This window comes from Onychostoma macrolepis, chromosome 06 (assembly GCF_012432095.1).
Source record: "Onychostoma macrolepis isolate SWU-2019 chromosome 06, ASM1243209v1, whole genome shotgun sequence".
Classification (NCBI taxonomy): domain Eukaryota; kingdom Metazoa; phylum Chordata; class Actinopteri; order Cypriniformes; family Cyprinidae; genus Onychostoma; species Onychostoma macrolepis.
In genome coordinates, this window is record NC_081160.1 from 24361383 (window position 1) to 24590820 (window position 229438).

The 229438-nt window shown below is 36.1% G+C and overlaps 5 protein-coding genes and 2 long non-coding RNA genes across 23 annotated transcripts; 4 read left to right on the forward strand and 3 right to left on the reverse strand.

The window, feature by feature from the left end:
- Nucleotides 1–3260: 3260 nt before the first annotated feature.
- srgap3 (SLIT-ROBO Rho GTPase activating protein 3) lies at nt 3261–90737 on the forward strand. Of its 2 annotated transcripts, none has more exons than XM_058778428.1 (22): nt 3261–3830; nt 24367–24544; nt 37629–37791; nt 43436–43498; nt 50773–50958; nt 54637–54765; nt 57228–57449; nt 58215–58316; nt 61267–61464; nt 62006–62090; nt 65103–65130; nt 67314–67416; nt 69405–69465; nt 70121–70198; nt 70962–71096; nt 71867–71972; nt 72648–72875; nt 74069–74142; nt 82193–82373; nt 84430–84579; nt 84817–85126; nt 88155–90737. In XM_058778428.1, exons 1-22 carry the CDS (start codon nt 3764–3766, stop codon nt 88590–88592), a joined length of 3285 nt encoding a protein of 1094 aa, XP_058634411.1. In that variant the 5' UTR covers nt 3261–3763; the 3' UTR covers nt 88593–90737. The 2 variants fall into 2 exon arrangements, with proteins under 2 accessions (XP_058634411.1, XP_058634412.1); XM_058778429.1 differs by lacking the exon at nt 67314–67416 and adding an exon at nt 67932–67962.
- A 26418-nt stretch (nt 90738–117155) lies between these two features.
- Nucleotides 117156–178990, forward strand: rad18 (RAD18 E3 ubiquitin protein ligase). 13 transcript variants are annotated; one of them, XM_058778688.1, is made up of 14 exons: nt 117156–117335; nt 117718–117796; nt 117921–117982; nt 118862–118932; nt 123444–123784; nt 124074–124173; nt 131501–131682; nt 132484–132554; nt 132775–132835; nt 142593–142715; nt 154440–154578; nt 157171–157234; nt 162027–162073; nt 178683–178984. In XM_058778688.1, exons 1-14 carry the CDS (start codon nt 117285–117287, stop codon nt 178801–178803), a joined length of 1512 nt encoding a protein of 503 aa, XP_058634671.1. In that variant the 5' UTR covers nt 117156–117284; the 3' UTR covers nt 178804–178984. The 13 variants fall into 13 exon arrangements, with proteins under 13 accessions (XP_058634671.1, XP_058634672.1, XP_058634676.1 ...); XM_058778689.1 differs by having other exon boundaries at nt 123444–123778; XM_058778693.1 differs by lacking the exon at nt 178683–178984 and adding an exon at nt 177845–177863.
- LOC131542229 (uncharacterized) lies at nt 178632–179691 on the reverse strand. Its single transcript, XR_009271685.1, has 4 exons — nt 179602–179691; nt 179359–179387; nt 179021–179158; nt 178632–178771 (listed from the first exon to the last, which is right to left on the reverse strand). It is a non-coding gene; the product is annotated as an uncharacterized LOC131542229 (long non-coding RNA).
- An 11409-nt stretch (nt 179692–191100) lies between these two features.
- On the forward strand, nt 191101–201196 carry LOC131542602 (uncharacterized). Of its 2 annotated transcripts, none has more exons than XR_009271739.1 (5): nt 191101–191216; nt 192056–192206; nt 192359–192442; nt 193559–193636; nt 201016–201196. It is a non-coding gene; the product is annotated as an uncharacterized LOC131542602 (long non-coding RNA). The 2 variants fall into 2 exon arrangements; XR_009271740.1 differs by lacking the exon at nt 201016–201196 and adding an exon at nt 196923–196949.
- A 5924-nt stretch (nt 201197–207120) lies between these two features.
- Nucleotides 207121–220294, forward strand: oxtra (oxytocin receptor a). 3 transcript variants are annotated; one of them, XM_058779444.1, is made up of 3 exons: nt 207121–208401; nt 208640–209740; nt 218433–220294. In XM_058779444.1, exons 2-3 carry the CDS (start codon nt 208819–208821, stop codon nt 218681–218683), a joined length of 1173 nt encoding a protein of 390 aa, XP_058635427.1. In that variant the 5' UTR covers nt 207121–208401; nt 208640–208818; the 3' UTR covers nt 218684–220294. The 3 variants fall into 3 exon arrangements, 2 of the variants coding, with proteins under 2 accessions (XP_058635427.1, XP_058635426.1); XR_009271737.1 differs by having other exon boundaries at nt 207121–213302; nt 218433–218537; XM_058779443.1 differs by having other exon boundaries at nt 207121–209740.
- Nucleotides 220295–220755: 461 nt separating this feature from the next.
- Nucleotides 220756–223638, reverse strand: cav3 (caveolin 3). Its single transcript, XM_058779445.1, has 2 exons — nt 223244–223638; nt 220756–221449 (listed from the first exon to the last, which is right to left on the reverse strand). The coding sequence occupies exons 1-2, from the start codon at nt 223352–223354 to the stop codon at nt 221108–221110; spliced, it is 453 nt and encodes a 150-aa protein (XP_058635428.1). The 5' UTR covers nt 223355–223638; the 3' UTR covers nt 220756–221107.
- Nucleotides 223639–226291: 2653 nt separating this feature from the next.
- LOC131543064 (caveolin-2-like) lies at nt 226292–228569 on the reverse strand. The gene is made up of 3 exons (XM_058780278.1): nt 228351–228569; nt 227334–227521; nt 226292–226442 (listed from the first exon to the last, which is right to left on the reverse strand). Exons 1-3 carry the CDS (start codon nt 228567–228569, stop codon nt 226292–226294), a joined length of 558 nt encoding a protein of 185 aa, XP_058636261.1.
- Nucleotides 228570–229438: the final 869 nt, after the last annotated feature.

A 229438-nucleotide genomic window follows, 5' to 3' on the forward strand; every position in this document is an offset into this window, starting at 1 on the left:
ATCTATCTATCTATCTATCTATCTATCTATCTATCGGTCTATCGGTCTATCGTTCTGTACTTCATTCAGTCGATCTATCTATCTATCTATCTATCTATCTATCTATCTATCTATCTATCTATCTATCTATCTATCTATCTATCTATCTATCGTTCTATCGTTCTATCGTTCATTCTATCTATCTATAGTTCTATCTATCTATCTATCGTTCTGTACTTCATTCAGTCTATCTATCTATCTATCTGACTATCAGTCTATCGTTCTGTACTTCATTCAGTTGATCTGTCTATCTATCTATCTATCTATCTATCTATCTATCTATCTATCTATCTATCTATCTATCTATCTATCTATCTATCTATCTATCTATCGGTCTATCGGTCTATCGTTCTGTACTTCATTCAGTCGATCTATCTATCTACCTACCTATCATTCTATCGTTCTATCTATCTATCTATCGTTCTATCGTTCATTCTATCTATCTATCGTTCTATCTATCTATCTATCGTTCTATCTATCGTTCTGTACTTCATTCAGTCTATCTATCTATCTATCTGACTATCAGTCTATCGCTTCTGTACTTCATTCAGTTGATCTGTCTATCTATCTATCTATCTATCTATCTATCTATCTATCTATCTATCTATCTATCTATCTATCTATCTATCTATCTATCTATCTATCTATCTATCTATCTATCATTCTGTACTTCATTCAGTCTATCTATCTATCTATCTATCTATCTATCTATCTATCTATCTATCTATCTATCTATCTATCTATCTATCGTTCTATCGTTCTATCGTTCTATCGTTCTATCTATCGTTCTGTCGTTCTATTTATTGTTCTATCTATCTATCGTTCTAACATTTGTTCATTCTGTCGACTGTTCAGTCTACCCATCTGTTGTTTTAGCTATCTGTCATTCGTTCTGTCTGTAAATATATTGTTTGATCTGTATATCATTCATTCAGTCTACCTGTTTGTCTGTCTGCCTGTCGTTTTAGCAATCTGCCATTTGTTCTGTGTATCGTTCTAGCATTGTTTGTTGTATCTGTCTGTCTGCTGGTCTGTCTGTTGTATATTATATATCTATATTTCTGTCTTTCTTCTTGTCTATGTTCTAGATATCTATCGTTCATTCTATCATTCTATAATTAATTCTTTGTCTATTTAACTATCATCTGTCTTTCTTTCTGTCTTTCTAATTGTAGCTATCTATCGTTTGTTATATCGTTTATTCTATCTATTGTTCGTTCAATCTACCTGTCTGTCATTCTAGTTATCTATCAATCTAACTGAATCTAACAATCAAACTGATTTAGAATTTAAAAGGCATTTACTATTCAGTTCTGGTTCTAAAAACAAACTTGTGTCCAAACGTATGGTGGCATTGATTATGAATCATTCAAAGATCAATAATTAAGTCCACCTGAAGACTGGATATCATAATTATAAAAATTCAGTTTTCACATCAGAAATGTAATCCTTTCACCCCTCTGTTTGCATATCCCATTATAAATTCCTGAGGTAAGCTTGTGAAAGTGCGCTTTGAAAAGGTCAAGTCTTGTATATTAAACACTGCTCAAGACGCTTGTGCTGGTTGGTTACAGAAACTCTATAAAGTTTTTTTGCTTGTGTGGAACAGATCAGTGACAGTGTTAACAGTATGGTAGTGATATGCACAACCCACATCTATAAATATACCACAAAGTAATGCAGCACACTGCAGACACTGCTGTTTGTGAAAGAAATGACACCATAGTAGGTGAGATATAGGTCCTTGTATTTCTTACCATGTGTTTTAGTGAGAATGCTGTGTTAATGTATAGGATAGCTCGGATGCCCATTTAGCTATTGATTTTGTCATTGAATTCTAATCTCACATCTTATGGTGTTTTGCAGTGTCACTCAGACCACGAACCATTTCACTAAGAGCTTTTCTTCTGCACTGTAAGATTGCAGATAAAATGACACAATGACAGAGCTATGATGTGGGTCTCTAAAACCGCAGGTTTAAACACCTCGCTGACAGGAACTGTCAGGCCACCTTCTCAGTTCTCAGAACATCAAATCTTTGAACATCTCTGACACCTGAATGAACAGAGCTCGTGTCACATGCTCATTTGTTTTGGACATCCTAAATTCATCTTGAGCACTCAAGGTTTTAGATGCAAAACAAATTGGATGTTAAATTAATACACACTTTAACACATCCTGCCATATTATGCAAATCAAACTAATTATGAAACACCCACAGAATAAAAAAAAAAACTTGAGTGTGAATTGAACATCTGTGCTGTTTCTTATTTTCTTTGAAACAAGATTGTATGCAACCATCAGTTATTCATCCTTGGTTTTAGACATTTTCCTCATGAATTACAGGACAGGGATGAATGTGTGTGTGAGTGACATGGTTTGAGCCTCCATTCCCAGTTTTCCAGGTAACTACCACCCTTTTAACCATGTTCCTGACTAAACTGACAAATGCAATGTTATGTAGTGATAGTGACGTAGAGACTGACTAATATCTCTTCCTTTCATTTTTTTTATTCATCTCATTATGATGCATTTTGATTGGTCAGTTGCAGTATTCAAATGACATTTCTGAATGACCATCCAGCAACTGTTTCCTGTATGGTTTTGGTCACCTTACATCTCTCTGTGGCATTTTAACTGTAGGATAAAATACAGTTAGCTGGTCAATTTTTAAAATAAACCTCAACAGGTTCCTCATTCCTTTCACATAGTAAAATGTTACAGTTATTTAATGTAATAACTCAAATCATTGTTATGTCCATGTATTTATTTGTTTGGTAAGCAATAAGATTAATGTACAGTCTGCTTAGTTATTGCAAAATAAACTCCTTCAGGCTTATAGCCTACAAGATCACTTTGATCACCCTGACATGGTTTATTTTGCAATAATGATATTTGTGGCAGTGATGCATGTGTACTATAAGGTAATTGTGTCAAGTGTTGGTCTGAGTCTCCACAGCCTTATGTAATCTATTGTTTGTAGGCTATAGCATATTTTATTTAATAGCTATGAGAAATGGGACAAAAAAACAAACACATTGATACCTCTGAGGAAAATGATACCTTGAGCTAAACACATTGGCTTTAAAGAATGGATGTGTAAACGAAACGCCCTGTGTGAGAGAGAGTGTGTTTGTGTGTGTGCCCTGGGAGGGGTGCATATGGAACTGATTGGATTGGTTGAGGGAGTGAATTCGACAATAGGAGGAGTCTCATACGACGCTCGGGCGCTATTCTGTTCTTTGCTTTGCCGCTGAGATTCTAATGCAACGGAGCCCAATCGAGCTCAGATTATGCCATCTCCCAACTCTTCCTTCCAGAGCACGCGGACCTGAGGACCACATAAACGGCATGGGCACAGACGCAACGCCGCATCGTTCATACCGAAACCTCTTCTTGTAGGCAGGAATTGTATTTTCTTCAGTCACTTCAGATGGCAGATCTTGAGCAAGGAGGAGCAGCCTCTCCCCGAGCCCAGCAGCTCTTCTGAACGCGAGGGATCGTATCTGAGAAAGCGCAGGTGTGCCCGGGGTGCTTCCAGCTGCCCTTGTGCTGCTTCTTTCCGAAGGGGAAAGTATCAGGATTACCAGCAGATGTAAATTGAAGGACACTTCTGATAGGTACTGGTGAGGAAGAAGGGGGTAAAGCTGTAAACTGTGAGAGTCTGGAGCTCGCGCGCAAGGCTCAACATATCACTGGATTCTACATTTATACCTCAAGAAAAATGTCATCTCAGACGAAGATCAAGAAGGACAAGGAGATCATTGCGGAGTATGAAACGCAAGTGAAAGGTTTGTATGCTTGCTTTTTAATGAATAGATCTGAGGAGTTTACATGAACATCATTTCACTTGGCCTGTAGAGAGATACTTAGATGTTTATATCGACCCGATTCATAACCTGCTTCTCTAAATAAAAAAAAGATCACTTTGTTTTGCACGATTGTGTGCAACATTAAGTCGCTGTAACGTTTATTCATTAAAATTAGTAGCTATTTTATGTCTCCAGTACTCATCCATGTTTTTAATTTAACTAGTATCTATTAAACGATTCCTTATTTATTAGATGCTAGTTGCCACAGTTAGTAGGTTACTTTCTTCATTGCATACTACTTATTCTTTAGCTAGCTACTAGACATAACCTAACTATTCCAACATAGATGTGTAACTAGTCCATTGTTAGGCTACTGGTAACACATTTTTGCATCTTTGGTTCTGACATCAACTATTCACTTCCAACTAGTACGGTATATTGTTCCAGTAGTTGTGTTGTCAATCGTGCTAGTAACTATTCTTTTAGTATTAGTGTATTGGATATTTATTAGTATTGACTTTGCTGGTACTTATTTATTACACACTAGCACATGTTAGAAACTAGTGTGAATTTCATTTGTAGCATTTTTGATTTTACTCTAAAGTAGTAAGAGTAAAAGTAGTGGTTAGTAATGAGATATGTAATACGTAATGAGATAAGTAATGTTACTAGTAGCAATTGGCATAGATACTTGTGTCTTATAAACAGGACCGCAATAACGTCCATATAATGGTTTGGCATTTGTGCATCAAAAACCTGATTGCATCTCATTCTGCCTTCTTGCTGCCAGTTCTTACCCCAGTCTTTGATTTTGTGTTTGTTTGGCTGAAGTTGCATTGTGCAATATTTGGGTGGGATGTCCTTGCTGCTTTGTAGCCATCTGTCCCTTCCTCATGTCAAAAATGTGTCCAAGGATAACAACATTAGTAACTTTGATTCTGTTGACACAAGGTGTCGTGCAGCCACAGGAATGGTTTGATACATTCAAATGTGTTTTATTGCAGTGACTCATGCGTTGTTGCACATAAATTCCAGCTATTTTAATGGTCTGCAGATTAAGTGTTTGTGCTTTGGTGGAAACGAGAAGCTTGGGTGAGGGTTTTTGTTGCTGGGTAGAATGGTGTATTGTAGTGTCACGCTCTCTGCACAGATGGGTGGAACTTCAAGACGACCAGCGAGCTTGGTTAATTCTTCTCCTTTGTTTACAGTTTACTGGACCTTTTTTGGCAGATCTTGTATTGAGGGGAAATAAACAAAGATCTATATATAGTCACTATGTATGTAAAGACAAATATTCTAGTGATCAAGTGAGGATGTTTTAGTTGGTGTTCTGTTGTTGTGAACAAGATGCACAGATGTTATATATTGTACCCCTCTGTTTACAAGATATTTTCCCCCTCAATGGACTTGAATGACAGTTGGTGTTTTGACTAAATGTGTCTATTCACAAAGCATTTTAGTGTCTGTAGTGTATATTTGTTGTTTGTCAGACTGAGCTTTTTTTAGTGTTTAGAAACTAGCTAGATTTTGTCTGATGGGGCGTTGCAGAAGCAGTTCATTGATTGGCTACTTGACAATGACGGTGAAGGTTCAAAGGACTCTGACCATTGAAACGAATTCCTGGATTATTTGTAAACCCCAGAAAAAGGGTGAATAATAACTGAGAATAGTCATTAATTATTAATGGTTAATAGTACAAACACTTTACCAGTCGCATCCATTTAAAATGAGTTTGCTTATGCAGCAGAGCGGGGTTTGGTAATTTCTCCCAGTTTGCTTTATTAATATTCAGCATTTAAAACTGGCCGTCCTGAATTGCTGGGATTAAGTGTAATGTGATGCACACTGAATCTGGTGGGATTTACAAAGTCTGTTCCTCTACTCAAGGAACCCTTCACACTAAACGTCTCTGATGTGATTCTCGCTTGAGTAGCTTTTGTTAAAAGAGAGTCTTGCCCCTCAGTGTTTGAGAAGGCCACACGGCTCTAAAGCACGGAGGGGCCCATCCTATACTTTGGATTTACATAACTGTTGTGATCTATAATACTGCCACTCTCTTTTTGAACAAATGCCATTAACATTAAAATGTGAACCAGCCCTTCCCCCGTCTGAAGATATATTGAACCAAAGAATTTAGAAAACGCCAGAATATCTATAAATCCAGCTGGACTTGCTAACATTAGTTGTAGTAATGAATATTAATTTAATAGTAATGATGATGGTGATAATTATTATTAATCAATATAATTTAATACATTTGAAATATTTTTATTAAATAATTGTTCATATTTAGTAAACATTTTTTATATATTATATTGTATTTTATAATACATTACTACTATTATTATTATCCACAAAATGTTCCATTTTATAGATTATTTTTATGAAGCATTTCATTTTGCTCCAGGTATTGGTTTGGTACTGTATTTGGTTTTGGTAACGCATGTAGTTGAGTGATCTTTAAATTCAGAAGGTCACAGACCATAGTCAGTCTTTGTCAAATCCAGATCTGGTGGTTACACAAGGGAGATGTAGTCTGGAATAGTAATGAGCTTTATCTTCGATCATTAGCCTTTTGAGCAGCAAGCTACGAATGACACAGAGTGGCTTGTTAATGCCAGATGGACTCCCATGACACAGACTCATGTTGGAGCTCTGTTTGCTGGTGGCGACCCTTTGATTTCCTGTAACCACAGCAATTTGCCATAGTAGATTGAATGGATAAAAAACAATAGCAATATAGTCTTGATGTGGTCAACTAGTTTATGTTACATTTCTTTGTAACAATCAGTGAAGTGTTTGGTGCAAATGAGACTATAAATTTCCATATATCCACTTTCAAATCACCATTTTCACTAATAAAACTAAATGCGAAACAATAGTGACATATTCAGATGGTACCATTTGTCAACAGCTCTGGAGCCATTAACACTAACTGCCCTACTGTCTGGCACCTCTCTGTTGATGTAAACCCTAGAGAACGGTGGTGATGTAAAACATGTTAAGTGGAAATTCAGAGACGTGAGCTGGTGAAGGGCCGCATATATAATCATCACAGAACATTTCACCCTACATAATGTACGAAAAGGAGGTTGGGAACAGCTAAGCAACTTTTAAAAATATTGTGAATAATTGAAGGCACAATGAATTATGTAAGAATGAAGATTGAAAAGATGAAGGGTAAAACCAAATCAAGTACAAAAAAGAAAATGAGTAAAAAAGAAAGAGATGGAGTTAAACTTTGTGGGTGAATCTTTTGAAAGATTACTGCATTATTCCAGTCTTCAGTGTCACATGATCCTTCAGAAAACATTCTAGTAATAATTGAGTACCAAATCAGCATAGAATGATTGCATATTAGTAATGGCTGATGAAAATTCAGCTTTGCCATCACAGAAATAAACAGCATTTTAAAATATAGTCAAAATAGTTATTGTTATAATTTTTTATTTATTTTATTAATCCAGATTAGTGAATAAGACTGAAATTTATCACATGAGAGTGCGTATATTATAATGTAATTTTCATTTTTTTCAACCTGTGTAACCCCAAGGGCCGCAAATACTAACGACACATTTCAGTGTTCTTTCATGATGTGATATTCAGTCCAATTATAGCCCTCATCAATGCATACTACACAGTCAAATCACCATGTGAATAACAGAACAGTAATCACCAAATCATCCTGATGACTTCCGTCTCTAGCATATGAATCAAGCCAGGTAGCAATAACTCACACTGTGACAGAAGTGATTTAAATCTGCATTTCATTACGAGCTTCCTGAAACGGCCCTAAAGAGACCCAACCATCGCAAACCAATCACTGCGCAAAAGACCAGCATAATATGCATGCCGGTGAAATCCCCTGTTAAGATGATAAACAATCCCTATGAGCAGCTGAGAGTAAATTAGCATAAACCCGCCTACTCCCTGCTCATGCATGTTTTCCACGTGGAACCTTGCTTAATTAAACAGAAGCATTGCGCCCCTGACACATGCACATGCAAATTGCATAATTAATGTTTTGAAATTCACAGGAGCCTTTCAAGCTGTCAAGATCAGTACAGAAGAGGGTCAAATGTGCTATTTACATGTATTTGACAATCAAATTATTTCACTCATCCAGACCAAAGATCACACTATAGAAAAATAAGTTTAGACCCAACACATTATTAATATTAATAACTGTGTTGACAAGGCTCTTCAAAGGAATAATTCACGCAAAATGAAAATTCTTCCCCATCATTTTAGGCTGTTGTTCCAACTATGTATGATTTTCTTTCTTCACAAAGAGATGATAGGACAGAATGTCCGAGGTTCTAGCTGTTCTTGGAAAGTGGATGGTAATTTGGACTTCTAAGCCCCAAAATGGACAAAAAGCGGCGAAAAAGCATCAGGAAAATAGCTGTTGCACACTATAATCCAAGTCTTCCGAAGCCACATAAGAGCTTTCTGTGTGGAATGTATTTGCTGAAAATCTTTCATCCTAAAATCACATTCATGTTTGCAGACAATTGGAGCCTTGAGATACTTCACGCCAGATTCAACATCCGTGACTTCAAATGCTATTGGTTCTCATGTGTATGGTGACCACAAAGAACCAATTTGCACAAGTTAACAGTCCCTGGTTACTGTCTATTTTATTGAATGAAAAAAGAGCAGCTTGGATATTTTGCTAAACACCTACTTTTGTAATACATAGAAAAGAAAATCATACTGATTTGGAATAACAGTTTTGACTATTTTGCTCCTTGTAAAATCTCTTAGAAGATTTACTTCGGGTGATTTATAAAGCAGAGATATAAAATGAGTAAGAAGTGAAAATGTTACAATAATTGTACATGTATAGTGTTTAAATTTTTCATGTTTTTACACAGCACAGTTTTTTAGTCTTACTGTAGCCAATTATTATTCTTATTTTTATTTTTTTACCCTTGCATTTATTGATCATTAAAGACACTTTTTTAAAAACCTCATAGTCTAGTTTAGTCTAGCACAACACGCAACTATATTATGGAATTTAATTATGTAAGAAAATGATATTCTGAAATGTAATCAAGCTGGTTTCTTGTGTATGTGGAAAATTCTATGCAACAAGTTCTACCAGTTTTTTGTTTAATGTTTAGCTCTTTGTCTGAGGTTTTCTCAGACTTCTTTTTGTTCTAGTCATTCAAAAGAGCTCAGTTTGAAAGAAAATGGGGTATGTACTAAAAAAAAACAGGTTTAACTTGATGAAACAGTTTTATCTTCACCTAAGTGACTTGCTTGTTACCCTCTTTACTAAGGAAACAAAATGAAAGATTCGTCCTACAACCTCAGGTGTTAGATTCTTTCAGGAGTTAAAAATGCATGTTGTTGAATTGCTAGTTGACAGTTTGCTCTTAATAAGCCCTGTATGATTTGTTATGGCAGGATGCTCAAACGATATGAGAAATGACACAATAGTCAAAGATTGACTGATGGTTTCTCTGAATTGTATTACTTGATGACAATGCTTTAAAGGGGATCGTTGAATGCTTCGGAAATACAAGAAAAACTTTAGACAAACTAGTACACCTAGGCTTGTTATTGTAACACAACTGGGAAACATCTGTGCCTGAGTGTCTTTTTTTCTTTCCCTTTTGTTTTAAATTCTTTTCATCATATGAGGCTTGTAAATTGGTCTACCTGTTCCAGAGCTTAGTTGTAGACTCCATTTGACCATACATCACACAGCAGGAATGTAAATGACAGGTTAATGTGGTCCAGGCCGAGTGGCCGGCAGTGATTCATGGTCCTACCACACACAAACACACTCACAGACGAACACACCACTCAATAGTTTGTGCAGGGCTGCTTAGTGCCGCAGTTATGTGATTCACAGAATGCCCTTCCCATTCACTCTCAATGCAAGCAGACAGTGACTATTGCCATAGCAACTAATATTCAATCAAAGCCTTGTGCAAGGATGTCCACTGGACAAAAACAACACTAACTGGTGTATGTATGTATTTATTTATTTATTTATTTTTGAAAAATGACTTTCATTTTGTAACCTAATTTAGTTTCATATTATAGGGCTGATTAATAATATCTAAAAATTCTTATTTTTTAAATAGTTACTATCTACAATTAAATGATTTAATATGATATTTCTTATCTATTTTCAAATGATGTTTGTATATTTAATAATAATAATAAAATAAATAATAATAATATGGTATAATAAAATATAATAAAAATAATTTTTTTAGGATACCTGACAAAAATATATTCTTAAAGTATTTGATTGTATTCTTATTGTATATGGGTAGTTGACATAAAATACTGTTGCAAAGTTGATATGTCCTGCAATTTTAAAACAATTTTTCTTTTATAATTATTATTCATCACAGCTTTTATGACCTTTGAATTGAGGGACTTTGGGATATTTGTACTTCAAAATTCATTCGTCACACTGCAGGAGCAATTAAAATGATCTAGCGAAGACAAAAAAGGTGATTAAAATGTTGAAAACGGGAAATGGTGACAATTTCAGGGACCTAATGTATACATTTAGCAAATTATAACCAAACATCTTAATATGGATTAAAAAAGGAGATGGACACATTGTGGATCAACTACTCTTTTTATTTATTTTTTTAGAAATTGTCTGAGACACTTAATTTCTGATCAGCTGGTTGCTTATGAATAAACAGTTTTAAGACCCAGCGGATGAGCTCCGGGTTAAGGGCCCCAGAAGGACCAGGGGGCTGTGCACCTCACCTCCGTCCAAGCTGTTCAGCTGCCACACAGCTTTATTTGCATTTAAATAGAGAGGCTCCAAGTGGAGAAATAGCTGTAGCTGTAGAATTAGACTTTTTAGTCTTTCCCCTCACGCAGAGGATCGAAGGATGGGGAGGGTGGATGAGGACTGTTTCCTGCTTGTCCTCTCTCCTTTTCAGTCTTGTCATAATCAGAGTTTCTGTACAGTGAGTGCGTTATGTAATGGGTCAGGGTTTGGCAGTGAGGGTCGGCCAGCTTCCCATTGCCTCTTTCAGAAGCGGGGCAGGACTGTCCAAATGCCCCCTGTTACACCCCAGGACAGGACATTATTAGTAGTGGTTTTATTTTGCATATGTCCCAGTCACTACATTTGAAATCGAATACTGAATACTGTATAGTAGGTACTACATTTGGTTTGAAACTTGCTTCGCGACTGTTAATAAAGTTTCTTTATAGTATGTGTGTAGAATTTGAATGGCAGGAGATACACTGTAGTTTTAAGAGTTTGGACTATTTACATATAATCTAGTGCATTTTTTAAAAACTTATACTGTACATACAAAGTGAAAAACCATGGTTTGCTTTTGTTTAGGTACCTTTCATGGTTTATCTAAAATAGTTGAGACTACAGTAATAGATGTGGTATGGAAAGGAAAAAAAGTGTTCAAAACTGCAGTTCAAATGCAGTTCAAACTGCACAGCAATGTCTGTTCACACCCAGGTTTAAGAAAAAAATGGACATTTGTGTTACTAATTTAAAAATGCAACTTAGAAAACACAGTGTGCAATTATGCAATTCTAGTTGTGGAAATTTAGTTTGCTGCCTAGTGCCAACAAATCTTAGTATGTTTCAAAGATTTGCACATTGTGTTAACCTTATAAGCACTCCATCTCCAAAAAGTTGCATAAAGCAATCCAAAATGAAATTGCAAATCTTCAGACAGTTCTTGCCATTTTTGTGTTCAGTATGCATCAGATGGTTGGGAACAGATTGTGGGTGGTCTGTGGGTGTGCTGTCTGAGTCTGAGTCTGGCATGACCATATTCAGGCCTTCTTTTCATAATTGCATTGATAAAGCTCAAGCCTCATGACAAGAAACTCAAGTGAAAGTTTTTTTTTTTCTTTCATTTACTTCTTTCACTCCTCCTTTAAACCACTGATCGTGTTGGTCATGTGATCAGAGCTTTGTTTTCAGGTCTTTTTGGTTTCTCCTTCTGTCGTTTTCCATGAGTTAAGGGAGAGCAGGTGGTTTGTGTTTTTGGCAGGGGTCCTTGGCGCCAGGCGGTGTTTTAAAACCTCAGCAGTGGCTGGAGCTCAGTATCTCTTTTATATCACTCTGTTAGCTGGAAAACAGGGTTCCAAATGATCATTGATAAGCTCTACACAGCCTGAAGGTAGATATAATGGAACTCAGATGCTACTTGTGTAAATTGTTTTAGTTTATAGCTGACTAGATAGTACTGCATAAATAAGCATATTTGTCAGTTGTGTCATCTGAGTTTCCCTATTAATAAACTAGACTAGTGTTTTAACACCTTTAGGCTTTGGTTCATGTTTAGTTGGTTTTCCTGTGTCAAAAAAAAAAAAGAAAGTTTCTTAATGGCAGACTGAACTTCTTTCGGACTGCTTACCATCACTATTCAGACACCTGCTGACTCTATCGACACTATTGACTTACTGCAGACTGCAGTCTGGATGATCTTCAGAATGAAGAAAGCCAATTGCAGGGATTGTGTCTTCTTCAAGGCCATCTATAGCTTCCAGTTGAAATCCGTTTAACAGAAAACCTATCATTGCAGGCAGATGACCTTGGAGAAAGTTCTTGGAGCAAAGCTTATCTAGAGCCTCAAAGTATTTTTTATATTGTATGACAACTCACTATACTTTAATTTTTAGGTTTCCATTGAATGAACACATTGGTACTGCAAAAAAGTAATCAAAATGTACATGGAAGGCAACAGTAAAAATGATGCCAGAAGGTTAATGGGCAATTTGCATAGTAGAGCTCATTTCACCAAGTGTACATTGATAGTGGGCATAATTAATAAATGACAGTAAATAGCAGGAAAGGCATTATTTATTTCAGTGTGTTTAATGCTGAACGAACAGTTCACAGGAAAAATCACCCCAAAAATCGAAATGTACTGATTGCCATTAGTGTTCGATGGAGGAAAATATGATCATGGGATTCAAACAAAATGAGGATATTTAGCAAAATGTCCAAGGTGCGTTTTTGTTGAAGAGAAAGGCAATTCATTCTGTCAAGCTCAAAGATTTCCCATAGAAGTACTTTGTAAGTCTTATGACATTTATAAGGCCTATATAAAAAATCTTGTGTAATGAATGGCAAGCAGCACATATGCATCATTAATTGGAGCTCGTTAATGTCAACCAAAGCAGAGTTGCATGTCATGGCACTTAAAAAGTAGCTGATGCCCAGTGTTGCTGATACTGATTTTAATTACAGCTTTCCTCTTTCTCCTCAGTAGCATTATTGACTGGACTGTTTTAGTTTTTAAATGTATCTATCGACCAACATGGCAGCACATTTCGGTTTAAGTTAAAGTTCATTGCTGAATTTTTTTGTCAAGCTCATTTTGTAAGGCAATTTGTGAATCGACCTCTCTGTTCCTTTTTGCAGAAAGGTTGATAATATGAAGCCAGGCTGATGCAGCTAGGAGGCTATTTTTAAATTGCAGCTTTCTGGAATCTCTGAGGTAGTCTGCATTATGAAGAACATATTAAACGTATCCTGAATCGTTCCATTGTGGTGAAACTGCCCCACTGTGCTAGACTGCCTGTTAGCAGCACATGTCATGCTACATAGGCATTCTGTCCTAGTCCAGACCTTACTGTAGTGAATGATTTAAACCAGAGTGTCTCAGCTGGGGTTTGCTTCAGGTTCCAGATTTTTTTTCTGCTGTACAGAAGCAAAATGCTAGTGAATTTACATTTAATTTATTTTGGGTCTTATGTTCTTTTACCTTGACTAGTTTTGGGCAACCAGTTCATGTTGGCATCTGCATCATTTGATTTGATATGGATTGTTTTTATATTTATTATTATTTGAATATTAGTAATTGTAATGAAATATATAAAAAATAATTCAAATCTTAGTTATACACAATTATGTTTTAATTTTTTATTCTTTAAACTTTCTCACTGCTCACCAGTTGAAAACTACTGTTTTAAACCATTAATTTACACTGGTACCAAAAGCAAAGAGGTTACTATTTCTGGTTACTAGGACCATAATAAAACTCATATTTTCCTCATGTGTATGTATATATGTATATCTATTTGTATATGTATACCATGTGTCTTTTTTTTATCGCATTTTCTCTATTGTTTTCCATGACGAGGTTATTTGGCATCTCTGAATCAGGGTTATTATAGTTAACTAAATCTAAAAATCATTAAAAAAAGCATTTTTATTACTTTAAATAAAATTAATGTTAATTGACATAAAATAGGATATATGTTTTACATTTATTTCAGCTAATTGACAGTTGAAACTAAAAATAAAAAAATTAAAAATAAAAGCTGTATAGTCACATATATTGGAAAAAAATGTTACAAATGATAAAAACAAACATGAAAATGGAAAATCTAAAAATAAAAAATAATATAAAATAATACAAACTTTATAGTATCTCAGTGATACTAAAATAACAGTCCTCTGAATAACACTGTTAACAAATAGGAATGTGTTGAATTGAATTGAATTGAATTGTACTGACGTGTGTGAGTAATTCAGTATTTACAACCTGTCTTGGTTTACTGTTCTCATGCTATAAAATCATTTATTAGAGGAAGCGCCTTATACCTGGTTATTAAAGTTTTAACTGAATAATAAAATTCTCGAATTCGTTGCATTATAGCCAGCATAAAAGGATCTAGATTTGTGTGAACGGCCAATGTTGTTCATGTTCTTTGTCTTTACCAGATGCTCTTAACCAGCAACTGACATAATTGCAAATGAGCTCTGCAATTTTGACATTTTGTATAGCCAGAGGGAAAAGGGCTAAAAATTGATGCCCCACAAGAGGTAGCCAGGAACAAAAGAGGTCAGATGATTGTCTTGTCATGTTGCCTTGTGTAAATGTGCACGTGTCAACATCTCGGTGCCCTCCATCTCTCCTCAGACCCTTTCCCGGGAGAATACTCCATGCGTTGCCGTAGAGACAGTGTACAGTCATTTTTTCTCTGTGAGTGGGACTGGCATGGAGACAGCTGTGATTGAAGGCCCAGCTCTAAAAGGGACATGTCTCGAGTTCTCTAAAGAAGCCAGATCATATAACATGCTGATGGTAATACTTCAGCTAGGGAGGAGAAATCAATGCGTTAAATAGATGGGAAGCTGGTGTGTGTGTTTGTGTGCGTGAGTGTGTTTCTGTGTGTGTTCATGTATTTAGTGTGTGTTTTGGATTTGTCAGCTTGGACAAAAAGGACAGAATTACATTATCCTCTTCCTGGACAGCGATATTGCTGCAGTATTGTCTCATGTACCCAATTTCAGTTAATTGATGTCCCAGGCTCTCTGCATCAGCCGTGGAGTGCAGATGTTAAATAGACTTTCCTTGTGGAGTTAGGAAGACAATTGCACACGTTCATGTTCTGAATAGGGCAGGCGATCTAAAGAATGTGCGAGACTAATTGGCTTTGATGAGGAGTTATAAAATTGAGTGATTTTATAATTTTGAAATAACTTCCAACATTTGATCAACATTTTATTTTTGCCACCATCTATCAGTTTAATATTACTGCTAAACATAATCTTTGGTAACACTTTAGTTTAAGGATGAATTCTCACTATTAACTTGCTTATTAGCATGCATATTAGTGGCTGTTTATTGTTACTTATAGAGCACATATTAATGCCTTATTCTGCGTGACCATATTTTAGATCCCTTATTCAAACCTAAACGTAACAACAACAACCTTACTAAGTTAATAAGCAGCAAATTAGGAGTTTACTGAGGCAAAAGTCATAGTTAATAAGTGAAAATTGGTCCCCAATAAAGTGTTTTTTAGTTTTTCATACTTCAAAAAGGAATTATGTTTTCATGTTGTGATGCCTGATTTTACTCTTATCAACTGATTTTATTATTATTACTATTTATTTATTTAGACAAAATAGTATATAATTGTATTTGCAGCCATTTATCTGTTATGAAAATGATTATTGGTTTATTAATATCAGCCAAAATTGTAATGTCTGTACATCTTGAATATATTCAATGTTCTCTAGATACATACCATTCAAAAGTTTGGTGTCAGAAATATTATGTATTTATTATTTTACAGAAATGAATACTATTCAGCAAGGGTGCATTACATTGATCCAAAATGACACTAAAGTCAAAAGATTTCTAATTCAAATTGATGCTGATCTTTTGAACTTTCTACACTGATAACAGTAAGAAATGTTTCTTGAGCACCAAATCAACATATTAGAGTGATTTCTGAAGGATCATGTGACACTAAAGACTGGAGTAATAATGCTGAAAATTTAGCTTTGACATCACAAGAATAAATTTATATTTTAAAATTCTATTCAGATTGTAATTTCTTTCACAATATTACAGTTTGTACTGTATATTTTTTAAATAAATGTATCCTTGGTGAGCATAAGAGACTTCTTTTAAAAACATTTTAAGTCTTAGCGGCCCCAAATATTTGAACTATAATGTAGATGCACTGATTATTATATATATATATATATATATATACATGGGTCAAGGATGTGACGCCTACATTTTCTGTCCGATTGCATTTTTTCAGTTAAAAATAGGTTTAAATGCATAAAAAAGATGCCATATATGTGAAGGGCCTCTCCCATGTATGAACTCAAAAAACATTAGTTATTTGTAATTTTTCTGTTATTCAAAGTGTCAAAATATCATGTGGTGCGACCATCCGGCCATAACTTTTCTTTTGTAAACATCTTTGAAATTACCCTAAATTTATTCAGATTAATTTTCTGCACTATTTGGCATAATTTCCAAAGTGTTTTGTAATACTGTATAAAATTGCAAATCATTTGTATTTATATTTCCGTCATAATATACAAACAAACTTTGTCTGATTTCCATTTTATGAAATATCATGTGGTGCGACCATCAAAAAAATGACAATTTTGGGACTTTTATGATGAAATCCATTCAAAGATAAGACTTTGTATCATATACCAATTTGCCAAGGACCCATGGAAGCATTAGGACAGGTTTGTAAGTCTCTTTCAAATTTGGAAAAAAAATTTCTTTTTAACAGCTGGTATGTAGTTACCACATTTGGATATCATGTAGTATGACCTCAAAAAAACAATGAATAATAAGTTATTTCTGCAATTATTTATTTTCATTATAAATTTCATAGTGACCTTTTGTGGGAAGCTAGTTTGTTTTGTTTAGGTGACCAATTCTGTGCTTGTAAATTTCGATTGAATTTGAAAATATCATGTGGTGTGACCACTGCAGAGTGTTTTCCTTTATAGCTATATGTCCCAGATTGGCAGTTTTTTTTTTTTTGCTTTTATATTCAATTGATGGTTTATATACATAAAATACTTTTAGTATAATTTGGAATATATTTTCATGCTATTTGTTTAATTTCAGACTGTTTATGTTTAATCTTTGTACAATATGCCAAAAAATGCAAAAAAAAAAATTCAGAGCATGTAATTTTAGTTTGGTAATTAGGCATTTATTAGTAATTTATTATTTATTTATTAATAACTATTTTAATCTATTCTACCAGGTTATACTTCCAAGCAAAGTAAAATAAACACCCACCATAGGCAGCATGTTAATTCTGACCCTGCAGTCAAGCACAAACTCCACAAGTCATTTTCTACTATAAGAAAGATGTTCATGTTGTCATCTCAGAACCTGAGCCAGCAACCTCCCCCTACTCTAAATTGACTTTTCGCATAGACCCACCCCCCTTAGTTACTGTTGCTACGTCCGACAAACCATGGCACTTTTATGCCACACATCATGTTCTCATGTATTGAAAAATACATCACAGAGGAAAGAGGACACTGACAGACAAGACAGAGCTGCTTACTTTTAGTATGAAACAAAGTCTCAGTGTTCAAATGTTTCATTTTTTAAAAGAAATTCAAACAACAAATACTGTTTTGTGGCTCTTTAACGTGTCGTGACAGATCGCTGTAGCGCCTCAGTTCAAGCAGCACATGAACCGATCATCTCTTCATGTTTACTATATAAACATAGCATGAAATAAACATGAATGAACATCAGAAGGTATCTTGTTTCAACCGTGAAAAGATGTCAATACACACCATTTTTCAAGTTCAAGTCCACCGACATTAATTTACTCTCCTGTCTGGATTGTTTGTCTGCTTTATAATATGTCAGACTGCCTGTTAATCAAACTCCCAGAGAAAGGGTCAATTGAGCTGCCAATATTGAGCAAAGTACAGAAATAACTGGGGCTAAAGAAATGCCTGCAGTTAATTCCACGTGCTACTGGAATGTCTAAACTAGATTTTTAATGATATAAGGTATTTTTGTCATTTGGAGCGACCACTCATCATGTGGTGCGACCAATAATAGCAATAACTGTATTAAAATAAAATAAAATATCTAATTTCTGTGGTTGAAATATGAATCACTGCTACAGTATGCTTAAGTGAATGGTATTTTTAAAACATTTTTATCAGTTTTATGCAATTTGCAGGAAAAATAAGTCTGTTAATTACATTTAAGAAGGCAACTCTGAAATTATAGAACAAAAATAAGAGATCATTATTTACAAAAGCTCAAATTAAATGCAAATACTTTGTTTCTAAACACTTTAATTACTGAGAACATTTAAAAAAAATGTTATAAGCATGTTAAAGAAATTATTTAATTTTAATATAAATCATAGTTGCGCCACATGACATTTTTTAAGGCTACGGCCAATTCATCTAGATGAAAAATCATCACTAAAATCACTTAATTTAAAATTTTAATATTAATTTATGTGTACACGACATTCTTAATGTTTGAACAGTTACAGTAGATATTATTATTTTTTGTATTTTAAAATTGGCCTGTCGAAAATCCTTATACGTCAATGACCCATATATATATATATATATATATATATATATATATATATATATATATACAGTATATATAAAATATTAGCTTTCATATTAGCTTTTTTTGCATTGTACTTGAGTTTCTGATTCTGTACTCCATGATAACAGGATAGCTATGATCTAGCTGTCTGCCCTCATATAACCACCCATCAAAGGCTGTTTGCTCTGGAGAATGATGCCACATAAATGATTTGAAGCATTATGGGTCAAATGTAATCATATAAATGCCATCATGGCAGCCGAATATAATGTATATCAGTCCATTATAAACATATAAACATAAATCTGTGGCCTTTTAAAGCGACTCTAAGAGTTCTGTTTGGCTGATGATGGACTGCGAAGTCCAAGAAGGTTTAAAGCTCAAATGTCACCCATAGTTCTGTTCTCTAGAGTGCTGGACCTTTTCCACAAGAAAGATCCATATCTTGCACCATATGTCTGGTCTCACCTTTTCTTATATTGGGTTAATAAGTTAACTAATGGGCTCATAAGGTCAGGTTTGCTGTCATTAATGAATAGGGAATTAATAGAACCGATGGGGGGCTTTATCAGATTCAGTTTGAAGTTAATTGCCTGCGGTGTGTGTTATGTAACCTTCGGTGTGAATTCTGCAAAACTGCTGCAGTGGACTTGCTGTACAGATGGCTGGAGAAAAGGGGTGCTGAGAGGTGGAGCGAGAGAGAAAGAAAGGGAATGGGGAAGGGAAAGAGAACACGTCAAAGATTTAAATATTGTTTGAAAATGACCCCTGCATAACTCATACATTCTGTGTTTGGACTCCTATTGGTAAGCAGTTAGCAGTGACTAGAAAAGATGCTGATTCAGCCAGCCACTGCTTGCTACAAGCTACATGTATAATGCATTGGTGGAAAATTGCTGAATAATATGGATTACAGATTTTCCAAGGTGTCTTTGCTTAAATGAATTATTTAAATGGGCTGTGCCCTCGGTTATGAGTCAGATGTTCTTGAAATATATTAACCTCAGAGAAGACTTTATAACATTTTAAGACCAAAATGATGCTGTGAGTCTGTGACACACTGTGGTAATGCTATGCTGTGATATTAAAAATCGGGAACAAAAAATGTTTAATTAAAGAAACATTGAAAATCAGACATTGAGTTTAGATGCGTAGCAATCCATTTTACTTTAATAATGTGATATATTTCCTATAGTGAAACAGGTGGCTGGATGGAGAACAGTTCCTAAATGCATGTTTGTTGGCATTATCTATCTAATAACCTGGGGTGCGTTTCCCAAAAGCATCATTAGCTAACTATGGTCGTTAGTTCCATTGAACTCTATTGGTAACGACGGAACTTGTGACCATAGTTGTTTTTGGGAAACGCACCCCTGGATGGTCTAAGTGATGTCAGCGGAAAAAGTTATTCAATTTAGTTTTTAAGATTACAAAAACGGACTAGTTCATCCATGCTCATCTGTGGTTGAGTATACTTTGAAGCTTTGAAGACCGAAGAAAAGAAAGAAGATATTTTGAACAATGTTGGTAACCAGAAAGTTGAATACTATGGAAGTCAATGGCAACCAGCCACTGTTTGGTTACCGACATTCTTCAAAATATCTTCTTTTGTGTTCAGCACAAGAAAGAAACTCATATAGGTTTGGAACAGCATGAGGGCGAGTAAATGATGACAAAAATGTCAATTTTGGGAGAACTATCCTTTTAATGTTTTAGAAGTAGCCTATACCAATGAATCATGCCTTCACATGCTTTTTAGAAGACAGTGACAGACAATCGGTAAACAACACCCTTTTCTATCATCTGAAATATTTCCTGTGACTACATTTCACTCCTCTCTTTGTCCAAGGCCAGTGTTTGCCCTTTTCCAGCACAGAGAGTGTCTCACTGACACAACAGCGTCTGAGTCACTGTGTATCTGAAGAGGATTATTAATGTGTTTAATGAGCGAGAGACTGAGAGATCTATGGATGAGTAGCACCCACGATAAAAAGATAGAAACTCTTTAATCGAATCTAATAATACACAAATCCACTAGTGGAATGATTTGGAGACAGTGAGGGTTAGAAGGCAGCAGAGACTCAAAGACGGGCTTGTCTGGGAATATAAGTGCATTATACATGCAAAGACCAGAGAACGGAGAGCTTTCAGTGTCATATAAAGTCCACGTCACTGGTATTGTGTTGCAGTAAAACTCTAAGTGCTTATTGCTTGGTGGAACCATTTGGTATTGATTTATTTTGCTTGAAAAGGGCCTGAGTCTTCAATTCACCATTGTAAAGAAGTGAATTGAATGAACTCTTGTACAAATGGTGCGTGGAAGAATTTAGCTTGTTGAGACTGTGAGGGTTTTGTCAGATGATGCTGTATTTTGAAAAGTTTCTCATAAGCACAACAAAACTTGGCCTAACTTTACGGTTTTAAGATTGTGCTGCTGCTTTTCTAAGTGAGACTTTAAAATGGGAAAAACAGCATTGATCTATGGAGCAGGATATGATATTAATGTGGGTGGAATCGTTTGAATCTTTTAAGTGTCTCATAGGGTCTTCTAGATGGTTGCTAGAACAACCTAGAAACTGCATTGCAATGTGCTAAACCATTAAATGTGGGACTCTTGCATATGCATGAGAAAACACTACTCACATTTTCTTCAGAAACTTGAAAAATCTTGTTGTGCTGTTCAGACAGTTTTATTGTTCCCAGATGGATTCTGCAGACCTTTTTAACATTTTCTGTGCTGATTTTTGGAGAAAAACTGCTGAATGGATTTCAGCGTGGTAAAATGTGTTAAACAGAGCTCAGGAAACTGCAGTCTTGATGGCAGCTGAAAGCATTATCAAATTAGCCATGATATTTAATAAACGAACAGATTGAATGAACTGTGAGCGGTGGGTGTTCACATTCTGCAAAAATCTAGGGAGCAAGATTCTGGATCACATAACTCCTCAAATCTTGGAGAAAATACAAACTACTTCAGAACAAATTACCTGCAGTTTTAAGTGGTGTACAAATTATCCCTCATTTTTCCAGACTGCTGTTTTGTTCTTATTTCATTGAAATGAGATTTCGACTGTTCTCCAACTGAGACTAAACACTAATGTACAGAGTTACATTTTTGAAACGAGCCAATTAAAAAAACTTTACCACAAATTATGTTACGCAGTCAGTTAATTAATTGAGTTGATTACTCTTTTTCCAACACTGCTGTTAAAAAGTTTCTGCTCAAATATTTTTTTTTATTAATGATCTTGTTCAGCAAGGATGCATTAAACTGATCAAAAGTGACAGTAAAGAAAATTCAGAAAATTGCCACCACAGAAATAAATAACATTTTAAAATGCATTAAAATAGGAAAATATGAAACTGTATTTCATAACATTACCATTTTACTGTATTTTTGATCAAATTAATGCAGCCTTGGTTAACATGACAGATTTGTACAGACCACCAGGGTTTCTGGAGACCACAATTTGAGAACCACAGTTCTAGACCAACACCTACTGTTTTGTGAGATTTAATTACAAAGAACGTTTCAGGAATCTCTATAACACTCTATTTCAAGTTCCTCCATATAGACAAACGGACCCAAGGCTCAGATGGCAATGGTTTGGGGGGAGGGGAAGCAAACGACGCACAGTATATAAGATAATTGATAATTATAGTATAAGATAATTGATAGTATCTTGATAGATAGTATCTGTTAGAAACCCTTTAAATTAAAGGTTAAGCTAGTTGCCTGTATAATTAGATGATCTTTTGTGTATTTTTGGCTCTTGACCCTACTTTTCATATGCTCTATAATAGGGATCCATCATCTCTATTTATTCAGATGGCTTAGTCATCACGGCTTGCTAATGTGAGAGACAGGCAATTTATTTTCATTGAAATCAGATGGTCTTAACCCGTGTGTTTGATTTTAAAGTGTAATTCAGTGGTGCGTCGACCATCGTGTGACACAATCGTTTAGCTATTTGCTGAGTCTATCCACAAGCAGGGGTTGAGACAGAGTTCGGTCTAATCAGATGAGGGTATTCCGGAGAAATCCTTCTGTTAAGTAATTCTGTACTACTAAAGTAACCAGTTTACAGAGTTATACAGGGGCTGAAGGGACATCAGGCCAAAATTCACAGCATTCCTCCTCCAAGAGCAGCTATGAGTTCCAGACATCAAGTGAAGCCACAGCGCACTTGGAATCCTCTTTCTTGTGAATAATTTTGTGATTGCTCAGGGTCTCCGCGAGAAGCTCTCTTACAACATGACCTATTTTTCAGCTCTCGCACTGCTGCAGGTTTTTAAACCCGCTCCTTTTATGAGAGTATTTTCAAAAAAGTCCTGCCTGCCATTCATGCGAAACGGTGTCAGATGTTTCTGGGGCTTTCCTCTAGGCTCTCTTGTTTTGTCACACGAATGCACGCTGAGAAAAACTGTAGTGAGAAAGAATGAAAAACAGGAAAAGCAGAAGTTTTCAGGGAGTCTGTGAGAACAGTGTCAACACGCTAGAGTTTTTTCTTTAGTATGTAAGCTACCTCTAAATAGGGCCCACATGGGTTTTACCACAAATAGTGCCAGCAGGCGGTAGTCTCACTTCTAAAGGTAGATCCAGGTTCGGTGGTTAACCGAAGATTGTAATGCTCCACTGTGGCTCACCATCGCAGCACAATATCACAGGAAAAGAGAACGCCCTCCCATTTCAACACCAGTCTTTGCTGTTGAACGTAATGTTTAATTCTTCTCTTGTAGCTCAGAAGTGTTGTTGTATATATGAAAAAGCCTGCAGAAAGCAGTTATTTGACACACTTGACAACTTGACTGGGTTAGCGCTGATGTTTAGCTGCGTGTTAGCAGCAGATCACAATTCTCGACCGGAGCAGCTTTACTCAAGTCAATCAATATTGCAGTGGATTTATTTTATTTCCAATAAAGCTGTCTACCTTAACGTTGTGTTTGATTTCAAGCTTTCTCTGTGTCAGGCTTGATTTACTTCATCAAGCTAAAGTTTTGTTGTCTAATTGTTCTGTTAACCTTAGCGCCGGGAATTCAAATAATGAAATATTCCCTCAAAGGAAGTCTTTGAAGCAATAGAGGCCTCTTTGAAATGACACATGAAAGAAGCTTCTCTTTAGTACTGTAAAAACTGGCTGCCCGAGGGATGCGACTTACTGTACAACCTACTTGTTCTTTGCTGTTGTGTTAGTATAATTCTTGATTTTCTTTCTCTCAGAACTGAGGGAACAGCATGTCAGTTCAATAACACATGCAGCACAAGGATCTGATTTAATGTGCTAAATATATATTTCTCCATTTCCCTTTACCAGTTTGCATGCAGATTTCCTATTAAGTGGTAGATTGTTTTTCCTTTGTATCTAAATTGGATGGATATACTCTGGGATGATGGAATATGTTCTGGCCACGCACACACTGCTACGTTTTGCGAGCAACTTAAATGATTGTTCCATGTGTGTAAGGAATACAAAAGCTCTCCCAAAATTTGTAACCAGTAGTCAAAAATGACTGGAATAATCATGGAAATTCTTTAGTCAGTAGCTGTATGGATTAAATTGTGGTTTCGGCCTATTTGTGAAGAGAAAGTACATCTGAATCTAACTAGCTTTGTATATGCATTTGTCCAGAATTGTGCTGAGTCAAACTAATGTGTTTATGTGTACTCTGTTGCTCAGAGATCCGTAATCAGTTGGTGGAGCAGTTCAAGTGCCTGGAGCAGCAATCAGAGGCTCGGATCCAGCTGTTGCAGGACCTGCAGGAGTTTTTTCGGCGCAAAGCCGAGATTCAACTGGAGTATTCTCGCAGTCTGGAGAAACTGGCTGAAAGGTTCTCATCAAAGATTCGCGGCCCAAGGTAAGGCTTTATTGATGTGTGCAAGTGTGAATAGTTAACCCAAAAAATACAAATTCTGTCATTCACTTATTATATCCCCTCTACACAAAAGTAGAAATGCCTGATAAAACTTTTAACAGCTTTTGCCAAAAAACACTTCAGCCGTTATTAGTAAAAAAATGACTTAAATTTCAACCTGTTTCTCACATAAATATATTGTATGGCTTCAGAATGTAGCAGACAAGTAGTTTGAACTACTTCTGTGATACTTCTATGAAGAATTTTGGTCTTTTTTGGGCTTGAAAGTTGTGGTCACCATGTCACTTTAATACACCATGTTGTATTAAAAATTGCTGCTTAGATTTCTACAAAAAAAATGCCCATTTGGTGCCTGATGGAAAAAATGGCAACATACAGATTTCAAACATGATTGTAAGTACATGATGACAGGACTCTCAGTTTTTGGTGAACTGTTCCTTTAATTGTGGATGCCAGATTATGTCTCCTCTTCATTTCTCCGTCTGTTTCACCATTTGTCTCAGTGCTCCTTCTATCAGAGCAGAAATAGCTGCTGGTGAATTTGAAATCTCTCTCCTGCTGCTGGATATAATCATCCTTCAGACAAGGGTTGCTCCTCGTTCCCTACTTTCCACAAAGTTTTAAGAAGTTGTTAAATGCCCGTAGCGTTTTACGCATTAGGATGTTATCTTTGGCTGTTCATTTAAATTAAATAGCCTTCTGAATGAAGTGTTCCCTCAAAAGAAAACTTACTTTTGATTCATGCTATTCCAGGATAGCCAGTTAATTCCTCCAATTTCTAGACTAATTGACCCTTTGCTAACCCAACTACCTGTGCAACTCTCCTTATCAGACAAACCTCTTGCTCTTTCAAATTTAAAGGGATAGTTCATCCAAAAATGTAAGTTCCATCATTTACTTATGCTCATGTTGTTCCAAACCTATAAATCTTCTATGCAACACAAAATAATATTGCAAAATGTCAGTGGTGTCTAGTATTATTTTGGACTCCGTTGACTTTCATCATTTGGACAAAAACAGTTGAAACATTGTACAAAATATTTTCTTTTGTGTTCCATAGAATGATAACAGAATTTGTGGGAACTATCCCTTTAAGTCTATGCAGAATGAACAGCATTTTATAGAAAACATATGTTGATTCAGTTGACCATAATGGCTATAGTAACTAATTTATATAGTATTTTTATGTTGTAAAAACATTTCAGTAATGCAGTGTAAAGCTACTGTTTTCACTTGTGTGCATGAGATCAGTGGGTGATTATTAGCTCATGTGGCACCAAGCCAACATTGGATTCTGTCTCTGCAGTAAAACTTCTGCTAACAAGACCTCAATTGGTCATAGTGGGCTGTGAAAAATAAAGGCCCTTACCAATGCTAGCTCTAATATGGCTAAAGAAATCTTTTTCTGGGAATGGGACAAAAGTGAATCTATCAATTTTAAGAGGTGAAAATCCTTTACGAATGTACTGCCGAATGTACTGTTGGTAGGTTTGTTTTGTGAGTGTATTGCAGCAGGATTGGCGGGGTTTAATTAATAGCAGCTGGTGGAGGAGGGCCGTCTGCTGCTTGCTCCTGGGGCCCGTCTCACTGCACCATTGACTACATTACTGCAGACAACAATGAGGAACGGCAGCGCCAATGGCTGCTGCTCTCCTGGCCCTGCGTCTGGCCTTGTCATTCTCTGTAGTTGTTTTTGTTTTTGTACTTCATTTTTTCCCCTTCCTCTTTTCTCTGATATTTTGTCAGCTTTTGGGTTCTAGTTTTGCTGATGCAAGTCTCACAGCAAGATCAGCTGACTCATGCTAAGAAACAAGCACACTCAAACGCAGAGACAAACAATTGCATACATAGACAACAAACTTTTGTCTTTTCAGTGGAGAGATAGACTCATGCACTTTCTTTTTTAATTAAATAAATGTTTTAAAAGGTAATATGCTCACTTAGGTTACATTTATTAGAATAGAAACACAGTAAAAATATTCTGAAATAGTATTACAATTTAAAAGAACTGATTTCTATTTTAATATATCTATTTTATAATAAATTGGAATTTATTTCTGTGATGGCAAAGCTGAATTTTTAGCAGCCGTTGCTCACATGATCTTTCAGAAATCTAATATGCTGATTTGGTGCTCAATTAACATATCTTTTATTGATTATGATAACTGTTTTGCTGTTTAATATTTATGTGGAAACCATGACACCTTTTTTTCAAGAAAGTAGAAAAGGAGAGAGTAGAAAAAATGTCTTTACTGTCACTTTTATTCAGTTTAATGCAAACTGCTTGAGAAAACAACTGCCTGAGATTCACTCAAGTATTCCATTCAGGAACGCTGTGTAATAAATAATATACTGTATGCACAATTATGTCTTCCTCTTCTTTGCTTCAACTGCCCACAGCAACCAAATGCAGCTACAATATATCCTTCAGTAAATTTCTTTATTAACTTTATGCAGGTTTTGCAAGATTAAACACATTAAGTTATTCAGTCTACACTTGCCTTTTTAATCTCTTTATTTATAAAGGTAAAAATCCCTGCATAAACGAACCTCAACTATCTTCAACTTATGTAGTTCTAGACAGACCATGATGTGCCTAGAGGTGATAAGAAGGTGTCTACAATAGTGTGGCCGTTTGTGTGTTTGTGTCCGTGTGTCTCAAGTCAATAAATACCTTTTCCTATCTCCACAAAGCAGACTTGTCATCCACGCTGGGTTTTACCAGTCAAAACACAAAGTCTGTGTGCTTGTGTGTGTTTGCACACGTTTAGCTTTATTTTCACCCCATTTCCTGTTCTTATCTTGCCTCGTTCCCTGGCCTGCATGTGTTGTTATTGCAGTCTTATTTGATACGTATTGGTGCTGAGACTTGCAACACACAGTACCTGAATACTAATCCAATCTGCTCTGCAGTTCAGCTCTGTCTCTGTGCATTAAAGCAGCCATAGATTACTTCTAAGGTATACGTGAATGAGGGTCAAGGCTTCTGCGTATATTTTGCAGGGTGGCTTGGCTGATGGAAAGTTATTTAAACTGAGACCACTAGGTTGTTTTGCTAGGTTGAAATGACTAAAAAGCCATTGCCCACACAGATTTTCAATGCCAAGAATTGGAAAGGCATGCATTGAGGGCATCCAGCTTGTGATGTTTGCATGCATTCAAAAAGCGAATATCTCAATTTACATTTTGCTTAAGACAAAGCACAATGAATTGACCTAAAGAAGGGTTGAAAAGACATTTCTTGTGTATGAAACATCTGCTGTCTTCCATTATCAGTTAGGCCTATTTCTGCCAGATGTTTCAGTGAAATTTACATGCACGTGGATATTGCTACATTAATCAGAATTTTGTTACGTCAATTATTTTTTATTTTACTTATTGTTCTTAAATTGAACTAATTTGTGCTGTTATTATAGTTAACTAAAACTAAAACAAAAAACAGAAATATTATTTTATTTTAGCTAGCTGACACAATTGAAATAAAAGTGAATAAAAACCATATGGACAAAAAATACAAGAAAACAAATATAAACAAATTCAAAATATTAATAAAAATAATAATATCTCAGTAATATGAAAATAATACTGAATAAGAACAATTCAATGAGTTGATTTAAATTACTATTCTAAATTACTAAAATGCACTGTAATTAATAACCAGAGAGGATGTCATCAGTGCTTCCTGTAGAGCAACATGAATGCATATCTAAGTATTCCAAAGTCTACTGAGCATATAAACTGGAATATTAAAATTAAGGGCATGTAAATGTGGTTACTGATATTTATGGTTAAGTATGTTCCCTTGATTAGGTGACAAGCTTATTTAATCAGTTCTAATTTACACAGATCTCATGTAATGTGAGCCTGTCTATTAATCCGTACAACATATTAACCCATAAGTAATTTATATTACATATTTTATACATGCTGATCATAGTGATGTGGAATTTATTCATTCAGTATTAATTCACAACCTCATTAATATATAAATCCATACAGATTGTTATAAGTTATACATGGATTTCATGCACTTGCCTGTGGGACAAAGCAGTGCCCATAGTCTGCCAGGACTTTTTTTGACCATTGCTACAAACATCTAACATTGTATGGCAGACCATCAACGGTGATGTTATTTTACTGATTGGTCTTCACTCTTACTTCTATTTATTAATTTATAGCTGTCTTTAAAGATGTGTTTTGGTTAGTATAAGCTTAATGTAAGAAAGTGATGAGATTTTGGGGTGAGATGCAGCTCTGGTGTAGATGTGGCAGCATGTAGACTACATTTGCTGCAGCCTATTGGACAGGAGCCTGAAATCAAACTGCCCTGCGGTACGTTCCTGCTGCATTCCGCTCCTCGCACGGCAGCACCTGCCTTCCACCTCCGGCCTTCATTCACTCACTGCCAAGCCTCTCAGAGAGTGTGCCAAAGCCCTTGGGATTGTGTGTGCTGGGAAAGTGAATCTCTCAGACTTAGACATTAAAGGATTAGTTCATCCAAATATGAAAAAGCATTTACTCATACGCATGGCAATCCAAACTCGTGTGACTTTCTTTCATCTGTAGAGCGCAAAACAAGAATAATTTACTGGTCTTTTCCATGCAATTACCAGTGCTTTCAACTTTCAAAAAGGATGCCAGAACCCATAAAGCATAATAAAATTTGTTCATATAATGCATGCACTGTTTTTTAAGTTATACTGTAGTTGTGTGTAGCCAACAGACTGAAAGATGTTCACAATTATGATTCCCTCCAGTGGCCTATTAAAGTTGTGATGTGTCGAAAGTAGCAACAGAATTTTCTTCCATATTGTGATGTGCATATGAGTGCAAAGATTACTAAAAAACTAAAAATGTAGGGCTGCACTTGATTCTATACATGGATTTTGAGATGTGGGCGTTGCACTCAAAAATGAATGTGAACTTGAGATCTTCTGAGAAGTTCTGACATTTAAGATGAAACATTATGAAGTCAAAAATGCATATATACATGGATGAATCACTCGCAGGAAGATTTATAACATACATTAACATAATGGAATAGGCAAATTTTTATTTCAGGATTTACAGCATAAAAAATTGTGTCTGGGTAATCCAAGTTATACTTGAAAATAGTAGTGATCCAATTAAGGACAAATCTTGCAGACAGATTTTGTGAGCTGAATTCACAAATTCCAGTGAAAAACAGAATGATTTCCATAAATAATGACTTCAGTTTTGGTCTGTTTCTCACACAAAGCTACACACACACACACACACACAGACGCGCGTGCACATATTTACAGAGTTCTGGCATGAAACTCTAGATGCCGCAGTCCTATAGGTCTAACTCCATCTGACCTAATGACATCATTATCACATGGCACAGCTGATTGGTTCTCTCCTGTATTAGTAGCCAATGAGCTCGCTGCTAGTGATGGGAAGTTCGGATCATTTTACTGACTCGGACCTTTGAGTCTCGTTCAGCAAAATGAACGAATCTTTTTTCGAGTCATTTCGTTCATTTCGTTCATTTTAGCAAAATATAATTAAAATGTTACGTGCTACTTCCCTAACACATCTACTACTTATGCAAACGTTGATCACACTACAAACAATACAAACTATAATGCTATAAGAAACAGAAAAGATTAATTCATCGTTTATCTGGGTCTTGATTAGCTCAGCTCACCTCTTATCTGACAAGTCTTCGGGTTTGAGCCGTTCGTTCATCACGTGACAGCCTCATACACTAACCAATGCAGTCAGAGCCGGAAAGAGAATTGATTAGTTCACCTGTTTCGAGTCTTCGGGTTTGAGCCGTTCGTTCATCACGTGACAGCCTCATACACTAACCAATGCAGTCAGAGCCGGAAAGAGAATTGATTAGTTCACCTCCCGAGTCTTCGGGTTTGAGTCGTTCGTTCTTTTGTCACGTGACCACTTGCCGGATCAGTAAAATACTATAAAGTAAAACTGTATTTTTTGTGTGTTGGATCATATTTAAGAATTATCATAAAATTATCAAAATATGTGTAATAAGCATTTTCCTAGAAATAAAAATGGTCTGTTCATTTCTGTCACTATGTTTTTGTTACTGTTTCTTGAGGAGCTGTGTTATTTTATAAATAAATAAAACCCTGTTATAAATAAAATATTGATTGATTTGTCCTTTCACTGTCTTGGTATATCAATAAACATATAATATAACTATATAATAAAAAAAATCCAAGCCTAAAATTACAAAGCACTTATAGTTTGTTCATTTTTACTCCAATTTTGACTTTGCTGGTATAATTGTTTTTCCTAGGCAGACTTGACATATTGGTCTAATATTTGTATAAGAAGATTGGTCAAAAAGGACACAATGACATAAAGTGAAAGCAAATAACATTTTGAATATGAATGATTAATGTTAGTTTAAAATATTAAGGTTATGATCTGGCTCTGTGGCTTTAGTATATTTTAATTTTCTTGTATTTTTTATTTAAATTGTTTTAATTCATTTTGGAATAGTTATCCTCTTTGCTAAAGCTTTTTCTGGCACAAAAATAAACAATAAAAAAACAATTCAAGAGTGTGTACACAGTGTTAATGTCTAAAGTGTCATATGTTACAAAAGTATAGTAAGTAACACTATAGTCTAATCTAAAGGGTTAACTCAAAAGACATAAATACAACAAGGTATTGTATTTTATGAAGATTAGACTCCAAAAAAATTAATTAAATTAAATTAAAGCATAACCAACTCTTTATTATCTTTATTACTACATTCAGTATTATGGAAAAGAACCATCGTGACAGAAATTAAAAGCAATAATTTGAGACCAGAAATGCATCACATAACTGTACGAGTAAATAATAATAATAATGACTATGCACCCGTTTGTAAGGAAGGTTGTAAATTAACTAATTTCTCTGCCCAAAGCTGTCACGTCACGTGACAAAAGAACGAACGACTCAAACCCGAAGACTCGAAACAGGTGAACTAATCAATTCTCTTTCCGGCTCTGACTGCATTGGTTTAGCTTATGGGGCTGTCACGTGATGAATGAACGACTCAAACCCGAAGACTCGAAACAGGTGAACTAATTCAGTGCAGAACCTATAGGATGTTGCGCATGCGCGACTGAACGAATCACTCCCTGAGAAGACTCGTTCTTCCCGAGTCACATTAAAGATTCGTTCTAAATGAATGAATCGTTCAAGAACGACCCATCACTACTCGCTGCTCAACATTCAAATATATGACTAGTGCTAGGTGATTCATGTATGCTATATGGGAGTTATTTCATGTATGTTATATTTACAGCAGCAGTTTTTCTTACATGCTCACAGCAGCATGTTGTGGATGTATTGGCAGTAGCAAGTCTCGGTACTTGCTCTGCCGCAGCAGCAGCGTAGCAGATCTGTTCCACCAAGACCAAATACATTAACATTCTCCTTTACATTACCATGCCAATCCCTCCGAGAGTTGTCATGACAGAAATGTGTATATATAGCATGTTTTGTTGTTGTTTTGAATTTTGACGAACCAAGTCCTCGCTCACTTTCATTATGTATGAAAAAAAAATATTGAAAAGTGGCCAGAATATTCTTGACAGAAGAAAGAGTCATACAGGTTTGGAATGACATGAGGGAGAATAAAAGATGACAGAATTCACTATTCCTTTAAAGTCGAGTCCAAATTAAACGTTCAAGGCTGGTCGAACACATTCTGTTCAGATCTTTTGGTTTAGGTTCCCTGTATATGGCTAATAATGTAAGATTAATGAGGTCAGAATCATCAGCAATGAGTTTTTGAGTTAATCCTTGTCCTACCATTCAGCGCTCAGATGAAATTTTCTCCTCTCTCTCTTTTCCAGTGCTCTCATGGATCTACAGCTGGGAGCAATCATACATTGGTGGCCTCATTTTGCATGTTTGTGGATTGGGGGGGGGGGGGGGGGGGGGTGTTATTGGTGTGTTGGGGGCGTGGGAGGGTGGTTGGTGGGCCAGCGAAAAATGTGCAATTGCAATTTATTGAAGCTTACTTAAAAGGCGGAAATGCATTTGAACTGGGGAGCGTGTGCACCCATTTCTGTTTCCACTACAGTTCCTGATTTGGCACTTGATTCCTTCCTCTGCTTTTCCGTCAGGAGATAAGCTTGAGCAAGCCACCCCAGACTGGATTAAAAGCTCTTTGATAAAGCTGTGTCGGGCTTGGCACAAAAAAAAACACTTTCTTGAATGAATATTGTGGCAGGCGGTGAGTGTGATTGTATGATTGGGTTTTATGGCTCGTGTTGCTATAATGAAGCTAAGTGTGAAGTGATTTTGAACCCCACTCATACTCTGCGTGGGTGTTTTTGAGTACAATACGGATAACTGCTTATTATCGCTTCTTAGCATAGGATTAGAGATCTTTAGATCTCTTGCATAGCCTTAAAGGTTAAAAAAGACACAACAATACACATAAAATGTGTCACTTTTTTATCTATGTAAAGGCTGGGCGATATAGCGCATATATGCATGCTCATCTTGTCAGTAAAGCCGGTTCCTTGATTAGCGATAAATCTCCATCACCTGTTTTCAAATGGAGCGGCATTTCATACACAGAGCTGTAGTTCACTGACAAGCTAGGCAATATCGCGTTCATTATCGAAGGCGATTCATCTGCGATAATGAACGTGATATTGCGTAGCTTGTCAGTGATCTACGGCTCCATGTATTAAATGCCGGCATTTAATTTCATTGAAAACAGGTGATGGAGATTTACCACTAATCAAGGAACCGGCTTTACTGGCGAGATGCGCATGCATATCGCATGCGATATATCGCCTAGCCCTACATACTTGCATGCTTCTGCTCATTATAATTTGTAGTAATACAAATATAAGCTTGCACTTCGCACAGATGAATTAAACAAACATATCACTTTCGTCATGGTACTGCCACAGAAACCATACTTACTTACTCATTCACACTCAGTCATTTTTCCTTTTTTAATCCTTTCTGACTCAGGCTGCAGAGCTGTGAAGTACTGAAGTCCGAGAGGGTTTGACAGAGTTGTTTACAAGGATCCGATATGTGGAGATTAACAACATGATGCTCAGTTCTGACTGGAAACCTCTGAGGATCAGCCCATTTTGTGGATCAATGGTAGACATGCGCTCGATTGAAGCTGCTTATCATGTGTGTTTGTATTTATGTGTGAGGAACTGCAGTAAACCTGGTAGATTTTGCGTCTAGGGTGATGTGAAACAATGAGAGACATATCTTTTAGTTTTCAAGTGCTTTCATTTGTAGGAATCATTCACCTAACATTTTGTCATCTACTCACTTTCATGTTGTTCTTTCTTAGGGTGACCATATTGAAGTTTTCAAAAAAAGAGGACAGTGGGGGCAGGATGCAGACGGGGAGGGGAAGGGTTGTGTGGGTTTTAAAGTAATCCTCAAAGTAGCGCAATGACCATATCCCAAATATCAAAACTCAAAATATGTAATTTCCATACCTAAAATACAAATTTTATTTTAGTCACCGTTATGCAGATTGATTATAAAAATATCCTCTAGTGGCCCCCGTCCTTCACAAAACTTCTTGTCTTCATCTACCATATTTGTAGAATGCAAAATGTTTCAATACAAGCATTTCAGTCAAATGTCATTTATGCAATATTTCAAACCTTTAACCCAGGGGAGAAAATCAAGCCCCCGCAACAGTTTAAAATCAGTCTAATTCCTTGCAAAAAAAAAGAAAAGCGGATTTGGCAACCCTGCATCCAACACGAGCTTCATCCAAAGTGATTTAAATACTCCGCATATTGATAGCGGCTCCCTGATGCGCAAAAATTATATTCAATATAGAATGTTTGTGGGAGCAGGTCAGAAATTCAGCGAGAGCGGGGTTTACGAAAACAGTGTGTAGGGCTTTAATACAAAAATGCACACAATGAATGGCGACTGTAGAAAGCAAAAGCCGAATCCCGGACATTTTGGGCAATTTAGAAATCTTGGCCGGACGCAATTTTTTAGGTCCAAAAAGAGGACATGTCTGGGGAAAAGAGAACTGTTTTGTTTGCTACGCTTTTGAATGTCCTACTACAAATGTACAAAACGATTAAACAAATCCATGCAACTTAAAAATTGTGGAAAACCCCCCCACAGCAATAAAACAAAACCATGAACTATCACTCAACTCAGATGCACTTAATTTAAGAAAATGCTGAAATACTGAAAAAAGGTATTTTTAAGCAAACTTTTTTTTTGCTGTTGTTATTGAACATCACAGGCAAGTGTTTACAGCCAAGCTATGATAAGAACTTTATTTAAATATTGTTATTGTGCCAGAGGCTTTCTGAGGACTGAAGCGGCCCACAAAAAGGATATCACCAAATTCCAGAAACCCCTGTCTCCTGTCACAAACAATCACAGCAAAGCGCGGTGTATAGTTGTCCCAAGGCGGCTGTTGTGTGTTAAAACAGCTGACTATATATTTATAAGCTGAAAACGGCTTTTCATCGGCAGATACATATTTTATTTATGGTTACATAAGAAGGAAATTGTATATGTGGTCAGAATTTCTGTAAAAGTCCACAGATTTGTGCTTCTGTAGTTGTATTTGGGTTTGTGCTCATTTTAGACGTTAGAATCTAATAATTCTGATTCCTAACAATTCTACTCATGATTCTAGTACTTTGAGAACATGATGAATATAATGACTTGCAGTTAATTCAGTAAACAGTTAAGTAAATCAAGAGCCTCTTTGAGTTATTTAGACTTATTCATACAGTACATACTTATGAGAACACAATTCATTTTATTAATTTTAACAGAACTGTTTTAGTAGCATTGTGAAAATAATATGTTTTGGTATTTACTTTTTTAAATGGAATGAGCAGATTTACAACCAGTTTTTGATCTCCAACATTAGCTGGATGTACATTGTCTCTACCCAAACCCATTTTAACTACACATAGCATAAAGAAAACATAAGTATGCAAGAGCCTCAGAGCATTGCACTCTTGTTTCAAAGCCTTTGAAATTAAATTGAGAGTTTTATGTGATCTTTGGCTCTTTGTATGGATTGTGGACCATGGACCATGAACATTGAAAAAAGCAATTGGAGAAATGTGATTATGAATCATATGATCCTTTTTTCAGGCCTTGATTGTAGAGTCGGAGCTGTGCTTTTGATCTATTTTCTGAATATTGAAAAAAATTGTAAATGAGAATAAAAGAAAAGGGCCAGATAATCTCTTTCCGCAGTTTTGGATGAAATAAGGCGATTTCTAATCTATTGTAGAGATCTAGCCTATGGCCTAGTGCTACAATTGCCAGTTTCAAAAGCAGGGGCAAAAAAAATAAAAAATATCTTTGATCATTTTGCACAGCCACACTTTGAGCTGTTCATCTCTCAGCTCTCTCGGTGGGCCTTGCTGCGGCATATGTGTGATCTGGCACACTGCATTACACTCCTTCCTCTTCCTCTTCCCCATTCTTGTAAATGCAGTTCATATCTTCTGCATATGAAGTTTATCTTTAAGAGGAATCTATGCATGAACAGACAGTGCTACTTATTCATTTGTGTTTTGCAAGTCATATAACCTTCTCATCTCTTTTTACTGAGAATCCACAGCACGGTGGATCAGTTTATTTCCAAACCAGCAGATTTTAATCTTGAAATACAGATCTCTAGGGTTGGCACTAATCAAATGCCTTGTACCTTGTTTTACCATGTTTCTTGGACTTATGCCATGGTAATATTTATTTATTTTTTATAAATGAATTTACATACCATAGTATATCAGTAATGGTGATCATTCAGTAAAATTCTGAAATATTATTCCAATTCAAACTAACTGTTTACTATTTTAATATATTTTAAAATGTAATTTATTTCTGCATTTTCATGATCATTACTGCAGTCTTCAGTGTCACGTGATCCTTCACAAATCATTCTAATATGCCGATTTCCTGCTCAATAAAGTTGTTGAAAAGTATGTTCGGTGTGAAGTCAAATTAACTGCTTAATACAAGTCAAAATATTATTTAAACTGTATCAACTTGACTACACTAGGTTACACCAACAAAAGTCATTTTTAAAACTTAGATCTGGTGGCTTCTTAAAGAAGTGCGCCATTGTCATCATCTTGCAGAAAACTTACAGATGTCTCTATATATTAAGCTGTACTAGTTTGTTTTTGGTAAGCTTGTCAAGCTCCCAAAAATCAGCATTAATAGGGTACTAGTTGGCATGTGCTTCTTTGTTTACTGTTTATCCTCATTTGAGGGCAGATTACAGGGCTAATAACGTTCGCCACATGCAGCAGGGAGATATACGTTCCTCATTAGCAGTGATTAGCATTTCACTAACTCTTGCAAGAGGCCACACTTTGATGTTCTCCCCTTAGTCCAAATACTCTCTGAAGTAATTGCCTTTGCTCCTTGTGTCGTTTATCCAAAGCCTCATCCTGCTATCTCTTGGCTTTCAGTACTCTCAACTCTCAGTTATTTATTTCTGCATTCTCAGTTCTTCAGCTTGTTGATTGGTTAAGAAGATAGGACTAAGAAAAGAAGTGAAGGGTTAGCACAGAACACAAGCTTATGGTCCCAAAAGCTGATTAAGTTCAAACTAGGACGATTTCTGTCTCAGCGTCATTATTTTTAGCCGTGTTAAGGTATTAAGTGATCAGTTTACTGTCAGGTGCCGAGTACTGTACGTGTGGTAATGGAGACCTAAAGGCATAGTTCACCCAATCATGAAAATTCTGTTATTATTTACTCACTTTCAAGTTGTTCCAAACCTGTATGAGGTTCTTTCTTCTGTTGTGCACAAAAGAAGATATTTTTGAAAAACATCCATAGTATTTTTTTCCCGTACCATGTAAGTCAATGGCTACCGTCAGCTGTTTGGTTACCAACATTCTTCAAAATATCTTCTTTAATCTTTTTGTGAATTTCGTCGGACAATCTGACAATTATGGGAAGACGAAATGTTATATGGAGAACAAGCCAAACATTTCAGTGGGAAGGGAAGAAATTCAAAATCAAGCAAACCAATTTAGCTCAGTATTTAACATTATTATATCTTCCTCTGCCCTTCCAGGAAAGAACAACACCTCCTCTCTTCAGTGAACTGCTGGTATCTGGTTTTGAACCAGACCCGAAGAGAAAGCAGAGATCATGCCACACTTAACGACATCTACATGAATAATGTCATTGTTCGCCTGGCTCAGATCAGCGAGGACGTCATCCGGCTCTTCAAAAAGGTTTGTAGCTTTGACATCCTTCTTTTTCTTTTCACATCCATTTAAATACCATGATAATCTCATGTCCACTTTCAGCTTACAGAAACCTCTGTGTTAATACTCACTATTTGATCAGACTTTTAAGTGCCAAGACATTTTTTTATACTAAATTGGATTAAAAATAGATTAAATGCATTGCGGGATTCAGTATTGTGTGCATGTTTTACAATTTTATTTTACAAAAAATAAAATTTTATTATTTAAAAATAAATTTGTATACATTAGTGCTGTCAAACGATTAATCACGATTAATCGCGTCCAATGTGTATGTACTGTATTTATTATGTATATACACACACATACAGCATATATTTTGAAAATATTTACGTGTATATATTTATATTCATATAAATTATATCATATATAAATGTATTTAATATATAAACATAACATATTTTTTCTTATATATACATGCATGTGTTTGTATTTATATATACATAATAAATATACAGAGTACACACACATATATTATGTAAACAAAAACTTTTATTTTGGATGCGATTAATCACGATTAATCGTATGACAGCACTAGTATACATCCACGAAAACAAGATGAGTTATTTATTTTTTAGGTCTATTGTGACTTTTAGGACTGCACAAAGTGTTTTCTTGCAGTAAACCTACTGGAGACTATGAAAGCTTGTTTCCACCATGTAATTTTGACTTTTAATTTCACATTTCTGGCTATTTTCTTGCAATTCTAAGAAAAAAGTCAGAATTCCTGCAACTCCTAATTTATATCACACAATTGTAACTTTTCTCTGAAATCTGAATTTTTAGTTTTGTTACATTTCACTGTTTCTTGTTTCCTCAACGGAATAAAAAATAAAAAGGCGACTTTTTATCTCACATTTCTGACTTTTTTCTCACATTTGCAAGCTTATATCTCATAATGCCTACTTTTTTCTCAGAATTGCACATTTAAATCTCACATTTCTAGGAATTGTGAAAAAAGTGAAGTCTGAAGTCTGAATTGTGCAATTAAAAAGTTGCAAATCTTCCATAGGAAACATTGAACCTTTCTAAATGTGGAAAATCATAACAGACACTCCAAAATCATTATGTATTCTTTCACTCAGCCAGTTGACTTCATACATTTGCATGCAATTCCTTGGCAGACATTTTTCTTAGCACAGCAACGTCTACCTCCTGCTTTCTTGTTTTAGCTGTACCATTGGAATTTTAGGCTGATTTTAAATGCTTGCAGACGGGGTGTACGGATTGTATGCGACAAAATGAATGTGCGTGTCTAAATGCATGCTGTCTCGCAGTGTGACTACAGCCTATTTATGCACATCCTCTCAGAGTTTAAGTCATACTGTGGCGAGGAGTGCCGCCACTGGCTGTATTCTCTGTGGTGTGACTTATGGGGTCTGGACTATATGAGTTGGAACGCTGTCAACACATAGCCTGGATTCCTGTGGTGTAATCCAAACACTACTAGCGTGTTTACACCTGGCTGCTTTTCCTGTAGGTGAGGCCCTCTGCTTCCAGCCGCCATTCATAGGAGAGTGGTTCAGTGAGGTGTCTGTGAACCAATAAAACACACCCAGAGCACCCTGGGAAACTGTTAATTGCTTGCAGTGAGTGTCCTCAAGGTCACCTAAGATACCTTACTCTGTATGAATGCATGCATGAATTATGCTGTGATGTGACAGGCGCATATTTATAAACAGGGCTGCTTATCTTTGCAGATTTGGTGATTTTATTTTAGTTCACTTGCTTTCAGTTCGACTTGATTCAGATTGATTCAATTTTGATTCATTTGGGGATTTTACAGTTAGAATCTTTTAGCTAATGTTCTTAGTAATACAGAGAGCAAGAATATCTTGCTTTATTACAAAATTATCACCAATTATTAATATGTGGATATAAAATAAAGAAACCTTGCTTTTCTAGATCGCATTTTTATTGTCAAACTATTATAACTAGCGAAATTATTATACAATTCTAAACTCATAAACATTTCACTTTAATATGTGAGTCTTTTAAGTGATTCATTAAATGGACTGGCTCAAAAGAGTCATTTCAGTTCAGTTCAGTTAATTTAATTGTCATTCTAAACATGTTGACACATGAGAACGAGTGTATACATAAAGTTAACATACAATAATACAGTACTTATTCATGAATGGAGCAACTCTTGGTGTTTTTGATTCACTAAAATGAACCGATTTAAAAAAGTTGATATTTCATAATCATCTTTACAACACTGTGGCAATAAAACATATTCACAGTTCATAAAACTGTGTGATTTTAAAGGACATTTTTGATTACTTTTGGTGCTCTTGTACAGTTGGATCACTGCTTGATGTCCAGTGTAAAAACCAAAGTAGTTGAGAATCACAAGTCTAGCGACATGAGTCTGCCGTCTGGTATGATAATGAATACCCTTCCTTACATCCTTAAGCTCTTATTTGAACTTTTTCTTTAATTACGTGTTCAGGACGTTCAGTAGCAGTTAGTAAACACTTAGAGCAGTTTTGTCCACGTCAGAGGATTCCAGCACACAGAGAGATGAGAAACGCACACCTGAGGTCAGCGGAACGCTTCGCTGGTGGGTCGGATGAGGATGAATGAGCAGCAAAGACAGCTGGGAAACATGTACTGTAGCTTGACAGCATTTTGAACAGTCTTACGCTAGTGTTACCAGCGGCAAGAGACTGCAGTGTGTCAGTGGCTTTGGCTCTTTCCTAATATTGCATCAGAGGTTTCCACTGAGAGCCGTTGCCATATATTCTCCTCTGTGAATGTGATGTATGCAGTAATACTGATTCTCAATCCCCGTGGGCCGTTTAATAATGCCTGTTTTGGCTCGGCAAAAGCCTGAATTTGCAGTGGGTTTGTGAGAAGATAAAGAAAAAGGGAAGACCTCATTATCTCACAAGATGTAATGTGCTATCTTGTTATGCAATTTTCCCATGGTAATAATTTCATGTTATAACATATGACCAAGGCATTTATTTATTTAGTATTGCTATACATTTTATTTAATTTGTGTTTTATTTTTATTTTATTTATATGTTTAAAACTAATATTTATTAACAATCCTACTTATAATGGACCATTAAAAACACTAATAAAGTCACTTGCAGCAAATCCTTAATTTTAGTTGTTGTTTTATTTTTAATTTACTTTAATTTACAAAATAGATGGAAATTAGAATACTGGACATTTTATTGGTTATCTGCAATAACATGAAATTGCTTATTCAAATATATAAAATATAATTTTAATATAAATATTGATACATCCATAAATATAAATATTTCTCATCAAATTCTAAAAAAAAAAATATATATATATTATTATATATATATACTGTCCATATTATTTTTGCAGTTCTGTACTTGGTCTCTTGAGCAGTGGTTATGTGTTTATACGATTTGCTTGACAACATTTTTTCAATCAGATGTTGTGCTGTATTGAGTCTACATGTTTCCTAAAAACAAAATCAACACATATGCATGAAATATTGTGAGGTGCTTATCCCATTAGCATGGATGATTAGATGTGTAAATTGGTTGCAGGGATAAGTGTGTATGTGTATGTACATATTCATGTGTAGAGAGAGATTATTTTTGATCCCTAAGCACAGGCCTGACTATACACATGCTGTAGCCTTTATTGATCGCTGGGAATAATGGTCCATTATGCTTTACGAACGTAAAAGGGCACTGGGGTAATTCATTCAAACAGACTGGGCTCAAGCTATTTTTTAAAGTATGACAGCTCTCTATTGCATCAAAATATCACAAAATGTTTCATTCCAGTAGTGTGTGGTGTAGTGTTATTTTAGTATTGTTTATATACTGTTACAGTATTAGTAATTTCGTTATGTGCTTTTGTGTTTTGTCCAATATATCTGGTTAGTTTTATTTTTATTTAAGTTAGATTTAGTAATTGTACTACTTAATTCAGTTACCTTCAGTTAGGTTTCATTTTTTTTTTAAAGTTTAAGTTTTTCAACCAGTATCAGTAGTTTTTTTTAGCTTTATTTCAATTCCTGAAATCTATTTTTTAATAGTTTTAGTTTCAGTCAACACTGTTCTTGCACAAATCAGTTTATGTGCTTTTTGATGTCATTTTATGTTTTGTTTTCTTTTTCTATTATGCATTGTTTTGTCATCTGATTTCAATTTTTTATTTTTGAGTCTCCTCAGAGAAATGCACCACCCCTACGCACAGCTTTTGAACTGTTGACAGGAAAGGTGATGCTCGTACCTGCAGATTCTGTCGGCATGGGAGTTTTACCAGACGTTTTTTTGTGTCTGAATGTGTCTATCTAGGCCGGTCTCTGTCTTTGGTGCTTAATGACAAAAAATTGTGCTTGCATTGAACAATTTCCAGCTTTTCTGGAGTTCTTGCCCTCCAGTTTCTGCCAGATTGTGTCACTGACTTTAGAGTTAAAAGCAGTGAATTCTCTCGCACGGCAGCAGGTGTGTGTACGTGTGCATGTAAGCAGGAGCAGCTATGCTGTGTGGGAGGAGGTACAAAATGTTTTTCTCCTCTAGAGTTGTCTTCTTTCCCGTTAACTTGTTTATAGCATTATTAAATTATTATTTTACCACAGGAATGCATAAGCAGTTTTCAGTGTCACAGGCAGAGTATCTAAATCAGCCTGGTCCCTGTCTGAACAACTGTTTACAAAGATGCAGGAAGTCATGCTGCAGAGGTTATGTGAAAAGCATTGTGTCAAATGATCGATCGATTGAAAACATGAGCCTTTTTAGCATTTTGCAGCAATATTGTGTGGTCACCATACAGCAGTGAGAAACATGAAGCCTCCAGCTCGATGATGATAGAACATCCGATTAACCAGTCAAAATTTAATCAGCGAGTACTGAAACCATAAATATAGTCATCTGTTAAACCAAAAAATGATTTAAAAAAAAAAAGTTTAAACAGTAGTATGCTACTTGTTGATGTTATTTTGAACTTATTATTTTGCATGTTTAATTTGTTTTGTTTTTTTAATCAAATATTGTTTTGTTTTTTTGAAACAACAGAAATGTGAAGAAAATGGTAAACAAAAATTGCAGCTAATATTACTTTCGGTTCATTTGCCTCACTTGGAATGGAAATTAAGGATATAGTCTGCAGTATGCTTTATTTATGTAGTAGGTATTTCATCTGAATATTCCATGCATAAAAAAAACTTACTGCAGACAGTATACCGCATAGCCTACTGCAGAAATACTATTAGATTAGTGTGAAAGTATGTTATTCTTATACAACCGTAAACAACTGAAATAAAAAAAATGCCTTTATTTGCCATGCTAGCTTGAATTTTGGATGTCAGTCAAGTATGTTTGTGATGCTTGGCAGGTTATAAAAAAAGAGCTGATATTTTATACATATTACCAGTCTATAAAAATGGGAAAACAACATCTTTAATATCATCAAAAAACATGGGGTTGTAAAATTATAAATGGAACTAAATGAGTAATACTAGATGTCTAGCAAATGAGGTTTTAATGTTTCTAGATGTTTCTGTACTTTTTTTATTGTTGTTTTTTAATATATTCTAATCTATAATGTAGAGTTTAGAGTTTGATTAATTTGTGACCCATTTTTATTTTTTTTATTTGTGTGTGTGTTGCAGAGTAAAGATATTGGCATTCAGATGCACGAGGAGCTGGTGAAAGTGACAAACGAGCTGTACACTGTGAGTATAATGTCTCTCAATCTCTCTCTCTTTATTTTTCCTTCTCTATTTTTCTCGCTCTCCCTCTGAATGGAGCTCTCACCCGCTGTGTCCTGCCATGCACCATGGAAACGCTGACTCTCTGGCCAAGAACAAAAACAGTTTGGCTGCGCGACAGTTTGGAGAAGAAAGAAACTGTTGCTTCACATAGTTTTCTATTAAAGGATGGGAAACGAATCAAGGGATTTTTTTGAGGGAATAATAAAAGTGGTACTATTCGTGATAGTGCTAGTGATGGGAAAATAGTAGATTGATAGAGACGCCTGTGACGTTGTCTGTTTTTAAGCTTCATAGTAGGCACATTTTAAATCACTTCCACATTGCATTTTAATACGCTTCAGAATCTGGGTCATTAGGAGCCGAAATCCTTCTTTGATTCCATTGCTTTAGTTTCTCACCAAGTTGCAGGCACTTTCTTTGGGCCTCTCAGTTTTTCTCTCTGGATGAAATCCAAGCTACCTCTGCAGAGGAGCAGGATGAGATTAATGTTGTCACCCATGACAGGACATCAGAGGGAGGTTCTTCTCCGTTCCTTGACCTATTCCAGATGTCCTCTTTGCATCTTTATGCAGGTGGCATAGTAAAATGTCTCACCCGTATCTCTAGATAAAACTAGCTACACTGTCATTCTCCTGTTGTGTCATCTCTTGACTACGGCTGTAAATTTTATTGTCAAAAACCTAACATAAAGATCTGAAACTATAAAACACAGTCCTAAGCCATTCGGAAATCCCTACGAGCTTAGATATGAAGCTTGTGAATCAGGAAGACACTGTTCCTTCCTTTAAATTGTTTAAACGCACACATATGCGTTTTGGGATCTGGCGCTCTGATGCTGATGTGTTTCAAGGTCACTGACAGGGAGTGTAATGTATCGCTGGAGAAGACATGGGAGAGGATCATTATCCTTTCCCTGCCACCCTTCCTCTTTCCTCTTTTTTTCCTCAAATAGAGCATGATACCGAATCCCTCCAGAAAGAGCTAAATTATTACGTTCTGCATCATTGTGGTCACAAAATATTTAGTATGTCATTTCTTTGCTTTGCATTTGTATTATATTGTATAGAGTATGGGCTGTGTGCAATTTTATCAGTTTTGATGATATATATGCATATGTATATATATAATCAAAAGCATACATATTTTATATACATTTTTAAATGTCAGTGTCTGTTCTTTTCCCATATATTGATAGGTTGTAGGTTTACCACAAATTGAAATTATTCAGTATAGACTGAGGATTATGTTAATAAAAGTACATAAAAAAATGTAAATCTGAAATGTTATATTTAAATACACAAATGAGGCATTGTATGATTAAATATGCACTCATCTGTACACATTTCTAGAACAGAAATCTAAACATTAGATTAAGCCAGGTTGAAAATTCTTGTTTTTTCTTGTTTGTTGTTTTGTTGACATGAGGAAGTTAAAGGTTTAACAGGGGATTTTAGATATCTCTTTTTATCACTCCATAAATCAGAACATACTGTCAACAGCTAACAAAAAAAAAAAATCAGGAACAAAATGCTAGGTAAATCAGGCGAATGAAATATAAACAAACCACTCTGCACAAACCTTAGGAATAAAAACTGTACATTTCGATGTACTGTATGTACTGTACCGAAGTGGAGATTTCATTCACTTTGAGAAAACAGCCTTTAAATATATATTTAATTGTTAAGTACAGACGTAAATAGACAATAAACACTTAAATGTGTATTTTGGATGTTTTCTTTTCACTAGTCTGAAAGATGACAGATATGCTATGGAAGCAAAATAGCACAAAATCTTCAAATTGAACAGTGCATGAAAAAACGGTTTTGCCTGAAGCGCCTTGCTTTAATACCCAAGAAAAAAAAATCAAGAAGCATTGATCATCCTAATTCACAAACACATTGCAAAACCAATGCAGAAATTTCACATTGCACATTGGGACTGCCAGAAGCTTTACATTCATATTTCTTTTTCTACATTCAGAGCACATAACTCAAACCACAGGAAGGGGGCAGAGAGATCAATACTTAAGGCTTCTAGTGCAGGCTCTCTTTCATTTTTATTGTCAAGCTGTATATCAAGAACAGTTGATCAGAAGCAAGCCACTATTCCACTATCAAGCAAACATTATATAGAGGTTTGCAAAGTGAGATAAAACTTGTAATATGCATAACACAGTTTAATTAGCTGGAGAACGTATGGTGATATCTAGTAGTTAAAATTTGACCCTATTCACCTGTAGTGTCTTGTATTCTATGCGCGACTTGTAATCTGTCAATCAGATTGAAAGCCAAAATTGCATTTATTTCTTTTTAGCTCCATTTATGCAGCTTGAAGAAGTTAAAGTAGTGTTTGCTAATGGAAAGTACTGTGAATTTTGCACACAGTTTGTGGAAGGTGAAAGCTCAGCAGCTTTTTCCAGGGAAAAGGCTTGTAACAAATGAGAGCTGAAGTACATCGACATATTGGCTGTGTATTGTATTTGAGAACAGTAATCCTTTTTCTGAATGATGGCAAAATAGCTCATTATAAATTCTTCAGCTTTAAGGAAATTAGTCTATAGTGTAGTGCCCTTGCCTGACTGCACTTGAAGCTCTATTACACATGCTTCTATGCATAAGAATTGGGTGTTGACTTTGAGAGCCACTTCCTAAAGACATAGACATGTGACTTAATTTTATGTAATTTAACTTTGAAAGACAAGCTGGAATTGCAGGCCTTCAAAATCTAGGATGCTGTTTCTTTTATTCAGCCAGGTTGCAGCTCTATCCTCTGTTATGGTATGGTACACAAGACAAACCTTTATATTGACTGAAGAAATTAAAGTTCCTCTTTTCGTTTCTATCCTTTTACAATCTGAAAAAGGTTGTCATTCATTCTCATTGTCCTCTGACTCATCAGGATCTTAAAGACATCAGTCTGATATGATGAATGGGTCTGTGCTGCCCATTTAGCCAGTCCTTGTCTATCACAAGGTCTTACAACAAACAGTCTGTTTTGGCCAATTGACAGGCCAAAATAGTTTAGCTGGAATGCTTCAAAAATTCCTTCAGTGTTCAAGAAGTTGAAATTGTAGCAGTTAGGGTGTGTGCAGTACAGAAGCATGCAGACGTGCTCCGGGCAGTTTCTGTGGAGATGGAAGTTGTATATAAATCATTGCAAGTTAGTTTAAGGTTTCTGGCTAATGCTCAAATACTGAGCTAATGCGGCTTAGCAAAGGGAAAAAAAACTATCATTGCACAGCTCTCGGACAAACCCAGGCCACAAAACCTCAAGGCGGTGATGCTAGATGTGAGAATAAATGTTTTGTAAGTTCTTTAACCTAAGAATGGTGAGAATGTACTTCATGTTGTAACATGTAAACTAGTGTTTTTTTAAGGCAAATATATTGCCTTAAAAATAATCAAATTAAATTAAATAACAGCTGAAACCAATTGTTTTATAAAATATATTTTGCTTTATATGGTGAAATATGTCCTAAAGAATTTGCTTAAAAGTAATGTTTTAGGCAATTCTTTTAATAAAATTCTCTCTCTATATATACATATATATAAATGTAAGCAGAAAATCAGAGTTGCTTTAAACTACTGTTTTTCATAAAATATTTTTGATAGTAACCATATTTAGTCTGATGAAACCATACCGACTTATCCATGGGTTTACATGTGGTAATTACAGCGATTTAACACATTTTCAAGCTACACATTTTCATCATGGTTGGTGCATAGCAGAATTTACAGTCCTATTAAAATCATTTGTATGAGACCTTTTTACGTTTTATTTAAATATTTTTTTCTAATAATAACAACATGAAGGTGTATACCAGAATTACGTGTTTAAAGAGATCCCAGTACTGTATCTAATGTCAATCTTGACTAAGCATTGCTCTTTACAGCTGAGGGCATCTCACCTCAGCATGCCTGTAAATACAATTTTGATGCTGGAGGTTTGCCAGCCATGTCCATCAAACCTGCTTGTAAACATGTTCCTTTGCTGTGTTCTCTTTGAGGGGCATGAGCTGATGGGTGACTGCTTTGGAAGGAGCTGACTGCTAACATACATTTTCTCCTGCACTGGAGTACATTTATTCAGCAGCACAGTATTTTCATTCATAATTTCAACCTGCTTGCGTATTTAATAATAAGTGTCACTTTGAGTGTTGTAGTCTTATTGAGTTTAGCTTGTTTTGTCATTGAAAATGTAAAAAAAAAAACGACGGTCGGTTCTAAGCTATATTATTTGGTCATTTTACATATATACCGATGTGTGCAAGGTTTGTATGTAATATTTTAGACTAGCACATTATAATATTTGATATAAATGTAGCATGCCGCATAGAAGGCGGTTTTAATGGTTTCTTCAAACATGCGTACTGCAGATTCTAGCACCACATTTTGCCCTCCATCAACCTTGTAATGGCTACATCATTTACACAACCGCATGTGAGTACACCATCTAAGAATCGGTTAGCTTGAAGACATTTCACACATCTGTGTATGTTTACTAGACCCTGTTGAAAGAGCTGGTGATCTGTCCTGGAGCCAGACACAGCTTGCACTTCTCTGAGAAACATCCTTTGCATCCTCTACCTAATGAGCTTGAGGAAACAGCTTTTTCCATCAGGGAATAGTAGGGACACTGGGCCTGGGTCCTGTGTAGCGTTTAATGACTGGAGCATGTAATATTAGTTCGAAGAACAAGGCTGATGGTGTAGCTGTATTGAATTTAGCATGGCTTCACCTTGTGCATGTCAATATTTTGAAGTGTATTTGTGACTAAAATAGTCCATGTTTTATGGTTTTCATAAAGGTATTCAACAGTTTGTATTCATCAAAGAATACTGAAAAAAGTGTCATTTCCACAAAAATATTAAGCCGCAAAACTAATCAATATTGATAATTAAAAGAAATGTTTCTTGAGCACCAACTCAGAATATTAGAATGATTTCCAAAGGATCATGTGACACTAAAGTCTGGAGAAATGGCTGCTGAAAGTTTAAGTTCGCCATCACAGGAATAAATTGCATTTATAAAATATACTAAAAAAGAAAGCAGTCGTTTTAAATTGTGATATTGCTTCACAATATTATTACTGTTTTTGTTTTTGTTTAAATAAATGCAGCCTTGGTGAGCTTAAGAAACTTTACAGGGCTCAAAACTTTTGAAAAGTAGTGTATGTTGCTAAAAGGTAACTTTTGTTAAATATTTTCTTCTATCCAAGGTTTATGTACAACCATAAGATTGTAAGTAAAAAGATTGTAAATATATTTTAATGATTTTATGATTTATTTTGGTATATAACATTTTTGATGCTCTGAAATTGTATTTTTGGGTAATACATGTACACATAATTGCACATCGTTATGGTTGTTTTAATCAGTTATTAAATTCAGTAAATGATGCATTGAATTTGCATTTTTTGATTACTACACTCCTAATTAGTAAATCATTCACAAGACTTGTGTTCCATGAAAGAAAGAACATTTTATAGGTTGTGAATGACATCGGGGGTGCAAATAATGTCAGACATTTTGGATAAACATTTCCTTTCAGTAGGATTTATAGGTTAACCTCCACAAAAAGTGTAAACACAGTGGCTCTGTGGTTTGTTTGAGCGGTCTTGCATGTTAACTGCAAATTTGAGACAGGACTAGCTCTTTGTCCAAATAATGGACAATGGGGGACAACCTGGTCACAGACAATTATTTTTGCCATTTAATTTCATATTGTAGTAGCACAGGCACATTAAATCACAGGAAGCAGCACTAAAAGCATGCACAGTGCCATCGTGCGGACGCACTTGATGACCTCCTCTGGAATGATCAGATGATCTGTGGGTGTAAAGTTAGAGTGAAATAGCTGAGTGTATGTACATTAATGTCAGGGTCAGCGCAGATGAGCAGTCAGTGGACGCCTGCAGGCTGGCTGATTTAATAAGCCTTTTATTGAAAACACCATCAGACAGGCATCTGCCAGCTATAAGGAGCGGAATAAAGCCGGGCAGTGGTGCAGAGAAGCCCCCTCCCCTTTCACTTGCTCTGCTCTATTGTTTGAGCAGAGAGGATAATGGGGTTGAATAGCAGACTGGGTCACACCAATCAGACATGAGGTAAAACAGTTTGCATCGTTGCAAACACCTCAGTCATACAGAGAGCTCCATCGTCGGAGTCAGCAAAACGTGCAGTTTTGTTTGAATCAGCTTTGTGTTTCATACACGCTTCCTTCAGAATCTCATTGTCCTTAGATCGCCCCCTCCTTCAGCCTCTGTCATCCCGGGCTTGAATGGAAAGCTTGGACTTGGTGGAAAGAGGCAGGATTATGGTCCTTCTGCTGCCAAGTCCATACTCCTATGCATATTCATGAGGTGATCTGCTCTGTAGAGCTGACGGGAATACAACTGATCCTTCTCGACCTGTGCAGCTTCTCTGGAATTAAACTAGTTTGGAGATCATTTCAAGAAAGTTTCAGGATTGAGTTGTTTTGTATTACCAAGGAAAACCATAGATGTCTTCATTTTGAGTAAAAAACAACTGCAGGTTGTTTCTGCAGTACATATTCTCATTTACATTTTTATGAAAATTGGAAGCATTCTAGGATAATTTAGTGTTTTCCCACATAAACTGGAAGTGTATAGGTTTTTTCAGTGTTTGTTACTCTCTTCTGTCCCGGTTTAATGTGCAAAGTTAATACTCTCCTCCAAGGCTGCGTTTATGTGATCATAAATACAGTAAAAACTGAATTTTCAGCAGCCCTTACTCCAGTCTTCAAGGTTCTTTGAATAACAAAAAGTTTATTAAACTTTTTTTGTAGCATTATAAATGTTTTTGTCACTTTTTATCAATTTATTTATTTATTGAATCCTTGCTGAATAAAAGTGTCAATTTCTTAAACTAAAATAAATAAATAAATAAATATATACTGTATGTCTATAATCATAGATCTAATTTGTGCTTTCAGTATTATAACAGTTTTTTATGTTACTGATGCCAATGGTGTAATTATGTGTGAATGTGAATGAAATTTGGCAGTACAATGGAAGATTATTGGCTTGTTCAGAGAGAATTTTTTCTTTTAAATGGCTCTTCTGTTAAGCAGGATTTTGGACCAATGAGATTTTGGAGTGGGCGGGGCTACCAAGTCAGAAAGAAAGAAATGTCAAACAAACTACCTGCAAAATATTGGTGTGACTGGTGTGACACTGACAGACTAGTCTTCATAGTGTTTTATATCATCCTACAGGTGATGAAGACGTATCACATGTACCACACGGAGAGCATCAGTGCAGAAAGCAAACTGAAGGAGGCAGAGAAACAAGAAGAGAAGCAGTTTAGCAAATCTGGAGACCTGAATGTCAACCTCCTGCGCCACGATGACCGACCCCAGCGCCGCAGCTCGGTCAGGAAGATTGAGAAGATGAAGGAGAAGGTGAGATTACTCTGGTGAGCTAGCGGCCGGGCTCATAATGCTCGGCAGAGTGACTCATAATGCCACCCTGCTTTTATTAAACCAAAGGGCCGTTGCAGCCTAGAATCACATTCATTCCTTCTCCCGACACTCTCAAGCAGGATTGTGACCCTTTAAGAGAAAGATTATGTTATTTCAAGTGGTGTATATTATCTGTGCACAATGGAGGATAAAGCTAGCCCTCTGTTGCTCCTTGACTTCCTTCGAAAGCCACCGTGAAAGGAAGTGAAAGCCAATATTGCATAATCATTACCAATGTCTTTTTTAGCCAATGCTACTTTCAGTACTCTTATGAGACAATCCCCCTGGTGGAACCTTGAGTCAAGTGCCCTTGTTCTTGGTTAAGTGTTCAGAAGCACAATGTTGATGCCTCTTTGCGAGGATCAAACCAGAAGACTTCTCAATGCAAACCCTGAGTTTCGATTGACAGTAAATGCTGTTTAATACAAACTCATCTCTTCAAGTGCTCCAAGTTTGGGTTGCTTATAATATGTATTCATAAATGCTATATGTGCTAACCATATTCCCAAACATGGAATTAGAAGCGCTTATAAATAGTCTTTTTTCAAAAAATGAGAAGCTTTAAGATCGTTCCCGCATTTTTCCTTTGAAATAAAAGCTTCATTTAAAACCATTATTGTACTAAAATTATAAAAAATGTTCTTGTATAATTGTTTTTTTAAAGTGAAATATATACTACAGTAGTGTTGTGTTTAATATTTGTATTTATTATTAGTATTATTATATTTTAATACTCTATTTGAAATTAAATATTTCAATGGTAATATTTTGTTTAATATTTTATTTAGTTATAATAAAAGTTAAGAAAATTACACAATAATTGTATTATTCTTTCCTTAAATACTCATTTTGTTCCTGTGAAATATTACAATAGTAATAATTCTGATTTTTCAGTTTTTAATAATAATAATAATAATCTACTTATTACTATATTTACTTATAGTTACTATTATTATAATCAGTTTTTAATCACATCTTAAATCTTAAACCCAATTTTTTATTTTGAAAAATCCCAATTATATTTTCCCCCAGATCATGTAGCCCTATCATGATAGCAAACTTTTCCCCCCCTACACCTAGTAGCCACCCTGCCTTCTTCTTAGTTACCTTCTCATTGGCTCTTTAAAGCAGTGCAGGCACTTAGGTTTGAATGAACCTGATGGATGGGTTTATAAAAATGAATGTGGGCTGAGCTTTATCTAAGAATGGACAATGAGGTCAGTGAGACTGTAGACAGCCTGGAGACTGAATGGCTGACTACTCACACAAACCAGATTCAACATTTCAGGTCAGTGACTTCAGCTGTAAATCATCTAATTCATGCTAATTCATAGCTGGTTCTATGAATTTACAGGAAGCTAACTCATAGTGACTGTGGGACCATACAAAAAAAATCTATAAATGAACATTTGCGAAAATTTCACACAAGGCAGTTTTCATGTGAATGAATTCTGTTTCCTTTACTAGCCAGCTTGCACGCTCTCTCACTTTTGCTCTTTGTGTCTCTTTCTCTCTCTCTCTGCTGTTCTCTCTCTCTCTCCCCCTCCCTTCCTCCCCTTTCAGGCTGCAATGCGTAGAGATGTTGGCATGAAAGCCACTCAGCCTCACACTATTTATAACCATGGTAGCCATGGATGCTCTGTGTTTCTCTGCAGCCTGACCTGATTCTGCAGGCAAGCAGACTTCGACGTGATTTTAGCACACCTGCAAGCCTCAATAGCCTTAATGGACTATCAGTTACTAATGTGTAGTTTGATCATGTGAAAATATGTTGTGAATTGCACTTCCAATTGTATTCAGTTTATACAGTAGATTGGAATAAATGACAATTATGAATTTTGTCAGAATTGTGCAGCCCTAGATTAAATGTGAATATTACAAACGTAATAAGGGTGACAAAAAATACACTAATGATTGATTCAGTTTATATGCTGGTAATCTTTAAACTTTAAAAGAGACTGCTATTATTCACTCCCAGCTAATCACTGTGATTCTGTGGCACAATGATTAAAAGGCCTCATTTGAACTATGATTTGTGCTGCAAAAACTATGATTTGTCCACTCAAACATGAAAATTCTATTATCATGCACTCACCATAATGCATGTTTCAAACCTGAATGACTTTCTTTCTTCTGTGGATCATAATGGAAGATATTTTGGAGTATGTTGGTAACCTAATAGTTTCGGTTCCCATTCCCATTGGTTCCCCCTGACAAAAAATACAATGAAAGTCAAAAGGAACTGAGACTATTTGGTTGCCAACATGCTTAAATTTAAATAATATTCAGTTTATATATTGTTCCCGTCATACTTGCTTTTCATAACAGTGATTGTTTAATCGGCATCGAACTCAACTCATGTGATCAGTACTCAAGCGTTTGAACTCGCATGTACTAATCACTGGTGTTTGTTCTTCATTTAAGGATTTTGTTTTGTCAATACAATTATGTAGCTGTCAGCTGATATTAATGATACTAGAGCAGCTGTCTGCTTTGAGTGCTCAAGCTTTTTGATGAAAAATTCAGCAGGACACAGCTGGAGCTCACAAAGCAGATGAGACTCAGTCTCTGTGTCTTGTTTCAATTCACAGAAAACTCTCATATGATATATATTATTATTCATGCTCTCCGAATTAACATTTTTTAAATGATCAGTTTGTTAAACCTAAACATTGCCGACTGCTTATTCACAGCAAATTTTCCATTTTTTTTTTTAAAGATTTTGTTTAAGTGTAGTGTGAATTACTATCTCTGTACACTCCAAAATATATGTTCTGTTATCTCTTTGAATAAACTGTGCTAATAATTTTTTATATAGACTGGGGCTGGTTTCCTAAAAGGAAAGTTGTCACAAGGTTTATATCTCAGTAACTGTGTCTTAGTAAGATTTTCTGTAGCTCAGAAAAACAGTAGAGCATGTTGCTAGCAACCCCAAGGTCATGGGTTCGACTCCCAAGTAAAATGAGACTGACAAAAAGTATACCATGGATGCAAGTCACTTTGGATGAAAGTGTCTGCTAAATGTAAAAAGTAATCAGTTAAAAGTGTTTTTATGTATTGATTTCAAACACAATGTTTTGCGAAGTCTGTCCTCCCAATTAGAATAAAAGAATAGAAAATGAAACTTCATCATACTTATATAATAGCCCCAATAAATGATCTTTGTGAAGGTAAATTTAACCCCAAATACTGCACAATGTTCTCACAACAAGCATATTTTTCATAAATATCAGGTTGGGGCAAGTTGTCACATTGGTGCTGGGGCAAGTATTATGTTATATGTTTTAAATTATTTTATGTAATTTAAAAAAAAAAAATTCTGTAGGCTATAAAAATGGTCTGATGTTGTACATTGCCTTTAAAAGTATGTTTTTCTTGTGTCATGAATTGTTAAAATCTAAAAACACATTAAGTCTTTAATGCCTGTTACATATACATGTGGCTTTTTTAACTTCAGATAATGTTATATATTTCAAGCAAAGGCATTCCTCTTAAATCAAGGTTAAGTTGATATTGTGTGAACATATAGTGTTACATCATGACCCAATTGCCTCTGTCAGTGAAACAGCTATTTATTATATTAACTGATTTCTTCTCCATTTTGTTTCCCTTTTCCAGAGGCAAGCCAAGTACTCCGAGAACAAACTGAAATGCACAAAAGCCCGCAATGACTATTTATTGAACCTGGCAGCTACCAACGCTGTCGTGGCGAAATATTACATCCACGATGTTTCGGATATGATTGATGTGAGTATGCACAATGAGGCATGCGTTTGTTTGTGTGTATCAGCTGTGATTTAAACAGTTGAACTGATGAGAGCTCGGCTCCATCTGTTTCTCTTTGCATTGCGGGTGAAGTGTCTCCTTGTTAATATGGTTTGCCTCATTTCGTTTCTCTAAATGTTTGCTTTGCATTTCCTAGAATGTCATTTTTAGTGAATTGGATTTGTGTTCTGATTTTATTCCCACCTCCCTCTGGTATTTGTGTTTTTATTGAATTATTAATCACCATTACAGTAACCTTCTAATCTGTTTTGCAGCTTCATTCGGCTTCACAATGAAAGATTAAAACTATTATTCTGCCAAACCAGAATGATTTTTTGTCAGATTTATAACAAGAAAATGGAATTACTAGCTTAATTGCACATAAACCCTTTTACTGCAATTAATTCACAAAATATTGTTGCATACACAACAACAGGCTGTCAGTCGCATGGGTATCATCCTATCAAAAATCTGCTGAGACTGGATCGGTGATGTGAAGTATACTGAAATATTTCCCCTGCTGGCTTGTCTCTGCTGTCTCTGTCGTGTTAGCATTAGAACACACACTGTAGATAAACCGAACCTCTGTGATTTTTGCTGAGAGATGCAAAGAGTGTCACATTGTTGTCCATCAGTACACCCTGATATCATGAAGCAATTTAAGAAAACATAAAACCACACACACTTGTACTTCCTGATAACAGCAAGAAGGCGAAGAGGAGACATAAGCCATTATATATAACTTTTAAACCGAGATATATTGCACTATGCAAACTACTGCAGTCACATACTGTTTGCATATCTTTGTAGCAACTGTTTTGTTTGGGAATGTTGCATTGGACAATCATTTTCTATACTGTCTGAATTTATTTTATAGAAATAGATGTAAATCCCTAAGACAGTTAACAGGTTGAAGCTGGAAGAACTCTGTAAAGGTCTTTCAGTTAGGTTGTTGACATAGGATTACCTTTAAAACCACTAACTGGTAGAAACCACCAAACCAAAACTCACAAAACACCCACACTCACCATTGGGTATATAGAAATTAATGTGGTTCTTGTGGCCTACCGTGGTGAATTACAGTAGGATGCCAGGCTACCTTGTACCAGAAATTTACGGTTTGCTAGCTGTTCCAAAAAATCAGAAAGTGCCACAAACCATGGTACTGGTGCTTCAAAGAAACTAGGAAGGCTTTGCATTTCATCTGTTTAAAGGGATAGTTTACCCCAAATATGTTCTGTTATCATTTATCATCACTTACCCTGTCATCATATTGTTTCAATGGTGAACACAGAGAATATAGTTTAAGTCATTTGGTCCAAAACTACATTAAACACCAGTGACTTTCATTGTATGGACCAAAAAAATGTCTCCTTTTGTGTTCAACAGAAGAAATAAAAAAAAAATTTTGTTTTTTTGCTTTTGAACATCCCATTTTTTTTCATTTCTAAGTCTACAACCATACAGTTAAAAATAATTCTCTGTAAGAAAAACCTTTTACTTTTAATAGTGCAGGGTCAGAAGTAGGGCGGGTCTGTCATGTTTGATAGTTTTCAGAGAGACTGACAGTGAACCGAAGGTATTGTTCAAACAATTCGGTCATGGCAACCCTTGCTAACCCCAATACACAGTAGAAGTTAAGTAGTGGTTTTCTGCTTTAGATTGAAGTATATTTGTCTTAGGGCAAACAGTGGTTTCAGTATTACCGATGGACACCGTAAATAATTTAAAATAGTATGGATTTACTTCTAATGATCTGTGATTATTAGAAAATGCTGAGAATTTGAACCAGTGCTGTTATTGGGCCAAGAATGTGTAAATACCGAATCTAAACTTGGCGGTATTACTGTGCTATATTTTTTACCATTGTACACCTCCTCTCCTGTGGCTTTGTAATGCTAAATAGATTGTGCCACAGGCTATGACCGTCTAGTGTTTGCACTCAAACCCTTTAAAGCATAATATATGGATTTACAGTCCAATAGAGCGATAACTGCCTTGTCGCAATGACTCGTAGAGGTTTAAAGTTTCCCTCAAGCAAATTTAAACTTGCTCCACATTGCTAAAAGAGGTTAGTCACACATTTGTTGCACATTTAAACTAATTAGCTAAGATATCCCACTGCGCTTGTTCTTCTAATTATAGATACTGACGATCTCGATTCTCTGCAGGATGAAATTTACTCATTTAGATCATGTCATTTTAATGGCACTGTGATCCACGGAGACACAAGAGATGCTACCTGTCTTATACTTTGTCCTGTTAAGAGTGAAATGTGAAATCTCATGACTGCTAAAAATAGGCATCACCATGGAAACATTTTGGCAAATAAAATGTCATTTATACTGTCTTCGCAGAAAGAAAGATTGGATTTGTGTTCTTCTAAATGTCATTCAGGCTTGCTGTGAGATATCTCTCATCCTCCATTTTTCTTCTTTCTACAGTGCTGTGACCTCGGGTATCATGCTAGCTTGGCACGCACATTAAGGACGTATCTGTCTGCTGAGTATAACCTGGAGACGTCTCGCCATGAGGGTCTGGACATCATTGAGAACGCTGTGGACAACCTGGACCCTCGTAGTGACAAGCACAAGATCATGGACATGTATAATCAGGTCTTTTGCCCACCCATGCGCTTTGAGTTTCTGCCGCACATGGGAGATGAGGTACCTAGCCTTCAACTTACCCAATAATATCTTATTATTGTAACTGTAAAAAATTAAATTCTGTTATTATTCAACTTCAAGCCATTCCAAACTGTATGACTGTGTAGCACAAAAGTTGATTTTTAAAGATTATCCTGGTCACCCTTTTCAATATGAAATATAATCCAAAAAAAAAAAAATTCTGTAAAAGTTCCATTAAAGTGGTTCATATCACTTATATTGCAAGTTATACATTAGCTTTGTGTAAAAAACAGACAAAAAGTCTGTTTAAGTCATTATTGGGTTTGGAAAGACAGGGTAAGCAATGACTGAACTGTCCTTTCAATAATAATAATATTGGCCTACTAAATGTTTATTGAAATCTAAGAGATATCAAAATTACTTTTTTCCAAGTAACTAGTAAAGTAACGCAGTTACCTTTTCAAATAAGTAATACAAGTATACACAAGTAAGTACTTCGTATTCCCACTGACACCTCTCCTGTTCCCGTTTTAAAAGAAATTTAAAAGACCTTTACAGTTGCCAAAAATATAACTTTTGTGTTTTTTGTTATTAATAATAAATAAGCAAGTATAGAGGTGACAGAAAGTAGCGCAAAAGTAACATAATCCATTACTTTCCATAAAAACTAAGTTACACAGTTAGTTACTTTTTTACGGAGTTTGCGCAATATTGTAATGCATTACTTTTTAAAGTAACTTGCCCCCAACAAGTTACTGATCATGACAGAGATAAACTGCTTTGTGTTTTGTTTTTGTGTCTCAGGTGTGCCAAGTGAGTGCCCAGCAGCCAGTCCAGACTGAACTTCTGATGCGTTACCACCAGCTGCAGTCCCGCTTGGCCACGCTCAAGATTGAGAATGAGGAGGTAAGAATCATCACAGTTACTACATGCAACATTTTATCATGGCCATTATCATGCTATCCACCTCACAGAAATAATGATTTAGTCTCAGCCTCAGATGCCGCCACCTAAAACCATTCACTGACTGTGATGCATATTGCATACTAAAATAATCGCTAGCTCCAATCTGATTGACTGGTTTTATCCAATTTCCAAAAAGTCAGAGTGTGCAGGTCTTTATCAGTGCTGGGAAACAAAGTTACGGTACGGTAACTTTACCGATACGGCACCAAGCAGTTGCACTGAATGCTTCAGTGAAAGATCTAGTTGTTTGATTCACAGTTTTTGTGGTTCAAGTCTTTGAATCTTGAGAGATATTCAGAGCTTGTTAGAGTGCAGCTGTATAAACCACTTTGTTCTCAAAGTTCTATCTTATTTCAGATTTAAACCAAACATACAAAAGAACTAGTTGGTTGATTTACAGTGTCAGTCAGATGACCCTGTCTAGCTCTTTGCTAGTACAAACTACAAGGTAAAACATAAGATTAAACTAATGAAAGAACGATCTTGATTCTTCGGATCATGTCACATTAATTAAATTTTGGTGAAAAAAAGGCTTTCTGATGGTCAATGCAGCAAATTTGTGTGACCAACCTGAACCCGTTGCGAAATCTGTGTGGGGAAGTCATTCTCACTGAACACATGGATTCCTATTGTAATGACTAGAATTTGCAAGTGAAAATTTGTGGAACGATGATTTTTATATTTTTAAATCTCTCCACTATAACGTCATGTTATAGAAGTAAAATAGGTTGCAAACTCTGTTTCCTGTTGACTTTAACATCAGATCTGTATGCAATTCAGATCCCTCTCTTGCAACCACATGCTTTGGAAACTATTGAGTTTTATTTACACCTGCTCGGTGTAAAGATTCATCAACTTCTTTAGTGTGAGTCATCACTCTGCAGAGTCTTTAGCACTCAAACAGCCCTCGGCTTTACTCACATTCTTTTTTTAAAACCGTTTTTAAAGTGCTCCAGAGAATACTTCAGCCTAGCAATCAAACTCGTTGCTATTTAGTTCATCTTTCCTGGGAACCGAGAGTGTATTTTTAGCATTCTCATCTGTTAATGGTGTGTGTATCTTTTGGGATGGTATGGTTATCTTCATGTTTGGTCTTTGTGAGGGTAATTCTTTGTATTGGGAGAGCCGAACACAACTCACCAACCAACTAAGTATATGCAGGTGCTAATGGGCTTTGTAATAGTGCCTGTCTGTGCGTATTGACGATTTCATCTCGCCTCTTATCACTTTGTGTCTCATAACCAGCTAGTAATTGATGATTTTGTGTCATATGGGGAATGTGCCACATTAATCTGTGAGGGCCTGGGGCCAATTTACACACTAGTCACTACAGCATTCAGACGATCCTTGATTTCATACATTGGTGTGAGTGAATTATAGTCCTAGGGTTAAATGTACCAGTATAAAGGAAGTCTCAGAGCTGCATACAACATACAGTATATATATAAATATCATATATATGTGGTTTGGCGGTGTTGGTTATCTTTAAAATAGGTGAAATAGGTTGAGATCTTTTCTTTATTGCTCATTTTTGAGGTTTTAATAACTTTAGCTGCATAAGCATTCAAGTAAACAGCAACACATTCAAGACTGTGGGCGTATGTGTATCATAGTTGAAGCTCATTTTACACTTTTTTTTCTCCCGGTGATTTGTTTACTGAACTAGTGTACTACACAAATACTTCTATTTGGAAGTTTAATCCATTTTTTGAGTCTCTCAATATTCTTAAGCTCATATTGTGGGTTTGAATATATCACAGAGGCGCATACCTGTTATTGCAAACCTGTTATTGCAAACAATAAGCGCTTTTTTCAAATACACTGCACAGACAATTTTGTTTTTAAAGTATTATAAAAGTGCCCACAGTATATTCCAGGGTTTAACAATAAAGATTTTTTGTTTATGTCAGGCCAGTATTTCTTTTTTCCTTTCCCTGCTAACATTATATTACAACAACATGTGACAATTTTCAATTTTAACATAATTTGTGTGTGTTAAAAATATATGTATATACATATATATGTTTTATATTATAACAATATTTAGTGTATATACAAAAGAAATGTGTAATAGAATAATGGAAGCCAGTTTCCACTTTAGGAAAAAAAAAATGTGGCTTTATATATCTTCCTTTCCTATTTTAGACTGTCATAACTGCCTTTATATTTTTTTACTCGGAGACAGAAACCGATTTTCGTGTATTACTTCATGACTGCTTCAAATTCATGAATACACTTTTGCTGGATGGCGTATGGTGTGAATCATTACCGATTTGGGTGTAATTTTAAACTTGTTCTAACTGATGCTTCTAAGATGCATTCTCAAGATTTCAACAGATTCCCACTTCCCTTTAAGTTACATCACTGTCAGATGTCTAGAAATATACACTACTGTTCAAAAGTTTTGGGTCGGTAAGTTTTCTATGCTTGCCATCAAAAACAGTAAAAACTGTAACATTGTGAAATGATATTACAATCTAAAATAACTGCTTTAAATTTAAATATATTTTAAAATGTAATTTATGTAATGGAAATTTTTAGCAACCACTATTAGCAACCAGCCAAAATCATTCTAATATATGCTGATTTGGTTCTCAAGAAATATTTCATTTTAGTATGAATGTTGACAACTGCTATGCTGCTATGCTATTTTTGTGAAAACCGTGATTTTTTAAAAACAATTCAATTGAAAGACAGTTTAAAAGAACAACATTCATTCTGTACTGTGACTTTTGATCTATTTAATGAATCCTTGATGAAAGAAAGTATAAATTTCTTTAAAAAATTACCCTAAACTTTGGTCGGCAGTGTAAATCTTATGTAACTTATATTCCCTAAGTTCATACTCGTCTGTCTTTCACCTTACTGAGTCCCTGCTATGTTTAATTAGGTGCGCAAGACCCTGGATGCCACCATGCAGACCTTACAAGACATGCTGACAGTGGAGGACTTTGATGTATCAGATGCCTTCCAGCACAGCCGATCCACGGAGTCCATCAAATCCGTGGCTTCCGAGAGTTACATGAGCAAATTAAACATTGCTAAGAGACGAGCCAATCAGCAGGAGACGGAAGTCTTCTACTTCACTGTGAGTGGCCTTATTTTCTCAGACCATAAGCACTGGGACCACAAGTACTGTTATTATTTCTAGTCAATTTTTATATGACTTTTAGTGAATGGCATATAAAATGAATTGTGGATTATTTAATCAGTATATGCAATGAATTCAATTTGTATTTGATTGACACTCCTAATTATTAGTTATTTTGGACATAAAATGGCAAAACCTGGTATCTTCCATTTATAATGCTTTTTAAAAAAAAATATCTTTTAATACATGGTTCACATCACAATCGTCTCTGCAAACACTGATATCAAAGTCTGCTCGGCCTGTCCTATCTGTCTGTCCAAACTCAGTCATCACGCACAAATCCGTAAAACATTCGTGACAAGGCCCATGCCTCACCAATGAGACGGAAATTAAATCCTCCTATTGGAACAGATTGAATTTGCAGTGTGCAAAGTACAACGAAATCTGTTCTTTGTTGCCCACAGCACACATCACTCCCCTGTTTTAGTCACATCCTATTAAAATCATTAGCTCTCTGACGCCTTCATCTGTGTCGCAGAAATTCAAGGAGTACCTGAACGGCAGTAACCTCATCATTAAGCTGCAGGCCAAGCATGACCTGCTGAAACAGACTCTGGGGGAAGGTGAGTTGTCTGTTTATTAAATAAGTTTCTCTCTGCTCTCTGGAAATGCTGAGCATCAGCTATGCCTCTGGGTTCTAATTGCAACTTTGGTCACTGTTGGGTATAAAATTGAAAGTTGTAGCTTCGTAGCGAGCTCAAAAAGTTTGTATAATGAATGTATCTAAACTAACTGGACAAGATATACAGAAGTGAGGGCCAAAAGTTTAAGACCACTAGTGTCTACTTGTCTAATTTAAAGCTGGCAGAACTGGCACAAACTCCACAAGTTTGTGTAGAACTGATGATCATGTTTTAATATGGTCAGTCACCAATTTGATTAGTGACATAAATAAGATATTATATTTTCTTTATGTCATTCTTCCATGACAGTCTTGGACTTTTACTTAATTCAATTTTATATATAGAAAAAAATATATTGTGTTTAATCTAATGTAAAAAAAAAAAAAAAAAAAAAATCCCAGATTTTCACTGTCTATCTTTGGGTATAGAGCTTTAAACGCCATTTAAGCAATATAGAGGGTCATTTTCAGCCTAATGTTTACAGTATGTTCCACATCTATATTACATTATGAATTACCATAGACAATATTTTTGAGTTATCCTTCAGTTTGTTAATACAAATGGAGATTAAACATTTCAAATATGACCATAACACAAACTTTTACACGTGTTAATGTAATGAAAGTATGATTGCTTACTACCTCTTCTGTGCAAAGGTACGTCCAATCTTTCAACTGATATCACACCTATAGCTGAAACATAAACCCAGTTACTTTTGCATTGTACCGACACAACTAATACTGTGAAAAAAGTCTTACACACTGTCGTAAATTTTGAAGACTTTCTAGATAACGGCAAAGATTTTCTTCAGGCAAATAATAATGTTGTAGTTAAAGACTTTTTGAAGCAAATGCCTGAAGAAAGACTGAAATGTTGTTAAGCTATGACAGTGTTTTGGGGTATAAATAATCCATTTAAGTGATTTAACTAAACAAAAAAGCTAGGCTGCCATTCTACATGTATTAGTGTGAACATGCTTTGTTTTTACCAACTGAGGGACACAGATGCCATTGACATTTAGTTGAAATTTACCTTGAATATTCCTTTAGGTATAAGGCCTTTTGTTGTGAGATGATTAGAAAGACCCTGCTTTCATGGCCGCATCTCCCATAAGGCCTCTTGTCACTTCGGTTATGGGCAGTTTACGCCCAATCAATCAGCTAGTGGCACCGGGGGGGGATTTCAGCAGCTGCCTGTGCAGCAGCTCATAATCTAATGACGGCACACTGTGGGACACCCCAGCTGAGTCCAGCCATCCACGTATATGATCGCTGACCAGTCCTGCCCTCTTCCCCTCACCAGACTGTGTGCTCAATTACACTTCACCTCATCATCTCAGTAAAACCAGACACTCGAGGCTAGCCAAGGTGTGTGCGTTAGTGCATATACATGAGTTTGTCACATATGGTTGCAGCAGGTACCGCCCATGTTTTTTAAATTATTCAACTAATTGATCCTCCATCCATTAAGCCAATTAGCTTAGCACATCTAATTTTCTCCGTTAATATTATCAAGGGTTGCCATGTCACCAGCGACCTGGCTTAAATGCTGACGCTTATTTAAATGAGTTATGTGGAAGAATAATTGTCTCGATTTGCAAACCACTATCCAGAAGCATGGTTGGAAAGCGTTCGAGTCTTTTTTTGAACTCCTCAGCTGGCAAGACAAAAGCCTTTCAGTTTTTGGAATGATTTTAGAGGGCATAGCAAAGGCACATGGGAACCACTCCATTTGATATGCAGATTTAGTGAAATGAAATGATTTGAAGGCCCACTTCACGTCTCTGAAGTACCCATGTAGAAACATTAGTGGTTCCACCTCATTACATGGCGATTCAGAATGGGAAAAACTTGGTCTGCATTATGGGCAGGTGCTCTAGAGATAATTTGGGGACTTTTTTTTGTCATTTTTTCTACTTTTTTCAACAGAATTATTTTTTATTGCATTAGTTTTATATGCTTTTTTAAAATTTGTGTGCTTAGTATTACTATTATTTTTGGATTTCCACAATAATTTGTTGACATGAATTGTGGAGCTTGTTGAGCAGAGGTGTGCTTTCATAATTTCAGTAGTCAGATTTCACAAGCTAAAAAAAAACAAAATCCTATACCTACAAAGGAGAGATACAAGCCTTGTCTAGGCTCTACAGTGTGATAGAGATATGATATAACAAAAATAGCAAATACTTAACAACCACCCAGTTGTTTACACCTAAGCAACGTCCTGGCATCAACCCAACAACAAATCTAACAAATCAAAGACAACAAAAATATATTTTATTTTATTTTATTTTATTCATGAAATTAAAATTGAAATCCAAAACTAACATTTAAGTAGTTTGATAGTTTAGTGTGATAGTTTAATTCTTGCATTATTGTCACTCCTGAGTGTTTTATCCTTTTTTATCAATTATTATTATTACTATTTAATTTAAAATTGAAAACTGAAACTGACATTTGAATAATTTGGAAACATTCTTGCATTATCATTTTCCTTTTGACCATTCTATTTATATTTTCATTGTTTGTATGATGGCGATACCAAGGAACCCTTTTCAGTGAATTGGACATTGGGACAAAGAATCTAGTGAGCCGTCACAGACATCGCTCAGTGTCACTAGTGTGAAATGAATCCCTTGATGCACACCCACTCTTACACACCCTCATACCCACAAATACAAACACACACACTCACTCACTCATTTAGCCCCTTTAGTTCCTTCTGTGACCGTCTGACACCCCACAGGGCCCTTTCCGAGGTTTCTACGGTGACCAGTGCTCCTCTTTGTCTCAAGCTCTGTGTGTCTGCTCACCCATTCATCTCGTCTTCAATAGCACTGGCCACTCTCACGATAGCCCTCAGTACGCTCTGACCGAGCTTTAGAACCCAGCGCATGAGATCATGCTAATAATGACATTTCTAACTCCTCCCTCTTTCCACTCTCTTTTTTAGGAGAAAGAGCTGAATGTGGAACTACAAGGTAAGAAAGTTCTGCTGAAGATGAAATTCATATTTTCAAAACCAAAATAAAGTTTCTTAATTGGCATCTGTGGTTCCATGAAGAAACTTTACCATCCATGGAACCTTTCCATTGCATAAATGCCTTTTATAATGGTAAATGGTTCCGTAGATTATTAACATGTTCTTCACACTAGGAAACAAAAGGTTAATTGAAGAACTGTTCACTGTGAGGTTCTTTGCAGGACTTTTCTTCTGTAGTATACTTTTAAAAACAAAGGTACATTATTGGCATCTATGATTCCTTGAAAATATTTAACATCCATGAAACCTTTCTATTGGACAAAATGTTCTTGGATTATAAAGTGGATTATAAAAATGTCCTTCAAACTAAGTAAAAAATGGTTCTATGAACTGTTCACTGAAAGTTTCTTTGGGGAACCCAGAGTGGTTCTTATGTGACATCACTGTGAAAACACCCTTTCGAAACCTTTATTTTAAAGAGTGAAGATACACTTTTACCTCAATCTCTCTAGATTTTTGTCCAATTAAATTGTCTCTTAAGAAAACTGCACTTGTTAAGCCATTGAGTCATTAAAGAATAAGATTCAGTCCGTGTTATACCTCTCATCCATATTCATTATTCATTATCCATATCCATGATTATTGTTTTTAATGGAAAAGTTATTTTACCACAGTCGCAAATCGTTGTTGTGGCATTTTTAGACTAAAAAGCATTTTCTGCATGTTCAGCTGCGATAACAACCTCTAAAACACTTAAAGGCCGGGACACACCAAGCCGACGGTCGGGCTAGTTTGTTTGGTGTGTTTCACTCGTCGGGCTCACGTTGGGCTCACGTCGATGGCAGTTTGCCTGATTCAACATGTTGAATCAGCGTCGGGGCTGTCGGGATCGTCGGCGAGAGGGAGAACTCTGATTGGATGTTCAGTTTAGCAAACAAGTCAGTGCCCGAGAATTACAGCGAAAGTGAATGAATCAAGGCGGTACAGACAGAAGGCTGTTTAAATGTTACGTGATCTTTCCCAATCATTCTAATACGTGAATGTTTTCATAACAACATGAGCTGCTTAAAATGATTAGTTATCAACGTTACTGATATTATACTATTGATAGCTGCTGAAATAGACAGTTAATTCCTCTCACGCATGCGCAAAACCGACGTGTTAGTTTGCCGTCGGCTGTAGTTTGTGTGGTGTGTTTTTGGTCCGACGCTGCCGACACGAGGCGACAACACCGTCGGCTTTTGTCGCTGCTAGTTCTTTGAAGTCAGCATGGTAAAAGCAAGAGAGGACAAATAAAACTTTTTTGATATTGCATGGCGGTCAAAAGGGGACTTGTCCTCAAGCTGTCACTGGCAGGGGCTCAGCTCATGCTGGGTTATCCAGAATGTCCTCTGACAGTCGGAGAATGCTGAGAATAGAGCCTTCCTGGTAAACAGATGCAGGCCTCTTCTGACCTCTCAGTTGGAGGACATCTACCAGTGTTGCCATTGATAATCATATGCCCTTTATTTAAAATTTTAAATGAAACACTGTTCCGCAAATACAGCTGCGAACACTTGACCAATGTATATGTTGGTATGAAATTATGCTAGTGTAGCTAGAAGCGTTTTCATTCACGTAGTTGCATAGAATATGTTTAAGGCCCAAATAATAAAGAGAAATGGTATTTGTTCAAACTCTATGACAAAATATCTATACAATTTTGTTGAAAACATCCAGCTCGCCCATATCTGTTAATGATTAATCATGTAAGCAAATATAAATAACAGCTTGTGATTGTGCCCTCAGGTAACCACCAAAGTACAGAGCCATGTCATGTTTGATTTTGATTGCATTTACCGGTCTGTCACAACAGCAATTATGTTTCCATAGCTAAATGTTTCAATATGGGCCTGATTCAGTGCTCCTATAGGGAATAGAAAACTCCCTGCAGTTGTTATCGGTTAATTTGAGGTCAAAAGCATTAGGATGTAATTACGATTTTTTTAAAGAACAACAATTAATGCCTGTTGCTTATTTAAACCCTTCATTATCGGCTGTTTCCTCCGCTGAGACATAAGTAAGAGTTGAGTAGATGGGAAAGGATTTGCTGTGTAGGTTTTAAGGTTTTTGATATAATATGTCATTCAGAGGGTGTTTTGTGTATGTTTTTTGTTCCATCTAACCATCTCCATTCCTCAGACCCCCAACACTTCCCCCGAAACCACAGAAATTGCGGAAACCAAGGCCTCGTTCCATCTATAACCATAAGCTGTTTAACGGCAATATGGAGAGTTTCATTAAGGTACCCACTGACTTTGGTGCTAACAGCGCCCCCTGATGGGCTGGAGGGATGGCTGAAGCTCTGTCTGTTTTTTTCCTCACTGACTCATGCGCTCACACCCTCTATCTGCTTCTGTTAATTTCCCGTCTTTCGCCAGGTGGCGATGATGCAGATGATAAGGGTGGCAGCTGATGCCCTCCTGCCTAAATAGAGACTCAGCAGGGCCCATTAGTTTGTAAGGAGCTGCCTTAATGCTTAATTTACGCAATCGAGTGGTCGATTACCACTTAGATTTAAATTAGTTTGTTTAAAAAGACATAAATTGCAGAGAAAATTAAACGAAGGGTATCACGTTCTCCACATGCTTCCCTTTACTGCATCTCAAGCCATTCCAGCAGCCGCCCTAATGCTATTCCACCCAGTCACCACCACGACACTGTCGTCTTCATGGCGATTCTGTCGTCCCTTCCTCTCTAACTGTGATTTTCTCACCTCTTTCACTCCTCTGCTCTGCTCTACGCTGCTTTGTGTCCTAGGGGAAGACGGAATGCTCGTACCCGCAATCAGGTACTGTAGAATAGGGCCAGGACTGTCTTTACCTTTCAGATAAGGCTGTAATACATTTGCTTAGACAAATGACATGTCATTGCTGCTTTCCACAAGAATTCAAAGAGAAATTCTTACGAGCTTTCTGTAGCAAACTTCGGATGAGTTGCTACTAGCAGCCTTGGCTGAACTTTTTGTATTGTCTTATGCCCTTGAGGACAGACATGCTTAATGCTTTGCTTTATTTTCTACTAAAACAATGAAAAAAAGACTTTTATTTTTCATAGTTTTGTGTATATAGTCCCTGTTTTTAAAGCATTTAGAAAAATGTTACTTAAAGGTGCACCAAGCAGTTTTTCCCATTTTAAAAAGTTTTGCATCTAATGATATACAAATATGTAAAAAAATATTTAACATAAGAGATAAAACTCCAGTCATAGCAGGGGCCCAGAAAAAGCTGGTTTAATTCTTCAAATTCATATTCCACAACAAAACGTGTCCAATAATATGGATTAAAAAGATAAAGCAAGTCATTTTTAGTGGGTCATATGATCTCAGCATGGATGCCCAAAGATGCAACCAGCTCCATGTTAGATACAACAGGTTTTATTAGATTTATTACGAGTGTACATGATATTAAACATGATTGTATACTATTTCATAATTTTATACTACTTTTAGTACTTTTTGTTTACTTTACTTTTTAATGAGGGGAAAATGAACAGGTGCACCTTTAAAGGCCAAAGTATACTTCACTACTGTACGTGCAGGTCGCACATGCGCATTTAACTCTCTTACAGTAATTATCTGCAAGGTGGAAACCCTGCCGTGGGGTATCGATTCACAAGGTAGCCGAAGAAAAACTGCAGAAACAGAAAAAAACGGAATGCGGGTTAGCTACAGCGACAATGGAGGCCTAAATAGACGAGAGATTGTGCAAAGAGGTTAATATCCTCATTTGTACAACTGTAGCATGAAAGAATACAAATATATTTATATGGGTTTTAACTCGTGGCGAGAGATTGCACAAACACTGGCCCCGTTAGGCCAGGAGAGGTATTGCAATTTTGCACAAAGTGCATGCGTCAAACGTACGCGTACGAGTCAAAAGAAGTATACTTTGGCCTTTAATGGCACAGATCACCCAAAAATGACAATTCTGTAATCATTTACACACCCTAATAATACTCCAAACCTGTATGACTTACTTTCTTTTGCAGAATCCCTAAAGAAAATATTTAGAAAAATGGTCTTTGTCCATACAATTAAAGTTAATTGAGTCCAATTTTGTTTTACCTTGACTTGGACAAAACTGTCTTCAAAATATCTCCTTTTTTGTTCCCCCGGAAGAAGAAAGCCAGGTTTGGTTGAGCAGAATTGTCATTTTTTTGATGAACTGTCCCTTTAAATCTCAGCCACAGCTTTAAAACTGGTGCCATTTTGTAATGATTGTTGTCTTTCAGGACTCAGGTCAACCCATTCCTCTGGTGGTGGAGAGCTGTATTCGATACATTAATCTATATGGTAAGTGGTTCAAGGAAAGGTCACAAATCGATTGCAGATAAACATGCTGACTCAGGAGCTACTGGAAACTATTAGAGAGCTCTCCAAAAACAACACATCCCCTTATCATTCGGAGAGCGCTCGACATACTCAACCAGAAAGAGACACAGATGCTAATTTGAATAAGGACTCGTCTGTTGTAAGTTTAAGTGATCCCGTGATACTTTGGAAATAGTTCAGTATAAAGTCCATCTGTTAGGGTAAAGCTGAAGTCCATGAATTTAGAGAATGACATCGGTTTGGCTGTTAAGTATGCAGTGGATTGATGATTTATTGTTCTGCTCGAGACTATAAATTTTTATAGATGTCAAGGCAGAAAATAATAATGCTATAAACTCTATTCTCTCTGCTGGCTCAAGGATTGTTAACAAGAACCAAATCCACTCTTTCTTTGAGATTATTGCTTTAAGATCACAGGCGTTCCCTCTGGATCCAATGAAATCTTGAAAATGATTGGAACTTCTTTGGCAAAACTCATGTGTGCCAAAAATAAAGGACCCCTTAGAGGGAAATGTTGCATTTCCTCCTGTGCACATCTTGTTTTGAGCTGGAAATAATGCAATATCATGCCTTGACAAGTTTTCGACTCATGTTTCTTTTTATTTTCCTGTGCCAGGGCTGCAACAACAAGGCATATTCCGAGTTCCTGGATCTCAGGTGGAAGTCAACGATATTAAAAACTCATTTGAAAGAGGTTAGGCCCCTAGAGATGAACTGTAATTATTTTTCAGTTATTTTTGTTTATGTACTTTCCAAACTGTGAATATGTTTCTTCTGCACATCAGATCATCTTTGCTGAGCAGAGGGTGTATATAACATCAGAAAATTTAATTTGGTGGCTGGAGTTCAATTTAGAAAAGCTTTCCTGTGAAACAAATTGATTCTACATTTAGCTCATGTTTGCAGATATAAACAATCATCTGCCTGGTTTTGATACTGACAAATGATGTATCAAATTATATAAGCCATTTCTAAGGCTATTCCATCTCAAAATCATTCCATTTGCACTGAAACATTTACAACCCAGAAATTACCAGATATGGTATAGTAAATGCAAATACAAATGCAATTTAAATCTTTTACTGGAATTGTCGTCAACTCTTTTTAAGCTACTCAATTCATCAGATATGGAGGAAGAGTGTATATTTCAGCTACAAAAGGGATGCAAGTTTAACAAAACAAAAATGATACCATAAGGATATCAGTCATTAGGTGTTATATAGCAGTGTTGATAAATAGCTACGTTTTAATGTGCAACCTTGTTATTATGTAATTGAATCATCAGCATCCAAAAAATAAGTATACTGCTAGTGCCTGAATCTGTGTTCTTGTTAAGCTTAGGGAACTAAGTTTTGTAGACCCTTAACTTACTTTACGCTATTGCTTATTGTTATATATTAGGAGTTTGTGTGTGTGTTTTTCTGCTATAACCACTATTTTTCCACCATTTATTTCAGGTGAGGACCCACTGGTTGATGATCAGAGCGATCATGACATCAACTCTGTGGCTGGTGTCCTCAAGCTGTATTTCAGAGGGCTGGAGAACCCTCTTTTCCCCAAGGAGCGCTTCCTGGATTTGATCTCCACCATCAGTGAGTGTTTCATTCAGCTGCAGGATAGGTCGAAATGTCACTGGAGTGATTAAACCTGATATTACTCCATAGATTGCTGTTATTTGTTGTATGTTTCTACTGGTGCTTGGCTTCATCTTAGCAATTTTACAGTACAGAGCAATTTGTCAGTTTCTTATATTTTGTTTTTGGGAAAAAATGCCTGGACAAGAAAAGCATTCAAAAAACAATTAAACATTCATGTTGATTTAGTTTTGTTTTTAATTAATGTTTTTGTTCAGCAAGAATGCGTTAAAAATGTTTAAAAGTTACAGTAAAGACATTTCTAATGTTACAGAACATTAGTTTCAAATTAATAATGTTCATTTGAACTTTCTGTTAATCAAAGAATCTTGAAAAAAAGTATCATGGTTTTTACAAAATTAGCAGCACAACTGTTTTCATCATTAATAATCAGAAATTTGAGAGTTTTCCGAGCACCAAATCAGCATATTAATATTATTTGTGAAGGATTATGTAACACTGAAGACTGGAATAATGGCTGCTGAAAATTCAGCATTGTCATCAAAGGAATAACTTATATTCTAGTATATATTTCAATAGAAAACAGTTACTTTAAATTGTAAAAAAAAAACAAAACAAAAAAATCTAAATATTACTGTTTTTACTGTATTTTTGATCAAATTAATGCAGCTTTGTTGAGTCTTCTTTCAAAAACATGAATCAGTCTTACCAACAGTTTAAACAATTTAAATTTGTTTAAAAATTTGTTTGTCAATTTCTTGTTTCAGAGCTTGAATCATCTGCGGAAAGAGCCCACCACATCCAGCAGATGATTGTTACCCTTCCTCGTACCATCATCATTGTCATGCGATACCTGTTTGCTTTTCTAAATCAGTAAGTTTTATTTACTGCTTTTTGTGGCATACTTTAAACTAGTTGACCTGCAGTCACACACGCAACATGCTCAAAAGTGGAAGGCTAATCTGTAATTTTACCACACTGCCTTCACAGCATCTCTGTCTTCAGACAGTAAATCTCATAGTAAATCACCATTTATATGAATAGCAGCAGTCACAAGCAAAGACATTCATTATATTTACAAAGAGCTATTCAACAGCCCCCACTATTCTTATCTAATTTATGACCACGTCTGTCAAGGAGTGCTTTAGAGGATATTTACGCCCGAAGAAACCCATCAGTCTGTACTGTACTATACCTGTCCTCTTCTCCTGGCTTTTTATTGATGCTTCCTGTTCTCACCCTCCCCCAGACCGAACAAAGAATTTGATTTCACATCATGAGTTTTCCCTCTGACTTCTCTCCCCCTTTCATTTGCTCTCGGTGCTTGCAGCTCTGACTCATTTGAACTTCACTTCTGCAGTCAAGAGACTTCCCAATGAGAGATAAGCTGAAAGATAATACACTGTACATGAAGATGAATTCTCTGCGACAAAATGATGAATTAATATATTGAAATAGACAGCAGGAGTAAGAAAGTTTTTGAAAGTTTGTAATTCCCGCAGCATTACATCACCCCTAAGAACTTTTTCACTGTCTGTTCATCTCTAGTCTGTCCCAGTACAGTGATGAGAACATGATGGACCCATATAACCTTGCCATCTGTTTTGGACCCACTCTGATGCCCATCCCGGAGGGTCAGGACCCTGTGGCCTGTCAGGCTCATGTTAATGAGGTCATCAAGACCATCATCATCCACCACGAGGTCATCTTCCCCAGCCCGCGTGAGCTGGACGGTCCTGTCTATGAGAAATGCATGACTGGAGGAGAGGAGTACTGGTGAGCTCTAGACTTTAGCTGGATTTTGATGTTATTAAAGAATGTCATAATTCCTCCATTAGAGCCAGCTGTGGCTTAAACTGAGCTCGGTACTATGAATGGGGAGTTTAGCACTCGGGTCATAAAAAGTGGCGTAACCTATAGCTAAAATAAATATTTCTACTTATAAGAAAGATTTTTTAGTGGGACCATGATACAGTGTTGGTATGAGAAGAAAATACCACACAGTTCTTTGATATATAATATTGTTTTAAATGATTACAATATTAATATACCATGAATTACATGGTATTCCAAGGTAGTGGATGGAAATGGTTTGCTTTGGTTAGTATTAGTAATAAATGTAAACACAGCACCATTGAAAAGTTTGGGATCAGATGTTTATATATATATATATATATATATATATATATATATGCACGGTATTTTTTAAATTCAATTCTGATTAATTAGATTATGCTCACCAAGGCTGCATTTATTTGATCAAAAACATTGTGAAATATTTTATAATATGTTAGATGCTAAATATGTTATAGTTTAAAATAACTGTTTTCTGTTTTCATATATTTTAAAAATGTTATTTATTCCTGTGATGGCAAAACTGAATTTTCAACAACCATTTCTCCAATCTTCAGTGTCATATGATCCTTCAGAAATGATTCTAATATGCTGATTTGGTGCTTAAAAATTATTTGATAAATAGACAATTCAAAAGAACAGTATTTATTTGAGATAAAAGTAGAATCAATGCATTCTTGCTAAATAAAAGTATTATTTTCTTAAAAAAAAACCTTATTGACCCCAGACTTTTGAGTGATAGTGTATTCATCGAACATGCTGTTTTAAAATCAATAAGCCCCATAATGCTGTTTGTTACCCAGTTTTTACTCGTACGTCAAGCCTAATGACTCTTAACCATGGTAAGATCAACGAAACACACAGTCTCTTGTGGCATATTACTTTAATTCCCGTGAAATAAATATGGATTTTAGTCCACAATGCTTGCTGTTTCATGAGTCTCTAATATTGGATTGATTACTGTTTGCGTGGTATTGCAGAACTGTAATTGCCGTGTTTTTTTTATTATTTTTTTGATGCTTGCATTATTATGTGTACAGTTATTGTGTTTACTGTGCTTTTAAACATCTGTATCGCTTTGTGTTTGTTTATGTATATTATGTATATTCACACAGTGACAGCCCTCACAGTGAACCAGGCACCATTGATGAAGTGGACAACTGCACCGAACCACACACAAGCGATGATGGTACAGGCATTTTATGCATTCATTCAGTGCTTTTTGCATGCTCATATAATTGTCTCTTATGGCAGGATGCTGTGTATTGTATTGTAAAGTAGACCACAAATGACCAGAAGCAAAAATCAGCATTTGAGGTTTTTTGTTTATTTAACCAATACAAATACAGTCAGATGTTTTTGCTAGCCTTTGGGGTTGAAATGAATCAAAATGACCACATATTGCTGCTTTAAAAAACTGAAAAATTGCTCTGCCTTGTGCATTTTGAAGATGATGTGTTCATTAGCATTGCTGTGTTGTGCTCTGGCTGACCTTTCTGGCTTGTGTGTGTGTATATATGTGTGTGCACACATGGATGTCAACCACATAATTGACATCAGATGTCAAAGCTGGCATTGAAACATCTGGGTCATATTCAGTTTGATCTAAACAGTTTCCACAAAAAAAAAAAAAAAAATTATTCATACAACCACAGCCAATATGAGACTTATTGTTTATTGTTCTCACCCCAGTGGCAATAATTTCTTAGATTTTTTTAGCATTTATAAAGAATACTAGTGGGGTAAGAAAATAAACTTAATATATGATATATTCTCTGAAAACAAGTCTTATTTTTTAATATATATTTTTTAATAATTGAGGCAAATTGTATTTAGTTCTTTAAGAAGGTTTGTATATTTTTTTATATAAACAATTGAAAGAAATGCTTCATACACACCAGGTTGTGTTGTTTGGTGGATGTTATAATTGACATTTAGCTCAGCCAATCTGAGTAGTGCCCTTTCAGCAGTGTGCATCCTTATTGGCTGGAAAGCTATGAGGAGATAAGAAAGATGATCTCAAATTGAAACCTGGCAGCACAGATTCATAAGCTGTTATATGAGGTTCCAGGTCTTGAAAATGTCGTTCTCTCTGTTTTTTTCTTCTTCTCTCCCTTCCTCTTTCACCCTTCACCCTCATCATTTCTCACATGTAAATAATGGCATAGTCTAGCGATGTTTCCGTTGCTATATTAAATGAAGACACAGACGGAAATATCTCTTTCGGCCCAGTTTCAGCAATCTTTGCGCTTCATCTCTCTCTTCCAGCCCTTGGTTTTCTCTGCTTAATTGCCTCCTCCTTTGCCTTTTATCACTTTGTTTTCTTCTCTCCCTCTCTCTTGCACGCTCTTTGTTCAGGGTGAGTAAACAGGTCTCACGGGGCTTCCTGTGCTCGCTCCCTTCATTTACTGATTGATGGAGCTGCTCTCACTCGCTAACCCCAAACACCAGCCACATCGCTGATACCATCTCTCGCATACAGCTCGCTTTTTTTTTTCAGTTTCGCTAAAATGGTTCTGCTCTCAACTAATGGGTAGTGAGTGGGTCCTTTTTAACACTAAAATAGAATATAGTTTGTTTTTCTGTTGAAAGCTGCACTCGTTATTTTTCCATTTAAAGTTTTACAATAAATGAATGCTGCAGTATATTTTACGAATCTTTAAAATGGTAAACATTAGACCTACTGTAGCAAGCTATTCCTTATTTTTAAATTAAGAGCGGCTGCTACAGTTTTTAGCTTGAATGTTCGATGTTTCTCGTGTTAGTTACTTATATTCATTTTAGATGTATAAAAAAGCCTTTTATGCTATAGAATATAGCTATAGAAACAGAAGTCTCTCACATTCACAGGAGCATTGAATGAGGTGGATTTTAAAAGGCAGTTTTATTCAGCAGGTTGCGTCTCATGATGGCCACCATGTTGAGTTTGTATGACCAGCCTTGTCTTGAATTGTAAATGCACACTTCAGGATCATTTCTCTAGGTCTCACATTTTCCAGACAACATTATGTTGCACTTATTAGTCAGCCTGTGATAACGTCACATGTCAATGGTGCTCCAATGCTGGTGTGGGCAACAGAGAGGCTGTAATTTTAGACCTTTACAAAGGCAAAAAGAGAGATAAAAATTGTATATATTGTGGAAATTATGTATTATGTTTGGAAATGCATACTGCTTTTAATATTTCTGCTGTATGTAATATGAGCTGTATATAAAAAGTACTAAAATGTGTAGTAGATAATATATACAGTCATGGCCAAAAATATCGGCACCCTTGCAATTCTGTCAGAAAATGCAACACTTCTCTCAGAAAATTGTTGCAGTTTCAAACGTTTTGGTACTCACATGTTTTTTTTTTTTTTGTTTGCATTGGAACAACACAAAAAAACAGAGAAGAAGTGTCAAATCTGATACAATTCCACACAGAACCCAAAAAATGCACTGGACAAAATGATTGGCTTCCTGTAACCATGAATGAGTTTCTTACACCTCTCTACTGGAATTTTGGACCACTCTTCTTTTGCAAACTGCTCCAGGTCATTCAGATTTGAAGGATGCCTTCTCCCAACTGCTGTTTTGAGATCTCTCCACAGGTGTTCTATGGGATTCAGATCTGGACTCATTGCTGGCCATTTCAGAAATCTTCAGCGCTTTGTTTGTAACCATTTCTGAGTGCTTTTTGAAGTGTGTTTCGGGTCATTGTCCTGCTGGAAGACCCATGACCTCTGGCGGAGACGCAGCTTTCTGACACTGGCCACAACGTTGCACCCCAAAATTCTTTGGTAATTATCAGATTTCATGATACCGTTCACACAGTCAAGGCATCCAGTACCAGAAGCAGCAATGCAACCCCAAAACATCTTTGAACCTCCACCACGTTTGACTGTAGGGACTGTGTTCTTTTCTTTGAAGGCCTCATTTCTTTTTCTGTAAACAGTGCCATGATGTCCTTTACCAAAAAGCTCTACTTTTGTCTCATCTGTCCACAGAACGTTCTCCCAGAAGGATTGTGGTTTTGTCACATAAGTTTTGGCAAGCTCCAGTCTTGCTATTTTATGCCTTTGTGTGAGCAGTGGTGTCCTTCTGGGTCTCCTATCATAGCGTCCCTTTTCATTCAGATGGCGACAGATAGAGCGAGCTGACACTGTTGTACCCTGTGTCTGCAGATCAGCTTGAATTTGTTTGCAAGTTAATTGGGGTTCTTTATCCACTATTCGAACAATCCTTCGTTGTAATTTTTCATTAATTTTGCTCTTCCGTCCACATCCAGGGAGGTTAGCTACAGTGTCATGGGCTGTAAACCTCTTGATGATATTGCGCACAGTCGACACAGGAACACTAAGATCTCTGGAGATGGACTTGTAGCCTTGAGATTGTCCATGATTTTCCACAATTGTTTTCTCTCAAATCCACAGACAACTCCTTACACTTCTTTCTTTTTTCCATGCTTAGTGTGACACACAACACAAAGGTTGAGTCAACTTTTCTCCATTTAACTGGTTGCAAATGTGATTACTATATTGCCCACACCTGTTACTTGCTACATGTGTGTCTAAATACAAAAGCATCACATGCTTGAAGAGCAATTATTTGTTATAATTTTGACAAGGTGCCAATAATTTTGTCCAGTCCATTTTTGAGTTCTGTGTGAAATTTTATCAAGTTTGACTTTTCTTCTCTGTTTTTTTGTGTTGTTGCAGTGCAAACAAAAACAATAAGCACGTGAATACCAAAACATTTGCAATTGGAACAATTTTCTGAGAGAAGTGTTGCATTTTCTGACAGAATTGCAAGGGTGCCGATATTTTTGGCCATGACTGTACATAATAATATATATATACACACACACACACACACACAGTGGGGATTATTGATTTTGTGCATTTGCCCACTGGCAAAGAAATGATCAGTCTATAATTTTAATGGTAGGTTTATTTGAACAGTGATCCAGAAAAACGCATTTCAAAAAAGTTATAAATTGATTTACATTTTAATGAGTGAAATAAATATTTGATCCCCTATCAATCGGCAAGATTTCTGGCTCCCAGGTGTCTTTTATACAGGTAACAAGCTGAGATTAGGAGCACTCCCTTTAAGAGAGTGCTCCTAATCTCAGCTTGTTACCTGTATAAAAGACAACCTGTCCACAGAAGCAATCAGTCAGTCATATTCCAAACTCTCCGTCGTAACACACTACGCCGTGAAGGATTGAAATCCTGCAGTGCCCGCAAGGTCTCCCTGCTCAGGAAAACACATGTACAGGCCCGTCTGAAGTTTGCCAATGAACATCTGAATGATTCAGAGGAGAACTGGGTGAAATTGTTGTGGTCAGATGAGACCAAAATCAAGCTTTTTGGCATCAACTCAACTCGCCGTGTTTGGAGGAGGAGGAATGCTGCCTATGACCCGAAGAACACCATCCCCACCGTCAAACATTGAGGTGGAAACATTACGCTTTGGGGTGTTTTTCTGCTAAGGGGACAGGACAACTGCACCACATCAAAGGGAAGATGGACAGGGCCCATGTACCGTAAGGGACAGGGCATTGAAGCCAGCCAGGGCATTGAAAATGGGTCGTGGATGGGTATTCCAGCATGACAATGACCCAAAACACATGGCCAAGGCAACGAAGGAGTGGCTTAAAAAGAAGCACATTAAGGTCCTGGAGTGGCCTAGCCAGTCTCCAGACCATAATCCCATAGAAAATCTGTGGAGGGAGCTGAAGGTTCGAGTTGCCAAACGTCAGCCTCGAAACCTTAATGACTTGGAGAGGATCTGCAAAGAGGAGTGGGACAAAATCCCTCCTGAGATGTGTGCAAACCTGGTGGCCAACAACAAGAAACGTCTGACCTCTGTGATTGCCAAACAAGGGTTTTGCCACCAAGTACTAAGTCATGTTTTGCGAAGGGGTCAAATACTTATTTGACTCATTAAAATGCAAATCAATTTATAACTTTTTTGAAATGCCCTTTTCTGGATTTTTTTGTTGTTATTCTGTCTCTCACTGTTAAAATAAACCTACCATTAAAAATGTAGACTGCACATTTCTTTGTCAGTGGGCAAATGTACAAAATCAACAGGGGAACAAATAATTTTTTCCCCCACTCTCTTTCTCTCTCTCTCTCTCTCTCTCTCTCTCTTTACATATATATATATATATATATATATATATATATATATAATATTAGAAAATATATTCTGAAAGCAATGATAACTGATGCCACTCATGAAATTAAACATGCATGCAAGTCCATGTGACAAAATGAAAGGGATAGTTCCTTTAATAATTTGCCATAATTTACTCACCCTCATGTCATTCCAAAACTGTATGTCTTGCTTTCTTCTGTGGAATATGAAAGAAGATATTTTGAAGAATGTCGGTAACCAAATAGTTTTAGTTCGTCTTAACTTCCATTGTATTTTTTGTCCATATAAAGGAAATCAATGGGAACCCAAACTGTCTGGTTGCCAACATTCTACAGAAAATATTTTGCAGTGCATAATTAACAAATAGAATAGGTTGTAGTGCCAAACATTCGTCCAAAAGTCCAGTATAGGCTGATAATATAAAGTGCGTAGATCCAAAAAATACAAAAGGTATAAAGACGAAGGAGATCCGCACTCATCCAAATTTAGCCCAAAAGGCTTATATCATTCATTATTCAGAGGTCACAAAATTGTGCAAAAAAGTGCAAAAGTGCAAAACGTTTTCGGGTATTTACCCTTCCTCAGTGCCATATGCTGCCAAACAAAGTACCAAGTACCCTTTAGCGTCCCCCATATGTCCTTAACTTAATATATTATATTTTATTATTATAAAAAAAATTCAAATCTGTCTTTGAATTGTTTTTTATAATAATTTAAGGTTATATGGGGGATGCTAGAGTAAGAGTACTTGGGTATGACGTTTACTTACAGTATATAAAAACTGATGCTAAGAACTTTTGTTTGGAGTCATGAGATTTTTATTGGTATATATACTTTTTTGATATAGTTGTATATGGATAATTTTGGATGATTTGTAAATATATTTGTTGTATTTGGATATATGTTTTGAGATATAAATGTGTATTTTTTGTATCTTCGTGATATTAAGTGTATTATGGTAATACATGTTTTAATGAGCGTAGGTGTTTGCTTGGTAGCACATGGCATTGAGGAAGGGTTTTGCACTTTTGCACCTTTGCACTTTTTTGCACAATTTTGTGACCTCTGAATAATAAATTATATAAGCCTTTTGGGCTAAATTTGGATGAGTGCGGATCTGCAGTGCAGAATGAAGAAATGCATACAGGTTTAGAAAGATATGAGGGTGAGTAAATTATGACAGAATTTGTGGACTGTGAGTGGACTTTAATAAGGTCATGCGACAACAATGCCTCATTTTACATAATGCATAACTTGTTTATAAATATTAAGCTGTATTAAGTGTATGCTAACCAAAAAGCAGCATGGTAGTATTCCATTCCGAAATAGTCAAAATTAATTTAGTTGATTTTTTGTTGAGCCGTAACATAAAACATTCAAAGTAATCATGTTTTTAGAGATAGCTCTATAAACTGCTTTAAACAGTATGTTACTAGCTAAAGCGCATGCTGTGTATGCTTATGTATATGTTTGTGATCCGCACTGACATTCTGTTTTGATCTGTCTGGTGCTCTGATCTGGAATCAGCATTCCCTCAGAAGCTCATCAGCCACAGCTTCAGGACTGTTTAAAGTCACATGCTTTAGCTCCAAAACAGTGCTATCGCAACTTCCCCTATTACCCTCGGTGCATGCTGAGAAATCGCAATCAGATTCTGAGCCTTCAATCCAGCCAATCAGGTGCAGTTACAATGGAAACAATCAGACGAATACAGAATTGCAAAGGCTGATTTTCTCTCTCTCCCCATTTCCATTCTTCCTCTTTCCTTCCACTTCTGTGCCATGCCTATATTTAATTTCACCCCTGGGTGGAGACCCTAATGAAACTGATTGGTTTCTTCTAGTCGACTTGGAGATTTCCTGCCAAGCGCTGATTTGCTCTGTATATCTCCTTAACCCTGAATGACCCCACTGTCTGTTTGCCCCTGGCAGCGTCTGGGGGGGTGAACCGTGAACTGATTTGTGGTCATGCGATGGCAGTGGTCGCGTTAAATGGAAGCTGGGTGGCAGATTTGATCGGATTTAGATAAAGTCCACTGTGCATTTTTAGCAGCCCATCTGTATTAGAAATGTGCCTGTTTCTTTGTGGTCCTGATGGGGTAAAAGATGAGATCATATCCTGATCTTTGAGACCTTTTGTGATAAATGTGAGTCTGTATGATACTGAATACAGAATCTATTTGACAGATAAATGCACATTCAAGCTTTTGTTGGGCACAAGCCTGATTTTCTAAGCTATGTTGTTGAACAGTATTTTTCGTTGTTGTTGACTGATCAGTCACATCTGTCATTCTGCCCTAAAAATAAATTAATTGTGTAAGTACACTTGATCACACCGAATGCAGCGTGTTTCTTCAATATAGAAGCAAGTCTGAAATATTGCATTGCCGAGATCCATGTTCCTTTTTGTCCAGTGACTTAAGTTTTGTTTTTTGCTGTTTTGTTTTGATGTGCTTCTATCAAAACTAAGTTGTTTTTTGTTGTTTTGTTTTATTTTGATGTGCTTTGCATTTGTTTTGCTTGCTTTTGTTTTGTTTTTGTTTGGCTTGCTTTTGTTTAGTTTTTTTGTGAATTACAACAATTCATCTATGGACTTTTGTGTTGTAAAATTATATTTTGCATTGCATTTTTGCATTGTTTTTTTTGTTTGTTTTGTTTTTGCTTTGCTTCGCTTTATTGTTTTCAGAGAATTACGACAATCTATGGACTTTGCAGTACTTTTTGTGTATAAAATCTGTTGGTTTCTATTTCTGCAGTCCAGTTCACCCACTATGAAATATAATTGCTCTAAAATCTTACCTCACATAACTGTATATGTTAAAATTCTAATGCGTTCCGTGTCATGCAGCAGTTTTGCGTTTAGTTTGGACAGACAAATTGCTTGTTGCTGGAAACTTGTCATATCGCGCCTGGCCAAGACACATTGTGAGTGTGTGTGTGTTCTTGCTGAGAACCAGCTGGGAGCATGACAGATTTTGAGTCTGTTGCAGTTCTTTGAAGCTCTCTGAAAATTTGTTGACAAAATTCTCTGTGCAAACATGTTAATGAGTGCTACTTTCCCTGTTCCTCTCTCTCTCTCTCTCTCATACACAGAAGTGGAGCAGATCGAAGCCATTGCAAAGTTTGATTACATGGGTCGGACTCCTCGAGAGTTGTCCTTCAAAAAAGGTGCATCCCTTTTGTTGTATCATCGTGCATCTGAGGACTGGTGGGAGGGCCGACACAACGGGGTTGACGGTCTCATACCTCACCAGTATATAGTAGTACAAGACTTGTAAGTATCTAAATAAAACATTGTATTGTTTGTTTCAAAATATGTTGATTTTTATGTCCCTGGAACTTGTTACAGGACTGTTCAATACATGTTGCCTTGTGAAAGTGTTGCCCTCTGGGTAATATATGACTAATCAACCAGGCCATCTGGCCTGAGTTCATAGCTTAATAGCTCAAGTGAGAATCAAATAGTTCCCTCCATTAACACTTTAGACTTTAATTAAAATTTAACAGCACTGAGTGGCAGTTAAAGAATGCCCTTATGTCTTTGGCAGGGAACCTTTCTTACACTATAAGAGTCTAATTGTGTTTCTGAAGCACTAAGCATTAGTGGTGCCGTAATGTGCTAGGCATGCATTTATGTCAAAGCTCGTTGGGTGCAATGGGACATGACGTACTTCACTGAGGTTAAAGTGAGTTGAAAGTAAGCCGATCAAGTGTTCAGGGGCTTTCTGCTCTGTTACTGCTTTATGAGGTCTTGAAATGACATGAAAGTGAAAAAAAGTTAATTGCAGCGTCCTTGAGTTGATCATATTTATATCATCAGCTGATATTAACTGTCCTACTGCTGTTTCAGTAATTACTAAAATGATGACATGCTCATTATCTCTTTGTATGGTCTAACCGGTGTCAGTTTGATGAATGAGATTATTAAAAGGGTCGGTCCAAGCTCCGTTCCTAATATTGCAAAATTTGACAGCAGCAAATAAGGAAAATTGAGGTTGCTAAAATGAAAAGAGGATGGGCGGAATGACCAAAATCTTGTATAACAGTAGTTATTTGTGCTGTATTTTAAACCCCAAAATGATTTATATATGACATAAGCATATAGAAATGTCTATTTTTAATCATCTAGTGACTTAACTACTTTAAAATCAAGGGTGCATGTATAAAGTTTGAGATTATGTGGGTTGCAAACTGCATGTTTGAATACGAGGACATTTCTGAATCCATGTTCAAACATCTAGTGGAAGGCCATACCAGAAGCTATTAGAGAGGATCAGCTTCCTCTTAATGGCAATGGTTTTGAAATTAAGGGTCCAACAAGCACGTACTTCAGTCCATTTAGTGTGTTCAAAAGGCACTCAGAAAAATGAATTGCTGAAAGATTGCATAATGAACCATTTGGGCTGTAGACTTTTTCTGAGATGTTTTTTTTTTTTTTCCTATGAATGTGTCGTTCAACAGCTTCAGATTACCAAACACCTTCTGCTGTCATCTCCCAAGAGAACTGTAAAAGCAGCCCGAGAACATGCTGTGAAACTGTGATCAGTAGATGTTTGCTTGCTCAGGGCTCTGGGAATGAGACGTGAAGTGAGAGTAATGCAGAGGCCGCTGGGACTGAAAAATAAGAAACTAGAGGCTTCTTTCATTGCCAGCTTTATGTACATGGATATGTTGGTGTGTGTGACAGCGTAGCTGGTGAACATAATGATACGGACTACCGTTTAAAAGTTTGGGGTCTTTTAGAAAGAAATTAATACTTTTTTCAGAAAGGATACATTCAATTCTGTTTATCATGATTAACAAAAATATTAAACAGCACAACTTTTTCCAACTTTGGTAATAATAAGAAATGTTTCTTGAGCACCAAATCAGCAAATTAGAATGATTTCTAAAGGATCATGTGACACTGAAAACTGCAGTAATGGCTGCTAAAAAAAATCAGGTTTGCCATCACAAGAATAAATTGCATTAAATTATAAATTACGGTTATTTTAAATTGTAATATATTTTACAATATTACTGTTTTTACTGTAAGACAAACTAGTATGTTTTTATTAAAGACACACCACCAAATGCCTCAAAACAATTACCTACCATTATAAGTAGTCTACTTCACCCTAGTTTGAAATAACTGAATTTTTTTTTTTTTTTTTTTTTGCCTTTTCCTGTTCTCTATGCTAATTAAGTGTTTTTAATTGTTGTTTTAAATAATAACTTTTAATTATTTTGGTCTATTTTTTTTATTTAAATCAGCCAATCAAATTGCGCCGCTTGGAATCCTTCATGGACCATCAGAGTAACTGGAAGGATTTTTGTCTCTATCTCTTTAGGGATGATGCGTTCTCTGATAGTCTGAGTCAGAAGGCTGACAGCGAGGCCAGCAGCGGACCTTTACTGGACGATAAAGCCTCATCCAAAAACGATCTGCAGTCCCCATGTGAACCTTCGCCTGATTACAACTTCGGCGGGATCATGGGCCGGTCAGTAGCTGATTATGCAGAATTCCACATATTTTCATCCTCAGGAAAAAAATAATGATCTGAATTAAAGTGTTTAATCTTGTCCTGTTTCTCCTCGCAGCTTGTTTACTTACTCATCTTGTTTGTGGCACAAATAATTAACAAAACTTTTTGGACTCTATTTGCAGTCTGCTTTGTGTCAAAAACATTGACGGACTGGATTTAAAATTTTTACCATCTCGTTGTGTGTTTATGCAGGGTTAGGTTGCGTTCGGATGGGTCTGCCATTCCTCGGCGCCGCAGTGGCACTGACTCTCACAGTCCTCCCCGAGACACGCCGCCACGGGCCGCCGCCTGCCCCAGCAGCCCCCACAAGGTGGCGGTCAGTAGAGGCCACATAGAGAGTCCTGAGAAGAGACGTTTGGGAACCTTTGGCAGTGCAGGCAGCATTAACTTCCCTGAGAGAAAGGTCTATCCTGAGGGTCACCCACTCAGGCCTGTGCCAGGAACAACAAGACACAGCAGCCTAGGAGACCACAAGTCCTTGGAGGCTGAGGCTTTAGCTGAGGTGTGTGTGTGTGCGTGCACATTTAGATTCTCATTAAATTCCACAGTGTTGTGTGTGTGTGTGTGTGTGTATACAGTACACTGGAGGTCAAAAGTTTGAAACCATAATGATTTTTTAAATATTTTTGAAAGAAGTCTGTTATACTCAAAGTACAGTAAAAATAGTAACATTGTGAAATATTATTACAATTTAAAATAACTTTTTCTATCTGAATATATCAATCAACACAAACTCAGCACGCCAGAGAAAACGATAGGCGCGTAGGAAAAATAGTCCAACAACACTTTAGAATCCAAAATATAAAAAAATGCAATCCCGCACACTATCAGTCCATGCTAAATATAGAAATTTATTATTACAAGTAAAAGCAACGTTTTGGTCCACTGACCTTCATCAGGTAAACACGTTGCTTTTACTTGTAATAATAAATTTCTATATTTAGCATGGACTGATAGTCTGCGGGATTGCATTTTTTTTCAATTTATTCCTGGAATGGCAAAGCTGAATTTTAAGCATCATTACTCCAGTCTTCAGTGTCACATGATCCTTCAGAAATCATTCTGAAATGCTGATTTGCTGCTCAAGAAACATGCCTTCTTATTATCAATGTTGAAAACAGTTGCGCTGCTTCATATTTTTGTGGAACTCCTATAGTTTTCAACTACCAAACTAGATGCTTCAACGGTTTTCAACACTGATATTAATTGGAAATGTTTATTATAAATATATTATATTAGAAATGAACACTGTAACCTGGAGAAATGACTGCTGACAATTCAGCTTTTCCATCGTAAAAATCAATTACATTTTAAAATATAATTGTATAGAAAAAAAGTTATTTTAAATTGTAATAATGTTTCGCAATATTAAATTTTTACTGTATTTTTGAAAATTACTGAACGTCATTGTCTTATAAAAATATCCAATCAGTGCCATTTTATTTATTTAATTTCAAATTATAAAATAGTAGATAAATTGTAGATACAATTAAGGTATTTAAAACAAATAATTATTCTTTTCTTTTTTTTTTTTTTTTAATTATGTGAAAACATTATGAAAACTAAACTGAGAGAAAACGGTGCTTTCAGTTGCTTACAAAAGTAATAGCACCTCTTCTCAATTGCACTACTTGAGCATACAAGATCATACAAGTCAAGGCTTAAACCGCAAAGTTTTTGGCAAAAAAAAAAAATAAGCACCACTAATTATTCTAAAAAGCCATAAAATATATTTATATTAATTATCGTAACATAATTAAATCACTGTGATTTAGATATATAATTATTTTAAACATAGTTTGCTATTGCTGAGATCAAACATGTCTTTTAAGTTGTAGTCATGAAAGCTTTTTGGTTTTTCTCTTGAGCCTTTCAATTAGCCTAGAATTCTGTGAGGCTGAAGAAGCTGGCAAGATTTAGTCCAGCAGAAACAAAGAGCTGGCACTAAAGCAGATATCAGCATGAACGGGATAGGCTGGCACTGATCCACGTGTTTCATTTGCGCACGGTTAAATAATGAAGTCTGTGACACACGGAACAGTTAATGATCTTTTGTAATGGCCCCTTTGTGTCTACACTCACCTAATGAAAAGAAAATGGCTTATGTGAATACAGACATCAAAACGGAGGTATGATTGATATTGTTGGACAGAAATGTGTTGTTTTGTATATTGATAATGCATTATAAGCGCAGACTGCAGGATCTGATTAACATTACTGCTCGATGTGCAGTTTGGGAAATGTGTGTAAATGTGTTTAGGGTGGTGTGTGGGGTTATTGATGACATCTGCTCTGTAATGAGACCTTGCGAGGTACTTTTTGTGTGTGTGAGTGTGTGTCTTCATGAGCCTTTTATCTTCTGAACATTAAATTTTTATGGCATGCTCAGCTGCGAGACAGAGGACAGTCTTGAAAGAGAACGGGAAAGCAGGGAGTTTATAGTCTTATCAGGACGGCAGCGACACTGTGTGTATATCAAAAATAATCTGCCTCTGTGATATACTAGACCGCTTCCGAAGAAAGTAAGATGAATTTCCAGGAAAGATGAGAGATTTCTTAGGCCATATAGCTCCGTAAATACTTTCTGTGCAGAAACGGACAAATTGAACTTATCGATCATTTTCTCACATCATCATTATATAGGGGTGCTAGAGGATTTAAACACATCCCTAATGCTTAACCTGGTTATATTAGCAATACTTGAGACAAATGAGTCCAGTTAATGAAGTACCGAGAGCTATTTTCAGCATAATGACTAAAAAACAGCATTTTTCATGAATATACTATATATAAATCTCAGTTTATCTCATCATCAAAATTAGACAAAATGAGGTTTCATATCAAGAAAAATTTCCATTCTAATAATTATGAATGATTTTAATTAAAACACTGTTGACAAAAAAAAAATGTAGATGCCGTTTTAGAGTTAAATGAAGAATTACTAAATTCAGTCAGTATTTAGTAAATTTCTTTTTCAACAATTTTAATGAAAACAATGTTGCTAAAACCTTAAAGTAGGTTATGAATAAAATGCATGAATATTTGGTCTGTTTTTAAATGTTCTTTTCATCAAATTAAATTTGATTACATTTTAGAATAAAAAGAAAAATATCTAAATTCAGTCAATATTTCGTCATTCATTTCTTTTTCAGCAATTTTAATTCAAACATAATGTTGACAAACTAGGTTGTGACTAAAATGCTTGAGCATGGTTTAATTTCAGATGTTATTTTCGTTTGCCTAAACTTCAATGCCATTTTAGACTGAAATGAAAAATATTGATATTTAGTCAATATTTTGTCAAAATTGTTGTTAAAAAATAATAATTAAAACATACTGTTGAAAAAAACCTAAACTAGGTTATAAATAAAATCCTTGAACATTTGGTTTAATATTAAATGTTATTTTTATTGAGTACAATTCAATGCCATTTTAAAAATAAAGTGAAAAATATTAGTCCATATTTTTAAAGAATATTTCTATGACTAAAACAAAAAACTGTAAAAAGTCAACAATGTTTTTTGTTACAGGATATTGAGAAGACAATGAACACCGCACTTCATGAGCTCCGTGAATTGGAACGCCAAAACACAGCCAAACAAGCTCCTGACGTTGTTCTGGATACGTTAGAACCGCTCAAGAACCCTGTGAGCTCAGAGCCAGCGAGCCCCTTACACACCATCATGATCCGAGACCCGGACGCGGCCCTGAGACGCAGCAGCAGCTCCACCACGGAGATGATGACCACCTTTAAACCGGCGCTGTCCGCCAGATTGGCCGGAGCCCAGCTCAGACCTCCACCTATGAGACCCATGCGACCCCCGCCCACGCAGCACCGCTCCAGCAGCTCCAGCTCCTCTGGGGTGGGAAGCCCTGCCGTGACCCCCACAGAGAAGATCTTTCCAAACAACGCGAGCAGCGCTGCAGCTTCCTCCGCCAACTCTGGCGAGAAACCCGGGACCATGTAGCAGCAGCAGCAGGCCCGTGGTGCGGTGTAGCTACCTGCGCTGGTGAGGGCTACCCAGGGCAAGATGCTCATTCCAGGAAGGAAGTTCAGGAGTGCTATTTCGTTTCTGAATCTATTTTTTGAGCCTTTGAGAGTTCTAGAAATGCAGTCGAGCTGTGGCCTAGTGGTTTGACGTGTTGAGCCTGGTTGCGGATGATGAGTTGAGTCTGGCTCAGGTGATTGTCCCATTCCATTCCGTTCTTCCCATCATTTCCTGCCCTCTCTGTGAAAAAAAAAGAAATGACAAAAAAAAAATCCTAAAATACAAGGAAAAAAGACAATTCCAGGGTAAATTTCATGCTATGATAAAATAGAAGGTTGAAAAAAAAAAAAAAGATAAATTCCTCTTTTTTTTATTATTATTATTAATTTTACCTCAGAATTACTATTAACTTGTCCTTTTTGGCCACATTTTTATTTAGATCAAGATCAAACGAGTGGTTTGCATTTGTTTCTCTCTGCACTGGTTGGCCAGAAGAGTTCTGTTATTAATGAATGAGTAAACTCTGATTGGAGGACTGTTTTAAAATTAGTGATAAGTCCCGCCCTCCAGAACTGGACTGTACATATAATCGAACCAGACTGTCTAACACGGCCAGCTACCTTTGAGCTGTTGTAAATAGAGATATACTGTACTTGAACTTGTAATGCCTTTCGTTTGTAGAATAAGCGATATACATCTAAGTAACAACATAGCCAAGCTGTATACATATATGAGATGCAGAAAACCAATATACCAACTAATTGTAAGAAACCTGTGGTAAAATGTAGTTTTACTTGTATATAAATTTTGGGTAGATTCTTTTTTTAAGTGTCAATCTTGTACAGCCGAGGACAGAACAGGCAGGGAGACTAGAATGGCTTTATCAAAAACACTTACAACCAAGACGCAAACAAATAATGAATCGATAGTCTGAGCCATTAATATTAATGTTAGTTGGGAGAGTGCTCTACTTTTTTCTTCTCTGTGTTTTTTGGATCACATCAGCTTCCTTATAGAAAAAGCAGTTCATCGTGTTTAATTTACACATGTAAGCGCTTCATTCTTATAAAGTTACGTGGCTTTAAGGCATTCCAATGAGCTCCATGTTATTGCAAGCATCCATCATTTACATATTTCAAATAGTCCTGCTTTGGACGCGTATTCCATATATACTCTGTCAGCTGATTATATGAATATTAATGCTTACTAAAATAATCAGATGACACACAAGCAACCCGAGTAAAAGGGTGAATCGCACCAAATGTGTCCGGGACGTTTGATGAGAATTTGTCTAAAATAAATAAATAAATTGAATCTATTGTTATGACAATAATATCATAACAGGGAAAATTCTAAAAACAGGACTCATTTTCTTACGCATAATATATTTTTATATTTTTTTCTTTTGATTTTATGATGATCCGGACTTATTTTTGTGAGATTCACCCAAAAACTTGTATGTATGTCAAATATACCATATTTCCTAGATACATTTGTAAATGCATACCACACTGTCTCTGACAGATCCCGATCTAAGTATTCTACGTGATAATATCAAAATACAAAAAAAATATAAATATACAATAATACAAAAATATCCTAAAATAATTCGTTTTTTTCTTCAAAATATATTTTCATATTTTTTTCTTTTGGTCTTGGGACATATTTTTGTTAGATTCACCAAAACGTCTGGTTTTTGGTAGATATAGAATGCAAAGTAAAGCATATTTTCTAGTGCAATGAATGATGCATTTGTAAATCCATGCCACACTCTCTGTGGTGAGGTACAGATCCCTCCTCCACATCTAAATATTCAATAGCCTAGAGAAACCAACTCCAACAAGAGAAACTCCACTGCCCCCAATCTGTCATATCATCTCCGGTTCATCTTCAGCGTTACCCCTCCTCCCTGAGCTGTGCTTGAAGAGGGAATACCCAGCCATGTACAAAATTTGCCCGACTGACCTAGATATCCACTTAAACACACTGAGCCCAAAGCTTTAATCTCATCTTCTTCACCGATTTTACTTTTGCGGTTTGCCTTAGGATTTGCCACTTCACGCATAGTCCAATCAGAACGACGGTATGTGAAATGAAAAAAAAAAGAATTACATAAAAATGTTTCTCCTAAGAAAACAGTACTGTTACTACGCACAATTTTTAATCTAGAAATATCTCTAGATTTGCGTTTGATGTCATGCTTGAGCTGTTACATCATCTGTGTCCGTTAGTCTTACGTTTCTCGTTGGTGCCATACTGATTCACGCTTGCATTTGGGGCATAAAAAATTGAAAATCTCTTCTGAGACTCCATGTACTGTTGCTGCCATCTTGCATTACTTGGCAATGACTGGTAATTAGCTTCTGTCTGAATTCCTCAGCTTTGTAGTAGCATGGGCCTGTTGTCCGCATGTGAGGGAGACTGATTTGCACGTGCTTCTCTTTACCAAGCAACACTGTTCAAAGACTGATAGTGGTGCCTTTCCCTAGATACAACGCACAATGTCCTAAAATACGTTAGCCTTTAGCCACGAGGGAGCGATTTGAAACTGGGTCTGTAGCTGTGAGGATTCGGCTCATCTCAGGAAGTGATTCTAATTTTGCTTATAATATCTCTTACTGTACCAATTCCACATAGGCATCATTTTAACATACAGGTATGCATAAAGACTATTATTCATTATTACTAGGGCACGTATCTATTTCTGGATGTTCATTTGAATTCAGCCATGACACTTCTGCATAATTACACCTGGATGGATGAGGGCTTAATAAAAAACAAGCGTAATATAGCAGTTCATAATTCAGTGTATAAAACAGACAGTTTTGGGTAATTTTTCTGCGATTTGAAGTAAAGCGTTTCAAGCGTCCAAAGTCGTTAAAATAATGGCAATGTCTATAGGGAATAAAGGTACTGTATGAGTTTTCTAGTTGTTCTCAGCTTGAAAGTAATTAATTGGCTAGCAATAAAATTCTATAGAAAATTGCTACCTTTACACAAGTACACCTGGATGGATGAGGGCTTAAATTGATTTACAGTAAAGAAATTATGTAGAATACTGCAATTCATAATTCAGTGTATAAAACAGACTGTTTTGGGTCATTGTCTAAAGGGTTCCCAAGTCCATAGAAAATTACAGAATATCAGGAAAAAACTCATGCCTGTATTTACTATAGAAACTGATGATTTTTTTAAATGACTTTTGAGGCCTGGACATCTCAATTTTATAATTCTCTGATATTTCCAGGCCTCTGAAGTCATTTAAAAATCATTTAAAATATTGTCAGTTATTCTCCTGTTATTGTCCTGTTATTCTCATTGAAAACAATTAATTGGCTCCAAATAAAGATGCAAATTAAAATTAAATAAAAAATGTAAAATTAAAAAAAAATATATATATATATATTTTTTTTATTGTTATTAATAATGATAATAATAATCCTCAAATATACCAAGATAAATTCTCATCCAGTAATCATAACTGACATTAAGGTCATGGAAATGTATTAATAAAAGTGTGACAGCCCTTGCATTACCAGTTCAGTTTTGTTTAGTGTGATAGACAGATAAACATTCTTTACACATAAGGGCTAAGAGAAATAAAATACTGCCCTCTGGTGGCCTTAAATGGCCTGTCCCTGCTCACGACCTCCCTCTGTTGTTCAGTGCTGGTATAGAATAGGCAGGAGGAAATAAAAGCAGTTGGCAGACATGAAGCTGTTTGTTACAAATGTAACCATATTTCTCTCCGTTTCTCATATGTTCTACTACAGCATATCTGGTCATTCTTTAACTCTAGCTTGCACTAGCAGCCATGCACCAAAGGATCACGTAAATCAGTGTACGTTGAGAAACCCACAACCGTACACTGTCTTTACTCATGCTGTAATCATTCCTTTGAGTGTCATGAGTTTCATGCATTTGAATACTTGAGTACCAGACTTCTGCTTGGGAAAATCAGTGCATTACATCCTCACATATCTGTTGTACAGCTCATCTAGTACATACTGTATAGTAGCGCCGCCGCTTATATAATGAGCCGATGTTTGATAATAAATGATATCAAGTTTACAGAAACTGCCATCCGTAACATACTCAAATAGTCATGGTTGTGTCACTCATCTCTGTCTATCTCTCCTCTGCCGGTGAACTCAAGGCTGTGCTGTGAAAAGCGTATACTTTTGCTGTTAAGTTAAATCTTCTACCCAAGCTAATGCATTGCAGTATTTAAGGCCGTGTTGGTCTGATAATAGGATGTTGTATGGTACTTGCACGATTACTAAGGCACTTGGTGCATCCCTGTACTTAATAGACTGTATGTGATGTTACTGGAAGTATGTTTTGGGAATGTATGCTACATTGGGCGTGTATTGTACGTATGCCACAGTGGGTGTTTATTGTATGTATGCTAAGATAACAGAAAATATAGGCTTTCTCCTTGTCTGGACACAGTGTTCCACAGGACAAAAGTGCCGTCTGTCTGTAGTAGTGGGTTGTGAAAACTGTCGTTTGGGTTTTTTTCCTCCTCTAAACACTTTTTGTCTAGTGATGCTGTTCTCAAATGAGTGTTTGAATGGTTGGATTTACCCCCCTGTGATGTTATCGTACGCCATCCCACTGTTTGGATGTGAACCATTCTTAAGTCCAAATAAATACAATTTTTTTTTTTGACCTTAATACATTAAGTTGTTGTGCTTTTTTTTTTCATTTTAGATGAAATGGATTGGTTGAAGCTTGTGTTCATAATACTACACATTATACACAACTCTCACTTTAAAACTTACATTAATGAGAATAAATTCAGCCCAAAATCAATAAAACACAGAAATAAAAAATATTACAAATGAAAACATTTTATTACTGGACTAATAGTAATAATAATAATAGTTGTTGTTATTAATATTACTATTAAAATGTGTGTGTGTGTGTGTGTGTGTGTGTGTGTGTGTGTGTGTGTGTGTGTGTGTGTGTGTGTGTCTAGATGTATGTATGTATATACTGTATATGTGACCCTGGACCACAAAACCAGTCATAAGGGTAAATTTTTCGAAATTGAGATTTATACACCATCTGAAAGCTGAATAAATACTCTTTCCATTGATGTATGTTTTGTTATGATAGGACAATATTTGGCCAAAAAAAATCAAAATATTGAGAAAATCGCCTTTAAAGTTGTCCAAATGAAGTTCTTAGAAATGCATATTACTAATCAAAAATTAAGTTTGGTATATTTACAGTAGGAAATTTACAAAATATCTTCATGGAACATGATCTTTACTTAATGTCCTAATGAATTTTTGGCATAAAATTGATCATTTTGACCCATACAATGTATTTTTGGCTATTGCTACAAATATACCCCAGCGACTTAAGACTGGTTTTGTGGTCCAGGGTCACATATAGAAAGAAATTAATGTCATTTAATATAATAATAATAATTATTATTATTATTAACAACATCAACTTAGTATTAGTATTATTAAAATGTGTGTGTATTTATAATATTTAGTGTGTATATTATTATATCATAGACATTATTATTTTCATATCAATATTGAATTTTACATTTCATTTCAGTTTTTCTTAATTATGTGTGCATAATTGTCATTAAATAATCACAAAATATGAGAAATTATTAATTTTCGAATTATTGTCATTTTTCTTTTTAGCTGAAGCCCATTTCATATAATGCTTGTGTTCATAATGCTACAAATGACTGTGTTGTTAACTCTCACTTACATTATTAAGATTAAATTTCAGCCCAAATTCAATAAAAACATAAATACAAATATTGTTATTACTGGAAAAAAAACTAATAAACATTAGTGTTATTACTATTAATTTTATTTAATAATTTATTTGATTGTGTGCGCTTGATTGTCATTACATAATGATAACAAACTGCAAGAAATTAACAATGTCATTTTCGGTTCCTTGTTATTTATTAATATATAATTCATTATTGTTCTTTTAATTTTAGGGGTAAAATGTGACCTGAACATGTTTTCGTAAGATTCCTCTATTTTCTAGAATGTGCAGTGTGCACCTGTATCAGTGTAGGATACTTGCAGTACTACCTCTGACCACTAGATGGCAGGAGAAGACGGGCCCTGGCCTCTGGCCTCTGGCAATCGAAAGATAATGAAGTCTTAGAAATATATAACATTTTGGCTTATTTGTGGCACCAAAGGTGGTCTAAAATGAGGCAATGAAGGAAAATATTTTTCTTTTCTCATTAAGCGCACAGTAAGTCCGATGTCTTTCAAAGTGCATTTTGATTTTCCCTGAGTGCAATAGCAAGATATTCGCCAATCAATTATTCATTTGTCATAATGCTACACACAATATAGGCGGCCAATCAGGCGTGGAGTGTGGATAAACAAAATCCCATTTGTTACACCTGAGGGACTTTTAATAAACAAGACGTAAACATGAAAAATATTATTACCCTCTCTCGTTTTAGTCACTTGATTTATTACTTAATCTCAACATGCTTCCCTCTCCCGTGTTTTGAGAACATTGTGAGGACATTTCATAACATGTCACACATTTTATTGCTAGCTATTTAAATAAAAACGTGTTGGTGTATTTTACACTGTAAAACGTATAGTCAAAACATCATTTAATAGACATTCATAACATATCATTAAATAATCTAACTTTATCACATCACATAACATTGTCAGTGAGCAGGGATTAGAGTATGGACGGTTTCTCTAATGTTTAAGACTAGATCAAACATTTATCTCCTAGGATATATATGTTTAGGTTTTCCTCCTCATGTTGCTGCCTTGCACTCGATCCTCTTATAAAAATAAAAGCGTTTCTTCTCTGTTGTTGTGATTGTGAAGTATGAAGTGTTATGACAGCAGGACTTGGTTGGGTGGATAAATGTTCAAAGCCACCAAGAACCTTTCAAAACAACATGAAACTAGCATTCATGTTCAACACACAGCACCAGTAAAGAATAGCAGAGCCTTATACAACCTTAAGTATGCTATAATGCATCCCAACTGCACCAATTTCAGAATCATCAAATCAGCTTGACTAGATTGCTTTTTACGAAACAAGGAATAAAAAGAATCAATTTGAATTTTAATGAGATCGGTTTGGCTGCAAAGTTAAAGTTGTTGAATATCCTCTAAAGGTGCATTTTTAAAAAAATGTTTTTGAAAAAATGCTCACCAAGGCTGCATTTACTCGATCAAAAAGAGGCTACAGTTAAAAACAGTACTATCATGAAATATTATTACAATTTAAAGGAACTTTTCTATTTTAATATTATTTTTTCATATATCTGTAGTTTATTTCTGTAATTTTCAGTAGCCTTCAGCTATTTTCAGTTAATAATTTGATGCTCAGTTATTAAGAAATGTTTCATCATATTAAAATTAGTGCTGTCAAACGACTAATCGCATCCAAAATAGGTTTTTGTTTACACAATATATACTGTGTATATTTATTATGTATAAATACACACATATGCATGTATATATTTCAGAAAGAAATACGTTATATATTAAATACATTTATGTATAATATAAATTATATATAATATAAATATAGACAAGTAAATACATATTTTAAATATATATTCTGTATGTGTGTGACACGGTGCACACAGCAGGGAGGAACGAGGATAACTCAAAATACAGTCTTTAATAAATCCAAACAAGGCAGGGCAAGACAAGACAAGGCAAGGTTGAGACAGACAGGAACACCGGGGAATAACGACCAGACGAACACTAACTGAACAGACAGGACTATAAATACGCAAGATAATTATAGACCTAATAAGACAAACACAGCTGGACAAGACTTAACTAATAAATCACACTGAACAAGGACAGGAACATGACCAAATAAGGACACAAGAGGCGGGCACACAGGACACACACGACAGAGGACTGACAGTGTGTGTATTTATATGTGTATTTTATATATACATAATAAATACACACAGAACATACACATATATTATGCAAACAAAAACTTTTATTTTGGATGCGATTAATTTTTTGACAGCACTAATTAAAATGATTTTATTTTAAGGATCATGTGACACTGGAGTAATAGTGGCTGAAAATGTCAGCTTTACCAGCATTGCATTTTAATATATACTATAGGCTAATAGAAAACTTTCTTTTAAATTGTAGTATTTCAGAATATTACTCTTTTACTATATTTTTGATTAAATAAATGCAGCCTTAATGAGCATTAGACACTTGTGTGTAAAGAAATCAGACAAAACAGAATGAAACAGGTCTCTGGGTGACCAGATTGGCTCCAGGAAAGAGTGGTAAAAGAACAGGGGATGGATAAACTTCAGGTGTCATTCCCACTTCTCCTCCTCCTGACATATAGAGTGTTACACCTATATCAGACTTGACAGCTTTAACTCTGCTCAGAATCAATAATAAAGGCTGGTATGAAACCAAGATTCTAGGGATGATAATGCTATGACAACATGAATTCAGAGCAGCTTCTGTAAACATTTTGACTGGATCCGTGCTCCGTAAAACAAACCAGCATTTAGATTGTGGAACAATTGCTGTGTACCAAGGCCAGGGAACATAGCCTAATTATTTTCATTATTTGAATAAAACAGGTAAAATGAATGATTGTTTATGAATTGTGGACAGAATGATAGTTATTATGGCTAAAATAAAATGTGTCATTCTACTGAGTTCTAACTTTCGTGTTGTCATGACAATAAAAAAAAAAAAAAAATTCTGAATCTACTCTGTGTTCCTTTCTTATGATTTTTGTTTGTAGATACATGATACAAGGTAGATACAAGGATACATGAAGTTGAGTTTATTTTTTTCTCATGTTGACACATCATGTTTACATTGTAAACTCTTGCACATATTTTCATTATTCCTCTGATGGCATGGATTTCTTTTCTTTTCTTTTCTTTTGGGATATATATAACATCAGAGGCGGTACTTTGGTCCAGTGAGTTGGCATCGCATGCAATAAGCAAAGTTTGACGCGAAGAAACCCCTCTGAAAATGCTCTATAAATGTATATATATTACTATAATTATTTACTGCTATTATTCTATCAATAATCATGATGAGATGGCCTGGTTTAAATCCACAATGTTTATCTTGTGTAGAACTGCTACAGACAGAAGAATTGCATAGGCCTATATAATCATAAAAGAGGATGTTGTGTAAGTTTCTCTAATTTGGCTTTTTCTTTGCAGTGTTAAGCAAGCAAATGAGCACATTCACCTCAATTAAAATTAATTGTTAGTGTTTATGTTAGAACAGGAAATGTTATGATAATTTCTTTCACTCTCTTCTCTCATTACTTTATTGAGGCAAATGAACTGCTGGCAGTTACTGTGCTAATAGAAAACCCTTGAGTAAAATTGCCATCAGAATTGCATAATTTACTATCATTATAAAATCTGTTTGCTCAATATTAAGGGGAAAAAACACGAAATCCAAGTGAATGTTAAATTATCACTGTATGTGGTGGACAGTGTATCTTGTTTGTATGGGAGAAAGAGAGTCTGTGCCTATAATTTCTCCAGATGCTTAATAACCAGTCAGGTATAAACAGTTTTATTTCCAGTATGATCATGCATAGCATATTTCCTGTTATCAGTTTAAAGATTCTGAGATCTGTGGGGCTGTATAGAAAACGTCTCGGTTACGTATGTAACCCTTGTTCCCTGAAGGAGGAAACCGAGACGTATGTCGGAACTGACCGACAAATTGGGGATCCTTTTGGGAGACCAATCTACTTCGAGTGTAAGAAAAACGAACCAATGCACATTGGCATGCGATAATTGCAACAGCTGCTCTGCGCTGCAGCACCAGTATTTAATGAGCAGCAGGTGAGTCGCATATTTGCTTTTCCGCTGAGGAGCCAAGCTAGTGACTCAGCCGTACAACGGAGGTACAACGACTGTGGCGACGGGACGTACGTCTCCGTTCCCTCCTTCAGGGAATGAGGGTTACATACGTAACCGAGACATTCCCTTTCAGTCGGTCACGTTCGACGGATTGGGGATATCTACCAACACGCCACTGTCGCTGCCCCTTCCAGCGCTGCTTGAGACTCCTGGACCGCCCCCAACTTGTTGGAGCGGGAGTCAGGGCTCTAAGCAGAGAAGGTCAGTCACTGCTGTTCCGCAAGACTCAGTGTGACTATTGGATAACGCTGGGAAAGCGTGCCATAGAAGGGAAGGGGACGCTGCAGTGGCATTGCAAGCTGACACTTAGAAAGCAGCTTGCTCTACAAATATCTGTCAGCGAGGCGCCTTGAGCCAGCGCCCAGGAGGAAGCAACACCTCTAGTTGAGTGTGCTCGCAACCCAAATGGGCAAGTCACGTCTTGGGATTGGTACGCCAAGACAATAGCATCCACTATCCAGTGGGCTAACCTCTGCTTGGAGACAGCCTTCCCCTTCTGCTGGCCTCTGTAACAGACAGAGAGCAGGTCTGAGGTCCTGAAGCTTTGTGTTCTGTCCACGTACAGCTGCAGAGCGCGGACGGGACAGAGAAAAGCTAAGGCTGGGTCTGCCTCCTCCGAGGCCAGCGCTTGCAGGCTCACTACCTGGACCCTGAAGGGAGTGGTAGGAACCTTGGGCACATTTCTCAGGGTCTCAGGACATTGTGAGAGTTGGCCAGCCCGAACTCTAGGCACAATTCGTCAACAGAAAATGACTGCAGGTCCCCTACCCTCTTGATGGAAGCCAATGCAGTCAGGAGAACTGTCTTTAATGACAGAATTTTCAACTCAGCTGACTGCAAGGGTTCAAAGGGAGGTCTCTGCAGTGCCTTAAGCACCAGAGACCGGTCCCAAGAGGGTACTGAGGTAGGACGAGGAGGGTTCGACCTCCTTGCCCCTCTAAGGAACCTGACTACCAGGTCGTGCTTACCAAGACACTTACCATCAACTGCATCGTGATGTGCGGCAACATACGCTTTCAGGGTGGAGGGAGGCAGCCTTCGCTCCAACACCTCTTGCAGGAAGGAAAGCACGACTCTGACCGGACATCTTCAGGGGTCTTCCCGGTGGGAAGAACACCAATCAACGAACAGGTTCCACTTCAGAGCATAGAGGCGCCTTGTAGAGGGGGCTCTAGCGGAAGTGATGGTGTCTACCACTGATTGGGGTAGGTCACCTAGAACCTCCGCATCCCGTTCAAGGACAAGACATGAAGTTTCCAGAGGTCTGGATGTGGGTGCCAAAGGGTGCCCCGTCTCTGAGAAAGCAGGTCCTTCCTCAGAGGAATGGGCCAAGGAGGGGCTGTCGCGAGGAGCATGAGTTCCGAGAACCAAGTCCGGTTGGGCCAGTATGGCGCTACTAACAGGACCTGCTCTTCGTCCTCCTTTGCACAGGGTCTGTGTGAGAAGACTCACTGGGGGAAACGCATGTTTGCGAAGGCCCTGGGGCCAGCTGTGCGCCAGTGCATCTGTGCCGAGAGTACCCTCGGTCAGGGAATAAAACAGCTGGCAATAGGTTGAGTCCGGAGAAACAGGTCTACCTGTGCGGCTCCAAAGAGATCCCAAATCAGCTGGACCACCTGGGGATGGAGTCGCCACTCTCCCGGAAGTGCAGACTGTCATGACAGACAGGGGTGCTGAGGAACCGAACCTTGTCGGGCTCACGCATATCTGCCAGGTTCAGCCACAGGTGGCGCTCCTGAACCACTAAGGCGGACATCGCCTGCCCCAGGGAGTGTGCAGTGACTTTTGTCGCCCATAGGGCGAGGTCCATCACTGTACGCAGTTCCTGCATAACCCCTGGGTCGGAACTACCCTCGTGCAGTTCCTTGAGCGCTTTGGCCTGGTAGACCTGCAGGAGCTCAATGGCATGCAGGGCGGAAGCGGCTTCTCCACAAGCTGTGTAAGCCTTGCCCGCCAGAGAGGACAAGAACTTACAAGCTCGAGAGGGGAGACGCAGATTACCCCGCCACGAGGTAGCGGTCTTGGGACACAGTTGCATCGCCACAGACCGCTCCACTGGGGGGAGCTCAACGTATCCCTTAGCTGCCCCGCTATCGAGGGTAGTGAGGGAGGAAGAAGGACCAGACTAGCTTCGGGCAGAAAAAGGTGCCGTCCACAATTTAGTCACCTCTTCATGCACCTCCGGAAAGAAAGGTACTGGGGCGGAGTGCTGAGAACCAGCATGGGCCGCCCCAAGAAACCAATCGTCCAGCCGCGATGGCTCAGGACACGGTGGCGGGTTCCACTCGAGCCCGACGCGGCGGCCCGGGAAATCATAGCAGCCATCTCTGGGTTGGACTCGGGCAACGCTGCCACACCCGAAGGGGGCAGTGCAGCCGAATCTCCGGGGGAGCCCCAAAAGTGACGACTGGTACCTCACGAGGCAGATCAGCACGCCCTCTTGGAAGCTCCTCTGGTTGCAGTGTCATGGAGGAGTGAGGAGCCCGAGGAGGTTGACTAGGCGGGGTATTCTTCACTGTAGCCCTCAGGTCACCTAGGTTATTAACCGAAGCAGGCTTCCTCAGAGCTGGCCCAGAAGAAGGACTAGATCGGGGAATATACGAAGGGGCTCCAGTCTCCTCAAGATACTGGAGTCTCGACCTTAACACTGAGTACCAACATGTACCATCCATGAGTGCCACCTCAGCGTGTGCGAGGCCCAAACACGTGAGGCAGTAATCATGACCATCACCGGGGCCAGGTAGCGACCGCATCCAGTAGCACACGGTCTGAATGATATCTTGAAAAAGACGCAGAGTCAAACCGTGTGTGCTCTTTTAGGAATTTGCTCCCAAATGGTGCTGAAACGCACAGGGAAATGGTCGCGGCTACACAACAGTACAATAGTGCAAGCCTGTTGTGAGTACTCACACTCGTTGAAGACGCCCTCCACAAGCTGTGAGAACAGCTGTTTTTGCTCTCTTGTGAGATCGCGACCAACACTGTCAGCGCCGTCACACCTGCACCAGACACGCAGAGGCCCCTTCCTAAACGAGCAGCTCGTCTTCCACCACTTCCGAAGAAGAAAGAAACACACAAGCAGGAACAGCATATGTGTTCGGCTCCGAAGTGAAAAGCAAATATGCGATGCACCTGCTTCTCATTAAATACTCGCGCTGCAGCGCAGAGCAGCTGTTGCAATTATCGCATGCCAATGTGCATTGGCTCGTTTTTCTTACACTCGAAGTAGATTGGTCTCCCAAAGCGATCCCCAATTCGTCGGTCAGTTCCGACGTACGTCGAACGTGACCAACTGAAAGAGAACAATTTCATGAGTATCACGCTTCACTGATTGTAAAAAGGTAGAATACCTATTCTACTGAACAGTGTCGGGAAGTTTACTTTGAAAATGTAATAGATTACAGATTACAAGTTACCTTGTTTAAAATGTAACAAATAGCATAACTATTTCAATTACTTTATTAAAATAATGTAACTGATAACATTTAAATACTGAGTGATTACTTTTCTAAATTTCTAGTAAATGTTTTAAACATTTAAACTAGGCAGTGTTAACCTTACAGTAGTTCTCAACACTGATTACTGTCAGACTTTCAAAATCCTTCTTCACTTGAATTAAGATTATAATTAATTAAAGATTATATAAATAATGCTCCTATTATGGATTTTTGAAAATTACCTTTCATGCAGAGTGTAACAAAGCTCTAAGTGAATGAAAACATCCTGCAAAGTTTTAAATCTGAAAGTGCACCTTGTGTAAAATTATTGTCTCTCAAAAGAAAGAGTCGACTCTGAATCATTGAAGCGACTCGTTTTTAAAACGAATCCCAAGCCGTTTCATGTTGATGTCAATATGAAACATTAGCATATTGCCGACCACTTGTTGGTCTTTTCGCGTTGGTCTGAATGAAAATTCTAATTCACTAGGTGCTGCTTTTGGAGCGGTAAAAATAGCGGGAGCGGTTTCCCGGTAACGCTGTACACAAAGCAGCACTGCCCTCACAAATGCTACTTCATCAGGCATTACAGATGAAATGAAAATGAGACCAATTGCACTAATCACCGCAGATTAATGAATCGTTGAGCGAATCGTTTGGGAGTCCTTGAGCATGTAAGGTAAAAATAAATGCATATTATAAGACAATGAATGTGTTTTTTGACCTTGCATGCATGTCAGCCTGTTGTTGGGGACTCCCAAAACCAAAATATGAACCATTCATTACCCATAATAGGGGCACTTTAAATATAAATATAATTTAAACCACAGCCACCACAAAATCAGACTTTAGCACCTCTTTTTACTTCATTCCCAAATGCAAATTTAAATTCATAACAAGAAGCCATTTAATTATACTATTTTTGAAACAAATATTTGCATAGCTATGACAGGAAACACTGGTATCTAATAATGTCTTGGAAAAAAAGAAAAGTGAATCATAAAGGGATAGTTCACCCAAAAATAAAAATTCTGTCACTAATTACTCACCGTCATGTCGTTCCAAGACTTTTGTTCATCTTCGGAACACAAATTAAGATATTTTTGATGAAATCCGAGAGCTCTCTGACCCTGCAGCAATGCAACTGAAATGTTCCCAGATCCAGAAATGTTGTAAGGACATTGTTAAAATAGTCCATGTGACATCAGTGGTTCAACCGTGATTTTATGAAGCTACGAGAATACTTTTTGTGCGCAAAGAAAATAAAAATAATGACGTTATTCAACAATTTTTCTCCTCCAAATCACGTATTCCATCATTATTGAGAGTACCACGAGTACGTGTTCTGCGTTAGCAGCACCACACGCATGCACTGTTTACGTGCAGAGGTCCTCTCGATAATGACAGAAGACGTGATTTGGAGGAGAAGAATTGTTGAATAATGTTTCAACAATATTTTTGTTTTCTTTGCACACAAAAAGTATTCTCGCAGCTTCGTAAAATTACGGTTGAACCACTGATGTCACATGGACTGTTTTACCAATGCCCTTAGTTTCTGGGTCTGGGAACATTTCAGTTACATTGCTGTCTATGCAGGGTCAGAGAGCTCTTGGATTTCATCAAGAATATCTTAATTTGTATTCCGAAGATGAACAAAGGTCTTACGGGTTTGGAATGTCATAAGGGTGAGTAGTTAATGACAGAATTTTCATTTTTGTGTGAACTATCCCTTTAAAAAACAAAGCATTTAACATTTTCATAAGTAACTGTAATTTAATTTTAAAAAAAATTCTCAATAACTGTAACAGATTACAGTTACATTTATTTTGTAATTAAATTATGTAATTCTGTTACATGTAACTAGCTACTCCACAAAACTGCTACTGAACCATTGTCTTCTAATAGGAGCTGCTTTATTTTATAAGAAGAGAACCTGTTCCAGAGAAAGAGTTGATTTATAAATCTCTTCATCTTTGTCTGTAGACATCTTTGTCATGTCTATGGGATCTGGCTACATCTTTAGATTCCAAGTTCAGAGAAGGGCAAGAAACACAAAAGAGAAGAAAAGAAGTGGGATGCAGGAGAAATGTGCAATGCAGAAGGAATTTAGACTACATTTTAACATTAATTTTGCATTGATGTATTGATTTATTGTGTAGGACAACTGTAAGGTAAAAATGTATGTTAACTAGTAACTTGCTTGTGTTGAGACAAAACAAACCACTCTGAAAGTTTACTGGCAGGGCATCAAAAATAGCATGCAAAAAGTTTGTAAATCTGTTATTGCTGGCAAAAGTGGAGCTGAGATAACAGAAATGATGGATGGATTGTCATTGTATGCATGTGAACTCAGATCAGTGTGAGATACAGTGTAAGTAGAGTTGTAAATTGATTTATTATTATTCATCAGTCCAACTCTTCACTAAAAAATAACTCAGTGAGAGTTACATGTGATCATAACTTCTTCTTTTTTTCAAAAGACTGCTATAATCGCGTAATGGAACGAAATTTCTTGGTTTAGTGTTTCCACTGTCTGCTCTCTGGAGGGCCGTTGATTATTGCCTCTCTTGTTCATCTTTACTGAGGCAAATCGGGAATGAATTATTTTTTTTTTCATGCATTGCCACATTTCAAGTGGATCAAAATGCATGGAAAATGGATTTTCAAATGTCCCATTGTTCTCATAGACCTTCCATGAAGCTATCACAAAAAAGTAATTTCTGTTGTGCAGTACAGTTACAGTAGTTTCAGTTGCATTGTAGAGTTAAATGTAATTTTTATTTAACCTCCAATCAGCTAGAGAATCAAAATTGTCAATGAATCAATACTTATTCAAATGTTTCTAAAATGTGTTGTATGGCTTTTTTAATTTTCACAGAGCAAAGAAAATGATACAGATTTTGAACAACATGATGGTGAGTAAATGACAGAATTTTTATTCTTGGGTGAAATAATAACTAATAATGTTAGTTCTCACCAACTTATACCTGTTATTTCCCATTCAAGGACCTGCAGGAAGTTGTGATGCTGTCTCAATGCTGCTACCATGGTAACGGCTCCTATATGCTTGCTTGTGCATTGTGCTAATGCTGGAGCAATCAGTCTGAATTAGTGCAGTTTGGCAGATGGCTCGTTGTATTCCACGTGCACTCAAGAGATCAATACAGCACCTCATTACAGAGCCCAAATCCAGAGACAGATCACACACCAGATACAGGTAGCAGATTCCAGGGAGAGTTTATATCAATGATGATCAGATACTTTGAGTGGTGGTTTGATTTCAGACGGCCAAGACTCTGTTACTGGACAGCATTTCGAAAGACCTTGCTTGTCCGTACTTATAGCTAAATTTAGCTATTTTGGATTTTTTTTTTTTTGTTAAATACTTGAGTACGTCATCATTAATTATCTTCATCATCTTTAACTGAGTACTATTTTAACTCAGTACTTGATCTTACTCTCTTTAGACCTTAATGTAATTCAAAAAGTACATATTTTGCAGGTCATCACTTAAATCCCACAAAGCCAACATATGTATTTATCATATAATGTTTGTGTGTACTAAAAAGCAATTATGTGGAAATTATGAATAAAATATAAACTTCCTAATAGCAAACCATTCTGCTTCAGTGTAAAATGTGGAACTTGATTAAAGTAGGAATGCATTTTTAGTTATGCAAAATTATATTAAAAAGTTCAACAAATATTAATGGCTACAGAATTTAAAGATTTATTTTAAGTGTGCTAGACCCTTACACAGTCAGAACATTGAAAGATTTTGTTTAAACATCAAAGCTATGTCAGCACTAATAGACTCGTCGACATATAGCGCTGTTGCGCTGTCCCGAGTTCTAGTCTCGGCTTGCAAACGTTTCCCAATCCTGTTGCCCCTCTCTCTCCCACTTTGCTTTATATCACAATAAAGGCAGAAATGAAACATCTTAAACATCAGTTATGTGAAAATCTTCCATCTAACGGTCTATTCATAAAACTAAGAAAAAAACGTTCATATTTGAGTACAATGAAATGTGGGGGAAAAAATATACTTTCACTCAAGTATGTTGTTGCTTAGACACTTTGACGTTTAAATACATTTATGACACAGTACCCAACCATTTTCTGTCCTTTTTATACCCCTGAACTGTGTTAAATGTCAGTGTTAACCCGAGAGGCAAATTAGCACATTACTGGTCTTGGCAGCATTATAAGTGCCCGCTGAGGGGTTTAATTGCAGTGTATTTTAGCCCGTAAAAGGAAACACTATGTCTGTACTTTGCACCCTTCCAGAACTATGCACTTATGTCTACCATGAGAAAAGTTTCATAGCAGGTTATACCAAACATTTCCCAGTCTGCAAAACCGGTTCCAAAAAGAATTTGTTTTTTAAAACCGTGCAGTTCTGAAAGGGCCATTGAGTTTACTTACAGACAAACAGTCTGTCTTTGCTGGTGAAGTGTGAAGACAGCAAGACTTTGATTCTGAAAATTTCTCTCCAGGGGAGAACACAGTCAGCCGTAGCCTAGCTGTCCGAGAAAAGGCTCTCTGAGTGGGCATCAGGGGCTATAGGGACGTGCTCTGGGAGCAGAGAGAGCACTTTGGACCATACCCATAATCCAGCAGTAATCTGTTCTTAAATGCTAGGCTCTGGCTAAAGGAGTTGAGGGGTGACAGAGAGCGATGCACTGCAGTAAACAGAAATCTGGCTTTGGAAAAGTTGACGAGTATTGAGCTTCAGAAGGAAGGGGATCTCACTTTTTATTTATTTTATTTACTGATTGAAGGTGAGGATCAGCCCTATAAGAAGACATGATGGATTGTATGGAGGAAGTTAAAGCAAAAATATTTCTGTGAAATCAAAATTGACCCAATTTACTTTCTTAATAAATTACTAGTTTCATCAGATTTTTTCCCTTAATGTCACCAATGCCTCTTATTTTTCCAACTCTTCCCCTCTACCTACTTGCCGTATTTTTTGCAATCAATTTTAAGTGACATAATTCTTAATTCTTAACATCACAAAGTAAAATAATTTCAAACATCATTTCATGATGTTGACTTTATTCCTCCTTTGTGGAGAAGGCAATCCCAAAGTACACTGCGTGCGATGTGAGAGAAAAATATGTTATTCAGTTCTGATAAATATCAATAAAAATAATTCAGTGTAGCCTAAATAAAAAATGTATTATTTTTGCCATTTGTGTTCACTATTTATTCACTCTCTATTAGAGTTGTTTTTTGGAACTGAGCTGCAGGGTTTTCTGGCATTTTAAAAACACAAAGGCACAGATATAAATATTATTTTTTATTCATAATTCAAATTCGAATTTTTGAATGGTGAAAAACAACTAAATATTTTCTTTGCAGTCCAAAAATTTTGTTGCAGGCCAAGAAATTTTGCCAGCCGCATTGGTGATGCTGCCCATGTTTATAAATAAGTACCAGAGGACATTGGATCTTAGCTATTGCAAATTGTACCTATAAGCGGCTCCGGGGAGCCAAATTACACACCTTTGCAGCTAATGAAAATTCATGGGAGAGCACACTGTGAGCCTGAATGAGGAAAACAAAACATGTTTTGGATATTTAATAGAAATAATCCTTGTGATTTTCTCTCTCTTTGAAATACAGCACCTTTAGTTAGTAACAAAATGTGTGCCCTCGTAGTGTGCCACCAGTGAGTGGATGAAATGGACTAGAGAGTGAAAGTGAGCTAGAGGAAAAGAGTGTGTTTGCATTTATCCCTGCTATATAGCCTTCAGTCTGTGGAGAAAACCTGGAACAGTTGGTAATGCAATTGGATGACTCACCTAATGCTTTGTTGTATTAAGCTAATCTCTGTTGGAGACTTTAAAATATAAGATTACGACAAACGCTGTATTATGTGCTCACTGACCTGACATTTAAGAATTTTACAAGTGGGGCTCAAACGTCTTCATGTACATAGCCAGTAAGGAACTGACAGGGAACACATGACTGCAGATCTGGTCATTTCCTGTTGCCCTTTGTCCTTCAAATAAACGCCACTGAAATGCGTTCCCATTGTTTGATGGCACTAACTATGGCTCATGATGTGATATAGTGTAATCAAACAGACAAGAACTTGTGTCATACAAATGCTTTCATATTCAAATACAGTCATTTTAATGTTTTGCTTGAATAACCGCTGTCTATGCGCTTCTGTACTGGATTCAGCCTTTAGTTGGGGTACAAATATACAAGGGAAATTCTGTTGTTTTCCTCCTTACAAATACATTTCTGACCACCTTACTGCTTTTTAGGAATGCTAATGAGTGCCTACCGGATTAATGACTCTATTATTCTACAATTAGTTGAAATAAATGTGGGGGTAAGGTTAAGCAATAGTTTAATTGCTCACTTAACATCCAATTGCTTACTTAAAAGTCTGTGTTCTGGAGGTTAAGAGCTTGTGGAGAAGCCAGAGATGACTTTTCTTTTCTGTTTGCATGAATGGATAAAGAAGAGCTACAAAACTGTAAAGGCTGAACTGTCTTCCATAAACGTTACTTATGAATCGCTTTTACAAGAGTCTTGCTTTCACTCTAAAGAAATGCTTAAAAATAAAGTCTCATTCACATTCTTCCCAGCATGCAATGGGACATGAAAGATTAATATTATTAGACCATTTGCCAGTTTTATTTATATTGTTTTTGTTGTTATGATTAGTAACCTGACCCTTTCTGTATTTACGTGGAGAAAGCAATCTGTTATCATTCCCATTCATCTCAGTGCACCAGTTGCAGTTACTAGTACCTTAGTTTGAAGTATATTTTGCAGCTGAATTGCTATAGAGCGCCAGGCATTCACATGTTTCCCAGATCTGACAAGCTGTCTGAGAGCTGCTTTTATAAAATCTCCTCACATCCCCACATCTGTAGATTTGAATTCTGAACAGTTCAGGGAGGAGATGTTTATATGTAAATGATTGTGCTGAAGGGGAGATTTAAAACAAGGATAAATACAGTAGAATACAATAGAAAAATACATATGCTTTTTAAAGGGAGGTAAAAACGCTTCCCACACCTTTTGTTGTTGCTGTCAAGGCCATGTGCCCAATCAAGCAACATTCTGGAATGAATTCAGTCACTTACTAGAAGCCAAATTGGCCAGATGGCAATATGGCATGTTGCTTGACATCTCTTCATTTTCAAAAACTCAAGAAAACTTTGCAAGGTAAAAGAAAGTGTGACAAAGACTATTAAATGTGGTTCATATCCAGCGAGGATAAATATGGAAAATGGAAAATCTGGGTTCTGAAGCAAAATCATTTGGAAACCACTGGTTTATATGACGATAAAAGTGTTATGCATGATCAGTATTATTGTGTCTCTATTGCATTAGCCTACAGTATGTGACAAATTCAAAATCCTTATCACTGTTCTGCTATAATGCTATGTAATTTATCGCCTGAGATGTGCTGCTTTTATTTGCAAAGTAATGATTTTTTTTTTATGATAACACTTACTTGCATTAATGGAATAAAGAGAGCCAGAGTCTATTCAGCAAAAAATATTTTGGATGTCTGTATCTTGTATCCTTATCTGCATTTAGGTAATTTTTCATTCTAGTAGGCAGCGCCTTGCTGTAACAGAATATTTGGCTGCCTCTTTGATTGAAACCCAAGCTACAGCAGCCACAGCGAGGACAAGATTGCTGTGTGATGGCGTGTTTAGTAATTGAACGTCATCCTGTTCCAAACTTGATGGCTGCTTGGAGTGGAACAGCTCTGAATAGTTTAATATCACCTTCTGAGCCCAAGGCAATGAATGTCTGATTGACAAAGAATCTGGTTACTTTCAGCATAGAGCGCTTCTGTGTGTGAGGGAGAGCATTTTTGTATGCAAATAATTGCTTTTGCAGGCAAGAACCTGCATTCGTTATGTAATGTCTTTCAAAACCTGAGAAACTGCATGTGCCTATTTGTTGACGGCCATACGTCTCTGTCGATGTTCATGAGTTTTCTTGTTCGTTTGCAGCTACCGCTGATCTGGAACCAAAAGTAGTTAATAAACAAACCCAGGTGTTTCTCTGGTTTCTAAATCTAACAAGGAAAACAAATGAAAACTCCCACAGAAACATAAACTAACTGAGCAAAGAATTATCTTGCCTTCTAAATCCTTCCTTTTCTAAAAGCGGGACTCTCACTGTGCCAGAGTTAAAGAGATTGAGCACTGAAGATCCTCGGGTATCCTCAGGTATTTAATCAGTCAGACTAATTAAATGAATTGAGCCAGAGTGAACTGATTGCCTGTGACATTTACAAGTCCCCTGAGAGCATGTGCATGTGTTTGTGAATTGACCTCCGTAATTATTCTTCAACAATCAGAGAAAAAGAAATAAAACTGGGACTTTGCATCATCAGTGTGATTCGAGGATGCTGACAGCTATTGTCTTCACTTGAAAGGATAGTTTGCTCAAAATGATAATTATGCCTTTGTTTACTCTAAACCTGCATGATTTTCTTTCTTCACGAACAAAACAGATGTTAGGAAGGAGGCTATTTTCAACATACTGAAAATTAATGGTAATCAGCGACTATCAAGCTTTCTAAAAAAAAAAAAAAAGTATTGTAAAAGTGTTTCATTTTTGGTGAGTTGTTTAAAAACATAAACATACATTTAAAATGTGTTAAAACCACTTCTTTTGACGAACAGGAAAATGTAAAGATTTGATTTGTGTTAAAGGAATAATTCATCCATAAATAAAAATTGCTGAAAATTTACTCACCCTCAGGTGATTTAAGATGTTATATATTTCTTCATGAGAACAGATTTTGATTACATCACTTGTTCTCTACTGGATCCTCTGCAGTGAATGGGTGCCGTCAGAATGAGAGTCCAAACAGCTGATAAAATCATTACAATAATCCACAAATAATCCACACAACTCCAGTCCATCAATTTATGTTTTTGGGTGAACTATTCCTTTAATATATTGTCATTTTTCTCTTCACTTCAGGTGAAGACATGTGGGTCATGTTGTGATTGGCAGAGATTTTGTTGTACTCCAGCCAAAATTGACAATAAATTATAGATGTAACTTAAGGAAGCATAGTTAAAATCATTTATATGCCTTCATATTTAATGTGCCTGAGCCATAGCGTTAGAGATGGACATCAATGTCACCTCAGTCAATGCATTAACATGTTCTCTAAACAATTCAGCATTGCTGTAATTGTACCAATCATTTTTTTGTCCGAAGTACCAGTATTAAATACCAAGCATGTGATGTGTGTGCATTTTATCTCCTGTGGTGAGCTTAAAACTGCTGTAATGATAGAACGACTGCATGGTGCAATTGTAAAAGACTAATGGTAGCGGTAATGGTTCATCAGATAAAATAATATTTTTCAGTTTTGTATTTGTCCTCGTGTGTGCTTGACATAATGATTTGTGTGTTCTTTTACAACTGGCTCTCAATCCGGCAGGACTTTAATTGTTATCCTGTCGGGTTTGATCAGACCAGTGATTGTGATCAAAACTGACAGGGTTCAAGTCCTATGTTTAGAAAGGGAAACAGAAATTAAACTGAGTATAGTGGAAAGCAGAGTGTCAGAAGTGTCTGTGTTGCATGTAAAAATCAGAATAAGAGAGTCAGATTAAGCATGCATATGTATAATAAGGAAGTAATCTGTGCATTGCTGCACTGCAACCATTGAGCAGGAAAAATAAATATATTACAAAACATTATTTTCTACTCAAATTTAAATTATAAAATTATATATAACAGAATAAAATTTATTTTTAAATATTTACCTCCCAAATTCAATGCAATTTCTACATTGATATTTCCCCCCATTATTTAAAGTACTGTAATTTCTCTAATTGTACCAAATTATATCAATATTTTCTTCATACTGCAATTTAGAAATCTTTATAGTTGAATTGAAGTCTGAAGTGTGCCTGAAGCCTGTCATTCCACAATTTTTCATTTCTTTTTTTTGCAGGCCAATTATATAATGTAGTCATAGACTGTAAAAAACAGAATGCAGTAGCCCCTCACTGCAGAACAAAGATCCAGGGGGCGGGGTTGGATCCACATCTAGGGGGTGGAAATGGTAGGTTTAGGGAGGAGGAGTTGGATCAAGTTCTTGTGTTCTGCAGTGAAGACCATCTCCTTGAATGTAGTATTTCCTTTTTGCTTAAGGTCATTGTCCTTCTGGAAAATGTATCTTAAGTGATATCTCTGGCTGACTGAAACACTTTATCCATATTCCTCTTATTTCCATCAAATTTTCCAGTTTCTTAAAGCAGCTCTAAGGCACAGGCGTAATGCTGCCACAACCGTTCTTGATAGATGATAGGGGAGGTGTTACTTTGTCAACACAGTGCTTAGCATTCAGGCCAAAGAGCCCAAATTTAGTTTCACCACTTTCAAATGCTTCACATGGCTTCTAGATCACTGCAGCACTGACTTAATGTTGGCATTTCTCAAAATTGGCTTTCTTTCAGCCACTTTCCCAGAGAGGCCAAGCAAATGAAGTGTGCTGAAAAGATCGTTGATGGACAGTTTTTGCCATTTCATCCAAGAAGTGTTTTGCTGGCCTTTGGTCACCACTCTTACTATTGTCCTGCCTGTTTGGTTGTCCAATTTGGTAGAACAGCCTGACTGAAGGCTGGGTTGTGTCATAAATTTACATTTTATTACATGGACTTAATGCTCCAAAAAAAAAAAAAAAAAGTTATTTGAAAGTTCCAAGGACAGCTCACTGGTCTCAATGGCAGCAGGACTGATCTGATTTGATGCTTTAATAGGTAGATCTCACAAAGACTTTTTGTGAGGTATTTTGATGATGAAGACTGTGATATTTGTTGTGTAATAAAGCAATCAAATATGTACCCTTCAACACTAGGGGTCATTTTTACATAGTTACATGTAATTTAGTCTCACACTTCACCCATGCTGCTGAGCTGAATCTTCAGTGAAGCTTTTCAGTATGGGATGCAAGTGGCAAAGCCTGGAATATACTTTTATAACATAGACTACGTTTATAAAAATGTAATAAAATTGCTAAAAAAAATAAAATAATGGGGTTGTATAAAGATACTGTATACCAGGGCAGGACTGCAACAAAAAATCGGCCTTGGCATTTTTGGTCCTGGTGGCCCACCACCATATACATATATATATATACATACGTATATATACGTATATATATATATATATATATATATATATATATATATATGATATACACTGCCATTCAAAATTTTTGAACAGTAAGATTTTTCATTATTTGTTTTGAAACAAGTCTCTTCTGCTAACCAAGTCTGCATTTATTTGATCCAAAATACAGCAAAAACAGTAATATTGTGAAATATTTGTACTATTTAAAATAACTGTTTTCTATTTGAATATATTTTAAAATGTAATTTATTCCTGTGATCAAAGCTGAATTTTCAGCATCATTACTTCACTTACATGATCGTTCAGAAATCATTCAAATATTCTGATTTACTGCTCAAAATACATTTATTATTATTATTATGTTGAAAACAGCTGAGTATATATTTTTTCAGGTTTCTTTGATGAATAGAAAGTTCAGAAGAACAGCATTTATCTGAAATAGAAATCTTTTGTAACATTATAAATGTCTTTATCATCATTTCTGATCAATTTAAAGCATCCTTGCTAAATAAAAGTATTAATTTCCATAATTTCTTTCCCAAAAAAACAAAACAAAAATTATACTGACTCCAATCTTTTGAATGGTGTATTGTATAATGTTACAACAGCTTTTTTATTTCAGATAAATGCGGATCGTTGGATCTTTCTATTCATCAAAGAATCCATTAATAATAATACATATTTCTTGAGCAGCAATTCAGCATATTAGAATGATTTATGAATGATCATGTGACACGGAAGACTGGAGTAATGATGCTGAAAATTCATTTTGATCACAGGAATAAATTACATTTTAAAATATATTCAAATAGAAAGCAGTTATTTTAAATAGTAAAAATATTTCACAATATTGCTGCTTTTGCTGTATTTTGAATAAAATAAATGTAGGCTTGGTGAGCAGAAGAGAATTCTTTTAAAAAACACATTCAAAATCTTACTGTTCAGTAACTTTTGACTGGTAGCGTAGATATGTATCATTGCATAGTTGTTTTGGATAATAAAAAAACGTCAGGTCTGACAATATCGTGTCTTTTCGAATTTAAATTAGATTTATTCGCATTGGTCCATGGAAACCTCTATGAACACACTTGACATGACTTGGCCAAAAAATCGCGGTCGACGAATTTACGTTTTATTAAGAAGTGTTTGCGTATTCTCGACTAATGGCGCGCGCACAGGATAGATGCCGGCCTCCGTTGCGAGTCCCGATCAAGCACTTCACCGATTCAACTGCTCTCCTCTCCTCCTCCTCCTGGCTCTTTACGCCGCATCACTCACCGCAGAGAAAGCCTGTTCTTGATAAAGCTGCTGTGAAAACGTGGGAAAAGCCGACCAGGAAGCAGTTGGGGTAAAGCGTTCTTTATATAGGCGGAGCAAAACACTTCATAACATCTATAGCGCATTGTGATTGGGTGGTTTACGCTGTCAATACAGGAGACAAACCAATGGGTCACTGGCTGCTCGTAGTCCCTGCGTGATGGTCCTTGGCAAAAAAAAAAAAAAAAAATTCTGTTGGCCCCTTCAGTGCATCGGCCCACCGGGAAAATGCCCGGTATGCCCAATTACCAGTATACATAAACTGCTCCTTAAATGATTTGATTCTTTCTTTCTTTCTTTCTTTCTTTCTTTCTTTCTTCTTTCCTTTGGAAGAATTGGCAGACTTTCATAATTTAAATCGTCACCTTCTCCATATCCCATTTATTTTAATGATGCATGTTTTTTTTTTTTTTTTTACTTTTATAAAATAAAATCCATACATTTAATAAAAGCCACAAAAAAAGAAAAAAAAAGTCTCTTGCATAAAGGAATACACTGTTAAAAAATCTGTAAAAATAGGGCACAATAAAATGAAGACATTTTCTGTATAGATTTATAGATTTTTTACTGGTGTTTTACCTGTATTTTGCACTTCAGTGCATGGTTTACAGTTAACCGGAATATCCGTGAAATGAATGGATAATGTCCTAGCATTTACTTCTTCAATTTTTTAAAGTGTAATATCAGTGTTTATTTAAAAAAAAAAAAATAAATAAATAAATAATAATAATATATATATATATATATATATATATATATATATATATGGTCATAGCAGCAACTTTAAATCAGGTAGTCAATAAAATACTGCTACTTACACTTGAAAGAAGTTTTTATTTTATTTATTCAGATAGATAAAGAAATGCCCATTGTGGATATTGAATTACTGTCTGACACATTTTAAAGACCAATTGTAGCTCTGCCAAGACATACAGTGCTGAAAGCAAAGATCTTTACCCTCACAATTTTCTACAGTTGTGCTCATCAATGTATGTCACACATCCAAATCTATAAAGTATACACGGGTGGACACACTCTGACGACCTGAGAACCCCAGGATTTAATGAGATCCAGCTTGAGGACAAAATGGGCTTATTATTTTCTAAAAGGTTTTCATGTATCTTGGCAGTTAAGACTGCAGTCACACTTTGCTATCCATTACATTATGCCTATGCTCTACTATCCACAAAGAGAGGCACCAGTAGACATCGGAGAATATTCCCTTTCATGTTTAAGTCATTTGGAACGTGTAACTATACTTACACTTGTCAGTCAGCCTCGTTTGTAATCATATTCATGCAAAATAAGCACCTGAATATTGCAGTTGAACCTCAAGCGTCAACGTGTATTTTCATTTTCCATACTCTTGCACTTACTGTAGATGAGATGAGGCTATATTGCTCTCCAAGTAAAGCTAAGAAATCAGCCAGTGTGTTAGTGCAATACTGTATGAAAACTTCTTAATTTTGTTATTAAGTAAAGAACAATATTCAGTTCAATAGAGCAATGGGATCATGTCCTTCTCATAAGTCTAAATATCACCCTGTTTATACATGATGAAAGTGAGAGGTCATGCCCTCATTTCTTAGTTTCTTGCAATATTATTACTCTGCAAATTCCCATTCACACGGAATGTCTTTATTTGGTATGTACTCTAACCTTTCAGCAAACATACACAGAGCAGATTTACTTTAATAATCCCAGCTTGTATTCACATGCAGATACATTTTATTTTCCTTAGCCTTGACGTTCAGAGAAACAAGACAGAAGAACTATGTGTGTTTGAGGTGCATGACTATTCATTCAGTCTCATACTTTCTTACACCTGGCTATGATCACTTATTCAGTTTAGTGGCACTCTGTGGGCTGTGGAGCATCACCTTCACTGTCATATGTTTATGTATGTATAAAATATTTATAATAGTGCAATTGTATTAATAAGTAAACATAGCATTATTAATCATCAATTATAAGGATTAATATTAGGATTAGAATTTGTCCTTTTGACTTCTTCCAGTATTCCATAACATTATAACATAGCCATAATTCATTCTCTACTATTCTGTGGAATAAATCCACTTACTAAAGAATCATGACTAGGCCTGCGTGACTAAACCACATCTAATTATTTATTACATTAATTATGACTGCATTTTGCTCTAAGGCCATTTAAATAAAATTTTACAAATACAATTAATTTGTATTTATATTAACATATAAAATTGAGGAATTATTTGTTGTTAAATATTGCAATTTAAAAGCAATCATATAAAGTGTATCATATTATATTTTAATTGAAGGATTCTACACTTTATTACTTTAATCTTTATTATTTTATTAACATCTGGCCTTTGCAAGTATGCTTTCCTTAGTAAAATCATCATGGAAATCAATGTCAAAAAACATAATCATTAGGCTACCTCTGTTGTTTCTACAATAATACTCGTTAATGATGCTTGATGCTTTTCGAACAAACAAAAAAAACAAATGTCAAATTCTCTGAAAGATTCTTACAGTGTTTTGAAACTTCTAGCATATATTAATTTATTTTGAATTTACAAAAATAACAATAATTGTATAACTCTGCTATTTTGGCAGAAACTATGGTTACCCATTTTTTTTTTATATATATATTTTTTTAATTATATATATAACATTATACAAAAGGTTTTTGTAAATGTTGTGTCATGCTCTTGTTACGTGTTTCAACCGGAAGTGACGCTAATATAGGAAGTGTTAAGCAATGCGCGGGAGTTTATTGTTGCTATCAAGGGAGCTAGAGTCCATATGAATTTTCTTTTTTCATCTAAATCAAGATAATAGTAGCTCAGTAATTTGTATAGAATGGCTCAGCTAAACGAAGTGGACTTACCGCCGAACCTGTCATGTCTGAAAGTACGTTCTGTTGTTCAACTTTGTTAAGTCTGCAGTTGAAACAAGATTATCCGCTACCGTTGTATTATTTTCCGCTCACATGTGTATAAATTAATATAATTTTGTAATCTCGATTACTAACGCATCTCACATAATTATTGTTATTTCTTTTTAATTAAACGTCTTCAGTTGTTTTTTTTATTGATATAAAACACCAAATCTATTGTCGTTATGTTCTTGTTTTATGTCCACTGCTTTCCTGATATTGATCAGAATGAACTGCGTTGCATGGTTTTATTACAGCAATAAGCACGTGTCACACAGTGCCATGGATATAATAGTCAAATCTGGATGTTCCCAGTTTCGTTGACATCGGATCTTGTTTATTTTTTGTCTGTGTCAGAGCATAGACACCCTTCTCCGCTGTCCTATCTGCTTTGAGTTTCTCAACATCACCATGATGACCCAGTGTTCTCACAACTGTAAGTATACTTCTGCAGTTCAGTTTATAAACGTTTGTCATGAATGATTTATTTACTGGCATAATTGCTTTCAGATAAATACAAAGTAATTGCTTCTTTTTTTTTCTTTTTGCTGTTCCAACAGTTTGTTCTCTGTGCATACGGAAGTTTCTGTCCTATAAGTTGTTATGTCCTGTTTGTAACTTGGTGAGTCTCATGTCAAAATAATCTAAACATGACTGTCAAACCTTCCTGTCATACTCCAGTAATCCGCCACTGGATTAGCCACAGGATTTTTACATTGGATGTCAAGTTGAAATCTCTCTCTCCATATATATATGAATGATCAAAAACGGTACGATTGGTAATATTGTGAAATATTATTAAAATTTAAAATAGCTTTTTTTGAATATATTTTAAGAGATGGCAAAAAAGAATTTTCAACAGCCAATTCTCCAGTCTACAGTGTCACATGATCCTTCTTTTTCCCCCCCGAAACTTTAAAATGCTTTTTAGTGCTCAAGAAACTTTTTATTTTTATTTTATCAGTGTGTAATCATTTTATGCTGCCTAATATTTTTGTGGAGGAAAAAAAAAAAAGGGAATACTCTTATTATAATACAGCCAGCGTGCAATAAATTGATCAAACGTGACAGTAAAGATATTTATAATGTTACAAAAAATCTATTTTAAATAAATTGTTTAATGAGCTTGTTCTCAACATTAATAATAAGAATCATTGTTAATCTTTAAGCACTAATAATAATTGCAAATCTGCATATTAGATTGATTTCTGAAGGTTAATGTGACACTGAAGACTGGAATAATGGCTGCTGAAAATTCAGCTTTGCCATCACAGGATTAAATTATATTTCAAAATATATTCAGATTGAAAATAATTATTTTAACTTGTTCTAATATTTTTACAGGTTTTTTTCTAACTCTATTTTGATCAAATTAATTTAGCCTTAGAGAAGCATAAGAGAGCATAAGAACTCCTGTCTTCTACATATAAACATTGCTGTTAATGAAGTTATTAGGTTTAGAGTTTAGGACACTTTCTATAATCTTAATCTCTCTTTGCAGCCATCAAAAGAACAGGACCTGAGGAACAACAGATTATTAGATGACTTAGTTCAGAGCTTCCAAGAAGCAAGGTAAAGTTTATTTCTGTTTTAAATATAACCATTTATTTCATACATTTATAAGGATGCTGTTTTTTTTTTTTAGTGGACCTATACAGCATGTGTTCTGCAGATTCTTCAGTTTTGCATATTGCATTGTTTTGGGGGGAAATATGGAATGCTGTAGAAGTTTTAAACATGGTAAAATGTGTTGAACTTCACTTTGTGAATGAATGGTGATTCATTTCTGAAGAACTAAAGAGCTTTCTGAGAAGTTCTGTGGCTGCAAATTATGTGTGGGTCTGAATGGCAGTCTTCTAGAAGGTCAGTGGGGGTTAATTAGTGGGTAGTGATAAAATTGAACAGGAAAAATTAATTAATTCTAATTTAATGGAAAATACAGGTGACGGTACCTAGTTTTTGATAATAGGCAGAGTGAGAGGTCAAGTCATATTCAGTCTTTATTTGCCCAAGGATTTCATTTCAAAAGGTAAAGGTTGAATCTGGTGCTTCTGTCGTTGTGCATATGTGAAAAGCCTTATGTTATTGGAATATGTTAGTTGATATGACTAATATACATCACACGTATATACGTCATATATTATACACACACTATTTTTATAACTCATAAATGTTCATTATCTGATGAATACTATTTTCATTTTTGTCTTTCTTTGTAACATTCATTAAGATTCAGCTACAAAGTCCCAGACATTCTGATTGTGTCAGTGTGTTTTATCACAGGGTTTTGTGGAAGTTGACATCAAACATGTTTTTCTTATGAATAATGTAACAGCTTATGCTTCAGTTCTATTATGTGCATGTTTAAGCTTTTGCTTTTACAATGCTATATTTTTTTCTTGTTCAGAGAGTGTGCAACAGTGCTGAAGAAGGCAGGTAGACAATAAACAACCATCCAATTGCACAGCGTTACTCTAAATCCATTAACTGGAAGGAGACTTTAAGATTTAAGATTGTTCTGACTTGCCTGAAGGTATCAGAAAATCAGCTAATTTATTAGAATTTTAAGAGATGCAGTTGTTTCTTATTGTTCAACATCTCATGTAACGTCCTACCCTGCCATGAGATTCTGGATTTGCTTTAACAATCAAGTGGGATTTTATTTTCAATAACTTTGGCATTCTACACCTGCTGCAGGGCTCTGCCTTGCTTCTCTTCAAGCAGTCTTAATTCTCAGACTGTAGACATACAGTAATATAAAATCTTCAACTTAAAGTAATCAAACAAGGTTTTTTTTTTTTAAACATTGTTTTACCTACTATCTTACGACTTCTCCGCACATGTGTACCTCACATCGAATGTAAAAGTGCAAGGTAGTGAACAGCTAGAGCACACAGTAGATTTTATTTGCGATATTGTTTTTTCATTCGGTCTCTCTAGGTGCCATCAATCTCCTCTGTGTTGTGTGCCTAATATAGTTGGTTGGTGAAGTTTCAGATGGCCATCTGGATGAAGAGAGAGGTGCCTTATGGGACAGTGTTTTAATTTCCTGTTTTCCCTCAGTGATGATGTCAAAGGCATGTGTCATCTTTTAGGACAGGACATTGGGGACAGTTATTAAGGCCTTTGATATAGATATAGCATTGCTTTTATTTTTATTTGCATTTCTTTGGCTAGTGTATCTTGGATGGAATATTTGTTTGTGAATTGTGATTTATTGCATTCATATCTAGTATGTATATTTTAAGAATAAATGGAACAATCATAGTTCAGGTGAGCTGAGATTTTAAATCTCATACTGTCCTGCACCAGCTGGGAAACTGTCACTGAGTGGAATGGGAATGCTAATGAATAGGTTTCTCCTGGTAGTACAGAGCTGCTTGGTCTCAATGAGTGCAATTAGCCTTGTTTTTCCAGGTGTTTATCGACTCCTCTGAGCTACTGCTGTTGCAAGCTCACTGTCCTTCTCTTGCTGTTGGAAGATCAAAGATCTTCCATAGATAGACATTCAAGTTTTCTGAAATTTCACTTCCATACAAGCCTGTTTTTTTTCTGCCTTCATAGGGTTTAAAATGTTGACCACATTATGTTTTGCAGCTATAGCCAGCTTGAAAGCTACAGGAATTTTTTTTTTTTTCTTAAATCGTATATAATTGGTTTTAAGCTCAGAATGATATACTTTTCAATCATGACTATTATTTCCAAAACTGTGGTTTCACCACGTTGCCCTGTTTACTCTGCTGGAACCTGCTGGTGGTTATGTAACGTATTTGGTTCTCTACAGCAATAAATTGTCTCGGTGTGTTCCGTTTTCCTTACTGGATTCAGAGCAGTGCTTTGGGGAACTGAAAGTAGACAGTATTTTCTGTGGTCTGTGAGGGGGTCCATGAGGGTTTTTTTATGATCTTGGCTGGGTAGGTAGTTAAGCCTGTAGTTGATTTTTAAAAGCATTACTGAAGAAAGGCCAAAAAATTAGGACAGTTTGTTATTCATTAGTTAAGTGGATCATATAACTCTTCCTAATAATGATTTATAATTTTATTTTTGCATGAGGTCTGCTTATGTTAGTCAAGGCTTTTTCCTCCAAGCAGTCATGATTTAGTTAGTATAATCATGACAATTCCACCCTCAGTCTGACCCTTTAAAGGGCATGTTTTGTTTTTATTTTTTTGCTGCTTTGTCTTTAAGACTTCTACATAACGGCCCTTAATGTGTGTTTGTGATATTTCAAGTAGATTTCAATTCAGTATGAACAAGTTTGTTGCACATTATGATTGCATCTGTAGTTGTTTTCAATAAATTTAATGACCATTCTTTCTGCTACCAATAAAGTGTAGTACTTTCCGCTCCTTTAAACACTTTTCCCCATAATCAGTGCAGAAAATGTGCATCCTGAATTATTTTTTTGCAGACTGTTCTGTTCTTGATTCACAGTCTTTCTTGATATTTTCATTTACTCTCTACTGGCTCTTGCAAATAACCTGCAAACACACATTTTATTCATTTAGACTCCAGAGTTATGTTGGGATATAGATCAGCCAAGTGACTTTTTAATAAGTCATGGTGCCATTCTGTAAATAGAGCTTTGTGAGCATGTATTAAATTTTCCCTTTAACTTAACAAGAAGGATTGAGGCTTTTTTCAGGGTATAATGGGTGAAGATGCTATTTTATCTCTTTTTAGCTTTGGTCTGTTTGCCGCTAGATCTTTTCCAATGGCACTGACATATGAAGAAGAAAACTTACATCACCCTTCAGATAGTAATGTATACCCAAAATGGTCACAGCCACATTAATACAGATTGGGGCACCTTGTTTCTTGTTCTTTTTTTCTTAAGTGTTTAGTTTTACGTGCATTTATGTGGACTAACGGTCAGACAAAGAGAAATAAAAGGTTTCAATATGGAAAGTAGCGTTTGCACACCTCATTGACTCCACTTTATGGCTCTGTAATGGCCTCACAGCCACTCTCTGCATTTGTTGGCTTTCCACATTTCTACTGGAATTGCGAAACCGACAGGTGCTTGCCTGCATTCAGTCTCTCTCTCACTTCCTTTTATGTACTCCTTTCTCTTTCTCGCTCCTTCTGCTCTTCTGTCCTTCCCTCAAATTATTTTTCACGATTTCATCTCTCACTCTCCCTGAGAAGGGAAGCGGAGATATTCGAAGGCTTACACGTTGTATAGAGAAGCACTGTTTTGCTGTCAAAAACACTTTTGCTGACAAATTGTCACTTTAGTGGCTCAAACAGATGCTCAAACAACCTTTCTTTTTTGTCCTTGGCCCAGTTTATGTTCTTGAAGAATTTGTGTCTTTGATATTACATATTGTATGTCCCTCACACACACACACACCACATGGCCCAAAAGTATGTGGAAGCCCCTTTTATCCCTGCAGGTCTGCTGGCACAAAAACTCACTCATTGATAAGAAATGTTTCTTGTGCACCAAATTAGCATATTAGAATGATTTCTGAGGCCCCGTTTACACTAGTGCGTTTTCATTTTAAAACGGCATTTTAGAATGAAAACGATCCCCGTTTACACTGGCGTTTCCGCTACGTTTCAGAAACGATCTCCGTTTACACTACACAACATAAAACGCATGTCACGTGACCATTCATGCAGGTACAACCATAGATATGTATAGGTAGATTCCCTATTATTTAGATGGCAGACGCTTCTGCATTCTTGGAACGGTCGAATGGGGAATCTGCCAACACATCTATGTGTACAATAACGCGCGTGATGTTATTGTTTACATGGTCGTCAAGGATACGCCGGCGAATGTGGGCAACCACGCCATCGTTTTCAAAAGTCTCCGTTTTGCTCCGTTTACACTGAAACGCAACCCAGGAATTTTTTTAACTAAAACAGGGTCTGCAGCATTTTCAAAAAGTGGAGTAGTGTAAACGATAGGCGTAACGTGGCAAAAGTTATGCGTTTTAAAACGAAAAAGTACAAGTGTAAACGCGGCCTGAAAGTACATGTGACTGGATCAATGGCTGCTGAAAATTCAGCTTTGCCATCACAGCACTAAACAAATGTTTAAAACATACTAAATACAATCTTTCTCATCTCACCAGGCAAAAATTGTATCACTCAAATTTGGAATCGCCCCCTATTTCACCGGAAACCCCGGTTATGATGATCAAAGGCAAAGCAGCAAGACAGAAGGTCCTCAGAAAGGAAGCAAACACCCTCAGTCATTTTTTCCAGAAAAAGACCCCTGTGACTCCCTCATCAGAGGCCCAAACAAGTCGTAAGCTTCACTTGCCAGTCAAATCAGAACCCATGGAGGTGTGTTTACAGCAGCTAGGTAACATCAATCAAGAAAATGTGGAGGATCCATTGGGAATGGTGAAAGACGAAAAGATGGATGTAACTGCTTTTCCTTCCACATCACACAATAAGCCACTGGGTAAAGGTGATGTGCATGACATGCTATTTTGTTGAATTTATATTGTATGTTAGAAATAAACACGTATATTAGTTAAATGTTAAAAGTAATGGGTTAGTCTATCAGTCTATAACATTGTTTATCCCTTAATGCATTGATAATGGGTTGTCTACTGATGCATTGACTTTTCTTAACAATAAGTGTATTATTATACATTTCTTTTTTTAGAGCGGAGTGGTGACACCATTTTAAAAACATCTTTGTAATTTTGTGCTGGTTATAATAAGCAATAATTTGTTAATAATGTGTGTTGCAGTGGAATGCCCTGTCTGTGGAGTAGGTGTGCCCGAACAGCACATTAATAAACATCTGGATATGTGCTTGAGCAGAGATGATAAGAAGGAGGGATTGAGAAGGTATGGAGAATATTTGTCCCATAATGCAATATTACCAGTGCAAATTATCTGATTATCTAGAGGAAGCATGCTGTTAGTTGATCTGCTGTTCTTCAAAATCAGAATCCACTTTTTATCAATTACTTGTTTATATTGTTTACGTGCAGTAATTCAATAAATAAGAAATGAATACTGAACAAGTGATATTTTAGACACAATATGGCTATATGTTTTTGATGAAAGTAGTTTCAAAAGAATCTAAACCAGGATCAAACATTCAATGTAGCAAATGCGGACTAAGAGAGTGATGTAAACGGCAAAACATTTCAAATATCTTGAAACACCATTTGTCCATCAAATAAGTGGAGCATAACTAATGGCTATATATAATTCAATTGACTTTTCTTGAAAGTAGATTGTCCAGATTGTTTGCGCAGATGTCTGACAATCTCAGCTTTCTTAGACCTGTTTATTTTTCTACCTAATCAGGGACCCTTTACAATCATGTATTTTTATTTATTTTTTATTCTTTGATGCATCTGAGTTAGTTGAATGAAGTTTAATAAATGAACTGATTGTGGCTGAAACAACTTTTCTTGAATAGATTGTTTAAAAAAAATTGTTCTGTGGTGAATAATTATGGGTACTTGAAAAGTAGTTGAAGAGTACTTGTGTTTAAAGAATGGATTAGATCCTTATTAAATACCGTTCCCTATAGGTTATAGCTTGTCTTCATCCCTCCCCCCTTTACTGGGCCTCCCCTTTTTCACCTGAGGGACATTCTGAAGGGCCGACATTTTGTTGTGTGTCTGATTGACAGAAAGGGTGATTTCATTTACTGGACACCTTGAGGTTAACGTGATTAATGAGGACATGCATCAGCATTCCTGTGGCCTTAAGCCCATCCTGACATACTACTGCTACAGAGACGAATGAATTTTTCACCTTTAAATGCTTTTTGTGTAATAGTTTTGGGTCTGGTGCTTATACATCAATCTAAGATTGCTGTAGAGACAAAATGTAATTCCATCAAGTTAAACATTCTCTCCCTAAAAAATAAATCATTTCTGATCAATGATTTAATAACCACAAACAACTTGGATTTTATATTTCTAAATGAAACATGACTAGAAGACAGCTGCAGTGCAACAGTCCTCAATGAAACAGCCCCTCCTAACTTTAACTTTACAAGTGTCTGCAGGACTGTTAGGAGAGGTGGAGGTGTAGCTGCTCCATTTAAAGATGTTTATCAATGCAAGCAAGTGTCATTTGATCAGTATTTGTCTTTTGAATACCTAGGTATTGTGTTGAAAGGTGCTCCACGCATTCTGTTTATCATTATTTATAGGCCTCCAAAATACTCTCCAGCCTTTGTAGAAGAGTTCACAGAACTGTTATCAATGATTTCCTCAGAGTTTGACTGTTTTACTATTGCAGGGGATTTTAATATTCACATAGATAATGCAGAAATCAAAACTGCAAAAGAAATTATAACGGTTTTAAACACTTTTCACCTGATTCAGCATGTGCATGGACCCACACACAATCTTGGACACACTCTAGATTTACTCATCAGTAGAGGTCTAAACATTTAATCTATTATTAAGGATGTAGCACTATCTGATTACAGACTTCTGTATTTTCTTTGATATATTGATCTCTGTTACCACTGAATCTAGATCTGTCTCTGTCAGAAAGAGATGCATTAACGAGAACACTAGTGCGCTATTTATTGAAATGTGCGCGAAACTTGAAATTTACTATAGCATCTACAGTGTGTGCAGAATTATTAGGCAAGTTGATATTCTGGTCATATTTCTTTTCCAAGAACATTTTACCAATTCCAAACCACGTCAATCTTAGTAACTACTATCAATTTTGTATTTAAGCATTTATAAGTGATATATAATTGCCCATGAAGGCTGAAAGTTAAAAACTCCTTATTTCAGGTGTGCAGAATTATTAGGCAGGTTTTCTTTTACAGATAAAATGAGCCAAAAATGAGATTGAACTCAAGAATAAAAGTAAAACAATTATTAAATGCCCATGAGAAGGATGCAATACTAATGCAATAATAGAATTAGCAAAGTTAAGGCATGACCACTGGGCAGCGAAATGCTCATTGGGTCAGCACGGTCAGAAAAAACAGGTGGAGAAGAAAAGATACCTTAACTGCAAAAGAATTAGGAATCAATGTCAAGAATTAGGTGAGAAACCATCAGGAACCATTTAGTCTCCAGCACCATCATTTTACAGAACTGCAACCTTCCTGGAGTTTCCAGAAGTGGAATGTGTCAGGTTCTCAGAGACTTTGCTTGGGTAAAAAAATATTTTAAATGACTCTCACTTAATAAGAATAACATGCTGAAGTGTTGTGAAATACATGAAGACTGATTTTTTTTTTTTATAGGCTTTATGGACAGATAAGTTGAGAGTGACTCTTGAAGGACCAGCATCACATCCTCTTGTGCCACAGTTTGAAAAATGTATCTTCCAGAATCTGGCAGTAAGTTTTAGGAGCTCATTTTTAATCAATCCTGCAAGACAGACTTTTCAGGATAGGAGATGAACTAAAATGAGCTCCCAAAACTTACTGCCAGATTCTGGAAGATAAATTCTTCAAACAGTGGTACAAGAGGATGTGATGCTGGTCCTCAAGAGTCACTCACAACTTATCTGTCCATAAATCTATACAAAATCAGCCTTCATGTGTTCACAACACTTCAGCATGTTATTCTTATTAAGTGAGGGCCATTTTAAAGAATTTTTTACCTAAGCAAAGTCTCTGAGAACCTGACACCTTGTAATTCTGGAGACTCCAGGAAGGTTGCAGTTCTGGAAAATGATGGTGCTTTTGACTAAATGGTTCCTGATGGTTTCTCACCTAATTGTTCACCTTAATTCTTTTGCAGTTAACATGTCTTTTCCTCTCCACCTGTTTTTTTCTGACCTTGCTGACCCAATGAGCATTTCGCTGCCCAATGGTCATGCCTTAACTTTGCTAATTCTATTATTGCATTAGTATTGCATCCTTCTCATGGGCATTTAATAATTTTTTTTAACTTTTATTCTTGAGTTAAATCTCTTTTTTGGCTCATTTTATCTGTAAAGGAAAACCTGCCTAATAATTCTGCCTAATAAGTTTCTGACTATCAGCCTTCATGGACAATTATATATCACTTATAAATTATTAAATACAAAATCAATAGTAGTTATTAAGATTGATGTGGTTTGGAATTGGTAAAATGTTCTTGAAAAAAAATGTGACCAGAATATCAACTTGCTTAATAATTCTGCACACACTGTATAAAGACAGCCTTCATGCTTTCAATGTGGAACTAGCCACAGCTAGACAGACCTTCTTCTCAAACCTTATAAACAGTAACTTAAACAACACTCGCACTCTGTTTGCTACTTTTGAGAGACTGACAAACCCCCAAGTCAGATTCCCAGTGAAATGCTCTCCGACAGAAAATGCAATGAGTTTGCTTCCTTCTTTTCTGAGAAGATCAATAATATCAGAAAATAGATTGGCACATCTTCTAAAAGAAGAAATGACTGTCTGTTTTTGAAGCAATTGATAGCAAAATTTTGGAAGAAATAGTACAGCACCTTAAATCGTCAACCTGCTATCTTGACACTTCCCACATCTTTTTTCAAAAGTGTGCTTAACTGTTTAGAAGCAGATCTCTTAGAAGTTGTGAATGCCTCACTTATTTCTGGGACTTTTCCAAACTCCCTGAAAACTGCAGTTGTTAAGCTGATATCTGGATAACACCATATTGAGCAACTATAGACCAATATGAAATCTTCCTTTCATAGGTAAGATTATTGAAAAGGTAGTTTTTAATCAGCTGAACAACTACTTAAACTCAAATGGATACCTGGACAATTTTCAATCTGGTTTCCGAGTGCATCACAGCACAGAGACAGCGCTTATTAAGATAATAAATTATATTTGCTTCAATTCTGATTCTGGCAAAATATCAGTGAATGAATGAATGAACCCACACAGGCCACAGGGTGAGCACCCCCTGCTGGTCTCCCTAACACCTCTACCAACAGCTACCTAGTTTTCCCAGGAGGTCTCCCATCCAGGTACTGACCAGGCTCAGCCCTGCTTAGCTTCCATGGGCAACCGGTCTTGGGCTGCAGGGTGATATGGCTGTGGCTACTGGTACTACTAGATCTTAGTGCTGCGTTTGACACTGTCGATCATAACATACTTCTAGAGAGACTGGAAAACTGGGTCGGGCTTTCTGGGATGATACTCAAATGGTTCAGGTCATACTTGGAAGGGAGAGGTTATTATGTGAGTATAGGAGAGCATAAGTTTAAGTGGACGTCCATAACATGCGGAGTCCCACAAGGCTCAATTCTTGCACCACTCTTGTTTTGCCTGTATATGCTTCCACTAAGTCAAATAATGAGAGAACCAAATTGCCTATCACAGCTATGCTGATGATACCCAGATTTACCTAGCCTTATCACCAAATGACTATAGCCCCATTGACTCCCTCTGCCAATGCACTGATGAAATTAACAGCTGGATGTGCCAGAACTTTCTTCAGTTAAACAAGCAGAAAACTGAAGTCATCGCATTTGGAAACAAAGATGAAGTTCTCAAGGTGAATGCATACCTTGAATCTAGGGGTCAAACAACTAAAAATCAGACCTTTTAGTAGTCATGTCAAAGCAGTAACTAAATCAGCATATAATCATCTCAAAAACATTGCAAGAATTAGATGTTTTGTGTCCAGTCAAGACTTGGAGAAACTTATTCATGCCTTTATCAGCAGCAGGGTGGATTATTGTAATGGTCTCCTCACCGGCCTTCCAAAGAAGACCATTAGACAGCTGCAGCTCATCCAGAACGCTGCTGCCAGGATTCTGACTAGAACCAGAAAATCTGAGCATATCACACCAGTCCTCAGGTCCTTACACTGGCTTCCAGTTACATTTAGGATTGATTTTAAAGTACTTTTACTAATTTATAAATCACTCAATGGCATAGGACCTAAATACATTGCAGATTACTCACTGAATATAAACCTAACAGACCACTCAGATCATTAGGATCGAGTCAGTTAGAAATACCAAGGGTTCACACAAAACAAGGGGAGTCCGCTTTTAGCTATTATGCTGCCCGCAGTTGGAACCAGCTTCAGAAGAGATCAGATGTGCTAAAACATTAGCCACATTTAAATCCAGACTCAAAACTCATCTGTTTAGCTGAGCATTTGTTAAATGAGCACTGTGCTATGTCCGAACTAATTGCACTATGTATAATCATTTTCTATTCTTAACTGTTTTAAATTCTTTTTAAATCAATTTTATCTTTTTTTCTTTCTTTTTTATTTATTTTTTTTAATTCCTTGTTTTTATTGTTGTGATTATTATTATTATTTTGGTAACACTTTACAATAAGGTTAATTAGTTAAACATTAGTTAATGTATTAACTAACATGAACTAACCATGAACAATACATTTGTTACTGTATTTACTAATCTTCGCTAACATTAGTTAATAATACAGATGTTCATTGTTAGTTCATGTTAGTTCTGATGCGATACCTAATGTTAACAAGATTTTAATAATGTATTAGTAAATGTTGAAATTAACATTAACAAAGATTAATAAACGCTGTATAAGTGCAGTTCATTATTAGTTCATGTTAACTAATGTAGTTAACTAATGAACCTTATTGTAAAGTGTTACCATTATTTTTTATGACTATTTCACGTCCTTTTATGTAAAGCACTTTGAATTACCACTGTGTATGAAATGTGCTATATAAATAAATTTGCCTTGCCTTGCCTTATACCTTAATATTAAGTAAAAGTAATAATTCACCCTCATATCAAACCTTTATTCCTTTTTTTTTCTTTTGTGGAACACAAAAGAAGAGATTTTTGGGGGCGAGCTACATTAGACACCATTGAGACTCACAGACTTGATTCTTTTGTAATCCACAGAAGAAAAGAAAGTCATAGAGGTTTGGATTTGGAATGACACGAGGGTGAGAAAATTATGACACAATTTTCATTTTTGGGTGAACTGTGCCTTCAATCACTACAGCTATTTAACTACTGCCTGAAGGCTGTTGTATCCAGTTTAATTGAAAAAGAAGAAATATTGCTGTATTAGTCATATTTTTTTAATGAGTAGAGTGATATTATTTTTTAGGATGAGTAATGACATGAAAAACAAAGTGTTTTTAGGCAGTTTTCTGACCTGTTCAATAGACATGCCACTTCTTTCTTTAATTGTTTGTGACACATTTCATCAAGGTATGTACTGTATATCAAATAAAGTAACACATGATATGATTCTCTAAAGATCACAAAAGTTACCAAGTTAATGGAAATACATCCAACTACCAGGATCATCCCATCATAACATACTGAGTAACCAGACAAGGACATCTCTCAAAACAAGTTGCAGAGCTGTTTGTCTCACATCTGAGAAATCCTGATACCAACAGTCTCTTCACCACTTGAGATTCACCTCTGGCACAGTGTCTAGGAGAAAGCCTTTTCTGAGAAAGGCTGGCATTAAATCATGTAAAAGCTATGGGACAAAACCTCAAACAGTTTGGCAGTACATTTTTGGTCTGACAGCAGTTAAGTTCCTTGGCCTGAAAGCAAAGCACTATGTTTGGTGAAAAATACAACCCAGTACCAGGTAACACCTACTCTGCCACAGTGGCAGTGTTATGTTTGGGGGATTTCTTTTTCAGATGGTGCAACTGGAAAGTTTGTTGGCATCAAGGCCAAAATGGATTAAGCTGAATGCATGCAAATCCTTGAGGAGAACCTGTTTCAGTCAGCCAGAGATATGAGTTAGCGTTACTTTCCAGCACACACAGTTGCACAAACTACACAGCAAAACTACGAAGTTATGGCTTTATAGTTATTATTTTAGAGACAGACTTGAATCCAATTTAAAATTTGTGCTATGACCTGAACAGTCAATCTCCATCTAATTTGCCAGACGTACTGTGCATTTGTTATAAAGAATGGGCTGAATTGGCACATTTAGGCTAATGGACTATATTACTTGGCGGAAGAACTATTATTAAATGGTACACTATGTAACTTGGTCCTCTAGCTTTTAATAATTAAAACTGCATGCGTCTTGCAGAAGAACATTGTGCATGAGGCTCTGTGTGCATGAATTTGTGAATGTGGTTTGTGCAATCAATGTGCACTTTGAAATCTCAATGTTTGAAATCTCAATTTATTTTAAATGACAATGATATTTTTTTTCCTGTGTAATTTCATTGTATTGAACTTTTTTTTTCTTCTGTAAATGACCTTGGAACTTCTGTATGTGTTTGTTTTTCAGTGGTGGAAGGCGAAAGGCGATGCCTAAGCTGTTGTACACTTTGATTACTGTTCCAAAGCTCAAGAAGATGCTTAAAGAATGTCACCTGTCTGCTCAAGGCAGCAGAGAGCAGCTCGTGCGACGCCACCAGGAATTCACCTACATCTATAATGCACAGTGTGATGCACTCAACCCCAAATCAGGTATAAAGCAAGTGATCAATAACTGAATGAACAAATGAGTGATGAGATTGTGAATTGGAAGACATAGCTTTATAGGCATTGATAAACATGTTTGGGTTTTCATGTAAACATGTGTTTCTTACATGAATGGCGTGAATTATATGTTGCTGGTGAAAGAGAGTTTGCTGAATGCAGTTTCACTCTGACCAGCGACTGTAGGTGGTGGAATGTAATTTATATGCAGGAGTTACTCACCTTGTGGTGGACCCTGGCACATAGATGACAGGGCTAGTGGAAAAATACAGTAGTTTCATCCCTCAAGTTTTGTTTTGAGTTACTGCATCCCTTCTCACTGACCCTTTCAAAGCTGAATTTATCTCTTTTTATTGAGCTGTCAAAGGTTTTGCGGAAAACCTTCTATTTTTCTTTCATTCGCCTTACGTTGCCATGGTTTCTGTTTAAAAGGTGGACTTGAGTGTGGATTGTATTTTTTTTTTTTTTTTTCTTCCCAACACTACCCGCGTGGTTCTGTTTTGTCATATATACAATGGCAGATTGTATTGATAAATTACAGTACTCAAACTAACTCCTGTGCCACAAATTTCTGTAAAACCTGATGGTCATCCAGAATGATATGAGAATGAGCATCTGCCTGTGTGCTTTAATAGATGATATAGAGGTAATAGAAATAGATAAGCTACTGTATGTATTGAGGTGAGATTTTTATGTATTTGGATATATTTATATGTTGGGCATTAAGTCATCTTCAGAAACGTGGCTGTGTTTTATAGCTAATGTTTTTGCTTTTTCATTTGTTGACAGCTGAAGAAATTGCCAAAGAAGTTGAAAACAACGAGAGGTTAAAGAAACAAATGGAGAGTAAACGAAAACCTGTATGTACTACTGTGGATTGTCATTTCTAAAATATATTTAAATGTGTGTGTATAATAGAAATGTCTACATGTATGTCTATAATGTTACATTTTTTTTATTTACAAAATAAATAGATGTGATGTTTCAGCTTTTCAAAAGTACATTCTTGTTGATACAACGATAGCTATTAGATTTATGCTTTTGCTTTTTTTTTTTTAAATAATGTTCTGCATTTGACAGGTAATCATCACTACGAAGAATCAGACTGCTGAAGAAATTGAGGAGTTGCACTCAGTGTACCGTAAGTCTTGGCTTATAAAAATTGACACTGAATGAAGAATGAGACTGTTGCTCTTGTCAGTTTAGAGGACGCACTGTCCTTGCACTGTTGGAAAATAATATTTGAGTGATGTCACAACAGGGTCAGGTTCATTCTCCTGCTTGTCCTGTGCATTACAAAGATAAAAATGTCTGTTTGATTTATGTACTGAACAACTTTACTATCTTCTACCTCAAGATTGACTGAGCATATGCAAACTGTGAATATTTTTGTAAATTATTAGCTGAAGATATTAGCTATTTTTATCTTATTTTTTTTAAGTGTTTGGGGTGAGTCTTTTCAGCCAACTAACAATAACTAAGTTATTCAAGGGGTAATGGGTATTATTTTCAGGTTTAAGTTAGACCAGTCTACATTTTTATGTAGCCGACTTTAAAAGTAATAACCATTAAAAAAAATAAAATGACTACTTTGTAAAACTAGTCTAAGTCTTTTATGTAACAGGTCACAGTTCTGAGACTCAAACTCTCAATTATTTAGTGAATTTAGGACTCATAACTACTATAGTAAGTTATTTTAGTCTGAAAAAATAGGAAATGTATTTATTTTTTTTAAGTTCTAATGCAAAAAAAAAAAATAAAAAAAGAGGATTTGCATTTGAATCACTCATATGACTTACACAGGCAATCTTTAGATTGTCATTTTTATTCTTTAAACAATCCAGAAAGTCAGGACTGAAAGAAAATCTTGCTGTTAATGCCTCATTAGGCTACATTGGAAACAGTTTGGAACATTTATCTACTGGCTGTCTCTCTTTAAAAGATGTAGCCAGTGAGCTGCTGTTATATGTTCTTGTAAGTAGTTTTTAGTGAAAAAAATAGTTAAATTACATTAAAGAAGTGTTGCTGAGTGGAAAATGGCTGTAAGATTGAAGGTACAGCTGCGATCGTGATCATCAAAAATTCCTTTTCTGATTTGCTGCTTTAATGTAATGCCCATGTATCATCAGTGTGCTCTGCAAGGACGTTTGCAATTTCCGTTTCCACCTCATATATCAGATCTTCTTGTTCAGGTGTGGTTTGGACTCTATGCAGAACTGTGGTGCAGAGATTTCTAAACTGAATACAGATTTAGCTACTTCTTGAGTGGAGCTGCATGCTTTCGTTTTGAAGTTTTCTCTCCTGACGATTTCGCTATGCATAATCTCTCTTCGGTTATCTTCAGTAGTTCTCAGCCAAAAAATGTTTTCCAGAAACCTTTGCCTTTTGTGACTCCAAGTTCACTAAGCAGCTAAGTGCGTGTGCATGAGGGAGTGAGGGAGGAAAATCCCTCAAGGGGTTGGAGGGGAACGTGGTGATCAATACGACAATACCAACAGGGTCTCAAGATCGATCCTACCTCATTAAATGTTCCAATCTGCCTTAGTGACCCGGCTCAAAACGCTTAGACCAAAAAATCAGACAATAGGCTCCAAGCTTTAAAGATGCTATCCACTGTTTGATGGACTGCCAAGAGGGCTTATTTCTATGTCATCTTTAAGGGAATCAGCTGATTGCACAAATGAACAAGGTTGTAAATCTTGGGGTGTTTTAATGGAATAAAATTAAACAAATTTTAATTTTATTACAAACGCTTTCTATTGTGTTGTTCCAAACCTGAATGACTTTCTTCCACAGATAAGTGAGGACTGATGCTTTCAAGCTACGACCTTAAAATGATTATGAAAGCGGATAAATCATTTAATTTGTATCAGATCTTTTCATTCACTTTCACTTATCTGACAGATTCATTCTCATTTGGACTGACTAACTTTTGTAGCAGTTAACAGCCTAGTGGAGGAGATAATTATCGTTGAAAACATCTTAAAATGTGGTCTGTTCCTCACACAAAGCTATCATATGACTTCAGAAGACTTGGAATATAGTCTTATGGACCATAATGTGAAACTATTATGGTATTTTTACATCTTTTTTGAAGCTTAAAAGTGTAATGGGGACTAATATTGGAATAGTGACCAGTGCAATCTACTTCTGTGTTGCACAGAAGAAAGTAAGCCATACAGGTTTGTAATGACATGAGTGAGAAATGATAACAGAAATGTTCCTGTAACATAAACCCAGGAAATATCCTAAATTCAAGACGTTCACAAAGTAAACTGAATGTTCTTTAATTGTTTCTGTTTATCCTCAAAGGTCCTAACGTTTTGCCCTGTTAACTTGAGCTCTAAGGTTTTGTCCCTAGTGCTCAAACCATGTTTCTATTTGACATGAACAAGTGGCGTCTCTGCCATAATAAAACCAAGTTACCCTAACAACCTCCTCCCAGAGGCCAACATTAGAAACAAAGCCATTTAAGGTGGATTGGTGTAATTTTCGCCAAGTGAGAAAACGTGGTCCATATTTGTCACGTAAAATTGACCTAGCAGCAAAAGATGAAAGGCACTGTGCGATTAGAACAGCCAGACTGTGATGTCGGAGACAGGATGTTGAAATATTGATGCGCAGCGCGGAGGGGATCTATAAATAGCGCCATGCAGAGATAAACTCTTGATTAATCATCAAAAGGGCTTGATGATTCACCAGCTTCATGGAGTGTCCGATGAATAGGAAATGACACGAGGTGAATAAGACACACCCCAGAAATCTAGCTTTTCTATACAACAGGTTCATTCTAAATAATGAACCAAAGTGTCGCTGTTGGGCATAGACCAATTCTGAATATCATTGAAAATATTTAATGACCTGTTTATTTATTTATTTGTTCATTCATTAATCTTTTCTTTTGTGGCTGTTGTAAAAGTTTGTCAATCATTTTGTAGAAAAAAATCAGCATCTGGCGCAGTATAAATGGTTATATATCATTTTGGTATAAATAATGAACAACACTTATGTGTTTTTGTTTAATACAATTTTTTTTTATTCAAATTTAACCACAAATTAACCATAGTTCATTTTCCATTGGCAATTTTAGTTTTGTTCAGTCAAATCCTGATGGACCACAATGGCATTCTTAATATTTGCAAATTGGACAATTGCAGTTTTGCCTTGCCTTTGTTCATTCTTAATTTTCTTTATAGCACTAGGGAAACTTTATTTAAATTGAGAATTCTTTTCATGTCCTTTGCCCTCGGATTTCACAATTTTTGATTTTTGATTGTTTAAAAATAGCATTTTACCTTTCATATAATCATTTCAACCCAACCGTCTCTAAGTGTGTCAGAAATGAGGAAATGAAAATGAACAGAGCAGTGATCTGTTTTCTTGTACATGCGTTTGTAATTTTGGCACATATGTGTTGCATTGAGAGGTTTATTTTGTTGAATGATTCAGAGTCTTAGTTTAGTCTGTACACTATAATATTGTTTATAGGTGTGTGTTCTGCAAGTCATTGCATTTGTAATCTTTTTTTCTTTATCGTTGTGTTTATATAGATACACAAAGATGCTAAACTCAAGAGCTTGTTGGGTAACTGGCCATTATCATATTTGATCCTGCTTTTGTCCACAGTAAATAAATGTAGTCTTCCATGAAGAAGCCTCAGATTTCCTTCCCAAGTGTTCGGAGTATGACGCAATATGACTTGAGAAAGAAGGAATATTTAGACATTGAAGTCTTGTAACACTTCACCACCCACTTCTTCTTAGTAATAGTTTCAAGATTCCTGTAATGTTCTTTTTGTTCTGTCACAACGTGTTCATATTTTAATGTAGACTGTAACCAAATAAGAAAACCAATAAGATCTGCTGTGGAAAAAAACAAACCCTTTTGATATATATATATATATATTTATTTTTTTATTTTTTATTTTTTTGAGTGCAATGGGCTCTGAAATAACAGGAGAAAGTGCTTCTAAAAAGCTTCTTCAGGGCTTTTTAGTTGTTATCCTAGCAGATTCTTCTGATTATAGCAAGAATCAATAAATTCAAGAACTTGTCTCATGTTTGATATCATTGTGTTTTCAGAATTTATAATAGTGTTGGCTCTGGAATAAGTGTCTGATTTCATTGTTTACTGAGTGTCTTCAGCGTCAGAATGACTTGTGCAAGAAAAGACGCAGATCAGATACAGCTGGTGGGGTGGCATGGCTTGGGTTAACTTAAAACTGTTTTTACTGGGATCTGCAGTTTACATGGATAGATACTTGTATCAGTTCCATGAAGGAAATTGCAGTGCAAAAGCAGTTAATCAACACAGCATGGCACAGGGTAATTCAAAACTCTGCATGTGCACCTAATGTATTAAAAATACAGGATACTCAAACAATTTGAAACTTTCTTTTAAAAATATAAAAAATTACAAGACAGCAAAATTAGAGATTTTGATTATTTCTTGTTCCGTTTAGCATTCCACTTAATGATTCTGGTTCCTAAATTATTCACTTAGAATTATTCACTTTTTTTCACTAATTTTAAAGGAATAAATAAAGAAGCTGATTAGACATGATGTCTATTTGTTGGTTTATCCCAAAGACTAATGTGTTCTCTGGGGAATTTTGAATGTAGTTGTTTCTATAGCTGTTTTCCATTTACAGTATTTTGATTCTGAAGCTTTGCCCACATAAAAATGCAGTAATTGCTCCAACAGTTGACTACAGTCAACAAGTCATTATTCCTGAGATAAAGGTCCCTATTTACCACTTCTGCGATTAGCCAGCAGTGATTTGTGAAAAATGACGCTAAATAGGCTTTCTAATGGAACTGCCAAAATGGACTTTCAGCTGTTGTTGTATGAAGTATGAGAACAGATATCAGGCTACCTTGCCACAAAACCCATGACTAATGCACACCCTGTACAATTGAGATTAGAAGCCACGCATTCTAGTGTTTTCAGTGAGTAACAACAGTGTGGTTGAGTTAAGATAACACTATATGAGTAATGTTGCTCAGTCTGCCGTTTTAATGGCTAAAATTGAAGGCTAACCAGCCCCTGCTGGACAAATTTGCTGTATGGGAAATTATGTAAGATGAATGTTGTGTGAAAATTGTTTTCTTGTAAGCATTACTTTCATGAAACCTTCGGTGTGCCTGCTTACTTGGCTAAAAACAAAGGTGACTTGATTTTTCTACACATGTATGTTTATGGAAAACAGCATTCTATAAGCTGTTCACTTGATTTTACAAATGGGAACCATGTGTGTGTGTGTTTTATTTATATATAAGGGGTGGCTTGATACCACTTTTTCAGAACCGATAACAAAAATTATGAGTATCTGCCGATATCGATCCGATACCAGGGCAGTTGTTTTTAAATCAGTGTTGAATTTTTATACATCAATGTGTTGCCCTGATCATGACTTTTTTTGTGTTGCACACAATCTACTAAATATAGACAACTTTATTGTAAAGAAAAACAACAAATGAATGCATATATAATTATAATCTATGACAAAAATACTGTTATGGACTAGGTTAGTGGATAATTCAGTAGCAAAACACTGTTGTAAAAAACAAAACAACCCATCACAAAAAATTCTAATGGTTTCCACTACAAATACCCTTACAAACATTACAAACCATCAACTTTTAACCATTAAAACAATTCAAAATGGTTTTCTGTAGTGTGTTTTGGGACATATTCCATTAGGATTTATTGTTTTTAACAAGCCACCGAGGTGATCAATTACCAGTAGAGACCCACAGGGCCCATTACAGTTTCCATTAAAACCAATACAAATCCCATTATAACCAGTAGAATCATTACAAATTTTGTGATGGTGTCTATTGTTTTTTTTTCAGCAGGAAAGTTACTCTAGAAAAATGAGTGCACAATAATTTTATAAAATCTAAAATTAGTAGGGAAAAAAACATTATGGGGAACAAATAAAAGTGAATAAGTGTAGGACTAAATCTGGTAAAATGATATACATTGCTCTTTGTATTGTTGTAAAATACATTCATGACAAATAAATTATACTGTAACATTAAAAGACATTTCTTTTAAATGTATAGCACAGTAATGAGGCAGAAACATATGATGGATAAGACGAACAAGAAAGGCTATTAATAATCTTTCATTGTGCAAAAGTATTATGATAAAGGCTCCAAGACACAGAACAACAACACCCGAACTCTGTTTTAATCATTCTCGGGGACTTTAATAAAGCAAATTTCTCCCGTGAACTGCCAAAATACAGACCGCACATCACATGTCCCACCAGAGACAGTAATATATTGGATCACTGTTACACAACAATAAAGGAGGCATATCACTCTGTCCCACGGGCAGCTTTAGGACTCTCTGGTCACTGTTTGGTTCATCTTATACCGACCTACAGGCAGAAACTGAAATCAGCTAAACCTGTTTTAAGGACTGTTAAAAGATGGACTAATGAAGCAGAACAGGATTTACAAGCCTGTTTCCACCTCACTGATTGGACTGTTTTTGAAGCTGCTGCCACCAATCTGGACGAGCTCACATAGACTGTAACATCTTATATCAGTTTCTGTGAGGATATGTGCATTCCTACTAGGACTCATCTAACTTACAACAACGACAAACCGTGGTTCACTGCAAAACTCAGACAGCTCCATCAGGCCAAAGAAGATGCTTACAGGAAGGGGGACAAGGTCTTGTATAAACAGGCCAAATACACACTGGACAAGGAGATCAGAGTGGCAAAGAGGAATTATTCTGAAAAAATAAGGATTCAATTCTCTTCCAGTGACTCAGCATCAGTGTGGAAAGGTCTGAAAGAGATCACCAACTACAAGACACCATCCCCCAGCACTGTGGAGAATCAACAACTGGCAGACGATCTGAATGAGTTCTACTGCAGGTTTGAAAAAACACCCCACACCTGCTCTGAACACCTCTCCACACAACCATTAACACTTCCAGCAACCCCCCTCTCCCCCACACCTGCAATTCAGATCAGCGAAGACGAGGTGCGCCAGGTCTTCCGGAAGCAGAAAAGGAAAAAAGCACCAGGCCCAGATTGCGTTACACCAGTCTGTCTGAAATCCTGTGCTGACCAGCTGGCCCCCATCTTCACACAGATCTTCAACAGATCACTGGAACTGTTGCGAAGTCCCTTCATGCTTCAAACGCTCCACCATCATCCCCATCCCAAAGAAATCCAAAATTACAGGACTAAATGACTACAGGCCTGTGGCTCTAACGTCTGGGGTCATGAAGTCTTTTGAAAAAACTGGTGCTGGCCCACATGAAGGACATTACTGAACCCTTGCTGGATCCTCTTCAGTTTGCCTACAGAGCAAACAGATCTGTGGACAATGCAGTCAACATGGGACTGCATTATGTTCTGCAACATCTAGACAGACCAGGGACTTACGTGAGGATCCTGTTTGTGGACTTCAGCTCAGCTTTTAACATGATCATTCCAAACATCCTCCTGCCCAAACTAACTCAGCTCTCTGTGCCCACCTCCGTCTGTCAGTGGATCACCAGCTTCCTGACAGACAGACAGCAGCTAGTGAGGCTGGAAAAATACACATCCAACACCTGTACGATCAGCACTGGCGCCCCCCAGGGTTGCGTCCTCTCCCCACTGCTCTTCTCCCTCTACACCAATGACTGCATATCTAAAGACCCCTCTGTCAAGCTCCTTAAGTTTGCAGATGACACCACACTTATCGGCCTCATTCAGGACGGTGACGAGTCTGCTTACAGACGGGAGGTTAAGGAGCTGGCTGTTTGGTGCAGTCTTAACAACCTGGAGCTCAACACGCTCAAAAAAGTGGAGATGATCGTGCTCTTCAGGAGAAACCCCCCTGCATTCCCCCCACTCACTATATGAACAGCACTGTGACTTCAGTGGAGACATTCAGGTTCCTGGGCACCACCATCTCCCAGGTCTTGAAGTGGGACACTCACATTGACTCCATTGTTAAAAAGGCCCAGTATCACACTATTTATACACTTATTTATCTAACACACATACTTGGTCTACATTTCAGTTTACACATAATATACCTGTACATACAACTGTCTATTGTTATATACCTGTACATACAATTGTCAATTTGTATATTTTTATTCCTTATTTACTTGTTCTATTTTTTTATCTGTTTTTTTGTTCTGTCGCTGTCATTCTGTTGCACTGTGGAAGCTTCTGTCACGAAAACAAATTCCTCATATGTGTAAACATACCTGGCAATAAAGCTCATTCTGGTTCTAAATACAGAGCGGCACAAAGCGCTTATGTGCATTCTGTGCGAAGAATGATGCACTTAAAGCAGCACGGAGTCACAGTGTGCAGCGCTCCACATAGAAAAAGTTCAAAGCACAAAGTGAAGAGGTATTACTGCGTAGTGTAGTCAATCTGTGCGATGGTTTATTGAGCCTTTTATTTTAACATTTTTAAATTTCAGTTACTGTGCTCGTTAAGAACATAGTGCTCTCTTCTCCAGTGTTGTGATCTAACAGACACCCAGTAGAAAGTAACACGATTTTGAAAACCGCACGAAGATAAAGTCCTGCAAGATAAAGTCCTTTTATGCAAAACCATTTATTTTTATTTACAGATCAAGTGTAATATTAGGAACATTTTATAATCTTGCAGAGAGTTTCATCGTCTTCACTCGTAACCAAACGTGACACTCAGTTTGAGCGCTGAATGGAGGATGACACACAGCCGCAGCGGAGAGAAGAGTTTATGTCAGCTTAATTTAAATATTAATCTGTACCTCACATTAAACTATGGAATGGCTTTAGAACACTTGAAATATAGTGCACGAAAATTTTATGGTGTTTTATAATGTGTTTGTGGCTTTTGTGGGGCTTAACAATAACACAATAGTATACGCACAATATCGGATTTGGATCAATCTCGTCTGACCGATACCCCGATCCGGCAGAAAATGCCAATATCGGAGCGATACCGATACTGAATATCGGATCGGCGCACCCCTAATATATGTGATCCATGAATAAAATGCAAATACGGTCAATTCAACCCTTTAGGCCTATTCAGTTATAATAGATATACTGGGAATAGAAACAGGATTCATATGCTGTATCGCAAACAGACACAGATGCATGTTAGGGTCTGCGGACATTTAAAAGCAGTGTGTTTCTGTGATAGTGAGCTGCGGTGGATATCTCTTTATTTGTTCTCCTGCAGGTCTTCAGTCATCTTCATTTCAGCTGATCTCTTCTTGGGCCTTTGGCTGATGTGATTTTAAAAGCAGGCCATATGACCTTTCATCTGCTTTTTTTGGTTTTCACCACTACATTTATCATGGTCTGCCTTGTTATGCCAGTGCTTTCAGACAGAGTCACTGTTATTTTCCGTTGCAGGATTCATTCTCTGTTAGAAGAGAAAGCTAAGATTGAAATATAATCCTCTATCATTTTACATTTACAGATACATTCAGATTTTCCTTTTATGGCTTTGTTTTTTTTACTTTATTAATTTATTTTGACATTATGTAATGATTTATTATCCAGACATGACTGTTGTATAATGCAGGTTTTGGTATTATTTACAGGAATATTCCAGGTTAAATAAAGTCATCATAAAAAAAGTTATCACAAAATCATAATTGACTTTATTTACTTTATGTATGGTGCACGTTCCTAATTCATCAGTGCACATTATTGCAAAAGGGGGAAAACGATTCTAATTAATCTTTCATCAAAATCTAATAATATGCTCTGCCTCCTAAAACATTCCTTGAGGCATTCAGGTCTGCTATAGAATGCCCATTTTTCAAGATTCAGTATTTATTATAAGTGCTTTTATTTCTTAATTTCTTTATACTTATGGATGAAGTGCAGTTGAACACTTTACTTCTCTGCCTTTTGATTGTTTTTCTTAGGGAAGCAGCACAGTAGCGAATTTTCCCGTTTGATTGCCCAGGTCAGAGGTCATCTGGAGACGTCCAAGAGAGCACCAATCAAACAGGAAGAGGAGAAGTCTAAAGAGGAAACAGACTCCAAAGGTCCCATTGTCTTCAGTTTCTCTTCAGATTGCACTTAAAGATGTTACATAAGACTATACACATATACATATACATATACAGAGCTGGGTAGTAACTGATTACATGTAATCTGGATTACGTAGTCAGATTCCAAAAATTAAGTACTTGTAATTAGAGTAAGTTACATTTTTTAAATACTCGTAATCAGACTACAGTTACTTTTTTATGGATTACATGATTGCATATTATTCACACAATAGCAATAAATTATTCATAATTCATTGATTCTACCTAATTTCTCTTTTTCATCTTTTAAATTTTCCTTTCTAAAATAGCCTACCGATTATATACATATTATATATGTGTATATAGTCCAGTTTTGTGGACATTCACACAAAGATCAGTCATTAGTCAGGTGGCGACTGCATTTGACCACTGGATTTACAAAAATCATTTCAGGTTTAAGAAGGGTTTCAACATTGCATCAACTACTGATGAACACATTCATTTTTATTTGAATTATTACTCTATAGGTTTTTTTAACAATGTATTGTTAATTATAACTAATTAAAATGCACATTCACGTTATTTCTTAGTTACATGTAATGCAGGCATTCCAAAACTTTTTGTCAACTAAACCTTAGTCACCAAATATATTTGCTTTAAGTACCCCTGAGATTTTTAAATAAATATTTCAATAATTAAGTATCACATAGAAACCTGACTAGACCAGCCAATGCACATGCACAGTCATAAGCACATTGGAACTGCGCATGCGCATTGGCTGGTCTAGCCTGAAAAATAAGCTTTTTAAACGCTATTTGAGCATAAGAAACAACATTCATGGGGCAATTAATTTCAGATTTTTGTTGCTGATTTGACACATGTAATTTAATTGTGAGTTCAGTGAGCAGTTTTTGAGATTTCAGGATTACCCCATTCATTAAGATAGGTCTTGTGCGAGCTGCCCGGAGGCGTTGCAAATATGGCCACCGAGTGAAGAGACTTTCCTTGAAAGGGAGTTTGTTTTCAAATGATTTATTGTCATTTCAACTTTTTATGATTTAATTAATTGTCAGCTTTTCATTAAACTCACAACCACCCTGCAGTTAACTTTATGAACCCTAGTTTGGGAAACCTTGATGTAATATAATTTTTAATGCACTTCATGTTATAAATTACAAGTTTATAACGAAGTTTTCTTACTCTTTGCATTTTTTACATCATTGTGGTACAAGATAATGTTGTTTAAATCAATGTGATAAACGAGTTAAATCAAAAGTAATCTAAACGTGATCTGATTATATTACCTAAAATGTGTAATGTAAGGGATTACGTTACTGACTACAATTTGTCATGTAATCTGGAATCAGTAACGGGTTACAATTTGTAAGTAATCTACCCAGCTCTGCATATATACACTGAACAAAATTATAAACACAACACTTTTGTTTTTGCCCCCATTGAGCTGAACTCAAAGATCTAAGACTTTTTCTATGTACACAAAAGGCCCATTTCTCTCAAATATTGTTCACAAATCTGTCTAAATCTGTGTTAGTGAGCACTTTTCCTTTGCCGAGATACTCCATCCACCTCACAGGTGTGGCTTATTGATTATTGCACAGGTGTGCCTTAGGCTGGCCACAATAAAAGGCCACTCTAAAATGTGCAGTTTTATCACACAGCACAATGCCACAGATGTCGCAAGTTTTGAGGGGGTGTGCAATTAGCATGCTGACTGCAGGAATGTCCACCAGAGCTGTTGCCCGTGAATTGAATGTTCATTTCTCTACCATAAGCCGTCTCCAAAGGCGTTTCAGAGAATTTGGCAGTACATCCAACCGGCCTCACAACCGCAGACCATGTGTAACCACACCAGCCTAGGACCTCCACATCTGGCATCTTCACCTCCAAGATCTTCTGAGACCAGCCACCCGGACAGCTGCTGCAACAATCGGTTTGCATAACCAAAGAATTTCTGCACAAACTGTCAGAAACCGTCTCAGGGAAGCTCATCTGCATGCTCGTCATCCTCATCGGGGTCTCGACCTGACTGCAGTTCGTCGTCGTAACCGACTTGAGTGGGCAAATGCTCACATTCGATGGCGTCTGGCACTTTGGAGAGGTGTTCTCTTCACGTATGAATCCCGGTTTTCACTGTACAGGGCAGATGGCAGACAGCGTGTATGGCATCGTGTGGGTGAGCGGTTTGCTGATGTTAACGTTGTGGATCGAGTGTCCCATGGTGGCTGTGGGGTTATGGTATGGGCAGGCATATGTTATGGACAACGAACACAGGTGCATTTTATTGATGGCATTTTGAATGCACAGAGATACCGTGACGAGATACTGAGGCCCATTGTTGTGCCATTCATCCACAACCATCACCTCATGTTGCAGCATGATAATGCACGGCCCCACGTTGCAAGGATCTGTACACAATTCCTGGAAGCTGAAAACATCCCAGTTCTTTCCATGTTTGGGATGCTCTGGATCGGATTGATTCCAGTTCCTGCCAATATCCAGCAATTTCGCACCGCCATTGAAGAGGAGTGGACCAACATTCCACAGGCCGCAATTAACAACCTGATCAACTCTATGTGAAGGAGATGTGTTGCACTGCGTGAGGCAAATGGTGGTCACACCAGATACTGACTGGTTTTCTGACCCCCCCCAATACAGTAAAACTGCACATTTTAGAGTGGCCTTTTATTGTGGCCAGCCTAAGGCACACCTGTGCAATAATCATGCTGTCTAATCAGCATCTTGATATGCCACACCTGTGAGGTGGATGGAGTATCTCGGCAAAGGAGAAGTGCTCACTAACACAGATTTAGACAGATTTGTGAACAATATTTGAGAGAAATAGGCCTTTTGTGTACATAGAAAAAGTCTTCGATCTTTGAGTTCAGCTCATGAAAAATGGGGGCAAAAACAAGTGTGTTGTTTATAATTTTGTTCAGTGTATATATTAGGGATGTAACGATTAACCGCCAGCCAGTTGAAAATCGACGATTCAAATCGGTTGAGATGTTAAACAAATCGTGATTCAATTAGGGGTAGGAGTTTGTATCAATGTATGTCTGAGGGGAAATTGCTGTCTTTAGAAAAGTTTAGATGGTATTTCTTCTTTTCATCTTGCCTCTGTATAATGCATATTAAAGTTAGTAAGTGCAGCACTGCTTTGTTTACAGCGGAAACCAAGGAAACGCTTAAAGTGCCACCTGCTGGCAGAGATTGAATCTGCATCTCATTCAGCTCGTCTTCTGTTTCATTTCATGCAGATATTTTTTATGTATACAGTAGTTTTCACAAAACTGAAGCCAGACCATTCTGTTTTGCTTCAAATTTTGAAATTATACAAATCTAATTTAGATTAAAAACTGCTCATGTTGCATGTGTGCAGCATCTTTGTTTGGATCATGATTAAATTGCAGTGGTTGCCTCTAATTTAAAATGGAAAGAGCACAGACAAAGCCTTATTTAGTTTATATGAAGAGATTTATTTGTGTTATTTATTTGATTTGGAGATTGTTTTAAAATTTCAATTTAGTTTTGTTATTTACATTTACATTATATTTACTTTATTTAGCAGAGGCTTTTATCCAAAGCGACTTACAAATGAGGAGAATAAAAGCAATCAAAACCAACAAAAGAGCAATAATATGCAAGTGCTATATTAGTATATTATTATAGTGTTATATTTCACTTTCACAAAGAAATGTGCTGCATTTTACTGCATTTTATTGCATTCAAGCAATAATAAAAGGACACATTTAATTTATAATTTGTCTTAAATCTCATTTTGTAAAAAATAATAATAATCGTGAATCGAATTGTGAACTCAAAATCGTGAATCGAATCAAATAGTGAGTTGAGTGAATCATTACATCCCTAATATATATATGTATGTGTGTGTATATATATTGTGTATATTGTTTGAACATTGGTTAAAATTGATTGCCAATTTGACATTGACGTTTTTTAAATTTAGAAATTGCATATAATCACACATTTGAATAGTTGCCATTTAGTTAGGTTGTAGAATGCCCTATAATCTCCAAGAGTTTTCATAATTAATGTTGACACTGTGTTGGAAATGGTTGCCACCACAGTGGTGCTAGAAAGACTGAATTCTTAAGAATGTGCTGTAAATTTTACATACATTCAGAATTTTTCCCACATTTATTTACTAATATCATCCAGAAGTCGTTCTCTTGGTTTGGTGGGAGTATGTAAACCTCTACAATTATCAGTTCATTTAAAGTAGTAGGGTGTTAAAATTACATAAAAAGCAGGTGTGAATATGTGAGTTGCTGTGGAAGCTGAGTCTATCAAGGAAACACACAGAATGGTGTGCATGGCAGGATAACAAGGAGAAAGCCACTGCTTTCCAAGAAGACAATGCTGTCCGTCTAAAAGTTTCCAAAGACTCCATGGATGAGCCAGAAGACTGTTGGCTAAATGATTTGTGGACTGTAAACAGATCTTTTTGGTTTCAATGAGAAGTGTTACATTTGGCAATAAAGAACTTGCATTCAATAAGAAATTTTATCTCAACTGTGAATCACGATGATGACAGTGTAATGATTAGGGGCTGCTTTGCAGCTTCTGAATCGCAACCTTTGATGGAACTATAAATTCTGCATTGTACCAAAAAGTTTTACAGGGGAATGTCAAGACGTCAGTCTGTAGACTGACACCTTGTGTTAAGGAAGCCCAATGTCAAGTTGAAGACAATCTAACATTCAGGTCTGATCCAAAGTTTTTGGAAACATTTGGTTGCATTATTGCTTTTCTGAAAGCTAAGGTTCACATACTTTTCAACAAAGAGGTTCATTCTTAGACCATTTTACTTGATAAAGAAGTGAAAATATGCTATGTTTTGTGTTATCAAGTTTTAGGACTTAAATGTTGAGGAAATGGATGCAGAAATAAAGTAATTTTATAAACATTACAAATCTACCACCACTGTAGTGACAGTTACTATATACAGCATATTTAATTCACACACACAAACACGAAGCATAAGTACTTTTGTGCACCACCTCAACAATGGCAGTAAATAAGAGTCTGTAGACCCCATCACCTGCTCTGATGATAAGGCACCAGTCTCATGCTGTTATCAGAAAAGCATATGTGGACTTCAAAGTCAGTAAGCAGTTTGCAGTGAAAAAATATTCAACATGGCTGTCTAGAAGATTGTTTATCTCTTTGTCAGTCTGTGCCGTCACAATTGATTTAGTTGCAATTGATTTTGTAATTGTCAGTTCTCTAGTAGTGGTTATGTGTAAATAGAGATTTCAGCAGTGTGGTGATCAATACAAAAATAATACCCTTTTCAACACTCTGTAAATGTTCACATTTCATATGTAGTGTTTCATATATATATATATATATATATATATATATATATATATATATATATATACATACACATACACATACACACACACACACACACACACACACACACACACACACACACACATATATATATACTCACACACATATATATATATATATATATACACACACACACACATATATATATATACACATATATATATATATATATATATATATATATATATATATATATATATATATATATACAGGTGCTGGTCATATAATTAGAATATCATCAAAAGTTGATTTATTTGACTAATTCCATTCAAAAGTGAAACTTGTATATTATATTCATTCATTACACACAGACTGATATATTTCAAATGTTTATTTCTTTTAAATTTGATGATTATAACTGACAACTAAGGAAAATCCCAAATTCAGTATCTCAGAAAATTTGAATATTACTTAAGACCGATACAAAGAAAGGATTTTTAGAAATCTTGGCCAACTGAAAAGTATGAGCATGTACAGCACTCAATACTTAGTTGGGGCTCCTTTTGCCTGAATTACTGCAGCAATGCGGTGTGGCATGGAGTCGATCAGTCTGTGGCACTGCTCGGGTGTTATGAGAGCCCAGGTTGCTCTGATAGTGGCCTTCAGCTCTTCTGCATTGTTGGGTCTGGCATATCGCATCTTCCTTATCACAATACCCCATAGATTTTCTATGGGGTTAAGGTCAGGCGAGTTTGCTGGCCAATTAAGAACAGGGATACCATGGTCCTTAAACCAGATACTGGTTGCTTTGGCACTGTGTGCAGGTGCCAAGTCCTGTTGGAAAATGAAATCTGCATCCCCATAAAGTTGGTCAGCAGCAGGAGGCATGAAGTGCTCTAAAACTTCCTGGTATATGGCTGCGTTGACCTTGGACCTCAGAAAACACAGTGAACCAACACCAGCAGATGACATGGCACCCCAAACCATCACTGACTGTGGAAACTTTACACTGGACCTCAAGCAACGTGGATTGTGTGCCTCTCCTCTCTTCCTCCAGACTCTGTGACCCTGATTTCCAAAGGAAATACAAAATTTACTTTCATCAGAGAACATAACTTTGGACCACTCAGCAGCAGTCCAGTCCTTTTTGTCTTTAGCCCAGGCGAGACGCTTCTGATGCTGTCTGTTGTTCAAGAGTGGCTTGACACAAGGAATGCGACAGCTGAAACCCATGTCTTGCATACGTCTGTGCATAGTGGTTCTTGAAGCACTGACTCCAGCTGCAGTCCACTCTTTGTGAATCTCCCTCACATTTTTGAATTGGTTTTGCTTCACAATCCTCTCCAGGGTGTGGTTATCCCTATTGCTTGTACACTTTTTTTCTACCATATCTTTTCCTTCCCTTCGCCTTTCTATTAATGTGCTTGGACACAGAGCTCTGTGAACAGCCAGCCTCTTTTGCAATGACCTTTTGTGTCTTGCCCTCCTTGTGCAACGTGTCAATGGTCGTCTTTTGGACAACTGTCAAGTCAGCAGTCTTCCCCATGATTGTGTAGCCTACAGAACTGGACTGAGAGACCATTTAAAGGCCTTTGCAGGTGTTTTGAGTTAATTAGCTGATTAGAGTGTGGCACCAGGTGTAGGGTTGGGTATCGTTTGGGTTTTTTCCGATACCGGTGCCAAATCGATAGTTTTAAAACGGTGCCGGTGCCTAAACCGATACTTGTTATTTATATATATATATATATATATATATACAGGCATATGTATATATAAACATACTGTATATGGAACTCATGAAGCTCCAGGAAATCCCCAATATGGACAAAGGCATTGCTGTAACTGAGTAAACAGAAGATATAAACGTTTTGAATGATAAAACAAATACATTAAACACTCGACTACAACAATATATAGTTTATGTGTTATTCAAGCCATTGCTGGTATTTTCATAATTAAGTATATTTATAATCCATTGCTAATCGATGCATTAGTAGCCTATGGAACATATTTTCTGCCTCATTCTGTGACAAGAAGCTACATCAGATCACAAAAGGAAGCATTTAACTGGTGTTGTGGACTAAAAAATTATAATGTTCTCTTTTGTTGGACAACAGGTTTAAAAACGTGAATACAAGATAATTTTAGTTTTAGGCATTTTAATTTAAGCTAGGGCTGGGCGGTATATTGAGTTACTATGATATATCGATATATTCTTTATAAGCTTGATACGAGCGCAGCTGAAAAAATATCTAGGGAGGACACAGACTGAACTGCTGCGGAGAAAGTGCATAATACAATTTGTTCTAAACGTGACAAGCTTTATATGAAGGGCTTTAAAAAAACAGACAAAGACGTGCTGTTTAATGTGTTTGAGACGTGCTGTTTTCCCTAATGCATAACTTACATTTCACAGGTAATGTGAACTTACATATTCTCCATCTGTAAATGTTAGAAAGCCATGGAAATATTTCCATTTTGCTGTCAGAAGTGCGTGAGCTTTTGCTTTGCGATTCTCCTTTAAACTTCACAGACTTCATTTAGAACGAGCGCCGCCGCGCGCACGTGTGCCAAAAAGATGGAGCTCAATAACTCTGACTAAAATATACATTTTGTTGAAATATTTGTAGTTGGACAATAAATTTGACATATGCAGAATTTTAAACCTACAAGTAAGCGTATTTGTATGATAGCACTAACTGTAAAGTAATGGGGTAATCAAAACAGCCATTTCTACTCAGTCTGTGCTTTATTTTCATTTTTAGTTTAGTAAATTTAACTTCTGCTTTAAAAGCATTATTTTCATTTTTAGATTGAAATGTTACAATGTTAGAATGTAATGTGATTTTAACCCTTTTTGCACATAATGCCTACATGCTTACATTCACTTTATTTGTTTAATCCAAATCCAAAATACCGAGATATATAACACATACAACACATCAGCCAAAAGATACCGAAATATGAATTTTTGCTCATATCGCCCAGCCCTAATTTAAGCATGTTTAGCTTAGCTAGTTAATGGAACGCTACCTGCTGCTTAGAGCTTTCCGACATGAGTTCACGTGCATTTTCTCAGTCTGGAAATTATTTTTCACGTGCGGTGCCGGTGATGATGCTTCTTCTTATGTTCGTTTCGGAGAAACAAAGGAAAAATATTTTAATCAATCGCTCAAGCATGGCACTGAAATGAGGCACCGAAATCTCCGTTCTGATTCGGTTCTAGTAAATACCGGTTACTTAGGTACTGGTGCCATATTGGTACCGGGTTTCGCTACCCAACCCTAACCACACTGTAAAACCTGATAAGTTAAGAATACTCAAAACATTTGAGGAAACTTATTGCCTCAAAACATTTGAGCTAGTATAGCATAAAGTTTTTATGACGAGTGGGGTGGGGCTGAGAGCCATGGGAGCCAAGCCAAGCCTCATTTCCATGATCCCACCCCATTCATCACAATGATAATTATTTAGTTAGCAACAACACACTGGCAAATGCTAATGTTGTTATCCAAAACACTTGCATGTAAATAGTCAAACAACATGCAGTATATATAAGTTTTGCTGTCCATCCTCAACCTAACCACAGGCTCTACTCTTCACCACAATGGTAACACTACAAAACCAACATAACAGAAACCTATGTAAATCCTAACATAACACAACATTTAAGTACTAACTTATGTCTCTCTTTGTTAATCTTGTGCAAAAACTCACAAAATAACATTTAATTTCTACATTTATTTTACTTGTTGTCTGATGCAAAGCATGCTGGGAACTAGAAAACACAATCATTTTAAGTTCACCTTACTAAAAAAAGCAAACAACAGCACGCACATCTATCTCAAATGGGTGCTCGACTAAAAAACAAGTAGAAGCATATTGAAAATGCAAAGTCGGCAACACCTAAGCTCCAAAAGTATCAAAGAAAAATGTATTATTAAAAATTCACATAGAGTGTAACGTTTCGAGCACACAGGCTCTTCATCAGACAAATGAGCAACACTGATATGCCTCCATTTATACATGTGAACAAAAGGTCACATGACCTAACACAATATAACCAATATAATAATGATAATAATGAATAAACCAAAATAACCGCAGTCAAAAAGAAAAAACAACAACAAAGAACTATGCAAAATAACAAAATACAATTCTCGATACACAATAACACAACATTAATTAATACCTGCCTACATACATAAATTCAACCAATACCATCAAAACCTTTATTGGTGCTGTATAAAAAGCCACATAATTGGATAGGCATTCCATATTTAAAGAAATGGACGAATATCAAAATCCTCATTTAAACCTCTCGGGAACAAAGTATCTAATGTAAAAATCCAAAAGGCCTCGCGTTGTAAAAGTAATTTATTAATGTCACCACCGCGCCGTGGACATATATATATATGTGTGTATATATATGTATGTATGTGTATATATATGTGTGTGTATATGTATGTATATACAGTGGGTACGGAAAGTATTCAGACCCCCTTAAATTTTTCACTCTTTGTTATATTGCAGCCATTTGCTAAAATCATTTAAGTTCATTTTTTTCCCTCATTAATATACACACAGCACCCCATATTCACAGAATTGTTGACATTTTTGCAGATTTATTAAAAAAGAAAAACTGAAATATCACATGGTCCTAAGTATTCAGGCCCTTTGCTGTGACACTCATATATTTAACTCAGGTGCTTTCCATTTCTTCAGATCATCCTTGAGATGGTTCTACACCTTCATTTGAGTCCAGCTGTGTTTGATTATACTGATTGGACTTGATTAGGAAAGCCACAAACCTGTCTATATAAGACCTTACAGCTCACAGTGCATGTCAGAGCAAATGAGAATCATGAGGTCAAAGGAACTGCCTGAAGAGCTCAGAGCCAGAATTGTGGCAAGGCACAGATCTGGCCAAGGTTACAAAAAAATTTCTGCTGCACTTAAGGTTCCTAAGAGCACAGTGGCCTCCATAATCCTTAAATGGAAGACGTTTGGGATGACCAGAACCCTTCCTAGAGCTGGCCGTCCGGCCAAACTGAGCTATCGGGGGAGAAGAGCCTTTGTGAGAGAGGTAAAGAAGAACCCAAAGATCACTGTGGCTGAGCTCCAGAGATGCAGTCGGGAGATGGGAGAAAGTTGTAGAAAGTCAACCATCACTGCAGCCCTCCCAGGGTGGCCGAGGGTCCTTAAAAAGTCTTAAAATGTATTAAATAAAGTTTTGCTTAAAGGCCTTAAAAAGTCTTAAATTCAGATTCAGTGGGTCTTAAATATCTTCGGTCTCATTACCGCAAAAGTTTCACCAGTCTGACGGACCCAGTGACTGTTTACAATCATTGGACAGACGGAAGATTCCCCCCCGTAGTTACTGCGTCATCAGAGAGAGTTGCGGTAGCAGAATGCAGGTCGAATACCACCAGCTCGCTGACAAGCCTCCTAGCTGCTTTAAATGGGTTAATGCAAGTTTACTGAAAAATTGCTCAAGGATTTTACTTTCCCGACGGGACAAATAGCTTGATTAAAACTTAAGTGACATTTTATTACATTCAGCGCAAACAGCAATTGATAATGGATAGTGTATTTCTGGTATCAATGTTGCGCTGTTGAGGCTCACGCTGCCTGTCTCTGTGAGAGACTTACACGGAGAAATCAAATCAAATGAGCATAACGGCAAAACATGAAGAAACTCACAGAACGAACATACTGAGGTTAAAATTCAAAATGTTTAGTTTATTTATAACATGATGATGATGATGATAACATACCAAGACAAGGGGACTATTTTGCTAAATATTTTCATGATTGTAAATGTTACATTGATTTTGGCTCAAGAAACAAGTAGTTAAGTAGTTACTTACATTTTAGACAGAATATTGACTGTTTTGTTCTATTTCACCAACGAAAATAGTTTCAAACAAAGATCAGAATGATTGCACATTCTCCAAGCAGCACTGGCATTTTTGTTCCTGAATGATTCAGTGTATTGAATGAATCGGTTGAATGAATTACCGCCACCTACTGGTGGTTTAGTTAGTTTAAAAGTATGCATTTTTCCACCAACGTTTCTTATTTGTATATTCAAAAAAATGTATTTAAAACATTAATCTCATTCCATTATTTATTGCAGTTGTAAATTTGTTAGTATGACTCTTGCTGTGGCACATGCTATGTTACCAAATGGTAATTTTTTTTTTTTCAACTGACCAAGACCCATTTTTATTTTATGCCCTCACTGCATCTAAAATATAGAAGAAAATATTTGCAAAAAAATAGAAAGGAAAAAAACCCAACTTATTTTCAAGGGGTTACTTATTTTCCACAAGATTATATTCTGGTGGTGTATTCCTAATTGTATTTTTCCTTCATCCATGTCTTTCCATGTAACAGGTTCACCAAACAGCATTCAAAATTCTCCCCAGCCTCTCGTTTCTGCCATGCTGAAAGTGAAGAGTGAAGAGATGGACGGAGTAATTGAGCTTCCATCAAGATCATCAAGCCCTACAATCAGTGAAGTGTCAGTCAGCAGGTACTTCTGTTTGAAAGCAAACCATTTCCACCCTTGTATTTGGAATAATTTTAGGTGGTCGATACTTGGAGATAGTTCATACAAATTGAATATTCTGTCAATTACAAACCTGTGTGAAATTCTTTCTCCTGCAGAACACAAAAGAGGATATTTTGAAGAATATTAGTAACTAAACGGTAGTAAACAATGCATGGGCATTTGCATGGGTATATGTATTATTTGTATGTTTTAAAATGACATGAGGGTGAGCATAAGGCATGTGAGGCCATACAAAATTGCTGAGCTTTTTGTCTACCAATGTCTTTTAGCTGAATACAGTATGGCATAGAGTGCTTTATTGCTTTTTTTTTTCACACACATTTTTATTAAAATGTTTTATAAGCAAAATTGTTTAACAAGATACAGTCCCTGACATGTAAATCTGCATTTAGGACCAGCAGTTTAATTTAAAAAAAAAAACAAAAAAAACATTGACAAACATTCACTGTACCCCGACTTTGAAACATTTTGTAAATGCATGCACTTTGAAATCATGTGTTTGCTAATTAACTTTCATTTGGAGAGATTTTGTGGGGAAGATCTGTCAGCATAGATAGTCATTCATCATAACACAGTATTTATTATTCAGGGCAAGTTAAGTCAGAGAAGTTTAACTTAAGAATTATTATTTTTTATTTTTTTTAAATGCTTGCAAGATGCTGTCTTTTCATATTTCTTTTTGTTATACTTAGAATCCATTCGGTGTATGTATAAATATGGTCTTGATAACAAGTATGCATTTCATTTAGCCACAAAACATTGAATAGATCCTTGGACTTGCTTTGATTTGTCTTGGATTATGTGATTGAAATTTATACCATTCGACCACAAACGCTTTCAAAACCCTAACCTGAGGGCAATGTTCCTCCCTGACTTTCTTTCTCTAGTCCACTTCAAATACTGCATACGTCCGTCCATCTCTAGTATTAAATATCTCTGTTATTGGAATCCTGTGATTGAGAACACGTTCAGGTGTGGAAACATTGTAAATCATTTTCAGTGCCCCCTCAATGCTCTGTTCCTGACTGTCTTGCAGTTTTTTGTTGGCTCACTTCCTCTCTCAGAGCAGATGAGCCAATTTCCTGCTGTTTTTAAAGCAATATTGACAGGTCTTTTGCTCTGCAATCATCCTGTGAGCCGTTTAGGTCAAAGTGTGGGATGTTAACTTTGGCAGAAAGGAACCTGTCAGTCACTGAGGAAACAGATTCAGAGAATTTTTCATTATCTCGCAAGCTTTCACATACTTTGATATTTAGGTGATTGAGAGATTTTTTTTCATAAGGATCTATTCAGAGTAATTTTGTTCCTAGTGTTGGGATTCATTGCATTAGCTTTGCTTTGTTGAAAACAGCTTCTGTCAAAGACAAACAAAAAGATAATTTGAGCTCACAATAAAATTAGCAGCATAAAGGGCTATGCCATCAATCAAATACAAATACTGTATGTATCAAATGCATTGAATATGCAGGGGAGGAAATCCTAAAGTATTGAAATTAAGTACTTACCCTATGGAAGCTTTAATGTAATCAGTGGCTGTTGTCCAGTTATAAATTGGTCATGCAATTTGGAGCCTAGCTGTGGCATATTTCAGAATTTAAAAAAGGCTTTTTGAGGCAAATCAATTTGGCATTACCTTGAAAATGGTTTTTAGATGCTATCAAGGCTGCCAGTAACACCCTTAGTATTTCTGATCCTGAAATGTACCATTTCTGAATCCACTTAAAATAGTGATACCACTGATAAACATAAACATGGACAAGAAGAAAAATTAACCATTAGAGACAGTTTTACATATTTTTTCCAATGTTAATTGTGCCCCACTTTTTTGGATTACTTACAACCGACTGTGCTTACATAAATAACAAGCCAAGTTCCTTCAGTGATTTCAATGGCCATTAAGGATGCATTTTGAAATGTCGTCCTTTATGTCCCTCAAAATGCTTTTTACACTTTGCATGTGAGCAGCTGCTGCACGTTGCAAAACAATACCCTGGTTGTAATTTGTTTTACACATCCGTTTTTAATGGTGTTATATTTTGGTCCAGTTTTGTATTTTGTTTTGATGCCAGTATTAAATTCTCCTGAGAGCTGTCACCAAGAGTCATGTTATTAATCATAATTGCAAGACTGTGGAATTTAGTTTCAGGTGAAAATGATGTGTAGAATGTGTGATGAAGTTCATCAAACGGGGTCTTTTCATTATCACTGTGTTTTTGTTGACGATGTGCTAATAACCTTTAACCAGATTTCATAAGAATATTCATGCCCGGTCAAGCTCATCTTAAGACTGAAGAAAGTCATTGAGGGAATTACAAAAATGTAACCTTTGTGAAGAGTTTACGAATGAACTTGAACCATTGTTAAACTGAAAAATGAATCACGTACTCGCTTGTTTACTTTCTCAAGTGTTGCCCTCATTGCTTGGCTCTACATGGCGGCCTTTGTAAGGACACAGCATTAATTATGTAGATTAATGTGATAAGATGTTATGTGCACAGGCCTGCTTGGCTTAGGGGCACTATAATTTGATGTATTTGTTTTATTAATTTGTAGAAGACCTCCAGTAACAGATGTTCCTCATTGTGTCTTTAGAAAGTGGGTGGACCGTTTTAACAAGGTGAATGACAATGAGATATGCATTTTCATTTGTGCCGTATTCATTGGCTTGCCAGACAAATCTATACATTTATGTATATATATATGTCATCTTGCTGTTTTTCCAGCTAGTGCCTGATTGAGGACTAGTTGATTAAAAAAAAAAAAGTAGCTTTGTTGCACATCTTGATTTTATGATTCACTGTCAAAAGAGTTTAAAGGTTAAGGTAAATTTTAGCAATGCATTAAGCCCCCAACGTTGGCAGCTCCACTAGTGTAAGGACACAAATCAGAGCTGATAAGATCTATTACAGGCTCACAACTGCAACTCAAACTGGAGTCTTGGGATGGATGGTGTTCTGCTTTGGTACTCTGGGTAATTAACTGATACTAGAAACTTATTCGCATGAATGATGGTTGTATTCTAGGGATTAGTTTGTATATGCTGATTAAAATATTGCAGACCATGAACTGCATATTTTTCAAGATACTGTACTTGTCATTAGAACTTTGCAAACTGACGTTTTGAGTTTTTGCTGTAAAAATTAGATTTAGTTTAAATGATTTGTTTAAGCTCTGTTCTAGGGTATGTCCTCTGTTCTGTACTACTTTTCAACTTCTCTCCCAGTTTGTTAAATCTTACAGATGAAGTCTTACTCATAAAATAATTTAAGATAGGATAAGAGAGTGTATATTCCTTTTTTTTGTTGTTGTTTAAAAAGTTTTTGGTTGTTTCATTTCTGATTATTGTCAAGGAAAGTCTGAAATCCCAGCTTCATAGGTTGATTTGATCTGCTTTGTGGCGTTTATTCACCCAGAAGTTATGTATTTGAGTGCTTTTGTTGAACCGTGACATTGAAGTGATTCACAGGTGTAGAACCAATCAGAATGCTAGAGGTAGGAAGAGGTTTTGAAGTTCTTCTCCCTTGAAGTTTCATTGGTAACATGACCTCTGTGTGTCCTGTGAATCAGCAGGAAAATGCCAGTTTACCATTTCTGTGGTCTTTATATGTTATAAGAGGAGCCGTGTGGCTCCAGGTGCATACAATGAACCAAAAATATTTCTGTTTTGCAGTTTAATAATCTTGTTTAATAATCATGTTATAAACATAGCAGTTTCAGTGAAAAGTTAAAAGAAAATAAAAAGTTTAAGAATTTTTGGTATTTGATTTGGTCCCTTCTCTTGCTTTGATAAGAGCAGTGAATCTGTGGAAGCAAGAAATCTTATCTCTTTTTTTTTCATACAGGAGTTTGTATTTGATCAGTTTCTATCCTTTCTTTTTTCCCTCTTGTAAATTTCATGCAGATTAAGCTGGTCTTCTCTGTCTCTGCTTGATCCCTGAATTTAAAACACACTTTAGTTTAAACAGTGACAGAATGTATTACATCCCGTTCTTCTTATTCAAGGCAGAAACAGATGCGTCTGGCTGCCTTGTTGTGGTTTTGTATTATGTGTCTTTAATACATGTGGCTTCTTCTCTTTTTCTTGTTTTCTCTCTTCCTCTAAATCATCTTGGTGCTTCTGTTACTAAACAGCTCAATTCAGTCCTTGAATATAAAAGCTGCTATAGTTAGAGTAAACTCATTTTCATAAAGTTTGCAATTAATAACTGTTATGTATAATGATGTGATCAGAAATGTTCTTTTGAGTTAGCTACCTCTTCACCCCCCAAACTCCAAAACAAAATTCTGCTGAATTACTACTTTTGGCTAATGTTAGCCAGGTTTAATATGCTGTCAGTAATTGAACAGCAGTAGTATATGGTTAAATGGCCCATACAGTATGTCATTGATAGTAGTTATTGATGTCATTAGTAATATACTGTTATTCAGTGTGTATATCAGTATTGTACTTTAAATAACTCTTCACTTTTGTATCAATACTGAATTGCATCCTCAATTTTCACCTTCAGTTTTGTGCTATATTTTTTTAGCTGTCTTGTATGATTAACCTGTTAAACCAAGGTAATGAATACATACCATCTTCTCCAGCATATACACTACCAATTAAAAGTTTTGATACACCTACGCACCTACGTACATCTCCCCTTTTTTTTTTTTTAATTGAAATGTAAAAAATAAAAAAAGTTGCCACAAATTGTCTACAAACAATCCTTTATGCATGCACCTTTTGATAATAACAAGATAAAGTTTGTCAAGTGTGTCCAATCTTTTGAGGTCAAAGTTCACAAAATCTAAACTTTCGTATGCAGCAAGTTTATATGCTTGCCTACCTACTCTTCCAATGTGTGTAAGAATTGAAGTGAATGAAAGTTTAATGCTACCACACAGCTTCATACTTATTAGCTACCGATTCATAATACTTTCAGTCCCCACTGTGTTTTTTGTGTATTGTTTTTGTATCCTCAAAATTAAAGTCAGAGATGACTGGGGCTTGATTACTGTTTTTATAGTAATGTTTTTTTTTTCCTCTTCATTTCCAACTTCCTCCTGTGCAACCAATTCCCCCATTTCATCACTCTCCCCTTTCCATCACTGCCTCCAGCTTCACAATTTCCGCACTTTCTACATGGCAGATGGCTGGCTTATTGTGTCCCCTGTGCTTTTCATCAGTAGAGACCAGTTCTGTAATCATTTCTCAAGCAGAGTTGGGCCCAAAGCACCAGTGTGGCAGTGACAGGGCCTTGTGTCTTGACTTGTATTATCGTCCCTTGTGTCTGAAAGTTCTGCCTAGGTCTGCAGAATCACAGTATCGCTGCTCTATGTATATGTGTGAAGTGCAGTAAAATGTCATACTATTACGTGGTGCAGAGATCATGTAACATCATGCTTGTTGGAAATTAGCCTAGGACTGTTTTTGGTATGTTTCTCCTGATTACCTTATGTATTCAAGTTGGCCGTGTATAATAATAAAATATGGCCATTTTCTAATTTGATTCAAAACTAAAAATCCAGTCGTATGATGAATGAATCTGAATGAATATATCCCCATTTTGAGAGGGAACCATACAGGTGCTGGTCATATAATTAGAATATCATCAAAAAGTTGATTTATTTCACTAATTCCATTCAAAAAGTGAAACTCGCATATTATATTCATTCATTACACACAGACTGATATATTTCAAATGTTTATTTCTTTTAATTTTGGTGATTAGAGCTTACAGCTCATGAAAGTCAAAAATCAGTATCTCAAAATATTAGAATATTACTTAAGACCAATACAAAGAAAGGATTTTTAGAAATCTTGGCCAACTGAAAAGTATGAAAATGAAAAGTATGAGCATGAACAGCACTCAATACTTAGTTGGGGCTCCTTTTGCCTGAATTACTGCAGCAATGCGGCGTGGCATGGAATCGATCAGTCTGTGGCACTGCTCAGGTGTTATGAGAGCCCAGGTTGCTCTGATAGTGGCCTTCAGCTCATCTGCATTGTTGTGTCTGGTGTCTCTCATCTTCCTCTTGACAATACCCCATAGATTCTCTATGGGGTTCAGGTCAGGCGAGTTTGCTGGCCAATCAAGCACAGTAACACTATGGTGATTGAACCAGCTTTTGGTACCTTTGGCAGTGTGGGCAGGTGCCAAGCCCTGCTGGAAAATGAAATCAGCATCTCCATAAAGCTTGTCAACAGAAGGAAGCATGAAGTGCTCTAAAATTGATAGATGGCTGCGTTGACTGTGGACTTCAGAAAACACAGTGGACCAACACCAGCAGATGACATGGCAGCCCAAATCATCACAGACTGTGGAAACTTCACACTGGACTTCAAGCAACATGGATTCTGTGCCTCTCCACTCTTCCTTCAGACTCTGGGACCTTGATTTCCAAATGAAATGTAAAATTTACTTTCATCTGAAAAGAGGACTTTGGACCACTGAGCAACAGTCCAGTTCTTTTTCTCCACAGCCCAGGTAAGATGCTTCTGACGTTGTCTCTGGTTCAGAAGTGGCTTGGTAGCCCTTTTCCTGAAGACGTCTGTGCGTGGCGAATCTTGATGCACTGTCTCCAGCCTCAGTTCTCTCCTTGTGAAGCTCTCGCAAGTGTTTGAATCGGCTTTGCTTGACAGTATTCTCAAGCTTGCGGTCATCCCAGTTGCTTGTGCACCTTTTCCTACCCAAATTCTTCCTTCCAGTCAACTTTGCATTTAATATGCTTTGATACAGCACTCTGTAAACAGCCACACCTTTCAGTAATGACCTTCTGTGACTTACCCTCTTTGTGGAGGGCGTCAATGTTCATCTTCTGGATCATTGCCAAGTCAGCAGTCTTCTCCATTATTGTGGTTTCAAAGAACAAGAGATACCCAGAATTTATACTGTAGGGATGGTCATTTATTCAAACTCAAATGTAAATATTCTAATATTTTGAGATACTGATTTTTGACTTTCATGAGCTGTAAGCTCTAATCATCATAATTAAAAGAAATAAACATTTGAAATATATCAGTCTGTGTGTAATGAATGAATATAATATACAACTTTCACTTTTTGAATGGAATTAGTGAAATAAATCAACTTTTTGATGATATTCTAATTATATGACCAGCACCTGTAGATTCTATTAATTATTCCTTACTGGTTTCTCAGATTTCCTGCAACATCTACAATGCAGTATTACCTCCGAGGTGACTTGAGAAACACATTATGCCACATTAAATCTTTGTAACATAATCACAAAAATATATTTCTCACCAAGGCGACGAGTTTGTTAATGTATTTGACACTTTTTTTTTTTTCTTTTTATAAATTGTTTATAATGGCAGAGATGGCCCATGCTGAATTTTTACAAATATTTTAAATATTACATATTAAACATTAACAGTGTTTTTTTTTTCTCTTTGTTTACTTCAGCTCCATCTCAGATATTTTCTGTTGAAGAAATGGCAGCAGCTACTCAAGTAAGTAGCTCTTCACATGCAACAAAATGACACATTTCAAACATCATACACAATTACACAATTACAAAATGTTAAATCTAAAATCATATGACACTCATCATTAACAGTTATAGTCATGTTTGTAAAGTTGCTTTTATTTAATTTTGTATTTTCTTTGATTCAGTTTGTTTGAATGATTCATGACTGTTAATTTAATTCACAATTCATCTTTGCATGTCATTTCCATTCATTTCTCTTCAAATATATATATATATATTTTTTAGTGCTGACAAACGATTAATTGCATCCAAAATAAGTTTTTGTTTACATGTGTGAATACTGTGTATATTATGCATATATAAATATACACACATACAGTATATATTTGGAAAATATTTACATGTGTATATACATTTATATATTTATATTCTTATATTTTATATTATATATATATAAATATACTTACCGTATTGACCCGAATATAAGACAATGTTTTTATAATCATATAAGTCTTATAATCAAGGTCGTCTTATATTCGGGTCAATACGGTAATATATAAACATAACACATTTTTGTAAATATTTTATGTCTTTTCATGTGACAACACTGAAGAAATTACACTTTTCTACGATGTAAAGTAGTGAGTGTACAGCTTGTATAACAGTGTAAATTTGCTGTCCCCTCAAAATAACTCAACACACAGCCATTAATGTCTAAACCGCTGGCCACAAAAGTGAGTACACCCCAAAGTGAAAATGTCCAAATTGGGCCCAAAGTATCAATATTTTGTGTGGCCACCATTATTATCCAGCACTGCCTTAACCCTCTTGGGCATGGAGTTCACCAGAGCTTCACAGGTTGCCACTGGAGTCCTCTTCCACTCCTCCATGACGACATCACGGAGCTGGTGTATGTTAGAGACGTTGCGCTCCTCCACCTTCCGTTTGAGGATGCCCCACAGATGCTCAACAGGGTTTAGGTCTGGAGACATGCTTGGCCAGTCCATCACCTTTACCCTCAGCTTCTTTAGCAAGGCAGTGGTCATCTTGGAGGTGTGTTTTGGGTTGTTATCATGTTGGAATACTGCCCTGCGGCCCAGTCTCCGAAGGGAGGGGATCATGCTCTGCTTCAGTATGTCACAGTACATGATGGCATTCATGAACTGTAGCTCCCCAGTAGTGTTGGGCGATATGCTCAATTTTCATATCGTCCTGTCATCAGCCTGTGAGATTGCCGATGCACGATATTATCGTGCTAATTTATTTATTTATTTACTTAGTTTCATTGCCAGAAAGTGAACCAACTCCAGCGTAAGACTATATATGACTGAATTTGTATTTAACATAAGTTAATAGAAACATCGTAAGTTACTAATTATAATGCTTACATTTCCTCAATTATTCAAAAAGCAGCTACAGAAAACAAGCAAAGAACTTTACATTACCAAAGAACATAATCACAAGCTCGGCCTAGCGCGAGTTTATGCACTTTAAAAACACTCCCGTGATTATATTCACTATAATCAGTGAATCTACACTGTATGATGAATAAATCTCTTATACTTTCATCGCACATACATCTGCACTTTGTTGTTTATGATGAGAGAACCGCTGTCCTAGCGTTGGCTCATCTGAACGCCTCTGATTGGCCATTGCATTCATAAACTTAGCATAATCGTGTGATTGGTTGTTATAATGTAAAACACTGTAAAAACGCGGAAAAAGAAATATAATGTAACAATTAAACCCTAATATTGATTAGATAGTATTACTAACCTAATACTAATAATAATAATCGTCTTGCTATCGTCAAAGGCATCATCCACAGGCGATATCTCTGACTATCATCGATACACGATACAATCGTCTATCGCAGTGGTTCTCAACCTTTTTTTCCACCGGGCCGCACTATGGTCCAAGTGCAAGTCTCACGGGCCGCACGCATGTCATTTACATATTACGTCATCAATACAAACAAACCAGATTTATAATATTATTTATAGCCTAAATATTATGGTATCTAAATGATTATATTTATTGAAAGAAATAAATAATTCTACTCACCATTGATAAAACACCTGATGCTGTCGGGAGCTGACCAATTTTGTGAAATTCTGCTCGAAAGGAGTAACAGCACAATGAAGCTGCGCACGGAATCGTGACTTGACACGCGACATTGCAGAAATGTAGCCTTGATCCAAATATGGAAAGCACTTTCGAATTGAATAATCTGAGGTTCTCTCGAGAGATGTTTTGCCACATTTCTGTAATTAAGGATGATTGCTGCGTAGTAGCGTATGGGTGTTTCTTTTTGCAATCCGTGATCGCGTACAGTTGCTAATGCGTGCAATCGCTTTATGTGTGCTGTTTTACCGGTTTCACTTTCGCTTTCGAAATCGATCAAGTTCAGCATGGCCCGCGAATGCCCCACCTTGCGCTGTTTTATCAGTTTCACTTTCGTTTACGAAATCGATCACGTTCGGCACGGCCCGCGAATGCCCCACCTTGGCGCCGGCCCTGATTCAGCATGGTGGGCCGCATTTCAATTCGTGACGGGCCGCATGCGGCCCGCGGGTTGAGAACCACTGGTCTATCGGCACAACCCTACTCCCCAGTGCTGGCAGCACTCATGCAGCCCCAGACCATGACACTCCCACCACCATGCTTGACTGTAGGCAAGACACACTTGTCTTTGTACTCCTCACATGGTTGCCACCACACACGCTTGACACCATCTGAACCAAATACGTTTATCTTGGTTTCATCAGACCAGAGGACATGGCCCCAGTAATCCATGTCCTTAGTCTGTTTGTCTTCAGCAAACTGTTTGCGGGCTTTCTTGAGCATCATCTTTAGAAAAGGCTTCCTTCTGGGACGACAGCCATGCAGACCAATTTGATGCAGTGTGCTGCGTATGGTCTGAGCACTGACAGGATGACCCCCCACCCCTTCAACCTCTGCAGCAATGCTGGCAGCACTCATACGTCTATTTCCCAAACACAACCTCTGGATATGACGTTGAGCACGTGCACTCAACTTCTTTGGTCGACCATGGCAAGGCCTGTTCTGAGTGGAACCTGTCCTGTTAAACTGCTGTATGGTCTTGGCCACCGTGCTGCAGCTCAGTTTCAGGGTCTTGGCAATCTTCTTATAGCCTACGCCATCTTTATGTAGAGCAACAATTCTTTTTTTCAGATCCTCAGAGAGTTCTTTACCATGAGGTGCCATGTTGAACTTCCAGTGACCAGTATGAGAGAGTGAGAGCGATAACACCAAATTTAACACACCTGCTCCCCATTCACACCTGAGACCTTGGAACACTAACAAGTCACATGACACCGGGGAGAGAAAATGGCTAATTGGGCCCAATTTGGACATTTTCAATTTTGTGGCCAGCGGTTTATACATTAATGGCTGTGTGTTGAGTTATTTTGAGGGGACAGCAAATTTACACTGTTATACAAGCTGTACACTCACTACTTTACATTGTAGCAAAGTGTAATTTCTTCAGTGTTGTCACATGAAAAGATATAATAAAATATTTAAAAAATGTGAGGGGTGTACTCACTTCTGTGAGATACTGTGTGTGTGTGTGTGTGTATGTATGTGTGTGTGTATATATATATATATATATATATATATATATACACACACACACACACACAGAATACACACATTATGTAAACAGAAGCTTTTATTTTGGATGCAATTAATCATTTGACAGCAGTACTTTTTTTTTTTTCCTTCATTTTTCTTTTTGGATAGTGTGGCATATACTTTTATTCAGCAAAGATGAATTACATTGTTCAAAAGTGATGGTTAAGACATTTATAATGTTACAAAAGATTTGTTTAAATGCTGTTCGTTTTAGGTTCATTCCAAGAAATGTTTCTTGAGCACCAAATCAGCATATTATAGTGAACTCTGATGGATCATATGAAATTGAAGACTGAAGTAATGGCTGCTGTGAATTCAGTTTGCCATCACAGGAATTAATAAAATATATTGAAAAAGGAAAATTATTTCAAATGTAATCGTTCATAGAATTTACAGTATAGCTGTAATGCAAGTTGGTCTGTTGGTTAATGTTAACAGTGGACAATATCATGTCTCATGTTCTTGATGAATATTCTGCATCGGCTGTAGTTGCAGTCATTTCTGTTATCCAGTACTGATTTTCCCATGTTAATTTTTTTGCTACTTTCAGCAATAAACATGCGGTCTATTCTTTGACAGGATGTTGTCCCACAAAGATCCCTGCATCCACAGTCATCTAATGAAGGCTTAGAGTCTAGCGAGTTGTTGTTGGCATGCGTTGTATCCCTATAGTTCCAGCACATCTGGAGTGTGTAAGGCCTTCTTTCAGCGAAGGATTGCTCTTCTTTGATAGAGTAGTGCCCCCCACTATGAGCCACTCACTGGGGGATAAGACTCTCAGGCAGTAGCTGCTCTCTTTCCATTTCAGTTTTTGTCTAGAGACAAGATATTCCCACCCGTTACTGTAGAGTCCGCCTTGAGGATCCACCTCAAGCTTTATAAATGTGGTATGGAAAATTTTACTTGTGGGATAGTATTATGTCAGATGTGATATTAAGACTCTGCTGTCATGATGAGATAAAAAAAAAATCTGTTGAAAGAAATTCTCCAGCCTAATTATTGAAACCAGTGCTCTTGGATTTAAAGAATCTCTATTAGCATTAATCCATATATACGTCACCTAATGAAATGTCAGTAAATCGTAGTTTGTCTTTTAAATCCAGTTTTCTTATGATTATCATTTACAAAGGCTTGGCAGACTTTTGTACTGGAATTTAACCAACATCTGACCACATGCGTTGGTTATGGTGAGAGATGCTGTCAGAACTTTGTACTGTAATAGTCAGGTTTTGATATTTATTTATTTTTTAATGAACGAAATGGAGGACATTTAAAAGCAACATTTTTATTTAAAATCCAATTATACATAAGTTTGATAAATATAAAATTTGTACTGGAGATCATTCTGGTTGTGAAGCTTATCAACATGCATGTCATAAATAAATTTAAAAAACGCTTGTTTACAGGGAACAAGAATATTTGAAAGGCTTTTATCTGATGTTCTCTTTCATAATCATGAGGTTTGCCCTATTTTGGTTGAGATGAGGTACTTTAGAAAAGTTAATTACATGCAGTATGTCCATTTTACATATCTAGTCATAGTTAAATGAACACATTAACACTTTGGCTTGTTTTTGTACTGAGTGTGGACAAATACTGTATAGCTGTTCCAGTAACATTAAAAAAGAACTCGCATTTCAAACATGCATGTCACAGACTTTTGAACTGATATCAATCTGATCAGTGCCTGACATAAGCAATAGCAAAAATGGTGCTTGATTAATGTTCCGGAGTCTCTTTCAGAAACGTTCCTGTCTCAGCCAGAACAGAACTGTCATCTTACTGGTGAAGTGAATTCTCACCACTCTGTCATCTTACTGAAGTAGACCAGGGCTGTATCCCATTTCACATACTTCTACTAAGTACCGAAAATATGTGTTGCACTGGCGATAATAAAATTCTTCATAAAATGGCATCTGAAACCCGTTCAAACCAGTCAGATTAGATTTATTTGAGATATTTTGGCCAATATTATTCCAAAATGCATGCTTAGAAAATCTTCTGTAAATAATGTGATTTGGTCACCTTTGACATACTGTTTTCAGATTTGGGCCGAATAAGCAGTTGACCTATGCAGGTTTGTGAATGTTGAATGTAGTTATTCAGATAGCATGAATTAATTTACTTGCTGTTTACCTAAAATATTTGACGACAGAAAAATTCTCAGGGTTTTAAGGTAGATTTTGACACTGATACAAATGGGAAATGTCAAAATGGTTTAATAATTAGCTAATATACAGTATATCTATGTAACTTGATGATCCTTAGTCAGAATTGATTAATTATAACCTGTAGCATATTCTTACAATAAATAACCTATTTTTCCTTCCATCAAAATGTAAGAATCTAGCTTAAACTTTGAAGCTAGTATGAAAGACTTGCTCATCAAGGTTTCAATTTTCTCTTGGAAGTGAAATGTTATGTCATAGCGGTTTCTTACAGCCTGTTCCCAAACACAGGAATGTTCAAAGATTTTATGCATTTCCAGAATAGATTAGCCTTTTAACGCCCTCCTCATTGTTTATGAAACAGAAAAATCCCTCCACTCAATCTCTGGTTAAACCTTCATCAAGACATACGGCTGCCTTTGTGTCCCAGGCGATGTCATTCGTTCTCCTTTTGAACTGGCTGCTTTGGGAGCCATAAGCAAGCGCTCAGTGTCACTCATTGTTTCTCCAGCACTTTGTGTGATTTATGAACCATGGGACTGAAAGGGCTGATTTGTTTGTGTTTTTCTCATTAAGCATATGGATCAAATATTTCCTATGAATAAAATATTCTTCTATGGCTCTTAGAAGGCTTATCTGCAGGCCTTCAGCTCCTGCTTAATTGTTATACAATAAATCTCTTCAAAGGCATAAAGAAGGGAGAGGAAGCATGTGGAAGGAAAACAGTGCTGGTTTATTTGACTAGCACCAAATCCCACACATATTCTCCTCTCAATGTGCAGCAGAGCCGATTTCCATAGCTCAGGGGTCTTCAACCTTTTTTCAGGCCAAGGGACCCCCTTGGTGAGTAGAAAAATTGGAACTGGAACCATATTGCGTTGTATTTTAAGCCTGGCCTTTAAAAAGGCATAATATGCATTTAGTTACACAATCATGTATTGGCACCATCTATGGAAGCTGTTTCCAACATTAAATAAAAAAATTTTAAAAAAAGGTAATTGCGACTTTTTGTCACAGCCCAGACTTTTTCTTGCAAATGGGGGTTTCTCAGAATTGAGTGAAATAAACTCGCAATTGCGAGTTATAAAGTAAAATTGTGAAAAATAATGTCAAAATTGCAAGTTATGAAGTCAGAATTGCGAGATCGCAGTTTGTATTTTTTTTCTCTCAGAATTGAGTGATACACTGTAAAAAATTTCAGACCTCCCAAACTCAAATTTTTCTAGTGACTGATTACATCTAAATTTTTCCATTGGCCCAATTGAATTTTTTCAATTGTGGCAACAGTCTGTTAACATTGGCTCAATGAGAAATGTTGAGCCAATTGGAAAAACATTAAATCTACCAAACCATGTTATTGGCCCAATTAAATATTTTAAATAGTAGTAGCATATATTTTTTGTTTTACCTAATCTAAAAATGTATATTGGCTAATTTATATTGCTAAACCAACCTTACTGAATTGTTTATTCCTCGTTGTCCCAAAAGAAAATGATTAAAAAAAAAATAATAATAAAAAAAACATTAAATGATGATACACTGAACACGGACACATTTTAATAAATTTTTAATAAAATCTACAACAATATTGTAAAAATACCTTGTAATGATAAATACATTGAAATTTTCTACACAGTAAACCTTAAATCATGCATTTTAATTCTCATAAGATACACAAAGCTGATGAATTGCACTTTAAACATTAATAAATTCACAAACATGCAAAAATATCAAAAACACCATAAAATGTAATAATTTATCTGAGGTTACTTCAGTGTTTAGTGTACTGGCACCTGAATATTACCATTCTCACAAAAGGTACTCTGAGCTCATGAAACTTACACTTAAAATGTTTGCTATAAAATAAAATAATCATAAGAGGTACTTTGAACTTTTTAGGGTTAGTTCACCTAAAAAAATTTAAATTCTGTCATTAATTACCCTCATGTCATTCCACATCTGTAAGACCTTTGTTCATCTTCAGAACACAAATTAAGATATTTTTGATGAGATCTGAGAGCTTTCAGTTCCTCCAAAGAAAGCTATGAGCTGCATACATACACATTCAAGGTCCAGAACAGTAGAGTAATCAACGTGACTCCAGTGGTTTAAACCTCAATTTTAGGAACCAACACGAGTGCTTTGTTTGCGCAAAAATAAATAAATAAATAACCACCTTATTTACTAAAACATTTATCTGCAACCCAATAGAGGAAGCACCACCATACTTTGGATATTATTTTGTAAATATAGTAAATTGTTTTTTGTTTTCGTCTGCAAACAAAACTCTTGCGTTGCTTCATAAAATTTAGGTTAAACCACTGGACTCACACGGAATACTTTAATGATGTCTTAATAAATATCTTAATATGTGTTCTGAAGATGACTGAAGGTCTTAACGGGTTTGGGTACGACGTGAGGGTGAGTAATTAATGACAATTTAAATTTTTGGTAAACTAACCTTTTACTGTAAATCCTTGTTGTACGCCATGTTGAGTGCACACAATAATCCAAAGAGTACAATAAATACATTTACAAAGTCTCCTAAGTTGTGAAGCACCACCTCCTCTTCCAGGACAACGGAGACATTTAGCACACTTGACAGGGCTCTTGAAGTGCAACTGCTGATGCTTACTATTCCAGTTGTCATTGCAGTTGTGTGGTTCTCCAATGGCTCTGTAAAAAAAACATAAAATAGCAATGTCAATATAAGTCTACATATTAGGGATGCATGATATGAAAACTTTTAACCGATACGATAACCGATAATTAAGTCATTCTCATGGCCGATACCGATAACCAATAAATTCACATTTTTATATTATAATTTTCATATAATCTGCAGTTTGTGCACCTAGGAGAATACAAAATCTAAGATGCACTGATGAAACTGATATTTTAGTAGCTCTGGCCTAACTACCGTATTGACCCGAATATAAGACGACCCTGATTATAAGACGACCCCCCTTTTTCCAGATGAAAACAAATCTTTTTTTTTTTTCCCTCTCTGTAAAAAAATATTTTCATATTGCATATTTTTCCTATTTTAATTTTTGTTTTGAAAGTATGGTAAATACTGGTAAAATGTACCAACAATGACACTGAAAAATATACACTTTTTGATATACCATAAAAATAACAGGTAGCCCATCTGAATTATATAACATTTAGGCTATCCATCTCATAGTAGCCTACCAAAATTTTATTAACAGTAGAAGTGAAATCTTATTGCAGTCTTCAAATCTGGGTACTGTCTTTGTTTTAAAATCACTTTCAGAGGAAGTTTGTTCCCATCAGGCTAACATGAGTCATGACACGTGCCATTGAAAGCTTTTTTTTTTTTTTTTTTTTTCACTCGCGATCTTTACAACACGCATTACATTACATATTTCATGGCACACTTGTTTTATGCGTTTTTGGCGCCACCTATTGTTGTGGGTGTATTATTGACGTCGAAGTCTAGACCCCGAATATAAGACGACTGCGTTTTTTCAGATGTATTTCTAAGAAAAAAACATTGTCTTATATTCGGGTCAATACGGTATAATAGCAAACATCAGTCCTGACTCTTCAAATGTTTTTATTTTTTGTGTAAGGCACCACAATACTTAGTAACATAAATGATTTAACAGAACTATGGTTTATCTGCAATTAACAACTCATTAACAACAAATTTATATTCAAATATTTCATGCATAAAGAAATGCATCTATTCAACCTTTTTAGTGCATGAGGATGAGGAAGTTATATAGGGACTTTAAGCAACAGCTGCGAATGGGAACGGCTACGTTGACTGGAAGTAAGCTGTTACACCACCGTAGCCGAGAACATAAAAATCAATCAAGCAACCTAAACAAGACGGAGCAACGTGGCATTCAGTCATTTATTTAAATACAAATGATGGATTATGAGGAGGATGTTTAGGCAATAATTACATTGTTCTCTTCACACATCTTTAGTCTCAGTGCTACTTGAGGTGCTGTTGCTAACAGTACACTTTGCACAAACGAAAAAAATCTTTAAAATTAGCTTGTTTAAAACATAATCAACACAGAATAAATTAAAGACTAATAGACCCTTTTTCTGTTAGTAAACATTGTGACGTTTTTCTGTGGGCGGGGCTTAGGTGGAGGCAGAAAGATTCCACTGACCGCTTCACTAACGCTAGCTATGAAGTTTGTTTACCTTGTTTTTTTTAACAATGGCTGGAGAAAATCTGATTTTTCAAAAAGATTTTTCACTGTGCAGGACCGCTATTGTTATTTAAATAAGTTAACTTTAACGGACAAAGTCAGATTGGCCGACCCTCTGCTCATGGATGGACGATCTGACAGGATTAACGTTATCTCCGATTGAGTGACACGTTAGAGAATGCCTAACGAGTAGTAAAGAGAAACTCACCTGTGTCTATCTAGTCATGAAGATGTACATATATATTTCAACTTCATCAGGCTATTTTTACAGCTAACGTTATGTGAGAGTGAACTGCATGGGCCAAAATACAAAAAGTAAGTTAAACATTCAATGTGATGGATATATTATTTGAAGATGTATGTATCATGGCCAAATAGTTATTTTAAAGTATATACATCCTGTAAATTATGTAAGTTAAGTTTGCAATACTTTACATACAGTACATTTAAAGGAAGATGTGAATAGTTTCTAGAAATAAAAATTCCAGAAATTAATTTTGAACTTTCTGTATTTGATTATTCTTTCTTACTGAGTTCTTAGAAAGTCCAGCCACTATATCAATCACAACAATTACAGATGATTAAGCATATACATCGTCAGTTTGTTGTTTTACACACATGCACACAGACATTATTTCATAGTTGTGAGATGCATAAGAAATCTTTAGACACGTAACACAAACCATAATCCATAACAACAAAAGACAATACTTTATTTAACCTTTTCTGATAAGAGGTGTGCGCTGCAAACGCAAGCATTTTTATAAATATCGTGCATCCCTACTACAAATAACTTCAATAACATATGCAGCCTGCATTACACACAGCCACGTCAAACAAATTACATCTAAGAGCTCATAGTATTTGACACTAATATGGAATTAACATATTCAATAAGAACTGAGTTAAATACTTACTGTGAAATTCATAGTGGTTCCTTTTTTACACTTCTGACTCCTGACTAAATGGTGCCTCGTAAGCTCAGACCTAGCAATGGTGGGTTACACTGAGGGGAACAAAAAAAATTGTTACAGAAGAAATGTTTTCCTTGTGTCTCATACATTTAATATAATAATCATAATGTGAAATAAAAATAAATTAGTTCAATAAATAGTAACTTTAGGTAACCAAGAGAGGTGTGCGATATTGACAAAAATGATATCTCAATATTTTATGGGATTTTATCAATAACAATAATTAGACGGACGATATTTTGCTGAGTGTGTTTTTGTGCTGACATTTTAAGGACTACCGTGGATGGACTCCTAAGGTTTTGATATACGGCATGTTCTGTGTGGTGGTCAGTTCACAGCAGTCATAGAAATCTCTTCCAATATGTTTAAATTGAGTTTGACCTTTTATGGGCATTTTTACCTTCATAAAGCCATTTTTCTAAAAATGTGCATCATCGTTTGAGTCAAATTCTTACATTTTAGTAGTCAATTAGAATAAGACATTTGGGCTGTTACCAAGCAAATTAAACCAGTATCAACAAAATGCATCTTTGCAATGCAGCGGAAACGCAAGCTGCATCTGAAGTGGCATTTAGAAACATTTACAAACTGTTTAATGCAGGACATCAACCATTTAAGCTACAGTAACAACTGCATAAATAATGTTTTGATATTTTAAACATTAAAACGTTGAATACTGATATTTGGAATTATTTAAAAAATGAAAAAAATACTTTTAAATGTGAAATTAAAACCGCCAGTAGGTGGCAGTCACCGTTAATAAGTGAGTCATTGCGATTGAACCGAATCATTTAAATGGTTGATTCATTCAGGAACGAAACACCGACATGTTGCAAATTGTAATTATTTTTGTTGGCGGAATAGAGCAAAAACAGCCAATATTGTGTCTAAAACGTAAGTCCCTTAATATTACCATCTTGTTTATTGAACTGCTGTATAAAATCAATATCACATTTGTAATCATGTTGCTTTGTGGAAGAAAAAAACGTCACTCTTCATGTGATATTGATTAACCATTTGAAATGATGTAAAAATTTACATTTTCTGCCCCCATATCTTGAATTTTGTGATCCTTCTAAATGCATTTTAATAGACTGAATCATGCAGTAAAAGACACTCTAATGCACACTCGCACTAGTCTAACCTTCATCACATAATGTATGCGTGCACTCTGTAGGTGTGTTTTGTTTGGTGTTTGCGATATAACTTTACTCATAATGTCAAATCCCACATCGTTAAAACAGCAATTACGATAATATCGGCGAATTATAGCCTATCTCACACCTCTACCGAGAGAGCTAAACTAGGTTATTATAACGCCAACATGACATGAGCACAGGTGTGAATTCACCGTTATTCTGCAAAATACAATTTAAGTTATATCAAATATATTCTGTCCTAAAGTAAAACATTCGGGAACTCGGTTTAATTAGTTTAGCAAATCTTATCAGACTTAGGCTTACGTTAACTTATCAGTGGCAGTAATGTAATGTAATACCCACGTTTTTTGTTTTTATGTTGAAATTACTGAGACCTGCACTCTGTTTAACTTAGCCATGACTTAATAAAGACAAAGTTCAGTACTCACCATAACTTTAATGATGGAAAATCCGTCTGGAAATTATGTTTTGTCACTCCTCAGCATCGGCTCTGCTCTCTCGCGCACATACATTTGAATTTGCTACACCAACGGTTTCTCTCAGGCGCATGCGTACACGCGTTTTTTGGTGCAAGGCTTGTTGGGCCAACACAAATTTTTCACTTCTGCTTGATAGACTGGTTGAGCACAATTTAATATGTTCGGTGAATATGCAAGGAATAATTGACGACGGGCCGTTGGATTATTAGAAAAATAATGCACACCCGAGGTGGTGATGCGGTCACGAGGTGTACATTATTTTTCTAATAATCCAACAGATTGAAGTAAATTATTCCGCTTATACTACGGTTACCACACCTCAAGACATCGATCAGATGATATATTTCAAGGCATTCGTCCGGTACTTCTACTTAAATCGTTATTGTGAGTAGGATTATTTCTTCCGCATCTCATCCAACGCCTCTGTTGCTAATTCCAAAACGTCATTTTAAACCTAGTAACGGAGGATTGAGCCGTTGATAACAGACTAATGCAGTTAATACAGTTAGTAAGTACTCTCAATAGTGTTAGGCAGCAAGGTCTCTAGTTATAGTGAAACTTAGTTCCTTTTCATCACGAACAGCGCCGTTGTTGTTATCTCGCTTGTGAGAAGTCATGTAGTTTTTAAGTTGTTTACTGATAAAATCGTCAGAGTAGCGCTAACAACATTAGCGTGATGTATAGTATGTGTATTTGTAATGTGTATCTTTGTTCTCATTTTTAATAAAAAGATAAAATAAATATCTGCCATTCTTTTTTTAATATTTTTGTTATATTGAAAGGTTTTGTCTTTATAATAGGGAAATTAGTTTGGCTGTAATGCTCAGACAACTTGCAAAATAGTAAAACCAACATGACAAAGAATCGTGATAAAATCGTGAATCGTGATTTTTCTTAAAAATATTGTGATATTATATTTTTGGCATATCGCCCACCCCTAGTTTAGAGTTATAAAGTCAAATTGCGAGAAATAAAGTCAGAATTGTGAGATATAAACATGCAATTGCTAGTTATGAAGTCAGAATTGTGAGATATAAACATGCAATTGCTAGTTATGAAGTCAGAATTGTGAGATATAAACATGCAATTGCTAGTTATGAAGTCAGAATTGTGAGATATAAACATGCAATTGCTAGTTATGAAGTCAGAATTGTGAGATATAAACTCGCAATTACATTTTTTTTATTTTCTATTCAGTGGTAGAAATGGGCTTCCATAACCTTCACTCATTTCTTTTTTTCTTTTATTCTGCAAGGATGCATTAAATTGATCTAAAGCTACTGTAAAGACTTTGCCATCATAGGAATAAATACAATTTTGAATGCACATATGAACTTGCTTGCGCTTTAGATCTCAACATGTAATGCATACCTAAATGATTTTGTACAACGTGACATTGTACCATCACTTTTCACATCCTTCACTTACCACCAACATTGCACTTTGTAATCTTCAATGTGGACATATGCAGCATTCATTCTCATTACTTTTTATGCACTATTCCGTCCCTTACAGAGTAATACTTATCTGAAGAGCAGTGGCTGTGATATTTATGTATGTACATTGATATGAAATCTGTCCATATTTGCAGTTCCTTTTGACAGTGAAGGTCCTTGTCACGCATCGGATTGTATTCAAGCTATGAAGCCATCTTAAAGCTCCTCCATTTCAGATGAGGCGAATCAATTTGTTCCATTTGTTAAGAGCTGATCTGGAAGATATTAGGATCATTGGATATTTGGATAAGCCGTTGCAAATGTCTTGCTAGTAATCCAGAGTCATAAGCCAGAACCTGCAAAGGAACCAATGCATTTTCAGCATTCTCTGCTGATTACTTAAGCTTATCCTGGGGGTTGCCTTATGGCGTCTTTAGCTAGCCTGAAACATCTGTTTCAGGCCTCTTAGACCCTTACAGAAGCCCATGGTCGTGAGATGTTTGCTTCATCTGTCATTTAGCACTGGGTGATCTGCCAGAAAAGACATCTCTTTCACAGTTTGAATTCAGTCAGTATCCATCATCTCTGGATGATTGCCTCACCTTTCCACCCATTCCAATTTATCATTTAGATTATATATTTGAGTATGTTGAGAAGTAGGGGAACTGGAGCTGGGATGCTGCCTGCAAACTCTGATCAGGTGGCCACATGGCTATCAGATCTTACATTTGACTTCCTTTGTAAATCTTTATAATGCAGCATGCATAATCCTTCGTACGGCCATAAGGTCAATAACACATTGATTAAATAATTAGTTTAATTATTTGCGTATTACTTTGCTTAAATTTCACAGCCGTTAAAATGAGAATTGATATTATAAACTTGTGTGTATGTAAAAATGTAATGTTTTTGTCATTTTAATGTGGAAGGGGCAAGGAGATGTTTAACCTCTGTTTTTATTCTCCAAAAAATGAGTTCAAATAAAGTGATAATTGATGGGGCCCCCTTGCAATATCGCTGCAGACCCCTGTTGAAGATAGTTGGATTTTTGTGGATTTTTATTTTGCGAATAGCATTTGTTACACATTTTGTATTTCACTTTGAACTAGTTTCAGCATTAAATTGTTTCTGGCTAAAGGAGGAAATCATGTTTGGATAACAAAGTGTGGATTCAAGTATGTTTTGGTTTTCACTTTTACTCCACATTTGAATATCGGTTCTAAAGTGCCCCTCAAATTTCCTTTGTTCTGTTATAGGAAAAAAAGAATAGTGTTTCTGAGTTTTCAAAGTATTTGTTATCTAAGATGATCTGATCTTATGGAAAATAATAGGATATTGTGCAGACAAGACATGATACTAACCAGAAAGGGAAAGAGAAATAGGCCAAGAAACTGCATTTCCAGTAACTGAGACACTGCACATACCAACTTGAAAACGAATGCAGACGAGTCCCTCTAAAAGATAAAAGCATGTCTTTGAAAAGCAGAGGAATTACAGTCCTTAGAAATACTGGTCACACTGTGAAATTGGACTTCATCCATGATTTTGTTTGTGAAAGGGCATTTGTCTGCAGACTCAGAAGGAGCTTCTGGCCGTTAGGCCCTACGGCAACAGCAGTCAGTGATGTGAATTAACACTTGCCAAGCATCCAATGCATGTAAAACCAAAAGAATATTTTTGGAGTTAAGGTTGTAATGTTTTTTTTTTTTTTTCTTTCTTTACTTAGATAACATGGCTGAGCTTAATGAATGCAGTCAACACTACAGTTTGTGTAAAAATTGGAAATTTAATATTATTCACTTTTCTGCCGTGTCATAGTGTCCAAATAAGCGTAAGTATCTACATTTTAAGCAGTTACTTTTTTTGTGTTATCAGGGTTGTGTACAAAATGTGTTCTAAAATTGATTTAGACATCATATTTAACTGCAAAGAGTTTACTCATGGTGTTAATTTTCTTTAGCAGAATAATGCAATTTTCTCTATTTCAAGCATTCAAGCAGACAGAGAAATGGAGAGACACGTCTGACTGATTTTAGAAAGAAATACAAAAAGTTGTAGCGCGGGTGTTGTATTTTAGATGTGTATTACAAGGACACGCTTCACAGCAAAACAAGAACCCAAACACAAATTGAAGACAAACTGGCTAAATTAACGAGGGGCTCAGTGAATGATTGTCTGAGTGTGAGATCCGGAGAGGAAATGGCTTTAGTCTATTGCATTATTGTTATTATTATTATTTTGCAGGCTTCACCATCTCTGTGGACACCATGCTGCTGCTCATATGAATTATTTAATCATCATTAGTCTTAGTGCTGTTGTTTTTTCCTACATGTGTCTGTTTTAAAAGTGATAATAAAAAGGCTTCCATTGGGGAAAAAATGGATGCAGTTTGTATAACATAACTTCATAATGATTATGCAGTAAAAGTCCATTCAGGAGAGAGATCAGTACCTCAGCTGTTTTGTAACACTCGCTTTTGTTTGATTATCTCTTTATGCTCGATTTAACCTGTACTTTGCTGTAGTGCCAAATGGACCCATTTCAATGTGAAATTCTCTCTCTAGACACGGCGAGTGCGTTATCCTCTCCAGAAGTCCAGAGCAGCCTGTTACAGAGAGAATCTCCATTCCCATACTGAAGATGTTTGAAGACCCTGTGAAGAGAGATCCCCAATTCATTATGTAACAAGAGGATCAGTTTCAAGGTTTTTCTGAGCTTAATGTGTGGTCTAAATGTCTGAACTAAGTGATTTCCTTTTCCAGCGTATTGTGTACAATAGTTTTTTTTTTTCTTTTTTCATTTCATTATAATGTTTTCTCCAATAAACCAGAAAAAAAAAAAAAAAGTTTCATGGAATGTGTGTAATTCATTCATTATTTCATATGGAACTTGTGTACTCAACTGTAGTTGATCAACTGATGCAGGACTCCACAGAAGTATGTGGTTTGAAATCTGCCATCTTTGCTCATGAGTGACTTATTACATTAGTCAGCTGGAAGAAAAGGAGATCACAGTCCCCGATCCTTCACTGGCAACTATCCTGTGGCATTAAAGGAAGCAGATTGGTCAATTTTTTTTCTGTTTTTGAAGAAACAACTGTTAAAAATCTACAGTATTTTTGTGGATATCAATAGAAAAACTTGTTTGTAGTGAGGGCATCTCCCAGCAAGGACTAACAGGGTCTGTAAAACCTTGACTCTCTGCTGTTATGTGTTCAGAGTGTTATGAAATGCTTCTTACCTCCTGCTTTTGAACTGTTCCCAATTGTGCTGTCAAGAGTAATAAATAGTGAGATTTTCCTGTGCTCGAGATTTCTGATGCTCATCCAAGCAGATAAACAAATTCAAGCATGCATGAAAACTGTAAACAATATTAGCGTGTAAGTCCTGTCACATCTTTCTTGCATCAGAGCTCCACTGTACACAATTTTCTTAATGATTACATGACTAAAAATATTCTTTAGGTGAGATTACACTTATCTACATTGGAAAAGCCAAAGCTGCACTTCACATTAGAGAAGGGGTCACCAAACTTGATCCTGGAGGTGCCTGTGTCCTGCAGAGTTTAGCTCCAACTTGCCTCAACACACCTCCCTGGAAGTTTTAAGTATACCTAGTAAGACATTGATTAGCTGCTTCAGGTGTGTTTGATTAGGCTTGGAGCTAAACTCTGCAGGACACTGGCCCTCCAGGACCGTGTCTGGTGACCCCTGCACCAGAGTGTTAAAAAAAAAAACGTAGACCAGTCAGTTATAAGCTTGAAGCTAGACTTCAGTACAGTAAAATTTATGATTATGTGTAAGAAAATTAACATATGTATATTATTTTGATAGAAAAGTTATTTTAAATAGAAAATAGAAGCCATGAGGAAAGCCAAATGACTGAAACATTGCTAATAAAATGTGTAAAGCTGCAAGCTTGAGAGTTTTTCAAGTTTTTGAATGACAAATAAATTTGACATGCTAATGTTGCGTATATGTAAACAGCAATTTAAATAATGCTGCTTTCACGTCCTTGGAAGAAATGTTAAACTACTTCTCAAAGCTGTCCACATTTTTTGTTCCTATGGCAACGCTCAATACCATAGGGTGTTTTATGTGCAGCTTTGTTATTGATGACCGCAAAATACTTAATCACTATTTTATTTTACCTCTATATGCTCTTGCAAAATATTTAAGAACAAAGAAAGCCCACCACTGGTTATAATAACATTTAAATAAATGTCAGTAAATGACATTTCAAGCGGTGTAAATGTGAGAGGCTTAGGAGACTGGAACAAAAAAACTCTGCACCATTTGTAACCCTTTAATGGAATTAGCAGAAATTCTTTGCATTGGACACACATTTATGTAAAAGGTAAATACAGTAACGGTGACTCACTGCAGATGTAGCAGTAATGGTTCAAGGCCCCTTTTCGTTCATTCTGCTAGTTGATTTCTTGTGCATTTCTTTTGAACTGACACTCTTGTCCTTGACATTTTTCTTACCGCATTTCTGAGAGTGATTCTCTACCTATACAGTATTGTAACCCTCTTTCCTTTTCTAGGGGACGGCAGTTGTGACATGTTGAATTTGCCTGTCATTTGTAATCATTGGTCAAGTGTTCACCATAAGCTGCTTTTAAATTGATTTTGTGTTTGTTTGAATGTACACTGTAGGGGCAAGATAATTCAATCTACTCAAGGTCTAAGGAAAAACAACATGGAGGAGAAGGGATCGTAGGTAATAAAGAGCGGTTGTGTGTGCGGTCGATAAGGTAATTGAAAACAGAATGCAAATACAGTTGAAAAAAGTGGCAGTAAGTGATGTATGACAGGCTAACTGCTGCTTCACAATTGCTTATTGTTCACAAATGTATAAAAGATGTTTACATGTAGTTCGCAAGACAAAATAATAGCTGCATTTATAAAAGAGTTGACGTGTGATTCTTAATATTGTTTTTTGAAACAATTTTGAAATTGAAAATGCCAATTTTGAGTGGAAGCAGAAACAAGCTGTTTTCATGCATGTCTCTTTAAATGCAAATGAGCTGCTGCTCCCCACCCTGTTTCCAGAATAGGGCTGTGCCTTTACAGATCATACCTCGGATACTCTGCTAAAAACATCTGGATGGTTTTGTGATGATCATGTCTATCGTGCTGAAATCATGTGTTTTTAATCCATATTAGCTTAAACTTCTGATATACGGTTTTCTGAGCGCACACATCTGAAGCGCTCACACATAAAAATCTGAGAAATCTGAGCAGCTCATTTTTTTTCACAAGCTTGCAGAGAAAGGCTTACCAAAAAAATGTAATGGGTTGATCTTTTTCACGTTTTCTGGGTCGGCACATGCACCGGAGACCCGATTATAGCACCAAAACACGGAAAAAGTTGAATTTTCATGATATGTCACCTTTAAATATATATTTTTTCATTTAGTACTGCCCTTCAGAAGCTATACAAAAGATACTTGCCTACAGAAAAGAAAATAAGTACATACATAAGGACAATGGGCATTGTCTCCGTTCTCTACTTGCTTATTCTTATCTAATATTATTCCTGTGCTGTTTTTTTTTTTTCTACTACAAAATGCTATTCTCCCAGCTTTCCCCTCCTTCATCGCTCTATATCTTTGTCTTCTCTGACTGCAACCATCTTTCACTTTCCCACGTGTCTTGTATCTCTTTACCCTCTATTATCTATGTCTCCCTGCTCCTCTGTCTCAGGCTGGAAAGCTCCTGTGCTTGTCATCCATAGTCATAACACCTCGGTCTCTGGGTTTGGAAAGGCACTCAAGCAAGCAGGGGGCTTATCATCAGAGCCAAGAGCCAAAAGGGATGTGCACACACAGACCCTCCCACAAGTCCTTCTGAAAACACTGCTCTCTCACACACAGCTTTCCATAGCAACAGAACAAACATACGGCATTGCAGATGGGCTTGTTTATTTATTAGTTATTGTTTTTTTGCAAAATCATAAAGACATCTCATGAATTATTTTGATATTCTTTTCTTTGTCAATCAGGTTTATACTATTTAAAAATGTAAGCTCTTAAATTTATGCTTTTAATGGGCTTTTGTTTGTTTTTGCTGAACTGTGCAAAAGAAATAGTCCCACAAATCACAGACCATCTCGACCTTCCATCTAGAATTGTGATATAAACTCACAATTCTGAGAATGAAGTCAGAATTGATTGGTATGAAGCCAGAATTATGGGATACAAACTCTTCTTTAAAAATAAATAAATAAATACGTAAAATTCTCCAAACCACTTATCCTATAGTGTTGCAGAGATGTTTTAGCCTTTTAATTTTTTTTAGTTAGTTATGCATTTGTTTTTGCTGAGTTCAGACTGACTCTAAACAAAAACATAATTAAAATTAATTCTCATCACATTTTAGAAAGGTGCATGACTTTGTGGTAAAACAGAGTTAAATAAAAAGTTAATTTATAAATATATATAATTTTTACATATTCATCATTGGAGACCCCAAATACAAAGAGAAACCATAAGGTCCATTTAGCTTCTTAGAAAAAAACTAAACAAAACATCAGCATTAGAATGATACTCGAGCAATTGTCCTTATCTTACAAGAACTGATTTATTTATTTATTTTTTTCTGAACATTTATTTATTAATTGATTTATGAATTTATCCATCTATTCTCCCAATAGGTTCTCCTAGGGTAGCAGGAATGCTGGCTCCTTTTATATATGTTTAGTTAGTTATCTGCAATGTGTTTTTGCTGGGATCAGACTAAAAAACAAAAATTAAAATGAATTTGTAAAGTGACATTTCAGAAAAGTGCATGATTTTTTTGGTAAAATAGACAAGAGGTTAATTTCTAAATTCATATTTTTATATATTCATCGATGGAGCCTCCAAATATAAACAGAAGTAAAAGTCTTAAAAGAAAAGTATATAAAGACTGATGTTCAGAATGAAACAAGCTCAACCCATGAATGCAGATGCACAAATCTTGCGACATGGAGTGAAGTAGGCAATACTGCAGTGTTCATCGCATATTTATAATATTTTCTGTGCCATGCGAGTCTGTCCAGTGCAGGTTGATATTTAGGGAGCATGAACAACATGACCAATCGATAACAAAACAAAGCTGACCAATTTGCTGTGATCCCCGAGGTGCTCCGCTCTCTCCACTGCAGTACATTGCTTAGTGTTCCTCTGGACCAGGGCCAGAGGTTGTCTTCCACAGATTTTTGCGCATATGCCCATCCCCTTCCCTATTTACCTCATCTTCTTGCGGCTTTCTCACCCACGCAGACTCCCCCAAATGTGAAAGCTCATCGATCTCGGCCCCATCGGAATTAAAACCCTTAAGCCTGAGCACGGTGCTATGACTGGACAGTTTGTTGCGCAAAAGATGCTGCCAGACATCCCACTGTGAGCGCGGAAATGTGTCCCAGTACAACTCTGCTCCACGGACAATGTGTCTGTCCGTTCTCTCTTCACTTCTGCTTCCAATCTATTCCCTCCAAGGGACACAAACAAACCAGTCATGACCTCTTCGTAATTCCAAGTAACACTGCCAAGAAGACTCAGATTTAGAAACTTCCTGATTTTCAGAGAGCAGCATAGCATAAAAAATGAGATGTGAAATGGAAACTTATCTTAGAAATCATAGCGAGAGATAGGATAATTAAGTTGCACTCTACATCACAATAGCGCTTAGCAGCTGTGGTGAATAACATTTATTCCATGACTCACATCATTACATCTGTGGCTCACTGCTGGTGTCAGTGCGCACGCATATGTGTTTTCTTTCTTGCTGCCAAGAACCTGTTCACAATAAGTAAATAATCATTCTAAATGGAAACTAATTTTCAGTGTTGATATTTCCAGTGTTCGGCTGTCACATGACTGCATGTTTAAAGTCAACATGAAATGGTGTTTGCAAACTCGTTTTACTTCAATACTGTGATGTATTTCTATTAGGAATTAACTGGATTGTGAACCAGGTAGGTTAATCTGGTGGTTATCAGACACAATTTTGGGCAGAAAATGTGCTGCCTTCATGAGCACTTTGTAATGGAGTAACCCACTACCATTTTTTAAACCAATATTTGGAGTGGTTCATCATTAAATGCATCTCAATGTATCCCAAAGGAAATGCCACTTAAAAAAAAAAAAAAAAAATTTTTTGGGTTTTTTTTTTTGACATTGCCTATTGAATTAACTCGGATTTATTAGTAAGAACTAGTTTGAAATGCTGAAACCGTCATTTGAACAACAGTTTTACTTAATTTCTTAACTTGTGTGTATTTTTAAATAAATTAGTGTTCATTGTTTATTCATAGGCCGTATATGCAAACGTTAACATGAATTTACAGTTGTGCTCAAAATTATTCATACCCTTGGTAAATATGATCAAAGAAGGCTGTGAAAATAAATCTGTATCCTTAATCCTTTTGATCTTTTATTTAAAAAAATTTAACAATAAAAAAAATGTAGCCTTTCATTGGAGAATAAGAATTTAAAATAGGAGAAAAATCTCATTATGAAATGTTTTTCTCATACACATTGGCCACAATTAATCATACCCTTTTATTCAATACTTGTTGCAACCTCCTTTTTCCAAGATATCAGCTCTGAATATTCACCTATAATTCTTGATAAGTTTGGAGAACATCTGACAAGAGATCAGAAACCATTCCTTCATCCAGAATCACTCCAGATCCTTCAGATTCGCAGCTCCATGTTCTTCTCTTCAGTTCACCCCACTCATTTTCTGTAGGGTTCAGGTCAGGGAACTGGGACGGCCATGGCAGAAGCTTGGTTTTGTTCTCAGTGCCCCATTTTTGTTTTGATTTTGATGTTTGTTTGTGGATCATTGTCCTGTTGGAAGATCCAACCACAGCCCATTGTAAGATTTCTAGCATGAATTCTAAATTTTTTATGTGTTGGTAGTTGATAGAATCCTTGATACCATGATGTCAACAAGATATCCAGGACCTCCTGCAGAAAAATAGGCCCACAACATTAAAGATAAATATTTCATTGTACACATGGGATACTTTTTTATTCCTGTGTGCACCAAACCCATCTTGAGTGTTTGCTGCTAAAAAGCTAATTTTTTAGTTTCATCTGACCATAGAATCCAGTCCCGTTTGAAGTTCCAGTCGTGTCTGACAACTGAATATGCTGGAGATTGTTTTTGGATGAAAGTGTTTTCTTTTCTAGAATTTTCTTGAAACCCTCCCAAACAACATGTGGTGATGTAGGTGCTGTTTGACAATTTTTTTTTTTTTAAGGTTTTCTGACCCCAAGACTCAACTGTTTTCTGTAATTCTTCAGCTGTGATCATTGGAGCGTCTTTGGCCACTCAAACTCTCCTTCTCACCGTGCATTAGGATGATATAGACACACGTCCTCTTCCAGGCAGATTTGTAACATTTTCTGTTGATTGGACATTTTTAATTATTGCCCTGATGGTGGAAATGGGATGTTTTAATGCTTTAGCTCTTTTCTTACAGCCACTTTCTAATTTGTGAAACTTAACAATCTTTTGCTGCACATCAGAAATACATTCTTTGATTTTACTCATTGTGATCAATGATTAAGGGAATTTGGCCTTTGTTTCCCCTCATATTTATATTCCTGTGAAACAAGAAGCCATGGCTGGATAATTTCATATTCCTAGCCACTCTGGTGTGATAAAAAAATGCAAAATACATTTTTAAATAAATGGGAATACACTTCAGAGATATTTCAATCATAAGAATTTTTAGGGTACCAATAATTGTGGCCATTGTGAACTGGAGAAAAATGAATGAAAAGATCAAATGGATTAACAATGCGGAGTTATTTTCACAGCCTTCTTTGATCATATTTACCAAGGGAATCATTTTGAGCACAACTGTATATACAAAATGCTGGGGTATTTATTTATTTATTTTTTTGGAAGAAATATTCAGCAGGGATACATTAAATTGATCAAACGTGATAGTAAAGGCTTTTATATTGTTACTCTCTCTCTCTCTTTCTCTCTCTATATATATATTAGAATATTAGAATGATTTTCGAAGGTTCATGACATTGAAAACAGGAGTAATGATGCTGAAACTTTAGCTGTCAGAGGAATATGTTACATTTAAAAAAATATTATTTCGAATTTTAATACTTCGCAGTTTTTTTTTTTACCTTATTTCTGATCAAATAAATGCAGCCTTGGTGGACAGAAAAGAGAGAAAAAGAAATCTTTCTGAGCCCAGACCTTTCAGTGGTGGTCTATGCTGAAATGAGCTGTTAAAGTATTATTTATCATTAGCTCATGATACCTATTGCATTAACATATTAACAAATTAAAAGTAAACTTGTCCAAGAAAATTTTGATTAGAAATGTCCGAGCAATTTATTTATTTTTTGTCTTTGGAATAATGTGCTTTGATTAATCATACGTATAACCATGATGTGTGTACATTTTGATCTCAAATCGACTTTAAACTTTTCTTAACATTGTACCATGCAAATTACTATAGGATCCAAGTGACCTTTTGATCAAATGACCAACGCATTTTCAAATCATTCCCTCCTGCGAGTGACCGCATCAAACTATTGAAAATGTTCTGAAGATCTGAAGATGGTGTAATCCTTTCAAAGCCGCGTCTGAATTAGTTCTGTGCTGAAGGTGCTTAATTAATAATAAGTGTCGCTATGGTGCCGGGATAATACTGCCATATTTGTTGTGACTCTAAGTCCCGTTTTGTCTGCCAGACCTTATTGGGGAAAGGTCACAGTCATTAGATGAGGCTGACTCCTGTTCTGTGTGTAGAGAAGGACTGCAGAGCCTCTCCAGCTTACGCAAGTCTGTCCCCTGTGTGTGCTTGAGGAGAGAGATGGAGAGTGGGTATACTGCAGATTCATTACAGAGTGGAAGCATATCAGTGGGGATGTGTGGGAATAGGATCTAAAGTGTGGTTTAGCGTTAGGCACAGGCCCTGCACAGGATGCAATTTTCAAAGTTAAACTACTTCTAAATTTATATTGTGTCCTAAAAATGTAGCACTGGTGAGGTGAGGCAGATTGACAAATTCAATTTTAAAATGCATTTGCTGTGAACTGTAGGTCATTGGTAGAGGCTTATGATATGTAATACATCAATATATAGGTTTAACGTAAAAAGTAAACTACAGTAAAAACACAAAAATAGTGAAATATTATTATAATTTAAAAGAGCTATTTTCAACTTGAATATATTTTAAAAGATTTTTTTTTTCTTGTGAAGCTGAATTATTCCAGGCTTTAACATGATCCATCAAAAACCATTCTAATATGCTGATCAGTTATTATCAATTATTATTGACACACAATCAATAACAGTGGTTCTTATTATTAACAATTTTGAGAAGTTTTTTTGCGTTTCAAATCCCTATCTGTTTTGCACAAATTGAACACCAATTAACACAGATATGTTTGTCATTGATCATGTGTTATGTAATGTTGTTCCTGTCCTCATGTCACTTCTTTCTAAGTTTGACATTTAATGACTTCACTGTTGTGTTGTGTTGTGTTGTTGTGTTGTGTTGTGAAGCAAGGCCGGTGATCAGGTTAAATGTTTATTGTTTCTGTATAACAATTTACATATTATAAATAGTATTACTTATGTACTGGAACAATTTCCCATGCCAAACAGACAAAACCCGGTCACAGTGAATGCTCATCATTTTTAAGATCCCATTCCCGCCAATAGATGTCATGGTTCATTGTACTCATGAAGGGGGTGGTTGGTGATCTGTTTAATTTCTGGTTGAGCATTGTTAAGTATTAATAATTAATTGAGTTGGTTTTGTTCCAAATTTTTAGATGTTTCATATTGTTATAACAGTTTACCTTTTTGTTACTGTTAAAGCACATTTATTTGACTTTCTTAAGTTTCTTTATTACCTTTAATTATGAAATGGTTTATCCCAAGTAGGAGGGGCTTAGTCTTTTAAGTTGGCCTCTCAGATTTGTTGGGGAACTTGTAGAGTGAGTGGGTTGTGTTTTTGAACTTTCATTGTAAATACCTTTGACACACCAGTGGGAAACCTTCATTTTTGCACTCTTGGGAATAAACATTCTGAACTTTTGACTCCATTGTCACGTCACCTCATTTTTACGTCTCCGTCTTCCAGTACATTTGGAGCGGTGGTGATTATGCTGTTCAAAACATCTTTGGGGCACTTTTTTCTGCAGTTGACACACCACTGGCCCCCTTACGACAAGTATAAAAAGTATAAATCTAAATCAAATCAGCAACATATAAATCACAGTACTGACTGAAACACTTTCTGTGCATGGAAGCTATTACAACGGAAACAAGGGATTTTCTAAGTGGGCTCAAGTGTGGACAAAACATAATAGGCTCTTTAATTAGCTTGTCAGGATAATAATCACATGGAGAGTTGAATAATGAGTATAAATTAAAGGATTTGAATCGGTCAGTGTGAGCATGTTGAAGGAATATGAGAGGGAATGGACTGGAATGATGAGTGGCAGAGGGTTTCTGTGAATGCTTCCTACTTTGGACGACTGATGAAGTGTATCAGGTATAAATATAATCTTTTGTGTTGTGTAGTTTGATTATAAACCAAGCGTTTTCTCTAAAATGCTAGCGTGTGTTCCTGTTTTTCTGTTTATTGCAGTAACATTTTTTTTTTTGGTTTTATCAGAGAAGATAAAGTGGATGATGTAAATAATTATTCATGATTAATTTACCACATGAATTGTTCCGGTTCCAGACAAAATAATAGGCTTAATGTGCATTTGGCAGATAAAGGTATCAACATTTAAAATGGGGGTTCCTCATGAAAAGGGCTATATCATCATTAGTGATCATTGCCATCTTGCCACAAGTGAAGAAACAAAATCAAGCTAGTGTGATCTGAATTATTCACATGTTCTAGTTGATTTTATGGTTGATTTGAATACCTCTTGCTGTTTTAACATATATAGGCTTGTATTCTTTATAAAGGTTTTTGGATAAGTGACCTAATCTCTCACACAAGTAAATAATCAGTTGACCAAAGGGCCTGGAAATGCTTCATGTCAAGACCTGTGATAAATATTTTATTTATTTATTTTTTATCTCAGGCTGAAATCAGTATATTAGCTAATAAAATTGTTTTTGTGTTATTTTCTGCCTAAATTACATTTCTCCTCAAGCCAGTTTTAACCCTCAAGGAACAATAACTAACAACTAGTAGCAATGAGAGTAATAATAATAATGATGAAATAATTGTAATTAGAGCAGCTATACGTGGGACAGGTTAAAATTGAGGTCAGTGAGCTGTTTTTTTTTTTCTGTTTTCTCACCCTGAGGAAGAGAGCGAGCAGAATAGTGTAAATAGCGATATTAACAGCAATCATGGGCACAGAGGAGGAACAGAACCATGAGTTAATTAGCCCATACAATAATAAGCTCATTATCTGAAAGACATTCCCACGTCTTATTGTGCTTTATCATGGGCTTTTGTGAAGCTTAAATAGGAAATAGGGTTATTTAATGATCACATAATCAGCAATGATCACCAAAGTTTGAAACAAAACTGAAGTTGGGCATTTTTTTTCTATTTTCATGTTCACTTTAACTGTTCCACCGTCTATTTTTTTAATTTGTATATCTTCATTAACACAAAATAAGCTCTAGTTTGAGTCTAAACATTATTATATTTTTCAAATGATTTTCAAATATTTTTCAATGTCTGTTTTTAAAGAAAAATCAATAAAGCAAATAAATATAAGCACAAAAGCAGTACAAGAAATAAAATAAATAAATATAATTATAGTTAAAATAATTCTAAACTGACAGGAAAACGTTATATTAACAATATATAAATATATTAAGATGCACCAGCGTTGTTCATTTAACTGTAACTTTGTGAGGGGTAATGAAACTTTACAAATTTCCAATTTAACCATAGTAGAGATACTTAATATTGTATTCTTGTTTTCATTTTTTTCAAGAGATTAAACAATGACCTGACGGGTCACCGGTAGAAGCCCCTTATAATGTAATAAAATAAAGAAGATATGATGTACATTCGCATCACTCAAGAGCTTTGAACCACTCAATATCTGTCAGCCATTTTTGATCAAGCGCTGTATTTTGATATTGAAATTCCTGAAATGAAACCTTCCCTGTGTTGTTTCATCCTTCATTTTCAAGGTTTTAAAAGTGGAATGTATGTATAGTTTCAGGTACCGGCACTCGGAAATTGGGCTTCCCTTTCCGGCTGATGATTGAACATGAATTGTCTGGCTTGTGCTTCGGCAAGTTTCACTTGAGTAAAAGCAACTCAGAAATGACTTTTTCCACTGTTGCTTTTAGTTATTGTCCAGCCATGCAATGGACCATGTTTAGTGAAGGGCCTGAACCAGAAGAGAACCAGATTGATTACTCTGATTTTCCCCACTGCAATCTCATGGGTGGAAAGGTGAGTCTGCTCCCATGATGCATTGCCTCTCATGCGTATGCAACTCCCACAGAGCTCTGCTCTCTCTCATGTATCTCACAGGAGTGGCATTTTCCAATAAAAAGTAAACACTGGACAGCACAATCCCTGTAGTCAAGCATATATATTTAGAAAGATTAATATTGCTTCAATGAAGCATATAATTATGATTTTATGACCATTATCATATGATAATGATGATTAATACATGCTAAATGCTACAGTAACAGTATCTCCGTGTTGCTGTCCTGAAAGTAAACATAATATTATTAAGAGCTGCAGCCGACATCCTTGTTTTACTTTCTTATAAAAAAAGAAACAGCACTTGACATCTTCCTATAGTCTAGTGTCAATAACTCATGGCGATAAACCTCCCACCTTGTTTTTACAACTGATACCTTATTCAAAAGCCATCTATCATCAAATTTGATTTTCATTTTTACACCTGAATGGCGTTGATAAGTGTAACAGGCAGCGAAGCCTTGTGACAGCAGATGGCTATATATCTGAAGCTCTTGATTAGCTCATAAAGGCATAAATTGAAGCAAACAGCAGCTGCTGATGAACAAGAGGTCCAGGATGAGCCATGTAACTGAGGTGATTCACTTGTTCACAACAACACACAGCTGCTGAAAATACTACAATCAGAAGACATCAAATGAGGTATTCAAGTTTTTTTTAATGTATTGAGTAATCAAACAGTCTAGCATTCGTGCTTTTATTGTTACCGTCACATGTTGGTTTCCGTTTAGTTTCTGTCTGGCCTTATTTGGTATTTCCTGTTCTTGTTTTGTTAATTATCAGTTAGTCACCTGTTCTTTGTTAATTTACTCGTTAGTCCCTCGTTTGGTTAGTATTTCCCGTTTCTTTGTTCTGTGTTAGCTTTAGTTGATGTGCTTGTGTGTTCTCCTGTCGCCTGAGTTTATTTGTGAATTAAAGACTGTTGTTTTTGGCATTCTCCTGTGTCGTGTGCGTCTCTACAGCCACCTGCCGTTACACTCTTAATAATAAAGCTTCTTTATTGGTATTAACGGTTCCATGACAGATGCTTAAAATCCATGGAAACTTTCCATTGCATAAAAGTGTATTTTAGTGGAATTAAGGTTCTTTTAGGTATTAAAATGTTCTTCACACTAAGAAAAAATAGTTCTTTTAAGAACTGCAGAACTGGGGACTTGGACCATTTTAGGCACCTAAATATCAGACTTGGAGATGGGCTCTTTTGATTTAGCAACCACATATTAATACCTGGCAACCACCGACAGCACCCTTGAACCACCCTAGCATTTTGCTCAGGCACACCATTTACAGTTTCTTAAAAAATGGAAAAATATAGTTTGCTTTAACCTTATTATTAGAAAAAAATCACTTTTGCCTTCACCGTTGTAAGTAATTTTGGATAAAAGCATCTGCTAAATGAAATGTAAATGTTATTTTGTTGCAAGAGTGCAAAAATGTAGAAATCCAATTGTTAGAATTAACTTTTTTTTTTTTTTTTCCAGGTTCTGAGCATTTTGATGTAGTTGGATTGAAAAATGGAAAAATACTTTACTGATTCCCCAAACGACCAGTAAACTCAAAGTTGAAGTTTCCCTTATTTGTCTATTGGAAGAAAAACCAGCTCTGATGACCCTGATGCACCAACAATCACAGGTAATTTGTGTTCAGTATGGGTTCTATCATCACTTTTGTGATGCTATGGGAGATATCCCCTATCCCACAAGTCACATTAAGGTAGAGAAGATGTGGAGTACAGCAGAAACTGTAACATCCAACTTGATCCCAATCTCTTGTGCTGCCTCCAGATGGCCTTGAGAAATCGAAAACAAACCATCCTGCTGAGGATTCACAACAATGTGTGATGAGCCGCTGAAGCAAGACCGCTTCAGGTTATCTTGCCTTGTTTCTTCTTCCTTCAGGTCCATTTGTGCATGTGTGAAAGTGGCTGTGCTTTAAGAGTGATCTGTTGTGTAAATGTAGCTAGCATCATTTTGGATTTTTTGGCAATTTACAAAAAAAACAAGATTCATGTTAAACTAGATTTATATTTTGCTGAAGAAAACCATGTAGTTTTCTCTACCCCGTTGATAGCCATGGTATTGCTATATACTTGCTATGCATTCTGGGTGACTTTTAGGTATTGCTATGTAGTACAGGGGGATCTACTGTAGATGGTTTTTAGGGCATTGATGTTATAATCTAGGTGGTTGCTTACTGGCCAAAGTCAAAACCCACACACCAGTCTCTGTGATTTTCTGATCTTTAGATATGGCTTGGAAATGAATGAATGGAATTATTCTTCAAAACTTATTCAAATATATAATGTAATATTGTTTGAGTATTATTTCAATTTAAAATAACTGTTTTCTATTTGAATATATTTTAAAATGTAATTTATCCCTTTGACAAAGCTGAATTTTCAGCTGCCATAACGCCAGTCTTCAGAGTCGCATGATCCTTCAGAAATCATTCTTACTGATTTGTTGCTCAGGAAACCTTTCTTATTATTGTCAGTGTTATTATTATTATTATTATTATTATTATTATTATAAGCTGTTATTGGGAGATTATTTGATGTAATGTTCAAAATACTGTAAGTAGCATATATATAAAATAGAAACCTTTGTAACATTATACATGCTTTACTGTTACTTTTGATTTTTACTCTTTTACTGATTTACTGTCAATTTTAATGCATCCTTGTTGAATTCAGGAATACAAGTAAATGTAGTAATTTTTTTTTTTTTTTTTTTTTTAAATCTTACTGGCCCCAAACCTTTTAACGGTAGTGTATTTATTTATCATGAACATTTATTAATTCATTTTTTTTTATTCCTTTTTTTCTTTTTTTTTTTTCTTCAGGTTTCCTAATTATGATGTAGCCAATGATCTGTGAACTTCATGCAGTTCATGATTTATAGCAGTGTGCTGTTTCTGAGGAACCCCTCTGTTCATCTTTATGATCAATATAAAGACTCCAGAATAACATGAATTGCTTTTCACAGGATGATGGGTGAACTTCAGACTTCCTCAGCTATTCTAACCACTTCGTCAAACCAGCAGAGTTCCCGAGCAAATTAGAGGTGATTTTCTGCAGTGCAACATACTGAGTGCTAGTGTGGAAATACACACACATTTTAATACCACAGGGGCAGTGGGGTGCGACTTCTATTTAACACACGGAAAGAAAAAACTGATTTAATTTCGATGGAGAGCAGGGAAAGAGTTCAGGAAAAATTGAAAACGAGAGAGAAAGCACGTCTTCCATACAGAGAAATCCTTCAAAGCGTAATGGATAAACCTCTTCCTCTACCTCCCCACTGTACGACAGTCTCTGAACATACTGCGTTCCAAGTTGTTTACCTTTAGTCTGTGTAATTCCAAATCCATTCGGGAGGAGAGGTGCGCAGCTGGCTTTCACTGATCTTGATTCTTTCTTGTACTCTACGTGCTTTACATTCCCATGGGGGAATTTCAGGGAGCTGTTAAATTTGTGAGAGCCCTTTGATCCATGAGATTTCATTCAGCTTCTTAATTTTTACATTCATTTCAGATTAGTACTCTGCTATTTAATTTATAAACAATGCAAATATCAGCAGAAGTGAGCATTTGTAGTAGAGTTGATTGATGACATTTTTAACACTGGAGATTTTATTGCCTTGTGAATAGGTTCATTTGGATTTTTAATGCCTTTTTTAATGCACCATTGCTTGCTATTTCTATTGAGACCGATTCTTTAGCTAAAACCTATTTTGAACATGAAGGATTATATCACTGCGAGTGACAGATTTTCTGCTTGTAATCTGTCTGTTCGTTTAGATGAGCAGATGTGAGCCGCTCTCTCAATCTGCAGCTTGATTTCAGGATCTCTTAGGAGCCTTTCAACTCATGCTGGCTCCGACTTGGCAGTGTGTTGAGGCCAAGCACATACTCAATGCAAAGCTAATCAGAATCCCAGCGTAAGGCTCATTTATGAATCAAATCATTTTTTAGCGCTTTCATAGGCTTTCCACATACATATGCTGGACGTTGATTTGTCAAGCTGAGCGTGAAGCCTGAATAATGCTTTCTGATTAATCACGCTTGTCTGGAGAAGCTCCATGACTTCCTGAATGTGTAATTACAGGCAATTGTGTCTAATTGACAAGTCTTTTTCAAAATTAAATATGCTATCTCATGGCTTAATGTCTATTTATTTGCATTTGAAAATATTTTGATGGAAAAACAAAGAACACAATTGCAATTGATTTCAAAGAGGCTTGCCAATCACCGGAACATTTACAAACTTTAGGAACTTCCTTTCATTCATTCCTTTGGACAAAGCTTTGGAGCCGGGGTGAGTTGTGCCACTTCTTATTTACGTTCTTCTGTAGGCTAAAAAAAACTTGTACACCACATTATATTTCAGAGAGTGAAAATATGACTTATTAAAGCCATGTGACACAGCTTGTCCCATGTTAGGGGTACATAACGTGGAGATTTTTATACCTGAATAAATTAGCTTTGACATAAAATTCATTTTATTGGCCAATTTAGAAGATCAATTACTGTTTTAGCATCAAAAAAGGTTAATGTGCATATTTCAGTCATATCATAAATATGTGACCCTGGACAATCAGTCTTAAGTCACACAGATATATATATAGCAGTAGTCAACAATACATTGTATGGGTCAAAATTATCGATTTTTCTTTTATGCCAAAAATCATTTGAATATTAAGATCATGTTCCATGAAGTATTTTGTAAATTTCCTACTGTAAATATATCAAAACGTAATTTTTGATTAGTAATATGCATTGCTAAGGACTTAATTTGGACAACTTTTGGACAACAATGGTGATTTTTCTCAATATTTCGTTTTTTTTTTTTTTTTTTTGCACCCTCAGATTCCAGATTTTCAAATAGCTGTATCTCTGCCAAATCCATATCATATCCTAACAAGCCATACATCGATGGAAAGCTTATTCATTCATCTTTCAAATGAAGAATACATTTCAGTTTTAAAAAATTAACCCTTATGACTGGTTTTGTGGTCCAGGGTCACATATGTTCATATTTCAAAAACAGTTTGGTGGATTCATTTATTAATTTGTAGTTTTTTTAGAAACTAACTGATAAGGACCGTATCCTCAAAGCTTCACAGCTTTCAAATATCCTCACGATAACATAAGCATATGATATAAAAGGACTTTGTTGAATCACGCACTGTAGCTCATTCGTTTGCAAAGAGCAAATACTGTGGTGCAGGATCTATAGATTCTTGTTCTATTTATACATTTAAATGAGTTCCAAAGGCTTGGACTGGATGTCTCAGAACAAGCTGAATTAAAATCAATGTGAATGCATAAAGTATGCAACGATTCTCCTTCCTCAGTCCAAGTCCTTCGACCTGTCTGGGAGACAAAACGGCAGCAAACAGCATAACAGCTGAATGTGCTGCATCTGGCCGAGACCACGTCTGCCAAATGTCACCATGATTTACAGTAATATTACACCTCTTTGAGTATTTATAGAGTATAGAGAATCATTATGTCTGTGTGTGTGTGTGGTGCAATAGAAGGTTGAGAGTGTCGAATCCCAAGATGAAAATGACTAATTAGTGTCGGGGCGAATGAGGAAAGCCAATTTGATAGCTTTGAATTTGTCCTCTGAATGCTGCTGTCCTGCGTCACTGCGACGCCATTATCAGGTCGACATTTGAACAGCTTTAATAAGCATCATTTGCATTCACTGCCTGCCCCAGCCATAATTCCACCATGTGATACTTTCTTAGAAACTCAAATTGAGAGTCTTACTTCATGTTGATGAAAGCCACACTTTAGCTACAAACGTCACAGGATTTCAGGATGAGGTTTTAGCCAAGGCTCATGACCAAATATTTATGATTTTCCTATAATTTAGCATTTAAAATATTATATTCCAGTTCCACTTATCTAGTCATGGGTTTAGTGATTCTACAGACACAGATTTGCTTGAATTTGAAAAAGAAAAAACATTTCTAACTGTGGAAAGTCAGGGGTTAGTGGGACTTTTTAGTTGCTATTTCAGTCATTTCAAGATATTTACTTCATGAAAATGACTCCCTCTGAAATGCGAAATGTCAATATTTATTTAAAAATATATAAAATTCCTACATTTCTTCAAAGGATGGCCCCATATGCATCCATAGAAGTCTGAACCCTGAATATTCACTGACCCTCTTCCCAACAGCTCTAGACTTGAAACAGAAATCCAGAGACATCAAAAGTGTGATGGTAGACAGTATGATGTAACAAAGGAGCTGGCCAATTATTTTAAATCAATTCTAGCACAGTCTATTGTTGATACCTGAACAATATTTACAGCTGATTTTGTGTTTGATTTTATAGGCAACAGCCACAATTGTTCAGATTTGGAGGATTCAGTTCAAGCATTTGAGGTAATCAAATGTGTTTTCATCTGTTCGGAAAATAATCGGTAAGGAAAATACAAGGGATTATTATTATTAGTAGTAGTAGTAGTATTGTTATTATTATTCATGATAAGATTAAAATGATATTTATTTTAATATTAATACAATATAATATTTAAAATATTATTAAAATTAGAGAGACCATTTTTGTTGTTGTCGTTGTTTCTGACAATACCTGATATCTTGTCAAACTTACCAAAAAAAAAAAATGTTCTTGAACATTAATGAATGCATGCATGTCATTTACTTAATAATGAGATTTAATTAAAATAAAATGTCTTTTACATTATATAATATACATTATATTTTTTGTTGGCCTCCTGTTTATATAGTTTACAGCTTCAGTCAAGAACTGAGAGACTGTAAATACTTAGGTTTATTTTTGGGAGGAGTGAATAGTGGTGGTAGCAGAAGCTGAATGGCTACCTCAGAGAGAGGTGAAATTTATAAACCGAGGGAGGTATTTTTAGACTAATAGTTCCTTAATGGCAGGTTTTATTAGCTTCCTTCTCACAGACAGAAAGCTCTAGGAACTGGACCAAAATGCTTCTTTGTGGACAGAATAGAATGACAGAATTACAGCAGAAATAATAGCCCTAGCACTTCCACGACCCTGGTTATAGAGACATAATGCAAAGTCAAAAGATGTAGATTCAGATATGAAAGCTTAAACCAATAAATATAAGGGATTATCACACAAATACTACGTTTTTAACATCAATGTTTCAATAAAGAGATATTTGGCTGTTTCTTGACCACATCGTGGCCATTTAGCATTCTAGAATCAGTGTACTTTATACACTGTTTCTCGTTTCACAGACCTGATGATTTGTGGTTTTGTATGACCTCCGCTTTTCCCGACTGGCGGTGCAGTTTAAATTGAAGAGCTGCTCAGGTTTACTTGTGGTGGTGCTTGTTTAGCTTCCTCCAGGGATGTTTTACTGTTATGATGCCATAATTTTACCCTCTGCTCGAAGATTGAATTTATGTATAGCTTTGAGAATATGGGACCTACTGTCTTGACAGTGACCTACACCATATTTGCCTGCAAATCATAGATCACATTTTAAAATGGAGATCTTCTGTTTTCTGTAGATACTGTAGCTCAGACAGGCTTATTTGCATGAGGTTCTCTTCCATCTACATAATGAATTGCCATGCAACACTATAGGCTAAGACGAGAGAATTTTTCATGTCAGTTCCAAAATATGTTTTGCAATGGACTGATTAAAATAAATTTTGCTGTCATGTTAGATTGTAATAAATCGACAATGAGACGGAGGAAAAAGAGCCCATCAGCCTTTTTTGGGCCAGATCTAGGGAAAATTACACCTGTCTTAATCCCACTTTAAATGAGTCCATAGAGCCAATATGCTTAGCACACATTAGACTCACTGTCTGTACTTTTTCCAGGAGTGTGGAAAATCCTTTTTTTGCCACAGAAGTTAAGGCTCATTTGTGTGCTACATATATTCTCTCAGCACTTCATCATCTTTAAAAGGTTGTTTTAGAATAGGAAGTGATTCAAAGGCCAGCGTTCTGTCTGTTGACAGATGCCGTATGATCAGGGTGTCATTATCAGTTTGCACCAGACAGATTAGTCACTTCTTCCAAGAATTTGCAGCTCGCAATCATCTCACGATTCACGTTATAGGTCACTGAACATTGACGCAATGTCATCAAGTGATTTCTGTGACTGCAACATTTAAATGATTATTTTCACATTGGTTTATTATGCGGAAGCATGTGTATGTGTATCTATATTGTTGCTTCATCTTTTCATGTGTCCTACAGTCAGACTGTCTTTTTTGCAGTTGCTTTGTTCAGTGAGGGACTGAAGACATATAAAGTGAGGTGAGAAGCATACTCGCACTCTTGACAGTTTCAGAGAATCTAATGCTGTTGTTGTTTACTGCATCTTTTTCTCTCTGTGCCTCTCAGACACACATGCTCACCAGACATGCATAATCTCATTGTCTCTGGTCTGTGTAGTATTTTTTGGTAAGGAGAGAATTGAAGAGATTCGGTGGTGGATGAAGTTTCAGAGAGTCTAATGCAGTAGTTATTTACTTTTCAGAGTAAAACAATCTGAGCAGAGTCTGACTTAATGCCTGAGGTGAGGTTAGCCAGAGAAGCATTCAGATTTCTGTCTCTGAGCTGCTTCAAATGTAAGCGCTCCTGTAAAAATGTTTGATGTATTTAGGTTTTTAGAGGTAATTTTAAGTTAACTCTTGAATAAAAAAAAAAGTGTTTTTTTTTTTAATTGTTTTTAATGCAATTCATGCAGTTAATTTTTTTTAATAGTTTTTAATGCAATTTTTAATGTTTCTAATGCAATTAATGATTTCTCCATTCAGTTACAATATATACTTAGAAGGAAACAAACTACATGAAATGAAACATATAAAAGTATTAATTAAAAATAATGATATATATATATATATATATATATATATATATGTACTTATATTTTTAATTAATAGTTTTATTCAGCAAGAACACATTATATTGATCAAAAGTGAAAGTAAAAACAAAGTTACAAAAGGTCAAAATGACAAAACATTTCTAGTAAATGTTTTTTTTTTTAAAACATTGGCCATCAAAGAATTCTGAAAAATATTTCAGGTTTCAACATTGATAATAATAAGAAATGTTTATTAATTGAAAATCAGCATACCATAATGATATATAAAAGGAGCAGTGATGCCACTGATTTGTTCCCAAGCACTGAGTGCCAGAAGGTTTTTGAATTTACAACAAACTTGAAAATAGAACAATTGAAAAGGCCAGTCCAAACACACTTTAGTTTGTACTCATTTTCCCTTCATGCCTCTGCATCATTTAATCAGTCAAGTGGTCACGCTGTGGGACACATTGCAGTAGGTTTGAATGGTTTATATTCCCACTATGGGCTTTTTCCCCCTATACTCTCTGGGATTAATTACTGTTACACCTGAATAGAGATTCATTGAAGTTCTGTTTCCTTTTCTCTCTGTGTCTTTTACCATCATTGTTGGCACCAGACACTCCAGTGAATAATTTTTGTCTGGTCTATATAGAATTTTCTAGCATGGATGGGAGAACTCAAGAGATTCAGTGGTGAATGGAGGTGAATTTTAAGAACTGCCCTTCACTTTTCCACACTCTCATTATAGCAATGCTGCTTTCAATGCTATGATAGCCAAACATGGTCGCTTCCAAAAGGTCACCACCCTCTTAGGTCTATTTGTTTGCTACTCTTTCACTTGTGGCTGCTGTCTCTCACTCTCTCTTTCTATCATGCATGTTTGTTGATTCTGTCAGCTATGCAGCAGCATGTGTCAGTGGGTGCATACCAAATGTGAACGTGTCGATCCTCTTGTCTGAATGCCACGCACACACATTTCATCATGCTGAGCATACATAAAACAGGGCTGATGAGGAGGTCAGGTGAGGATAGAACACGTTTCTCATGTTTAAGTAGGTGTACATACAATATCCTAGTGTTTCCTACAGGATTTTTTTTTTTTTTTTGCAGCCTGACCGAGACATGCTAAAGAATAATTTAAAGAAATAGTTAACCCAATAATTAACATTTGTTTAAAATGTAACCACCCTCAGGCCATCCAATATATAGATGAGTTCCTTTGCAGTGAATGGGTGCTGTTAGAATGAGAGTCCAAACAGCTGATAAAAATAAAAAAAAATAAAAGAAATAAAAAATCACAATAGGTAAATTTTAATTTTCATGTTTCATCTGTTCCTTTAATGCTTTTATTTATTGGTGTTAAAATTAAAATACCATTTGTAATAAAACTGTTTCCCTAATCATACAAATTTGCATTTTAACATTGTTTTTCAAAATGAACACATAATGGTCCTCAGCTCATTTCAGGTTATGATAACACTGCGGTTCAGTGAGTGAGTAAGTGATCCGAGCTGATTCAATTCAGCCTGATTCGCCAACCCAGATTACGTTGCATGCCAGTCTGACACACAAATGGCTCTTTCTATTTCTGTGTGATCCTCAGGACACTTCTAACAGATTTGCTGCTATCTGGCCCTGAGCACACTGACTGGCCATGATACTGCGGCTATCAGGACCTGAAAATGGAGGGATATTCAGTGAGGCTGAGAACATCGAATGATCAAGACAAAAAAAAAAAAAAAAAGGAAGATGCTGAGAAATATATCATGTTTATCCACTCACAAATGCCCCCAAGGGGTTGTAAATTATGTTGTACATGTTGGCAAATATTTCTTATGACTTCATGCAATATATTAGGTGCTTGAAAATAAGCAAAAGGCATGCAGAACTCTATACAGTAATGTATACCATAAGATCAAAATTTGCAGCTCAGTTTAAAGGAATATTTCACACAAAAATGTTGTCGCTATCCATATTGCTTTCTCCAGTAAAAGTAATCTTGCCTGAATCAGGGGAGAAATATGCACAAATCAAGCACCAATTATGAACAAAAACAGTCCAAAACAGTTCTAAACAAACGTGTTGGTGCGTTTTGATGCAAAAGGGGATTTCACTGGAGGAAGCATTATTGTAGATTATGGACTGGTATTGTAGCCATAAGCAATGGTTTAAAGTTTCTTACAAACATGCAGCTTTTCACTTTTCACAAGACAGTCGTGTGGATTACTTGTGGATTATTATGTTTTATCAGCTGTTTGAACTCTCATTCTGACGGCACCCATTCACTGCAGAGGATCCATTGGTGAGCAAATGATGTATTGCTAAATTTCTCCAAATCTGTTCTGATGAAGAAAAAAAGCTCATCTTGGACTGCCTGAGGGCGAGTACGTTTTCAGCTAATTTTAATTTTGGGTGGACTACTCCTTTAAGACATTTGCTCAGATTTGACTGGAATAATCTACTGAAAGCATTTCAGATCAAGATTATTCTAAATCTTCTATAAAATGTCCCTCACTAGTTGCTTTATATATATATATATATATATAAATTAAAAAGACCACTAAGGAAAGTTACTTCCTAAGAAATATATAACTGCTTTGTTATGAAGACGAAGTTGGACCCCAGGGTTCCTCTGTATCAATATAGATCTGAGGTCTCTTTCTCAGTCTCACTCGCTTTTCTCTGACAGGCTAATAAGCTAATTTTGTTCAATAAGAAGATTAAATTTGTTTCAAGTAAATGAGGTGTCGTAGGCTGGGATTTGCTCTTCTTTGAATGAGGTTTGTACATTAATTCCCACACATCCAACGTACACTTCATTACACACTCTGGACTTTTTAAGTATATTAACTTTTCTGTGGGTGTATACTATCCCTAATCTCTTTTCTTTCTTTTTTTCCCCATAATTTAATTCATTGTTGTTGAAACATCCCTTTTATATAACACATTAAAGCCCTATAAAGAATGTGGATGAAAATCATCTATGCTCTCTTTTCTTGGGTTTTTCATTTTGTTTATATGATGAAATGTGATGCAGAGGTATTTTACATCTCATTAAAAAAAACAAAATTACAGTTTCTTTCTGCCTTATCTTGTGGGAAAGCATTATGTGAGGCAAATCAGAATTCAACGGCCATATCGAAGTCCCATTTTCAGAGAGTCTGAATTGATCTGAAGATCTCTCTGGACGAGCTGTCTTCATTTACTTCATGCTTTTTCTTGTAGAAATCCCAAAATATGACCATATCCAATTTCATTTGAGAATAAGCCCTCACATCTTATATTTATGAACCACCTTCATGTGTTCATCTTATCTCAGCGCTGTCAGAACAAAAAGAAAAATAACCCTTGAGAGAGGTGGGGTACTGGAAAGTGATGCTATCTCTCTCCATATACAGCTCTGTAGCAGCACGGTTTAGAAATACTTAACAGAGCTTGAACTATACCCTGTGTTCATTTCATTTATTACTGATTTGAAAGGAATCTCAACATTGGCCTCCAAATAGGTTTCATTTTGATGTTTGGGGCCTGTCTTGAATTTATATCTAAATGTTTGATCCAGGGATATCTTGTCATGCTTGTCTATGTTAATAAAGAATGAACTTGTTTTCTCTGTTACCCTTGAAGTGTACAACAGTTCTGCCAGAACCCCCGGAATGCATCACTTCACGCATGCCAAGATTTAGGTCTACTTATCATGACTGTTTTCATTAGCATTTACATGTGCATGCATGTGTCTTTATCAAAGATGCCCCATAGGATAGAAAACTATTAATAGCAGCACAAATAAAATAATTTTGTTTTAGCCCTCTACACAGTGTCAAGTGTTCTTGCTGTGTTTAATAAATGATCTGAATCCCTTAAAGTACTTTAAGGGTAGACAATCATGAAGCCTCAAAAATATTATATCAGAGCAAGGAAAGATGAATTAAACACAGGATTCAAGTTCATAGGTCAGTACTATTAAAAATATTAGGTCACACTTTATTTTAGGTGGCCTTAACTACTATGTACTTACATAAAAAAATAAGTACAATGTACTTATTGTGTTCATATTGTATTGCAAAACACTTCTGCTGCTACTGAGGTGGGATACGGGTAAGGTTAGGGACAGGTTTGGTGGTATGGGCAGGTTTAAGGGTGGGTTAAGGTGTAAGGAATGGGTCAACAGTGTAATTATAAATGTAATTACAGATGTAATTACATATAGGTATTTTAAAAAATATAAGTACAATGTAAAAACATGTATGTACACAATAAGTGCATCGTACCAAATTCAAATGTAAGTACATAGTAGTTAAGGCAACCTAATATATAGTGGGACCAAATAATATTATAATATTTATAATTTATTATAATTATATATTATAATAAAAACAAAACATTATTGCCATATTTTGACTTTGTTGCTCTTTATTTAATAATAATTTAATTAAAAATATTGTTGCTTGGTTACTGCTTAATTATTATATTAAGCAGTATTATTGTTCTAAACAGCACATCTTCTTCTTTTTGTCTTTCTTGGAAGTCTTAGAGATATTTTTAGTCAGCTATTCCTCAAGTTTTTGCATTCTATAATGAGCGATTTTGTCAAATACCATCGGAATCGTCTTTAGTGTGGAGAAAATGGCATATTTTCAGTGCATAGATCAGTCATATCTATCATCAGTGATCACCAAAATGTTAAATGCATGACTTGTTATTTTCTTTCTTCATTTCTGTCAACACTACAAAATATCCTACAACATGTGTGAATCATTTACCATTCAAATCTGTATCTGCGCTGGTCAAATGTGTCTGCCAAATAGAAATATTTCTGGCCAAGTGGAATGGAAATGTTTCTTCTATGGCTATGATTCTACAACCATATTGCTCATCTCCTTTTTCCAAGCATATTATAGTGATGCTTAAAAAACTCGTACTTGCCTTTTTAAAGCATTACAATACAATACAATAATACAAACTGTGTTTTTGTGATCCTGATCCCACTAGTCTAAATATAGAATCAACACAAAGGCAATCTGAAGTACTTCTTTTCCCGTTATAAAAAATGGAAATCCCATCTGTAGCCTTCATATTTAGCTTTGATATCAAGGGCGGATTTTGATTTTTTTACTGTACACCGTTTTTTGTTTTTGTTTGTTTTTTACTGTTTTCTCACTATCCTGTTTTGTGTCTTTGTCCTCTATCTTTCTCTCTCTCACTGTGTGTCCACATCTGTCTGTGTAAATGTAAATACAAAGTCAGTCTACCCTTCACTGACTTTATTTAATTTCGTACTGTGTATTCACCTCATTATCAGATAAACAACGTATCCATATAGAATGTACATCAGATCTATTAATGTGCTATGTAATATCATAGACGTAATTGTTTTTTGTCTGTTGATAGTGAATGATACACTTACACTTGATACATGCTCTGTATATTATTATGTTGATATGAAACAGACACACTCATAAATGACTATCGACTATGTAGCAATGATCAATGAAAGGCCAGCCACTCATGAGCTGTAACTCGGTTTCCAGTGGCTGCAAGGTTGACTTTGTACCAGTCTTACATAAAACAATATTTACCTTTCTTTGACATCTGTGTCATTTAGTGGTTGATTACCAAAAACCCCTTAAAACCTTCAAAGCTCATTCTTTCTTTCATATTGGATGGCTGCAGAAAATGACAATATTACAGTTTCTGCTGTATTTCTGAGTAAATAAATGCAGTCTTGGTGAGTATAAGAGACTTTTTTTACAAAAGCAATGACCACAAAGTTTTTAAAGTTAGTTTATACTCACTCTCTGGAATTAAGTGATTGTGACAATTCAGCACTTTAAATTATTGCAGCAATATCTTCGAGTGCCACCATGTGAGTTCATCACACTTATCAAAGCTGTTTTATGTATATTCAGTTAAAGAATGTCTCTCTCTCGCTTCGTTATTTCATCTGGTCTGTATTTTATACAGCACAAACCACAGAATTTACAAACAAACAAACAAACCCCCTGGCCTATGCAACTTCATTTATTTTAATTTGATTAATTTTCCCATTTTTTTATTTATTATGGGATAGTTGACCGTTTCCAGATACTTTCTTAGCTTCGTTTTTGTTTTAACCAGTTACACTTGCCAAAGGGAACGAAATTTAAAAATCAAATTATGGTGGAGTTGTGCCAGGGATGATAATGAAAACCAGGCTTATTGTTCAATGAAAATAGGCCAATACAAACCATAATGCTGATAGAGGAGACGTGCTGTGAAAATAATGATTTGTTTTTTTTAAGTAGCCTATTACACTTTTTTTCACAATTTTAAAGCCATTTAGAAATGACGCTTTTTACGTTCTTTTGTGTAACTCAATGTTATTTGAACACTAAACAAGTTGTTTAAAGTTTCTAGAAGAAATCCAGACCCGTTCCCTTCCGCCACTGCTACCGCTGAGAATAATGAGTGAGCTCTGCTGTAAATAAACAAGTGCAGTCAGAAGAATACATCTCCTATAGGGTCAGCCAGGTCCTGCTATTTTCTGTAGAAGTAACCAGACTGTTTTTGAAGCTCAGAACAGTGATTATCTAAGGTGACTGCTGTCATATTCTGAGTCCCTCTTTGGTGGCCAAATGAGATTTTGGGATGCTGTTGTGGTAGTGATGGTGTTATTATGCCAATTATGAGTCTTACTGCGTGCCAGCAAGCTGGGCTTGCACATATGCTTAGCTTTGATTCGCAATGAGCATGATATGGACTTCTTAGACGAATTTTGTCAAGTTTGGTAATCTGTGCATGTCATTCCAGTGGAGCTGTTTGGGAAAATGTGTCTTAAAATTGAAGTTGATGTGTGAACCCCATTCAGAAGCTACCTGGCTTTGCCAATGTGCAGCAGGAAGCATCTTGAGGTTTAACTAGAGATGCTACTGACAGCTGTAATTTACAGCTCTTTGTGGTCTCAGCAAGATTTCTCGCAACACTGTGATAGGGATTCTTTGAACCTGCTTGCTATATGAGGCAACTGAACTGATTTTTATGCATATTTTCCCCAAGGGTACTGTAGGGCAAAAGTTGTTTGGAACATAATAAGGGAAAGTGATTTAATGCAAATGAACTTAGACATGCCATGCAACAGAACTCCATTTACTTCCTTTCAATGTCTTTAATTTAGGTATATTGTCCATGATAGCATGGTTTAAACAACAGAGTTGAACAATATCCCCTGGGATATCTGAGGTTCTGTGCTATCCAACCAAATGAGTGATGGTGAGATACCAGTTCACCAGTGGGGCTGGAAAACATTGAGGTTGTAGTAACATGGAGTGATTTATTCCTCTTGAAGCTGACCGGTTTGACACATTAAGGACAATCCATTGTTGGGTGTTACGAGTGAAAACAAAGCTGGTGATTTCACACAGTCGCTGTATTGCACATTGTCAAATAAAGGCTATTTATTGATATCCATGATTCCATGAAGAATCTTTACAGGGATAGTTCAACAACAACAAAAAAAATGAAATTCTGTCATCATTTACCTTCAAGTTGTTCCAAACCTGTATGAATTTCTTTCTTCAGTTGAACATAAAAGAAAACATTTTGAAGAATGTGGGTAACCAAACAGTTGCTGGTCCCCATTTACTTCCATAGTATTTTCCCCCCCATCCCAGTGGGGAACAGCAACTGTTTGGTTACCCACATTCTTCAAAATATCTGGTTTTATGTTCAACAGAAGAAAGAAACTCTTACAGGTTTGGAACATGGACCTTAAGGGTGAGTAAATGATGACAGAATTAATATTTTAATATCAACAGAACCGTTTTATTGCACAAAAGGTTCTTTACAGTGGAAAAGTTAATTCAGATTCTATAGAATCACTGTAAAAAAGACCCTTTTCGTAACCTTTAAGTGTTTAATGATGATTTGGTAATATTATTGTATGGAATTTTTCTTTATTCTGTCCTTTGTGATCTATAAAATCCCTTTTCTACTTAACTTTGAATTATCATAGTCCATTTAAATTCACGTATTCTAATCCTCTCCAATGTGACTATCACAGACAGATTAACAACATATTTCAAGGGCAATGTGATCTGCATGTAAAAAAAAAAAAAAAAAAATCTGCTTTTTTGTTTGTTCATAACAAAATACATTAAAATGTAAATAAATTTGTCAATGGATTACATTAAATTATGAAAACGTGTTATCGTCAAACATTATTTATATCATTTCCGTAACTAATTATTCATGTCTTTCCTCGGCCGACACTATTTTAGAAGCGTGTTGACTTTGAGAATTTCTCCTGACCCTGGTATGCAGCGTGTGCGTCCACTGAGAGCCGCTGACGCAGATCAGGACTCGGGCATTCAATTGATGGAGTGTGATAAGGCCTTTTGGGGCATACTAATAAGTCATTTTGAGGTGGATATTTAAAATGTGAGCTGCAACCTCTCAAATGCTACCAAAGATAAATGTGATTCACTGAAAACAGTGTTGGCTGATATTTTGCATGAATTAGTCAAACATTTTTTGAGTTAATGTGTTTGAGAAAGACGTCTACTAGGCAATATTATTAGTTTTTCAGGAATATTATCTATTTTCTTCTACAAAAAAAAGGATTTTCTCCACCTGATTCTGTTCTATATCCCCATTATAAATCTTATTTGATTGCTCAAAAAATAGCCTATCATTTTTATCATGAATGGCCCCTTAGTAAAAAGAAAAGATTTCAAGCAGTCAACATGCAGGAAAGCACACTGAAATAGTCTGAATGACTTCAAATGTTTTCTGAGGGACTTACTGATTTGCAATAGAGCACAAGGACCCCTAGTGGAAGTCGAGGGTAAGGTCGGGTAGGGAGAACCATTGAGAAGATGTATAAGTGGTGATATCGAGATGCGCTCCATTCAGTGTGAGCCGAGTGAGCGCAAAGGAGGTTCTCCACCTCTAGGACTCTCCTTTACACCTACTCTATCAGCAGCTGGACAACCTGATAAAATGGATAACAACTGTAAGTACTTGGACATTAAAAATTATATTTACAATATAAAAATATAGGCTATATTTGCAATACTGAAAAAAAATTATAAGTTATATTTTTTATAATTATTGGATAACTGCATCTTTAATGCATCTAATTTATAATTCATAAAAAGCTTGATTAATCTCCATTTGTAAAAAAAAAAAAAAAAAAAAAATAGGGCTAAATGTGATGTACCAAAAAATATCCATGCTCATTGTGTTTATAGTTCACAGTGAAGGTTGAAAACAGCTGAGGGATCACCACCAAGCAGCAAAGGACTTTCCCTGTTCCTGGATATCCTTGTCGTGCCACCTGTTAAGTGACTATGTACTGGCTGATTATGTGCAAGGAAAACTAATCAGTTCTTTTACATTTGTGGAGAAGTAGGCGTGCGCTTTTAGCACCATGGAGGACATCTTCAAGGATCAAGACTTATGGTCCTTCAATGAATCATCTAGAAACTCCAGCGTCAACAATGAAACTTATGGCGTGAACCAGACGGTGAACCCGCTGAAGCGGAATGAAGAGGTGGCAAAAGTGGAAGTTACTGTATTGGCCTTGGTGCTCTTCTTGGCACTCGCTGGTAACCTTTGCGTCCTTGTTGCAATCCACACGGCCAAGCACAGTCAATCTCGCATGTATTACTTCATGAAGCACCTCAGCATTGCAGATCTGGTCGTGGCTGTCTTCCAGGTACTTCCTCAACTCATCTGGGACATCACGTTTCGCTTTTATGGACCAGACATCCTGTGCAGGTTGGTGAAATATCTTCAGACCGTTGGGATGTTCGCCTCCACGTACATGCTGGTGCTGATGTCCATAGACAGATGTATGGCAATCTGCCAGCCTCTCCGTTCTTTACACAAGAGAAAGGACCGCTGTTACGTGATTTGTTCTTGGGCACTAAGCTTACTATTTAGCATCCCACAGGTTTATATATTTTCCTTACGGGAGGTGGGTTCAGGAGTTTATGATTGCTGGGGAGATTTCGTGCAGCCTTGGGGAGCGAAAGCTTACATCACGTGGATTAGTCTGACAATATACATCATACCGGTGACCATTCTGAGTGTCTGCTACGGACTGATAAGTTTTAAAATATGGCAAAACTTTAAAAGGAAGACGAAGAGGGACCAGTGTATCACTCTTACGCCCAAGGCATCGAAAGGCAGCATGCTCGCGCGGGTCAGCAGCGTCAAGCTCATTTCCAAGGCCAAAATCACCACTGTTAAAATGACCTTTGTTATCGTTCTGGCTTACATAGTGTGCTGGACTCCGTTTTTCTCCGTACAGATGTGGTCAGCATGGGATCCTGAAGCGCCAAGGGAAGGTGAGTTTCTTTTAACAGTTTGATTACCGTTTTCTGCAGGTGCAGTGTGAATTGGATTCTGAACACGGGGCTGACTGTTTTTGATTCCAGTAATATTTTGGTGCCGGTTACAAAGTTTTCCTTTTTTTGCTCCTGGATTTACATGCTATATTATCTTAAAAATATGATTTTCACTATTCCCAAATACTCCCATAGTGTATGATTGCATAAAAGAAAAACTTTTTTAAGTTTTTTAAGTTGAACATTGATGGAGAAACAGATTTTGTGTACAAATAAATCATGAACATTGTTTTTCGTTTTGTTTAAAAATCTTATAAATGTATGAGGAGACCAGTTGGGCCTTTTACACCACACAGTATTTATTCAAATACTTGAGTTAAAGTAATGTTTTGAGTAATATAAGTTAATACAATCACTTTATCAAAGTTTGTACAGTTTTCCGATTATTTAGAGAAATAAAATAATCTATTCTATTTATTTTTCTAAATTATTTTTTCAGTAAAATGAGATTAATTAAAATATGTTCATTTTAAAAATTAAGGAAACAAAAAAGTAAAGATTACGAAAGCTTTGAAGGAGATCCCTACCCCTAATAGTTTAAAATACATTACTAACAATAAATTGTATACATTTTATTATATCATATGTTTAATATCATATTTATATGATATATGATGGTTTCATTATAAATATAGTGATTACCTCTGAAGTGGACACCCAACTTAATATATGATACTTACCATCTGATTCGAACCATGTTATGTCAACAAATGGAAAAGTCAATCAGCCAATGTTTTCAATAAATAAATAAATAACTAAAAAATAATAGGCACCTTTAAAGCTAAAGTTGTCATGGACACAAAAATGAAATGAAATAGCCATTTCAAAACACATACTTGTCAACCAGTAATCTGAATATTGGTGATATTGTTTTATAATATGCAACTTCTTAATGGAAAAAGCTTAAATAGTTATCAACATTTTTAAAACTTTCATAAAATTATGACAGCAATGTTCATGTATAAATGGGGGGGCTTTTTATCAGTCAAAAAAAAAAAAACAGTTATAGAAAGAACTTTCAATAATAGCTTTATTATTCTGAAACGTATATTAAAGTACCTCTCTAATTAAAATCTAGATATCATATACAGTAGGGTCAGTTATGACGTCAATTTGTAGCCCAACCCAAAAGGCTGTTTGTAATGAGTTCACTTGGAAGTTCCCTCAGGGGTGGCGGTTTTCAATTAATCAGCAAAATGTAACTTCACTCAAAGAGACATCATTCATACGTCAAACATGAAACCTGAAGCCTGTGTGTTTTAAAAACATAAGGTTCTACTGTCACCTCAGCAGGATGGTATTCATGTATGATAGTGTTTTGAGCCCTGTACTATCTAAACGGATGTCACAATGCTCCCCGTCTCACTTTTTTTCTAGAACGATAAAGGTTTCAGCTAACATATCTGAACATGGAAAGCTATTTTCAATATAGGCTAGGCAGTTGAAAATACAATTATCAGCTTGGTCACACACAGATAAGATTTGAACAAGGTAGCCTAATGCGTTTTCAGAATCACGCGAGATGGTTTCTGACCGTGACATTGTGTTCTTTCAAAGACTCGAGAAAAGAAGCTGGCTTTGATTTATTGTAATTCTTCAGATAAGAAGGCTAGCAGTACAGCACTAGAAATGCTGTGATGGGCATCTTACTTTTAAATCACTACAGATGTAGTCCGCCAAAAACGGCAGAGCCATAAAGAGCAGCCTCGGGGAAATATTAATATTCAGCAGAGCTGCACCACTTAAATCATGACCGTCTGCAGTATGAGAAATCACCAACCCAAACAAACCCAGGTAGAACTGATGATAAATAACGGTTGTTTTGAATATATAAAAGAATTATATAACCACGACAATAATGTATTACATATGATGAAATCATGTGCTCGACAGATTGTTTTACAAATAGTAATTTTGTTTTACGTGCACACAAAAGTCCAGGGGCCTCATGTATAAAACTTTCCGTAGATTTCATCCTAATAGTGTACGCACGCACAAAAGTTTTCATATTTATAAAACCATGCGTAAGCCAGAACCTGCGCAAAAATCCTTTTATAAATCCCTGTCAGCGGAAGATTGTGCGTACATGTGTCTCATGAGATCTGCAGCTTAAAGAAACTGTGCTGTCATTAATGACACACTCCTTGCTGTCATTAAAACAGCATGCAACAAGAAAAGTGATTAAAAAACAGTGCATTCACTACAAATACACTAAATATCTAAATTAATATGTTTTGTTTAACTTTTGAATAATGACTTTATGTAATGTCAATGCTTAACTCCATTAACCAGCAGAATATTTAATCTAAATGTGTATATTGAAAGGAAAAGAGTGTCTGAAACAGTGTTAATTTCGTCAACGAAGACGACGATGAAAAATATTCATTAACAAACTTTTGTTCTGTGACTAAGACTAGACGTTGACCAGCTAAAACTGATAAAAACTATGACTAAATTTATGCCGCGTCTTCGTTAACAAGACGAGATGGGACTAGAATGTTATTTGAGGACTACCGGACATTCAAAATATATTAAATTAAAATTAACTGTCTTGTCTTTCAAAATGTGAGTTCCTGTCATTGGATTACAATCGGATGAGGGGCGTTCGCATATCTCAGTATGGCAGCCACAGTGGACGTATGGGCTACCAAAACGCGAACTAGCGATCTGAAACAATGGCCTCAGCACCTGAAGGGTTAGGGATAGGGTGACCAGACGTCCCATTTTTCCCGGGAGTCACAATTCGTTGTCCATTAACTTAAAGTTGAAGGCGGGATAGGCGGAATCGCGATTAGTTCTTGGTGCTCAAATACACACACAGCAGTCGCGTAGCTACGGGTGGGCCCGGGCTCACCCAATGAGAAGTTTGTAATTTTCCAAATTAATTTATTAAACGATAATGATGAACATATCATTTCACTGTAACTTTATTTATTAACAATATTAAACGCTTGTTTTCATGGTCAATTAGAGGTCGTTTCTTAGTTTTCCCTCTTCCTATAGGTGCATATCATCATAAGCTTGTCAAAATGATGATTCGACCATTTCGGTTAGTCCCACCCACAATGTTATGTTTACTACCTATGTTTACGACGTGAGGATATAATAGTAAAATGCGCGCGTTTGCGAAGTTAAATTTGAAAATAGCCTAGTGAAGCAAACTTAAATCAGATCAATTCTTTAAAAAGTAAAAGTCTTAGCAATAAATCCGGACCGTCTACAAATGAAACCCGACAGTACACCTGAGGGTGCTGGATTTATCGATCGGAAACTTCTGAACCAAGTGTGTTTGAAACATCATATTAGCATAGGCACAGTATTTGATCCGCTAAACAGATGTGTCCTTTGTGGAAAGAAACACATAAACGTTGTGCTAGATCCTGGTCGCCACGCCAAACTGCATAATTTGCAGCTGCACACATTTCTGCGTTCCTCGATGCGCATTAACTGACTGACGTTTGATTATGAAATCATCTGCGAAACCCAGTTGTTTCAGACTGAGGTAATGCTTTACAATAAACTTCCTTTTGTTAATGTTAGTTAATGCATTAACTAAGATTAGCAATACATTTGTTACTGTGATTATTCATCTTTGTTAACCAGCTCAGGCAAATTTTAACAGATACAACTTTTAATTTTAATAATGTCCTATTAGTAAATTTTGAAATGAACATTAACATAATAAATTACTAATGTTAATGCATGCTTTAGAAGTACTGTGTAATGAACCTTGGTGCTGTATTTTTTGTTGGCAATTTGACATGCATTTTTTATATGCTACACACCTGGCTCACCCAGTTTTATGTAGGCCCACCCACTTTAACATTTCTGGCTAAGCTAGTGACACACAGCAGTCCAAAATGTCTATTGTGTAGAGTATTTCTCGTAAATACAGTCCTTTATGGCTTAAGTGAACATAAACAGGTGGGTGAAAACTGAATGTTAGTAATACATGCATCCGTCTTAAATGGACAGCATTCCTAATTAAATACCTATCTGTGTCATTAATGTTAACCAACAAAAGATGTTAAATAAATGTATACTTAAGTAAACCTACTGTATCTTAAAAATTTGTTTAATTTATATCTCTACCAAAAAAAAAAAAGAATATTTATTCCAGTTTTTCCAAATTCAATCCTTGATTCAAATTTCTCATAAGCTTAATTGATTTAAAGAGAGAAGAATTACTGACTATTTTTGTTTGAAGACTACATGTGGATAGAGAGTCGGACTTCTAACCCAAAGGTCGCAGGTTTGAGTCTCAGGTCCGGCAGGAATTGTAGGTGGGGGGAGTGAATGTCCAGCGCTCTCTCCACCTTTAATACCACGACTGAGGTGCCCTTGAGCAAGGCACCGAACCCCCAACTGCTCTGGGTGTGTGTTCACGGTGTGTGTGTGTGTGTGTGTGTGTGTGTTTGTTCACTACTCACTACTGTGTGTGTGCACTTGGATGGGTTAAATGCAGAGCACAAATTCAGAGTATGGGTCACCATATTTGGCCACACGTCACGTCCTTTCCTACATATAAAATGGCTACCAAAATAAATGTTGGTAGCTGACAAAAATGCAATGACTTTTCGTCGACTAAAACTATGAAAGACTAAAATGCGACTAAGACCATTAAGCATTTTCGTCTCAAGATAAAGACTAACACTAAATCAAAAATGCCTGCCAAAATGAACACTGGTCTGAAATAATTAATTTGCTATTACGCCAGTAAAAGTGTGCGTACGCACGGTCTAGAGTTCCCGTACGGTGCGCACATATTTACACCAAGTTTATTTTTTATAAATCCCAATATGTACGTGGGAAATTGCGTACGTACAAAACGGGCATAGAAATGTGCGTACGCAATTTACTCATTTATACATGAGGCCCCAGGTCTTCAGTAGACAAGAGACATTTAGAAGCCCTAAAATTTATCATCTTACCAAACCGTTAAGGGTACTGCATGGCTTCTTTTGTGTGTTTGAAAGAAAATGTCAGTGAACAATGTTCTTGCCATGAGTTTTACCATGTTTGTCTTGCAGCAATAAAGAGATTAAGGTGAGGTCACGTGTCACACACTTCAGAGACAAAGATTAAATATTGTCAGACCCAGAGGAAAGAGAGTGTGAGATACTCACTCGTATCATGACTTCCATCATACAAAATATTCACATCATGGCAAGTTCAGCAAAACAATCACACAGTCTAAATATTAGGACAACACTGCAGAGATTTATGCATCAACAGTGGCTGACACAGTCATAGTGGAATGCAGTTACTAATGACATTTCCCTGAATGTGTGAAAAAAGAGCTGTTTCTTCTGGCTGAGACCAAGGGATGAGTTTTGAAACACTGATGATCTGATGTGTTCAAAGCTTATCTGCAGCTCTAATAAGATTAAATTACAGCTGACAATGGTGTCTTCCAGTTGAACTTATGTATGGTTGTTTTATTTTGAGACTAATGTTGGGTTTGGCAATGTCATCGCAGGTTTGGCTACTAGTTTTGTTCTCATCTCCATGACACTTACTTGAATTACAAGAGTAAAACAACTTTCCACTAAGCATTTCACCTTTTTTGAACAGTATAAATCTTTGCAGAAATCTCAAAATCAGATGAACATTTGGACAAATGACCTGTAGGGCTCCTAAAATAAGGGGTTGAGTTGTAGGTTTTATCTTTAATTAAACGCTACCTTTAAACCTTTTTAAAAAAAAAAGTGCTATAGTAGATCATCCATCTTTGCATCCATCTAAAATGTTCTGTGAATCCTACTTGTTTTTATATTTTATTTTATTTTATTTTTTAAAATCTTTTTCAGAGCTTCATATTAAAGAATATTCTCTTTCATTCTCTCTATGTTCATTGATCCAACTGCCGATGGTACATCTTGCCCAGTTTTTTTCTGATGCCTGTGAGCTCAGCACAAATAGGAGGTAGCAAACAGAAAAGTAATACACTTGAACAAAGCCCCATCTGGGTTTGTTGCTTACTCCTTCATTTCTAAATTCAATTTCCTTTTCTCTGAGAGACTAAAGGATCAAACCCAGAAACTTTATGTCTGTAGGTTTCATGCGGATGACCACACAAGTGCACAGAACCACATTGAATACGTTCTTGTCAATCTGTTTGGGTCTTTAACTTTTTTTTGATCACTGTATATTATTTATAATTGCCAAGTTTGCTTTTCTACTGCGATGGGCATGGTTGCTTGTTTGTTGAATGTTGGGAATTAGTTCCCAACGATCTCCATATTCAGACCTGTGTTGGCACATGAATGCACAAGAATGAGTGGCTTCATAGTTTATAAGCTATATTTGAAGATGTTCTCACCCTCTTCTTTTTGCTCTGCTGTAGAGTCTCTGGTGTACTGTAAGGTTGGAAATAAAAAAACACATTGATCTTCAAGATATTCCTTCCTTCCTTTGGATGCTTTTCCCACCAGTAAATTTTATTTTTTTTTCCTTTTTTTTTTCCAACGTTGCCCAACCAGCACAATTTGGTTATTTGTCTATTCCTGACACAGTCAGGTCTTTTTAAAATGCACCACAGTATACTTTCAGAAAGATTATGGGGAAAGGGCTCAGATGGATTCACGTATCAGATTCTTCTTTTTTACCTCATGCATCATCGTTTTGTCAAAGTGAGGTCATCCAGAAAGAAAAATTTCTCAAGGGGATTTTTTTTAATAGCCCATATATGTTAGACCGCAATAGGCATGTCACGTTTAATCGCAGTATACAGTCAGTTCACCACCAGAATACTAATGAGACTTGTGATTACTATCACCTGGTTCTCATTTCCTCTTTGCACACTAACAATAGTATTTAAGGACTACCCACGTTGCCATGCATTGCAAAGTCATGTAAGTATTCTGCTGATTCAAACCGTGTTTGTGTGCAGATTTTTATGCCAGGTTTTCGATGTGTTTTGGGTTGCAGGTTTTTCTTAAGTGTAAACCTCTGAACATAGATGGCCATTTTTGTCTTATTTAGGTTCATTACAAGGCATACTTGAGACATTTTTGATCAATTTAATGTGTCCTTGCTGAATAATAATATATATATTTTTTACCTTACAAACCCACACTTTTGAACAGTTGTGTGTCCTGCTGTTGCCATCGTTTTATAAAAAAAAATAAGGGATAAGGGTTTTTTTCTTTTCTGTTCATGCCTGAAAACACCTCTTTCCCATGATTCCCAAACACAGTAGAAGCAAAACTAGTTTACCTCAGTCATTCATCTCTTGCTTTCTGGCTTAACAGATCTTTCAGCATTGTTATGAGCTAGCAAACAACGTGTTGTTTATTCTGTCTAAATTAGTCTTGTTTGTAAAAGATCTTAAAGAAGCTCAGTGACAGATTCTTCTGTTTACACCACGGTCCACTAACACTGTTTTTATAATAAAGAAGTTGTTTCACGGCATGCTTCTCATACCAATTTATTTTTAATGCCACATTGTGTATGCATAGATTGTAGGGAGTGATAAAGCACGTCAGAGCTTGGGACACTGTGCTAAATGAAGTCGTCGCCCCCCCCCCTCCCCACCGTTTCTAGACTTCTAATGATAAACAGCACAGACCCTTATCGGGATACCGTAGCCAAAATAAATCGGTTGATTTACAAATGACTGTTGAATTGGTGTGTAATGTCTGCCCAGAAATATGTTTTCATCTTCCCCAGAATATCAGTTGTTTATTCATATTTGAGGTGCACTATAATATCAGATACAGTATGAGGAAGTGCTCAGTGAGAAGTTAAATACAGGACACTAGCTGCTTAAAAAAAGGTGTGGGATTTACTTTGAAACAATTTTCTCTTAATTACAAATAAACAGCAATGCATTAAATTAAACTAGAAATTTAGAAGACTGAAATAGTATATTATTGTAAATTGTACTAATAATTATTGATTTATTTAGAACCTTAAAAAACCCTTTTACAGTATATCTTTCACATCAAATAGCTCTCAAATGTCTCAAGTACTCTAAATGTCACGCTTATGGAATCAACCTTTGTGCTTGTGTAAAATACAAATTAAGAAAATAATTTTAATATAGCTAAACCATATTCATGCATTGTAAAAATGTTTTATTTTATTTTTTTATTGTAAAAAATTGAAATAAATCAAAATACTATTGGAGTTTGTTTTAAAATAATACCATTTCAATTTTCGGTAACACTTTACTTAGAGCCTTTATGTATAATGCATTATAAAAGTAGTTTTAATGCATTAATTATGCCTTGTAATGCACCTATATAATGCATTGTACACTATGCATTTTTAAATCTGGTTATAATTTTATAGAACAACAAAATATAATGTATTACAACATACATTATGAATATGTATAATGCATTATACATTACTATAGAATTTCACATTTAATTCAGTGTGTTGCTTGCTGTTTGTAACTGTGAAATTTATTAGGAATTTGAGTGGAGTGATAATTTGTGTATTTTAATTATTTAATTTTAATTATGTATTTTAAAGTGTGTATTTTTTTATCATTAGACACAAGATTTTGAAAGCACTGACAATGCAGAATATTGAATGCAACAGGTTAAAACAAGACCACACAGTTGAAGTTCAACGTTCTGCTCTTTTCATTGTATTTCTAAAGCTGTCTTCTTATCCTCCACAGCAATGCCCTTCATCATTTCCATGTTGCTGGCCAGTCTGAACAGCTGCTGTAACCCCTGGATCTACATGTTTTTTGCTGGGCATCTCTTTCATGACCTGAAGCAGAACCTGCTGTGCTGTTCCACGCTCTATCTGAAATCCTCTCAATGCCGCTATGATCCGGAGCAAGATTCCCGTAAGAGCAACTCCTCCACCTACGTCATCAAAAGTACCAGCAGCCAGCGCAGTATCACCCAGACCTCTGTCACATAAACCAGATGTACCATACCTCAAAGCCAGTTTTTCACATTTTTGAAAACCAGACAGGAAGGCTCAAATATAAACCCACACAAGACTTCAAATGTCACCATCAGCTGTGTTTTCGGTTGGGAATTATTCAGAATGTCATTTTCATTGCTCTTCTTCGTTTTCTTATCTCTGAGGACCTTGAGCAGCAGTAACCTATTCCTTGCCTTCATGTATTGTGTTTCTAGACATTACAGAAGGAATGTCATTCGATTCCAGACCGTATTTATGGGTCTGTTTACATTTAGTCACACATCGTTTGAATTGCTATCTGATTGTGCATGTGCATTTGCTTTGGCCACATAAATGTGTCTTGGTGCTGGGCACCAAAACTGGCTGCATTTGATGTGGCTCATAAAAACAGGACGTGGCTGAATTAGCTTTGACGATTGTGGTACAATAGATAACAACCATAATGTGCCACATTCTGTTTGGGGCTCACAAAACCTCCATACGCTGATGTAGATATGCTTAGGAGGAGCAAAGTTTGCATATGTGGCCTGAACAGCCAGATGGATTTACACTTGGCCGAGTCTCAAACCGCCAGATCGGATTTCTGTCGCTCTTAAGTGTGTTTTAGAGTGTCCAAGTGTAAATAGCCCTGATATGATGTAAACATGCAAAAACCAGTCAACCATAAAGGTTCATCCAAAAATGAAACTTTCATTATTCACAGTACTCATCCTCATGTCTCCCCTTCATGAAACAATTCAGTGAGAAGTAAAAAAAAAAAAAATTGCACTATTTATTGTGAAAAATCAAGTTTGACATACATTGCATCGAAGATGACAGCAAGTTATATAATTTTATGGGTTATGAGGAAGCAACTGTTGCTCACTACACAAAACAGTTCACATATGGGTTTGAGAAGAGGAGGTTAACAACACAAAGATGAAAACAAGATGTTGATGACACATGAAGTGTTTCTTCTAAAACCTAACGAGAAACATGGCCAGTTGCTCTTTTTAATGAGCTTGACTTGTCAAAAGAGAGTACTTTTGTTTGTTTTAAGAAACCCAAGCACTTTTCATTTTTGGCACATACATGTTTATGTTGTTATCACTGTTCTTTACCATTTTACATGTAAACTTTACTGTCATGCCCAAAGGACCACATCTCTTTGCGAAATGTTTCTTCAGTGCATCATGGTAACCAAACATGGCAAACATCCAATTTGTTTTCAAAAGTGAAGGACTGATTGTTTACTCCTTCACTTTTATGGTTGTTTGTCTTGTAAGAGAGAGTGTTTGTTCAATGAGATTAAAGTGTTTATTCCAGTTGCATATTTTGCTTAATATCGCTCTAAAAACTTTGATTTCTGCCTATGTTTGTTGCTTCATCTTTATAAAATATTCTAAAGAAAACACGTTTACAAGAGGACAAGTGAATTTCACATAATTGTTTATGAGTGTTGCAAGATGAGAAGGGTAAATAAAAAGCTAAAGGCAGTATTAACAGCAGAAAATATTTATTTTATAAGTTACACTATTCACTGAAATGCTTGTTACTTTCTTATTTCAAAAGCTACTGATATTTTGCCCAACCAGTTTCCCCTCCTGGAAAATATACTGCCTATTTACATTCACTATGTGTAGCTGTAGCTTTTATTTATTGAAATAAATTATGTGTTGATATGTCTAACTGTGAGTAAATGTGTTGAAAAGTGGAGTATAATAAGCAAACTAAAGTGAGGAGTTGAAAGCAAATAGATCGAATTGCAAAGTCATAACATTAATTATTTTAATTTTTTTACAGCTGAACCATTTGGTATTTATTAAGGGAAAAGTGTTTTGATGAAATATGTTAATGAAAACATATTTCATCATAAATTCATGGCATCAGTTTAAAGATAAAATTGATTCAATGCCCCATTCAGTGACAGAATCGGGGACATACAATTTCATGTTTAATTAGTTGTTGTAGTGTAGAAAATTGGGAAAAGAAAAAAAAAATTCTATAACAATAAAACACAATTCAAACCATTATTATTTATACTTAAATTTTTAATTAGTAGTTATACAGAATATATCTGACATTGTCATGATAAAAATACCACACTCAGCAACATCCCATTTTAAACCTGTCAAACTTAAAGAGAGAAACCACATGATATCAGATAAGACTTATTCTCCATTGTCGGTCAGAGAGGCCTTTATCATATGTCTCTCTGAAAATGCAGGTGGCCTAATCCTGAATTGCTCCCAAAGCCTCTAACATAAACTGAGAACATACAAAACACTGCATAGGATTAACCATCCGGGGCATTCTGTTATTCATGTAGTCTTTTCATTTTTAAAGATCTCAAAATCCACATTCCAAAATTAGATATTTGTAAAATAAAACTTTTTCCTCCAAGGACTGAACATGTAAACCTGGACTTGTCTACGAAATCTAAACCTCTTTGCGTAACGCCACCCGTACAGTGCTGAAGATTTTCCCTAGAGCTTCGAACAAGGGGTCACAGAAGGTATGGATGCAGAGAGAGTAGATTCGACTCAGGCACTGGGTCTCGATCAGATAGCTCTTAATGCAGGGCATGACTGCCCAAATGTGACAGAAGGAGATGCAGGCAAAGCAGAAGCCCCACAGCAGCGCCACTGGGATGCCAAAGATGGCCGACAGCACACGGTAGCACCAGTACTTGGAGACGGTGAAGGTGGTGTAGCTGGCCTTCCACACTCCATCCATACTGTGGGTGCCATCGGGCTCGGCTATCACATCCTCAAAATCCACCTTGAATGATTGGAGGAAAAAAGACATGGTAACATTTGCTGGTTAGTACAAATAAAAAAAAATAAATAAAAAAAAACACCCTGTTGAAAATGCCAGCATACGCTGCTGGTTAGGAATGTTTTGAAGCATGGTAGCTGGTTTGAGCTAGTTTAAGCTGGTCCTAAGCTGGTTGAGCAACTTGCTCCTGCTCAGGACCAGCTTAAACCAGCTGCCATGCTTGTGTTGGTTTCTTCAACAGGGCAGGGATTTGTTGCCAAAACCTGCTTAGTATATTGTGCAATCAATAGTCAGTGTCAGTGATTTGGCAAGCATGTGGCATGGGTTCTCTTCTGCTTGTACTCCTAAAATGGATGATGATTAATTCTCCAAACAGTGACATTTGATATCAGAATCCCCCATCAGTAGAAGGCAGTCTGGCACCTTGTTTATTTTTGCTTCAATCTCATAACAACTAGAGAGTATTTAAGAGGAAGTATTTCAGAACGTTTTTTCAAATCATTATGTAACATCTATTTAAGTGCTGAAATAAAAATCTGATCTTTGGTAAATATGCCAAATGTAGTTAAGACAAGTATAACGTAGCATTGACAACATTTGAAATTAAACCCAGTTTCTTGAATAAGAGGTTTGAAATGTAAAATTACAAAAAAAAAAAAAAATACAAATAAATAAATAAATATGAACTTAATACTTTTATTCAGCAAGGGTGCATTAAATTAAGAAAAAGTGACAGTACATCATTTTACATTGTTACAAAAAAATTCTGAACTTTGTATTCTGTATCATGGTTTTCAAAAAATATATAAATAAAATATAAAGCAGCAAAACTTTATTAACTTTCAGATAATAATAATAAGTATTTTTGAGCATATTAGAATGATTTCTGAAGGATCATGTGACCCTGAAGACTGAAATAATGGCTGCTGAAAATTCAACTTCGCAACCATTTTAAAATACATTCAAATAGAAAACAGCTATTTTGAATTGTAATAGTATTTCACAATACTACCGTTTTTATTGTATTTTTGATCATATATATATATATATATATATACACCATAAAACAACAAATATAAAACAAAGCATTAACACCAAAAGCTATTTCTCACCTATGCATATTTCTTGTAAACGTAATATCACCAAGACCTATTGTAGTATCAGTGTTGCTAACCATTACAGTGATCTTACACTCACATTCAACAGTGAAAGAATACCAGACTGTAATTTATGATTTGGACATAGATCAATAGTCAAAATTAAATACATTTCACAATTTCCCCTACTAATCTAGTGAATTATTAAAACACATGGGAAGAAGCAATACATTTTGCTGTCTGACACACCCTTTTACCTCCTTCTATAAATACTTATAGTATGGCCTGTCATGCCAGATGAAGTAGGTTTAGTGCTATTTTTGGGTCATGCCTTGTAGCTACAGCATAAAGTGTTGTGCAGCTCACACGCAAGCAAATCTGTCTCTAAGGACCAGATCGCCAATCCACACGTATCGATTCCACCATTTAGGAAGTTAGTGAATTGTTTGCATTCTTTATCAGTTTCGTATAAAGTTAAATGTATATATTTTTGTCAAATATATGCTTATTGGACTATTTTGGCGTAAAAAGGTAATGCAGTTTTATTTTTGCACAAGCTATCGGCTTATACAAATACTTTCAAAGTTCTCTTTTGTTTAAATGGCATTTCAGTTGAAATGATCATCCAGGTTTCAGTGCCAAATTTTGTAACACACCAGACTACACACTACTGTAAAAACCAAAACTACCACAAACATACCTTCACAACATCTTCATTGATCTGCTTAGGGTCCCTGTTGATCAAATCAATCTCCTTGGTGTGACTATCTTTCAGGATTTTCTCCTCGTTGGTGTTATACTGGTCCGCCATATTGGGGGCCTCTGGCCCAAGACTGGTCGGAGTGGAATAGATGTAATGCAGAAGTGTCCGAAAGAAGAAGAGTAAAGCAAACTAAGTCAGCAACCAAAGGAAAAGTGTCAGAATGGCCCCGCAGTCCCTAGTTCCTTTTAATTCTCCAATCTGTGGACAGACGACACGCCTGGAATGCTAGGGACAGCTGCGCCATCCGGGGCTCCTGTCTAAAGAAGGTTCCTGTCTCTCTCTCTCTCGCTCACGCTGACTGTCTCACCCTACTGTATGTTACCCCTCCTCTACCCCCACCCATTACCTATTCTGCCCCACACAGCCCATACTCCCCAGTCCATAACTCACACACTTGGTAAAAGCACCTCTTGAAGGGAAACCAGGGGCCGTGTCACATTTCACACACGGCTGCGGGGTCAGCCAGGCAGGAGTTGCACAGTGGCATGAATTTCCACTGTGAAGTGTTGCTCTGAAAACTGATGCCCAAAGGTTCAAGTCAAGTCAGAAATATAATACTTTTTACAATACAGAGTGCCGTTTTCAAAGCATTAATATTAGGTGCATTAAACTATTCTGTTTTTGTGTTATTTTAGTATTGAGATACTGTTTTAGCTTAATATTTTTAATTAGTTTTCATTTTTATATTTTACGTTTTCATTTGAATTCCAGTTGTTGTTTTTTTTGGTTAATTTAAAAATTATTTTTAAAACCTGACTATTTAGTTATTATTCATTTTTTATTTCAGTTTTAGTTTTAGTTATTTTAGTACACCAAGTTGAATTAAATGAAAATGAAAAAAGTGGCCTTGGTCAGCAGCTGAAATAAAACATATATTTTTAATATCTTAATTTCAGTTAACATTTATTGTGTTTCACATAAACATGTTTTAGTATGGTTTTAACTTTAGTTAACAATAAATAACCTTTTTTATTTAATAACCACTAATTCAGGTTTTGTGTAACTATGCAGTTAGCATGCAACACTTTTCATTATGACAACTCTCTTTACAATGAATGACACTACTAGAAGATAATAAAAAGGGATTTTGAACATTCTTTACTCAGATGTGCCAAAAATAGGAACGGGGGCTGTAAATGTGCCAGAGGTGTGTGTGGTGTGTCTTTCTGCTAATTAGAGAAATATTCTCAGTGTTCTGTGAGATGGGATGGGTTCAGGTCTTGAGGGAGAGAGGCACAAAAATACCCCACCCAGACATGCCTGTCTACTGTTTATATCAGCGGGACCGTTTATAACTGTAGGGAGTGAACCATTCTTGTCTTTAGATCCACAGGCGGCTCTAGGCTTGACAAACATTAACAAGCACTCATTTAAATCCAGAGTGAAATTTGAAGCGGGAGAATATTTAAACGTGCAAGCCAAAATTAGAAGCTGGCTGCTGTACTGATATGCAAAGCTCATGCTTGAAAAGATCTAGTTAAAAGTATTTGTTTTCAGCAGCCAAAGCTGAGTAATTGCCACTGTTTTTAAAGCAGGTGAAACCTATTCAAAAACTCTCCTATAAGCAGCTTTTTCCTCACGAGACTTATTGTTTTTATTTTATTAATTCTTAAATGCTTGGAGGAATGTTGGTAATGCTCATTTATCACCTTTTCTCAAGTGTCTCAAGTGTGAACCAGTGAATTGCACCGGCTCATCTTTATACATAATATCTCATAAATTGTGTGACTACAATTAAAAAGGTGACAAAGAAAGTAGATGGGATGGATGCAAGCATCATTTGTATGCAAATGTGCCTTTTAGAGACTGATCGTGTATCTGTTTAAAAAGGCCAGCATAGAAAATGAGTCTTCTTTTTGTCATGTAACTGTCAATCAGACACTCACAACATCATTCATCCCATTTTCACCCCTAGTCAAAATTTGTCATCTATGAATGTGTATGTTTACATGGTGTAGTCTTGCTGTGCACAATTCCTTCCTATTTTGTGCCTAAAAGTGTTTACAACAACAAAAATATTTCACAATTTACTCACCTTTAGTTTAATATTCTAATATTCAGAGGCATAATCACCATGTACTATGCATATTGTTCTAATTCATCTAATCACAAAAATTTAATGAAAGGCACAAAAAGCCATATGTTTTTTTAAATGGTTAGACCATTTCATAAATGTGTTTTGTTTTAGAATACATTTTTTGTTTAAAAATTCTAAATTAGCCTAAATGAAATGCCAAAAAAGACCATATGATGCTTTTTTCAAATAGTTATTGTTAGGCCATTTCATAAATGTAGTTTGTCATTGTTAGTAGTGCTGGTCAACGATTAATCACATCCAAAATAAAAGTTTTTGTGTACATAATATATTGTGTATACTGTGTATATTTATTATGTATATATAAATACACACACATGCATGTATATATTTAAGAAAAATATGTTATGTTTATATATTAAATATAGCAAATACATGTAAATATTTTCTAAATATATACTGTATGTGTGTGTCTTTATATATTCATTATAAATATACACATGATTAATTGCGATTTATTACATTTTTAGCAAATACATGGCAAATATTCAGTATCGGAATAATTATAAAACATTATAAATCAGTCTAAATTGTTAGACATTATTAATATTATTTATAACTATTATATCTGTTACTATTATTATCTCAGTAAGCCATTCTTTTCATTAATCAGTTCACAACTTCTTAATTACAACAAATGTTACATTGCCCACATTACAAGTGATCAATACAACTATTATATTGCCAAGATTAGGTACTCCATACTCAGACACAATGAAAAATGATGAAATGATAAAAACCTCCTCAGTTTAAACAAAAATGTTTCAAACATGCAGAAATTCCATTTCCAAAATCATATGAAACTGAAGAGACATTTACTTGTATATGATGTACATGATGCCATTTTAAGAATCCCCTTTCAAAGCTGATTTTTTAGTTCCGAAACGCGGTTAATATTTTTCCAAACTGATTCTGATGAATCCACAGCACTTCCCGAAACTTCGGAAGAAGGGGGAGATTGCAATGTCCAGCACATTATGCCAGACCACCTTTATCCAGTGCAGGTTAATGACCAAAATCTGCACACTGGGAACTATCAGCCTAAAAAGGAAAGAAGGCAGATACGTCATCATTAGCTTTCTGGTCTTCTTTTAGACTTCAGTCCAGATTTTGTCACAGCTGACTACATTTTCTTGGCTGTGCTTTGGTGTCAGATAAGCCTTTATGACAAATATATTGATTTACTTGACAAACCATGTCATTTTAAGTGCACTTGACAATTACTGCTCCTGGAAAATGACATCATATGTGATTTTCCACAGGCTCCAAACCCAGACTCACATGATTCAAATTAAAACGAACAGGAAATGTACCAGCTTTGTCTATGCTAAATCACAGAGGGAAGTATAGCAGTCTCCTCAAACGATCTAAGCTTGACAGATCTCTCACATCTGCTCTGTCACTAGTGTAAGTGTGTTAACGGCCTTAAACTTTTTAAACAAAACTAGTGTAATAATAACACATTCAAAAGGGGAAAACATCACACACTCTGAAAGCTTTTAGGGATGAGGTTTAATTTTTGACAGGCTTAAAAGACAGGGACGGGAATGTTACTATAGTAACTATTGATTAAAATACTGTGTTTATCTGTGTTGTTTTCTTTTGCTTATATGTGCACGGGCAATACTTAACAATGAGGTTTTATATTAACATGAGCTCATGAACCATGAAAAAATAAAAAATAAAAAATTCACAATATTAAGGCTTATTTATTCACATAAATAAAGAAACATTTATTTAGGCTTATGTTAACACTTTCAATAATAATAATAATTAAAATGAATTTTATTTTTGAAAATTAATACATGGAGAAATTAGGATTAAATAAGGTTACTGTACTGTAAAAGTATTGTTTATTTTGTTTGCAGGTTGATTTTGTCACATTGTTGCTTTATTGGTAGGCTATTTACTGTTCGTTCACACATGTCCCACCAAATATGTAGACAGCTGAGGACAGCGAAGAGGAGGCCTGCAGCCAGCGCCACTGGCACCGCGAGCAGCAGCGAAACGATGCGGTAAAACCAGAGTCTGGACACCTCAAACAGAGCATGACTCCACAGCCACACCTTATCAAAGCTCCTCACTGAAGCCGGCTCCGCTATCACATCCTCAAAGGTCACCTGAGTAGACACATCATCAGGAAAGCTATTTTTAGTGCGCCATACCATAGCTTTGGACCGATTACTCTTCCTACCAACTTCTTGATAACTTTTTACTCTGAGTGAATTAAAACCTGTGTGTATTTGTCTTTGCAAGTCTTGCGATACCATTATTTAACATAAGAGGGCAGTGTGGTATTACTAATGTAGTAGCGCACCACTGTTTATAATTCAGGTGTAAATTTGTATAACAGCAACTCGCCACAGGAAATACTGAAATACATTCAGGTAAGATTTAAGTATGTAATTGGTAATTACGATAGACAAAGTGAAAAATTTAACTGTTACTTTCATAAATACCAGATTGAGATAAGCTGTCCTATTTATACCCTTGGGTTTATTAATTAACCATGGTTTTATTGTAGTAAAAGTGTAGTAACCATGTTTTTTTTATTATTTATTATTATTATTAGTTTTGGTGTACTACGAATACCATGGTTAAACTAGCCTATATGGTTAGTGTAACAAAACACAAATTTGTGGTTACAATTAACTATAGTAACCATTATTTATTTTTTATTTTTTGGTGGTAAAACCATGGTTAATTTTCATAAGGGTATTGGGTAAGTTTTCATATGTGTTTTATATATTGTAATTGTATTTAGTTTTCTGTCAGAATGTCATACTGTAGTCTATACAGTACAAACTGAGGTACACAATGATTTTCAAAACCCCCACCAAGGTGTGTGTGTGTGTGTGTATATATACACATAATGTACATATAAATGTCCGAAAAGCCTGAAAAGAGCAGCAGGCCATTAGTCTGCACTGTGTTGATTGTATGACTCACCTTAAGACACTTGTTGATCCCCTTTGGGTCCCTGTCCTTGATAAAAGCCTTTGTGTTACTGTGAGTAGCCAATGAATCCTGTCCTTTTGTGCGTGCTTCTGTTACACCAGGAGTATCGTTTGGATTATTTTCACGCTGCTCCAAGAGTTGCTGCTCCTCCTCCTCCTCACTTATCTCTATGTCTATTGAGATGTCCTTCAGAGGTGCTCCCTGGTCCATTGTGTGCAGCTGTATGTGTGTTTGTGTGATTGTCTAAAAGGCTTCCTGTGGACATACTGAGAACAAGATCGTAAAGCATCTTCCCAATAAGAGATGAAATCACTTACACCAAGATGGGACATAGCAGAAATATTTGTGCAGTCTCATCATGGTCTTAATGAACTTTCTAAGGGGACAACTGCCATAAAATACACAAATGAATTACTAGATTTAGCACATGGCAGAGGTTAGTTAATTGACTTTGGAAGAAATGGTGGAATGGCTGAGAAAGGAGAGTTGGATGGATAAATATTTCCCATTGTGTATGTTGACTTCATTACATTGAACAGTGGCTCTGGAAAAGTATTTGGACACTGTAATAAAAGATAGTCACATGCAATAAAATATATGAATTTCATTGCATGGATAAAATATTTTCTATACATCAATGTAATAAATATCCTAAAGTAAAAAAACAACAAAAAACGTATTTGTAAAATTTATATTTATGAATTAAATTTATGGATTTAAGTAATGTTTAAGTGTGGATTAAAGGAATAGTTCACCCCAAAATGAAAATTTGCCCGGAAAAAAATACTCTGTTGAAGATGTAAATGAGTTTATATTGGACTCAGAACAGATTTGGATAAATTTAGCATTACATCACATTACATGTCGTCAGAATGAGAGTCCAAACAACTGATAAAAACATCACAATAATCCACATGACACAAGTGCATGAATTAATGTCTTGTGAAGTGAAAAACCTTTAAACCATCACTTTTGGCCAAATATGTATTCACAAGCCATAATAATGCTTCCTCCAGTGAAAAATACATCCCCTGCTGTACCCTCACATTAAAATCCACCAACATATTTTTTTTAACTGT

Bases quoted from the DNA above. Each gene is read 5' to 3' on its own strand.
- srgap3 (XM_058778428.1), top strand. From the start codon at position 3,764: ATGTCATCTCAGACGAAGATCAAGAAGGACAAGGAGATCATTGCGGAG. The intron at 65,131-67,313 runs GTAAGAAAGTTC...TCCATTCCTCAG, and splicing joins GCTGAATGTGGAACTACAAG to ACCCCCAACACTTCCCCCGA. The intron at 74,143-82,192 runs GTACAGGCATTT...TCTCATACACAG, and splicing joins ACCACACACAAGCGATGATG to AAGTGGAGCAGATCGAAGCC.
- cav3 (XM_058779445.1), bottom strand. From the start codon at position 223,354: ATGGCGGACCAGTATAACACCAACGAGGAGAAAATCCTGAAAGATAGT. The intron at 221,450-223,243 runs GTATGTTTGTGG...CAATCATTCAAG, and splicing joins TCAATGAAGATGTTGTGAAG to GTGGATTTTGAGGATGTGAT.
- oxtra (XM_058779443.1), top strand. From the start codon at position 208,819: ATGGAGGACATCTTCAAGGATCAAGACTTATGGTCCTTCAATGAATCA. The intron at 209,741-218,432 runs GTGAGTTTCTTT...TATCCTCCACAG, and splicing joins TCCTGAAGCGCCAAGGGAAG to CAATGCCCTTCATCATTTCC.
- LOC131543064 (XM_058780278.1), bottom strand. From the start codon at position 228,569: ATGGACCAGGGAGCACCTCTGAAGGACATCTCAATAGACATAGAGATA. The intron at 227,522-228,350 runs GTGAGTCATACA...GTGTCTACTCAG, and splicing joins GGATCAACAAGTGTCTTAAG to GTGACCTTTGAGGATGTGAT. The intron at 226,443-227,333 runs GTGGGACATGTG...TTTCCTTTTTAG, and splicing joins CTCAGCTGTCTACATATTTG to GCTGATAGTTCCCAGTGTGC.
- rad18 (XM_058778688.1), top strand. From the start codon at position 117,285: ATGGCTCAGCTAAACGAAGTGGACTTACCGCCGAACCTGTCATGTCTG. The intron at 117,983-118,861 runs GTGAGTCTCATG...CTCTCTTTGCAG, and splicing joins TATGTCCTGTTTGTAACTTG to CCATCAAAAGAACAGGACCT. The intron at 162,074-178,682 runs GTAAGTAGCTCT...TTCTCTCTCTAG, and splicing joins AAATGGCAGCAGCTACTCAA to ACACGGCGAGTGCGTTATCC.